The following is a 288358-nucleotide window of genomic DNA, read 5'->3' as shown; positions in this document are numbered from 1 at the left end:
ATTTTACTAAATGAAACTATGTCTATGTAACCCTTTGAAATCAATGAAAAAATAGCTAAGTAAACTCAAAGTGTTCTGTGTGTATTTGGGTGGTTATTGATAAGATAAAAAGATAGAAGGAAAAATTCAAGCAAGAATAAAAAACAAATTCTGAAGCTTCATGACCTGATTTAACAAAATCATTATTTTTTTTCTGTCTCACTATTAAGCCATTTGACCTACAAAATTCCTTCACAAAACCTGGTCTTTTTCTAGAACTTTCTGTTGCCCGGTCTATCACCATCATCACCATCTCATTGCTCAAGACAGAAATTTGGAAGTTGAACTTGACACCAGTCTTCTTCAGCAGCCGTAGTCCATCAAGCACTAGCTCCTGACCATCTCTCCCCAAAGAGCTTCTGAATTCTTATACTTCTTTCCATCTCCTCTGGCATTGTCTCAGTTCAACAGAAGCACACTTACAGGTTCTCCCCAAATTTCCCAAATCTCTAGTCCCTACCAAATCTTTGCATAAGGATGCAAACCTTATCACACCACTACTGGGCTTCCTTCTTATAACTTCTTAGTGCTGTCCAAGAAGGAGACCAAAAATCCTAAACATGGGCCACAAGGTCCTGTGTAATTGGACCCTTGGCCTCCCTCTTCAGCTTCTCCCCCTCCCCCTCTGACCTTGTATTCCAGCCACAATGGACTTTATCATTTTCACGTTTCTTCTCACTTGAGATCTCACTGGTTGTGATCCCTAAGCATGGAACGTTCTTACACTTTTTCTTGGTTAATAGTTATTTAGCAGTCTGAGCTCAGCTTGGTAATAGAGCCCTTTGTTAGAGAAGTCTTCCCCAGTCCCTAGCCTAGGTCAGGTCCTCTGCACTTTTACATTTACCATAGCATGACATTAAAAAACAATTGCAGGTAGAGAAATCACTTCATGACATTTCACATTTTTTTCCAACACCACAACCACTAAAGAAATCAGAAACTAGCTTTATTTGTGTTGAAGATAAAATAGATGGATTGATGGGAAAAGGAGAGCCTGCGAGGCCACATTGCTAGAAGCTCTTCAGGCTGATGGACAGAAAGAAATTTGGGAAAACCCATTTTTGTCAATGATGAGCTGCTGAGATCCATATTAAGAGTGTAAAGCACAGAAAAATGTGTTGAATATCTTTGGTTGTGCAATAAGAATGAACTCCCCTTGGGTATTTTCTGGAGAGGCTGTAATAAAGACTGAGTTGCTTTTTTTAAAAAAATGTTCTGCTGGAATAACCAGTAGAGGGGCTGGTTTATATGGGTTTTACACACACTGAATGTTAATTGAATGGCGTTCTCCCCGCCTCACTCTAACTTGTGTACAAACTTACTTGGTGAGCGCCCTGTCTGCTTTGCTGGTCATTTTAGATCAGGCTTTTGCACGATTAGTAGTAGATGATGATTGATAATGTGTGATTTAGAACAGTTTGTTTAACCTCTCCAGGCCTCAGTTAATGTCACACTTGTTGCTTCTCAACTTTTTCAGTAGAAATGGCACCAATTGCCGGGAGAACAGACATTTACCCCCTTGAAGTCTGGGGCAGTCTGAAGCAGCCCAGTGTAGTTCTGATTATTTCTGTGCAGTTTCTTCCACGTTTTATGTTTCATCTTACAACTTGCTTAAATTTTACATTTTGTGACAATATACACCAGCACTTGTTTAAAACAAAGGTAATTTTACTTTAAATCTTCTAATAAAAATGTGTGGCATTGTACAGATTACTCCCAGGGCTTCACAAACCTCAAACCTTTTGAGAAACGCAAGTATTCATTAAGTGAGCTATGAAGCTCCCTTTTTGCTCAACGTTTTATGATTCTTTGACTCTAACAGGTCAAACAACTATTATTTACTGAGTTTCTTTTCCTGGGAGAATACAAGAAACCATCTGATAAACTCTGGTTTGAAGGGGATTGAGCTTTGATCACAAGCCATACACGCAGAAAAAGTAATATGATGGGGTGCAATGGAACGAGCAAAGCAGCTTGTCAGTGCAGAGTTCAGAAGGAGAGATAAGCCCTGGCTGGTGTAGCTCAGTGGGTTGAGCGAGGGCCTGTGAACCACACGATTGCAGTTCGATTCCCAGTCAGGACACATGCCTGGGTTGTAGGCCAGTTCCTGGCAGGGGACCCACCAGAGGCAACCATACATTGATATTTCTCTCCTTCTCTCCTTCCCTTCCCCTCTAAAGATAAATAAATAAAATCTTAAAAAACATTTTTAAAAAAAGAAGAAATAAGCTCCGACCCTCCAGCTCCCACCAGTGTGGTCTGATTCCCACTCAGGGCACAGGCCTCGTTTGCGGGTTTGGCCCCCAGCTGCCAATCGCTGTTTCTCTTCCTCACTTTCTCCCTCCCTTCCCCTCTCTCTAAAAACAAATAAATCAAATCTTTAAAATTAAAAAAAAAAATTAGCCCTCCAAGCCTCAATCTCCTTATGTGTAACATGGGGTCACAACGCTCACAACTTTCATCCCAGATGGCAGTTAGAAAGCTCATTAAGATAAAATATGCCCACTTACAAATGAGAAATCGTGTTCCAGTGATCAAAGACATGTCACTCACAGGGTGCAACCTTGACATATGGGGGGCAAACCAGTAGACTGACTAGCTTGGGGAATGGCCTTCGTGGAGTTATGGGAAGAGAAACATACCACAACGCTACAGGAAACTAAAAGAACATAATCTTTATTGAGGCGAAAGCTCAATTATAGGAGAGATCTCCGAAAAAAAGCAAAATACTGCAGGCCTTGATTTCTGAGGTGGGGACTTTAGAATCACTCCTGTGGACTTTATTTTTTAAAGATATGCCCCTTGGTATAATTTGCTTCACATTTTGAGACAGCTGGAAACGTTTTGGCACAGACCAAAGAGCTATTTTACATGTTTCATCTCCTTTAAAGATTATTAAACGGAGAGTTGAAGAAACCAGATAATTGCTTGCAGAGATCAAATGTCAAGATTGTAATATTGCTAAAAGAATAAAGAAGGAGAATATGGTTGTATTTTTTATTCAAAAATGAACTGGCATCATGCCAGGGGTATGAGAAAAGAATAGAAAAAATTCAAAAAGGAGTTTTAATTTAACTTCTGGTGAGAGGCTAAAAGTAAGCGCCCCCCACCTGCATGAGTTGGAATAAATGCCAGCATTATTGAATAAATAGCACATGGTTCAAATAATAATCTGCAAAATTAATCAGCAAATATGATGAGATCTTTAAAGGCTGAGCTTTGTAGAAGGCTGAGCTTTTTGGGCATAATGTAAGGGAAATAGCACCTGGTGGTAATAACTTTCTGTATCTGAATATTTAATTGGGATGGTTGAAAGTCAAGTTAAAAGAAAAGATATTGTAAGTATAAAGCATTAGAATTTGGTTCAATGGAAGCATGTAAATACAATACAAATCCCTATTTTAAGAAATTTCTATGAAGTACACCTTCCTTTACAAAACATGAAAAGTTACTATGGAAACCATATATGAGTACCAATAGAGAAGACTGCATTTGCCCTGGTTGGTGTGGCCCAGTCGGTTGGAGAATCACGTCATGTACCGAAAGGTTGGGGGTTTGGTTCCTGGTCAGGACACATACCTAGGCTGTGGGTTCAATCCCTGGTCAGGACACAAATGTCGTAGGCTGCAGATAGAAGTTTCCTTCTCACATCGATGTTTCTCTTTCTCTTTCCCCTCTCTCTGTCTCTAAAAATCAATAAACATATTTTAAAATTGTCCTTTTTAAAAAAGAAGGCTGCATTTGAACAGTAGAATGTGCTACATTTGTGTATAAAAGACAGCAAAGAAAGAATATGCCTATTTGTGCTGTATGGGCAAAATAGCTCTGAAACAACACAAAGCCAACTACGAACCTTGGTTTGCCTGCAAGGCACGGGAGTCTAGGGGAGACATCTCTCTGTCCGCTCTTTTTGATTTTTCTTTAATTTGGTTCATATTAGTCGTGTCATCCAATAAGCAACCAGACAAACACATCAAATGATTGCAAATGAAATGGTTAGTTTTGACACAGTTACTAGAGATTTGATATTTGCTTTATTAATAAGACAGTCTACTTACATTAGATAGTCAGATGGGTGAGACAGTGACCGTTCTCCAGCCCGTTTGCCTCTCACTTTCGCCTGCATCACAACCACCTGGAGGCTTGTGGGAAGTATGTCTCGGCCTTGCCGCTCAGAGTTTCTGATTCCCAAGATCCATGCTGAGGCCTGATCCACCTTTCCAACAAGTTCCTAGGTGATACTGCTGGTTTAGGGACCACATTTTGAGAACCACTGTCCTAGCAATTCGATCAGGAATGAGGCCCCAGGGCTATAAAACTTCTCTTCATACCCCAAAGCAGAAATAGGAATGTGCGATGAGTTAGAAATCGGGCTATGGAAAATGTAAGCAAAACTTTACAGGTCTAAATGTAACAGGGCCTGTTGATGATGTCTGGGCAAACAGCCTCATGAAGGTTTTCGCTGTGACCCTTTAATCAACACCATGCCCAGCACTCGGCTCCTTACTGTGAGTGACATTGGGACATCAGAGATGCTGCTCTGCTGTCGGGAAGCTTTGGGTCACAAGTCCCTTTTGGATAATTCATTTAAATGTTGGTCCTGAAACTAAGGTACTTAGAAAGTATAACTCAAGGAGTTTTGTGAGACAGTTTAGTATCCCTTGTATTTATTTCTGGCTGATTTTTACCCTGAGTCAGATCTGCCACGTTCATTGAGCAATTTGCGATTTGTGCATGGTGAAGAGAATGCCCATGAAACATAGATGTGGGTTTAAAGATGAGCTTTCCTGCTGAGTTTATGTGATTTTATCTTCTCTCTGCTGCTTCTCCATCCAAAACTGGGTATAATTATAAATACTCCAAGTTTGGGGCTCCATGATAGTAATTATTGTATCTAATATTTATAGAATATTTACTACATACCAGACATTTATTGAACGCTTACTAAGTGCTTTGTATGCATTCATTCATTTACTTTTAGTCAATAGAAGGGCTTTTTCTGAACTAAAGAAATCCCTAGGAAAAAGACAAATATCTCAATTGAAGAAAATGGGCAAAAGACTTGAACGGGCACTTCCTAAAAGAGGATATGCAAACAATCACCGTAGTATAAGTATATGAAAAGGTGCTCAGCTTCTTAGGCATCAGGAAAACGGCCATCAGGACCACAATGAGATACCCTCTGTGCCCATCAGAATGGCTAGAAGTAAAAAAGGAAGCAAAATTGAAACATCTGATGGTGTCAGCTGTTGATGATGGGAAAGAAGCACACCTCCCCTGGATTGCGCACAGAGATTGAAATCGGCACTCCACTTTGAGAAACCCAGTGGCAAGATTTACTAAAAAGAAGCATGCGTACCTACGAGCCAAGTACTCACACAAGAGAAATTCATGTTTTTGAGCACCAAAAGGCATACTCAGCAATGTCCTAAGAATGTTTATGGCAGCTGTATTCATAATAAACCCAAACTGAGACAGCCCGAACGCTCGTCAACAGTAGAATAGTTAAGTTGTTGTATATTCATACAACGGAATAGAAAAGGATGAACTACCATTACATGCAATGAAATGGGTGAATGTCTCTAACAAAAGGTTTAGTAAAAAAAGTCAGGTACAGGAGTACATACACCACCGTTTCTCACTACATGCGCCTGATATGTATATGTATACTTTTGCCCTACCCTGTACATATGTGTATATATACATACATATTCATATGTACAGGGTAGGGCAAAAGTAGGTTCACAGTTGTTCATGTGGGAAATACAAAGTTAATAAGTTGTGATACAAGAATAAACGCTGTGTTTCACATACTCCCAACGGTAAACCTGCTTGGCCCCAGCCTGTATATTCAAGAAAAGGCCAAACTACAGTGACAGAAGTTAGAAGAGAGATTGTACTTGAATGTGAGAGGGTCAAGAGAGGTCACTGATTGGAGGAGGTGTGGAAAGACTTTGGGGTTCTAGAATGTTCTACATCTCGATTTAGGTCGTGGTTATATGGCGGAATACGTATGAAAATTCAAGTTGTACAGTTAAGAGTTATGCTTTTCTAAACGCCATGCTGTACACCTGAAACATACAAAATAACATTGAATGTAAAGTGTGATTGAAAAATATAAAAAATTTTTTAAATGAAAAAAAATGCTTTTTACTGTAGATATGCTACACTTCAAAAAAGAAAACAAAGCCAGTATTTCTGATTAATATTATGAAATATGTATTTCTATGCTAAATAATTTCCAGCTCTGGGAAAATTAAAAGTATTAGATATGAATCTAGTCCAGAGCACTCACAGCCGAGTTTGCTGATCATGGAAGTGACAGGGTAACATCACACTTTGCCCAGGGCACTGTGCACAGTGCACCAGTGGGACGTTGTGGGCAGGACACTGAATAACCAACACAGAGTGAATCTGCTTTCTATTGAGTCATGTGTGAGTCAGAATGAGGAGGAAGGGGGTGGAGCCATTCTCCCACACGACGCCCCTGCTGACCACAGATTCTTGGCTTTGACTCTTATTAAGGGTTTTCTGTCAGATTTTATGGTTTCCCGCATTCTAAAATACAAGTATAAATAAATGACACATGCTTAAGGCCTGCAGATGCCTTCAGATATTTCCTGGATGTCCCTGGGGACCACCCTCAGCCCCCTTCATTCATAATGTAGCACAGATTGGGCGCTTGGACTTGAATTAGCCAGCAACAGGTGGGTATTTACTTTGGACTTTCATTTGCCTTTTCTTGCAGTGGCTCTAGGTGAGGTTTGCTTAAGGTACAGCCCACAGGATTTCTATTAACAAACTTTCAGAAATTGTTTGAAAGGTCATCTCTGTCAAAGCCAAATCTTTTGGCTATCTCACAACGTTAAGAACACGCTGGTGTATTTATTAAGAACATGCTACATCCCGTGAAACTACTCTGGAGCATACATGCAACTGGTACAGGTAGAATTCCTTTAACTCCCACCCATAGGTACAAGGGTGTAACTTGTCAGGCAGGCAGAAGAGAGATGCTGGAATTTCTGCATGGCAGCATGGTTTAGAGTTACTGCAAGGCCAGCGCCTTAGAAATAGCAAAGAATATCTGTGAGCTCTTCCCCTACCTGGCCTTGTACAGATCAAGGGGAGAGAAGGAGGATCCTGAGAAAAAACTGAGTACTGTGTTATCCCAGCCTCCAGCAACAGGTACAGAGGCATGCTTGCATGATAGAACATCCCGAGACTCTGAATATTCTCTCAGCACTCACCACCCCCAGCCACGTGGAAAACATAACCTTTTCTAATTGCTCTGAGTCAGAGGGTGCCTGAATCCTCACCCATGTGACTGAGTTTGGGCTTTAGTGCACAGACAATGATTGAAAGAGGTGCTTTCTTTGTCTCTGTAGACAGTTGCAAAAAACACTTTCAGGCTTTTATCATTGGGATCTGAGGTCAGATCCATGAGGCACAAATGCCAAGTAGCTAAAAGACACGGAAAAGTGAATTTGTTAAAATGACTCTTACAGAGAAGAATTAGATTTGTACTAAGAACAGCCTGCCATTTATCCAGACTTCAAATAAAACATCCATGTTTAATGGTGATTTACTTTTCTTTGTAAAGTGGAATTTACAGAATTAAAATTGCTAGTTCCTTTTTCCTTACTGGGTTTCTTCACCCTTGCCCTCTACTTCTTAGAGATACGTTACACAGGTGTATAAATTCTAGAGCCAAAATACTCGGGTTCAAATGCCAACTTTTTGCCTACTGGCTATGTGATTTAGGCATAATTACCTAACCTCTCTGTGCCTATGTTTCTTCATTCATCAGAAGGGGGTGAATATTATGAAACCTAGCTCATAGGGCTGTTGGGATTGATGAGTAAGCAGAGACAAGCACCAAGAATAGCATCTGGCATTTGGGAGAGACTGCAGTGGTGTCTCTCTGCCTGCTGACAGATTGAATCTCTTGTACCTTTCACTCCCCTGTCTGTCTCTCCTGATGCTATTTCTCTCTGCCCTGACTCTAGCCTTCTCTCTCCATCAGCATGCTGAACTCACTGTTCGTTTCTCGGTATACATTCTTCCTCAACAGTTTTGAATCGTAAGATTTTCTGGGTGGTAGAGGAGGACCTTTATTCTTAACTTAATAAAACCTTGCTGGGGTGTGGTAAGCCTGTCACTGGCTAAGTGATTCATTTATCACCCACTACTGCCACGCCCTGGTCACAAGACAATAAAAAAACAGAGATTGAAAGAACACTCATCTACTTTGCTATGTTTTGGAAATAATGTGTAATATGAAAACCACAACTCCAAATCTTTAAAATACGAGTTTTGGGAGAGACCACAGAGAACGCTTAGGTTAACTACCTAGGTGACACTTGTGTGCTTTTGTGATACGCCATACCGACAGTGCAGCCTCAGTGAGGTCAGTCCAGTGGTTATAATCTTGTCAACTCAGGCGGCAGCTTAGTTTATCTTTTAGGACACCCTGATTCTTGGGTGGTTCTTCCTAACTTTAATCAAAATTAACGTACTTGCAGTTTCCATCCATCGTGGATTTAATTGACTTATTAGTTTTTTCTTGAGGTTTGTGGACTAAATATAAGATCTCTCTCTTTTCACAAAACCCCTCCCGTTCGTGCTGACTAGTAGCATGTGTCTCCTGGAGTTGTGCTGCTCTCCCAGCTGAGCTGAGTATTACTCATCATTGCCATGCAGATCGTCTCTTCTGAATATGCTTGTGGTTTATAAATATCCTTTGAATTTTGGTCCAAGAGTGAGCCTGATATTTCATGTAAACTTGGAGAAGTCCAAAGTAGTTACTGCCTATATCTGTTATTCTAGATTTTAGATGTTTTACTTCGACTTAATGAATTCCAAGATCATATGAGTTCATTTTTGGTAGCTACATTATCCGTGTAAATGATATTGTATTGATTCTGGCCAAGTGACTGTCTCAATACAGATGTAATTAGTGGCTCATTCTTTGAGTGGCCCACAGCATTTTGCATGGAGTGCCACTGCATGACAAAGTGCAGAGGTATCCTAATTATCTCATTATGTTCTTGCATTTGACTATGAACTCTGCAGAGGTGAATTTTTCCTTATGTTATTTGAGTGACTAGCAACTTATGTCACCCAAAACATGTTTGTCAAGTAAATGTTGAATTAATTTCTATGTAGTACTTTTTAAAGGTACCTCCTCAACAAAGATCACTGTATCATAATGTCACATGAAATTTTTTCTTTTTTTAATTTTTCAATTATGTTTTATATTCAAGATGATTCTTTTTTAACTTTATTTTTATTTTTTTTATTTTTACATTGTTTTGTCTTTTATTTAATCTTTACTGCATTTTTTCCCATTACGTTTAGTCCGCTTATGCCCCCCCGCCCCTCAGCAATCACCATACTGTTGTCCATGCCCACGTCCACAAAGGAAAAGACACGCACATGGGCCTTTTCCTTTTTGCTGGATCCCTGTACTCCTCAGGTGTCATGCTGCTCTCCACCTGAGAATCTGTCCCCATTTTCCTTGTTATTTCAATGTGTTCATTAGATTCCACATATAAGTGAAATCGTAAGGTATTTGTCTTTTTCTGACTGGCTTATTTCACTTAGCATAATGTTCTCCAGGTCCATCCATACTGTTGCAAAGCGTAAAAGTTTCTTCATTTTTTATGGTCGAGTAGAATTCCCCTATGTAAATGTCTTGTTCTATCCACACTCACTTACTGATGGGCACTGGGCTGCTTCCATATCTTGGCGATTGTAAGTAATGCTGCAACGAACAGAGGGGCACTTATGCTCTTTAAAATTAGTGTTTTGGGTTCCTTTGGATATGTTCCCAGAAGTGGGATTGCTGGGTCCAAAGGCAGATTTACTTTGAATTTTCTGAGGTATCGTCAAGCTGCTTTCCACAGTGGCTGCGCCAGTCTGCACTCCCACCAACAGTACAAAAGGGTCCCCCTCTCTTCAGTATGATTCTATATTAATTTCAGATGCACAGCATAGTGCCTAGAAAACCATGTGCTTCACATCGTGGTCCCCTCAGTGTTTCAAGTACCCACTTGGCCCCATACACAGTTATCGCGACATTATTGACTACACGCCCTGTGCTGTGATCTACATCTCTGGGACTAGTCTGCAACCACCAGTATGTGCTCTCTAATCACATGAAACGTCTGATCAAAGAGGCCCACCAAGACTAATAAGGCCTGCTTACACCAAACCACCCAGCTGAAGAGTTGTGTAACTTGAGTCTTATGAACTTCAGATAAAAGGGATTATTAAACCCAGTAGCTTAGTCCAGCGTGTGCCCTATACACGCCTCCAACCACACAGCCACTGGGAATATTAGGTAACAGCGTGCATGGGTCGCTGTGCGGATTCAACACCTACCATGGCGTAGTAACCAGCTTTGGAAGACGGAGGCCACGTACAGAGCCACCGAGCAGACACCTGACGCTGGGAACTGTCAGTGGATTCTGCTGCCCGGGCAGGTACACGTCTTCCCATGCTCTAAACCACAGGCCTTTATTTAGAGAACCAGAGCTCCTTTCACAAGACTGCAATGAATCTGACCTTAAGCTAAACACGAGGGGCCTAGACGATTATGGTTCTATTTACGCTGTGTGTGTTTTTCTAGGAACCTCATAGCCTTTCTTAATTCGTTTTGGTTAATAAGTATTGATTGGTAACAGCTGCTGTATTGAACACAGAGGAACGGCCGCCTCGAGATCTTAATTTCTCCTTTCAAACTCGACATTCTATTTCCAGCTTAGCTTTGATGGCAGTACTTCCGAGTCATGATAAACAGAAAATGTTGAGACAAGTTCTGCCCATGAGGCCTGTGTGCCCTGGGAGACTCGGACATTGGGCAGTAAGTAGGTGTCCGTGTCTTTGATGTGGTTTGCAGCATGCAGCCACAACCCCCCTCCTTTCTGTCCAGAAATTCCCATCAGCTAAGTTAGAACCAGAATAAACAGAGCTTCTTGCTTCATCACTGAAGGGCATCCCCATGACCCAAGAAGGCAGACATTCCGGTCCTTCCTTATCAGCACTGTAGGCAGCATTGGTGAGTCAGCACTTGATAAGGCATAGGAAAGAATCTACCTGAGGGGCTTGTCCCTAATGGTTAGTTCCCAGTGGACTGACCTTCTCCCCAGGCCCACACAAGGAGCCTTGGAGGGTTAAGAAGACCCCGAGGAGCCTGAAGCAGAGAATGCCAAGAGGTGGCGAGGCATGAAGCCCATGGGCCGATGTCTAGGGAGCTCACTGGGCTGGCCCTTTGGAAAGAACGACTACAGACAAGAGAGAAAAAAGCTCAGGATTCCCTTAGGACTCGATCTGTGAAAAAAGTTGCATCTTTGGCATCTTTGCCACTATAACTTTGCAAAGTTAGCAAAGCCACGCTGGGAATTCACAGTACAGTCCCACCTGTGACGCAGCCGGGGCAGACCCACGAAGCTGCCTGGGGACACAGAGGCAGAGGGAGGTCCTCCCTCAGCACCTGCCTTGCGCAGGCAGAGAGAAGAATCCGCAAACAGTGGCCACACTCCTTACCAAGACCCCAGAACCCAGGTCATAGGCACTCTGTGAAGGGCCTCCAGTCTGACACCCCCTTTCCTGACAAACTGAGACAAGCCAGTGCTAGGAAGAGCAACGAGAGTGTCTTCACATCCACACCAGTGCTGGGCTTCCCTCGGTCAACCACGAAGCCCCCTCCTAACACGGAAGAAGGCTTCTTACGTTTTCTTCCTTGCATTTTGGGAAGAAAATTTTGGGAAATTTGAACAAAATAATTTCTGGGTAAAACATAAAAACATCCACTTTAAAATATACAAATGTTTATATTTTAAAGCTCTCTTCAGCCCAGAAAGTATTCTTTATTGAAGACTTGTCACACCTTGGAATGGGAGACTCTGTTTCGTCAGGCTCTGTTTATGGCTGTAAGAAAAAGAGAGTGATTGAAAACGGCCAACGAGACTGCCCCCCACTTTTAAAAAAACTGGTTTTTTGTTCTGGGCCTACTTCCAGCATGGAAACGTTTTTTAGTCTCCAAACAGACTCTTGCAGGAAGTTCTGGATGATGGCAAAGATGGTCTAAAGAGAGTTAGTCACCCTAATTTCAGCTCTAATGAATACTTTCCTCTGAAAATCTGGGGTGATCCGTGAGCGCCAGAAGCCAGCCTTCCATTGAATTATAAAGCAAGGAGGACAGCGGGCGTTCACGGCCCCTCCCCTCGGCAGGTCGTCAGTGTGATCCAGGCTCGAAAACCGAAGGAATGAGCACAGAGAGCTCATACCTGTCTCACCACCTTCAAGGGATTGCTGAGGAATCTGGGGAGCACACCTGAGAGTCACCTGCCGTAATCATCATCCCGTTGCTTTTTCCCCCTTGCTCTGTTTCAGAAAACTGAGGGAGAAGGTAGATCTGAACTTCCCACGTGGATTTCTGTCTCATTAAGGCTCATCCTGGAAAAGCGTCCTTGAACTAAAACTATGTCAAACTGCTAGCTTCTCTGAGTGGGGAGAGTGTTGAGGAATAACACCCAGGATCTTTAAACTTTCGGGTGGACCAGATTTATTTATGGAACTCGCAGAAACTTAAGTGGCCAAGGCCTCCGAAGTGGTATTGAAAACAGCCTTGAGGGGAAAGCACGTTGTCCTTCCAAACCCCTAGTCCCTCCGGGCTACACACATCTTACTAGACTGACTCACACACAAACAATAGGCAGATGCTCCTTGAACTTAGGTTTCCTAAATTCCCTGTTTAGAAAAAGTTCTTAACCTTGTCCACCAAATTCCTTACATATTCTGAAAGTTTTCCGAATTATTCTTTCTTTGGCCATAAGGGTATCTGAGTCAGATAGAGAAAGAGACTAAGAAGAAGAAAAACAACCCCACAGAGATCAAACAGTATGGTGATAGCCAGAGGGAAAGGGGGTGGGGGGAGGCAGAGAGGGCTAAGCCGGGACAAATGAGGAGGGAAAGAGACTTGTCTGAGTGATAGGCATGCTGTGTGTACAAGATATTTTATTGCATTGCACACTTGAGAACTATATGATTTTATTAGCCAATGGTACCCCAATAAATTCAATTAAAAATCCTACTTTAATTTGACATTATTTTGCATAATCTTCGCATATATAAAAATCTGTCAGCCCTGTCCAGGGAGCTCAGTTGGTTTGAGTCCTGACTTGATACACCAAGCTTGTAGGTTCAATCCACGGTCAGGGCACATACAAGAATCAACCACTAAATGCATGGGTGAGGGGAACAACAAACCAATGTCTCTCTCTCCCTCTCTCAAATCAATCCATTTCAAAAAGTCTATTAGCCCCGGGTGGTGCGGCTCACTTGGTTGGGCATCGTACTACAGAGCAAAAACTCACGGGATCCGTTCCCAGGCAGGGGACACGCCTGGGGTGTGGGTTCGGTCCCTTGTTCGGCCACATGCAAGAGGCAACCAATTCATGTTTCTCTCTCACGTCCATGTTTCTCTCCCTCTCTTTCTCCCTCCCCTAGCATGCCTCTGAAATTGAATAAATAACATCTTTTTAAAACAGCCGATCGGCTTCTGACTTTTAGAAACATTTTTTAAGTATGTGATTTTCTGCCTCATCAACATGAGTAAGACACGAAGCTGTCGTACTCTGAAGCCATGAGTATTAAAACAGGACAAGAGTTGCTGGTGTTATGGTGATTTTCCGCCAGTGGGTGACTTGGCGTTGTTTCAAGTTTAACTCTCTCATAACTGGGGAAATGTGGGCTATGTCAAATCTTTTTTTAAGAAAAAATGAGTGGTTAAACATTTGGTATTATTATCTTTTAAGGACCTTCTTTGAGGAGAATGTGATTCCTAAGCGTCTCCATTAGTTAGTTGGTTAACAAAAAAAGGCAGAGAAGCCTTTATAACTAACTAGCTGACTCTTGTGAGGTTTCATTTTACATTGCAAGAGCTCTGCGTGGTAATGGCCTCAGCTGGAAAGAGACACTGTAGGTGTAATAAAGGAGGGGAGAAAAAGAGATGAAACAGCCAGCATATGTCGGCCACCTCTAAGAACTCCAAAACGACCTGGTATTCCAAAGAATTATGATGTGTGTGATCGTTCCGAGGGTATAATCTCTCCCCCTGGGAGAGAAGCCATCGCAGAATCCAGAGAATCAGCTACCATCCAACAAAGGGGTATCTGTTTAGCCCCCTGAAGAAAAACACCAAATGACCCCTAAATCAAAACTGTATAAGGTTGTCATCTTCTGATGAACTTGAAAAAAAAATCCAGGACTTCCAAGATATACTCTCGGCCCCGTTCCAATTGCGATGCGACCTTGGGGAAACCTCTTTTGAAGTCGTCTGTGTCTGTAAAACTTGGATAATAATACTATCTGTCCCAGACGGTTGAAATTGCAGGAATTAATTAGTTCAAGCTGGAAAGGTCTTTGATAATGTTAAGTGCTGAATATTGTTATTGTTATAAGCGCAGGTGGGGGCAATGGCACATGGCACGTCTATAATTGGAAAGGCCTAGAAACTGCAAATGGTGCCAGCGTCCCAGGAGTTAGGAAGACAATACCCTGTGTCATTTTGTCCCCAGGAAGAAGGCAGCCTGTTATGACTGAATGCCTAATCCCATCTTTTGTCCTCTTTAAAGGTTACAGCTTGGCTCAGACTTGCCTACCGTGGAGCACAGTTTTGCGAGGTGTGTGTGCTTTTGAAGGCAGAATGCCAAGTGAAATGCCAACATCCTTGGGTGTATTAAGATGCTCATGAATTCATCCGAGTCAAGGGAGGAAGTAAGTGGTTCCCCAGAAATACCTAAAAAATGCAGTCAATTTCTTGATCTCTAAAACAAAGGCAGAGGTCTAAACCATTTTTAGAAAAGAAAACCTTTTTTTCCTTTCCCCTAACAAATTCCAAAAAGTCACAAAGCATTATGCGGAATCTAAATAGGTAAAATAGATGAAAACCAAGCTGTCTTGTTAGGAGTAAAGGGACCATCTTCCGGTTCCCCTCAGTGCCCCTGAGGCGTGTCGTCAGAAGGGGAGGCTGTCCTGAGTCCCAGTCACCTGCCCTGTCACGCAGTCTGCACCTGCCCCGTGTCCACGGGACCTTCTCCAGGGATCCTCCCTCTGAGGGGTGAGGGCTCAGCTCCCAAGGGAGAGAACACAGTGCCAGACACGGGCCACACAGCCAGCTCGAGGCAGGTGTGCCCACTGTGACCCTCCAAGAAAGGATCATTTTGGGGGGACACCACTTCACTGCACCCCATGCAGGGCAGGACAGCCTTTTCCTAGACACTGCCACACACTCAGGAACCTCACCAGGTCCCTTCTCGGGGGGTAGGATGGCAGGCCCCTCCCCTCTGCCCTGCCCCCAGAACACCCCCGCCCGGCCCGTAGTGTGCTCCTTCTCTAATGTGACCTTCCAGAAGAATTTACTTTGAGACCGGAGTCTTCATGATATTTTGGCTCCGGGTAAGGCCATGGACTTCACTCTTTTACATCCAAACTTCTCAAGCTATGCTCTCCGCTAGGCCATTGAAATGGACTTCAGGACGTGAATAGCATTCTCACTAATCCCAGCAGTCTCTCTTGAGAACGCTTTCTCTTCCGACTTTTTATAGTGTTTACATTTCTGTGTCAGCCCTTTGGAATTGAAAACCCATGATGCGGAGACTGGTGTAACCCTATACTTGTGAGTTCCCCCTCCCTGCTTCTCTGTAAAGTCAGTTTTTTGGTTAAGCTTTAAAAGCTTTTCTTGTTTTCATGTCCTAATTGTATGGGTTCTTCAGGCTACTTACTTGAGCAAATAGTACGTGTGTTTAAAGTTGTCCCTGGTGCCCCATGGTTCATACCAAAGTCTGATCTGTGGGGCACTGTTCCCACACGACCGCACTAAGAAACGAATGTTCACAAACAGTGGGGAATAATTCTCCCACCTGCGCGTTTGAGAGACCATAAAACTTAAATATTCTCTTTCACAATCTTGCTTGCAGATGGAGGGACTGGATGACGCAATTTGGGCCAAAAAGGCAGAGATGGAAGTCCTTGGACCCTTCGCCCCTCTTCCTGCTTTTACCACGGACCTGAAGTAGGACCTGCAGTCAACAGCTTGGGGTTTTGAAGGAAGGGACAAGTGAATTGCAGAGATACCAGCTTCCACCCCTCGGAGTCCAGAGCCCAGGCCAGAGACCCCCTGCCTCCGGAGTCTTGTTACAGAAGGTCCATCACATCCCATTCGTTTGCACTCCCAACAACAGGTGATTTAGATCCAGCAACTCAATATACTTCTAACTAGATAGAAAATTGTGCCACATTATATGTCCCTCCTGGAACTTGAGAATGCACATCAGAATATTAAAGCACCTGAGAAATCCCCGAGTGAAATCTGGTTAGCTTTGGTTTAATACATCATTTCCTAAATGCCTTTGATCAAGGCGCCCTTTCCCTCCTGTGTTAGAGGGTACTCTCTCCTAAGGACCACAGTTCCCTACACCTCTGCTTTCCAAAGCGGGGTCCCCAGAGCAGCCACTTCTGCAGCATCTGGAAACTAGTTTAAAAAACCAGAATCCTAAATTTAAAAACCCCAGAATCCTAGGCCCCACCCCACAGTCAGAATCTACCCTTTAATAAGATCCTCAGAGGATTTGTATGACATTAAAGGTTGAGAAGCACTGCTTTAGGAAACACTGGCTAGAAAAATAAAGTACAACTAACCTTCACATTTTTATGTGACCCATTATTTTGAGACATCTATTGTTATTGTCCCTTAATGCCTACTTCACTAACAATCACAGCTGGTTCTTATTGACTGCTTATTTTGTGCAAGGTAGTATTCTAAATACTTTACTTGTACAATCCTTACCCAACCCTAGGAGGCAGGTACTATTGTAATCATCTTATAGAAGAGATATCTGAGGCTCAGAGAAGTCAAGTAGCCTGCCCAAGGTCACACAGCTATTAAGTGGCAGAATCCGTGGTTTAAGGACATAAGGATCACTGAGTGCTTATTGCCTCTCCAATCTTTTATTTTGCTTTTCTGCTCTTTCCCGCTTTGTCTACTTTACACAAAGTGTTCCCTCTGCCTGCAGTGACCTCCCACGTACTCCTAATTAAAATATGTCAGCTGAAGAGCTGAGTCCCTCCAGGGAGCTTTCCTCTCACCAAGCCAGACCCCCTGCTACACATTCCCCTGGCACATATTTTCTTTCATAATTATCAGCTTTTGAAACTATTTATCTATGATTATATGTGTGATTAGTGAATGTCTTCATTTTAAAAAACTGAGCTTTATGTGATCTTGAACGGGGTCCTCTGTGCCAGATACTTACCAGCACTCAAATATCTGGGGCAATGTCTTACCTTTAGTCCTGCTTTCACTCTCATGTTCAAGGTCCTCTCTCTACCTCCCCTGTCCACGTGCTACAGGACAGGGGTGCCACATGGACCTATAGCATGGTGGCAACACATTTTGTTCAGTGCCAGAAGACTTGGATTGAGTCCTTCTTCCCTTAGTTATTAGCTCTATAACTTTGAACCTCACACAATCTCAGATCCATGCACTCTCAGCTCTGTGAGTTGGGAATAATTTTACTTCACGGGATTGGTGTAAATGAGGCTTCTGAAAGAAGAGTATGACAACATACATATCCTGAAAATATGAGATAGTGTTTTATAGTGATTACTATCCTGGATTGTGTTTATAAGAGTTCCAGCTCTGTAGTCAGAGACCTGAGTTCAAATCCCCACTCACAGTATTTATTGTCTGTGCAGTTGGTTTGGCAACCCATCATTTGCTGGATTTTTATGTGCACATACAACTGCATTCATACTTAATTTATTATGTATTTATACTTGTGTCCTCTCCCAGGTTAGGGTAGATTCTATGCTTTTTATTTTTGTTCAGCATCACTCTTATCAGATCCCTTTGCACATAGCAATGCAATAAATACTAACATGAGCCACATTTATTTGGTGAACATCCCATAACTTCTGTACAGTAGGAGACAAAGGCAAGTAAGAATGAAAAGTAGTACACATAACAATTACCTTCATCATTCATGTGCATGTTCAGAATTGCTATTTTTCAAATCTCTTTAAACCCAGATGATTTGCAGAGATACAAGCCCAAGGGGAACAATTAAACAATATTGGGAATAAAGTCGTTTGGCCTAATCTTCATAACCACGGATTTCAAAGAGTACCACCAGCCGTGCCAGGTGTGCCAGACCACCCCATTGTCAGTTTGAGCACCGTAGGAGCCCTGGTAGTACAGGCCGTTCAGGTTTGCAGAGTGACACCTAGTGGGAGAAAAAAGAAACGCAGACCAATCAGACCAGAAGATTCTGACAGCCTTGTATTTTGCTAGTGAATGATCAAAAACATCTTAACTATGAATTCGGCCACTTTCAATACGAGGAAATATTTATCAGTTCTCTGAAGCCATGATATTCCCACAGCAGATGTTTTGTTTTGTTTTGTTTTAACTGGTGGGTTTTAGTGCTATAATAAGCCTGAGGATACAATTCTGGCTACTTGTGGTGAGTGTATTGATAAACATTTTTGTTATTAACAGCCTTTAAACTGACAAAGGGAAACAAGCAAACGGTAGCATAGCCTTGTAATCCCCTGCCTTAGCAAGAACAGAGTGGTTTAACACCTCGAGGTGTGGCCTCGTGCCCTACTGCCTGTTCTCCCAGCAATAATTTGCACTTACATGTTCACCCATCTGCTGCCAAGACCTAGCATTCACAAGTCAAACTTTCTCCCCACCCCTTATTAAATTGCTAGCATAACAATTATTTTAACCTTGAGGATAAGAAAACAAAAAGCCTAAACCCACCAGTTAAAGTTTTCCAACCATCAACCAGTAGTCATTTGTCCAAATTGCTGTGTTCACTTTTTACTCTAACATGCTACCCCACTCTAGATAAGTTGGTTAGGTTGTCATCAATTTAAAAAAGTCCCCCTCCCTTCTTTTGTATTGGTAAATTTTGTCCCTGAAATGGATTAACTAAGAATATGTGATAATGTTCTGTGTCCTGTTATGAAATAAATTGCTACATACTTTTTTACTGATATGAACAATAAAAAGATGTCAGGCATTAGGATATCAGGAGGACATTCAAAAAGGAGAGTTCTGAAAATCTATGAAAAGCACCTATATTATTGAACCAAACAACTTTACAATTTACCCATAAATGTCAAGTGGTTGGCTTGAATCATTTACCCCACTTAGTGATTCACTCTTGCTGACCACACTGATAGCCCCCTGATCTAAACAGACGTACCTAATCGAAAACACGTCTACTAAATCTGAAGTGGCAAGAGCATACCGTGTTTTGAAAGTAATGTCAAATAGGAAATGCTCTAAATTGAACCTCCGTAATATACATTTTGGTACAGCTTTGTCTTCCTACAGGCATCTACTACATACCCTTTTTAAATCTGGTCTGGTTTGAATCCTGTTAGGAATGGACTGTATGGCCACCACAGGAAATCTTAGCTATTCTGAAACCAAATTTCCAGCATCTTTCCGTTTCTAGAATACCCTGGACTTGAAACAAGAGTGGGAGATGGCCGGGCCTCCCTAAGTAAAGATATTAACACTCAGCAATTGACTTGCTATGTGGAGCAAGAATGCCTTGCAGGTGGGTATTTATAAAGTGTCAACATTTCAGGCAAATTGGAAAAACTATAATAAGACCTGGCTGGTGTGGCTTAGTGGATTGGGTGCTAAGGTCACAGGTTCGATTCCCGGTCAGGGCACATGCCTGGGTTGCAGGCCAAGGTCCCCAGTTGGGGGCATGTGAGAGGCAGCAGATCAATGCACCTCTTGCACGTCGATGTTTCTCTCCCTCTCTCCCTTCCTCCCCCTCTTTCTACAAATAAATAAATAAATAAATAAAATAACATGATTGGTACTTAAAAAAAAGAAAAACTATAATGAGGAGGACAATGATAATAAAGTTAAAGCGCGGTACTAGCAAGCCTGGTAGAAGGAACACCAAGCCTCTGAAACTACTGGCTTTTTCTCCAGCTTTTCTGATTTTCCACCTGCACAGTCTCATCATCTCCTCTCACTCCAAGGTCAATGTGTGCTCCTTGGATGATTTGAGCCACTGAACTGCCTTCGTCCTCCCTGAACCCCTACCTTTAAAGTCAAGTAAATCATTTATTCTCCCAGGATCACATGTGGGCCAGGAGCGTTCAGGCACAATACAAGCTGAACAACCGGGCAGTGGGTACATGGTTTGGGTCCTGTGTTAGCATTAACCGATGTGATTGTCATCCCTGCACATGGAATGCTGTCCAAAGTCAGACATGAAGGGATGCGTGCCACTCTGTGAATGGTAAGTTTCCATAGTGCTCATAATTTTTACATAATGCTAACTCAGAAGGGCAGGGGAAGAAGAAAGAGGAGAAAGGGAAGTTGGCCAAAGATGGTTGCTAAGAGAACAAGAAAACCACTAGGGAAAATATCGTCATTCCCTCTGATTTGCTAAGTAGGAAAGATAACTTTGTCTCTCAGGCCCTCTGGCTGGTGTTGTGCTTCGGTTCCCTAACAAATGACCAAAAATTCAATGTACTCACACTGTTAGAAAAGCAACATCCAGAGAAAATTCTGTTCTTACCACGGCATGGAGATACTTAGACTAGCTGTATCTCCATAGAATCTACAGTTCGAAAATCAGCATGTCGCCGTAACCGATGTTCTGAATGAGGACTCATAACTTTCCGGGAAATCAGTGTACGTCTGGCACACCTCCACTTTGTCATATAGAGGATTCTTACACACGTTAAAAGTGCGTATGTAACAAAAACATTCAGATGTGGAATTCAGTTATGGAACTTCAATGGATAGTCCTCAATTACTTGGAAGATTGGACATTTCAGAAATCATTACTAAGAGTTCTGTAACGGCAAGTTTAAATGTCCAGATCGTTCGAGATGGCTTGTGCCTTCTAAAGGGGAAAGAAGATGCTCGAAGGTCAGGCACTGCCTTGCAGGCTGAGCATATCTGCTTTGCACATCAGGCCCGTCAGGTTACTTTAAAAGAAGATTGTGTGAAGTTTCCATGCCTGCCTTAAATCTGTGATCACAACCAAGGAGGCTGTGTGCAACCCACTTCGGGTGGAGAAGACTTAAAGGAATCGCGGGTCTCTGGCCTCAGGAAGAGAAAATATTGAGGAATACAGTCAATACCGTCTTGGCCAGTACCTGAAGATTCTGTTGGAAAGGAATTACAATTACTCTGTAGCTACCGAGGAAAAAACTGGTGAAGTATAAGAAGGCAGAGGTCAGCTTAATAAAAGGAGAAACTTAATGCCATCAACAATGGGATGAGCTTGCTGATTAAGTAACATTAAAAGTATTCAATCAGAGGGGTGGAATTAGGTTTTGAGAATATTGTAGAGAAAATTTCTGCACTGGAAGGAGCTTGCGTCCAGTGATTTCATGCAAATCACAGTAATTGAAAAGCAGTATATATTACACAGAAAAATTTATAACAACAACTTGACCATTTCATATGATGGGAGAAGGTGAAGAGCTACTTGGTTACCGGAAGGCCGAAAATACTTTTCCCTGTATGTAAATGCTCACTATTTCCTCGTGCCGATCCGTGGCCTGCTGTTTATGATAACAATCTCATCATTCAGTTTGCAAAACTGAATTTGGTTTATTTCTAAGATGTATCTTTCAAGTTTTACTCATGTACACAATGAACAAATCCTCAAAACGACTTCGTCACTGAAGAATCCTACTAAGGAGGATTAGTTACGAACACCAGTACGGAGACCAGCACGACCTCAGACAGGTATTGACCTTAACCCCCACCAGTGAGATCCCATCAATGTCATTAGGGTTCTGTTCATAAAACGTCAAACCTGTTAAACCACCAGCCAGAGCGTTCTTCTTGGGCGCAGTTCCCTTCATAGTTGTCATTGTCTCTGTCCCACGTGCTGAATTTCATTCTTTGATGACTCCCCCACCACTGCACCTCAGGATCAAACTTCACTGTGAGCGCGTCCCCAGCTGTTCCAGAATATTCTCCAATATTCAACTCATAGGAATCCTGGAGGAACAGAGCCAACGTCCACCGTCAGTCGTCACTTTAAAAAGTAGGTTTATTTAATAAATTAAAGGAGTCTGTATTTTTATTTCCCCTGACTTCAGGGTTTAGCTTGTATGTTTTACACATTATTTTGTGGCTTTACTTATTTGAAATTTTTAGTACCTTTTGGTCTCCAACTTTGAAAATTTTGTACTGGGCATAACGGCTATTTTTTTCGAAGTCTGCAAGGTCGATTTTTAAAGTATAGTCTCCTAGAAAAACAGCAACAACAAGAAATTGTAGGGTTTTTTAAAGCATGTGAGATAACATTGACTTACTGAGCCTTAAAAACAACAATGGCTTTGTTTTACTTAGACCAACTCCTGAGTCAGTTTTTCAAAGAATGTACAGTGGCTCCATTGTATTTACATGGAGATTTTATTGTGCCTTTTACTTGAAAAAACGTAGGGACACAATATTAAAGATAAAACACTGCTACTGTATTAGAGGTAAAAGCTAGTGCAATTTACTTTGCAAAGAACAACAGAAAAACCTGTTTAGTTAATAGATTAAGAAATCTAACAATGAAAGAAAAGACCCTTCAAAAAGTTTAAACGTTTTTCCTCTTTCTCTTAATTCTGGTGAGAATGTTTTGACCTTAAATATAACTAATGACTGAATCCTTAGTATCATCAAGTAATCATCTTTTCCTCATTGTCCCATCATTTGCAAATAACAAGGACTATTAACTTTTTCAGAAACACAGCTACTGTCGGGAATATAGAAAGGTATAAATCAGACCAACTGTTAAACAGTTTGTGCTCTAGCCTCCTCCTTTAATAAACAAAACGTCACAATGACCTGTAAGACCAGGTTTGAATTTGGACTATCGGACGTCTCCGGGTTCCCAGGTAGAGCGTGGAGGCCCCGCAGAGAGTCCCCACGGCCCCTGCTCACCGGCCTGGTCTATGGTCTGCCACCCCTCTCATCCCATCACTGTCTCCATCGCACAGAGCAAGGGCTTGTCCACACTTGTGGGCTTTCCAGACTGCACATCCGAGCTCTGTTTACACCCACAACAAAAGCTATTTCTTCACAGTCCCTCAGGCGCAGGGGTACATTCACCAAGAACACGACCTTCCCACAGGGGGATGGGCGCAGAGGCATGAACAGGTCCTGGAGACAAGCAAGGCTGTGTGAAATGCTGGATTCCCCACCACAGGAGCAAGTCCTGTTGGCCTTGGCCCTCTGGTCCCACAGATTCCTTCTCCCATGGATTTCTCTACAGTGAGTCCCAAGGACAAGCCCCTCCAACCTGAACAAAAGGCCGTGAAGGGTACGTGCGCCCGAGACTGTGCAGTGGGCAGTAGGGCAGGCTGTTAACTCCCCCACAAAAACACGTTGTATTATAAGAGAGATACAAAGTTGGTCTCAATGTTTTAGGTAGCCAGCTAAATATATCTCTTTGGTTATGAAGTAAATCACAATGCAATTACAGACCATTTCTAAAGTCCCTTTATTGCAAATACTTCCCGATGAAACTTGTGTAATGGGGCTAAAGCTATTTTTAGAGGCAACTGCTTAGCCTTAAGTGTGCTTGTAGATAACAAATGCAGGGATGAGGGCATTTCCCCACCTTGGATGATGCGATGTGTGGTGGTGAGGCCTAAAACCGATAAATACACTCTTGCTGCCATGAGAAGTAGCTACACTGAGCACTAAGCAAAAGAGATGAAAGGGAAGCTGATGTGTTGGCAAAGTGCATCTGGGCAACTAAGCACTCAGTAATCATTCAAGAAATTGCCCTGGCTGGTGTGGCTCAGTGGATTGAGTGCGGGCTGGGAACCAAGGGGTCACCAGTTTGGTTTCTGGTCAGGGGACGTGCCTGCGTTGAGGCCACATCCCCAGTGGGCGGTACACAAGGGGCAACCACACATTGATGTTTCTCTCCCTCTCTCCTTCTCTTCCCTTCTCTCTAAAAAATAAATAAATAAAATCTTTTAAAAATAATAAGCATAAGTTCTGTGCATTTATGAGGCACCAAGAGTTACTTTTGGGGGTTTTCACAGTTCCAATAAGAAACCAGCTACATATTAATGTGTGAAAGAAACAGAAATTTGTATGATAAATGTTATGTACCTACTCAAAAAAACACTTAAAAGTGGGATAATAAGTATGTTAAAATTTAGAGAGCATTAGACACAAGAAAGGACAAACAAAAAAGTGTTAGTTTCTAGGACTATCCATCCTCTCTAAGCTATTCTTCCAGTGTCTCAAAAAACCCTATGATTACCTTCCTACTGACTATTATGACCGTAAGAGCACCAGTTGCTTTCCTTAACTTGGATGGAACCAAGCAAGGCCCTTGCGCTTACAGCGAATGCATTGCTCGTGTGGTTCAGCACCACTTTCTTCAGCAACACAATGGCCTTTCCTGAAACATTTAGAATCAACCTGAGTGAGGCTGCCTACAACCTCACACTGCAAATGAGGTGAGCAAGACGATGGACTGCAGTAAAGGGCATGGAAAGAGAAACATGGAAAATCTGTTATCAAAATAATGGTGTTTTAGACAGATATTAAACTCCAGTTAAAGATAACCATGCAAAAGAATGTAGGGGAAAACTTACAGTTGCCCGCAATTTACCTTGAACGGTGTCAAAAATAAAAGGAATTTGTGGGCAGGTAGATGGATAGATATGGGAGAAACAAGTAGAGTAAAATTTTAATGGAGAGTACAGGTAGGAGGTTAAAACTTCATTCAGTTTTGCTGTATCTTTGAGATTTTCAAAATCCAATTTGGGTGAGAGATGAAAACAAGGACATTAATGTGGTATTTGATGGCGAAAACAGCCCTCCTTCCCCCATTTCTTCGCCTTCCCCTTGGCCGTGGGACTTGGTAAGCCCACACAGGAAGTCCCTTTCCTTTCCCCTTACTTCTGATCTGGTTCTGTGACTAGCTTTCACCAGTAAAGGGTCGTGAAAACGACTACGTGCCAGTTCTGAGTCAAGAAACTTAGGTAATTTTGCCCCCTTCCCTGGAACTTGCTCAAGCCCTTGAGCTGGAGGAGGAGCGACCTGGAGGAGGAGCGACCACGTGGGGCGGAGCTGAGTTGCTCGCTCCACCCGAAGGCGTAGTAAGAGGAGGCTTCTCGCCGCCTGGAAACCTGATCACAGACCCAGGAGCGACCCAGCCAAGAGCTGTGGAGCACAGCCCAGATCGGCAAAACCAGCCAGACAACTTGTAAAACTGCGAGGAAAAACAAATGGCTGTGATTTTAAGCCAGTAAATTTTGAAGCGAGTTGATACCCAGGACTATGGTGGCAATGGGTAACTGTACCTCAGGCATATTTTGAGGCACTTAAGACATTTAAGAAAGAATGGTCACGACATTATATTTCTTGCCCAGAAATAGAGAACATGAGAGACCCCCCCCCAGCCCCAATCCAGGTCTAGTTTTCTTTTTCTCTATTCTCAGTTTTAAGCAGCCACATTTCACAAAGGGAATTACTGCCCCAAGGAGACCATTGCCATCTGCAAATGATACCAGTTACTGAATTAGTTCTGTTGCCTGTAATTTAGTGAAACACATTTTAGTGTGTTTTTTTTATTGCATTTCCCATGAATTGGATACTAGGCAAATCTTACCTTGTGTGGTTAATAAGTGAAGATTTTTATTACCCAGCCAATATTCACCATCCTTTTGGACAAAATTTCCAAAGCCGTTTTCGTAGTCATCCCAGCCTCTAAAAAATTCAATGTGAAAGCTGACTTTGGCACAGCCCCACTAGACCTCGCAGTACCCGAGGTGCCCACGCCGCCTCTGTGCTGTGCCCGCACCCAGTTTTTCTGGATTTGTTAATGCTCTTTCAGTCATTCTGATTTAGAGACAGGGAGAGTCTGTCTAATTAGCAGAATTTAAGACAGGACGTAAGGGTTTACATTTTCTACTCCAAAGGCATCCGTACGTTATTATACGCGTACCTGTTAAAGGTCTCACTGCCGTCAGACCGCCTCTGAATCACAGTCCACCCCCCTCCGTCGGACATGTCACAATACACAGGGGACTCTGCCGGGCTCCGGACAGGCTTGACTTTGTAAAATCCGCTGCTCGTGTAGCCGTCATTGAAAATCTCTGAGCAATCTGTTTGTAAAACAAGGGAATGTAACGTGGGGCGTGTCTTTTTTTTTTTTTTTAATGAAGAGAGCCTCTGAATGAGATTACTCGATACTAGTGCAGACAGATAAACTCGTGAGGGACCTAATTGCTGTTTACAATTGCATCTGGAACGTCTTCCCGTGGGTGTCGGCAAAGGCATTTCCCATCTAACTCAGGGGTATGATCATGGGGGTGGGTAACGGGACTGAAATAGGGATCTGGTTTCTCATCTTTAACTTTGGTAGAAAACAATTTTTAAGAATTAGATGTGTTCAGTTCATTACAGTGTATGTAAGTGGGACTTACAGATTTATCAGATTTATCAGACAGAGCAGTGGAACTTTCCTCTCCTATGAAGCTACAATGACAGTAGAACTACAACACCAAACAAATACTAAGGGTTATCTTGACTCGGAGCACTACAAGTCATTCAGAACATCTGGAAATGCACTCAACACAGTAATCTTCTTGTTAGATTCTCGCAGTCTCCCAGTCTCACCAGATTTTTTTTTTTTTTAACCAAACCACTGAAATTTCTAATAGCCCACGTATTGTTAGACGCTTTTGCTAAAAACTGAAGGTTTCTGCCATCCTTCTTCTCCCAGCATTCCTCTTTGACATGGCATTTCTTTGGAAGCAAACGCAGCTCCCGGTTTGTCATCAAAGAGTAGTATCTGCTTCTCAAACCACTAGGGCGAGATAAGTTAACCGTCGGGTCTCGCACGGGCAGACCTGTGCAGACACAAGAATATGGCAGGGTATGGGCTGTGCAGTGTTTAGGTGCCCATGGCTGTTCTTTAAGGTGGCTGAAATGTCCGCCGTTACACAGATAGTTTCAAGGATACTCATTCACAGGCTGTTCAGGAAAAATACTCTCAGTGCTATAATATGACATCATGAACTTTCATATTTTACCCTTGGTGTTTTGTTGATTTCCTATCTTTAAAATTTTTTTTCTCTTCCTGTTTGGATAGTTTCACTCTTTTAGCATATTTTAAGGTATTTCTTCATTTTCACTGTTTTGATGCCAAATCGTCTACAACTATGTTTTGTTACTAAGGAAATACACTCCACTTTAAGCAGATTGAATAGGCAATAAGAATCAGAAGGAAAAAAAACAAAGAAAGTTAGTCACTCTCCAAAGCTCTCCCCAAGTGGAGAACGATAACATACTACTGCTTTGGTAAGATAATGAGAGCTTTGTAATGATTGAAGCTTTATCATACACTTATTTTTGAGATTTAGAAGCTCAAGTGGTCTCTATACTGCTGAATTGTTTTTTTTCAATTAAACAAAAATAAAGCAATAGAAAAATGATTACCTAAAATTAGTTCAATTAGTTCAAAAGCTTACATCTTGTGGTCAAATATATTGCAGGCTACTTTTCATTGAAGTAGGCAGATTATAATTTTCCTTGCTAAGAAAAGGAGCTTTTTGCTTACTCTTATCCTTTTACTAAGATGCTGAGCAGTGAAGGCTCTTAAGGTTCAGACTATTTTCTAGACAAATATGGAAATAATTAGCTATAACGTTTGCTTCTGGAAGGAAAACTTTGTGAATATGGAGTTTTCAGCCAACATTTCCTATTTGTTTTTATTTTATGCCAAATATGAGTTTGTGTTTTTTTAAATTTTTTTCTTCTTCTCAGTGGAAAATATCAAACACAACTTAACATCTAGAGGACAGCTTTCAAGAGGGAAAAATAAAACAAAACAAAGCAGAAAACTCACCCAACTTGTAACTCAAATAAATACTTCGCAAAGAAGTTAAGGAGCCTGCCTTGGGGACATGGGACTTCTAGTGCCATTGCAGGAAGTTGTAACAATGTAGGGTTTTTAATATTAGCTAGATATTTAAAGCTATAATTTTCAAAATGTTTTGACCCACTCAACTCCCTGGAAAATAGTCAGGAGAAGGGCAGGGGTAAAGAGCTCCATGTTCATGAGAGTTTTTAGAAAAAGGATTTTTGGATCCCTACATAATACTAGAGTGAGGCCAAGCCTCCCTGCCCCATTGACAAACACGGCATTAAACTGGGTGAGGCGAATACTTTCTTTGATCGTGCAGGAAACAAACTATGTTTGGAGTCTGAATGTTTAAGCTTTTCATAAAGTGACGTGACAACCTGCCAAGTGGGCTTTTTCCTCTTGTCCCAGAATGGAGGCTGAGCTCAACGCTGAGAACCAAAGGCAGTTGAGCACTCAGCATTCTAAACTCAAAGAAAGGCTGGCAAGAGGTCAGTCGCCCCCTCCACTCTCCATGGGGCATGTTGGGAACACCAGACCTGGCCCTCCCACGGTCTCTCTCAACCCCCACCCCCCAGGGTGACGTAAGAAGGAAACGTAAGAGAAGAACCTCTTAGGGTTCCCCGGAGAGTGAGTATTCTTATAGGGTGGGGTGAGTGGGCTCTCACTTCTGAAAACTGGGGGCACAGGAAATACGGTAGTCTCTCCTAATCCCAGGTTTTGATTTACATTATTTTGTAATAGTTACCTGTGGTTCAGTGTGGTCTGAAAATATTAAATGGAAAATTCAACAAATAAGCAACTCCTGAGTTTTAAATTGTGTGCCGTTCTCAGCGATGTGGTGGAATCTCGTGAGTCCCTCTCCGCCCAGCCTGGGGTGGTAACTCATCCCTTTGACCAGGTCCCCACACTGCACACGCTCCCCACCAGTTAGACACACCGACTGTCTCGGCATCAGTGTTGCAGTGCTCCTGTTCATCCTTATCTTAGTGATAATGACTCCAGAGCCTAAATGGTGGTGTTGGTCATCTGCGTATGCCAAAGAGGAGCCATAAACTACTTCCTGAAGTGAAGAGGTAAGCACGCATAGGGGAAAACATAGTATACCTAGGGACTGGCACCATCGGTTGATTCAGGCATCCCCTGGGTGTCTCAAACATATTTCCTGAGGATGAGGGGGTGCGGGGGGAACTACTCTAACAGCATAGCTGACATCCAGAGAGCTAAAGGCTAACTGCTTTTGTAATCATGTACATGTGTACCTTACCTCATTTAGTCTTTACAGCAGAGAAACAGGAGTTCACATCATTCCCATTATGCAGATGGGGAATACGAGGCGCACAGAGGAAAGGGAACTTTCCAAAGGCCACAGCTGGCAAGATGGGCAGCGGGACTTCGGAACCAGGCCTCAGAGTCTGGGCCTAAACCACTACCCTGAGGGTGAGGGGCCGTCTCATAGGGACTGGGGCTCCCATACTAAGGGACATGGTGAAGCCAGGGGTCCTGTTAGCTGAACAGATGTGATGCCACAGGCTGTGGTGAATGTCACCAGTTAATGTGAATTTGGTACTATAATCTTTTAATTTAGGCACATGATTTAATAGCACCCAAAAGCTTTAAAAGGATGCATTTAGTCACACGTTATATAAAAATCATGTAGTTTGTGCATTGTCTGCATAAATTGCTAGGTTATATGTAATTGGTTTCTAACATGAGATGAATTAGAATTCAGAAAATAATCAATTTAATAACAATATAGTACCTTGTTAATAAGAAAAAATTTGTTTCTATAGATCATATACATGAATATTTTTTAAATTCAAGGACACCAAAGCATAAATTTTGGTGTGAGAAAGTTCTTATATATTTTATATAATATTATATATAACTATATATGTATTATAATACATTATATATTTTATTAGAATTTTTGTTATTATGTATTTTATTTATGAAGTCTTTGCCTTTGGCACGCTCTCTAGTGCTATCCCTATGTGCTGAAAAATAGAGTATAATTGAACTGTATTTATATTTTATAACTTATTTCTTCTTCTCCTTCATTCTTGCACCATATATTTAAAAAATTAAACATGGATCCACTGAATTCAGAATGTTTTAGCTGTTGTATCTAGGAATACTCATCTGGAATGTCTGTTTGCTATTGTTCTACCCATTATAATGTTATAAGAAATGTATACAACATAAGGGTTTGTCTGGATTCCACCCATGTCACTCTTCTACACAATTCCTATTAATGCAGCCAGTCCTGCTCGGACCTTGGCATTTTAATTTCTTAGTAACTGATTTCTTGCCATACTCCTTGGTGACCTCTTGTTCCCTAAAGTCCACTTCCAACACTCAAAACACAGGGACTGGCTTTTTAGCTCTTAAACATGATTGATAGCATCGTCCCAGTAACAAACATCCAATTGCCTGCCTCCTGCCTTATCTGACACTTGAATCTCGAACTTTGTTTGGAACTAGGAATAATGTCTTCCACATCCATCAATTCCTTGCCCTTGGGGTCAGTGTTGAACCTAGCTCTGGATTCACACATCTGCATGCTCGTCCCTAGAATAACCAACCGGTTGCCTTTCTCTCAAGTTGTCATCCAAATAACTAACTTGTTATGCTCTGGGAATCTATTTGAAGTGTTTGTACTCTCTTTCACCTGAACTGTTCCACCAATTAAACTTTAAAAATTGAGCATTTCCTATATGCCAGTCACAATGTTAGGTGCTGAAAATATAAGCAACTGCATAGTTTAGCAGGGGGGATCATCTTGTTACTCCTATCTCAATGTGCAACCTCGCTTTCATGGACAAATATGAGGATCTACTGTGTTCCGGGTTCTCTGATGGGCAGTAAGGAGGAAAGAATGCATTAAACGTCATCCCAGACCTTACGATGTACCCAGATACTTGGCCAAGTTCAACTCACAAACAGAGAATGCTGTAACTCACCATGGCAGAAGTTGGACAGGACATAGGAACAAAGCATTTTGATGGCATAATTATTATTTCTGACAACTGTTGGTCTACTTTAAAAGATGGAGGAAACCGGTGGCTGGTGTTCTGTAGGTAATAATATGTTCAGTGCTATGTACATGTGTGACAGTTGAAGATTATTTAGTTTCTCAGGGGAAATAGTGGCCTCATCAAAAAGTGGCCCCAATAGTGGCCCCAATAGTGGCCCCACCAAGCCATGAAATATACACATAAAGTAACTTTTTTATTTTCCTAAATAATTCTCATTGTTTCTCCTTCTCTAGCCTTTCATTCTATGACCTTATTTATCACCCTGAGGCAGATCAGAGTTGCAGAAGGAAAAACTGTGTAAATGGGACAAGGAACAATATGCAAATAAAAACAAAGCTCAATTGTAAAATTTCACAACTATCATCTGCCATTTGCACACTGATGTTCAAACAATCTATTGTAATGATCTCTTATCAAACTAATAGGGATTCTCAGTACTGAGCATTGATATTAAATGTCCCCTGCAGAGATAGCAAAGGGAAAAGCGTAAAATACATTTGAAGATAGTTGAGTTGGGTATAACGCTTCATGCCGCTTGTTACTGGAATAGAAAAGGGTCTTTAGCAAAAGCCGAAGTAATCAAATGGTTAACACCATCATTGCATATGGGTGTATAATATTAGTTACTGAAACACTAAAGAAAAATAGATTCTGACCTGCATATTGTCTCTTGCCTCCAAGGTCAATGACGCTGTTGTCCTCTCCTTTATCCAACAACTGGATTTCCTTCTCATGCAAAAGCTGTGCGATCTTGACCTGTTGCTGCTTGACGCGGGTCTCAAGCAGGTGCACCTGGGCTCTGAGACGCACCTGCTCCTGGAGACAGTTCTCGAGAGCCTGCAAAGCAATGCACACCTTGTTCTCATGGAAAATAAGGGATCCTAGTGAGGTGGATAAATTAGCGATTCAATCTTCCTCCCAACTCCCATTTCAGAATATCATTCCAACCAGGAAGTAGTTTGAAAGTTCTAATGCCATTTGTTATTTGGAGGATAAGAAAGCATGGCTGATGCTAATGTGCTTGAACTGCAAAATGTTATAATACAACGTGATTGAAGTGATTACGCTAAGATTTCAGAGTGCTGTCTCATTTGACCCACATAACAATTTCATAAGGTAGGATTGGGCTCAGTCCTGATGAGACGGCTTGCTCAGAAGTTCCCAGTGGGTAAGAGAAGTCAGTGTTTATATTCAGCTCAGGGTGCCTGTTCTCAGTCTCCATATGACACTAAGTGCTTCCTCACCAGTAAGACAAACGAGGCTTTTGAATGAGCTTTCAGTATTCATATGTTTTAAAACTATAATTGAATGCTTATAATCTTAGACATCGGGTCACCTTTATAAAGAAGGCTTGGTTTGGACTCTCACAGTCTTTAATATCGCACCCATTTACCTGTGGCTGAAAATTTTACTGGATTCACTCTAACTTTTTGCTTATTTATTGTTTTGTCCTCAATGAGCTTAAGAAGGGAGGGGAGGAGACTGAGTCTTAAAGTTAACTCATTTACCTTCTCTAAAAAGGCAAATAACCCAAGCATATTGCACATAAGGGAGTTGATCAGCTTTTTTCTAAAGTTGCACCTGACTGAGCAAACCCTCCAAAGGTAAAGTGAATGCAGTGGGTGAATTGGGAAGGAGGATCACAGAGCCAGGTCTTCCGGGGAGAGGCACAGAGGCCTGGAAGCTGCAGTAAATGTCCTGAGTATTCAGTGCTGGGAGAGCTCCTAGGGGAGCTGGAAAAAAGGACGAAAGAGGAACCTTTGCCATTTTACCTTTACATCTCTATTTGCAGCGACCTTGCGTGGTACACGTAAATGTTCACTTCCGAGAAATTACCAGTGTTCTTGTGTAAGTGCTTCACACTGCTTTTATGTACACGTTTCCTAAACTAGGCCCTTGGTGATAATCAGAAGTATTTCCCAATTTATAGTTGTTTAACTTCCTGTCCCTGCCTTTATGTACTACCCCTGTGTTTATTATTCCATAAACACGAGGACCTACTGTGTCCTGTGCCCTCTGCTAGACAGTCGGAATAGCACAATCACATATCCTATTTGGGACAAAAGAAGGAGGCACACTGCTTTACCGTGAAGGATTATAACATCAACACAGAAATTTGGCCTCCCCGCGGAAAGTCACGCAACAAGAGAGTGGAGCCGCCGGGGCCGAAGCCGCCTCCCATCTCCTTCCTGGTCCAAGTCACTGACTCTCTCTCAGCTGTTTCTCTAGGACTCTCTCTTATTTGCTCTGGGTTCATCCCCTGAGTCATACCTGTCTAAAAAATGAACAGCAAAGACATTTTACAGTGTTTGGAATCTTGTATTGCTTCCTAATAGTGGGAAATTGATATTGTTAAATACAGTGGGCTATACAAGTTAAAAATAGCTGAAGGAATTACAGGGCAGGTACGTTCAATCTGTATTGAATGTACATGGACGTACTGTATTCAGACGGGACATGCAGTGTTCATAAGCTTATTTAAAAGTCAGCAGTTCTCTTTCTCTCAGAACTTTGAGTAAATGAGCATTTTTACCTTTTCACACATGAATTCATTGTAATTGCCTTCAAATAATCTGTTTAATTTTATGCTAATAGTGTTCAATTAACGGAAAGCTCAAGGTCCATTTTAACGAACGGTTTTTAAGTTCTACTGTTATGTAACTACCCAAATAGCCCCAGTAAATTTTAAAAAGATTTTACTTATTTGTTGTGAACCCTGACTTTTACTTTAAAAAATTTTAAAGCCCTTGGTAAGTGCCTACTATGTGACAGGTAGTGCCACAAACCGGCATTCTGTGTGCTTCCCCCACACCGCATCTTAGATAAGTTCTTTCAGTGTGACAAGTTACTATAGATTTTCAGCAGAATATGAGAAAATTCAGGTCAAAGCAGGCATTACAAATGCAACAAAAGCTTTTGCAATGAACTTACCCAGCTTTCCCTGCCCATCACCAGAGTAATGGTCACAAGGATGAAACCGAACATCTTCGCCATTTTCCCCATGGAAAAACTGCAGGAACAAAAAGAATTTCATGAACTCATTGCCTGTGAAGTTTTTTACGATGCTAGAGTTAGGGTCAGGCTCAAGGGCATCCAGGAGGTGGGACAAAGTTCTAGGAGGTGGAATGAAGTTCCAGGCCACCTGAGAGTCGCCACGGAAATTCTCCCGGACTTTCCCTGGCCTCCCTACAGTGAGCCACCGATGTCCTCACTGTTACCTTCAATGGAATGGAACCTGTTCAATGGCAAAAGTAAAGGAGGGACTTGGATCTTCGGCTGTTCTGAATTGCTGCGTGTCCGATGGCGCTGAAAAGACACAGGCTCTACAAACACCCACGGTCCAGATTTGGGCTGAGCCGCCTCCTAGTTGTGTGGCCTCAGGCAATTCACAGAAAGGCTCCCTCTCTCTCTAAAATAGAAATCCTAATTCCTACCTTGTAGCAACGGGGCAGTTTGGATGCAATGCTTTTAGATTCCACGGCATAGGATACGTGCTAAGTGAATTGTAACTCACTTTGTATATGGAAAACAGCTTTTACTTTTAAAAAAGTCACAACAAGTAATAAGGTGACATACATTGTTTTTCTTAATGCTTTAATGTTTAGGCAAACTACCAAGATAATACAAAAATTTTAACTCCTATTTGAAGTTGTGGAGGAAAACTCACTTTACCACTTCTAAAGATCTTTTAAAATCAATCTTAAAGTCATTACTCTTGATGAAAAAATTGGTTCACCCTCAAAATAACTTCTGTGTGGTGCCGGTAGAGAGTTTTCGTAAATCTTAGAAGCTAAGGAGCCTAGAAGGATGGAAACATCTGCATAATGTTCCAAAAAAATTTAAACCTACGATTTCAGCTAAAAAAAGAAACCGAATCACCTGAATTGTTTGTCAGCCTATTTTTATTCTTACAGAAACTATGACAACTTGGTCATTCTAATGTGTCTCTTTTTCAATTTTTGTGTAATTAGAGAAATGGTTCCTACACCATTTCTCCGTGTTTCTTCAGGAGCTTTTAAAAATTTTCCAAGCCCAGGGATTGAATCAAGAATCCAACGGTGGCGATCAGGCCTTGGGGTTTTTCAGACTCCTCTCTGATTGCTGTGTTCTGCGCAGATTGGGAAGCAATCACTTAAGGTCTTAATAGACAATTGTTTTAAATCTACGTTCATAAAGAAGGTAGTTCTTAGTGATCCTGGGGCCAACAAAACACTATGGAATGGGAGAGGCATTACTCACATTCAGTCACATATAGCGTGCCTGGCCATTTTTTGAGAAGTATTGTAAAATATAATGTGAATTTTTAGAATATGTGAAATTTTGGGCCCTGAATCAAGGCCAGCAGTTTGCTGAAGCTGCTGGTTTCAAGCAGGAGCCTGAAGCAATGTCTTTCTATGGTCTGTTGGCCATTTCAGAGCTTAGGAAATGTAATGGTCAATTCATTAGAAAGAAACGTCTGGAAGAAGAAAAAAAGAATATGTGGAATTTGTGCATTGCAGAGAGTAAAGAAGAGTCTGCTAGGTATAACTGCATAATTTTACTTCACATATTATTATGTCTGGCTGACATTTTTATACCTACTTACCCAGAACTGTGCTATGCATTTATGAACATCTTATTTAGTCCTCAAATAACTGTACAAGGCAAGTACTATTATCCTTATCATACAAATGAATTATAGATCAGAGAGGTTAAGTTACTTCTGTGAGGTCACACAGCTGGTGTATGGAAGATAAAGCAATTGAGCTTTCCACCTTGAGGACTAATGCCCACAACTTGTGGTCCACTTGGCCTACCTCTCTCTCTCTCTCTCTCTCTCTATATATATATATATGTATACACATATATACATATACATATATATACACACATACATATATACAGGATGGGGCAAAAGTAGATTTAGATTTGTGAGTATTCAAAACACAGTTTATTCGTGTATTGTTTTTTATTAGTTGTTGTCTCATTTTCCGTGCAAACAACTGCAAACCTACCTTTGCCCCGCCCTGCATTCCCAGCCCTCTGTGGGGAAACAGGCTACAGAGAGGCATAGAGACCCTCCTAGGTGGCCTTGCCCACTGAACACCCCTCTCACTCCTGAACATGGCTGTGACACATTTGCTCTTGGGTCACAAGTGTCTCCAGAGGAACCTTAGGTTTCCTTGGCGGGCGAGGAGGCGGCTGCCCTGAAGCCAAAGCTTTCCTGGGGAAGGGCAGCATCGGCAAGCGTGCACTGAGCATCTGCTCAGCACTTTGCTAGGTGCTGCGAGAGAAAGACACAGAGCTCCCTCTCTCAGCAAGGCGGTGTTTTGAGAAGTAAGTAGAAATAAATATTAAAACGGAAATTAAAGAGAATGCAGATGACGTCTACATGACAACATGTGCAATTAAATATAAAAACTAAACACTCCCAGACCACCCCTCAAGACAAAATTAATGACTTCCTGCACTGTGATCACGCACCATCTTTTCCAGCCAGCATAGCATTTACTCACTCAGTAAACAGTGTGTACATGCCTGCTGTGTCCCCAGCGCAGGGCCAGGCGATGGGATTCTCATTCAGTCAGTTTTTCACATGTCCTCTCCACCTGCTCCCCTTATCCATGCTGTTTTGCTTAGAGTAAGATTTTTTAAATTTATATTTTATTTATTGTTTTGAGAGAGAGAGAGAAATATTGATTTGTTGTTCTACTTATGTATGCATTCATTGGTTCCTTCTTGCATGTGCCCTGACCAGAGATCGAACCCACAGCCTCAGAGGGTGCGGGTGATGCTCCAACCAACTGAGTTACCCAGCCAGGCCAAGGGTAAGATTGTTGAAGGCAAGGACCACACCTTGCTAATTGTTGTGGCTGACTCAGACAGAAGTTCAGTTGTTGCCTCTACAGAAAATATTCCCCAGGAGGGAGAATCTTTCTCGGAGGCAAAAATGTGATTTCCTTGCCGTAAGAGTGCAGTCTGTTCACAGTGATGTACTTCTCTGTGCTTATTTTGGTCAAAGGAGAAACAATGGGCTAAGTGTGTTTTGGAAAGTAAGTGTTCATCCAACTTTTAGTTGGATGGAACACATGAATATATTTTTCCTTTCTCACAAAACCCTACTCCATGGGCCCTTTAAGATTCCTGAGCCTCTTTCCTTAGTGCCTCGTTGTTCCTTTCTTCATACATTAGGTTGAACTGTAAGAAGGGGCATATGTTTGGCCCTTGGTCTGAGCACTGGCCTGCCAACCGAAGGGTCCCCGGTTCATTTCCCAGCCAGGGAATGGGTTGCAGGCCACATCCCCAGTTGAAAGCGTGTGAGAGACAACTACGCATTGATGTCTCTTTCCCTCTTTCTCCCTCCCTTTCCCTCTCTCTAAAAAAGAAATAAATAAAATCCTTAAAAAAAAGCTATTTTTAAAAAAGAAATGGCATATGTTTGAACATTTTAACTTACAAAGTTAATAAAAATTTCGTACGATTCAAATTAATACCTATTGGTTAGATGGAAAGAAAACACTTGAAATCATTGTAGCCTTTTTGCCCAAAGACACAGGCTAAAAATAAAACATTCTCATTACTTAATGAGAGAAAACAATTTGGTAACAGCCTGTTTTTACATGAATGCTGCTTCCGTGTTAATACATTCATGAACATCAGTTAAAACATCTTTAAAAATTGCTCACACGTAGTCAACATGCTAAATTTCATAGTTTCTCCATAAGCTAGTCCTCCGGATGTCTATTGAAAAATTGCAGCCTTTAGAAGAATTATGTTCTTGTATCTATGTCTGAGCCAGGCTTATGCACAAGTGACAGAGTGTGTTGATGGCACTCTGGGAAGTGCTGGGAAAGCATACAACACATGTACCTATTGCTCCACCTTAGATTTGGTGTGAAATAAAGTGCCAAAGAAACGCTTTGGTAGGTCTCTGTATCTTGGTGTCCTCAAGTTCCCATCTCATTGCCATTAAAATAATCAAATCTGATCTTTCCCAGAGAAAGGAGGCGGCCTCTAGTCTTCAGATCCTTAAACAACGAGGCATATCAAAATGTCATATGTATTTTAATAGTCATTCTGTTAATTCAGACATCATGAGAACAATTCCTGAGGATATCTTAAATCCTCTAAAAATCCACAGTGCCCTCATTTCTAATTCTAGATATTTCCTACAATATCGAAGAAATGTTTAGGTATTAAGAAACTTGCTTAGGAAATCTGGTTTTCATCATTCGTCAGAGTAAACCGTTATTATTCTGCAAATCTGGCTTGTGGCAACGTTATATCAGATTATTTAGTTCTTCACTATGCAACTAGTTGTATTTCCTTTATGAGGTTTTTGCTTTGGGCTGTTTCAAAACCTTTAATTACTGTAAAATAGTTTTCAATTGGCTATCCTTTGATGTACTGTATTATTTGATATAAATTACTCTAAGTCTATAAAGTCTAATTTCTTTCCCACCCCCAATTTTTTTAGGTTAGTTGATTATAGTGGATCAAATTTAAAAGCAAAGATATTAAGTTTGGAACTTAAAAGTTTTATAGTTGATATGCAACTTTTACAAACACAATTATAAAAGGACATCAGTAGCATGTAAAATTTTAAAAATGGTATATATTTAAGTGAGCTATTATGAAAGAATACAAGATAAAAGAAAGAAAAAAGAAAGAAGAAGTTATTGAAGGAAGCATGTATAATAAGTCAGCGTTCACAAATGGACTGCAACTGTAAAGCAAGACACTTAGTTAAAAATTTACCTATGAATGCCGTCTTAGAGATTTTTATATACTATTTTCTTCCAACTGTTTTCTTTGTTCAAAAATGGGAAAAATAATAGTATCTTTGTTTTTTATCTTAAGAATGCACACTCAGTGAACACCTTAAAAAGCTAAATGAGTTTGATCCCCTAAAATGGAAATAAAAATACTTCTGAAGTTTTTATATCTGAAGTGGAAATTATAATATGGTCCATTATTTTCCACGTTGTATAAATGAAACTTCAGACCTAATTATTTACATCAAATTCCCAGCCAATTNACCTATGAATGCAGTCTTAGAGATTTTTATATACTGTTTTCTTCCAACTGTTTTCTTTGTTCAAAAATGGGAAAAATAACAGTATCTTTGTTTTTTATCTTAAGAATGCACACTCAGTGAACACCTTAAAAAGCTAAATGAGTTTGATCCCCTAAAATGGAAATAAAAATACTTCTGAAGTTTTTATATCTGAAGTGGAAATTATAATATGGTCCATTATTTTCCACGTTGTATAAATGAAACTTCAGACCTAATTATTTACATCAAATTCCCAGACAATTCATTCAGAATGTATTGGGAAGGAGAAGGAGACAGTATTCAAAACCTCCTTTCCAAGCTGCAGAAGCAGACGTTTCTCACATCATCCTGACCTCTCTCAACAGCTGACAGCTGCTTATTGAGCCGCTGAATATCATCCCTATGAAATAGATGAACATTATTACAATATGTCAAGAGGGAAGAGATGTTAAATACCTTGCCTAAAGTCAGAAACACGGCTCAGGCTGGGTCCAGACACTCGGCCCTCCGGGATCCTTTGACTGTGCTCCAAATTTATCCTTGTTTCCCTATCATTTGATTTGAAATAGGGGCAATATTGATTCTGGCATTAGTCCAGAAACAAATAAGTGAAGAAATCAGTTTAACGGGAAGGGAAACTAAAAGAGGAGAGTCAAGGACAAACCCAATACTCTGATATTTATTTTCTCCTATTTGCATAAATTTTAAAGAAAGGTCCATAAACATATCTTTCCAAAAATACATCTCTGATGTTTAACCTCTTATTATTGTGCTCATTCAGAGAATTTTTGTACTTGGATTAACTTCAGTAGTTTACATAAAACCAAAGTTCAGCTGAAGCTTTGCTTCAAAGTACTACTGATAATAAAATTTGACCTATAAAGAATTAAAATACAATACAACTACAATATACAGAGAGGCTAAATTTTTCTTAGTTATTACAATGGGACAAGTTAATAATTGCCCAGATGAAATAAATTGTCAGTTTATTTGATCCTTAAGAAAATCGAAGGGGTTCCCCGAGGTGCAAAACTGTGAAATTTCTCTGTAAGCATCAATTACCCTCTGAAAGAGGTGTTCCTTTTTAAAAAACATTTTACGGGATTTTCCAGTGTGTAAGAGGCGACTTGTTAGCTCCAGTAATCATGTTGCACCATAGTTCGAACTGCAAACCCAGGTTAAACATTTCTTTTCTCATTCCGATGTTACTCAAGCTGCTGTTTGCTGCTTGTTCAGTGATCCCTGTTTCTCAACTCAGATTCTGGTGACACAGTGAACTTGTGTTTTCCTTCTGCTCTTTGTTGTTTTCTGGACTCAAGTACTGCGGGTGTTTGGCCTTCCCATTAAACACTTCCCTGTCATTCACCCAGAAAACCCCCAGTTTATTAAGAAAAGGTAATCCTGATGGTTTACTGGAAAGAACAACTTAGGTTGAAGTGATTCACACACACACAGGAGAAGTGGGTATTGTATATCCATAATTGCAGTGAATTCAAGAGGCTGACATTAAATTTCAAAAGCACAGGTTTGGCCGATTCGATAATTACCTCTGTGACACAATGAAATATTTTGAAATACAAGCTATATTGATACCTCCTTGTGTCCCTTTTGTCTTCTCCCCAGTAAAGTGTTTTATGGGCGCTGAGCTCACTTCCACAGAAGGAGGACGACAATCACAATGACAGTGATGAGCCCTTGGGGCGCACTTCTGACACGCCAGGCGCCCTACATGCACTAAAACAATTCAGCCACAACAGCTCTATATGCATGTATTACTGATACCTCCGTTTCACAGATGGGGACACTGAGGCACAGGCAGGTGTTTGAGGAAACTGCCCAAGATCACACAGCTGGCAAGAGGTGGCCAGGATCCAAAGGCAGTTTGCTCAGAATCTGTGCTCCTCACCATTAAAAAGAGACTGTTCTGTCTATCAAGGACTTGGCCAGGAGCGTTGGCTTTGGAGAAACCTGGAGAAAACTAACTGAAGGGCAGAGGAGAGGCCAGTGTTCTGCAGAGGCATGCCAGAAGCTGTACTTACTGGAAAGAATTTTCTTCTTTTAGTCCGTGGCTGCTCTGTCAAAACACAGTGGAAGACCGCCAGCAAGAAAGGTCAAATCTGTGACCTCGTGTGACTGTAGCAAAGCCGTGAAATAAGAGTGAGACCTGCTATCACTGGCTGAATGAAGTGTGAGAAAAGAATGATACAAGAGGAGTAGGTCGGACTCAGGGTTTGAGGAGACGGACCAGAAACCTAAGGGTTGGGATCCGTACTTTACACTAAAGTTTCCTAAAGGGCCTGAACTGAACCGAACAGGGAGCTCAGGAGGGCTTACATCCTACCTTAGCTTGTCTAGAAATTACATTTTATGGACTTCACCTAAGAGTGCTTGGTTTCTGGAGAAGCAACTTACAGTTAATAGTTTCTCAGGGGATTATAAAACAGAAGATTTAGAAAAAGAATTGCTTGGTAAGGTAAGCCATTTCGTCACTGGCCAGAAGACTTCCTCGTGGTGGGCAAAACCGTCCTGAAGGTAAAATTGTGTGAAAGGAGTGTTGGTGAACAAAGAACATGAATAAAGGACATTGGATAGTCTCGGGGGCCTTTGTTCTTCAAAGTAAAGTCATTAAATACACTTTTCTCTGGCCCCCAAATAATTCTGTTGGACAACACGTTCAGTTGCACCAAGCTCAGGTCACTCGGGCTCCCACACGGGGTTAGATGAGCACAGATGAGTTCTCCTCTTCTTCGGTGGGAAGACCTTATCCACAGGACCCTCTCGATTGACACATGAGTTAAGCACAATGGTCTGTGAACGCAGAGGGTGTCTCTGGACTCTGTATTGTGTCTCCTAGACTGAACACCTGCTCGCTACCTGATGTCTCTCTCGGCCAGTCCTGGTGGGAAGATTCATTTCTAGTCTCTCCATCCCCAGCCCACTCAAGCCCACCACGGCAAGCACGTCTGTTCTCAACGCCCTCAGGAACTAGACTCTGAGGACTGGCCTCGCACCCCATAGAGCGTTCTGCCAGCACACATTTCTGATGGCTGTGTTTTCTGACAGCGACTGGTGGTTATGAGACTTCCAAAATCCTGTGCTCTGAATACAAGGATGACACTTTAAACTTAAAATGTAGTATGCCTTTTATTAAAATTTTTAGAATGAAGCACAGGGTGGGGCAATGGTTGGTTTACAGTTGTTCGTATGGAAAAATAATACAATAATTAATAATGGTACAAAAACAAACTCTGTTTCAGGTTCTCACAACTGTAAACTTATTTTTGCCCTGCCCTGCATTGTATCAAGGAAAGAGATCATTAAGAATAATCTTTCTTCCAGGCAAGTAACAGAGTCTCTCAGGTGGGGTAATAAAGTTTTTCCTAAAGTGCTGATCTGGATCTCAACTCAGGCAAAGTCCTGAGAGCAAGTGTCCTTGCTCTTGTCCTACCCCTAACTCCTCTCTTGCTTCATAATAAGGACATTTCTCTCTCTCTAGTCAGTAAAGCAATAGGCTAGGCTAGTGATACAGCTCCACCCACTATATGCAGAACCATTTATGGGATTATATAGATACATTTTGCTTTTTATTGCAAAATTTTATCAGCTTCCATTTCAGATTATAATCTGGGCTTTACTCTTGCATCAGAAAAGCTCATTAAAGTGTCACCCACTGAGATAAAGAAAAGTTTTCTCTCAAAAACAAATAGGGTTCTGCCCCTAGAGAAACAGAAAATTGTTAGCAAAATCTTTTTGTTCAATGTGGGGGGTTGGCCACACACTTTATCTGTTCTTTCCCCAGATCCCTTTAAAATGACAGAGACCCCAAAATGTACGGCTTCTGGTCCCACAAAACCCTGCATACTCCCTTGTATATTAGTTAAGATAAAATAAAATGCTTATTTTAGGCTCTTCTTTTTGAGGTTTCTTACCTGAGAAACGAGTGAGGAAGACAAGACGAAGTCAGTGTAGCTAAGATGACTTAAAATGAAGTCTGTCTAGTCAAGCCAACAAAACTGGTTCAGAGCAAATGGGCTGACACAGCACAAATAGATTTTATTGTACTTGAACCTGAGAACTTAAATGTCTGAACTTTTCAGCTGTGCATCAGTGCCAGGAGATACAGAGAAAACATACAGATGACCCTCTGAAGAACTTAGGAAAGACACTTCATGCATCCAGACCACTGGACATCTGGATGGTGACCCTCTCAGACCAATCCAGAGGCTACGAATGCAGGACCGATTCTTCTCCAGAAGGTACTTTTTACTGTAAGAACTCTCAACTTTCCCTTCTCTTCAGAACAACCTGACTATTGCCTGATAGTAGTTATGATTTACAAATCCTGAACCCCATGAAGAAACCTTTGTCATTTGTTTCTAGACAACACCTTCTGACTTTTTGTGCTTAGTTAGCACGCCTACCTGAATTTGTTTCTCCTGGAATTTAACTAAGTCTAAATTGGTTTCTTATCAGAGCAAAGTGCAAAAGACGTTTTCTTATTCAATTATTTCCCCTACAAAGAATAAAAAGAGATCTGGCCAAGAATTGTTCATTTTTCTTTCTGTGCCTATGCAAGGACTTCAGAATTGTGTATGGTTTATGCTTCCAAATAATATTTTTTATTAAAAAAGAATCTCCCCATAAGATCCCATCATTAAAAACAAAACAGCTGAGACCAAGTAAACGTTTCTTTCTAATAGAAAACAGATTCCTACACTTAACACATGAAGAAGAAATTGGGCTACATTGTGTAAAAATATGTGGAGGAAAAGGCAGATGAGCACATACTAAGTAAAACCACATTTTAAAACACGCCTTTAGACATAAGGAAGATGGGCGGTAACACAGATGACTGCTTTCACTGTAGTCCTTGGTATGACTTCTCTGCTCTCTTTAACAAGTTTGTTATAAATCGTCCTTCTTCGGAAAGCTAAATCCAATCTCTGTGTGTAATTTCTCTCCAGTTTTTAGACCATAAAAATGTATTAAAGCATCTTAAAACATCTTAAAGCATTATCCAACTAATTGGAAAACACATGATGATTCATACTTCCGTGACCACATCTAAAAATAGAACCCCCGGAGTTGTTTTGCTCTCAGACAAAAGATAGAACATATAAGTAAGGCCCCTACTGATTCACTTGTCCAGTTGAGAACCTTGGCATTGTCAGACATCACTTCTCTCCCCCATCCATTGCTTCCTTCAGGAATGGGTCCTACTGATTGCCCCTCCCGAATGCCAACCTCGCTTCATCAGCTCCGTTGTCACAGCCTCAGTGTGGTCACCTTTATTTATGTCTTCACCTTGGCATAATCTATTGGTACCTTCTAGAGGACCAGTGTACTTCCAGTTTCTTACCCATGCAAACCATCTCCTGGGCAGTAAGAGTGAAAAAAAAAGTTATCTTTACCAAATCAAACGCAACCAATCCTTTCTCTACCTAAGAAGACTTGGTGACCCTCTGTAATCCTACAAGATAAAATTCAACTTCTCTCATGCGGCGATCTAGCCAAGTGTCTAGAGGTAGTTACGTAGCCCCAACAGTTAAAGCCTTCAGGACCCAGCCATCCCGGCATGGTGTGAACGCTTTGGAATCTGTGCTAAAATGTGAGGCTGGGAATGGAGGCTGAAAACTTGCAAGCCCAAGTCAATATTGGCACAGAACCTTGTAAGCTTAATAAATGTAAACATTTATAGATCATGTACTGCAGGCCAGGAACCATCAGAACACTTTCTGTGTTTTCGTTCATTTAATCCTTATAGCAGCCCTTGGAGATACACATTATTTTTATCCCTAGTTTGCTAATGAGGTAACTGAGACTTAAAGAGGGCAAGCAGCTTGCTCAAGGTCACCTAGGCCAGGATCTGGCTCAAAGTGGTGTGGCTCTAGGAACACATTCTCATCCGCTTGCTGTAGTACTTCACTGGCAGTCCACGGAGGCAGGGGGGTCAGTCCACGGAGGCAGGGAGGGTCACCAAACTGTAGAACAGGGTTACGGCCTATGCAGGGATCTGTGCTGATCAGAGGCAAAGAGGGGCAGTCTGAGCCCGTGGTGGCTGAGGGCAGCTTAAACCTGGAGCATAACATTGTAAGGAGAATCCTTGTCTTCACACTTCCCAGCACCCCACAACTCCCCGCCCCAACACACACACATATACACACACACACTCCACAAGAAGCTTCTCAGAGACCAGCTGTGACATCACTGCTGTTTGCAGAGGATAATGATGGCCCCAGGTCACGTGAAAATGTTTTTTAAAATGACAAGTTGAGGGAATGTAACAAAGAGCAAAAAAAAAAAAAAAAGCACCTATCTAGAAAATTAGACAAAAGTCTCCACTGTTCTCTCCACTGTAAGTGTGTACTAAAGACTGGCCCCTATGACTTAGCCATGCCCCACTCTGTCTTAAATAACCAGGGAAGACATGTCAGGAAAATAGAAATGTTTCTGGTAATATTGACTAATTAGGATAGAAACAGTCTTATGTGATTACTTTTAGCAATCGAAGAAGACATACGTTTCTCAGATCTCCGTGCAGANAGCTGTGACATCACTGCTGTTTGCAGAGGATAATGATGGCCCCAGGTCACGTGAAAATGTTTTTTAAAATGACAAGTTGAGGGAATGTAACAAAGAGCAAAAAAAAAAAGCACCTATCTAGAAAATTAGACAAAAGTCTCCACTGTTCTCTCCACTGTAAGTGTGTACTAAAGACTGGCCCCTATGAGTTAGCCATGCCCCACTCTGTCTTAAATAACGAGGGAAGACATGTCAGGAAAATAGAAATGTTTCTGGTAATATTGACTAATTAGGATAGAAACAGTCTTATGTGATTACTTTTAGCAATCGAAGAAGACATACGTTTCTCAGATCTCCGTGCAGAGGAAACGGGTCACACTAATTAGCGGAGTGAAGAGAGAAGATCGTTTATTTAAATAGTGGGCCCGGCTGGGAGGCTGGAAGAGGACCGTAGGAACAAAGCTATTCTGTTTGTAAAGAATCAGTGATGAATTTGGGGTTTCTGTGAGTCAGCCAAGAGGAAGCATGCGAAACACTGGAGTGAATGAGATAAGAATGAGGAGAAGAACGTGAAGAAAGAATCCACCAGACGACAGTGAGAGATCAGGAAGCAGTCAGTGGGAAGTTCCGGGATATGGCCAAACATCTTTAAGAAACACTGGTGTCAAATACTTAGTTTTAAGATGTTTGTCGCAGTGTAATTTCCTTTTTCTTTTCTATCTTCCACTGTTAATGTCAAAGCTACCACACAGAGGTGCCTTGTGTCCATGGTATTTTGACAAAGTAGAGGGGAAGAGGCTGTGTTTGGTCTTGGGAATGGTGTGGGATAAGGAGAAATAAAAAATTCAGCAGAAGCAGAAAATAATAGCTCCGAGGATCCTCGAAGATGTTGGCAAGCGAGGTTAGGAGTCCTGCTGTATTTGTGATGGAGAGCTGGTTAGCCGAGTGCTTCAAGGGCTTGGGAACACTCGGGGAGTTGACGTTTGGTTTATGTGAGTAAAGTGCGTATGTTTTTTATGCCCCAAAGTTGCATGTGAAAGCTAAATGTAACTGTTGTTTTTCTAGTTGGATTTTGAGACTATATTCTATGGGCTTGGAGAAACCCGATCTCCCTGGATTCAGTATCATAAACAATTCAGGGTGTCTCTCCATTTCTGGGACTGCATGTGACTTCCCGGGCTGTGCTGGGCGAGGTTTACATAGCACCACTGTACCCTTCTATTCCTGCGGCAGCTCTAGGCTCTGTAAGTTCCCTGCAGTCGTCCCCCACGTAGATGACGCCTTTCTTCTCAGGGATGCAGGGAAAGGCATCAGGGTCTATTGCTTTCCCATCAACTCTTCCTCTCTCCACCCAGGCAAATTGTGAGGAGTGGGAACTGCTCTAATCTTATTCTTTTATGCCTTGACTTTAAAAACTATTTGTTTCTGTTATTTCTGGCTGTGACAATCCTTCACGGAGGCAATGTATGTCTCAAGTAGTCTGAATGGGGGAAAACAAAATGTATATGAACACAGTAAAAACTAATGCCTTCAAATATTGCCTGGTTATATTTGTTCTATATTCTCCCTTTCTTATTAGTTTAATATATTCTTTGTAAAACAGCCATCCTGTAAATTAACCATACTGAATTTCTTCCATTACTAATTTCTTCTTGGATTTGTGTATCATTACCTAAAAATTTAAAATGGTCAGTATATGAGGGGTCAGCCAACAATGGCCCATGGGTTAAATTGAGCCCACGGCCTATTTCAGTGTCTTTAAATGGTGGAAGATGATTAATATTTTGTGACATGTAAAAAGTATATAAAACTTAAATGTGACCCAACGTAACATGTTACTGAAACACAGCCATGCTCATTCATTACACGCTGTCCGCCTGCTTCCACTCTACAACTGTATACCTGAGTAGGTGGGACAGAGGCTGTGTGGTACACACAATACCTAAAAGATTTAATGACTGATGTTTCACAGAAAAGTTTGTCAACCCCTGCTCTGCACCATTCTGATGCACCCATTGTCAAGGTTTCGCTTTTCTCTTTACGTAAGTTGGACTGTCCATCCTGCCATCCAATATCCCAGTTTTTAACCTTGGAAAATATTTAGTGCCCTTCAGGTAGAGAAAAGACATTCTGACTTCTCTTTTCAGAGAGCCTGAGTCTTTCTGTGACACGCCTTTTGCCGGTTCTCCCTGACCTGAGAATCTTTCTTCCAGGAGAACTGCAGTGCAGGAAACCTCTTTGTGGTAAAAGCACAAACAACACAACACACAGGGCTGCAGCTTCCCTCCATAACACAGTGGAGTTGATTTGGACCAATGTAACACAGATCACGCTGGACACTCCTTTGAGCACCCAGGTTAATTTGCATGCAGATACCACATCGGGGTGTCACCTGCACATCTCTTTATTTGTGTGAGAAAAGACTCTTTTCTGGCTCGGAGTTCATCTTTTATAAAGTCATTCCAGGTTATCCCTTATAACTGTGGCAATAGTTGAATTATATCTCATATATAATTATATGATATATATATATCTCAAATATAACTTGAGATATATATACCTCAAATATAATTCTATTTGCAATAACAGGGTTTTCACAATAAATTTTACCTTTCTAATATTTTTATATGAATGAGAAAACAAACTCTGTATCAGCCCACATTTCTGTACCTAGTTACCTGATATCTCTGCTTAATTAACAATCTACATCCAGTTATATTTGATACTTTTCTGCTGCAGGGGTGGTGGAAGGCTTAGAAATAGATGCCTATTATCTTCTTCGTCCTTTTTATTGTTACCCACATCCCTTTGTTTAAACCTGCCAACTTGGTATGTCCTGGGAAGCAAGCATTCCACACAGGATTATGCTATTACACCTCTGATCAGGTTTACAATGAACAGAGAAGGTGGGGTAAAAACACATAGGCCCCCAAGAATATATACAGGAAAAATACAGGAAGACGTATACAGTAGTTACAACTCTATAGATGTAAAACCATGTAAAAATTGATGAAATGTCAATGTGAATGGAATTGTCAGAATCATAGGGTTACATCTATTGGTGAGTGATTTTTTTAAAGGAAAGGGTAACTTGGTTATGAAGAAAAGGGCAGGTCAGACTGGTATGAACACTAATATTCTATCTTCAGAGCAGCACCTGGGTTTTTTGAATCCAGTCATAGGCGAATGAGGCAGTAATGAGAGATGTCATGGTAATTAGATATGAAGGTAAGAAGAGCCTTAGAACATTACTTATGCATCTGGAATTGATATAACTAATTGATACAATTATATATAGTAATTAATGGATTTAATTATTTATAAGTTCAGGTTTTTGAGCAAAAGAGGTACATATGAAAAATCATAATTAACATGTTTTTTTTCAAGGCAAAGACTAGATCAACGTTTCTTAATCAGGAGTGGTCCTGCCCTCACCCCTCATCTTACCCAACACTGACAAGGTCAGCAGACGTTTGGGTTGTCAAACTAGGTAGAGGGATTGCGCTACCAGCATCTGGTGGGAAGAGGCCAGGGATGCTGCGAAGCACACTGCATCGCACAGTCCCCCAAAGAAAGAGCCATCCTGCCCCAGATGTAGTCGTGCCAACACTGAGGAACTCTGGGCTAGCTTAAAGCAGAGAAGTAAAGTGCTTAAATTTAAGCAGAAGGTCTAAGAACTAGGTCAGAGGCCTCTAAATAGTCCCTTGTCTGACACGACCAATCTCTCCCTTCACCGTCACCCACGAGGATAATACAAAGAGCACAGACAAAATCAGTTAGATTCAATTGCAGGGGTATTCCAAAAGTGATTTTACATCATGTTCTTGTACTCTTAATAGACTGTGTTTCCACCATGAGTGTGTATGAATCTCAGAAACATCATGTTGAATTACAAAGCAAGTCAAACAAGAACATATTCAGTATGATACCAGTTATGGTATATAGAGCTTGAAAACAAGCAAAACTAAACAATATGTTATTTAGTGATATATATATATATATATATATAGTTATATGAGCAAAACTGAGGAATAATAACATCGGTATCATTCAGGATAGCATTTATGTCTGCAAAGAAGGAAAATAGATTTGAAGAAAAGCACAGGGGCCCTTAAATACATTGGTTATGATCTAATTTTTTAGTTTAGGTAGTGGATTCTTGAATGAAGTGATTGTACTTTATAATTTACATAAATGTCATATATTGCCTTGGGTGTATCGAAGACCACATAAGAACAATCTATGATAAAATTCAGTTATCACAGCAGTATGGGTGGTAGCCATTGAAGGTTCTCCCTTTAAGTTCTGTTGCCACCTGCAGGTTACTAGTGGGTATTGCAAAGAACTGGCCTCCAAACCCATATTACTAAACATCAAAATAAGCAAACTCTTCAAGGCATTTGGAATATAAACACATACAAAAGGCTGGTTTTCTGCTTCAGCCATGCCTAAAATCCATTTGGGGACAAAGAACAGAGAGACATTAAGAAGATAAACAATGTAGCACAAAATGTTATATTGTAAGGGCTCCTCTCTTAGTGTCAAAGAAACAAATGATACTTCACTGGGTGACAGATTTCCTTCAGCATCAGAGTCCAATGCCTTGACTTCGTTCCTCCTGCCACCACTGTCTGTTCTCCTTGTCCCTCCTTCTCTGTTCTCCCTCTAAACATTGCCACTAGTCTTAAAGTTAACTACTTCGTTACATGAGGGGCCTCTCGTGCTCTCCATCTGCATTTCCACCAGACCCGGGTGCCCAATTTCATCCTACATAGAAATCCTGGGACAATCATCACCTTTGAGGCAATACATCAATACTTTCTCTGAATTCCTAAAGCACTTACTCTCTGCTTCACTTATTTGCCATTTTCATATACTGATACTACTAAACTGATTCATTTACCTAAGGTTTGTTTTCTAAGTTGGGTGAGTTTTTGGAAGTCTGGGATAATTTTATAGTCTGGGGCTTTGTTTTCCTTTGTTCCCTACTAAAATCTGTAATGCCCATATTTGAGTTTGCGGATCCCTTTTTAATGTAAAAATGTCTCAGACTCCTCCCTCCACCAAACAAACATAATACTATTTATATTTTTCAGAGTCCATAAATTCAAGAAACATAATAACCATACTGATTTCAGTAATGCTTTTGAATTGATCTGAATTGTTTTAATGACAACAGCTTCTACATGCATATATATATATAGTCCCATATATATATGACCAAAGTTTTGCCACCCCCAAATATGCCTTTTAGAATATTGATTTTAGGCTGGTTGTTAAGAAAACAAGATTCAGAAAGAAACTTTGACCTTCTTCCCCAACTACCTGAAGGAATTCAGATAGAAAAACAAGTTTAGCCCTGACCATGTAGCTCAGCTGGTTAGAGCATAGTCCCAATACACCAAGGCTGAGGGTTCCATCCCAGGTAAGGGCACATACAAAAAGCAACCAAATGCATGAATGAGTGGAACAACAAATTGAAGTTTCTCTCCTTTACTCTCTCTCTCTCTCTCTCTAAAAAATCAATCAAAGACAAAAAATTTTTAAAGAAAAAGAAAAGCTTGGTTAAAGCATCAGAATATAAAATAAATGTGGTAACCCATCCCCCCTCCCCCAGCTCCCCGCTAAGAAATCTAGCAAAGCCTGGCTGTGGAACTTCCTCCTGGGTACCCTTGTTTCTGGGTAGCCCAGAAAGCATTTATTATATGTTTGCTCTTCCTATCCACCTCTAAATTGCCTTTCCCTTTGAAACCCAGACTACTACCTCCCTCTTCTTTGTCCAGAATCGCATATTAAGATTCAACTGCCCAATGCTTGGGTCTCAAATTCTTATGGTGCCCCCCTACATGTGTATCCAAATAAATTTTGGACATTTTCTTTTGTTAATCTGTTGATTTGATTATTAGCCCAGTGAAGGACTTAAAAGGTAAGAGGAAAAATTATTTTTGCACCTCCCCATATAAAAGAAAATGGTAATGATCTTGATAATGACAGCTAATATTTTGAAATCTTATCATATGCTAGTACTTTTTCCCATGCATTTTCTCAGTTAACCCAAAAATCTCTCCAAGGAGTCAGTACAATTCAGGTTAAACCTGGGCTCTTGGAGTAAAGAGCCACTTGGAGTAAAGAGCCTTGGTGATTTATTTAACTTCTCATTTGTAAAATGAAACCAATGCACACTCAGCCTCTTCAGGATAGTTGTGAGAGTAAGAAAATCACAACAGGTGAAATGCTTAATCCGGCCTTATACAGAATAAATACTACTTTAAAAAATCCCTCCAAGCTAGGCATTATTATTATTTTCCACCCCCCGCCTCGTTTTACAGGCTGGGCAATAGAGACTCTGAAAGGATCAGTAACCTGCCCAAGATTTTAGAACTACCGGGTGGTGGAATGAGAAGGGCCCAAGCTATGCTGAAGAGCACACACACTGGTTAGTCGCTGTGAGTTCCCGCAGCACTTGGTTTTCTTACAAATCAGAATTTATTTACATTACAGCCTGTTCCTCCATCATTCACTAAAATATATGCTCTTCGAGGGCAATGTTTTTGTTACCTAAGTAACCAGCAATGTGAGACACACGGAAAGTACTAAAAAATGTATGACAAAAAAAGTGTCAAAGACCATCGCACCAAGCCTGAACCTGGATACAGTTGCAAATTGCCGCAGGCTGGAGCGTCGTTCACCTAAATTATGCATTGAGACGAGTTCTATTAATTGGTTTTGGGAACAATTTGTTGTTGGAACCCTGTTGCCCATTCTTCTCAGGGAAAAAATCCACTATTACAAACCGCCTAAGTGGAATGCCCTTGCATTCAAATAAAACTGACTAGTTTTTTCAGGTAGGCACACTGAAAGCCATAATTGTCCCTCTGTCGCATTTTTTGGTTTGTTTTACGAACCTGTCAATTTACTAACCTAAAAAAAAAAAGCTCCTGCTGAAAGAAAAGTGTACATTAAAATAACTCAGTGTAGTTGTAGAGAAAATACTCAATATTGAATTGTGATGTAAATCACCAGGCTCTTCTAAAATAAAAGTAGGACATTAATCGAAGGTGACATTGATTATTTACATTTATAATTCTCCCACTAATGACATGGCTCCCGGTCAAGGAACTCCCGTGGATGTAAAACTGGGAGTAGATTGTAAGGGCCCTTTTGTCTCCATCCCTTCGTGACCGAGATGTGGGTGGACAGGGACTACAAGTGCGATCCCGGACTTCGGTCTTTTCTTCTCCATCCGGCACCATCCGGAGCTGACACCCCCACGGAAAACAGGAACGCGCCTCCGCTCTTCCTCCAGCTGCCAAGACTGGCCCGTCCACTTCCGCCCAGGCCTCGAGCCCCTCTTTCCGCGAGCCGCGAGGCGCACAGCCTGCTGGGATTTGTTTCTCCTCCCTCTCGGCGGACCGTCGGACGCTCCAAACCCGGTCTACTGGCATCCTGGGACGTGTAGTCCCTGGTTATTGTTTGGTGTAAGCGGTGGCCGAGAAGCCAGAGGTGAAACCGCAGACTCCGGCCGGTCACGTGACTGCAGTCTGGCGCGCGGGTCGCACTGCGGCTCGCGCCCGGGCGGGTTCTCGCCTGCGCGCGGCCGTTGCCGCGGAGACGACGCATGTCTCCCGGGGCGCGCAGCCCCTTCTGCAGTCCCCCCTCCCCTTTTCTCCCACCACAATGAGATCCTAAGATGGCGGTGGCTGCGGCGGTTGGCGCCGACTGGCTGAGTTAGGAAAGGCGGCCATTGGGCCCGCGGCAGCCCGGGAACTTGTGGACTGTCCCTGCTGCGGTCTCCAGGGGAGGAACGCGGTCGGTGGCGGGTTGTGGGGTCTGACTGTTGCTCCGCTCTTGGCAGGAGCGGCTGCTTCGTTTACAGGTAATGCGTGCGCGTCCCCAGCCCTTGGCAACCGAGGGTAGCGCGGCGCCAGGGGCGGGAGATCCAGCGCTTTGGGACTTTTGATCCCGTTGGGCCTGGCTTCGGGCCCAGGCCTCTCTGTGGGCTCCTGGGTTTTCTCCCTGCCTGCTTCAGGCGGTCCGCCCCTCGCCCGGACCGACCGACGCCATGTCGGGGTGAGCATCCAGGGACGCGTTAGCTACGGTGGAGCCCCCTTCTTGCCTCCCCGCCCCCTTTTTTTCCCGGCCCAGGGCTGGAGGCCGCCCTGCGTCCCGGGTGCCAAGGAATGTCTCTCGAGTAGAAGGAGAGGAGCGGGTCTGTGGTTTGGTTCCCAGAGTCAGGGGGTTTAGTTCTCCGAAGCAAGGGCTCTCAGTGGCCCTAGTCTCCGTCATTGCGTTCCCTCCCACCCCATGCTCAAATTTTACTGTGGGGTTTCAGTGTCCAAAATTCGGGGTGGAACAGGGCGGGGAAGAAACGACGCTGCTTTCCGGGTGGGCTGTGAACAGCGTGATTTCTGTTGTCTCGGGTGTTTGTAGAGCAGAAGGGTCGCGGGGGGCGTTCCTGACTTTGGCTAAGAGGTGCTTTTGGACTCTTACGAGGGGGATGTTAACTTACTACCTTCCCCTGCCATTGCTTCGCATCTTCATCCTTTTCTGCAGGTTCAGTTAGGATGGGGGAAACAAACGCCAAACGCGATTCGGGAAACGTTGCTTGTTGCTTTGCAAAAACTGGTGTTTGGGGATTAGGTGGTAGCTAGGCCCGGGTAGGGAGGCGGGTCCTCCAAACTTTTCCTCCTGCGGCCCACTGCTCAGGAGCGCGCCTGGTCTGAAAAACGCATTTTTATTTATTTATGTTTTTGGACGGGTTTGAGGTCTGTGTTGCCTGGCTTACGGGTGGTGGATCGTGTTTTGGCGTTGGAAGGAGCCGGGCTTTCAGGGCGCCCCCACCACCCCTGCCCCATAGCTGCTTTCCAGACCCCGCCTTCTGGTATTCTCGGGTTACTGGAGTGGGTGTTGTGGAGCTCGGGCGCACCTGCTTCTTTCTTTCCCTAGCACCTTCCCGGCGAGGGCCACTGGAAGCCTTGAAAGTACTGAGTTTCTGAACTGAGGGCCACCTTGTGTTTTTACGTCGATAAGGGTATTTTTAATGAAAGAGCTAGCTTTTATATAAAGAAACCTTTTTTCCCCCTCATCGGGTAGACAGAGTTCTGGAACAGTTTGAATTATTGGAAGTGAATGACTTCATCAGTCTGAAGAGTGAACTTGGCATGGATATTTACGTGATAATTGGGTTTACCGTGTTTGCATTATATTCCAAAGCAGATATTAAGGTAGCACATTGTCGTTTGATAGGATTGTACACGTTTGGAGGATTTAAATGTATATGTACACCGCATTGTCTTCTGAAAGGTTTAAAGTAAATTGAGTTTAAGATACTGATTAATTGCATTTTTTTCTGTTGATTTACTAAATATATTTTAAGTATAAATATAGTATTTGTTATTCTCTGCTTCATATTGTAAAGAATTTAATAAAGTCTTTTTTTTTTTCTCAAAAGCAGACAACCACTTTGAAGTGTGAAGCAGAAAAAGAGCTGTTTCTGTGCTGCAAAAACTAGTTTCCAAGCAGGTAATTTGACATTATTATGTATGTTACTGTCCTTCGTATTATAGTTGCAGAAGACTTTATGGAGGAGACTGCTAACAAAACACCAGTGAATGCCCTGGGTGGTGTGGCTCAGTTGGTTGGAGCATCGTCCCCCATACAGGGAAAAGTCACAGGTTTGATTCCCAGTCAGGACGTACCGAGGTTGTGGGCTGAGTGCCTGGTTGGGTGTGTGCTGGAGGCAACAGATCCGTGTTTCTCTCACACTGATGTCTGTCTTTCTCTCCCCCCTCCCTCCCCCCACCTCTCTCTCTCTCTCATCAATAAATACATCTTGGGTGAGGACTAAAAAAATAAGTAAATAAAAACACCAGGGCATAGTTGAGGGTCCTCTCTACCTGCTAAACAAACAGTCTGGGTTTGCTGGCCTGTTTGCTGACTTTCTGGCGTGCCACTTCTGTCTGCCTTCATCCGTCTGTTACAGAGGAGCCCTGTCTCTTCAAACTGTTAAAATGTGGAATAGTTTGTGTAACACCTTGGAAATGCCTTTCTTTTCATAGAATTTCTTCAGATTGTTTGAGTTCGAATTTGTTGTAGAATAGATGTTTGGATAGCCAAATCCATTTATTCTTAAGTAATCTTTTTCAGATTTTCTATTAATTATCTGCTTTTGTTTTTTATTTTCAAGCTCTTATTGACTGAAGTTTTAAATTTTTTTCTTTTAGCTGTCTAAAAGTACTTTAAACGTTAGTTTCTGTGCATAGCACATGGTCCAGTACTGGTTATGGAGAGAGACTGAGCAGCGGGAGGAAGTCCGTGTAATCTCGTTGAGGGGCAGTTAAGTTTGCTCGGGGCAATTTAGAAATTAAATGACTAACAGATGAGGATTAGGAGAAATTTTTTTAAAGAATGTTTTAGAAATAATTGCTCTTTTAGGAAAATCTCAGTCCGTATTTAATTCAGTTAAAATTTTAAAGCAGCTCATTTTCTAAATTTGTTGAATATGTTCCTGCTTTCTAGGAAAGCAGCCACGTCTTCAGTTTCTTCATGAAATAAGATGACCCTCATGAGAAAGTACAGATTGACAGTTGATTGAGATCTTAATTATAATTTTCAGTAATATTTTCTTGTTTAAGTAGAAGACTGTAACACAGTAGGATAAGAAGAACGGAACTCAGGAAAGGTCCAATGTGAGTGTTTGCACTAGAGTTCCTACCACTGAAGTATGTGGATAGTAGGAGTTTGGTAGAATAAAAAGGATTATAAAGTCAGGTATAAAGTAAAATGATTTCCCTTTTAACACAGGAAAGATGGATAAGATGAAACAAAACGTGGCTGTTGGGCTAACTCACATGAGGAGAACTTGGTTTTCTTGGTAGGAGTTGAAGAGTCAGGGCAGTAGCATGGCCTGGTTTGCCTGGAGAGGTGTATGTAATGACAAAAAAGTGCTGTAGGTTTTGGATATAAATTATAGAGGAGAGGTCTCAGCAAGCAGAACTTTGGGTATTGGAAAATTAATTGACTTCAGAATTCTTGGTGGTTTTTGTAGAAAGCTTTTGTAGAAACATGTTAAATTTTGTTGGTATGAAAATGTTCAACGTAGAGTAACTGTAAAGGTAGACCTAATGCATATTTGGTACATAGTTCTAATTAAATATATGTTAATTCAAATTTGGTGTTGCAATCTATTCCCCCCCCCCCAATATTTTGAGTTAAAAACTTATTGATTTGAGAGAGGAGCAGGGAGAGAGAGAAAGAAACATTGATTTGTTGTTCCACTTACTTATGCATTCATTGGTTGCTTTTTGTAGGTGCTCTGACCTGGGATTGGACCCACAACTTTGGTGTATCGGGGTGATGCTCTTACCAACTGAGCTACCTAGCCAGGGTTTGAGGGTTTTTTTTTTTTTTTTTTTTTCAATTTGAAAAGGGTAATTATAGAGCTATTTTAAGTTCTGGAAAATTATTGAAATTTTTAGAGTTAGTATACTGAAAATTTTTCTGGTACTTGATCATCTTAAGTACAGGGAAGAAATTGAGAAGTTCCTCAAATGAAACTTTGGATAAACAGTACATAATACCAAATATGTAGGCATTTTCTTCCCAGTTTCCATTAGAAGTGCTTAGTTGTACACTGTGTTAAGATTTAAAGTAGTGCATGGCATATTCCCTTTTTACCATCAGGAGAAGAATTACCCCAAATAATGCAACTTTTAGAAAACTTGTACTGGTATATATAATGCCAACTCTCGTTATTTGTGACCCTAAGTAGATTTTTTTTTTAGCTGTGTTTACACATTATTTTATTTGGGTATTTCTAAAAACTTGATTTAAAGCAATCAGTTGAGAAGTAAGGTATTTCTAGAGATGATTATGAGTAATTTAGTGCCATTTGAAAAATACCTGAATTTTAAAGATTTTTAGGAAAATAATCTTTTTTCTTTACTTGATTACTAAGTTTCTTTAAATTTCTTCTTTGTCTTATTTCAAAAGTAAATCTTAGTCATAGGTGTTTTTGTGGTCACTAACGCTGTCCGAGGTGGCCACCCTTTGGGTGTCTCTGGGCCACACTGGAAGAAGAGGAGCTGTTTTGGGTCACACATTAAATACATCGTGACACGTAATACCAAAAAAACTCAATGTTTAAAGTAAATTTACGATTTTGTGTTGGGCCGTATTCACAGCCACCCAGGGCTACATGCTTGGGCACCCCTTTTCTGCAGTGAGAATTCTGTAGCAGGGTTTTCTTCGGAAAGATCAGTCACTGGCAGTAGCTCATAAATTGTCACAGTATTTTTGCGTTTCATATCTTTGCAAGAGAGTGAAATAAGGCTGTCAAAATAGCGAAATGAAACTTCTAAGTAATATTTTCAACATTGTTTAGTAGGTCACAGGATCCCTAGAAGTGCTTGTTAAAAGTAGAACAATTTTTACTTTTCCCCATCGAGCTCCCCATCCCATCAATTTATCACTGTCACCAGTTGTTTTCCGTGGCTTCCGTTCCCCATCTCGTCGTCGTCTCTCTGGTACACCTGCCTGGCAAAATCTCAGCCTTGGACCGGGCCAGGGCGAGCTGTTGACCCCAAGGCTGATAAGCACTGTGCGGGAGGGGTTCACACTGCAGATGCGGCGTCAGTGGATGCCCTCTGCTCTCTCTTGGGTCCTTGCTGCCAACTGCCCTGTTTCCTGCTCCTCTTCAGTCTCCCAGACGCTGCCATCTCACCTTCTGTCTCACCGTGGATGGGCAGGCTTCCTCCTTCCTGCCACTTACGAACCCTTTCACCTTCCTGCCACAGAATCTGCTAACCAGACTTACAGGTCCACTTTCTTCTTTATTTTTGTTTCAGTAAAAAGGTGTTTCTCTGCCTGTCAGAAACTAATCATTTTTCTTGTGCCCTGGATTCCAGCCATTTTCACTTTCTCAGAGACCACACACTATTTTCTCACTGTTTTCTGTTCTGCATCTTCAGTATCTCCTCTGTCCTAAGTTTTTCCTAGCAAATTTTAAACATATCAAGATAATTCACTTTCAACAAAACTTTGATAAAAGACCATCTCCACCTACTTTCCTCCACAGACCAATTCCTTCGAAAAATCGCCTGATGACTTGCTTTACATCCTCCCCTTCCCATTCGATGACAGTTGTGGAATTGACCCTCACCACCCTTCTGAAATTGCTCCTGAAGAAGGTCATGGTCAGTGACCTGTTGCTGAGTTCCAGTGGACACTTCTCAGGACTTTTCTTCCATGACAAAGTAGTGCCTGGAATTCTTACATATGCCCTATGTTTCTACACGCTTTTCTCCATTTCCAGTACATGCTCCCGGTCTCCTTCCAGTCTTTCTGAACCTTCTCAGTCTCCTTGCCTTCTGTCTGCATCTTAAATGTCAGTGTCCTTCAAGGTTCAGTCTTTTTTCTCTTACTCTTCCTCTCTCCCTGAACCTTCTTTAGCACCTAAGTCTAAGGAGTGGATGACTTGTAGCCTCTCTCCAGCCTAGATTTCACTTCCGAGAGACCAGTGTTTGTTTGCTACACACGTTTAATTGGGTATACTGTAGGTATCTCAGACTCAACATTTCTAAAACGGAACTCATCATTTTTTTTCAACAACTGAAACCTGTTTCTTTTCAAATTATTTTGAATGTATCATCATATACCCAGTTTAAGCTGCAAGTTGCTCTAGGAGTCATCCTTTTATTCTTTCCTCACTGCCTCATCTCCCTCATCGTACAATATTAGTCATCAGTTCCTACTGATCTGCCATAGAAACCTTGCTTGTATTGGTCCTCTTTTCTACATACCTAGTGTTTAGATTATTGGAAATCTTTCTATATGAGTAATAGTTTATAATAATAATTACTGTATAAGTAATAGTTTATATTGGTATGTCTACAGAATGAAATTTAGAAGACAGAAATCCTGTATTTTTGAAGGTGACTTTGAGGTAGTTAGGGAGGTTGGCATGAAGAGAGAAATAACTTGGCTTTATTTTCTACCTGTTAGAGAGGAGATATTTACTCTCGTAGAGAGATGAGCTGGATATTAACATATTGAGAATTGATCCACGTGCAGTTATTTCTTTCATTCCTATAGGCCTGCACCTTTTAAATGCATTTGGTATTATTATGTTGTTAAATATTCTACCTCATTGTATGCCAATCACAATATAACAGTAGACAAAGTTGTTTATTTAATAAACTAAACAAACTTTATTTAGGAAGTGGTATTCTTAGAAAGGTTTAAAAATATTTGATCCATTTTTCCTGAACTAATTTAATACATTCAAATTGTTTTGGAATCTTATTTTAATATTATTCAGTCATCAGCCTAAAAAGAGATCCTTAAAATAGCTTTTCATTTTTGAAATTTGTCATAGTATATGAAACATTATCTTTTCAAATATTGTCTTTTTTTAAAGATTTTTATTTATTTTTAGAGAGATGGGAAAGGAGGGAGGAAGAGGGAGAGAACCATCCGTGTGAGAAACACGGGCCTGCCTCTCGCGTATGTTCGGCCTGGGAGCCGAGCCTGCGCCCGGGCAGGTGCCCGACCTGGGAAAGAACCAGCTTTGGGGGTGACGCCCAACCTACTGAGACACCGGTCAGCTTCAAATACAGTCTTAACAATTTTAAAGTAAACTTAGTTTGTTACTTTACTGATAGGAAAGTGTAAGGTACTCTATTTTGCCGGGAAATTTCTTAAGAGTTTACTTAAATAACCTTAAAAATTTTCTAATTTACATTTTAGGATAGTTTGCTTTTAGTACTTTTAAATGTGGCATTCCTCTACTGCATATGTATTTTTAGAGCTCCTATTTAATGTTATAAATTATATCCATACATCTAAAAAAATAGAAGTGGCAAAGTAGTTTAAATGAGTCATTTCAGCTCACTGAACATGTTTCTGTATAGGAATCGGTTATTGCAGAAAATTTGTAAGACAGGGAAAAAGGAAAAATTAGTCATGTTCCTATCCCTTTAACCAACAATTGCTTGCATGCAAGTGTTGTATTATATTTTCTTAAAATCTGTGTGCAGTTTTGCATATTACTTTTTCCCTCTTTTATACCTTACGATGATAGGAACAGGCAGTATTGTTCAGGCTTCATAACTACATGTTTTGAAGGGTATTCTGGCCTGCTAGTATTGGGCCTATTATTTGATACTTCGTTTGTTTTTAATTTATCATAATTATAGTCAAAGCATAGTTTTATTAGTTCTTGGTACAGTATTGCCAAAATGCTTCCCAGAAAGCGGGCACTAGTTTGTACATTCTTACAGGGTAACAGAGTTCTGGTTTCTCTTTGCCTTCGCGGGGATATGGGAATACATGTAATTGAGCAAATGTAATAGTCCCTGATTTTAATTTTCAGTTGGACTATATTAATTTTATCACTTTATGTTTGCTGATGTTTTTGTAAATTGATCATACTTAATTTTAGGGAGTTTCTTCTAGTTTTTTTATTCTTACAGTAAAGATTTTAACTGTATATTTCATATTTATTTCAGAGTTTTTTTTCTCAATTTGTCACTATTTTCAGCTGCTTAGGATTCCTTTTTATGTGAATAAAATCAATTGAACTTTTTTCATTTTATTTCTACGTCCCAAATTAGTAAGATCTCTCCCTTTAAAGTTCATTTTGTTTTGTCTGTTTGATTTATTTAATCTTATTAATCTATTTACTTTCTTGCTGTTAGAGTGTGAGGCAGCCTTGTTCAGTTGGAGAGAATGAGACTCTGATACTCCAAGCCCCCCGCTGTTTACTGTGAATTAATTCCTCTCTGTGTCTGCACTGGGGTTGGGTATGTACCATCCTTCGAGGAATTAACAGAATAGTCACTTAAGTCATTTTTCTGTGTTCCTTTTTGAGATGAAGAATCTAAGTTAAAGAAAGACTCTTGAAAAGCTATAAATAAATCTTTTTCAAAATTGTTACCAAATTGTCTCATCAACTGAATAATGCTGCATCACAGAATTCTTAGGAGGATTAAATGATAAAAATGCACATAAAATATTCAGCATGGTGCTTGGCTTATATATAGTAAATACCGAAACACAGATTTGGCTATAATTAATTTTTTTCATTACTTTCTTCTAATTTTCTATACTTGAGGGTTTTCTTTTTAGGACTGGTACTAATTTAACCATATAGGCACTCAGCGTAGTTGAATTACCTTGAGACTAGTTTTTTACTCTCCTACCTCTGTTGCTGTTCTTGCTTTTATTTTTTATGCAGTAAAATTTTTTGTGACATGTTTATTGTTACTTGTTTTGTTAAATTCCAAGGAGAATTACAGTGGGATTTTTCTTGCAGTTTTATTAAGCCTAAACATTTAGGAAAAATGGTGTTTTTTAATATTGTCTTCCCACCAGGGAAGATAGTGCGTTTTTCTACTTACTAAAATCTTCTCTTTTATTGTTTTTTAGAGTGTAATGGTACTTCCCTACATGGAGCAAATTTTATTCCTGGATATTTATTCTTTCTGTCACTAGTGTTAGTGGCATCATTTTTCTCTATATTTTAAGGAGATATTTCTATATTTCTTAGAAATATATATATCTGCATATTTCTCTTATATTTCCTGAGAGGTTATTGGTGAACATTTTAAGTTTTGAAGGTTTTATAATGCATATTCTTTAAAAATAACTTCTCTTTATAATACTAATATTTGTTACTTATTTTTTTGTTTTATAGAACTTGCAAAGCAATGCTGGATAACTATGTGTCATTCTTGTTTTGGTCTTTATTTTAACCCTCAAGTTGGTTGTGTGGGTGACAGTAGTCAGTGACCTCTCATGCTCCATTTGGAAGTGCGACCACTGCAGGGTTACTAGGAATGGCCTTCATGTCCTATTTAAAAATTGTCCGCTCTTGGTTTAAAATGTACTTTTTTTTCAACTCTGTAGAATTTATTAAAGTAATATACAAGGTCTGTCCAGAAAAAGTCCAGCCATTATTAACGTAACAGAAACTGTTAATGCAACATGGGTGTAACCTGGCAGCCAAGGAGAGTGGACTGGAATGCGCATGCGTGAACAATGGCAGCCTCACTGTACTAGTCAGTGGGGGCAGTAGATGCCATTGAGTGAGCATGTGTATTGTGTGTCCCTCACATTCAAAATGACTGAGCAAGTAGAGCAACCAGTCTGCATCAGATTTCATCTTAAGCTTGAGCATTCCTCTGGAGAAGCTATTCGGATGATTCAGAAGGCTGCAACTCTGGGCAGCTGGTGATTGGCAGCTTGGTCATGACAGGGTGGCAGCTTGTGCACGACATCAAATCACCCTGGTGACTCAGCTCTCCCCACAGCCCAGGGTTGGCGCCCTTTGACTTCTGGCTTTCCCCCAAACTAAAATCACCTTTGAAGGGAAGAGATTCAGACCACCAGTGAGATTCAAGAAAGTATGACCTGGCAGCTGATGGCGCCTGGGAGGACTGTGTGAGGTCCCAAGGTGCCTGCTTTGAAGGGGACTGAGGTGTCACTGTCTTATGTTCAGTGGTTCTTGTATCGTGTGTCTCTTCTTCAGTGTCTCTTTTTCATATTACATGGCTGTATACCTTCTAGACAGACCTTGTTCATTAGAGAAAAAAACACTAAAATACATACAACAATGAAGCTGTCTGTATATTTGTACTTCTAGGATTTTTAAAAATTTGAAGTATTGGATTTTATCACATCCCTTTTTATTTTGAGATGATAGAATTTAACTTCCTCTCTAATTTATTAATACATTATTCTGGTAGATATCCTAACGTTAATACGTCTATGAGATAAATCCTACTTTGTTGTGGATGATAATCCTTTTTAACATTGTATTCTGATGATGAATGGGATAAGTTAGGATCGGAGAGTGAAAGCACCTGGGATTTATATTCATCCTTGACATTTTTAGTTGAATGACCTTGAAAAAATTATCTAACTCCTCTGAATGTTAGTATTATTGTTTGTAAAATGAGAACCCTATTATAATCCTGGCCCTTGAATTATAAAGTTGTCCTACCATCTCCTCTTCACTGAGCCCCCCCTAACTCATGCAGTTCCGTACCCTGTGGAAATCCGAAGTCCTCCACAGGATATGTAGAAATCTTACTTTCTCATGATAATCTCTGCTCTTAAACCTTTGCTTTTACCATTGCTGCTCCTGTTTCTCATTTCTTTGATCCAGTTATAAAATTCACCGCCTTTGTTTATTTTTCACAAAATCCCCAGCATACAATAGGGCAGTAGGCACTATTTTGAAAGTGTTTTTAGCCACTGTATTCTTGGCTTTTACTGGTCATTCACCCATCTAGTCCTTCCTTCTGCCTGCTTTCTCCTCATCTTGCTTACCATTCTCTTCTTTGTGACTAACAAAGCCCTTCTCCATCCATGCTCCATGCGGAGCAGTTCCGCCTTCTGAATCTTTGACACAAAACAAATGCCCAGGTCTTTGGGAGGTATGAGTTTTTTTTCTAAGAGCACTTTTGGTTCTAGCTATTAATAACTTTTTCCTGTTCATGACCTTTTAGAACTTTGTTGAATAAGTGAAATGAACTAACCTTCAAGCTTGCATGTCAGCGCACATAGTGCTATTCAGAGGTTTTCCTTCCTCTCCCCGTCACTCCAGCAGTTGAACTCGTTGATCATGATGGGCCGGCAACGCTAGGTCATTGTGTGTGTGTGGTTTGGGGGGGCTCTTTTTCTTTGATAAAGTCAACTTTTCTGAGATTCTCTTATGTTGCTAAGCGTCATGGAGTGACTTGAAAATTATAGTGTATTTTTTACATGTCTAAAAGGTTAGTTTTTACTTGTTTTACAGAAAATTAATTGTTAAAGTCAGTATGGCCACAGGAGGCGGTCCTTTTGAGGAAGGCATGAATGATCAGGATTCCCCCAACTGGAGCAATGAGAGTGCTGATGACCGACTCAACAACATGGTATGATGCTTTTATTGATGGTGTGGCATTGGCTGCCAGTAATTAAAATGCACCTCTTCCGTGACTTAGCCAAGTCTGGTTCACCGAAACTTTGTAAACACTTTTTTTTTTTTTTGCTGGGCGAGATATTAAATGATGCTGGGCTGTTTGTTATGTTAGTGAAGACATTTTTGTTTGCAGGTAAGAGGATGTCAACTTGAGTTAGCTTAAGCCAAAGAGGAAGTTTTTTTTATAAGGATATAAAGCTGTTTTATGGAAAACAATTTAAAGAGATAAGGTTAGGTTTTAGGAAGGGCCAGAAAAAGGAGCTACAAAGTTGTCAAGAGTTACTTTTTCACTTCCCTTACTCTCCTTCTGTGTAGCACAGCTGTTTCATCACAGACCAGCTTCTCTCCCCTCGGTCCACATGGTGCACTGCAGCTGCCCTTTCTTTCTGAAGTTCTCAGTTATAGCTGCAATTAAATACTGACCGGTAGTCTCTTGTTACAATGTGAAATGTTAAAGTATTGATTGCTCCAGTTTGGAGAAGAGGTGCATCTTGTTCCCAGGCGTCTGTGGCCAGATGGGGTGGGGTGGGTAGGACAGGAGGCCGCAGGAACACAGCACTCGGACTTCCGTGAAGGGGCTTTTCTTATAAATGAGGAGAATATACCAACGGTTTTACTAGCGTAAAACTAAAAGATTCTTCTAATCTGGATACTGTGAGAATTTGTAGACTTTGTTGAATGAGTTAGGGTATATGGGTGGAACTTAGTAAATAAAAATGTTTTCTAGTTAAAAAATTCAGCATTTTTGTCATCAGATCTTATGTAACACATTGTTGCCTATAAGAATGATAAGTTACATTTATTGTTCATCACATACTAGGTAGCATGCTGGATGTTTTATGTATGTTATTTTTAGTGGTGTTTTAAAGGTGACACTGTTTCAGAGATTAGGAAACTAAGGCTGTGTGGGAGTTAAGTAAATTGCTTAGGGTCATACAGTGGAGCATTTCTTCTGAAAACAGTCATTACTTTAGAACCCAGGCTGATTTCAGATCTATTTTCTTATACATACTGACTTTAAAGGAGGCCAGTAAAGGTATCTATAATTCATTCCACCCTTCAGTTTATAAATAGTAAAGAACCATTTTTAAAAATGCTTTTGAAAGTATTTAGACTTACTCTAGAGTGAGGGATTTTTACTCAAAACTTAAGGAGTTTAGGGATTTGTATCTGGTAATGATCTGTAAAAAGGGAAGTAACCTATTTTCTGAAGGACAGCCTATGAAATTTAGACTAGCCATAATGGGGGGAAGGTGGATTAGTAATAGTAAATAATTGTCTCTAAGACTATATTTATGTGAAAAATGTTTTGTCATTTTTAATATGGACCAAATTTTTTTCAAATTATTCTCCTGGTTTGATAGAGACCATATTAACTTTTCTTGCCTTTACTTTTTTAAAGGATTGGGGTGGACAACAGAAGAAGGCAAATAGGTCATCAGAAAAGAATAAGAAAAAGTTTGGTGTAGAAAGTGACAAGCGGGTAACCAATGACATTTCTCCGGAGTCATCACCAGGAGTTGGAAGGCGGAGAACAAAGACTCCACATACGTTTCCACATAGTAGATACGTGACGCAGATGTCTGCTCCAGAGCAGGCAGAATTAGAGAAACTTAAACAGCGGATAAACTTCGGTGATTTAGATCAGGTTAGTGCATTATTTTAAAAATCAGTACATGACTGTGGAAAAATGTTAAAAATAGATTAAATAATTTGTCTTAAAAGTAAAAAGTCAAGCTGTTTGGTTTTTTTTTCCCCCCAGTATTTGTGCACATGGAAAGAATTTTTATCAGTAGTGGTGGGAGTGTGTTCTTTGAAGGCCAGCAAAGCCTATTTCTAAACTTGCTAAGGACAAGTCTTTTTGGACTTTGTTACTGTACTGCATGACTAACTTGAATGATTTCATTATGAAACTAGATTTTGCCTGTTACTGAACACTGAATCAGATCATTATTAAGGAAGAGTTTAGAGTACAGTGGAACGTTGGTTTTAGAACTTAATGTGCTCCAGAAAAACTGTTCGAGCAGTGATTTATTTGAAAACTGAATCTCCTTTGTTTCCTGAGAGACATGTGACTGTCATACAGGTATCAGCGTGGAAGGGGTGTCAGGTGGAGAATCAAGACCCAGAGTGGTGTTGGACAACTGAGACCTTTCTTCTGCGAATACCGTGATGGAATTGTTTGAGAACCAGCATGTTCAAGAACTGAGTTTTGACTATTTTTGGTTCAGTGTCGAATGTGCTGGATAAACTTGTTTAGAATAAAACTATTGTTTATATTTATATAATCACTGAAATAAAGTTTTAGAAGAGGAAGTAGAAATTATAATGGACTAAAGATACTGAGCTTTGTTCTTTTTAAAAGTTGTGGTAAAATACACATAATATAAAATGAACCATCTTCACCTGTTTTAGTTTAGTTCATTGACATTGCGTGCATTCACCTTGTTGTGCTACGATTGCCACCGTCCCGGTACAGAACCCTTTCATCCTGGAAAACTGAAACTCTGCTCCCATTAAACAACAACTTGCTCATTCCCCCTCCCCACATCCCCTGACAACCCGCATTCTACTTTCTGTTTCTGAATTTGACTTCTGGTGCTTTGTCTTGTGCTAGTTAACAGCTTGTGCTGTGGGTGTTGAGTTCAGTGTTAATGAACTTCATGGATGTGTGTTTGTCTGTTGGTGACCGGCTTATTTTACTCAGCATAGTGTTCTCAAGGTTCAGATGTGTTGCAGTGTGTGTCAGGATTTCCGTTTTTTTTAAGCTGAATAATATTCCATTTTGTATAAATGATAATGAACTCAATATTTTACTGTTACATCGGTACTTCACAGAGATAAACAGGTTTCCAAATATGCATAAAGGTACATCAAGTCTGGTGTGGTGATGGTCATCTATCCTTTGGTCATCTGTTTACTAATTATTGAACACAGATGCCAAGCACTGAGCCCAGTACTTTTTCATATGGGGCTCCATAGAGATTCATCTTCATGCTGGTGTTCATATTGATTAACATTGATTCACTGGTCCAAAGCCTATATGAAATTCTGTGAACAGGTAAGACTAGCACTGTGAGTAATAAACATGGTCCATATTCCTAGTGTTTTATGTAGACTAATCTTGCTGGTAGTCTTCAATTGAATAGTCTGACAGAATTAAGAATAGGTCGTACCAATCACATTTTGATAGTAGAATTTTGTCTATCTGTAGCTGCTTCATGTGTTATCAACAAGCTGAATCAGTATCTGATGGTGAAGCTCAAAATGTTGAAATTTCTTTAAAATTGTTGGACGACTGACATTTGTGGATTTGGTTTCCTTTTCATACGTAGAGAAGCATTGGAAGTGACTCTCAAGGCAGAGCAACAGCCGCTAACAACAAGCGGCAGCTTGGTGAGAACCGCAAGCCCTTCAACTGCCTGCCTCTGCAGATTAACACGAACAAGAGCAGAGAGGCCGCCACGAGTCCTCCGAAGAGAGAGGGGCCTGGGTCGGCCCAGTGCAAAGAGTTGTTTGCTTCGGCTTTAAGTAACGACCTTTTGCAAAACTGTCAAGTCTCTGAAGAAGATGGGAGAGGAGAGCCTGCCATGGAGAGCAGCCAGATGGTAAAAATTTGTTTCTTTTGCTCTTCACCTTCACAAACCTCAAAGTATAAAAATTAACATTAAAAAGTTGTATTAGATTATGCATATAGGAATTTTTGTTAGGTAGAATTAAAGTACTCCTTTATATTTTACATTAATCTATCAGACTTATTCAAAAATAAATTTTTATTTATTTTTTAATCTAAAATGATTATAGAAATGACTTATTCAGGTAAATCACTGCTGTTTTTCTGCCAAATACTGTATTGCAAATTTTAGTACAGGGGTTTGGGAGCAATGTGATTAATAGATTGTTGTAAGAATTTTTTAAATGGTGACATAATTCTTTTGAAACGTACTTTCAAAGGTATTTATAATACTTAAAATTTATATATAAATAAACGAGCAAAATTTATATAAATAATAGTTCGGTGTGCAGTTATATAAATAAAAATTTTCAGGTAATGTAAACACTAATTTTGAAATTTTAAAACGTAGTAATTGGAGTTGTTAGTATTGCTGATAGTTTTGATTAAATTCTACATTTGATTCAGATGTTTTGCATGTATGAATATACACAGTAATGGGAAGTATTTTGTTACTATAGCTGAAATTTAAAATTCATAAAAACTGTTGCTGTTGAATGAATTATGCTCAATTTTACATACTGTTGACTTTCATGCCCTTTTAAAAAACAATTTCCCCAGCAGGTTGTAAGCAGGCTTGTTCAGATTCGTGACTACATTACTAAAGCTAGTTCCATGCGGGAGGATCTTGTAGAGAAAAATGAAAGATCCGCTAATGTCGAGCGCCTTACTCATCTCATAGATCACCTTAAAGAACAGGAAAAGTCATACATGAGAGTTCTCCAGAAGATCCTTGTAAGTTCTGGACCATCTTAAGTAATGTGTATTGAGTTATTTTTGTGCTTTTAGTGTTTCCTTTTAGTCGACCTGCATTATTTCCCACCTGCCTCCTTTCTCTTTCCTGCCCTTCTTAATTTGAAGAGAAACTTTGAATTTTTTTTCTGCATTATTTTCACCAGGAAATACTCAGAGACTTGACTGTAACAGTTGCAAAAGGACAGGTTCTACTGTGGAGGCACCTGTAGGTGTTCTGTTCATAGTGGTGCTGGGAATGATTTCTTCCTCACGTTGCATTCCCCCCGAAGTGGAAGGGTTGGGGGCCCATGGAGAAAGGAATTCAGTTGTGGAGGAGTGGAACATGATATACTCGGTTATTTATAATTTATCTGTAATGCTCACCAAAGAAAATGTTTTCATAGCATAAGATCATATTTTGAAAGCTGATTAATAACACAGCAGCCTAAATGTTAACATACGCTTCAGCAGTTGTATGACTTCAAAATTGCCTAGGATAAGATCACTATAATGAGCAATAGACTAGTGTATAGAAAGGTGTAAAAGTCTTAAGGTTATTGTCATTTGGGGAGGGTGGATTGATTCTTTTTTTTTAATGGACCAGTAAATTTTTTCTGTTTGTTTATGAGTGGCTTTTATGTTAAACCAGAGTTTACGTTAAGAAATTAATATGCTACACTATTTAATAAAGAAGGCATCTTTTCATCTGGGAATTTGGCCATGCATTGAGGGCAAACTAGGGGGATTGAGCTTCACAAGAACAGTTTTCAGACACTGACATTGCTACAAGTCCAGAAGGGAAAGGTGACAAACTCCTTAGAAAGACAGGGGATTGAGGCCCAGTAGGGAAAATAGCCGAAAATGTCACTTTCCCTCAAAGGTGTGTGTACTTCACAGTATGAACTTGGGGAGTCTGTAAGTGAGCGGCTCTCTTGTTCATAGTTCCTCTTCTTTGTTTGCTTTTCTGTTACTACTGTTACTCTTAAATATATGTTAATATGATTAATTATACTGAGATTTGCTCTGTTAAAATGCTGTCCTTCGGTGTTTTTATTTCTTGTTTATACTTCTCTGTGTATTATATTTGACATTTGGTTTGAATTTGTAATCACAAAGGACTTAAAACTTGATCCATTTCCATTTTTTTGCTATCGAGAACTCAAAACATAACAAATACTTTTGCTATTGAGAATTCAAGACAGCACAAATAAAACAAAATATTTGCCTTGACCACTAGTTGCCTTTTTAAATTAAATATTTTTAAAATTTATTGATTTGAGAGAGAGAAACGTTGATTTGTTGTTCCACTGACTTACGTACTCATTGCTTGCTTCGTGGATGTGCCCTGGTGGGAGAATGACCCCGCAACCTGGGTGCGTGGAGGTGACACTCTGAACACCTGAGCCGCTTGGCTGGGGCCTGTTGCCTTTTGTTGTACAGCTTTGTTCCTGCTGGAAACCGACCTTTTATTTTTTATCATTTAAAGAAAAATACTTAATCATTTGACTTTGTTTGCTAATGTTTTTGCAGTTTTTTTAATCTGGTGTTTCCTCTAAATGTTTTTTCTTTTCTTTATTTTTTTAATTTATTGATTTTATTTATTTTTTAAATATATTTTATTGATTATACTATTACAGTTGTTCTATTCCCCCCTTATTCCCCTCCCCCCCGTACACCCCTCCCCCACCATTCCCCCCCTTTAGTTTATGACCACGTGTCTCAAGTTCTTTAGATTCTATATTTCCTCCACTAGTCTTGCCCTCCCCCCTATCTATTTTCTACCTATTGTCTATGCTATTTTCTGTACCTTCTCCCCCTTCTCTTCCTCCCACTCCCCTGTTGCTAACCCTCCATGTGATCTTCATTTCTGTGGTTCTGCTCCTGATCTAGCTGTCCTCTTGGTTTGCTTTTGTTTTAGGTGTGGTTGTTAATAACTGTGAGTTTGCTGTCCTTTCACTGTTCATATTTTTATCTTCTTTTTCTTAGACAAGTCTCTTTAACATTTCATATAATAAGGGCTTGGTGATGATGAACTCCTTGAATTTGATCTTATCTGAGAAGTACTTTATCTGTCCTTCCATTCTAAATGAAAGCTTTGCTGGATAGAGCAGTCTTGGTTGCTTTGGATTTCATGACTTGGAATACTTCTCTCCAGCCCCTTCTTGCCTGAAAGGTCTCTTTTGAGAAATCCGCTGACAGTCTGATGGGAAGTCCTTTGTAGGTGACTGTCCCCTTATCTCTTGCTGCTTCTAGGATTCTCTCCTTCATTTTCATCTTGGCTAATGTAATTATGATGTGCCTTGGTGTGTTCCTTTAATTTTTTATGATTTACATAAAGGCATGCAGGAAAGGTTTAAAGACAAGTAGCTATTTGTGTTCCAGTTAAACAGTTTGAGTAAATGGCATTTCTAAAAGTTCTCATATTCATTTGGTGAGAATAAAGGATTATTTTAATAACTGAGTATAGATAAGGTGAATTTTATGTTTTATTACTAGCTTATAACCTAGGATTGGCCTTTCTTTTCTGTTAGGTGCATATTTTATATTTTTGTAAAAAATGGCAAAATTTAACCTCTAGGTTTTTATTCTCCTCCTGGCTCCCAGAAATGTTTGAGGATATAGTTTGAAATCAGCTCTGGTGATGTTACAATAAGGTTTAAGCAGAAGGTGCCCCAATTTAACAGAAAAGTAAATAAAGTGGCTGGTTTATTTTTAAAACTGCTGGCTTTGGAGAAGAGAAAATGAATGTGAAGCACAATATATATTCTTTGGAACTTGTGCTCTTTACGTCTTCTGAATAGTGACAAGTGGAACTTAAGAGTTGACGATTACTGAAGCATAGTATTTGCTAGCTTTTTCCTGAGACCTTACATTTATTTATTTACTTAATGGTATTTTGTATCATTACCATTGATCCCCCCACGCCCCCATCTACCTCCATCCACTCCCCACTCAGTTGCCACAACGTGGTCGAGTGCATGAGTTCTTTCTGTTTTTTTTCTTTTTTCATTTTTGCTCTATCCCTCCATCCCCCCGACCCTCCCAGAGCTGTCAGTCTGCTTACATTTACTCTTAAAAACCACTCTTCTGTTTTTTAGTTTCTTTTATTAACATCCTTGTAAATGACTATTTTTCTCTCTTGAACTTGCTTCTTGGAATTTATTCTCTTTAATTGTTTGATTCGTAGGGCCATTGTAGGATTGTTCCATCAGTACTTGGCTCATAAAATCATTTTTGCTTGTTAGAAAAATTCCGAATTGCCACCGACCGACTGTTCGTCCTCTGCTATGCAGAATGTCATTCTCTCTACCCCGCCTTCACTCTCCCCTGTAACATCCTGTCAGATGGTATACTCTGTGAGAAGAGTTGTGTGGAAAGTGGAGATCTTCACTGAGATGCAGAGCTTAAAGCAGTTTCGTGAGTTGTAGCTTAATAAGTAATGATTAATGTTCTCAAGCTGCCTATAAGGGCACAGTCTGTTTTATGGAACACTGTATGGATAGGAAGACATTTTGCATTATTTTTAAACAGAAGCCCCTCACAAATACTGAAGTCCTCATTGTTTTCCCATACTCATCTTTCCCTCTGCACTTAATTCCAACTCTTAGAGCATTTATAAGCTTTTTAAAATACCATTTACCCATTTTGCTATTATTTTCATTATTTCCAGTTATTGAATGTCTAAGTTTGCTTCCCAAATCAGACTACTTCTTCCGAGATTGTAACTTAGACTTCTGACTTTAGAACTATTGAAGTGCGTAATTTGGGGGCAGATAGTATGGTGTGAAAAACACTGCATTAGAACCTAGGCATCTGACTCCCCTGTGATAATTATTAGTTCAGTCATAGCTTTATCTTCTGTGGGCTTATAATTCCTCATCTTGCACATAAAAAAATTGGAGTGCATATTATATGAAGTACTTTTCAGCTGTAAAGATATACTTGAGCCCAGGCCAGTGTGGCTTATTGATTGAAGAGTCATCTCATAAACCCGAAGGTTGCAGGTTTGATTCCTGGTCAGGAGATAAGCCTAGGTTGCTGGGTTGGTCCCTGGTCATGGTACATAGGAGAGGCTGCTTACTGATAGTTGTTTCTCTCTCACGTCAGTGTTTCTCATGTCTCTCTCCATCTCTTTTTCCATCCCTTGCCCTTTCTCTGAAAATCCGTAAGCATGTCCTTGGGTGAGTAATGTGTGTGTGTGCGCGTGTGTGTGTCTGTGTTTGGATCCATGAAGAATTATTGCAGGAACCTCAAGTGAATAGAGAAGACTTAAGGTTTTCTGAAATTGCACTGTTGTCTGTATGTAAGTCAGGATTTAGTGCCCAAGTTATTTTTTTAAATCTGTAAACTGAAAATGTGTTTGTTGAAAGTGACTCAAAAAGTTTAACATGTATTTGAGGGCAGATGCAGGCCTGGCTTCCTTTCTGATCCCTGTTCCATGTGTGCACCATTCTCAGTACGTTCTTATCCTTAAGTATTTCTGCCTCTGTTTTCTCACCTTGCTTTTCTCCATATTTGATAGTAGTCCCCACCTACTGCCCTTAGTTCAGTGTTTGTAACTATTATTCTGAAGTGTTATTTTTATGGATGCAAAAGTTGTTATGCGGTAAGAAAACCTCACTGATTTTGAAAATTGTTGGGAATTCATTTTTAGATTAGTGAAAAGTCTGAAGGTAATTGTTTATTTTAATTGTTTACTTTAATAAATTGTTCTGAATTCTTTATAATTATAGTATCAAATTTTTGCAGTGTGACTAACAGGGATTAAAGTTCTTATAAAAAGTTTGCTTTTTAAAGGGTAAGAAATCCGTAATGTTAAATTGTTTAGTAAATTCTTTAACATTAGATAGCTTTCAGGTTACCTTGAGGTCTGAACTACTTTTGAGAAATGAGAGAATTATAAAGTAGGTGGAGCTTGTATACATTCTTAAAGGTGGTCCTCTTTTTCCCGGATGACGTTATGCCATATAATTGTGCGGTGGTTCTTCTAATTACCATCCATACTTTGTTGGAGTATTTGATATCAGTCTGGTGATGTTTCTCTTAGTCCATTCAGATCTGTACTATTTGGGCCTGGTTTTACATTTTACCACTGACTTTGATGAAATTATTTTGGATCAAGTCTGAGGAAGTTAACTATTGATAGTTATCCCTCTCTCTTCATATTATTTTTTTCAAGATGTAAATAATGTTGAAATAAGCCAGAACTAAAAAGATGAATTTTGACAGGAAAAAATGAAATATACATTTCTGAGTTAATAAGAATATTTTATGTAAATGTTAGGTAAAAACACTAAAATTTTAAAGTATAAGATTTATAAATGGCAAATTAATGATGGAAAATATTATGCTATATATTTCCAGTATAATTTATTTAAGTTTGTCTTTTTGCTTAATTGACTTTTATTTTTTCTTGTTGGGTTACATTTAGATAGTTCTAAGTTTTTCAGATTTAGTTTATGAAATTTAAAACTTGGTTTTTAAAATAATCTGATTCTGTAGTTTTAGGCAAAATGCTAGGGTTTGGAGTGGGGTGTGGACAGTATTCTAAATGAACTTATTTTAAAAGAAAAATGTTAATTTTGGCAACAAAATATAAAATTTTTTGCTTTACAGTTTGCTTATATACTGTGATACAGGTACATTAGAGTCTTTCACATCAGATTACCAATTTTTAAAATTGTTCTTAAAATTTTAAATGTATTTAAATTGTTGTTATTTTTTAAACATCACTTAGGAGTGGTATTTTTCAAAGATACTTTTTCAAGGATGCTTTGGGCCTTAAGCTGGTATGATTTGTTCTTCCTTTTCTGTAAGGCCTGGATCTCTCATGTACTCGTGTATGTGTATGTTTGTAGCTCCTTCTGCCCTCAGCTTTACCATCTTCTCTTCTGTATGCCTTTTTCTTTGCTTTCCTTTCGTTAATTCCACTTTATGCTAAGCCATTGCTTATGGTCTTTACCATGAAATTACCTAACTGTTCATATGGCAGGCTCTTTCTGTGTTTCTATTTTAGTCTTTTTTCCTCAAGTCTACTAAAGCTGTGTCTAGGGTGGTGATATGTTTAATACTAAGGTATTATCTATGTATGTACTTTGCTGAGGGTAGTTGGAATTGAAACATGAATTTTAATAGATATAAGTATTGTTGGCCTTATTTTCCAGGCCAGAGATCCTCAGCAGGAGCCTATGGAAGAGATGGAAAATTTGAAGAAACAGCATGATTTATTAAAAAGGATGTTAGAGCAGCAGGAGCAGCTGCGTGCGCTGCAGGGAAGACAAGCTGCCCTTCTTGCTCTGCAGCATAAAGCAGAGCAGGCTATTGCTGTGATGGACGACTCTGGTATGCCACGGTCTAGAATGCTGTTTTTGTAAGCAGGGCTTAATGGTATTGCAAGGTGGATGCCAGCCATTATATAGTCAGATCTTGATTGTTGACTAGTTTAGAAACCTACATACAAGGCTTACCCTGTCCTGTGCTTTTCTCTGGTTATGCAGAAAAGATTGCAGGGACAACTCCTGGCCATCATACTGTACCGTGCAGACAGCCAGATCGCTCTCCTTTTCATCAGAGAGTACCCTTAAGAGGTAAAGGGGACAGGCTGTAGCTCTGTTTTTATGCCTCAGACTGATAGTGCTGTTCATGCTTTTATTTCCACCTTTTATAGTTTGTTTAAGTAGGATTGCTGTGCTTTGCTCGACTCCCAAGGAGGGGTTAAAACCTGAAGTAAGATAGTGATTAGCTTTGTAGAGCTTCCTTAGCTTCCGAGGTTAAGTAGTTCTCTTCTTTCAGTTAGGTATCCAGTTGTGCACAGTAGTTCCTTTGGACTGTATTTATGTCCTGTGTAGTCTTCCTGAGGCTTGCAAGTGTTCCTTTTTCTCCCTTCCCTCAGAGCCCTATAAAATTTAGGTGGAAATTTAATTGATTTCTTTAGTATTGAGTTTAATTTGTTTCATCGTCTTCAAACCAGGTGTTTAATCTTTTATTATGTTGAAAACAAATTGTTACTTGTTAGAACTCGATAAACCTAAAATGTATTTGCTAGTAATTTATCTCCTGTGGGCTCTCCATCGGAGGCCCTCACTGAAGTTACCTCGTAGGTGCACACTCTGTCTCGCTGTCCACACCCGCCCCCGGCTCAGCCCTTTGATCACCATTGAGCAAAATTTAATTTTTCATTTTCGTGAGGAAGTTTATGACTTGCAGATAACTTACTCTTTTGTAATAATTACATAGTCACTCATTCACTGTTCTTAATAATTACAGGATTTTCATCTCTACTTTTTCCTTGTAAAATTCAAAGTGTCATTAGGTTTCACATTTAGGAAAAAAATATTTTTGCAGTGACCAGTACTTGTTTGGTTAATGACTAACTTTTTAAGTATTAAGTTTTAAGTTTGGAGTGTCAGATTTCAGAGACTTTCCTGTGATAATTATGTTATTTCAAATACTTAAGTTTACGTCATTTCATTTGACTTTCACAGAATTGTGGGTTAGTCACCAGAGCTTTTTGTTACTCTCATTTTATAGAAAAGGGACTCCTAACACGGTGTTCGCGGTCGCCTGGGCTTATGTGGCGTTTTAGTGGCCTCAGATCTCTTGAGTTTAGGTCACTGGTCTTCCGTTTGTGAACTAAGTGGATCATCTCTCTCTCTCTTTTTTTTTAATAGAAAAATGTGTATTGTGAGGCAGGGACCAGGAGTAGAATAAATAAAAGCTTTAGTTTATAAACTATTTCAAAAAGAACTTTAGATGAGTCATTTTAAGACAGATTTTCTCTTGTATTTATGAGGTTTTTGCAGAGGAGTACTGATGAAAAACCAGGATTGTGGTATTTAATCTGCTGGTGTGCTAGTGGCAACCTGTTGACTATGGGAAAGAGTGCTCCTCTTCATCATTGACCTGGAAAGTTGTGTGTTACCTGACCTACCATTTCTTTCTTTTTAAAAGAGTTTGGACTAGATGCGTGGGATTCTTTCAAGGCCTGAAACTATAATTTCTCAGTAGGAAAAGCTACTGTTTTCCTTTAAAGAAGAAGCAAGTTATAGCCAATGTCTCTTCTAGAACTGGAGAGGATAAGCAGGGGCGGCGGGGGTGGTGGTGCTGGGTAGTAGACCTGTAACTGTATTCAAATGTCGGAGTACTGCCTTAGGAAGAGAAACACTACGGACTTTTAGTAAGACTCATCATCACAGTCATTGCTTCAGGAAATTGTCTGTGCTGTTGCAGGGCTTAGCCAAGTGGGGCCAGCTGGGTTTGGCCCACTGTCTGCAGTAAAGCTTTGTGGAACGCAGTCATGCCGCTCTCTTTGTGTATTGTCTGTGGCTGCTTTTACCCTGTGATGGCAGGGTTGGGTAGTTGAAACGAAAACTGTATTTCTGTAAAGCCTGACATATTTATTACTAACTGAATCTTTAGGAATTTTGCTAGCCTCTGAACTAAAGCACTGATATGCTGGGGGAGATAGAGACTGAGACCTCAATCTCTGGTACTCTGAATCTGTCTGAATCTAAAGAACAGAATCAGCTCTTCTGTTTCGGACTCCTACTTTCCTTGCCCCTCCTAAACCCAGACTGATAGACCTGCCCTCATCCCCATTCCACTCAGTGCCGTTCTGGGTTGGGTTGTAGCGGTACCCCCTCTGCATGTTGGGACAGATCAAGTGGGCCACCTTGGAGTTTCAGAGTTTTGTCATTTTCCCCTTATTTTCATATTAGATGGAAACAGTAAAATTGGTTGATAGATAAATTTGAGGGTTAGTTTCAAATTATGTTAGATGAGGTGTTTTTTAATTTCTTTTTTCCCCAAAATTTATTTTTAGCTTCTGAGAAATTAAGGTGCTGTATTTATTTATCTGCTTTAATGAATAGTTGTTAATTTTCTTTCCATTTGTAATAGAAACTACAGGTAGCCTGTCTGGAGTCAGTATCACATCTGAACTAAATGAAGAATTGAATGATTTAATTCAGCGTTTTCATAATCAGCTTCGTGATTCTCAGGTAACACTATTTTAGTATGGTTGAGTTTACAGTCACGTTAATTAAAACAGGGGTGGTAAAACTTCAGAATGTAAGTGTGACCTGATACGATTGTTAAAAAAAATAAGATTTCTGGTCGGTGGGATTCTTTCCACCTCCAAAATTGATTCATACATTCGGGTGGGCTTCCCCCAGTGTGTTCCAGCGCTAGTGGTACTTTGAGAAACACTAAATTAGAGAAAATCTTCTTTGAAAGAAACGATTAGTGAAATTCTCACTTTGTGCTGCTGGATACCACATTCTGTCCCTTTCAAAGGTTCATGGTCAGAATGTGAAAACTTACTGTGTTTGAGTATGTGTCCTTGTTGTAGTATTTCACCAATGATTTTAAGAAAATTCTTATGTTTATTTTTGCAGTTAATAAGTTTATAATTCATTGACCTTTTAAAGTAATTATATAAATGCAAGACTGTCAATTTGTGGGTCTTAAGTAAGAAAGGGTGAATTAATAGCTCTCCACTAGAAATGAGTATGATTGAAGATGCAGTATCTCTTGTCTGCTGACCAACCGAAAATAAAAGAATATGGCCCAATCACCTGGCGGCGGTTGGGGGGGGGGGGGGGGCGGTTAGGAATATCTAGTACATATTTTCTATAATCTCCCACCTTAAGAAATTCCCACATGTTCACAAGAAGGTATATACAGGAATGTTCATGCGGTATTGTGTTGTTAGTAGCAAAAATCAGAAGCAACCTAAATGTCCATGACCAGGGAAATGGCCCAGTAAGATGTATGTGGTGTGAAATGCTGTAACCAGCTACAGTAGCTAAACCTGAGCTGAGGAGCAAAGAGGGACGTTTAAGGAGGATATCACGTAGCTTGTGTTTTAAAATGTGTATGGAACGTATATTTTTCATGGATGCATACATAGGCATTACAAAATAAAAGCATGTATAAGAATAGTAGTGATCTAATTTTAGATTGTGGTTATCTCTAGAGAGCGTAATGGGATTGGGGATTGGAATGTATAGAGCTTTATATTTCTCTTAAAAATTGATACAAATATGGCAGAATGTTAAAATTTGACTGAGCTCAATGGTCTATTCATTGTGTGATTTTCTAAGACTTAGTAGATTTTTGAAATGTTTCATAATTGTTTTTTAAATAGAAGAACATAGGAGAAAGGTGGTAGGAAAAGCTGATGGGGTGAGAAGTTTACGGTGGTGGTTCTAAAAAGGTGGCAGGAGAGAATGATTGTTTTGAAGGCTCGTTTTGTATGAAAGGTGGCCTTGCTTGGTTAACTTAGATCGCTGAATTTGGATCCAGATGACACGTAGCATTCAGTGAATCCAGGACCACTGTGTAGTTAGTGTGTCTGTGAAGCTCCTCCGTGTGTCTCTCCTGGTGGCGCAGCAGGAAGCAGGATGCAGGGTAGGGACAGTCAAGGCACGTGCTCCCCAGCAGTACAGTCAAGGCACGTGTTCATCTGTTGTGAAGAATACGTATGCGGTTTTAAAGTGAGAACGCACCCTTTAATGACCTTAGTCTTTATTCTTCTGTTTTTTATAAGCCTCCAGCTGTTCCAGATAACAGGAGACAGGCAGAAAGCCTCTCCTTGACCAGAGAGGTTTCCCAGAGCAGGAATCCATCCGTTACAGAACGTGTACCTGATGAGAAGGTCCAACTTTTTAGCAAAATGCGAGTGTTACAGGAAAAGAAGCAAAAAATGGACAGACTGCTTGGAGAGCTTCACACGCTTCGAGATCAGCATCTGAACAATTCATGTAAGTCAGTCTGGCTTAGTGGTGTTGGTAGAGCACATACAAGTACCGTTGTGGCACATACTGATGGAGGTTACTCAGTAAATGTTTGGTGACTGACTGAACACTTAGTTCCTGAAGAAAACGACACTGTTTGTTGGGAGATAAAACTTACATGGGAAAAGCTTTTTAGTAACAAGGCAGAGTTTCATAAAAGCCAAACAAAACAGATGGAAGATATGTTCTGTAATTCAGAAAAGGGGAAGGATGAAGTTGGGTCTTGAAAATTGATAGGATTGAAATAAGGGAAAAAGTATAAGAGAAGGCAATTAGACATAATACTGCATTTTCTAACATATTAAAAATTTTCCTTAAAGAAAAACTTAACCAAATTAATACTTGTATTTAAAAACTATGAAAGCATTTATAACAAAAGTGAGATAGGAAAAACTCCTATGTAGTACATATGGTTTAGTGCAGCAATTCCGTAACTTACATTCTTTTAAAGAGCGTGTAAATCATCACCTCGTGTGGGAGCAGGAAAGTCCGTATTCCTCTGAGTTACGCTGTGGAAGACTCCTTTCTGCTCAGCAGATGTTTTCCTTGCCTCTGTCTGAGGATCTCTCTAGTTCTCACTTCCATCCTCACACCTGATTCCTGCTGTTTACCCAGTTAGTAGTAGGAGCTGTGGCATTGGCAATGGAGTCTGCTAGGTCAGCCTCAACTGGTCATTATTCTTCAACATTTTTACTGCTTTCTTATTAAAGAAAAAACAAGGGTTGGAAACATTTCTGGAGTCCCTGTTTTTTGTTCTTCACCCATCATCTTTTTTGCCACCTCCAAAAGAACCTTAACTATTTCTGCACTGAAACATACTCCTTTCTTTCCTCTGACCTCTGCTAGCCTCCTTCTCTAGAGTGTAATCCCAACACATCCTTCCTAAATGGCTTAACACAACTAAGAAAACCTTAAAATGTGAAGCTTGTATTTAAGGCCTTATGATCAGTTTTATTTGTGTAAACAAAGTAGTACTCGGTCTGCTGATGATGCCAGTTACCATTTTCTTCCCACCGGAAAACACTGAAAAGCATCAGCAGAAGGAACAGTTCAATAATGAGGTGCCCTGGCTGGTGTAGCTCAGTGGATTGAGCACAGGACTGCGAACCAGAGAATCTCGGTTCGATTCCCAGTCAGGGCACATGCCTGGGTTGCAGGCCAGTTCCCAGCAGGGGATGCATGAGAGGCAACCATACATTGATATTTCTCTCTCTCCTTCCCTTCCCCTCTAAAAATAAATAAATAAAATCTTAAAAATAACAAGGTGAAGACACTACTAGAAACTAGCTGTAGCAATTGATAATTTAGACAGCAAGTAATGATGGTGTTGTTCTGAGAAAGACATAAATCTCAATAGTTTTAGAGTAATAGAAGATAGAGAAGTGCAAACATTCTTAATCTTTATTATAGTCTTTTTAAGGAATAAGATATTCTCTGATGTGTGTGAACAGAAAAGTAATTAGAATGTAGTTCAAGGACTACTGAGGAATTAACCATCATTAATTAGAAAGTTTTATTGCCAAGTAGCATTTCATGGTATGGATGGATATACCATGGTCACTTTAACAATTTTTCTTTATCTCTTGGAACAAGAAAAGTTTCGTCTTGGAGACCAGATACAGTTTCCTCTGAATTGTGGATTTGGCGCGCTCCTAGGGACATGCTGTGCTAGGACTGCCCTGTCCAGATCTGTAGGTGGTGTACTGCCCACCAGGCACCGTGCCTTGTTTAACTTAACCTAGAACCGAGTTTATCAAGGGCTTTCACAAGGAACACTCCAGCTATTTTTAAAGATACAATATCATAGTTCTTGTCAACTCTCATCTTTATTCTTCTGTTTTAACTGTCTTTGGTTGAGAGACATGTATGTAAGTGTCTGGATGTTATACCCTTAAGTTTCCAAAATTTATGCAGAATTTAAGATGTCAATGATTTTTACTTTCTATTTTTCTACATCCAAGCAAACTGTGTTGTTTGAAACCATAATTCTTTTAAATAACCTTTTTTCTTTTGTAGTTGTGCCTCCTCCAGCCCCTGCGCAAAGGAGCATGGATCAAAGGAGTGCAGCGTCAGCCCCCTCTGCTCCCGTGTACTCGGCCCCGGTCACCAATGGGGAGCCAAACAGCCTCACACCAGCGGCTCCTTACGCTGCAGCTCCTCTGCTCTCTCAGACTGAGAATGAGAGTGAAGGCCGTCTAAATCCAACTGAGAAACTCCAGTAAAGCCCTTTTACAAATGTTGTTGAATAGACTAGTGTTGAAGAGTAGGATACATTCTGGGTTTATTTAACACGCTGAACACCCTTAACTGACGTGATAGTGGAAGTGTGTCTGTGTGTTGCGGGTGCAGTCTTTGGGCTGTCCAGGAGTGATGTGATGCTGCGGTACGGGTCATTTCTGTGAGCTGGTGTATTCCCGTTTCCAAATAAAGGATTAGAAATAGCGGGACTGGAGTTCAAAGATTTCTATAATCAAATGGTTTTAGAACTCAAGCTTTAGAGTCAGATAGCTCAGAAACTGTAAATTTTATCTCAAGGCTGTATGACCGTGGACAAGTAACTTATGCTCATTTAGCTTCTGTTTCTTCATCTGCAAAATAGGGATAACGATACACCTGTTCACAGAGATGTTTTCAGGATTAAAAAGCATTAGCGTACCTTCTGGCACTTAGTAAAACTTAAACTTGGTCATTTTTGGTAAACACATTATAAATTTATAGACCCTTGTATGTTATAGACAAATCAGGAACCATCTACAAATGCTCGACAATGCCTGCATACCTGATTTGCCTGAGAGTTAGTATTCAGATTATTTTGTACTTCTCATTTTTGATATGCATTAAGAAACCTAGGAATATTTTTGACATTGTGCTTTAAGCTGGTGACATTTATGCCTGCTTAAAGTGAATGCTTTCTTTTATGCTTTTGTCCCTAATACAACGTGAAAAAAAAAATAAAGCGATGAGATTTTGAGTAAGCAGTACTTGAAATTAAATTCTTTGCGGTCATATCCCCCGTGTTACTGACTAGGCTGTGCTGGCTGCAATTATATGGAAATAATGCATGCTTCACTTTGCTGTTTACAGGAAGTTAAATGAAGTTCGAAAGAGATTGAATGAACTAAGAGAATTAGTTCATTATTATGAACAGACATCAGATATGATGACAGATGCTGTAAATGAAAACACAAAAGATGAAGAAACTGAAGAGTCAGAATATGACTCTGAGCATGAAACTTCTGAACCTGTTACTAACATTCTGTAAGAACTTCTTGTTTATTTTTCTAACATTTATCTTAACTTAATACTTTTAATATAGAACCAGAGAAACTTCAATTGAATGCTATATGTCTTCTGTTTAAAGTTTTCTTCTGTTAGTCTACTATTTTGGTCAGTGTAATCTTATTATTGCTCTGCCTTTAAAAAAGAAAAAATAAACCCTGGCTGGTGTAGCTCAGTGGATTGAGTGCGAGCCTGCAAACCAAAGGATCACGATTCAATTCCCAGTCAGGGCACATGCCTGGGTTGCGGGCCTGGTCCCCAGTGTAAGAGGCAACCAATCGATGTATCTCTTGCACATGGATATTTCTCTCCTCTTTCTCCTTCCCTTCCCCTCTCTCAAAATCAATTTAAAAAAATAAGGAAGTGTTGAATGTAGTATTGAATAGTTCAGTCAATTTGCTGTTTGTTAGATCCAAATGCAAGTAAATCATAAGTATCTAACTGAATATTTTCCTACCTCTTTACTTTTAGGTATAATTTTGATTGATGTTTTCTTAAATTACTAAATAGCAGAAGTTAATGAAAAGCAAGCCAGTTATTCACAGCGTGAATTTAAATGGGGAAATAGCCACAGATGTTTATAGTTTGGAATTATTTTATCAGCAGTTCTAAACCTTTGATTATTATTGTTTTTATTTTTTATCTTAAGTAATTTTAAGCCCTTTTCTTTCTTTTAGGAATCCACAAGTAGCTGCCACCAGGAATGAAGTAAATAGTATTTCTAATGCACAGTGTGTTTCTAATAACAGAGATGGCAGATCAGTTAATTCTCATTGTGAGATCAACAACAGGTCTGCTGCCAACACAAGAGCTTTAAACATGCCTCCTCCGTTAGGTATGACTGGCTGTGTTCCCAGAGGTTACTGCCGTGTTGTTCTCGGGGAGCGGCTGTTCTTTCATTAGTAGTCTTCACCAAGTTACGGGTTTCAGTGATGTCTGTTTTCAGCAGATTGCCGATACAATAGAGAAGGAGAGCAGGGGATTCGTGTTGCACAAGGTGAAGACGATGATGAGGAGGAGGAGGAAGCAGAAGATGAAGGAGCCAGTGCAGCTTCATTATCTAGTCACAGGAGCAGTGTGGTTGACGAGGCTCCAGAAGATGCGGAATTTGAACAGAAGATCAGTAGACTTATGGTTGCGAAACAGAAACTTAGACAGTTACAAGATCTTGTTGCTATGGTACAGGTAAGTACTGCTTGGTTTCTTAAAGAACTATTTGTTAAATAGGCCGGTCCTAAAAGGTAAAGTTTATGTATTTTGATAATTAGATTGGTAAATTATACTAGTATGTGTTATATGCCAAGTTTATGAGCTCAGCACTCCACGTGCCATGTATCAGAGATGAGCAGACTTCTTTGTGCGGGGCAAGTTGGTGGGTATTTTTGGCTTTGGGGACCAGACACGCGCTGTCACAAGTACTGCTCCAAGCAGGCACAGATGTTACGTGAACAGATGGGCACAGCTGTGTTCCAGTGCAACTCGATTACAGAAACGGTCGTTTTTTGCTGGAGACCCCAGTCTTTATTTTTTCAATTTATTTTTCAATTACAGTTAACATACAATGTTATATTCATTTCAGATATAAGCATAGTGATTAGACATTTACCTGTTTTACAAAGTGATCACCTCAGTAAGTCTAGCACACCTCTAACACTATACATAATTGTGAAAATACTATTGACCGTACTCCCTGTGCTGTACTTTATTTCCCCGTGACTGTTTCCGTAACTGCCAGTCTGCACCACTTAGCCCCTCCCTTTTTCCATGGCTTCAGTCCCTGCTCCCATCTGGTGACTCTCTGTTTGTTCTCTGTATCTGTATTGTTTCTGTTTTGTTTGCTTATTTTGTTTTTTAGATTCCACATACAAGTATATTTTACAGCTTACTTTCTTCCCCCCATTCCACAGTGTCTTGGAGAACTTTTCATATCAATATATATAGTTCTACATGATTATACCCAAGTAATTATGAAGTATTAAATAACTACAAAACACAGATAATATTGCATATATACATATGTGTTTGTGTGTATATATTAAATACAAGGCTTGCATAGTTTTCTGTAGTATCAACAGACCTTAATTTAGTTAATCTGACATCCTGTTAATGTATGCAATGGTTGTTTTCAGCTTTTCATTACTTGGAATGTTTCCATGAACATTTTTGCTCAACCCTCTGTGCATTTGTGTTTTTCAAGAGCAGTTATGGAAAAGTAGAATTTCTGTGTTAGGGTTCATGCGCATTTTAATTTAAATGGGCACTGCTTTCCTGCTCTCTGGAATGACTGTGTTCAATGGTACCGAAGCAGTGATGTATGAGTGCATTTTCCCATGTCCTTGATTACATTAGAGCTTGTTTAACTGCTGCTGGAATTGGGTTTTGGCTTTTTCCAAGTTGTTCCTAATGTATATACATACATACATATATATACATATACATATACGTATATGTATATATGTGTGTGTGTGTATATATATATGAAGGGCTTTTGTGTAAACACATGTATACAAACACATGTAGGTGTGTGTATACACAAATATTTTTGCCTATATATTCAAAGTGTATCTGTAGGATATGTAAGCTGCTAACATTGGCTACCTATGAGGAATGGATTCAGTTGGGGGAAAGGAGGCTTTTCTAAATGTCTTTGTTACTTTCTGACTTTTGATTACCTGGTGGTATTATCATTTGAAAAAATTAAAACAGCTGCTGAAGCAAATACAGTAATAGCTTGTACTGTCTTGAACATTGTAGTGGTTAATTACTTTCGCCTTGATTTTTAAGGTTCTTTAAGATGTACAACCCAAAGTGGAAATAATAGATTAGAAATGATAAGTAACTTGGTGGCTTATAGATGAATCAGCATAATTTCAGGATTATATTGAATGGAGACCTTTTGCTTTAGGGAGTTTCTAAAACCTAAAATATGTGTATGAGAAATGAAGAAACTGCAACCCAGAGGGACCAAGGAGTCTCCTTCTGAAAGAGAGTTATTGAGCACTAGCTGGGTGGTTCCATTGGTTGGAGTATTGTCCTGATACGCCAAGGTGGCAGGTTCAATCCCCAGTCAGGGCACACACAAGAATCAACCAATGGCTGCATCAATAAGTGGAATAACAACTCGATCTCGATCTCGATCTCTATCTCTCTGTCTGTCTGTCTGTCTGTCTCTCTCTCTCTCTCTCACTCACAATCCTCCCTCTCCCTAAAATCAATCAATAAAAAAAATTTTAAAGCCTTAAAAAGAGCTATTGAAAAAATGTTGGGTGAGTTTTACTTATTTTACTAAGTGTAATTTTTATGTTCTTACACTTTTTAATAGTCTCTTTCCCAAGAGACTTGGGAGAAGATATATAAACAGTTATATAGTTATGATCATATAAAGCTTTTGTTTTATTGATGAGATTAGCTTGGACAACTTACATGGCCCTTATGAAACTTGATGTGTCTTAGAATACAATTATGTTTTGGTCAATTACTTTGCTTTAGAGTTGGAGCTCTGTCATTTCCGTTGTTCAGACGTCTTCATACTACCATCTGAAACATCATGCAGTGTTTGGGTATCTTTTCTCGTAGTTTAATTTTTCCACTTTTTAATACATGAAAATGCCTCAAGATTTAGCTTCTTTATTTTTCCGAGTCCCAACCCCGTTACTCTCTAATCTTCCTCTCCATTCTAGTAATGAATTAGGTCTTTCACTAGTGAAGACCAGAAAAACACTGCCTGCAAACTTAAAATTGATTAGTTGGTTTTGTAACTGAGTTATCACTAACTCTTCAAGGTTTTATTAGAATGATTTCCAATGGTTAAAGTTTTAGTTGAGGACTTCAGAGAAGCATGAGTAAATATAAAATACGTAGAATTAAATATTTTTAAGAAAATAAAGTAGTTCATCCTAAACCTCCTATTTTAATAAGTACATTGATTTCAATAAAGGGTGTGAATCTACTGTTAGGAAGGTAAGGACTTCAGTTGTATTTCCAGTAGTTACTGCAGATTTGAATGGTACAATCTTACTAGTTTTCATATTGTGAGCCGTTGGCATTTGGCAAACTAAACAGTGCGGAAATGGAAAATTTAAGTGAGCAAGTGACAGTAGACATTGATTATTTGAAACTGTTCATCTTAAAGTTAAATCTGAAGAAATGTCTAATAGCAAAAGCTCCCAGCTTCAGTAGTTTATTTTTTATCTTCATGTTTTTTTCTTTGATAGCTCATACCCAGTCAAGGTAAGAAAAGGTAGCTTAATATTTGTCATTACTGGATAGTAGGCAGCTTAAATTCTAAATGTACTATTTCTACTTTCAGTACTTCATTTATTGCCATTGGTGGAGGATAAACTTCAGTGTTCTCTAAAAATTACTACCTTCTCTGCTTGTCTAATTTTTGTTATGTAACGTTGACAGAATAGTGTTATTTATTAAGTATGAATTGGATATATCAAGATTATTTTAATACAGTGATGTGATTTTAGGATGATGATGCAGTAGATGAAGGAGCTGTTTCTGCCAGCACTTCACATTTGGGTGATTTCTACCCGGCAGAAGATGACGCCAAACAGAATGCTAATAACACCAGGGGAAATGCCAACAAAACACAGAAAGACACTGGAGTAAATGAAAAGGCGAGGTATGTTCAGTTCATAGCCTTCGTGTCATAAAAGTTCAGTGCCTTTGTGGAGAAAGTCCTTGGCTAGGTGTACTGTGTTATGTCATGCTTAATGCTATCATCAGAAGTACTGGAATCCACAAATTTAATGTCAATTTAATTATAGAGAGAAATTTTATGAGGCTAAACTACAGCAACAACAGAGAGAACTCAAACAATTGCAGGAAGAAAGAAAGAAACTGATTAAGATTCAAGAGAAAATTCAAGCATTGCAAAAGGCATGTCCTGACCTACAGGTAAGTGGGAAATTTCTACCACTTCTCTGAAAAAAGATGTCTAAAACTCTATGTCGATCACAAGTATGCTTTCTAGTACTGATATGACTTTTATGTCTATTAATTTGATGATCAGTGAAATGGATGAACTAATGAAATAGGCAAGGGATATATACATTTACACAGAAAGATACCACATAGTAATTGACTGATTCTTTCCATTCTTTCCCTTGATGGGTTAGCTGGCTGTAGATTCAGAACATGAGTATAACTATTAAAATATTCTGGTTTCAGCTTTGTAGTTCAGGAACTAATATTTCTATCTTTCACTGGCTTAAAATTATATTAAAAAAACTTTTAAGCCATCATGATTTATTGAAGGAAATTAATTAAATTATTTTATTTGCAGTTTGAATGCTAACTTTACTTACTTTTGTGTATTTGTAGTACCCTGTGTGTTGGTCTTTGAGACTGATAGAGAATGAAGGATCTTGACCAGCCAGATACTCAGGGGCAGTGTTGGTTACTATGGGAAGGGAGTGCCAGGTTGTTTTTGAGACCTTTTTTTCCTAAAATTTATTGGTTAGGTTTACTCTTCAGTCACCTTTCATTTTCAAAGAAAGGGAAACACATCAAATAATATTTCTAATAGAGATGTTATTTTCTAGACTCTTAACCTTTTCTACTTTGTCTAATCCTTTTTCCCTTGTCCCCAATCTGAACAATGTCCAGAGGAATAAATGCCTGAGTTGGGTTGCGTATATGAAATATTACAGAGTAACATTTTATTCCTCTGGTCTTTCTTGTTCTGAAGGTTGCTTACTACTCATCAATTCTAGCCTGTGTTTTCATCTTTATTTTATTATGTCTGATTTTCTTTGAATCATGATAGCAGTTGAGGTCTGGTAATAAATAAAATGCATTACAAGAACCCTAGAAGGGAAGTAAAATAACTGCTTTTATGAAATTAACTTAAGTGCTTTAATTCCTCATAATTTTTACTAATCCTTTTTTTTAAGCTGTCAGCTACTAGTGCGGGTAATTGTCCCACAAAAAAATATATGCCAGCTGTCACTTCAACCCCAACTGTTAATGAAAATGAAACCAATACAAGCAAATCTGTTTTTGAGCCTGAAGTTTCTTCAGTAGTAGATAATGAGGTATTGTATATTGCACCCTGTTGTTCTTGAGTCTTAATAAGCCACAGCTTGTTTTAAAATTTATTTTTTGATTACAGTTGACATACAGTATTATCTTAGTTTCAAGTGTACAAGATAATCTATTAGACATTTCTATACCTTAAGAAGCAATCACCCCGATAAGTCTCGTACCATCTGACACACAGTTGTTACGGCTTTTTTCACTCTTCCCTATGCTGTGTAAGTCACATCTGAAGAAGGAAAACTGAATATCTGTGAAACATGTTTTTAAATGTAGCCTGTTTCGTGTCTCTCAGTTGGGGAAAGAAAATTTTTCAAAATGTAATTAAGTTGGGATCTCTTCAGAGTAGTCTTGCTCTTCACTAGCGAGTATTTGGCTGAATTGTATGTAAAGGACGGGTGCAGCGGCTGGTGGTCATCTCAGTGCAAAAGGCCTGTCCTTCGGTATTTTACTTACATGTGATGTGTAGGACGCATCGTAACTTACTTTCAGTAGTGGATGTGTGGGGTGTCACTGGTTTAATTAGGAATTAATAATGGCCTTATACTTTCTTCTTAATACTATTTTAACCTTAATGGATATTTCAGTATGAAAAGGATAGTAGAATGAGATTAGAAATATTTGTTGGTATTGACAAATAGTATTAGCTGGTTGTTCTTTAAGGGGAAGACAAATCTAGATATTTATACTAGACTCTAATTTTTTAATTAATAGCTTTGGTCAGAAATGCGAAGACATGAAATTTTAAGGGAAGAGCTGCGACAGAGAAGAAAGCAGCTTGAAGCTCTGATGGCCGAACACCAGAGGAGGCAAGGTCTGGCTGAAACTGCGTCTCCGGTGGCTGCTTCCTTGAGAAGTGATGCATCTGAGAACCTGTGTACTCCTCAACAAAGTAGAACAGAAAAGTAAGAGAGTCGTGTAAACAGTGTTTTTAACCTCCCCTCCCTAGGGCATGTAGAATAGGCAGGCTTGTTCCCCATCTTCATCACAGCACAAATCTGGGACAGTGAGGGCAGTATTTAAGCATCACCTTTGTGACTAAGTGTCACTAAATTGATCTGCTTTCTGTTCAGACTTCTTGTAGCATCGTCTTTCTGTCTTTTTATTTAATTACTAAGACACTTGGTCAAATGGTGATACAGATTTTTGATTGTATGACCCTTATTTTCTTAAATTTTAAGCTTACGTAAGGGAAATTTTTGAGACTTTGTAGTCTTTGTATTCTATCAGGCCAGAAATAAGCACTTTTTTTAACTTAAATTGAGCATTTGCTGTTTGTAAGTTTCTAGTTTCTAGAATTTAAGTTTGATGTTTTCACATCCAGAATATTTCTAAAAGACTTTTTTTTCTGTCATCAGTTAAATTGCTTATGTATATGATAGTATTCATAGCTGAAATTTTGAAATCCAAATTTGTCGTGGCTTTACATTTTGATATTTTTAGATAGCATTTCTGGTACATTGCACCAAGCCTCACTCTTCTTAGAAAAACCTGTTTTGTTCTTGGAGTCCCCATATATATTTAGTGATCAGACTGTATCTGCAGTATTTTATTCTGTTCTGACTACCACACATTTATACTTTGAGTTCATTAGATAGTTTTGATAAACATCTAGTTTATCACAAGACAGAAGTAACTAAGTTAAAATTAGGTAAAATTAGAATTCATTTTCTGAGTGACACCAGTCGTATTTTAAGTATTCTTTGGTCATATTTACCTAGTGACTACTATGTTGAATAGCACAAAGATAGATTACTATTGCAGAAAGTGCTGTTGGCCAGCTCTGATCTAGAAAATTGTTATTCGAAGAAAGGAAAGTTGAGGGGGGTTTAATTTAGGAAAAACATTTCAGGGGCATATGATTATTATTTTAATTTATTTGAAGAATTGTTTTGTGGAAGGCAGAGTAAATATACTTCATAAAGCAGCAGTGGGGAGAGTACTACCCATCTTGTGTTCCTAAGATTAAATGAAATTTTGCCCTGTCTGGGTAGCTCAGTTGGTTATTGCGTCATCTGGATCCACCAGGGTTGCAGATTTGGTCCCTGGTCGGGGCAACATAGAAGAGTCAACCAGTGAGCGAGGGCATAAATAAAATGAAACAACAAATTGATGTTTTTCTCTTTCTCTCTCAAAATAAATAAATAAAGTAGATTTTCTTAAGATTAGATGCAATTTTATGTGCACGTATACCCATACAGGTACACATTTATATGTGGTACACATCTGGCATGTAGTCGGAGGTGTAGAGAACTCAGTTCATCTCCAGGATGATCTCTTGGTTTCCGTCTCCATCTCTAGAACAATGGCAACTTGGGGTGGCTCTACCCAGTGTGCACTGGATGAAGAAGGAGATGAAGATGGTTACCTTTCGGAAGGAGTTGTTCGGACAGATGAAGAGGAAGAGGAAGAGCAGGATTCCAGTTCCAATGATAACTTTTCAGTGTATCCTCCTAACAGCATGAATCATAACTCTTACAATGCAAAGGAAACTAAAAATAGGTCAGTTTCACTGTTTTAATGTTTCTGCTTGATTTGAAGAGATGCAGGTTTTTTTTACCTCAGAAACGGGGTCTTCACTATTTTGTAAGACAGACCCACCAGACTGCCATCACTTCAGATGCCAGTAGTGAGCCCCGAGTCTCCAGGGAACCCACAGTTCTGTCTGACATGGCTGCTAATCTGGGGGTTCCCATAAGCCTTCTTCAGCTTTCATAATTTGCTAAAATAACTCAGAGAGCTCAGGAAAATGCTTATATTTACTGGTTTATTATAAAAGCTGCAACTCAGGAATATGCAGATGGAGGAGAGGCACAGGGCGAGGTTTGGGGTTGTGGAGCTTGCGGGCCCTGTCTGGGGGCACCGCCCCTCTCTCCAGTGTTTGCCATCCCGGAAGCTTCCTGACCACCGCCTGTGTCATGGTTTTACGGAGGTTTTGTTGCTTGCACAATGCTGATCAAACCATTGGCCATAGGCAGTTCAGTTTAATCTCAGGCCCCTTCTCTATCATCCTTGGAGTTTAGGGAATGGAGCTGAAAGTTCCAACTCCTCTAATCACCAGGCTGGGTTTTCTGGTGAAAAAGACCAGCCCCCTTCATACAGCTGTCTGTGGCCTGGGAAGAGTCGTTAGCATAAACTCAGGTATGGTTGAAGGGGCCTCTTTTTGAACAACAGCAGGTTACTCCGGAGATACCAAGAGTTGTAGGGGCTCTGCTGGCAAGCGGGGGCGAAGACCAAATACACAAACACATACATGTTTTAAATTTATTGGGATGACATTGATTAATAAAATTATGTGGCTTTCAGGTATACAGCCCTGTAAATACATTGTATATTGTATTGTGTGTTTACCACACCAAATCAAATCTCTTTCCATCGCCATTTACCCCCCCCCCCTTTATCCTCTTGTACCTCCCCCAACCCTCTTTTCTTCTGGTAATCACACTGTTGTCTGTGTCTATGAGGTTTGTTTTTCCTTAATCCCTTTACCTTTCCCTATAATAATTTTTTACTATACCACAAGAGTGTTGCTGAGATATATCTCAGCTAAACTGGATCAAGATTCATAAGCTTTGATCTTTGCTCTTGTTTTGAATAATTTAGTAAAAATTTTTAAATTGTAGATAGTGAAAAAGGTCTGTCAAAAGATACTAATCACATTGTTATTTGTAAGTGGAAAATGTTTCAAGAATAAAAGATGGCGAAGTAGTACCACTTGGTGGTGGTGTGTGGGTTACCTTAAAGCATGAAGAATGGAAACATGCTTGTGATAATAATATTTTCATGTCGCAGTATACAGAATTATATGGACACTTTTTTATAAAACGTAAATAAAAAAACTGGAAAAGAATAAGAAATGATAATTGTATAAGGCTAAAAACCTAGAATCTTTACCCCTTTTATTTTCCCTGCTTTTTCAGTCCTTTGAACTTAAAAAGAGAATACTGGCCTGTGGTTTTTGCTAGATTTTAAAAACCAAATAATTACATATGATGACTTAATATTTTAAATTCTTTGTTAGGTGGAAGAACAATCGCCCCTTTTCAGCAGATGGAAATTATCGTCCATTAGCCAAGACAAGACAACAGAATATCAGCATGCAGCGTCAGGAAAACCTCCGCTGGGTGTCGGAACTCTCGTACGTAGAAGAGAAAGAACAGTGGCAAGAACAAATTAATCAGCTGAAGAAACAACTTGATTTCAGTGTCAGTATTTGCCAGACTTTGATGCAAGATCAGCAGGTAAAATTTTCTACCTGCTGAAAGTAACTTTTTTTTTACCTTGTTTTAAAAGCAATGCACATTTTTCTCAAGTCCTCAGTAAATATTACAGAACGTGTTCTTTCTGTAGGCTCTGTCTTGTCTGCTGCAAACTCTCCTCACGGGCCCTTACAGTGTCCTGCCCAGCAATGTCGCGTCCCCTCAAGTGCACCTCATCATGCACCAGCTGAACCAGTGCTACACTCAGCTCACGTGGCAGCAGAATAACGTGCAGAGGTACTCGGTTTCTTCCGTGCAGCTCTGGGGCGGGAGGACGTGAGCCAAATTACATACGCCGATATTCTCTGTCACCTGAGATTTTGTAAGCTGTGATTGCCCAATGTTCCCCTTTAATATTTTGGACTTTTGTTTTTAAAAATTTATGCTGTTCAACTTTACATTACTAGTTGAATTACATGGTGTGTAACTATACCTCAATAAAGCTGTAAACAAGAAAAAAAATGTGTTCTTTATAGTTATACCTACTATCTAATAGAAGTGCCAGGTGCAGTTCTCGTTCCAAAGGCTAAGTTACTGAATTAAGCCTTCAGGACAAGCAAATGTTTGTTGATACAACTACCAGAGCAGCTAGTCTCTTCTGCGTGCTGTTGAATCACTTCTTAGATACGTTTTTTCTGAATGTAATGTAACTGATTTTCAAAGCACTGACTTCTTAAATTTTTACAGGTTGAAACAAATGCTAAATGAACTTATGCGCCAACAAAATCAGCATCCAGAAAAATCTGGAAGCAAGGAAAGAGGCAACAGTGCGTCACACCCTCCTTCGCCCAGTTTGTTTTGTCCATTCAGCTTTCCAACACAGCCTGTAAATCTGTTTAACCTACCTGGGTTTACTAATTTTTCATCATTTGCACCAGGTAAGTGACTGGAAGCATAAAGGGAAAATAAATAAGTACAGTGTGTTTGAGAGTATCATCTGTCTATTACATGGATAGGTATCAGTCTCTTTTAGAATGGTAGGGAATGTTTGCAAAGAAAGTTACAAACTTTCTACTTTGATTCTTTAGTACACAGTTGTGAGTGATTGATAAGTCTTACATGTGTGAATTAGTTAACAACTATTTATTAAGGAGAAAGGAAATTAATGTATCTAATGGCTACTGTACACCAGGCACTCTGTGAAGTGTTAAGAGAGTAAAGCTGAATAACAGTGTTCTTCTAGAGGAGCTTCATGTCTTGGCAGGGAGATGTGAGTACTTAGTATAGGGCTACATTTCATTTTATTTACCTTAGGCTTTTATTCAGACTTTTTTCTGCATGCATTATGAGCCAGACACATAAATCACTGGGATTCAAAGAGGAGTTAGACTAACTCTTCAAGGAACTTAGAGTCTAGTGGAGACACTAAGAATGTTAATCAGTGCCTAGTGCAGTGCTGTGAGTGCAAGTGAGGTGAATGGGCTATTCTACCTTGGGGCAAATGTCATTGGCAAATGTGTTTTCCCAGCAAGAATGTGTTGAGCTAAAAAATGGACAGAATTTATTTCCAGGGAATAGGGAAAGGGCTTTCCCTTATTCTAATCAATGGAACCACTTGGAGCTATAAAGCAGTGAAACAGTTTATCACTTGGAGAATTTAGAGGTCATTTAAGTACGGCTAGTGTTCAGGCCTGGTGGGGGGGGCTAGGTAAGCAGCACAGATGTTTTGTGCCATGCAAAGCAGCTTAATTAGGCTTTTTGTTGCAGATGAGACGGGCCATTGAAGAGTTTGAGTAGGGTGATAGCATGAAATACATACTTTAGAAGGACTACACTGGTAATGGTGTTGAGGGGAGAAGGAGAGAAGGAACCAAGGGTATAGCTAGTGACTAGGAAATAGAAGGCTGTAATAATACCAGGGAAAGGCATTCAGGAAGTAGAACAAGTTAAATAGTTATGTGACCAGTTAGATGAGGTGGGTCATGAAGAGAGAGGAATTGAAGATGTTTGCCAGAGTCTATATATATATATATAGGAGGAGAAAAGGTTTGGTGGCAGGGCTTTGTGGGTATAAATATAAATAAAAATACCACAGTATGTTTTCTCAACAGGATTATACAAACAATTCTTAATTTTAATTAACAACTTTTTTTTGATGGATATGAATGGCACATTTAATTACAGATGTCTTTGATTTCACAGTAAGGCTAAAGGTGCTTTGTTGTTGTCTTACCCATTGCCTTTACTTACTAGGTATGAATTTCAGCCCTTTATTTCCTTCTAATTTTGGAGATTTTTCTCAGAATATTTCTACATCCACTGAACAGCAGCAACCATTAGCCCAAAATTCTCCTGGGAAAACAGACTATATGGCTTTTCCAAAACCTTTTGAAAGTAGTTCTTCTGTTGGAGCGGAGAAACAAAGGTAACTCAGCCGCTAACAGAATTCATTATGTGCTTAATAGTTCACATTAATCTCTTGTGATTACACGTAATTATATACTGTGAAAACACAGGGAGGGTATTCGTGACTGTTTGGCTTGACGTCTCACCAGATGTCTCTCAGGTGTGTCCCTGCTGCTCAGCCTGGCACCAGAGCAGTTCAGCCTTTTGCTCAGTGACCTGTGAGACTCCTTTTGGAAGGGCGAGACCTGACCCATGCAGTGTCTGAGTTCACCATGTAGGACTAACAGCAACTGCAGAGGACAGCCGTTGTAAGGTGGTGGTGCCGTGACGTGTTCTGTAACGACCAATTTGTGCTGCTTAATCTCTTTGCCTTTTTCACCCATTCCCTTAATGGTCCATCATACAACCATTAAAATCTTATCTGAGTTTATTTCTGTTCTGTTTATTTTGTTTTTTAGATTTAGTCGTTGCCATTTTATTCAAATCTTTTTTCGTTCTTTTTCTTCTTAAAGAAGGCCCTTTAACATTTCATATAACACTGATTTGGTGGTGTTAAACTTCTTTAACGTTTTCTTGTCTAGGAAGTTTTTATCTGTGCTTTGATTCTAAATAATAACTTTGCTGGGTAGAGCAACCTTGGCTGTTGGTGCTTGCTTTTCATCATTTTGAATACATCTTGCTTATCCTGCTGCCTGCAGAGTTTCTGTTGAGAAGTCAGCCGACAATCTTATGGGAGCTCCCTTGTAGGTAACTAACTGCTTTTCTCTTGCTGCATTTAAAGAGTCTCTCTTTCTCTTTAACCTTTTGCATTTTAATTATTATGTGTCTTAGTGTGGGCCTCTTTGGATTCATCTTGTTTGGGACACTCTGCGCTTCCTGGTCTTGTGTTCATTTGCTTCACCAAGTTAAGCAAATTTTTTGTCATTATTTTTTCAAATAGGTTTTCAGTTTCTCGCTCTCTCTCTTCTCTTTCTGGCACACCCATGATGCAAATATTGGTACACTTGGAGTTGCCCCAGAGGCTTCTTAGACTGTCATTCATTCACTCGTTCATTCATTTTGCTGTTCTGATTGGGTGCTTTTTGCTTCCTTATATTCCAAATTGCTGATTGGGTTCTCAGCTTCATCTACTGAACTGTCGATTCCCTGTAAATTATTCTCCATTTCGGTTAGTGTATCCTTCATTTCTGACTGCTAATTTTTCATGGTTTTTGTGTCCTTTTTTTATGCTGTTGAAGTTCTAAGTTCATTGCATATCCTTATAACACAGTGTTTTGAACTCTGCATCTAGCAGAGTGTTCAAATGGAAACAGTATTGCTTGTTTCCATTTTGTTTAGTTCTTTTTCTGGAGTTTTTATTGTTCTTTCATTTAGGACATGTTTGTCTCCTCATTTTGGCAGCCTTCCTGTGTTTGCATTTTAACACACACTTTTCTGTGTGTTAGCTAGAGCCGCTGCATCTCCAAATTTGGTGAAGTGACCTAAGGTAGTAGGTGTTCCGTTACCCAATGTCACAGCCTCCTGATCACCCAAGCTGGGCACTTGAGGTGTGCCCCCTGTGTGGGCTGAGTATGCCTTCCTATTGTAGTTGAGCCTTGACTGCTGTCGGCACCTCTGTGGGAGAGATTGACTCCCAGACCAGTCAGCTGCAAGGCCTGGCTGTGACCACCAACTCCAAACACCATGGAAGTTCAGCTGTGCAGGGGCCCAGCCCACAGCGCAGGACTTAACTTCAGTGGGGCTCTTGTACTGCTGGGCCCATCCCTTGAATTGGGTGGTGATGCTTTGATGTGGTCTCAAGTCGTCCACTGGGTGCTCTGGTTCTGGGGCCTCCTAGAAGGTGCAGGCTGAGGTCCCCTGCCACCTGTGTTCTTCCCTAGGGCCACCTGACATGAGCCACAAAGCAGTCTGCAGATGGCTGCTACTTGTGCTGGGCTTAGAGGTGCCTGGGCAAGGCCGAGCGGCAAACTGAGGCCCGCTGCTACTAGTGCTGGGCCTGGGGCCACACAGCGAGAGGTACTAGGCATGCTGAGGCCAGGTGCTGCTTGTTTGGGAGATTTTAGAAAAGTCTAAAGCATGAACCAAGATGGGCCATTTGGGTCAAAAACATCCTTTTGGAATGATGAAATATTAGAGGTCAGCTGAGCTTAGTATTTGTTCTGAGAGAATGTCTTTATTTTGTCTTTCCCGGCCCTTGACAAATATATAAATCACATTAGTCTTCCCTTTAGTTATGGAATTGAGCAGGTCTCGGCTCTTGAAGTAGCATGTGACACTGTTAAGTTATGGCTTCCTTGATTAATCAAAAACTTATAAATTCAACTTTGTATTTGCTTCTAGGAGTCCTGTGACTGACCCCCCTCCCCAACTTTGTTTTTCTTAGCTGTACTAGTCATTTTTTCCTATTAGTAAATCTCCTGTTGTTTTATGAAAATACTCTGTTGTCAGAGCCTAACAGTATTTAGTGTACAGTTGCCATTTAGAAATGAGGGTTGAATGAATCTCCATTATAAGCAGTAAACATTGTTTCAAAGCTTTAGTGACGAGCCTACCTGTTGGAAGGACCCTACCTCGTTACTGTCCGTATTTTATATATGATTGATAGTGGAAAAGGATGGCTGTGGATATCTAATGTTGTTTTAGATGTTTGACCTACTTCAGATTAGACCTGCTCTCCTCCCCCACATCAGCTAATATGGGCTCCCTGAATTGAATGGCTGGAGAATATAAGCAGTCAGATGGAACATTGCAGTTTTGGGCCGGGGCCAGAAAACCTTTCCTGTGCAGGCTAAATAGTAGACGTTGCAGGCCATACAGTACTTTTCTTGCCCATTTATCTCTGTCATTTTTGCACAAAAGCAGCCATAAACAGTATGTAAAGAAATGAGTGGCTGTGATTCAGTTACACTTTATGGGCACTGAAGTTGGGATTTCATATAGTTGTGTTGCAAACTTTTCTCCTTTGATTTTATTTTTTTCAACCGTGCAAGAATATAAACATCATTTTAGCTCACAGGCCATACAAAAACAGGCAGCAGGCTCAATCTGGCCTGCAAACTGTAGGTTTGCTCACCTTAGTAAAGTTAAACTCTGTCAATCGGTGTCTCCCAAATTATGTTCTTAGGTCTGGAACACTGGTGTCCACGTCGGGTTCTGTGATCAAAGGTTTGGGACATCGCATTCTGTTTCTGTCTAGGATTCCATGTAAAGTACATGGGCATATTGAAAGTTCTGAGGAATCCTGCAGACTTACTTAACTTTGTTTTGACTGTATTATTAGTTAGATGACCAGTGAATGCCTGTTAAAATATTAAAGGATGCTAGTGTTTAGCAGATAAAATTTGAAAATGACACTAGACCAATAGAACTAAATCATACTTAAAGTGTGGAGAAGTAAATAACTGCTTGCATGGCCGTTGTTTACACTGAATTCTGGTTCTGGTTGAACCGCTTCAGATGACACCAATGCATGTCTATTTCAGACCCTCTGCTGTAGATCTTTCTGAGTTGTTCCTCCAAGTTTTTTGTTTTCTCCTTATGTGCCATCTTTCCTTGATTTTTCTTTCCCCGTCTTTTGTGTTAGGAATGCTGGGTCTTTGGTTTGTCACTTTAGCTAGTGAAAGTGGTGTAGTGATAAGGGCTGAATGTTCAAGTTTTAGGATAATTTAGAACACCAGCTTATTGAATATTTGCACATTTAATGCATATTTTTGTGAAAATGTTTTATAGCCTGTTGATGATTGTATTTACTGAAATCTAGTAAACTATTTTAAGTACTATACCTGGGGTTTGCAGTAAACTTAGAAATCTGTCATTGTAATCTCTAAAAACTTACTGTCTTCGGTGTAAGGAGTCAAAAGCAGCCCCAAGGGGAGGTGGAAGACAGTAGAAGAACGCCATGGTTGTATGGCCAAGAAGGTGAAGTGGAAAAGCCGTTCGTCCAGACGGGATTTGCAGTGTCTGGAGAGAAAACCGCGAGTAGTAATCGCAAGAGTCAGTCAGATGCCGGCAGAAGGCGCCAGTTTGACGAAGAGTCACTAGAAAGCTTTAGCAGCATGCCCGACCCCGTAGACCCGACCACTGTGTCCAAGACATTCAAGGCGAGAAAAGCCTCGGCACAGGCCAGCCTGGCATCCAAAGACAGAACTCCCAAGTCAAAGAGTAAGAAGAGGCATTCTGCTCAGCTGAAAAGCAGGACTAAAAATGCTGGTAAGCGTTTAAATCTGTTGAGTACTGATCAGTGTAAATGTTGGCAACATTGCTCTGGCATGTTGACATGATTTTATTTCAGCGTGGTTGCATGGCTGGGCACTGTTCTAGAAGTGCTTGAACAGTCATTTTTAGTTAACTTAATTTTTTAATAAAATCTATCATACAGCTATTAATGTTGTATATATTTTAAAATATTGCACTTTGTGCTTCTTAAAACCTCTTACATTTCTTACTTAAATGGTTACTGTGAGCTCAAAAGATCTTTTTCCAGATCTTGTAGGTTAAGGATTGCCAACACCCTGGTTTTACTGTTCTCTTTTGCTGTCACGTCTTGTTCGACATTAACACTTGAGCCAGGACTTCTGGTCCTCGATGGGTTCAGTTAAAGAAATGTGGGCCTCTAACTACATTGCAGTTTTTGACTCTCACAGTTGAAACAGCATTTTAAAAAGTTTACTCTTGGCCTTCCTGAACCTTAGTTAATAAAGTATAAAACATTAGCCCATTTTTTGTTGTATCTTGTTTACCATTGAGTATCATACTGGTTCTCTTTATAGTGCTACTTAACTATATGCCACTAAAAATTTTTTTCTGTGACTTTAAATTTTTTCTATGATTATTTTAAAGAATTTAATGAAGGTCAACACTAGGTTAGAATTGGTTTTACTAGCTAAAATCTGGAATATTAGCAAAAGGACGCAAATAGGTATGCAAAGGGTACTTTAGGTACCCTTTAGGTATGCAAAGGGTACTTTTCAGCTGTGTCTTTGAGTAGTTCTGGTTTCAAAGGGAGTATTTGGTGCTTTAGGACACAGTATTCCAGGTTTGTAGTAAGAAAGGTTTTCCACATCACTGTGCTCTGTTAACTCTCTTGGAGGGTCACCTACGTGTGAGTGTGGTGAAGGTCCTGAGAAATGGCGTAACAGAAAGTTACGTATTTTAACCTTTAGAAAGTCTGTGTGTGTAAAGGTACATGCTATTTGTGAAGTAAGATTTAACAAATTCTGTGATAATCATCTTTTAAACTGCAGCTCACGTTCAGAGTTTATGAGTTGATGTGATTTCTTGTCTTGCTGAATGTTTCGGTTATCAAACCAATAATTTGATTACCAGAGCCATAATTTGGCTATAATCTACAAGGCCCATTTCCTCTTTTGATATTATTAGAGAGAGTAGGAGCATATATCCTATGTTTTCCTCATCCTTTTCTTGGAAAATTGGCTAGAATTGTTAATGTCCTGACTTCTGGGTTTTGCCCATCCCTGAGTCTTTTCATTTCTCCCCTCCCCCTTCCTGTGACTCACTAATGGAGATTGAGATGAAATCAGTGTTAAGCATTAAGCGTGGCAAGGCCTGACAGATGTGACCAGGAAAGAAACAGCCCTTTTTAGAGTCAAAGAGTTTATTATTTACCTAGAGACAGGAAGCGTACCTGAAGGTGCCAGCTTCCCATAGCCCTCACCACACACCACAAGGGTGACGCTGAAACCGGAGGGGCCAGATGACAAGTAGGACGACATACGTGAGTGGTGGGGCCTGTTGCTGGGAACCTGCTGCTATGCTGTAGCTAAGCCACATTGCAGAGTGGAGCTGTGCCCGTGGGGTGGAACAGAAAGGTCTCAGGTTGTCAGAACCAGAAGGAGATGAAAAGCTCTCATGACACTTTCCAGAGGAACGGGCCAGGTGAGTGAGAATTGCCACACCGCAGCTTCTCACACGTCTCCCATGTTCCCGTGTTCCATGTTCCCGTGTTCCACGTTCCAGGAGGGTTATCGCGTGGCCTTCTGCCAGAGCTGATTCAGCTGCAGTTCACAGCGCAGGGCCCCCAGGGTGCCAGGCCGAGCCGCGTCCCTACAGTGGGCACACGTGGAAGTCCTGTTTCCACCAGCTGTGTCAGCGCTCACACTGAGAACAACAGTGGGTGTAAGGGAAGGAGTGGTGCCGTGGGACTGGGGACAGCAGCCTTCCGACAGTGACCGCCACGTGCTGCTGCTGCTGCTGCTCTGGCGGGCTTCGCCTGGGTGGCTCTGGCGCCTTCTCCCTGGAGGGTGACTGTCAGAGTGCTCAAGGGAGAAGCGGTTCAGCACACTCGGTGCCTTACCTTTGGGAGTCTAGCCCTTGGTGTTTTTAGTTTGGGGATCAGAGAAAATTGTTGTTCATTGTTTTTTTATTTACTTATTTATTCATTCATTCATTCATTCCGCATGCTGCTTCTCACCGGTTCAGCTGTTTAGGAGAGCTAGCTTGCCTTTGAACTGCCGACTCGGGCTCCCCAAAGAGAAGTCCGTGTGTGCCACACGATAAATGTTTTAATGTGGATTAGGATTCATTCAGCACTTTCCACGTTACTCGGTGACAGTAGTCAGAAGCTTAACTTCATTTATGTAAATGTTCTTGTTAGAATAACATACTGTACTTTCGGGGCTTTGTTGGCTATTAATTAAGCAAACAATAGTACTACAGACTATATTATTTTGCATACTACTTTTGGATTCAGACTCTTTATTGCTGGACCCGTTTTATGTGAAGGTCAAAGATAACCAAGAGAACTCTTTTTCCTGTACGTTTTGAGTAGCATGTGGTGAGACTTTAGTCTAAGAGACCAGTGAAGCAACCAGGAACTTAAGTTTGAAATGATGAAGTTCTAACTGGAAAAAAGCAGAGAGGGGAGATCAGCTCTAGGTAGGAGTCACAGGGAGTCAGCGGACAGCATATTGGGAGCCTGTTGTTATCAGAGCAGCTGCTGTGGTCTGGAGGGTGTGAGCCTTTCTTTCAGAGAGAGTGGGGCAAAGCCCAGGGCCCTCTGGTTCTCGGAGAAAACTTGACTGAGGAAATCCATGCAACTCTTGTTCTTGGCACCTCCCTGCCTTCCGAGGGTAGCAGCAGTCTTGCCACTTGCGGGTACTGATGGACAAGGGTGTCATTGAACACGTACGTGGCATCTTTCCTACCCTGAACCTCTGAGAGCATTTGTCTTTGTCACTGAGGAGACCGAAGAGTAGAGAGGCTTTCTCTTACTGTCTCAGCGGGAGACTGACAGCTTCTTAGCCGGAACATTGCTTTCCCGTGGGAGTGAGAGTTGGAAGCATTGTCCGCTTGATGCATGAAAGCTGCCTGGCGTTGGGTCCAGCCCTGATGGCACCTAAGTGGTGACTAACCTCACGAACGTAGCAGCGCGCAGGAAAGGGAGCAGGCCACAACAGGTAATGTACTAAAAACAGAATTGTGGAGGAAATGTACACTTGGACAAAATAATAACACGGAGATTGAGTTTTAACAGATTTTTTAGAACTAGAAAAAATGATTTTCACGTACAATGTTTAGATTATTTGAAAAACAGGATGAATGTTATTAAGTCCCAAATTAGTGGCCCAGAGAATTGAGGGGAAGAATTATGTAATTACCTGAAACACAAAGTACTAAGAGAGAAAAATCAAGTTTTTGAAAATGGTTAGAGGCTTAAAGACAGAGCTTGGAGATCTGACACACAGTGAGTTCTAAAGGGGAGATAAAAACAGCAGGATAATTGAATAGTAAAGGGGATCTTTAGAGAAGAAGGACTTGGGACTGCAGATCCAAACAGCAGCTGTTGTCAGCCAGGAGCAAGTAGTGGGCGGTGTGTGCGTGCACACGCACACATGCATGTTCTGATCGAATTCTAGAATTCTTAAGAAGTTAGTGAAAATCTACTAAGCTTCCAAACTGAAAGAACACGTTGCAAATGATGAAAAAGAACCTGACAATCGGATAATCATATAACACAAGAAGCAGAAGAAAGTGGAATAATACCCATACATGGACAAAAAAGAGCTGCAACTTAAAAATCCTGTACTCAGACGAGACACCCTTCACCTGTCAAGATGGAAAGACTGCTGTGTTCTATCGGAGGAAAGCTATGGAAACTACACATGAATCAGCAGAGACCTGTATCTGGGGGAAGGTGAAAAGAAGACATCGCAGTTCAGTAACGTAACAGTAGGTCAATTTCAGTTAATATTACGGATTCAAAAGGAAAAGTAAAATATTAGCAAATTTAATCTGCCATTATGTCAAAAGACTATTAGACCATTGTCAATAGGGTTCATTAGAGAAATGTATGTGATCATGATTCATTATCAGGAAACCTGTGAACGTAATGTATTATGTCAACAAATTAAAGGATGTGGAAAACAATGTGGAGGTTCCTCCAAAAATTAAAAATGGAACTGCCTTACGATCCAGGAGTGCCACTTTTAGAAAGATAGCTAAGAAACCCAAAACACTAATCTGAAAGAATACGTGCTCCCCTTTATGGGAGCAGCAGCATTTACAGTAGCTAAGGTACGCAAGCAACCCAAGTGCCCATCAGCAGATGAGTGGGTAAAAAGTTGTACATATACACAAGGAAATACTACTCAGCCATTTAGAAAAACAGTGAAACTTTACTTTTTGCAACATCATGGGTGAATTAGAAAGTATTATGCTAAGCAAAATAAGTCAGAGAAAGATAAATGCTGTGTGATTTACTTACGTGGAATCTATAGAAAAAATAAAACAGATTTATTTCTTCTAGAATTTAGAAGAAAAATTTAGTAGAATAATATGTATAGGCTGTGTGTGGGTAAGACTTTTTAAACTAAGTCATTTTACATACAAGGTATAATAAGAAGGCAGACATTTGACTACTTAACACCCATTACCCTTCTCTCTTTCAGGGACATTTTATATGGATTGAATGTGATTTCTTTTTTGTATTTCCTAATACTGAAACGTTGTTAACTTGGGATTCTAGTTAGAGAATTTGGGTCATATAAATCTTGCCATACAGGTTGAGTTGGGATATACTCATTAAAATGAATATAAAGGACAATGAATGACAGAATTTATTATGTTACCCCATGCTTCCAAATATTGTTGGCAAAGATATCTCCAAGACACGTCATTTACTCTTTCATATTTTATTTATACCAGGCCTTCACAGCATGCTAAATTGAGTTACCAATGCTGTTTCACTATGGAAATCAATTTCCCTTCCAGTTTGAGTTAGTTAACAACTGATAATAGTTGTCACTTTTTTTACTCAAGGGTATGAAAGTGCCAGTATGTCTAGCACATGTGAACCTTGCAAAAGTAGGAACAGACATTCAGCCCAGACTGAAGAGCCTGTTCAAGCAAAAGTATTCAGCAGAGAGAATCATGAGCAGCTGGAAAAAGTAATAAAATGTAGTAGGTCTACAGAAATATCTTCAGGTATGTTCCTTTTTGGTTTGCTTTAATTTAAGGACTTCATCTTTGATTTGAAAAGCTATATTAAAACAAGCTTTAAAATGGGTCTGTCGCACTTCTCTGTCACCTGCAAGGTTCTATGTAGATACTACAGTACACTGAAACTGGAATTTTTTATAGTTGTGATGCCAGCTTTAGAGGCGTTTGATAAAGTTGTAAACAAAAACTTATAGTTAACATTGATTTGGAACGCCTAACTTGAAAATCTGAAAATCTTACTGAATAAGAATTCAGATGTATAGACATGTCATTTTCCTGCTTCAAACCTTTGGCTTTCATCATGCTTGCTGGCGAAAGTCCCAGTGACTTTGTGCCTTAACGTGACACATCTGGCCAGCAGACATTCTGCCTGTAACTTTCCTCTTTGAGTGGTCCTGAGTTGAAATTTTCCCCTCAGTGATCATGCTCTTTGTTACCTCAGCAGTTGTCTTTTCTGCAAGTGCTTTTTATTCTTTGTGAGTCCTTTTCTCTGCTGGACTCTTAATCTTAGTTCTGTAACTCTGAAACTGCATTTAAATGCAAGCCAGGGTGGGTTTCTTTTTTGTTATGGTTGTAGCCTATGTAAACCTTCTCTGTTGCCTATTTCACATTGTCTAGTATTTACCTGTTTAAATGTCTGCATCGCCTCTTGTGGTCCATTGGCAACAGATACTACCTTGCATCCTTGCACGTTAAATGTTAGAGTGCTGCCTGAAGCATGGCAGTCACTCAGTAAGGGACACTGAGTGAAGGGAGCCATGTACTTGGCACTGTTCTAGTTTAAATAAGTACTGGTACTTTCTTAATTTGCAAAGTCTAAGTTTGTCTCAGAAATATGGGGAGGGAGGTGGTAAATACCAGACTCTCAGTTTTCTGTTGTCAGTAAGACCCTCTGGGGTGAGAAGGCAGCTCCCATTGTATTGTGCTTCACTGTCTATAGATTAAAACAGATTACTCATTTCATCTGAACTTCATGACCTTGTGAGCTGGTTTTATTTCCGTTTGTAGATGAGGATGAGGATGGGTGCACGGTCACATAGGGCACCTGATTTTTCACAGCACTCATAAAGGGCCGGTAATATAAACTGGTACAGTTTTTCTTCAGAAAAGTCATGCCTTTAACCCAGTAATCCATACATATACTGTGCGCATCCGTACTCGGGAGACAAAAGTGAAAAAAATTGAAATTCAGTGTGTGTTTTCTAAGATTTTATTTATTTATCTTTAGAGGGGAAGAGAAGGAGAGAAATATCAATGTATGATTGCCTCTCATGAGTCCCCTGCTGGGAACTGGCCTGCAACCCAGGCATGTGCCCTGACAGGGAATCGAACTGCAATCGTGTGGTTCGCAGGCCCGCGCTCAATCCACTGAGCTACACCAGCCTGGGCGAGATTCAGTGTTTTTTTAACAGTGTAGTTTCAACTATGCTTAAACAAAAATCTGAATGCAAAAAAGACTGGAAGAAAATGCATCGAAATGTTAATACTGGTTTTATCATCTTTAAACTTACATATTTTCTAAAACTTTTATAGTGAATGTTTATTACTTTTGTAATCCCTAAAGAAACATCACCTTTTTTTCTTATTTTAAAGGCACTTCTTCAAGGTCATATTGCTTGGAAATGGTAGAGCGGAAGTTTCAATCCTCGTCTGTTAAATCTAGGATCTTTTTGGCAAAAATACTAGTTCTGTTGTCTTGACCCCCAAGTTTTATAATTTCCATGTGTGTTTGCTGTATCTAGTAGTGAGACCTTCAAAGAGTAAACATTTGAGTGGAGGTCAGGAACAGGCACTATTTTGAAAGGCTATCAGTTACATAAATAATTGATAGTTGGTCACAGCACATCAGTCCTTATTATTGTCACTTAGAAAAATAAAATGATTGAATTTTGGACACTTAAAAAATGTTTGAATAGTGTAAATATACCTTTGTGTGTATTTACGTATTTTCTAAAAAGACTTATTTTTAGTGTTAACCGTTACCCTATAATTCTTTATAGCATGTAATAGTTTTTGTGATATGATTATTCAAGTGTAACGTGTGTGACTGCCAGTATTAAATTGCCCAGCCCTCTTCTCCCTCTGGAGATGTGGCAGGCTCACTCTGATAAGTTTATTTTTGAGGGTGAGGGGTAGAGTTTTATTATGATCAGTCACATTAAAAGAAGTTTATAGCAAGTCTTTTCATTGATGAGACTATTTTTAAATAGAGTATAACATTTCAGTTCAGGCAAACAATTTTAAAGAAATTTGCTTATTTATTTTTTTCCTCACTTCTATTATAGACCCTATCATTACTATTCATGCGCATTTTCTGTTCATCCTTATGTCTGCCTTTCCTACAGCACATGCTAGGAGAACACTACAGCGGTCTAACAGAAATGCATGCAGTGAAGCGCCAGGTAACAATATGTCCAGCTTTGGTGTCCACTTTGTGTTAAGTTTTTTTCCATTGGTCCTAAAAACCCTTAATTTTCTTGCTCTAATTTTTTTAAGTTTTTTATTTTTTAAATTTAGCTAGTGCATATATGTTATTTGACTTGTAAAAGTCAAAGAAAATTCATATTCACAAAATTCCAAAGCCTTTCGCTTACACTTCTTTACTTGTTGAGATTGGCTGCTTTTTTTGTTTTCATTTTCCTTTGTGTATGTAATGTAACCAACACATTCATATGGGTAACAAAAGATTTTTATGATTTTGTGTTTCAATAAACTTACTTAGTATTTAATATTTTTAAATGCTTGAGAGCAGTAATAGTTTTTAGAAACATGAATACAATTATTTTTAGTCCTACCTTGGATTTACAAATGTTACATGTTATATACGACTTTGTTGTAGTTGCTTATTTTTGATTACCCATCAATATCTATAGAAAAATAAACCAATAAACAGAACAACTATGGCATGCATGCAAAGACCATGATAAATAAGATTATAGAAAAATTACAGATTTCAAAATGTTGATTTTTGTCTTAAGCTGTATTCTCATTAAGCAGAGTTGTGTATGAATTAGATTTGTAAATATTCCTTAGTTCCTCCTGTACTGCACATGAATGAAAATGAAAGCCTGTTAGGGATCTGTGGGGAATCTAAGGAATGAAAATAAGGACCTGAGACAGACCAAGCTGAATGTGTTAGTGGCTTCCTGAAGGAAAGAACTCCGAAAATTGAGAGGGCGAAAACAGCCTAGAATCAACCCTGACCAAGAGCAAGGATTTTTCTAGCCTAAGCTAATGCATTTTAGTCTGGGAGGAGAACAATGGCAAAAACTTTCCACCTCTTTATTGCATGTAGGAAGGATGCAGCATGTGTTTAACATAATTCAGTTACTTGGGAATAACTTTATCTTTAATGATATATAATAAAGTGGTCATTTTATCGCATACAGAGGTATGAAAAATGCGGAGTATGCTTATTCTTATATCTTTGAAATAATAAACATTTTCTAAGTTAAATAACTATGCCAAACTATAATATAGTGTTTAAATTGAAAGTTTGCATAATGTTATATCTTATCTGGATTTTTCCTATGAGTAGAGATGTCCTACAGAGATAGATTTGGTTCCTGCTTATAATATATAGTATTTTTATAGTACTGTATTACATTTAGACATTTTAAAATACTAAGAGAACTTTACTGTATTTCATTTTATATTCATAAATGTGTGAGGCAAGGTGGGGAAGTTGCATGTATATCATTCTTATTATACTTTACTTAGGGGAATTGAGACCGAAGATGTTAACTTAGGAAATTAGTGGAAAGTATTTTTTTAAACCTCATTTGTTTTTCATTTTCTTATTACTCTTTTGTAAAAAGTAAATTATCTTTGTAATCTTTGAAGATTTATTTGAAAACATAAGTTAACATTTCAAATTTTGTTAGAAATTACTGATATTTTGGAATTTTAATATTTAACTGCTTTTTGTTCTATGTTTATAGAATTTGTTAGCTAAAAGAGCCACTTGGAGACACTTTATTTCACAGAGAAATCAAAATGGGAATAGTTGCTAATTTGTCCTGGAAGGTGACTCCATTGTCAAGGCCGACAATTCTGTGTTCTCAGCAAATGCACATGGCAGAGTCGTTGCCATGTAGCAGAGGGACGCCTAGGCTCTGTGAATTTCCATTGCCCGTTTCAGATATGCTGCGTGCAACTAGTGAATGTCAGTGTGTCACGCTGTAGGGAAATGAACCTGTTATGTTTATGTTGTAGTTAAAACTTGTTAGAGTTTTTTTGTTGTATTTTTTAAATCCTCTCCTAAGTATATGTACATTGGTTTGAGAGAGAGAGCGAGCGAGCGTGGGAGAGAGAGAGAAACAGCGAAACAGCGAAACAGCCATTGGTTGCCTCTCGTATGTGCCCTGATCAGGAATTGAACCTGCAACATTTTAGTAAATGGGATGATGCTTTAGCTGCCTGAGCCACCTGGCCAGGGCACAAATTCAGTTTTTTAGCCCTACAGTGTCATAGTTGAGATTTGAGGATTTCGTACATGACTAGATAGAACTTAAAATAGTAACTCTCATTAGTAATGTTTATTCTCATCATACAAATTTCCTTCTTTGTAACAAGTTCATATTAGCTAAAAAAGAAAATTATTTGTATTGGGCTGATTTCATCCAAGTGCTAAAAGATTTCTACTAATTATTCCTACTAAATGTGCATTTTCAGAATTTTTTTATTGAGAAACACTTATGATCCAAGTAACACTAGGTAATGTTATTCATATATTTACACATGTCTTTATTATACAGTATATATAGGTATTTCCTAAGATTAATTTTATCTTAGGAATTTTAAGATTTTTTTTTTTACTATAAAAGCCCTGAAATAGAATTAAGTATGTTCTGATTTTTAAGTAACTTCAGGCTGAAAGTAATAATACAGGTTAATAGAAATTGTTGGGAATATATTTCATCAATATTAACTTTCTGATATTTTATATTTTCCAGAAACTGGGAGTGATTTTTCCATGTTTGAAGCTTTGCGGGATACTATTTATTCTGAAGTAGCTACATTAATTTCTCAGAATGAATCTCGTCCACATTTTCTTATTGAACTCTTCCATGAGCTTCAGCTACTTAATACAGACTACCTGAGACAGAGGGCCTTATATGCGTTGCAGGTATCTGGTAGTTAATATTCTTTTCTCTTCTCTATTTAGTGTCTCTGTTCTTCATGTTCTTCATGTCTCTGGTTGCTTTCTTAGACTAAATGTGTCCTTGTTCCTATGTCTTTTGATTTATTTTCTATATGCCTTTTTGCCTTGATAAAATTTTAGTATTTTATCTTCAACGTTGTTTCTTCCTCACAATTAACCTGTAAGGTGAAGAGTATTGAATTTTTTCTTTTATCTGGTTCTGCTTTTACATTTTTTATTGAAAGTTTATGTTTTACATAAATATCTTTTTTTCCTTATTTAGGACATAGTATCCACACATATTTCTGAGAACCAGGAGAAAGCAGGGGAAAATGTAAAGTCAGCGAATTCTGGTACTTGGATAGCATCAAACTCAGAACTTACTCCCAGTGAAAGCCTTGCTACTACTGATGATGTAAGCTGATTGTGATTAATGAAATCCATACCTAATTTCAGTATGCACTAAACAAAAGTTAAATATGGGTTGTTATAAACTGGGAGCATACCTAATATATTTGGTTTTCTACTTTTTTAAAAAGCTGAGTGTAATCATTTTATTTTGGGTGAGGTCTAAAACTTGATCAAGTGCATTGTGTATAAGTGATCAATTACAAGGTATAAAATGGTTTTATCGATGGTTCCATTGCCTGTCATAGGCGTTGACTCGTTGTAGGCATTTGGTAAAATTTGTTGTGTTCTTTAAGACATCCGGTAAACCAGACAGCAGTCAGATCACAGAACCCTTGAGTAAATACATAAAAGATAAAACGGGTCTTTGGGCTGGAAGAGAAGCCTAGATAAAAGAAAGTCATCCAGACAAAAAATGTAATTTAATGTATTAAAATTGACAAAATAAACTTTAGAAAGGAAATGAAAAAGTGGCGAGGAAAATGATATATTTTCAATAAATAGATCCTCCAAATAGCACCTGCGTAGCTTCCAGGACCCTCGGTACCAGGCGGGCGCCATTAAATGCCGAGTGGCACACGGCTGGGCCACCGAGGGGTGACATGCTTGGTGTTTGGAAGTCACCTGTTTGAAAGTGCAGGCCCTGATTCTGTTGTGAAAAGTTGTATGTGGGCTTAGGGCAGCAAATTCGCTCTTTTTTTTTAATGCCATTTCTAGCACCTGGATATCCATCGATGAGAGTATTGTAATTGATTAGCAAATATCTGATAAAGGTAGAGAGTTGAAAGCATATCACTGTGTTTCTGACCTTTGTTGACATGTTAACATTTTAACTTTTTCCTGCACAGTTAGTGTTTTCTCAAAGATTATCTTGTCTCTTCTTCACATATAGTAATTTTTTTTATGGCTGTTGAACTTTTTTTAAATTTTTGCTCTTTTGTTTATATTATGTTTAAACCAATACTTTTCCAAGTCATTTTTTTGCTTCTTAAAACCTGTCTCCACCAGGCTCCAACTCCTATACTAAAGATGCATGTAAACTGTGACTAAAAACTACACGGTTTTAATTACTTTATAATGTCAAGTATAAATTCATGTAAGGAATTGCTACTTGGGATTAGTCGTTATTATGACAAATTGAAAATTCTGTACTCCTTTATGTGGGAAATGAAGTTGGCCCATAGATATATAGATATATCTATATATCTATATATAATTGGAGATACTAGGTTAGAGTTTATTAGGCGTTGAAATAACTTGTGGAGAGCATGAATTCTAAAAATAATTTAAAGATTCTATTTATTTATATCTCTCTCTATTTGTTTATTTTAGAGGGGGGGGGAAGGGGAGGGAAAGAGAGAAACATGGATCGGTTGTCCCCAAAGTGGGGACCAGGCCCTCAACCCAGGCAGCCTGTGCCCTGACCTGCAGTTGGATTGGCAGCCTTTTAGTCTATGAGACGATGACCAGACTACTGAGCCATACCAGTGAGGGCAGTAATTTTATATTTTTAACTCTAGTGCCTCCCTTTATATCCAAGTTTTATAGGTAGCATTACTTCCAATTATTTTAAAAGGTTTGAGCACATTAGTCTGTACCATTAATAGCAAATTTTGAAAATTGAGCTACAATTTATAACAGTGTTGCCAAGGTTTTAAAGTTAAAGTTTAAAGGTACTTTACTGCTTAATAAGTAGGTACTTTGGTCAGCTTGGGCTGGTAAACCAAACACTCCACTGAGTGGTATAAATGACAAAAACTATTGCTCATGGTTCTGAAAGCTAGGAAGTTCAAGAGCTTGTGTCAGCAGATTTGCTTCCTGTCAAGGGCTCTCTCCTTGGCTTGCAGATAGCTACCTTCTGCCTGTGTCCTTACGTGGTAGTGAGAGGAAGCTCTGGTGTGGCTTCCTCTCTTTCTAAGTACACTGTTGCCATCACGGGGGCTCCATCCTCATGACCTCATCCAACCCTGATGACCTCCCAACTCCCCATCTCCTAATACTGTCATGTTTGGAGTTAGGGCCCTAACTTAGGAATTTAGGGGGGGCACTCACAGAGATTCAGGCCATAATTTTAGGGACTTGGCATAAATAACTATAGTTAGTATTACCTTTAAATAAATATGTCAGTTCTTTAATTCTTTTATCCAAAACTTAAATTTAGCATTAATCCCAACATCTTCTGTTTGTTAATGCCAGTTAATTAGCAGCAACAGCACAGCATCCTGTGTGTACCCATCCGTCTGGAGCAGTGCTGTCCGGTAGAACCTGCTGTAGTGGTGGGAAAGCTGCGTACTGGTATTGTCTGACAGCAGCCGTTGGCCACGAAGGCAGTGCCCAGTGGGATTGAGGAACTAAATTGAAATTTTACTTAATATGTTTACTACATGACTAGAAGTTACCATGTCAGACAGAGTCTCATTCTCCATGTTTCTAGGCCAAGGTTCTTTGAGCTTCATTTATGGAGCTTTTACACACACATTTCAGAGTGTGTATAGGAGTCTTCACACCCAGGAAAAAGAGAAGTAAAAGCAGGCACCCGAGAATTGTGAGTGGAGGATGAGGAACTGAGGGTTAGTCGGGGGAGAAACTCTGCATCTCCTACTCTGGGCGCCATAAAATGGCAGAAGCATGTCCACAGGCAAGTCTTACTTGGTGGAGCCACACAGTGGTTTCATTTCGTAAGGCATTGCTAATACCTGGCTTTTCTTTAGTCGGGGACAGAACTTTTCATTTAATAATTTAAGAGAAAATGTTAGAATATTCGTAGTTAGGAGAAAGAACGCCGTTGAGAAATGGGTTTCACACCCTGCCCCACTCCCTCCCTGTTCCCCAATCCTGCTATAGACAAAAGTTAATTTGAAAGTGCTTTGAGTCCTGAAAAAGCTAAAACTATAAAACTTATAAAAGAGAACAAGGGGATCTATCTTATTTGCACATAAGCAAAGGTATCAGTGTGTCTCAGGACAGAAAACACTAACTATAAAAGGAAAACTGATTAAATTCTGTTTCAGAAGTTAAAGTTAGAAGAAGATGGTCTCAGTGTATATGTATCCAACAAATGACTATATAAGTGACAAATCAGGCTGTTCTATAAAGAACTTCTGCGAGTCCATTGTAAGGCAACCTCCTCAGTCAAGAATGGGCAAGAGATCGGAACAGGTGCTTCACGAAGGAAGACACGTAAATGGCCAGTGTGCAACTTAACACCACACGAGATGCACTCCACACCCACTAGAAAGACTGAAATTAAAGGTGGACAATAAGAAGTGTTGGTGTGAACATGGAGCATTTTGGAACTCTCACACTGCTGGTGGGTTTGTGAAATTGTACAACTACTTTGGAAAGCAGTATGGCAGTTTCTTACAAAGGTAAACATAAACTTGGCATGTGACCCAGCAATTTCTCTTCTAGGTACTCATCCAAGAGAACACATTCAAAAAAATTCTTGTATACTAATGTTCATAGCATCGTTAGTCATGATAGCCTCAAACTGGAGCATCAGCAGATAAGTGGATAAACAAACTGGTATATCCATATGATGGGATATTACTCAACCATTCAAATGAGTTCATTAACTTATGAAACACACAGCAACACGGATTAATGTCAGAAACACTGAGTGACAGAAGCCTGACAGTGAAGAGTACATACTGAATGGTTCCTTTATACGAAGTCTAGAACGAACAAAACTAATCTGCGGTGACCAAAGTCCTATGAGAGGCCTGTCATACATATTGACTGCAAAGGGGTACAGAGGGGTGTTCTGGCCTGATGGAAATGGTCTTTATTTTTAGGGAAGGTGGCTACATGGGTGCATATATTTTTCAAAAACTATTGAAACTGTGCACTTAATGGGTGTATTGTTTGTGAATTCTGATTCAATAAAGTTGATGTAAAAATGTGAATAATGCTGTCATGTTTTTCTTCCGATATGAGACAACCGCACACCACAGTGTGCGGTGCTGGGCGTCGTCGGGTCTGGAGTAGGAGAAGGAAGGAATTTGCAGGACTAAGTTTTCCAAGTTAGAATTTAGTCTGTAGCTGGTTCTGTGTATTGTCATCTACAAAATGACAAGTGTCCTGCAGGTTGTCCTCAGACTCTGTTCACTGCTTTATGCCTTTTGTTTATGTCACAACTTTTAGTGTATAGTTTTATGAAAATAGTTTCTATGTTAAAATTTTAATTTAATCCAACTTTAAAAAAAGAAATATTAGTGATTTTTGTTTGTTTTAAAACTATGACTTAGGAAACTTTTGAGAAGAACTTTGAGAGAGAAGCACATAAAATAAGTGAGCAAAACGATGCTGATAATGCTAGTGTCCTGTCTGTATCTTCAAATTTTGAGCCTTTTGCAACAGATGATCTGGGTAAGCAGAATTTTTTATCATCTTAGAACATGACTTTACTACAGTCTTTGAATTACATTGATAAGGAAACAAAATTCTAGAAAGGCAACTTCTTGTAGAATAGAGACTTAAAAATCGGTCCATTGGTAAATTCAGGATTCTTCTGCTCTTAGCTCTTTGACCCTGGGCAAATCTTCTAAGATTTCTGACTCTGCATATACTGAGAAAATGGGGCTCTCACTTACTTGCTCTTACGAAAAAAATACAGAACTTTCTAGCAGGCATGATAGAAAATGTTAATCTTCTTTCCTTAAGAGAAAGGTCACCCTTTCAAGTTTTCCAGTCAATGGGGAAAATTCACAGGCAGCAGTACCTTCATTCAACATATTCTCAGTAACAATGGTAATGTCTTAATTTGAGAAGAACTGAAATTTTTGTAATTCTAAGGTATGGCACATTGCATTTCTTTTTTTTTTCCATGAACAGAAGTTTTAAAAGGTTGCATAACTCAAAATGAGAGAAAAGAAACCCTGAGTCCCGAATTTCAAAAAATTAGGGAAAAGGAAATGTGTGAGTACCTCTTGGTGCATTTTTCAGGTTGTAGCCTGTGGAAAGGTACCCAAGTATCCAGTCATTCAGACCTCAGGCCACTGGGTCATAGGGTAACATCCCATTCTAGTGTGTGTGTGTAGGATGAGAACGAGATGTAGATGATTCCAAAGGCATTTTTCCGCTGCAGAGGAAAGGGCTCAGCCTTGCCCTGTGTTTAGTTGTCTACCTTTGGCCAAAACAAGTGTCTTCCTTTTGCCTTAATCTGATTGTCAATGACTGGAAGGCCAGCTCCCTTTTGAGGAAGTGCCTTTCAGGTACTGAATTCCTAATAGAGGAACATCACAAACATCACTCTGATAAACCCATTCCCCCTGAGTGGTTCCCACTTCCTGTGTTGCCAGTAACTGAGGCCTGCCTGTTCCATTTCATTTACTGTTTCCTCTCACAGTCATTCAGCATTAGCTTTGAAGTAGAAGAATTGGGAAGTGTCATTCTTGAGTCTTCCTTACCTCAACTGGTTGTTGTAGGTTAGGTTTGCATCAGAATTTGCATGACATTTCGGAATTTATTTTTGTTCTGTTTAAGTGAAGCAACATGATACACTGAAATAAGGACTTCAGAGTCCTAAGAGACCTGCATTTAAACTCCTGCCTTAGCACTTGGCTCTGAAACCTAGTGCAGGTTGCTTAAGTTCTCTGAAAGTGAGGGTGCTGTTCTCCATTTGGAGAGGTTACCTTAAGGATTAAATAAATAAATGTGGTAATGTTTGCCAAGGACCCATCTAGTACAATATCTGCAACTTGTCAAAGCCAGTTTTTCTTCCCTATGTTCAGACATCTTTTAGTTAATGAATTTAGAGGAATACATGAAAAAGTTTGCTTCTGTATCTTTGAGACACGTTTCTGTTCCGTACGCAGGTAACACTGTGATTCACTTGGATCAGGCGTTAGCCAGAATGAGGGAGTACGAACGGATGAAAACCGAGGCCGAAAGTAACACAAACATGAGATGTGCCTGCAGGGTCATTGAGGATGACAGTGGTGCTGCTGCCGTGGCTGCAGTTAATGATTTAGAAGGTGTGTGGTTGACTTCATTAACAGTAAAAATCACAGTTCCATACGCAAAAATGTAACACTCCATCCGATGGGTAATGGTGGTTTCTCAATCACTTAATTATTAGGGGTGCTAAAACCATCACTGTTTCTTTGTATTATTTTAGCATAAAATCATAATGTTCTTTAGAATTTTGCGTAGATGCGTACATGTAATATCAGACAATTTTGCTAATATGTCTTTTTTTAAAAAATAGAAACTCCTATTATTGAAAACCATAGTTCACAGCAACCTGTGAGTGAAATCTCTGCCGTCCCATGTCCGAGAATTGATACTCAGCAGCTAGACCGGCAGATTAAAGCAATTATGAAAGAAGTCATTCCGTTTTTGAAGGTAAGCAGTAATTCTTAAAAATACACTGTTTTGTTTTTCAATTCACACCAACTACTCCATTGTAATAAATTCAGAAAATACATGTAAACAAAAGGAAAACTAAAAATAACCCATAATTTTGTCACTCAGAGATAGCCCCATCAACATTTTTTGAACCTTTTTGTAATATTTTGTACATATATATGTGTTCTCTTTTTTCATGTACCATAAACATCTTTCTAGATCATTTCTTCTGCATACTTTTAATGGTTACAGAATGTTCATTATTTACTCAAAAATACTTACAGAATGCCTACTTTAGGGCAGGTTTGGTGGGCAAGTCCAGGACTTTGCTGTCATGGAACTTGCATGCAAGGATGAGAGTATGGACCCCTGTCTAAAAATACAGTGAATATAAAGGATAAGTAAATGTGTATCAGGTAATGATGTGTCATGCAGAGAATTAGAATGTGCTATGATAGTGTCTGTTCTAGACTGGATGGACAGGGAAGGCTGCTGAGGAGGGAGCATTTAAGGTAAGGTGCGCATAAGGAGCCAACTTAAACCAAGGCAATTCCAGACGGAGTTAAAGGGCCCCAAAGAGGAACTAGTTTGGCCCGTTGAAGAAACTAGAGGAGGACCCATGTGGTTGTAGGAAATTTGTGAGAGCTGAAATTGGAGGGGGGGGCAGGGGCTAGTTATGTAGAGCATCACAGGCTATGAGTAGGACTTTGGACTTTGTCCAGAGTTTCAAGAGAAAACTCGAAGAGGTTTAAGCAAGCAAGAAACAAAATCTGGTTTGTGTGTGGTGATTGATTATAGGAGTCAGGAGCGCAATGAGATCAGATGAGAAATGATAGTAGCCTAGTTAAGGGTATGGTACTAGAGATGGGGAGAAATAGACAGTGGAAATGCATTTTGGAAATTAACAGGTCCTGTTAATGGTCAATAGAGTTACCTAAAGCAGACACTAAGTAAGAGAAAGGGACCTGGGTCTGGGCCCAGAACAAGGTGATTCAGAACTTGGTGGTTGTGCAGAACAGGAGAGCCCGAGATGGACTGCGTGGGTCGGCATAGAGAGCTGTGCTGACGGCTGCTCTGAGGGCCGGGTGTTCGTAGACCAGAATTTCCTGTCATTTTAACCAGTTATTTTTGTTAAATATTTATGTTTATCCTGGTTTCTTTTTCATCGTTCTAAACATCACTTAAATGACTTAGCAAAATTTTTATACATTTCTTTTTTATTTTCTTAGAAGTAATTGTTAGACATAAAATTCCTTGTTCTAAGGTAAAGCTTTTGAGACATTATGTTAAATTGTCTTTCAGAAAGATTTAACAATTTATATTTCTGCCAACAGTGACAGTGCGAGACTGGTAAACACTGTTATTAATTTTGTTGAATAACAATGAACAAGCCAGAGAAAAAGTGCCGAAAGTGGAAAGTACAGATAAGGCTTATACCTGAGATGGCACTCTCTTACATTCTAATTTAAATGGGAATTTTAAAAATTAGAAATGAAAAGTCTTTTCATTGCGATAGGCAGACTACAAAATAAGTTGTCATTGAGCTCATCTCTCACAATCTACTGCACTTTCCGATGTGTAAGACACTGGCGACAGAGAGCTGTTCCACGTACTTGCATTCTTTCCCAGAAGTGTTGCTTTCATTGCGATACCGTGAGAGAAGAGAGTTCTTTGAGAAGGCGGTTACAGGGACTGCTTTGCCTGCAGGCGTCACCGTATAGCCAGAAGGAGAGGTAGGGTCACCTGTCTATGCCCAAATTACTCCCAGTGAAAACTGAAGACCAGCCTTCTCCTGGGCAATTGCAGTAGCCCCTGGGGGGCTCCCTGTTTGCTTGCGAACGTGGTTCGCAAGGCCTTGGCCCTTCCCGACACTTAGGCCTAGAGTGCTCTTTCACACACCTGTGCGTGTGGCCCTGGAACCCTTCAAGTCTTTGGTCAAGTGTTCCCTTTGCGGTGAGCAGGTTTCCGCCTGTTCCTTGCCTGCTTTTCTGTGTCTCCATGGTGCTTGTCACCTTCTAACGTATTTAATGTTTTCTTATTTATTTTGTGCTATCTCTCCCTGTTAAAATGAAAGCTCTGTGAAGTCAGAGATATAAATCTGTTATGGTTGCTGGTTTATCAACAGTGCCAAGATTAGTAGCTGTGTATAATAGGCACTCATTAAATACAAATTAAGTCAATTAATATAATAAGTTAACGGACGGATCCTTCAGACCTCAACTGTCATTTTTCAGACTAATCAAGCTCTTTTTAGGCTCTGGGAAGTGTAGTTAGGGACCCAGCTCAGATACAGCAGAGCCTGTAAAACCTTTTGTAGCCTGGCCTCAGCCTCTTATCCATTCCTTCCTCTTATCCATCCACTCCTGTCCTGCCTGGCAGCATTCAAAAGGCACATTGCCCATGGCACCTCCTTTGCCTGGAAGGCTCTTCCAGCCTGTCATCCCGTCTTTCCTTCAGGACCAAGCAGGGTCCGGCCTTAGCAGGGTCCAGGGGTTCCTGACAGGTGGGGAAGGCGTCGGCGATGGGTAACAGACGACAACACGCCTCAAAGGACAGTGAAGCTCTGTTCCGTGTATTGCAAGTACAAGCAGGTTTTTGTATTTTCATTTTTGGTAGTGATGAACATTTGCAGGTGCATAGCATGACCAGTTAAGCAGAAAAAATCAATACAAAGGTAACCAGGAAAAGTATGAAGGTTCCCATAGATTCAGTTATATTGAACAAAAGTTGTTTTGACCAGGAGAACTATTAATCAGACAATTTGAAATAGCTCTATATACAGAATTTGAATGTCTTATTGTTTATTAAAGTTTCTCAGAATTTGTCATGGGGCAAAAGGATACACTAGATTGAGTAGAGGTTATAGGAAATTTATTATAAGGCCTTTGTGATGTCTAACTTAGCTGTCCTTTTCTGTAAAATGTTTCTCTGTGTACTGTAAACTCTGACTCCCTAATAACTGTTTTTACATGCTTAATAGCTAACTGGCTTCTCATTTTTTTTGGCTGTCTAATTGATATATATTCCTATTCAAGGTAAAGGAGGGGCTGTTACTCCAACAGCTTTTAGACATTCAGGGGCTATTTCATTAGAGGGGATTTTTCCATCCTTCCAGGCAGTTCCGTGGGGAATACTAATGTTTTCCCCTGAACTGTCCCTTCCTCTTGGGTGATTTTCACAGGAATAAGTAAGTACAGTACAAAGCCTATATTCAGTAGCAAGAGTAAAATAATTAAAATAAAACAGCCAATTGTTAACCCATTTTGGATGCCATGTTCTCTTCCGAATTCCTTGAACGAATTCCTTGAACTCTAGTTTTCCGTGCCCGGACCTCGTCAGACAACATGATTGGAAGAGAATGTGGCACCAGCCCAAATATTTTTGCACATTCTGACAGGCAGAATTCTTCTCTTCACTGCCCCCAGGATATTGGTGCATGCCTTTATTATAGCACTTAGGACAAAGTGTCATAGTTATGTGCGTGTGTCATCTCCCTACCAGAATGTCTTTCCAAATGTCTTAGTATTTTCACCCAAGCAGGACTTCAGAGTCTGGATAAAGGGAATTTGAGGGGATAAGACAGATACCTCAGTTTCACCAATTACTCTGTGAATCTGTCTCCTGTTATCTGTAAAATATGTATTTCTCCCCCCAAAAGGATATTTATATTCTGGTAAGTTCATATAAGAATATGCACATATTCTTCTTATAGATAGGTAGATAATTTATTTGAGAGATTAAAACCTTTCCCTGAAGCAAATTGACTTCTCTGGCATCCGTATCTCAAAGTATTCCTTTCTCTCTTTTACATTTTTGTTTTGTCGTGAGTAATTCAGTAAATGCTTTAAACATGTCTTTTTGGTTAAATTAGGCATATTTGTAGTAATAGTTAATTGACATATACAACTATTTTCTAGGGTTAAAATTCTAAATAATTTTGCTTTATGCTTAGAGAAAACAACCATCCTCACGCAGGAAATTTTATTGCATTTACCATTTTTTGTCTGATTTAAGTGATATCTTTTCATAAGGATTTCCTTACTGATTTTAGCATTTAAGTTTCTAAAATGAGTAGAACTAGTGATTTGATTTTAACTATTTTATCATGTCTTATCTCACTTCAGATCATGACTTTTTTGGCAGGATTATAGAACTTCTTTGTCAGTGTCAGTGTTGCACACAGTCACGTGAGCTAGACCTCCTCACTCTCTCCCTCTGTCACCTGCAAGTCAGAAGTTGCCCTGGCTGGCGTAGCTCAGTGGATTGGGCACGGGCCTGTGAACCAAAGGGTTGCAGGTTTGAGTCCCAGCAGGGGACGCAGGAGAGGCAACCATACATTGATATTTCTCTCCCTCTCTCCTTCCCTTCCCCTCTAAAGATAAATAAATAAATAAATATTTAAAAAAAATAATTTGATTCTCCCCACCTTAAGAGCGGTCACCCTTACTTCTCTCTGGTAGCATAACCTTGACTCATATCCTTGTCTGTTGCCTAGACTACCTGGCATAGGCCTGAAGTGCATGTGTGTTTACTGGGCAGACTCCTTAGCCTTGAAGAGGCTTCATCACAGGGTCTGGCTCACCTTCCCACCTTCACCTCTCACCACTGTGCAGCCAGGCCCCTCACTTCAGTTACTCAGCATTTCCCATTCCTGCCGTCACCTTTTCACACGTGACCCCTTGGTGCGGGTCCTCACTGTGGCAAATACAAAATAGCTCCTTACTGCCTGGCTGAAACATTTTTCTTCAGAGGTATTTGTTGTCATCTCTGACATGTCGCCACAGCTCCTTAGAGCACTGGGGTGTGCTGCTGTTATGGTGCTACTCATTCAGCAGTTCACGAGTGTCTTCTCCTGCGAGACAGCCACTGTGCTGGGGGGTGGGTACGGAAAAGGTGTCGTCTGCCGGACGTGCGTAGCTTGTAGTGACTCACATATCGGACTCCTTGACACATGAGTCTTTTTAAAATGACCTTAAGTCCTTAGATTTAAGGGATCTTAGATATCATCTAGTTTGGCAACCCCATAAGACATGTTCATGTAGAAAAAAAAACAGTTACCCAGCTAAAGGTTAGAGGACCTGCCCAGATCAATTTAGTGGCGGGAGAGGGATTAGAACTTTGAAGTTACTTGATACGGGTGTTTTATGGACTTGCCTCAGAAAGCTAACCATGATTTGGATTATTGGGTAGTTTGGACATGCTTCTAAATGAAGGTTCAGGAGAAGAGACTTGTCCAAGGTGGCTTGTTAAGAAAGATAAGACAGTGGTTCTCACCTAGGGGTCATTTTGACCTTGGAAACAATTTCTCATGTCTTGCTACATTTCTCGTTAATGGGGACGTGGGGTGCTGGAGGGCACTAAGGGCACCTGGCACGTAGAGATGAGTGTGCCGCCGGCTGTGTCACAGCGCACGGGATGCCCACAGCGCCACCGTGCGACTGCCTGAGGCTTTTTGTAGGAGGAGCTGGACCGAACTGCGAACAGGAAGACGGGCAGCGTGCGAACCATGGCCGGGGAGTTCTCCTTCGGGAACAGAAAGAAGGGGGTGAAGGATTTGAAACAGCCGTTTCTTCACGGACTGCCCTGCTGTAGCGAATCAAAATTCACAGACCTTCTAATGGGTGTAGGGTGGGGGCTTGACTATTCTTACGAACAAATAATTCCAGATGTATAGCGGAAAGCTGAGAAGCATTTATGCAAGAACAGTGAGATCTCACTGTGTGGATTGATACTTTGGGATGGGTGGGGGAGTCTGTATTCTAACCTCCTGGGACTTTTCCCAGGAGCACATGGATGAGGTCTGCTCTCCCCAACTTCTGACTTCAGTGAGACGCATGGTGCTGACTCTGACCCAGGAAAACGACGAGAGCAAAGAGTTTGTGAAGTTCTTTCATAAACAGCTTGGAAGTATACTACAGGTAAGAGTTACTGCTTGTATGACAAAAATATGTACTACCTGGTGAAGATTTCGTTTTTTGCCATTCCTGGCATTACACAGTTTATTCAAATAACTATCCATCTAATAGCTGTTTGAGTGATATAGTACTTTTTAGGTTATTCCTTTACCTGGTTAAAAATAATACAATTAGGACCTGTGTCTTCATTTAATTTGATCATCTCTAAGGCCTATCCCAACTCTAATAAAATCTTGTTTTGATTTTTCTGCTACTTAGTAAGAAATTTCAGGGTCACACTGGTTAGAAAGTTTTCTGTCATATTTTCTCAAATAATTTTTTACCAATCTGCAAAATTTTAGAAGCCAGAAACCTGCTGTTGGTTGTGGAGACTTCTTAGGCCGTGACAGTAACCTTAAGTTATGTTAAAGTGGTGATTCTCAAGGAGGCAGGGGTGCAGTGTCAGCCAAGGAGCCATGAGCGATGTCCGTATTCTGGTTGTCACGATGGGCAAGGAGGCATCTAACACCTAGTGAGCTGTTAGTAAGTGCCAAGCTTGAGAAAATCTGTGTTAAGTAAGGATACCTTACGCCGCATGTAAAAATCCTTACAGTTAAACTCACCTGTATATTTTCCCATTGAGGTAATTCAGTGATGTGTATTGTTATTCCAAATTAAAAAATATGTTTTTTAAATTTTCGTACAGATTTTTTCTATAAAATTTTTCCTTCCTATTCTTATGTTTAAATTGGTTTTGGAGACAGTATTATCGCTTTGCTAATTTTTTAAAACCCTAGGCTTGAGGCAAATTCCCATCACTGTAATTTCCCTTTTTAAAAGACGAAAGTTTAAATTCTATACAGTTTTTAAATTGTTCTGGCTCTATTTAATTTAATAGGACTAACATAATTTATAAGGATTATAAGACATAAGTGGTTTTTGCATTGTTTAAGGATTTTTATGATAATTTCTAGATAAATGTATGTTTATAACTTTAGCTAGCTTATTTCTTTGGGGAAGAAACTCCATTTTAGAATTGGGCTGAAAGAGAAATTGTGTGTAATTTAAATGCTTTTTGTTTATCAATGTCCATGCATTTTTTTCCTCAGTTTTGCCTACTATAATAATTGTGGGCAAATCCCAAAATAATTAATTTGGATATAAGATATTTTTCTATGTCTCAGAACATTGGACTGCTTCTCTTTCCTCCCATTCCTCCCTCCACCCCCGCAAGGGGACCTACATGAAGAATAAGAGGCGTGTACATTAAATTTTGCTCAGAGTATCGAAAGTTTTTCATGAATTAGAGCCTCAGTTACGTGTTTCCTTATGAAACCTGTTCAGTGAATTTTTTTCCCACAAGGCACCAGCATTTGTCTTTTCCATTATTGTGCTAGATATGGTAGTTTTTTGAGGGGATGGGGCACTGGATGTCATAGTTATTTGCCTATTTTCTAGATAGTGTACTCCATATTTTTAGAAGAAAGAAATAGAAAAGCAGTTTTGTCAAAAGAAGTGTCTCAAATGTAGCAGAGTTGTTCATTTGATGATGCTGTATTTCAGCTTGAGTAGAACTAAAAGTTTCTTAGTACTAAAAAGTAATAAAGTGTTTTTTTATTAGATGAGTATTATAATTCAGATGTATATTGCTGTGTCCACAATTGAGGTTTACTATAAATAATCTTAAAGTGATTTGGTTATTTTGAATAGGATTCATTGGCAAAGTTTGCTGGCAGGAAACTGAAAGACTGTGGAGAGGATCTTCTTGTAGAGATATCAGAAGTGTTGTTCAATGAGCTGGCGTTCTTTAAGCTCATGCAGGATTTGGATAATAATAGCGTGACAGTTAAACAGAGATGCAAGAGGAAAATAGAAGCAGCTGGAGTGATACAGTCTTATGCCAAAGAGGTAAATTACATTCATTTTAATTTTAGAAGTAATTACAATCAGCATATATGTAGTTCTTGGTTATTACGAATAACTAAAATCTTGACCTCAGAAAAGTAGTTTTAAAGTGATACCAGTTAATCACATTCTAAATCAGTACATATGCCGGCTCCATACAGACTCTCAGTGGTGGTAGATCAGTGACTACAGATGAGGAACGCAGACAGGAAATCATGCACTAAGTGTGCATTGTCAGATACCTAGTTCACATTTCTGTCACCTACGCAGGCTTGCAGAGAAGAGGCGACAGGAATCTACCTGCCTCAGCTGCTGCCTGTCCCAGTAGATTCCCTAGTTGTGTGTGTCACTCCAGCCAACTCTGTGTGTGTGTGTGTGTGTGTGTGTGTGTGTGTGTGAGAGAGAGAGAGAGAGAGAGAGAGATTGAGATTGAGAATGTGACAGTGAGTCATGACTTGGGTCTTGTACTCCTCTGGCTTTGTATACCCTGTTAAATTAGTCCAGGTCACGTGTGAAGTTGGATGGGTTTTTTCCTCTCAGCTTGAGCCGTACAAGGGGCCTTTCCCCCTAGACCTGCACCCTTTTCTTGACTTATAATCATGAAAGGGAAAACAGGTCAGGACCCCAAACAAAGGGGTAACCCTTCTTCCTTAAATCTAAAGCAGATAAAGGCAAGCCATCTGTTTCACACTTTTTATAATATTTTTATTTTAGACGTAAAGAAGTTTCAGATTGTTTCAGCCACTGATTAGAGCTTGAGAACAATAAAACAGTATAATACAGTAAGTAATTGGAAGGACTACTTTAGATGGGCGATCTCACAAGGCTCTTCAAGAGGATGAAGTATGAGCCAAGGTGTGAAAGACAAAGGGGTTTACAGTGATGGTGAAGGGGAAGAGCTTTCGGGGAGTAACAGACTGAGGTGTGAAGACTCCAAGGCGGGACTGAGCAGTTAGTCCGGAGAACAGAGAGAAGGCCAGGGAGGCAGGGACACATTAACTGAATTAAAGAGTTCAGGATGTGAATTCGCAGAGGCATGTAAAGCCAGGTTATGGGGACTTAGAGGCTGTGCTGGGGACTTTCTGTTCTAAGCATGATGGAAATCCGTGGGAAAGTTTGAAATAGAGGAGTGACATTCTCTCGTGTACACTTTGAAGTTTTTGTGAGCATACCATGTCGAACAGGAGTTGTAGGAGAGGAGAGAAACGAGCAGAGAGGCCACTTGTAAGGGTGTTGCAGTGGTCCAGGTAAGAAACGGCGTGTCTTGGCTCTCAATGTGCAGCAACAGGTGCACTGAAGTGGTTGAGTCACAAGGCATTCTGGTGGTTTAAATGTAGACAATAGAAGTAACGTAGAGGGTTTTTTGACTTCGAGTTTGGGTTGAGTGAAGGGCCATTTACTGAGACTAGGAAGACTGAAAGAGGCTAGTGTATGGAAGGGGGGGATCATGACTTCCTGGTTGGACTTCGTACATTTGAGTACTCTCAGGTATCCAAGGAGATGTCACGGGGGGGTGTTGTTTTGGTTTTGTTACTTTTAAAGATTTGAATGAAAGGGTTTTATTTACATTTGTAAGATGCATACAGCTCTTTGGATGCTGGTCAAAATGCAGCATTTATTAAAGTTTACTGAATACCTAAGTATAATAATGCTGAAGAGTTACCCTAAATTTTGTTTGATTGACTTGCTTGTAGGCCAGAAGGATTCTTGAAGGAGATCGTGGCTCACCTGCTGCAGAAATTGACGAGGAAGACAAAGTACGTGCTTATTTGTGCCCTCAAGTAATGCTTTCTAAACAAGATATTAAATGACTCGAACAGCTTTTGCCCTAATGTTTGAGAGCAAAGTGTATTATCAAGGGTCTTGTCTTCTGACGAACTTTTATTTTCTTTTAAAAACAAAACTAAACTGTCTAAAGTGATTGTTTTTTTAATAAACAGTTAATGTTTTTTAATAAACAGATAATGACTGTTACTAATTTTTATGATAGACTTGGTATATACCTTTTAAAAATGTACTGGCACCCTTGGTATTTGTGTCAAAGCAAAATATTCACTTAGTTTTAGTATTTAAAATTGTGAGATAATTTTACGAGAACTCAAAAAAATCTAAATTTGAAGTAGTGAGACATAAAAGTACTAACAAAGTTTCACTTTCTGAAACAAATTGAAAACAAATTACTCAAACTTGTTTGTGGCTAGGACAAGGATGAGACTGAGACAGTTAAGCAGACTCAAACACCTGAAGAGTATGATGGTGACGGTCCCCAAAACGAGAGATCTGACATTTCCGATCAAGAGGAAGATGAAGAAAGTGAAGAATGCCCAGTGTCTATTAGTAAGTTTCAAGCCTTCGTGCTAGGTCATACCGTGTTCTTCGTAGGTCTGTGATTGAAACAGCCCGGTGGGTGTAACGGATAGGGAGTCAGGCGTCCCACAGCTCTGAGTCTGAATGGCAGTGTGGTGGTCCTGACGGAGTGACTTCTTTCTGCACCCCAGTTTCTCCTAGTGCCCACTGTGTAGATGATCTCTGATGCTGTATGTGAAAGACTTGCACAATAGAGAAATGCAGTAAATTGTAGCTATTAAGTACTGAAAGTTTACTTAAAGATTGTGTTAATCAATGTAGGTTTGTCCAAAGCTGAAACCCAAGCATTGACTAATTATGGAAGTGGAGAAGATGAGAATGAAGATGAAGAAATAGAAGAATTTGAGGAGGGACCTGTAGATGTTCAGACTTCACTTCAGGCTAACACTGAAACTACAGAAGAAAACGAACATGATGACCAGGTATTCCGGTGTCGACGACACCCCTCCCACCTGTCCCGTTTATACTACTGAAAGCAGATCCTTCTTCAGTGTCGAAATACAGCTTCCCTGTTTGCTTCCCTGTTTGCATTTTCATGAATCCAAATTTTTTAAATATCCTAATTGAAATACGAAACACTGTTTTTGTATTCGATGTTTAAAGCACTGTATTTTCTGCCTTGGCTGGTGTGGCTCAGTAGATAGAGCACTGGCCTGCAAACCAAAGGGTTGCTGGTTGGATTCTCAGTCAGGGCATGTGCCTGGGTTGCGGGCCAGGTTTTCACCAAGGGGCGTGCTAGCGGCAACCACACACTGATGTTTCTCTCCCTCTCTTTTTCTCTCCCTTCCCCTCTGTCTAAAATAAATAAATAAAATTTAAAAGAAAGCACTCTATTTTCTTTTTTTTTTTTTTTGGTAACAAGTCCTAAAATTTATGAGATTGCTTTAGAAGGTCTAGATTTCTAATTTATATTTTTTTCTAGCCATCATGGAAATAGTATGTAACAAAGTAAAATTATTCCCTTTACTGCCTCTGCCTCATCCTGCCTCAGAGGCGACACTTGTATGTTTTTTCTGCTATTTACTTTTGTATTTCTGAATAATACGCATCCGTGTGTATTTATTCATTCGTGTTCTAGATGTTATTTGTCAACTTTCTATTAATATAGTATGTAAAGATTTTTAGGTCACTTAGAGCTCCTTGTGTAATTACGTCTTTTGGTTAAAGTGTAAATATTACTGACTACTGAACTATGCATTTTTTTCACCTGAGTTTAGTGATTGTCTCAGTGTTTTATTTGCTTGGTTGTCTTTGAACACATACCCACGTCTTTGCTGTGCCCCCAGTAGGTGGATAAGTCTCTCAGTGGAATTTTCTACAAAAACCAAGTTGTCATTTTTGTCCTTTCTGGAGCATTCCCCCTTTCTGCTCTATTCTAGGTTTGTCTCTTAGACCTGCTAAAAATAATACAAAATAGTGGAATTCATAATATTCCAGTTCTCTGTACTATTTTGAGGTTAAGAAGGAAACTTTTCTTAGCTCTCTAGAAATTGTAGCCATGGCCTCCTTCTTAAAACACTTCTAGAAGACATTTAAAATCCCTGTGCATGAGGATCTTCCAGGTTGGACAAGTGCCACCACCAGCTTGGGGACCCCCTTTGTCATTCATAGGAGATCGCTGTTTTGGAATGCGGTCTTCGTCTTTCTCTTTCTTGATTTATTATCTCGTTTTGGTGGACCACATCTTTTAGTAAGTCTCTAAGAATGAGTGAGTAAAAGATTAAAAATTTGAGATTTTTATATGTCTAAGAAAGTCTTAACTTTTCCATGTTGAAATTATTTTCTCTCAGAGTTTTGAAGGCACTGTTTCTGTCTTCTAGTTTTCAGTACTGTTGAGAAGGCCAGTGAACACCTTTCTTAGTTCTGATCCTTTGTGTCTGTTTTTTTCTTTCCCATCCCAGAACTTCTCCCCTCCTGGGGTTCTGCATTTTTATAACGATATGCGACATCGTTGCAGGCCTTGTTTACCTCAGCATCTGGGGACTCAGTGGGCCTTTCTGGTTGTCATGCCCTTAATTGTCACACTCTTCAGTTTGATTAATTTTCTTTTATTCTTAATTTCTCACCATTTTCTCTTTTCTTTCTGTCTGGAATGAGTATTATTGGGTATTACTAGCCTCCATGGGCTGATCTTCTCATTTTCTTTTCCTTTTATGATCGTTACTTTTTTACAGCGCCCTCTTCTACCATCTAGAACTGTTTTTCAAATGTCTGCTGTACCTTTGGTGCTTATTTTAGAGAGTGATACACTGAAAACCCACTTGGGTTTCTTTTGGGCTTCACTCTAGGGCAGTTGGGTAGACAATTTGCTTTTTGAAATGTCAGCACCTGTTTTTTTTCTGGGGTTATTAGTTTCTCCAAAGAGGGCTGCCCAATCTCCTCCTGTCTGGGAAGAGGTATGCCTCCTTGGCTGCTGGTGTTTCTGCAGCCAGATATGGAGATGGGGCTGAGGGTCTCACCATTCGTTTTACAGGCGTGCACTGAATCCCTCTGTTTTCCGTGGCACTCTTTGTCCTGTCCTCATTCCTGCTTTCTGTACCCCACCTTTCCCCCTAGTGGCCCCCAGGCCTGAGACTTAAGTAGTTTAATTTCTCTTGACATGTAATCTCCTGTTTCCTGTTCAAGTTGGAGGAGGGAACCTAGGTGTCCACGTGTTCCTTAAACAGGTTCGCAGGTTCACCAACATCCGCTTTGCATCACCAACTCCCACCCCACCTTTATTCCTTCCTACAGTCTGGCACTTCCAGTAGGAGGTGGATTGCAGTTGTTTTCTCCCACTGCTGAAGGCACTCAGCTTTGGTCCTCTTTTGCCCACCCTGGTCAGTCCCTCTTCCACACTCTTAGCATCTACATGCAAACAGATGGAAGTTTTATTTAAGGTAGAGTTTGATCTGAAAAAAGAATAAAAACATAGTGGACTCTATAATACATACACCAGTCCTGTGTGTTATTTTGAGATTCTTTAAGGTGAGGAAACCTTTTTTCCTAGCTGTCCTGAAATTGCAGTCTCAGGCACGTCCTCCTGGAAACACTTTCAGGGGATATTTTTAACTCATTTGTATAACGGTCTCAGGCGGGACAAAAACCACATACTAGTCACCTCCTCCTGTCTATTGACCGTATATATTAGGCCTTGCTGTTGAGACATTTCTTTTTCCTTCCAGGTTCTACAACAGGAGTTTGAAAAACCAGCAGAAAGCAGAAATGTCCCATCAGAACAAGAAGCCACTGCTAGTAAAGGTAAGAAATCTAAACAGATTATTCAATTTTAGTATTATCTAAAGTACCTTTTACGTGCTCAGAAATTGAAAAAAAATTAAATTCTTAGCTAATGTAAGTTTGAAGGTATTTTTGACCCTTTCTCCCCCTAAAAACGTTGTAGAAAATGCAGGGCTTTGTTTTCTACAAAGAGTCCTTACGGAAAAGTTTACATACTTAAACACAAAGAATTCTGTAAGGTGTAGACATCTTTAGATAGAAACATGGGTTGTTTTTAAAAATACATGTTTTTACTCCTCAAAATTCTGCTTCATTTTACAAATCTGATGAATTTTAAGGGTTAAAGTTTTAAAACATCCCCACATGAATCCAATTAATTAAATTTGGAAACTGTTGATAAGGGAAATTTATAGTTGCCTTTTTTGGGGAGGTGTTAAATAGCCTGTATACACTGATTTAATATTGCCCTTACTTGGTGTCATAAAATTTTAACAGCTGTTGCATTCCACTAATGTTAAGACTTTCCTTCGATGACAGATGACCAGGACAGCGCTCCTGTGAAACCACGTTCCCTCAACATCTTGGAAAACGAGCGGCCCCTAAATAGCACTGTCCAGAAGGACTCGCCTCTGACTGCCGATTCGTCTAGACAGCCCAGCACTTTGCCCTTACCGTTAACGGAGACTGAGACCCTGGTGCCCAGAGTCAAAGAAGTGAAATCTGCTCAGGAAACGCCTGAAAGCTCCCTGGCGGGAAGTTCTGACACTGACTCCCCGGTGCTAGTGAATGACTATGTATGTATCACCACCTTTCTGAATATTTCTGCGTGTCACTTCTGTGCAAATTGATTTTCAGGGTAACAGTTTCAGCCTGTACATACAACTCTGCTTTGTGTTTAGGTTTAGAAACTGTCAAATTATTTTTATCTCTCATTAAAACTTACTTTAAACTTGAAGAGAAGGGTAATAGGAAATTAAAGTGACTATCTCAAAACCTAAAAGCTATTCTTTTTATAATGTTGAGAACCAAAGTGATGAGTTTTGCCTCAACCAGTGCGGAGTGGAGGTGCCTGAGTGGGGGGGTGACAGGAGATTTAGAAAAACACGACATAGTTTGAAGAAAAGCAGGGGCCAGGTGGGACATTGCCCTCTGATAGAGACAGTGACCCTGAACAGGGTCTCTGTGTTTATTTTATAGGGGGTGGTTGGCTAGAGCTCAAGGGCATTTTGCAAACTTAGGGAGAAGCTGCGGGCACAGTTTGTTCCATTCCCAGGCTATCAAATGATACATATGTCTTCTGCAAAAGTTACAGTTGCATTCAGCTGAAGCTTGTGGTTATCTATTCCCTTCTCAACTCCCTCGGGTTCTGGCTGCCCCCTGGCTTGGATCTGCCTTGCAGATGCAAGCAGTCAAGTGCCGCCTTGCGAAGGACTCAGCCTTGGCTTTGACACCAGCCTTCACCATCCTCCGGAGTTTTTGGTGGCGGCCTGGAGAGAGTTCATTTCAAATTCAGACCTGAAGGATAATGATACTTGAATCATGATTACTCCCTTATACATGCTTTCTCAACTGTGGTATTTAGGATACCTCGTAAGTCTCTGATAAACCGGAAAGACTTTGGGATGGGAAATAAAATAATTTGACAGTAGTAAAGTATCACTATATACTGAATGACATAAAAAACGCTAGAAAATATGCTACCAAATCTGAGCCTTTGTATCAATTTAATTTTATAGCAAGCAGGTTATTTTTTGCGTCCTTGGATTTATATGTGTTTTATATACTTTGTCTTATCAGCAAAAATGAACAGTGTACTCTTAGGTCTACAGAATGTATTTCACATATTTTTTAATTAACATCAGTATTCTTCCTAAAGATATATTTACAACTATGATTTTATAATTTCTCAGAAAGGGGGCTTATAATGTTTCAAAACCATTAGTAAAAAGTAATTCTTAACTGTTTTATTTATTTCACTACCAGTAAAATTATGCACTTAAAATTCTTATTAAGTTACCCACTAGATTTATTTTTATTATCATTTGATGAGTATGTAAAGTTGCTGAATTGAAGACTGCAATGAAATTAACTTGAAGTTGGAGTGTAGAGGGTCTTGAATTTGAATTTCAGCCAGGACACGGCTGAATATTTTAGCAGAAGAAAGTGCAGTGTCTGTGGTCATGGTCTGTGAAGACGCATCGGGTGACTGTGTAAAGTATGTGTCGAGGAGGCTCCATTATCACGGAAATAGAAAATACGAGCTAAATGAGTGCGGGAGGCGGGTAAGAACTATTTCAAGAAAAACCTACAGTTTACATGTGGGTTGGTAGAGGTAGGGTGATGGTAACTGTTAAAAATCAGAAAGGAGAACTAAGAGAATGAAAGAATTGAAGTTTCAGAAAAATACAGTATGAGGTGGTCACAAAAATGAGTGCTAAATTCATACCTCTTCTCTGTTCGACCCTCCACAGAGTTGATATTGAAAGTCTAAGTATTTACTTAGATTCTGCTGGATATCTCCCTCATGTGTTCTGTAAACGTATCAAGAAACAAGAGCTGTTCTTCTAATTACTTTAGCCCTAAACATAGCTACTTTTTCTCCCTTTAACTTGTATAAACCAGCCCTTTGTTTTATAAAATGAGAACAGAAAGCGCAGTGTTTCCCCTACCAGCACGTGTGTGGCCCTTTCTGTGGCCTCTGGATTCTCAGGCACAGATTGACTGTATTAGGGCACTAAGTACGATAGTTACTGGTGTGTACGTAGAAGAGTCCACGCCTGTCTCTGGCATGGATGACTGGTTTAAATCTGGAGTTTCTTCATTAAACATAATTTGTTTATCCTGCAGGAAGCAGAATCTGGTAATATAAGTCAGAAATCTGATGAAGAAGACTTTGTGAAAGTTGAAGATTTACCACTTAAATTGACAATATACTCAGAGGTAATTTGACTCTCTTCCATTAAACTTACCTTTATATAATAAATATTGTTAAGATGAAAATGATTTTGTTTTTTTCCCCCATCATTTTAAAGGCAGATCTAAGGAAGAAAATGGTACAAGAAGAACAGAAAAACCATTTATGTGCTGAATTGTTACGTGAAATGCAGACTGAAGAATTAGCTGGGAATTCTCAGACACTGAAAGAACCTGGTACGAATGACCAGTTTTAACAATATCATATTGAAAAATTATTCATTCTTACACCATCATTTTTTTTGTTTGTTTTTAATGCCCTGCTAGTACCTGGAAGATTTCAGCCATATATTGGAAAGGAAAAAACATAATTCCGTAAAATTTTTCGTTCATCCTCCTAATTTATAAAATGGTATTATCAGATCATTTCTTCTATTTAAAAACCTTTGGTTTTAGCAAAGTAGTGAACACACATGGTGTAAGAACGGGAAGCGGAGACCCCGTTGCTCTTCACTGTTGGTGGTTGGCTGTTCTGGAGGAGACCGTCGGTCTCACAACCATGCTCCTCACAGTCTTCTTAATTTTTTTCTCTGTTTGTTGCCTTTGTTATTTTCAATACGTACTTCCCTGTACATTTGCTAGTTTCGTCAACTCTGGTCGTTACCCAACTACTCCTTCCCTCCTCCTTTGCCTTCTCTGTCCAGTTTTTTTGCCATTCTCATGCAGAGATTATGATAATTATGCACATTCTTACATAATTAAGGTTATGAAAAGAAACACACATTTTGCTTTTGTAATATAGTAGTTAAATCTTGACTGTTTTTCTGAAGGTGGTTCTATGTAAATACGATTCAGTACAGAGCCAAGTGATGGTCCCAGATTGCCTTTTTATGGGTCTGATGGCATAGCCCCGGGCCACTCAGAGGAGAGCATTTCTTGGTCAAGGTCAAAAGATTTCTTGTTATTGTCTGTCAATTCGCCTGCTGATTAAAGTCATGTAAGGTTTTTCCCCTGGAAATGAGGTGAAGAGAGGCAGGCAAATGTCAGCCCTTCAGTGAACTCGCCAGGCTGCAGCCCGGCTCCACCTGTTAGAGTCTCAGCCGCACCGACTGCTCTGGTCCAGGCTGCAGCCTCCCCCGGGCGCTGTGCCTCCCGTGGCCACAGCATCTGGGCGCGCTGGCATCTTCTCCCCACTCTCTCTCAGAACCACCCTTCCTTTACAGTGCTTTTTTCCCCTAGTGGGTTGTTTGCTTGCTTTGTTTTGTTTTGAGAGAGATGAGGGGGATGGGAAGTACCTGGTCAGTCCGCATCTGAAACGGAGACCCTCCCCTGTCACAGCTGTTACAGCTGTTGCTGTGTGTCACCGGGGAGTTGTGGCAAACTGAGATAGTATTTCCTCGTAATACCTTTGTACTAAAAGTGAGTGCGCTAATTGATGGAAGACAAAATACCTAAGTTCTAGTAACATCTTAGTTCAGCAAGTACTTTATAAGGCATTAATTATTATTCTGTTTTTCAGAAACAGTGGGAGCCCAGAGCACATGAACATCTTCAGAGGCTCCTCTAACGCCCTTTACAGAGTCAGTGCATATGTGGAAATGGTTCTAAATAAACATCTGTTTTGATCTGTATGAAAATGTAAATTAGTTTGACACTGCATTTTTGATAAGTGTGTGAATTTCTGCCCATGGCAGTTTAAAACATAGGAAACTAAATTGGGGACAGATTCAAGCTTTGATACACTGTGGGGTTGTTTTTTGTTTTTTTCTCCGCCCCCGCCCCCCACCACTGTGGTGTTTGGTAATGTTGAATTTAAAATGCAGTTTTAAATAAAGTTTGGACTTAACTTCGAAACTTTTTTTGAAATTATGTTAAATTCTATACAGCAAGTCACTGTTCTCTATAATGAGGCCGTTCAAAGAAGAGCAGTGGTCAGGAGGTAGAGATGTACCCTATTTTTTTCTGAGTATTTTCTTGTGCTGTTACAGTGGTCTCAGTTCCCCCCGCTTTGTTGTAGTCTGGCCATCGCGCCAGGCTTCCAGAGAACGCCACTGTCACTGCTGTCGGCCTGGCGTGCTCTCGGATACCTGCATGTGGTACTCCTGCCCCTGAGACTGGGGCAGGCCGGGCAGGCTTCCGGGATGTCAGTGAAGTTAAAGACTAGAAATACTGTTCAAGTGGGTAGTAAGTTCAGAACACGTCTTAGTACCGATGAGGTAGTTCCCAGAATTTCAATTCCTATCTATGTTGCCTCCATCTAGAAATAAGTAAGTTTTATAAAATTAGAGAGTATTTCTGCATAGACAAGTAACATTGTGATTAATTTTAAATGAAAAACTGAGCTCTTTCAAATAGGGACTAACAGAACTGAATGTGTGTACCGGAATGCTAAGGTTCTGTGTGCCTTTGGGTAAACTTACTGAGATGGTAGCTTACAGCCGAAGTACAGCAGGTGCTTGTGTGGGGGGTGAGGGAGCTGAAGCACTGAGTAACGAAAATCCGTGTGACTCCTTCATTACTAAGTCAGCCAGCTTTTAAAAGATGGTTACCTTTAGTTCCCAGTCTAGCCATCTACCCCGCAAGGCTTCACAGAACCAGTTAAGTTATTTGACTGAAGAGAGTTTGGTTGATATTCCTTCAAAATCCTTACCAGCCTGTTACCTTATTATAAAACCGCAGTGTCCAATCAGGAAGTATTAAATGAGCCTTTTCCTCTGAGGACATTTACTGTATTGCTGCTTAATTTATATTATATGAGATGTGTATCTCCAGCTTTAACAAAACATACTCAGAAAACTCTCATTCCAGAATCAGGAGTTCTTATCCAACTGGCCTGACGTCAGGGAAACTGAAACAGTGAGTTTTTGTATGTATACTTCATATGTATACTTCAATTCTGAATTTGTTTTCTAGATTGTTCGGGGAGAGGGGAAAACTTCATTTCAGCACTCACGCCAAGCCTCCCCTATCGTGACTCTCTCTGCATGCATATTAAAGGTCGATGCAGTGGGGGAGCTGTACTTAACACCTCGGTGGTGGCTGTGCCTGTGAACCTTACCAGACTTGCTCGTTGGACTTGAACCTGCTGTAATCTAGTCTGCTGTTTTCTATTTTAGTAGGTAATTTAGTTTTAAAGTCCTTAGAGCTTTGAGAACAAATAACTCATTTCATGCTTTTCCCAGAAACTATTGCTAAAGGGTTAGGCATTAAATTTTCCTGTTTGTCTTAATTTATAAGTTAAAAATTTGTTTAGAAATGGGAGGTAGGCAAGGTTGAAAGGAGAGCGAGCCCTACACAGGTGGAGACAACGCCTGAAATAGTGAGCTCACCAGACTGTGCCAGGTACTCTTTGTATTTTGTAACATTTCACTTTGGGTAATGCTTTTTCACTGCTAATAAATGCATATCCTGCGTATGACCCTGTATTGCATTTTCATTTAAATTACTATACTCATTTACGCTTTAGAATTTATTCCAGAATTGTGGCTTATTTGACTTTGAGCTGTACAAAAGAAATCAAGACATGAAAAATAATGGCATCAACTATCCAGAGAGATTTATTAAACTTGCGACCATTTTCCTTACAGCGCAGGCTTGCTCTACTGCTTCTTAGTTGTGTCCACCTTATATACTATGTGGAGAACAGTCTCGTATTTACTCCAAATTAGACTGGTGTGTTTCTGGCTTACTGCTAAACTTTCTTTAATATAAGCATTCTTCATTCATCAGTCAAAGAAATGATTGGCTCTGGATTTCATTTATTTCACCATGCAAATGTGGTTACCTAGGCACCTTGCCTGGAAGAGCCAGCGTTTCCTGTTGTTCTCGCTGCACAGCTCTGGTTGTTACTCCAGTGTTCCCTGTCTTTACACGGCTGGCTCTTTCCTCACATTGGGGTTTCCAGTAAGGCATAGAGGGCAATCCTTTACTTACTAATGACTTTGATTTGTATATAAAAAGTTTTAATCATCTTACCAGTTCATCTGTCCAGTCTCCGATATCCATAACTAAAGCTTTGGGCCATCAGTTGACAGAAAGCTGTTGCCTTGAGAACTGACCCCAACATAAAGTTTCAGTGCCACAGAGTTCGCTCCTGTGTAATGTTCCTTCATTAAGACTTTCTACATGTGGTTAGTTACCCCTGATATTTCGGGCTATCAGATCGCATGTGATTAATTTACAGTAAATGATAGTTGTAAATGTTTCATATTGCAAGAGCTCCTCACCTTTAATGAACTGCATCTCCCACAGTATAGTAGCCCATTGAAGGCCATCTGGTGATCAGATGACATCTCAAAAGGACTTTGAAAGTAGAACGTGCTGCAGCAGGTCACTGCAGCCGTATTCAGTGTTTGTGTGAAGCCCCTCTCGGTGCGACTGTGGACACAGACGTTGCTGCTTCACCTGCTGGACGTTCAGTATTTCCCTGGAAGGGAAGCATGGCTAGTCTGTCCAGCGGAAGAGTGTTCGTGTGGATGCTCTGATGATGAGTGCTGCACACGTGTGTACCTACGCATCGNAGCCCATTGAAGGCCATCTGGTGATCAGATGACATCTCAAAAGGACTTTGAAAGTAGAACGTGCTGCAGCAGGTCACTGCAGCCGTATTCAGTGTTTGTGTGAAGCCTCTCTCGGTGCGACTGTGGACACAGATGTTGCTGCTTCACCTGCTGGGCGTTCAGTATTTCCCTGGAAGGGAAGCATGGCTAGTCTGTCCAGCGGAAGAGTGTTCGTGTGGATGCTCTGATGATGAGTGCTGCACACGTGTGTACCTACGCATCGCGTGCGTATCCGTGCTGGAGAGGAGGAGGTCTGCCAGAGCCCACACTTGCTTCTGTATTTTTTACTCAACCAGCATTTTTTTCTAACATGTCCTGGCTCTATATACCTTCTGTAATTGTCCCCTTTTTACCGAAGGAGGCAAAGTCTCAAGAACCCTCCGTAGAGTGAATCTTAGGTGTAGCGTTTTCCCCGTTTCACTTTTACTGTCTAGTTATCGTCTTTTATTTTCTCTCCTTTTTCATTCTCTCTTTTTATCCCCACACACCCCCAAAATGTTCGACAGAGATAGAATAATGGGGTTAAATTGAGCTACAAAATTTGTATTTCACATGGCTTTTTTGATTATATCATTGTTTCACTGTGGACTGCGTAAGACTGCACCTTGTCTTTATATTCCACCCCGCCGGTTGTCAAGTTTAGGTTCTATTGGTGTTCAGCAGGTTCATTTCTAATAACCCTTTTTTGTGGTCTGCCATTGAATTCTGTTTTATTTGAGTGACATTTCTGGTAATAGCTAGAAAAGTAAGGCATATTTCAGAATGTGTTTTCTAATGTAGTGTCAGTGGTCATCTAATGTTATGTCAGACTTTCACCTAGAAAATTTCTGTCCCTTCTGCTGGATTGTCAAGACTCAAGAGCTCAGCCTATAAAATGCTGTGGGCTGCAGCTTTTTTCCATATAAATGTTAACATTCATTTTAGTACATCAGAGCCCTTTAGCTTACAGTTCTTCCACAGACACTGTTTGGGCAGTATTGTAATAATGCACAGAGAGTATCCCTGTGACAGTTGGAAACGGGATGCCCAGGACATACTGATGCTGGCTGGCCAGGTGCTCGGCTGGCTGGAACAGTGTTCCGTGCCCTAAAAAGGGGGTGGGCGGGACCCCGTTGGGGTGTGTGCAGGAGGCACCTGATAATGCTTTTCACACCCATGTTTCTCTCTTCCCCTCCTTCCTTCCCTTTCCTCCCTCCCTCCCTAAAATCAATAAAACCTGTCCTCAGGTGAGGACTAAAAAAAACACAGTGATGCTATTTAACCCCTTTGGTTCCTCACTTTCCTGCCTGCAAAAAGAACTGGCCTGGATCCAAGGATGCTTGTAGTATTTACATTTTATCAAATGGTGATTAGCTGTATCTTTCAAAGGAAGATTTACAAAAAGAATTAAAAACAGAAATCAGTGAGTAAGCAATTATACAAATAATTATCAGTGTTTATTGAAGTCACTAAACAAGGAAGTGCTGAGAATCGATAATTCACGACAAAATTGGATTAGGATTAAATTGTAAGGATGGGTGTGACCTCAATTTGGGTCAGTCATCTTGTGATTTGCAAGGCTCTGGCCCTTCCTGTGGTGGGTGGCACAGCCTAAAAAAAGTGGCCATGTTACTTTCCACTAGAGGCCCTTCTGGGCCTGTTCCTCAGGCCACACCACATGGCATGGGAGAAGGGTGCTATTCATAGAGGAGCATTTTTCTTCCTGTTACCTCTAGGCCCGTGATTTTCAACCTGTGTACCACAATTTTTAAAACGTGTGATATGTGACTTTAGTATGATTTACTGTCAGATTTAAAAATTACAACAGCCAACACAAGAGCCATCTGGTGTGAAGGCCCTGTCTTGAACCATAAATATATAGGTCATATAATACAGTTGCATCTTATTCATCACGGTGCATAGTAAGGTTGCATCTGACTGGTTAATTTGGGGTACACAGAAATAAAAGTGTAGGCACCTAAGCTTTAAAAGTCACTTTGGAGCAAAAAGGGTAGGTAATTACTGTTACTATATTTTAAATCAATCAAACATTATTTTTTGGTGTGCTGCAGAATTGTAGCAGTCAGTTGAGGTGTGCCGTAAGATGAAAAAGGTTGAAGAGCACTGCTCTGGGCTTTGTAAAACCTTCACGACAGCCCCATCCTTAGCCTTAAACGCTGTTTTAACGTAGTCTTCCAACTTGAAATCCTAGACTATCTCTATGGTGAGATTCAAGACATTTATATGACAGTATATTCATACTCTGTTCAGAGTTAAACACTGGGATTCCTTGAGGTTTAACCTGGGGCTCTCAGTCGGAGGGGAGGCTGCCTCTGGGCTCCTGCACTCGGGCCGCTAAGGATTAGTCATGAAAATGGTAGCTGTTTAGTCATACGCTGAATACCCACTTACATAACTTGTAATTTAACTTGGCCATGTTCAGCTTTGATTTTTCCACGATAATGCCCACTCTCAGACAAACATGCAGGCATACACAAAGTCAGCGTACAAGACTGCTGGCAATGCTTCCAGTGACTTTATTCGGTGTTCTGCATACAACCGATAGGGAAATGAAGTGGATACAGCCATGCCCAGCTGGCATGCATTTCACAGTTCATTGTGAGTTGGAAAAGTTAACAAGTTCTGTTAGTATTTTTCATTAATGTATTGATTTCTGAAAAACATTTTTAGTAACTGAAGCTTTTAAAAAATACATACTGATCAGAAGTGGGTGATCTGTAGGAAAGTTTCAGACAGTGGGTTCGCCTCCCATTCTCCACAAGCCTGGCCTGTTCACTGTGCACTCACAGAACCTGGAGCACGGATTTGAGCCAACTTCCTGGGGTTTCAGAGGCCCAGGTATTGCTCATTAAGAAATAATACAGTTGAATGTCTCACCTCCCTCCCATCAAAGTTGGTGAAATGATATTGCTGTCACAAACAGCAAAGACAATCGCATAGAAAAATTTACAAATGTTAGATAAAAGTGAAAAACAATGTGGACTATCTACTGTAACTATTATACAGATGTACAGAATTCAGTGCCCACAGAGACTGCTTTATTCCATGGATGTGGGTCCCATAATAGATTACCATCCCCATCCCCAAATGTCCAAATGAAAACAAATTCTAAGCGGTTGTTGTACCTCACTCAGGTGAGAACAGCTGACTGTTTCTGCACAAATAGCCTGCAAAGTGTAAACATACCAAGATGGACAAGCTCATGCCTTAGAGAGGCCCTGCCCTGAGTCTCAGCTGCTGGTCAAAGGGCAGGCAGCTGCACAGGCTGACCACGCGAGAGCTACCCCCTCATCACAGCACGTTCTGTAGGCCAGGCGTGTGCTCACCAGCCGATACAGGGGTCTGGGCAGTCGCGCAGGTAAGTTTCAAATTGACCTCTGGTGACGTCTATCAGGGTTGTGAACACCGTCAGCTGAAACAACAGTTTTACTTTTAGGGTGTTTTCAATTCCAAGATGTCCTCTAATTCATACTAACGTTTTTGTGGAACTGCTTTATGAAGTCACCTAATATTAAATAATATATACTACATTGTAAAAACATAAAATAAGTGTTGAATAAAGTAAAGATCCAAGGAACTAGTAAGTTAGTGATAAAAAACCATTGATCTCAGTAGACTGTTACTCCAGGTTGAACGTATAAATACGCCTGGGAGGGACCCCGAGTCCCTCACGAGCCTACTGCAGGGCAGCACACTGCTCCACCGCCAGTGCTTTCAGACGGACCGAACCTTCCATTTGGGGTCTGTAGTCAGGCAAAGCTTCACGCGTATGGGATGTGAACAGTTTAGCTTTGGCTGTCCTCATCCTTAAAGCACATACAGTGGGGACACTACGCAGGCACGCAGATGCCAAGGCACACAGAATCCGTAAATGACCACCTCGAGCTCCCACGAATGGGGCGTGGACAAAGCAAGAAGTGTGGCAGGGTCAGCGGGCGCAGTCAGGCTCTGACCTGAATGCTCCCAGCAGGAGGAGTGGGTTCTGTCAGAGGTAAAGGGCACGCTGACGCTGGGGAGGGTTCGGGGATGAGAGCCAAGGGACAAGTCCTGGGGTGTGTGTCCAGAATACACAAGGGGGCAATGTTCGAAAACTGGATGCCTAGGAAACTTGGTGCGATGTTTTTAGCTATACCGTGAGGAAAAGATAAAAAATGTAATAAAGAGAAACCCTAATCCACCAAGACACAAACCTCTGTTTTGGAGGGGGTTAAGTTTTAGGTGTTTGTAGTGTACAGCGTAAGATTCTCTGATTAGGAGAGGTGAAAACTAAAATGCTACACTTAATTCAGTGCCATGTAAGTAAAACTTGGAACAATACTCTGATCAAATTGGATACCCAAGCCCCAGTGGTCAGTTTCTTTGTCACACCCCAGCAGTTACTATTTTGGTCACACAAAAACATTTTTAAAAATCAGCCTTAAGCTGAACATGACCCATGATTCTAGCTCTGATTTCTCCCAGGATAATGGGGCAGGAGGTGGGGGCAGATAAAACACAGGACGAAATTCTTTCCCTAAAAGCAAATACATGTATATATTTTTAAGCCCTGGCCAGGGGCTCAGGTGGGTAGAGATCACCCCAATATGCCAAGGTTGCAGGTTGGATCCCCGGTCAGGGCACATACAAGAATCAGCCAATGAATGTGTAGGTGAGTGGAGCAGCAGATTGATGTTGATGTCTGTCTGTCTGTCTGCTTCCCTCCATCCATCTCTCCCTCCCTCCCTCTCCTCCTCTCTCTCCAATCAGTCAATCCATAAAAACTGTAAATACCTTGTTGAGGACAGGTTTTGTTGACAGGATATCATACATGGTTGGTAATGAGATACTCTAAAACACAAAAATAGTTTGTTTAGCACGAGACTTATCCACACAAATGGGTCAGAAACCAAGACGTTCTTCCATCCACCTCCCTCCAACTCCCTAAACGAATGTCCCTTGGGGTCACTGTCAGAAGCAGAACTAATGGTTCTAATGTATCACTTTTTCTTTCTGACTCTTCCTCCCCCTTTAATTCTTGCCTGTTTGTCATTCAACTTCACCGAGCGGTGTCCAGAATTAGAATAAAAAAGGTAAGTACAGCAAAATTTAGCTCTTTAAAACAGCCCTGGCTGGAGTAGCTCAGTGGATTGAGCGCAGGCCTGCGAACCACATGATCGCGGTTCGATTCCCAGTCAGGGCACATGCCTGGGTTGCAGGTCAGTCCCCAGCAGGGGACCCACGAGAGGCAACTATACATTGATATTTCCCTCTCCCCTTCCCCTCTAAAAATAAATGAATAAAAAAAAAACCCCTCAGTGTGACTTTCCCTCGACACTGGATAGGATGAAGTTTATCAATTCCATAGAAGCCAAAGAAAAATGCCAGAACCGACGGAATCTTGAACGTCACCATCTCTTGTGTTACTTACGTCTTGTGTTGTATGGTTGAGACACATCTTTGCAGCTCCTCTGCGATCATCAAGGAAGAAGGGGTTCTTCCAGCGGTCATAATTAGTTTCCACCACATACCACCTACCCTGCTCAGGGTCGAGTCTAAACAGAGAGAGAGAGACTCCCCTCAGGCCCACGCCTCGCACCTGCACCCACGTCAGTCCGGGCCACAGTTCCGGTTCTGCCGCAGCACCAACACTTACACGTGCACATCCAGAGATTTTTTCCTGTCCCGTGTGATCACACAGCCCTCCCCAGTCTTGTTGCCTCCCAGGATGAAGTAGGCGGGGGCCAGTATCTTCGTTTTGATCAGGATATTCATGGCTTCTTCATAACTACATAAAAACATTTTTTAAAAAGCAAAAATTTTTAGTTGACACGGCATCAAAGATTTTTAACGACGGACACTAAGTGAAAACAAATAGTTGAGGAACACGTTCTTTAAGAAAGGGTGGTCAGCAATGGCTCGGGGGGGGCAGCTCTAACTCAGATGTGGCCGGACACCGATCCGAAATGTCCCCTCCGGTCTGGGGCACAACAGCCTCAGGGCGTCTCCCACCCTTACTGTGTGTGCCTTTCACTCCACAACAGAACCAGGGGGAACAGTGCTCATTACCACAGAGGGGCCTTAGGGAGTACAGAGTAAACCTTAAAAATGGGGGCTATTGATAAATGAAGTGGATCTGCAAAAAAGTACTATTCTCATTCCTGGAAGGCACTGGGAGTAGACTTGTCCATTCTAAGTCATTTTGATGTAGTGCCGGCTGCAGGCCATTCTGCTATTGTAAAGTTTCTGCACAGAATATAATTTCCAGGTTAACAGGCATTGTGATTTAAATGAACATTTTATTGTACATTTTTTATTTTATGCATGGGTCATTTTCTTTTGTCGTAGTGGCATTCTCTCTTACATTTTTTAAACAATTCACTTCCTGTTAACACACACACCACACACGTAAATGAAGAATTCCATACGAGGGTCACCTCAGAAACTCTGAAATAATTCTTCGATGGAAGGTAACCTAGAAAATTGTTTATATTTCAATATGAGTAATTAAAAAAATACAACCCACTAAAAGGATCATCCACCATGATCAAGTGGGATGGACCCCAGGGATGCAGAGATGGTGCAACAACCACAAAGCCAAGTGATACACCACGTTAACAAAATGAAGGATAAAAACCGTGTGACAGTCTCAACAGAGGCGGAGAAAGCATTTGACAATTTCCAACATACACCGATGATTAAAAACCACACAATATGGGTACAGAGGGGACGTGCCTCAACACCACAAAGGCCACGTGTGACAAGCTCGCAGATAACGTTCAGTGGTGAAAAGCTGAATGCTTTTCTTCTAAGATTAGGAACAAGGCGGAGATGCCCACTGTTACCATTTTTATTCAGTATTCTTTTTACGGCACTAGACAGCGATCATGCATGAGAGACAAAAGGCATCCAAATCAGAAAGGAAGAAGTAAAGCTCGCTATTCACAGATGACATAATACTATATATAGAAAACTGGAAGACTTCACACACACACACAAACTGTTAGAACTAACAGATTCAGTAAAGTTGCAGGATAAGATAAAAAATCAGTAGCTATGCACTAATAATGAGCTCTGAGAAGGAAACTAAAAGGACTGCATCCAAAAGAACAAAATACCAAGGAATAAGCTTAATCCAAAAGGTGAAATACCAGCACACTGAAAAATAGAAGACATTGATTAAAGAAATGGAAGATATAAATAAATGGAAAGATATTCCATGTTCATGGATTGAGAACAATCCATGGATTGAGAACAATCCATGATCATGGATTAATATTGCAAATATTAATCCACCTCAATTAATATTGTTAAGATGTCCATACTACCTAAAGCAATCTACCAGTTCAATCTACAAAATCACTTTGCAATGTATACAGATAATAAAACCTTTGTATACCTTAATTAATGTTATACACCAATTATATCACTAAAAATAATTTTAAAGTCAAAGAAAATGAATATTAAATTTGATGATAAAGCAGCCAGATTACCTTGTGCTATTTTCCAGGACTGATCTAGTGATAAAGCCTATCCACATGGCATCCTTCTTCCCCAAAATCCACTCTATGACACCTGGAAGGGAGCAGACACACGCAGGGTCACAAGGCCGGCAATGGGAGAGACTGAACCACAGGCAGAGCCAGCTCTCCTCTTAAAACGCCTGTGAAATCTCCATTTCATTTAACAACTGTCTACTCACCCATGTAACCGCCATTTGTACTGAAACGCTCATTGAGTGTAAGACTGAACAGTCCCTGAGAAAAAGAAAGGAGTGAAGTCAGAAACCGAGACCACCCTGGGCAAGGTCCTCTCGCCAAACTCCCCGTGGTCGATGGAGACCTGGACTGGGGCGTATGGAATGCAGTGACTAACCAAAACCACGATGACGTCACGGGCTATTAACAGAACTGTTTCAGAAATTCCAAGCACTTTCACGCCTTGGGTGTGAGGTAAGTAGATGCGGTGTCATTGGCCTCCCTTTTCTAACGAAGAGTCTGCAGTGCAGAGAATTCATGCCTAGCGTGCCTGAGTGGCAGAGACCCAGGACCAGATTCCAGGCGGCCATTCCCCCGTCCCGACATGCAGCCACATACTTTGCCCCCAGAACGGGCTCAGGAACCTTCATTTCCTTTCTGCTCCTCTCTACCATGTGAGCCCACTCCTGCGAAGGCGACGACAAGTGCGAACGGGTGTACAGGGGCTTCCTAAGATCCACCCTTCGCAGAGAGGAAAAGCAGGGTGCAGAGCTACCTGCAATGCTACGCAACGGGACATTCCTTACCGGTTTGAATCCTGTTAACATGCCCACATAGCCAGCAAAGCTTGACGCCTTGAAGACAGTTTTGTTGTTTCTCTGGAAGTCCAAGTTCACTGTTAGAGGTTTCAGCGCCTCGGTTACGACCCAGGTGTTATTATTTATATTCCACCTATAAAAGATGAATTTTAGTGACATTTCAGAACAATGACGATAATGATGAATATAATGATGATGCCCATGCTTTATACTAGGTACTTTATCTAATCCCTAGTGATCAACCGTAGTAAGAACTTTTCGTCAGAGGGGAGGGGGCTGGGGGTAAAGGGATTAAACAGAAAAACGAACAAAAAACAACCACAACTCAGGTACGTAGACAACAGTATGGTGCTTACCAGAGGGAAAGGGGGTGGGGGACCTAGAAGAGGGTGACGGGGGATAAATGGTGATGGAAGGCTGGTGAACACACAATATAACCTACAGATAATGTATGATAGAACTGCACACCTGCAACCTATATAATTTTATTAACCAATGGCACCCCAATCAATTCAACATAAAAAAGAACTTTGCCATATAGGCGTTTTGCCCTCCATTGTCCATATGACCAAACTGAAGCTCGGAGAGGCTGAGCAGTTCTCCCAATACAACAGCCCACAAACTGTAAGCCCCTCATTCAAATTCAGTCCCTCATTGTAAAGCCCTGGTACATTTTTTCCAGAAAGATTGAGACATAAAACGGAAGGCTATTCTTCCTTTTTTAGAGATTTTTTTTTTAGATTTTACTTATTTATTTTTAGAGAGGGGAAGGGAGGGAGAAAGAGAGGGAGAGAAACATCAGTGTGTGGTTGCTTCTCATGCGCCCCTCCCACTGGGGACCTGGCCTACAACCCAGGCACGTGCCCTGACCAGGAATCAAACTGGTGTCCCTTTGCTTCGCGGGCAGGCACTCAATCCTCTGAGCCACACTAGCCAGAGCAATTCTTCCTTTTTAGCAATAAACTGCACGTGCATCTGGGCCTTCAAGCATGTTCCAGATCTCTGTTCACTAGGTACCACTCAGGTACAAAGTCACCAACAACTGAGTAAGCGTGTGCCCGTCTTGTCCCAAAACGAAGGAACCCACGCTCTTCCCTTGCAGTCGCACTTGGAGCACAACTTGGGACTTTTCATCAGTGTAACACAATCTACTCTTCTTAAGGACTGATACACACCATTCTCTTTACTTACCCAAGAAATATTCCAAAATCCATGTTTCGCCCGTGTATTAAATGACCTAATTGAAAGAAAGCAAAAGAGATGCGTAGAAGCAGTTATGATAGTACGATAGATCTTAAAGCTGGCCGCTTCATTCTGGTTCACTGATATGCACAACTGTTAAATCCAACAAGAAGAATTAGGCAGCATCTTGATACTGTAAGTATTAAGATCAAACTGTTCTCCTTGTCACATTGGCCAGACCCCCCCATAATCCCAGAGAACACAGGGTTCCAGGTAAGGTTAGAATATGGGGAAAGGATCAGTGGTCATTCTTTGGTCCACTAGGACACTGTCCTACTCGGACACAGTTACGTTACTGTCACCTAATGTGACTTGCCAAGATCCTTCAGGCATTGCTACCCATAGCTGGACACCTCAAGGATTAGGTACGGGCAGACTTTATAACAAAGTACAGGTCAAAAATAAGAGTGACTCAGACTAAGTCATCTTGTGCTTTGTACTCCGGGGCTCTGCCAGGAAAACCATGGGAAGGCGACGGTGGTCCATCCAAGGGTCTCTTGGCTGATGGATGATCTGTCCTGGGCTTCAGGGAAAGGCTGGGACCATTACAATTAAGAAGACTATTAAGCATCCTGTGAGTGCTTATATCAGATCCTGAAGATGAGTATGAGTAGACCACGAGGAAGGGCAAACATGTTAATAGTCCTGAAACACTTCTTCCAAGTTGTTTTGCATGCCTGAATTGAACTTCAATAGGCATCACAGTGGCCTTAAAATAAGGATAGTGTTCAGTTTACCTTTAAAAATGTATCGAAATCCGTAAAACTGTGTGCAACACACATGAAATTTACAAAGCAAACTGAGATGTTACAAGTCCTAATTCCATCGGCACGCTTACCTTTTTTGTCCTCTGCGATTATCGAAGTACAAATGGTGAAAAACTCATAGAAAATGTTGAATGAAATAATCTCTCCTATGAGAAAAGACAGACAATTTTTTCCGTTAATATAGAGAACCATGACATTATAGAAACTTCCTTTTCAAGTAAGGGCCGAGCTCTCCACCCCGTGTGCGTTTCTGCTCTGGCAGGCCGGTCCGAACATACCTGCGTGGCCGGCTGAGTGACAGGCTCACCAGCCTGTGCACTGCAGATGGATGACAAGACTAGTCCCCAAAGGGGCTCCCCAAAGGGGGACCCACTGGGTAAGCTGAACATCTGGGCATGGGGGAATTCTATTACACCATAACATCCACATTTTTTCACCCATATGCTTGCTTTTAGTTTTCTTCGGGAGACTCAACTACAAAAATTTAATGCATCTGGCTTTTGGTTGCATGCTGAGAAGTGTTTTGACTAGATTTTTAGAGTGTGACCAATATTCGAAGCCGAGAAAAGAAATACCGGAAGTATTAATAAGTACAGAGCTTACAAAGAAAGTTCATTGTAAAACATTTTAATTTTTGTATATTCTTCCAAAACTGCATAGTAATAATAATACCATTTAGCATTTAATAATTCAGTGATATACATTTTCACTGTTCCAAATCATGTTAATATATTAGGGTTAACATTTTTTCACCCCAATTTAATGTGGGTCTTTTTCCATTTGATTTCTGTTTTGATGAAATTCCACTCTTATTTTCTTTTATTATGAATCATTGGTTAATATTTTTAATCCGTTTTTCTCTTGAGATATTTATGTGGTATTCATTTGCTGCAGTTCTTTACATAATAAATAAATTAAAGACTTACTTCTCATACAGGCTACCAATGTATATTTTCTGTATGCTAATTATCTTTGTGGATCATTTTTGAGACCTCCCTTTAAATCATTTTTCAAAGAAGCAGAAACAAAAAAAAATCTAGCCATTTTTGTTGATAAATACTATTGATTTCCAGAAATTCTCAATCATCTCTCTTGTAAAACCAGGATATACAGGCTACTTAAAATAATTCTATTGTTCAGTAGTTTAAAAAGAAAATTTGGGGGGTGGCAGAAAAAGTCTGTTTCATTCAATACTATTGGTTGGAAATGAAAATTTAAAAGTGGTTTCCAAAAACATCAGTACCTAAGAACATGATGAATATGAAGACTATGAGAAACAATGTGATGAAGGATGTATGGATGAGTAATATGCAAGTCATCCTCAATAAAAATTTAAAGTGCAGCTCAGAAAAACCAATAACCTACCAATACTGAAATTTCATACACGACATTCACAGATTGGAAGACTGGGTGTTACAACCCCACCCAAAATATCAGCGGGCTATTTTGTCAAAGTTGATGGGCTGAGTCTACAATTCATATGGAAATGCAAAGGGTCTAGAATGGCGAAAAGAACTCTGAGGAAAAATAAAGTTGGAAAACTTACACTACATACTTTAAGACTTATTATAAAGCTTTAGTGCCTGCAGTGGCACGGTATTAGTGTAAGTAAAGACAAACAGATCAATGAAGCTTAACAGAAAGTCCACAACCTGAATCACATGTATACAATCCTCTGACTGCCATCAAGACCACCAGCGCAATTCACTGAGGGAAGGCTGGTCTTTCCAAGAAGCGCTGCTGAGTCCACTGGAGGGAGGGAGGGTCCATGTGGGAAAACCTTAAACTTGGCCCTTCCCTCCTGCCACACCCACAGTTAATCCAAGGTAGGTTAAGTAACAAGTAAATGAGAAACATCTACAAGTGAGAAGGATATTTTCACGACCTCGGCATATGCAAAGATTTCTTTTTTTTTTTTAAGATTTTATTCATTTATCTTAGAGGGGAAGGGAAGGAGAGAGAGAGAGAAACATCAATGTATGGTTGCCTCTCATGCGTCCCCTGCTGGGAACTGGGAACTGGGAACTGGCCTGCAACCCAGGCATGTGTCCCAACTGGGAAATGAACTGCGATCGTGTGGTTCGCAGGCCCGCACTCAGTCCACTGAGCTACACCAGCCAGGGCTGCAAAGATTTCTTAAATGGACACAAAAAGCACTACCCCTAAAAAAATGAGGAAATGAACTTTATTAAAATTAAGAATTTTTGTTCATCAAAAGACACCAATAAGAGAATAAAAAAGCAAGCTACAGACTTGGAGAAGGTATTTGGAATACATATTTCTTACAAAAAAACTTTTACTCAGACAAAAAAAACCTTTTACTCAGAAAATATAAAGAATTTCTTCAAAGAGATAAGATGAGCATAAGAGTTTAACTAGCACAAAGAAGGAAGAAAAGGGTCAATAAACTGTTCGCTCTCATCAGCCATCAGGCAAATGCAAAGGAGACAATAACGGGATACCATAGCACGCTAAATAAAATGGCTCAAATGAAAAAGACTATCAAGTAGAATAGAATCAAGTAGAGAAAATTAGAACTTGGATGCTTTGCTGACGGCCAGTGGATACAACCACTTTGGAAGACTGGTTGGCAGAATCTACCAGGCTAAACATGCAGCTACTCTGTCACCCAGTACATGGGGGAACCCCAGAAACCACTGGAATTATCTTCTGAATGGCGGACAGGGGATAATTATCTTCTAGTAGGACAGGCTTCCCTGGCTAGGTGAATGTTCTAGGAACCCATCTGTATCAGTGTGCCAGCTGGTGTCATTGTGAGAGGCTGTGTTCAGCTTCCAGGAACTTTTTTTGAAGACCCTTTTAACACATTTGCCCATTTCACAATGAGTGATTTACGAGTACACCTGGCCACAACGCGCTGAGTGATCAGCAACTTTTGACCAAAAATGGCATGACCCCCAAGCCCCACCCTCCCTATTCACTTGATCTGACTACAAGCAACTTTCTATTTGTTTCCCCGAGGTTTTAGCGCCTCTCTGCGAAAAACATCCTCAAAGGGAAACATTTTGCCGATGTGGAAGAGGTGAAACAAAAATGGCAGAAGCCCTAAAAGACATCAAAATCGACAAGTTCAAAAACTGGCTTGAGCAGCAGAAAAAACATCTTGATTGGTGTATTATATCAAATAGACAGTACTCTGAAGGTGACTGAAGTGTAAGCATACAAGAACACACAATTTTTACAAATAAATCCCATTGGGGGGTCTCCTTTGCATATCTGAGAGAAATGAGTGCATATGCTCATTAAGAGATGTATAAGAAAGTTCATACGTGTTCATTCTTAACATCCAAAATCTGGGACAACCCCAATCTCCTGTTCATACGACAGGAATAAGAAAGCAGATGATAGCGCGCACAGCTCGGTTCCATCTGGAAACGTTCAAGAGGAGAAACTAATGGAGGTAAAGCCAGAACAACAGCCACCTGGGGAGGCGCTACTGTCCACAAAGAGGTGTGAGGGAGCATTCTGGATGGCTGGAATTCTCTGCATGTTGATCTGAGTTGCAATTACATGCATGTAAGTATTTTTAAAATTCTATTGAGCTGCATCCTTAAGGTCTGTGCACTTCCCCGGATGTATACCATACTGCAATAAAAAAACTGAAGTGCTTTATTAAACTGTCTAAAAGCTGAGAAACGAACCTTACCCAAAGGTATGCCAGTCACATCGGCAATCCCCTTCATTTCCTCCTCATAGGGGCCAGGAAAGTTGCCGAGTAGACCAGGCTGAAAACCAAACAAATTAACAATCACTCAACCTCAAGTGCTGCTTCCAGATCTGGTTCTTTTACACCGAATGTGTCCTAGAGACTGCTCCCCAATAGGTGGTCTTATTTTTAAGACACTTCTTTTCTACATCATGTGTTTTTAAAAGATCTATGTCATACTTGCTCTAACTCTCACTTTTGTACTCTTAGGCTCGTCTCTTCTCCGGCATCACACAGAGACATGTGCATCTCGGATCGTTTCTATTTCGCCCCTCCGCAGAGACAGGGCACGGGAACGGTGGATGCCCTGCTACGACCCACAACAGCAGCATCACAGGGAGCCGCCTTACCTCTCTACTCAAACCCACCCTTTAGCCAATGGCATTTCACCCTCATGACTGGTTTCCTTCCCTCCTCACACAGCAAAAACCTGTATCTAGTCACTCACGAAAACTTCTGTTTGGGTTAATATATGATCGTGGGCTAAGCTGCTATATGCATTCTGTTAGCAAATAGTAAACACATGAGCAACTTCGATGGCATTCATCATATTTTTATCCTTAACTGCCACGGTTCACTAACAGTGAGGTCAAAATTTAGGCTCACATAGCCTCTTGCTAAGATAATACGTTTAAAATTTACAAGTCTCACCAGTTTGCTCAATTTGCTTACCAGTTTACTATTTGTATGGACTATGGCCTCAGGCAGCACACACGTGGACTATTTCCTCCAATTTAACACAAAAAGGACTCACTGAGCATGCGTTCACCACTTACTACACCCAGGCACGGTGCTGCACCTGCAGCGTGTCAGGCAGTCCTCACGACCACCACACACAGTGTGTCTCAGTAAGCTCTCCCTGAGGACAGAGCTGAGGTTTCGTGAGCTAAGAAACTTGTCCAAGGACACGCAGCTGGGATGCGGCTGACCCACCCTTAAAATCCAGTGTTTAAGGAACAAACGCCCCAATGCTCGATTACAAAGCCTGCACCCTCTGTATGCTGCCCCCTGCTGACACGCGGAGGAGGGGACAGGCAGGGGGCACGTGGGGGCCTCTTCTGCGGCTGCTCCTGGCAACATGTGCATTTTGGGGAGGTCAGGTGAGTAGGAGCATACACATGCGAGATGGCAAGTTGGGCAGGAGCAAGTGTTATAGGAAGGACATGCTGGGGCATCCGGCCTCTGGGACAGTGATCAGCAACCAGGGGTGGCTTTCCTGCCCACCCCCTTCCCTGGGAGCTTTGGTGAATCTAGAAGACATTTTCGGTTGTCACAACTAAAGGGCTACTACTAGCAACCGGTGGGTAGACACCAGGGATGCTGCCACAGATCCCTCAGTGCACAGACTGCCCCTCACAACAAAATACTATTCAATCCCAAATGTCCTTAGGTCAAAATAGCTGCCCTGGGGCCTTGGCGTGCCCCAACCACCCCAGCATCCCCTGCCCCCACCCATTCTTTGCACCCCGCAGGCCAGTGAGGGTCCAGAGCAAAGACTGGAATAGGGTGAAGTAAGGTGACGAGGCTCTCTCGGGGGGTCCCAGGGGCCAGAGTTTCCACAGGTTCCACCTAAATTTTAAAAAGGGGCTGAGAACTAGAGTCTTCTTGCAGGACTAGGAAGAAAATGAAATGGTGTGGCGAATGTGTACCCAAGAGAGACACGTGACCCATGGGAGTGTCAAAGGTCACAGCTCCGGAGGGACTCCAGAAAGCACAGGGCCAGCTGAGAAAAGTCTCTCGTGTCCTCGAATACTCAGTCGGGTACTTAAAAAAACCCCAAGTATTCCATAGCTGTAAACCCGTGTATACATAAGGGGAAGGAAATGCCACACTCCCAGATGAAGTATGTATATTTTTCCCATTGTTCTGTAAAATTGTCAATACTTTAAAAAAAAAAAACGAAAGAGCAGCGGACTGCCACAATTTGCCATCCACTTTATGTCCTGTTACTCTGAAGGGACTAAGCCCCAGAGCCCTCAGTCCCTCTGAAGTTTTGAAAGTCGTCTAGAATAAACATAATCATGCCCGAGCTCCTTACAGGAGGCTGTAAAATTATGCCTTTAAGTAAATACCAGAGGCTCTTCTGAACTGGGTGTGTTTAAAATTTATTATAGGCAATAGTATTTCTTACCAATTTTTGATCCACGATCTGCATAATTTTTCCACTTGGAACAAAAGCATTTGCTACGTCCTTCATTGAGTTCACAATAATCTTCAGCTGTAAAATTAGTTAATTAACTAATTAATAAGAAACATAAAGCAGTACTGACCTCTAAGATTAATACTGGTATAATGAAAACAGATATAGGCCTCTTGTTTTATGCATAGGTAGAGAAGTAAAATAGGGTGATATTGGAAAATATTTCCAGTTAAGGATAAACACAACCCATCTTTAACATGACCTGTGATCAACCATACAGCTGAAGGCAGATGAGACAGAGAGAAAGAAGCAAAGGCCAAGGCCGGTAAAAAGAGCAAGAAGCGACAGACAAGGAACGGCATCTTTTCCTCTGCTGGCGTTTCTTGCCAATGGCACCCAAGAATCCAAAGCTCATTCTTAAACTACTTGGTGTGTAATTTTGTGTGTCTGTGCAATCACAGTCAATGAAGTCAGAAACAGAAGAGTTGAGAGTCGCAGCTTACCGACGACGCCTTCTCAGTGAGCAAATCGTGCCATCTCTTGTAGGGCGGCAAGTCAAGATTTATGGTGTACCACGGGACTGGCCCCCGGTAGCTGTAACGAAAGGTGTCGCATCTTGAAATATTAAAAGCAGTTTTAATGGGCGTTAGGTAGTTATAGCTCTATGGACATGTTAAAGATATATTCCTTTTTAAACATTTAATCTTTATTGTATTTTTTTCAGTTACCACGTAGTCCCCCTGTATGAGATAGAGTTTTAGTAACAATATAGAAGTCAGTCTTCGAATGAAAACTTGCAAACGCTCATTTCCGAGAGCTTCCGTCCTACGTTGTATATGATCCTAAGGCATTTCAGAACTCTTGGAAGAGACGACACATACTGAAACGTTAACGTGACTGGTGATAGGCGAAAGAATCAGTTTTGGTTGCAGGGTTACATGTAACAGGGTTACATCACTGCTAGAAAATACCTCTTTTTTCCTCCTAAATCTCTGCAAAAGTTTAGTCTAAGCTTGGGAACTTCACTAACTGGTTTCCCAGTCAGCAGTTCCTCTCAGACAGTCCGGCACCAGTGCCAAATCACCGCTGGCCTTAGAAAGGTCACCCCTGAAGACCCCAAAGTGGCACCACGTATCAGCTGCCCACGAGCTCCACCACCTCACTCTCCCTGCTGTGCTTCTCCCGTCTCATTCTTCTGTCGGAAATCCAAGGCCCAGCACTGGGGGATCACACCCATGCCCCAGCTTCCCACTTACCAACATACACAGAGCAATTTCTGCTCAGTCTACAGCAACGTCCACACCGTTCCGTTATTAATGGACCGGGGCCCTATTTCTCTCTGGTGGATGAACTTTATACCTGTTCTGCTGCTATGAAAGTGCTATCTTCTGGCAATTGTTGCTACACTCAAATAGCCTCTGAGGGTGTGCCATTCAGTGATTTATCAGCTTGAAACTACGCCTAAGATAGAGAACAGACTGACAGCTGTCAGAGGCGAGGAGTACTGGGTAAAAAAGGTGACAGGATGAAACAAACAAACAAACAAACCCCAAACAACCCTCATAGACACAGACACAGTACAGCGATTACCAGCAGAAAGGGGGGTGGAGGGAGGTAGGAGAGGGCATGGGGGGTACATGGAAGGAGACTGGACTTGGGGTGGTGAACACAATACAGTATGTACATGATCTATTATAGCATTATACACCAGAAACTTACATGCTTCTATCAACCAATGTCACCCCAGTAAGTTTTTTTAAGAACTACACCAAAACCACCACCACTCGGCCGCAGAAAAGCGCGGGCTGTGGTCCAGCGTGTGCAGCGCCACCAGGCTGCCAGGTTCAAGTGGGAGCCACACTTGGGTCTGTAGCAGAGATGGGTTCGTTCCTCAAAGTCATGAGCCGTGGTCCCACTTACACTTCTATGGACACAAATAATTATTTGTTTCTCTAAAGACTGCTGCTGAGCCTGGAGCCTGGGTATAGGTATGTGGCTTCATGAGACTGCTGACCCACGGCCAGCAGTGTCCTGATGCAGGTGGGAAAGAAAAGCACACTTGCCTCTGGACACACATTTAAACCGAATTGCAGTGGATAAATTCTACGCGTTTCAAACACTTCCTTAGTGGCTGATATCTATGTTAAACACTATCCTTCTTAATTCCTAGGGGGAAAAAAGCTTTGTATAAAGCTTTTTTTATAAATTCCATTTATAAAAATAAATGGAAATAAATTCCATTTCTGGCTGATCATAACGTCACGTGCAAAATTTTGCCACACAATTCAATAGCTATTTTCATCCTATTACAGGCAGGTGCTTCCAACCTGCTCCCTGCGCTCCTCGCAGGCCCCTGGCGTGCACCAGTATCTCCGGGTCAAACAGCAACCAGAAATCAGCCGCTCCCTGCAGCCCCGCGCACCCGCGGCACTGTCAACAAGGCACCTGTTCTGCCTAAGAACTCTGGTCAGCTGGTCCTCCCCGGGTAACAGCCAATAAAATGCAAACCACGCCCCTGCAGCTGCCCTAAACTCCTCACTCGTTTCCAGCTCGGGGCCCCTGGTCAGGCTCCAGAACTGCGAAGGGGCGCCCAGAAACCTCTCTACAACCACAGCTCCGTTAACCGGAATTCTTGGTAAGAACTGTTCATCTGATTAGCAACATCATTTTAATAACTAAAGCTTAGCCATAAACCCCTATTTTACTTCTCTTTAAATATTTTTCTAAAATACCTCAGTACTGAACTGCATTTCCTAGAGATATCAAGAGCATCTGTTTTGGGCGGACAACGAGGATTTCAAGACCTATGCGGAGCATACTTAGCAGCATCAGTGTTTAGTCCACGGTAGGATATTTTTCTACTTGACCACAAACAACACACGTTAAATGATTTTTGGAGACAGCATCTGCTGTGCCCAGGTCATCAAAACCAATATCAAGCATTGACTGAACCCACCTGGCGCCCCAGATGGCTTGGCACCTAGTCCGAGTGGTACAACGCACGCCGACACACACAAACAACAGCCACACGAACAACAGCCAAGGCTGGGTCCAACGAACAGCAGAGGAGAAAAGCTAATGGCCCGCGGATGGATTCAGGGGCGCTCAAGCTGTCGGGCCTTGACCTCCAGCACTGAAGTGACTGCTCCGGCGGGGTAAACAGGTGCTTTCTCTCCTTCCTCACAGCTGCCCACACCTCTCTCCAGAATCTACTCTCTCGAATAGAATCTCTCCAGAATCTACGCACTGGAGTGAAAAGGATGTCCCAGAAGGGACGGGAGGATGTGTCATCCTTTGAGATTCCCCTCTGCCAGATCTCAAGGTCCGCAGATAGTTCACAGGAGAGAACGAAGGATCAGAGTGGAGCTGAGGTTTTCTGCGGTGGGAACTGCCTAGTGAGGTAGGAAGGAATCCCGCAGAAACACGGGGCACAAATAGTCCCATTGTGCTGCTGTATACAGATATGAAAATGGTGTTTATTTGTATATGTGTGTCATACACGTGTGCACACACATACACACACATGCACGCGACACCTTGGAACCACTTAAAAGCAGGGAAGGTTTATGGAGCAATCAGTTTGTAGACATGAGTAAGGAGTGCAGGAAACAGAGTAGAAGCGGAGCCTCGAATGTGGAACATACTCATTCAATGTTCCATGAACTGGGGCAGTGAGACCAGCCAAGTTCAGGGTGCAGTCAATAGGGCACGACTGCTGCTGTGCTGGTTAGTGGAGACAGAAAGTGGGGTTGGGTGCTGGCTTTGGGAAAACACAGAAACCAATTACATCTAACTTCCTTCTTGCCAAATACTGGCCTCTTTCTGCAGAAAGGTGAGTAAACCAAAAGAGTTTAGTTTGCCAGTTTCTCTGTATCTGGAACAAAGGCTATCTATCTAGGATGCGTAATTTAGGCAAGTGCAATATGAAATAGATCAGAGCACTATATAAACTGAAGAGGCATCTTGATATCTCTGGTTCAAGTTCTTCTCTGCCTTCCCTGCCCCCAGCAGGCTGCTTTGCTGCGGAAGGAAGAGCAGGCCAAACAAGATTCCCTGCCTTATCCCTTTCCTCCTTTCCCACACCCTGGTACCCTCTGGGCAGGTGAGCTGTTCTCACATCTTCCGTAGAGACACATAGCTACAAAGGACCAGAAAAGGCCATGCCTGTAACTAGACTAAAATTATCAGTGTTTAATACACAAAACCACAGTATTGGCCCCTCCCTATGTCTTCCAGTCCTGTTTGCCCCTTGCTAGATTCTGATTATCATGCTAGATTTATTTCTTAAATGTTTCCCATGTAAGATCCTATACTTTTTTGTCCCAATAAAATCTGGTTGTTAATACTCAGGAACCATAGAGCATCACAACTAGGCTCTGAGTTTCTCAGGATGAGTAAAACGCCTAGGGGTAGACAGAAGAATTTAGTGGAAAATGGGAATTTTTTTCTCCTATGATTTTGATAGGCTAGAAATGGATGTAGTAATCATGAAGTATTTTCACATTTGTCCGGGGTCTTAGTCAAATACATAATACACAAACCTGAGAAAAAAATTTTTTGCCTTTCTTAGAGGACATGACTTAAATTTTTGTTCACTCCCATTATTTTTCTGAGATCATTGCATAGGAAAATGTGAGTTTTGATCATCTGCTATTTACTCACGTTGGTCCAGAAGGAGGGTAAGTTGATTTTCTGCAGTCTTCTGTCCACTAAAAAAAAAGAAAATTTTAAGTTTCAGAAAATAACAAATTGAATAGGCAATTTGCAAACATGGTTAAAGCTTGTAAAGACAAAATCAAGAATGACTGCCCTTTTGGACCATTTCAATACCTCTTAAAAGTCTTTTCCTCCTATAAAAACTACTAAAAATCTCAAACTTAAGTGCATTTTCTGTCTCAACTGAACTTACACTAGTGCCATGTATGGTAATTTGGCTTTTATATTGCAAATATATCAAATAAAGAGGAAGCATAAGTAGATGGAAAATTTATATAAAATAGGTTGGTTTAACACTGCATTACCTGATAGGATGTAATGTTACTGGAATTTATGAGCCAACTCTACTGCGATGGAGTTCTGCATCCCAAACCAGACTTCCAGGGCACACTGTCCAGGGCCCTTCACAGTCTGGTCCTAACTTACCGCCCTGCCTCCCTCCCTGCTACTCCCCCCGTTATGCGGAGCCAGTGTAACCTCGTCCTACAGCCTCTCGCCTTCCAAGCCTGTGCACATGCTGTTCCCTCTGCCTGGAATGCATGTCCTCTACCCGGTGAACTTCTGGCTTTAATGTCTAAGATCCAGTTCAAACACTGCTGTGGTGCCTGTTGTAAAGACGTCTTCATCTACTTTCCATGTGAAAACACTCATCCCCTCCTCTGTACCCCCACAGCATTCGCGCACATCTCCATGACCATGTTTTGACATTGCGTTATAATTACAATTGTTTCTCTCTTCACTACCAAACCCTGTGCTCCTGGAGGGGAGGATGGCCCCGAACCCCGAGGCTGCTGCTGAGGAGGCCACGAAGGAACGAGACGTAGGGAAGAGCTCAAGCTTAGCAGTAAAACAGAATTAGCTCTTAACATAAAATGAACAAAAAAAAAAGTCCGCATGAATTTGCGATTTCTTTATTACTAGTTCACGAGAGCAAACCTGTTTGACTTTCCTCTGGGGACTCAATGTTATGGAAGTTAAATAACTTTTAACAAGAAGGATAAATTCACCATAAGCAGGAGGTAGAGGGGGGAAGGAAACTACCAGAACTGTAGGTTGAGCTCAGAAAAATATACCGGCAGCAAAACCTGTGTGAGAATGAAGTTCTTCCATCTCACGTTAACTTTTAACAGCATGGGAGGGATATAAAGCAGCTTGACACTCCCCATGATTGAAACGTTCCTTGTTGTGAAAAGAACTTCAGTACAGTGCAACTGAGGTTCTCGTACAAGTGCCCTTTTGCTTGTAACGTTAGGTAGATTTCAGTAGGAAACAGTATCGAGTATCAAATGATCGAAAGCTAATTCAATCATCAGGATTTAAATTCTATTTCTAAATGATCACAATATAAAAATAATAGGTATTAAATGTCAAGTTGATCATCCGGGATCACCTTAGCAAAAGCTGATTTTCAAAGCCATTCAATGTTTAATAATAGTGGCTGAAGGAGGTTCTTGTTTGGAAGCGTGACAGTCTCAGCCCTGAGTTTAAAACTCACAGTGACGTTTTCCTGCTGCCGACCCCACGAACTGCTGCGGGGTAGGAGGAGTCAGCATCTATTTCTTACACCAATTCACAGAAATGATGATGGTTAAGGCTACAGGAGCAAAGGAAGTTCATGGTTGGCATTACTCATTCAGTCACATGTAAGAGATTCAAGAATTTCCCATAAAGTGTTTGCCAATTGATAATATAATAACCACAATTTTTAAGTGCCATTTTCACAAATGTTGTACATTTGTCCAACTAAACCTTTTTCTGCTCCACACACATGAGGTCTGTCTAGGAGGTATCCAGCTATGTAATATGAAAAATAGAGACATTTGTTGAAGATACAAAATACAAGAAACACTGTACACAGGACAGTGACGCCATAGTCCCCTTCAAAGTGGGCACCTTGGGACCTCACACAGTTCTCCCAAACGCCATTAGCTGCTCCTTCATATTTTCCTGGATTTCATTGATGGTCTGAAATCTCTTCCCTTTCAAAGGTGATTTTAGTTTTGGGAAAAGCCAGAAGTTGCAGGGTACCAAATCTGGGCTGTAGTGGGGCTGAGTCACCAGGGTGATTTGATGTTTCGCCAAAAAATTCTGCAGGGGATGTGATGCACGGGCAGGTACATTGTTGTGATGAAGCTGCCAATCACCAGTTGCCCACAGCTGTGGCCTTCTGAGTCATCTGAATAGTTCCCATGGGGGAATGTTCAAGCTTAATGCCACATTTGATGCAGATTCATTGCTCTACTCCCATAGTCATTATGAATGTGATGGCCACATGCTCACTCACGCATGTGTCTACCACTCCCACTGACTAGTACAGTGAAGTCGTCATCGTTCACACATGCGCATTCCAGTCCACTCTCCTTGGCTGCCAGGTTACATCGATGTCATTTAAACTGTTCTCATTATGTTAACAAAGGTTGGACTTTTTCCAGACAGACCTCATATTTTTTCCACTGTCAATTATTACACATCATAGCAGATTCCACTTTAGGTCTGAACGGAATGCCTAGATTCTCAGCTTCTTTGAAAACGTCCTGCCTGTAGTTGTTTCAGATAGACTACTCGTAGAGTTTCACTCTTCAGTCTGAAACTTGGCATTGATGCCCTAGTAAGTACAATATCAATAACTGATCAGTATTAATAACTTCAAGAGCCAAGGAAAAACAGCTAGGAATCTTTGGCCTTGTTCTTAAATTCGTGTTGATGATGTCGCCAAAGTCCTGGACTGATTGTGTGAAACGAATTTTCTCAGGACACATTACTTACATTACTGCAATCGTGTGATTTCGCTCACCATTGGTAAATGGCTCTCCTTGCTTCGCTAACTGATGAGCTACCTGGAGATTTACTTTGGTTGCAGCTTCTTTGCACGCTTTAAAATTCATAAATAAATTCTGCTGTGATGAGATAGTCTGCTTTGAATTTTCTTATTTTTCTGGTACTTGATTTTTCTCTGACTTGGGACTATCATGAGGACTGGCTAATGCTGTAATGTTACACAGTGTCTTTTATCACAACTCGTGTGGCTGCGTAATGAACACGAGGCTTTGCCATCTAACTCAGTAACGAGATAATCCATGCTCCACTTTGCCTCAAGAGAACAATTTTTTCACTTCTTTTCTTGTGTTCAATGATAGTTTGCTATGGTCATTTTTTATTTTACTTTACTACTGTATTTAATTTATTTTTTAAGCCTCACCACCCAAGAATATGTTTATTGATTTTAGAGAAAGAGAAATTGGTGGGGGGGGGGGGGAGAGACAGAGAGAGAAACATCCATCAATTGCTTTGTGCATGTGCCCTGACTAGGGATCAAACCAGTGACCTTTTGGTGTATAGGACGATGCTTCAACCAACGGGCCCACCCGGCCAGGGCTGGCCATTGTTTTTAAAGGTTAGAATCATCAGCCACCCAGCTACAGGTGGCACTCAAAATGCTGTTGAGTTTCAGCTGCCAGCCGTCACTTGCAGTGCCTGAGCAGCAGTGAAAGGTCCTCAGGAGCACACCACACGTGGGCTTTGCCACGGCAGTAAGCCAACCCACGAGTGTGTCTGTGTTCCCAAGCAACGCTGTTTATGGAGACTGGCATGTGACGTTGAGGTCATTTTTACATGTCACCAAGTACTCATTTCTTTTTGATCACCCCAACTTTTTAAGACTGTAAGAACCATCCTTAGCCCACAGGCCTCCCCAGAACAGCTGGCAGGTGGGTCTGGCCTGGCGGGTCTGGCCTGCCGGCTGTCATCTGCCACCTGCTCTAGGGTGTCAACACCTGTAGACACTGCCCTGGGTCCTGCCAGACTACTTACTCGGTCTCCAGAGGAAACCCCTTTGAGGTGGTGTGCATGTGTGGGGAGAGAGACGGGCACTGTGTGTTCAACTTTTTGCCGGCCAATCATGCCACACACAGTTCTGTCTGCAGAGGCTGGGAGTTCCTTTCTGTTCCGTTTACTGGTCCCTCAGGCAACTCTCCCTTCATCCTCATTTTTTATGCTTACGCTCCAAAATAACAGACTGTGAGGACAAAAGAAAAACACTGGAACTACTGGGGGAAGCTGTAGTATTGGGAAAGCATGGTCCAAATAAAAAGAAAACAAAATAGGAAGTCAGGAGGTTTCAAGAAGAATGGACAGAATAAATAGTGAGAGAGTAAGTTGGAAGCTGAAATAAAACAAAACAAAACTCAGCATACAGTGATAATGGCATAGACTCAGCTTCTGCTGCTGAGAAAGAAAAGAGGAAGCAATTAGAAGCTCCCAGAAAAACAATTTGTATCAGAAAGGCATGATATAAATATGAAGCAAACTGAACTGTGGCATTCATATGAGCATTTGGTAGAGAATACATTTGAATATTCTTTCAGTGCCATTAGAATTTTGGCTTTGGCATTTCAGGAAAGGAAATGTAAGCATAGTATACTGAGAAATGATAATTATTCACAAATCTTCCAGGTACAATCATGTTATCGATGTTTACAAAGCAAGACTAGAGGTATGTACAGTGGAAGGAAAAAGGGGAGAAAAAAGTTAGAGGGAACTTTACCTTTTTTTAAATCCTTGTCTACTTGTACCACTTCAGATAACCCTCTGATTAGCTCCTGAATGGCTGAGGAAAGATGGACCATGCATCCAGACCAGTGGTCAGGTAGCAGATGACCCTCTCAGACCCATCCAGAGGCTAAGACTGCAGGACTGACTCTTCTGAAGAAGGTACGTATCACAAGAGCTCTAAGCTTCTCTGTCTTCTTTGGAATACTCTTGGTATGGCCTCGTGTTGAGGGTTTGCAAACCCTAAGACCCATGCTTAAATCTTCATCATTTATTTCTAGCTAAAGCCTCCAGGCTCCTTTCGAGTTCATCTAACACAAGTTATGGGGAACTTTAGGGTCATGTTCTGAAAGCAAGGCTCGGCTCCATTAGAGATCAGAAGGTCACGCAGCTGATGAGAGAAAAGAACAGGGGACCCAGCTTTCCTGCTGTCCCACAGCTGCCCACAGGTAACAATGGAACGGGCACCTCCATTTAATCCCAGATCAGCCACAATCTGTACTTACTTCAGGGTTTTAATGACCACTGGAATCCACTCAGGAAATAAGTAAAATGTGATGATGTTCATCTCTCCTGAATGGTTATATTTGTACGACCTGGGTTCCAAAGCCAATATTAAAATCAAACTACACGGCTTATCCCTAATGAGACCACTGTGAGGAAGTTAAATGTTCTCAAGTCTCAGGACAGAATGCAGCCTTCCCTGGGGGCGAGGGAGTGGCCCGGCCATCACACAGGTAGGAGTCTGAGGGCAGTAAGATGTACTATGATCATCCCAGCAGCAGTACACATGAAATTATAACACAGACATGAAATCTGCATACAAGTTGGCTGTAAGAGTAAAAGGTAAAAAAGGTATTTTAAACAGGTGAGCTTTGGGGGTAAGGTGGAGACAGCTACATCCTCCCCTGAAAGGGAGATTTCAAAATCTATGTATAGACTTAAATAGAGTTACAGTTAGCTCACCTGTTATTTCAAGTTTCTTACTGTCTCCAAATTTAACTACACATGGATTTAATAATAGACAACCTTATCAAGGTAAGTACAAATTTAAATAGATGAGAGGTAGAGATTATAGGTGATAGGTTAGGGATATTACATAGTCTGCTTGGTATATTAGAGGAAATACACACAAGCCACTTAAAATCTCAGTTTCTCTCACCATTTCTTATTTTTGCTCCCTAAGGCCAGAGGAAGGACTGAAAAATCTCTTTAAGACATTTTGTGAACACTTTCTGGGGTAGTGAATTCTCTGATTTTTCTGGTTATTTGATAGGAACTGGAACCTCTTTGAAATTCAGTAATCTTTATGTCCTCCCCACTCATTAAGAAAAACTAATTATAAAGCTACTGGAGATACTGTATTTAGGAAAACAATATATAAATTATAATTTTTCCCACTAGTGACTTAAGTGCTCCACATAAAAGAAATGATGTAACTTGTGCAACTCCTTAAAACACTGAAGTCCTGGACAACAAGTGGGAACCTCACTGACAAGGCTGCACAGAAAGGCGCAGAAAGCCCTCATGTTCTCATCTCCTTCACATACTCAGAAAAAGACAATAAAAGGTAATTTAAAGAAATTATACAGCTCACGCCAGTGTTCGCGCCATCAGAAAAGAGGCCGAACAATCCCAGGAAGGCAATTTTAATTCAATTCTTTAACTCGACCACTATTTTCTAAGATTTCTCTTAAAATGTTCTCTGCATACAACAGAGCAGACACACACCTACTGAATGCAAAAAGGCATGTCTCTTGCATATATAGTAAATTCAAATGAGCACACAAGGTTTTTCATTTGCATCTGACTTTTGATGGGACGGCACCCAATTACACTGCGGATACTTAGGTAAGAGCAATGTGAGCAAACCCTCCCTAAGGGCAGGCACCTTTCCTCTCGTGCACCGACCTGCTTCCCACACCTCAAGCAGAGGCTGGCACACAGCAGGCACTCGATATTTGCAGGGTAAGGGACAGATCCCACCAGTGTGTCCCTTCCTTTGCAGCACTACAGAGAAGCAGACGCACTTACGACAAAACTGGCCGGGCCGGGTGGGGTTTACGCGATTTCTGGGAACTTGGTGGAAATCATTGCTAAAACCTAATTCAGTGAGCTTGTGTCAACAAGTGCTGTTACTCACATGAGAAGCTGGTGCATGGAAATAAGTTTAACCCGGCAGTTAATTACTGAGCTGTCAGGTTTCTTTTCCATGTACTTTAGGAATCCGTTCAGATTTATTAACGAGAAGAGTCATCTCCCCGACTCTCCTCCGAGAGCTCCTCAGCCTGCTGCACCTGTTATGGCTCCCAGCCCTGCACTGGCCAAGGTGGCCGATGACCTCCGGTGGCCGATGACCTCCAGCTGCCAAGCACCGCAGACACCTCAATGGCCCTCAGCACACGTAAGCTGCCCCACACTTTCTGAGCTTCCACAGCGCTCGCCCTTCCATTCTGGCCTGCCGCTTTAACTCACTTAGTTCTTCCCTACCTGACGTCTGCACCTGCAGGTCCCTTGGCCTTTGCCTCTGCCTCGTCTCTCCTCTTTGTATATTCTCTCTCCGCTCGATGTTCACTGCTCCAGCGGATCCAAGTAAAATGCCTGTGACCCACCCCCCCCCAACCATACCTCCCTCCTGAGCTCCAGTCCAAAAGGTCCGCTGGGTAGCCCGTTGCCACCGGGAGTTCATTATAACCAGAATGAAAATGATCTTTCTTCCACCCCCACACGTTGGCCTGCCCTGTTCCCTGGTAGCGATGCCACCGTTCACCCAGCTGAGCACCTCAGGGAGGGGACTGTCCCTCCTGCCATCCAGCCCTTCCTTCTTCTGCTCGTTCTGCCCCCTGCCCCCGCCCCGTCTTCTTTCCAGCCATCCACTGCTTTCCTTCTCTGCCGCCATCACCCTCCCGTTCCATTTCCTCCCCCAGACAAGACCCCTCACATCCGCCCCTGCTCCCTCCAGTCCAAAGTGTTCTTGTTAAAGTGAAAATTTTACTGTGTCATATCTTTTTTTAAAAGATTTTATTTATTTATCTTCAGAGGGGAAGGGAAGGAGAGAAGGAGAGAAATATCAATGTATGGTTGCCTCTTGTGGGTCCCCTGCTGGGAACTGGCCTGCAACCCTGGTATGTGCCCTGACTGGGAATCGAACCTCGATCGTGTGGTTCACAGGCCCGTGCTACACCAGCCAGGGCTATTGTGTCATATCTTGTTTAAAACTACCCAATGGCTTCCCATGGGTTTTAGGACAGATTCCAAAATCATGAACAAGGTCTAAGAGCCCTCTCCTGATACTTCTGTGTCACCCTCAGTGGGGCGGTGGGGGGGGGGCGTCTCTTAATGGGTCTCCTAATGGAATCAACAGTAAAGAATGACTCAGGAAGACCTTAACATATGCTATAGTCTGAAAAGCCTCAAAAACAGGAAGAAACAAAACCCACAGACATGCCGAGTCAAGTGATGTTTTGTTTGTGACTTGAAGTGGGTCCTCATTATTCACATGCGTCAGAAGCAGTTTTGAAGTATCTTTTGTCACTATGTGGTTACCAGCAGTTTATCATGTAAAATGATTCCAAGTTAAATACTCTTATCAGAGAGTGAGGTCAGGAAACTTCTGTGAGCTTTCAGCTAGAGGCTCCCAGAATTTTCCAGATCAGTGAAGAAAAGGAACAGGGGAGCCCAGCACACGGGAGTCCAGATCTTTATGCTCCCAGGAGGAGACGGGAAACCAAACAAAGCAAACCCCACGCACATAACAGAAAGAATGTTTTAACAACCAAAATTGAAGGCCATAAAGTCAGAATAACAGCTAACATTCTGATTTAATCATTTTAACCTCACGCCCTCATTTTTTCTCATTTCATTGAAGACTTAGGAAAGCAGCTTCCCAAACTGACCCCAGTAGCAGGACTAGATTTTCACAACCACTGTGGCAGGTAAGAACTGTTAAATTTGTGAAGGCTGCTGAGTCTTCTTGTTTTAGAAAGAGCCTTTGAAATACTCTTTCTTGAAATAGTAACGCATAAAGGGGGAAAAAGCAGCCCCTGACACCTGAAACTTGTCTGAAGTTCACAACTAGACCTCAGTATTATCACAAGCTGGTCAGACACACAGGGCCAGGCTATGGCTGCTGTCGTACTGGATAACCAACCTCACGGCATCCCCACCTCAGCGAAGCTTCCCGGAAGACAAGATAAAAGCAGGCCACTCACGATTCTGTCTCAGCACAGACGAATACAAGAGTCCTATGCAACCCACAAAATACCAAACACCCCTTCTCTTGCTAAATGACTGTTTCTTCTTTACCCAATCCTGGAATTGCCTCACTTCCTAAAAGCATTCAATGTATAGCAACCCATGATTCCCCAGACCTATCTCCAAATCACACAACCAAATTGCAAATGATAAAACAGGTTTTTTCTACTTTGTACTGAAAGGCCCCACAGTTGCCCAAAGTGGGCTCTCCCTCACCACAAAGAGTAGTACTTTGTTCAACTACAGCTATGTTTCCTAGGAGGGGTTGGCTGAAGGTCACGGACAGTGTCAAAGTAACAAATCCCTTAAAAACTCACGTAATTCCAACCACTTCAAAGCAGATTAATTCCTTATTCACACTAAAGCATACTAATTTTAGTCCCCTTTATGCTCTTCCAATCCTTTTCTTTAGGTGCATTTGCCTGTGACTGAAATCACTGTACACAGTATTTTGTATTCTGCTTTTACTTGCTTAACATAATTTTTAATGGCTGAATAATATCCCACCATGACTTTATTCATAAAGCATTTCTCTTTAGAGAAATGAATAAGACACACACCTTGCTCCTACCATCAGTATCCCAGCTAAGCTATTCAAGATCACCCTCGTCTAGTCTCGGGTCAGATGCACCTAAGTCCCCTTTATCTGATCAGCTGACAGAGCAAAATGATGCTTTGAAAGAAGAGACTTATGAAGGAGCACCGGCCTGGGTGTCAAGAGGCTGGAGTTTAGCGTGCTTCAGCAGACAAAAGTGTGACCTCTGGCTAGACATTCTGTTACTTCACTTCCTCCTCTGTAAAATGAGAGTCAGGCTGGTGCCTCGCTGCCTCTTGCAGTCATGTCCGTTCCTGGGACTTCCTTTCGGGGAAAGAGCCACGGGACGGGCGTTGACATGACTGGGGTAAGGGTGCAACAGCCACATGGGGCCTGCCTGGGCTGTTCCCATGTCGCCGACTGGGGGATGCCTGGGCTCTCCCCAGCGCGCTCAGGATCCAGAGCTGCAACTTCTTCAGCAGCTCGTCACCGAGCAGAGAATGCCAAAGTCATTAAGCAGTCCTTCGCTTAACTGAGTTGTGTACACAAGTCGACTGGAACTTTTCCGCTCAGCAGTTCAGAATGCATAAGCCCGGAACTGGTAGAACAAGCGCAATCCCTGAAATTTTAGGGTGTGTAAATCACAACCACCATTGTGCTGAGATCAGGATTTCCCTAAAAGGTTCCAGCTCTGCCAAAGTAATTCCGCGTGGGGTTTACACCCCCGCCCCGCCCCCTGTGCGCAGAAAACTACGGACACCTGTAAAGATGCTGCCCCACTAGGTGTTGCTACCGCCCCGCCCTGCGTGCCACGCCCCCACTGCGCCCCCCCAACCCCGCGCCCTCTGCGTGAGCTCACCCACCGGGGGCGCGTGCTGCGCCATGGCGCAGGTGACGGCCGCGGTCAGAAAGATGAAGGTTAGGCTACTCCGGCCCAGCATCGTTCCAGCCGCCAAAGCCGCTCCGAGATGCCGGCGGAGGCCGCGAAAGGCACCTCCTGGGCTCGGAACAGGCCGCGCCCCCGCAGCCACGTGACCTACCGCCCCGGCTGCACCACTCGAGGTCGGGAGCTGGGTAGGGAGCAGAGGAGACGGGCGGGAAGGACGGGATGGGGCTTCTCGGTGTCGCGGACAGGGCGACAAGAGCTGGGAGGCTTTCTGCGTGGAGCAGGGACCCCGAGGGTATTTGCCAGCGCTCGTGTTAGCACCGTGCTCTTGTCGGACACCCCTCCGCGCGGGCAGTGGTTGGGTCGAGCCGGAGCTCCGCCCCGACGGCCGAGTCAACTCCGAGTTTTGCTCTTGGAAACCGCAAAACCGCACGGTCCTCGAAGGATAAGAGTGGGAACTATCTGGGGTCCCCGCCGCGGGTGACACGAAGGAGGGAGTCCCGTTCCTCTCTGGGCCCGTGCCACCTGTGCAGCGTCCCTGAATGGCCCAGGGTGAGGTCTGCACTCTGTGTTAATTGCCTACGACACAGACCCAAGTCACAAGTCTTAAAACGCTACCCGACCGGTCTCTGCCCTATGAGGAGGGCAAGCCCGAAGTGAGTGAGGTTATTCATCCTGACCCTGGGGTCACTGGGCAGGCCCAGGTGTCAAGGGGCGGGAGGGGGTTCCCCACGGAGACCTCAGACTGAGTTACTTATTTAGGCTTCCACAGCGGAGACACAAGTCACCGAATTTTGGCTTCAGTTACTGAGAACTGCGGACCTTCCTGATGTATTCCGCCATTCAGCGGCTGTGTGTTCTGAGCTGTGCTAAACCCGGGAGGGGGTAGCCTTCACCTGAGAAGCAGGCGGATTTGCATGTGTATTTGTTTGGTACCCGTGCCTTCTGTGGACGGTGATGAGTTAACTAATAAGCCCAACAGAAAGGCCTCTCTGGGCTCCAGTTTCTGATCCAGTCTTTGACATTTCAGCTGGCATTCTTTGTTTCTGTAAAACTCAGAATGCAATTACTAACATCTTCACATATTTATTTTTGTCTTGCGCGTGTGACTATGTGAAATTGCAGTTTTACCCATTTGTATTACTTCCTTAGAAAAACAGTCTTTTTGTTGGAAATTTGGAAATGAGTATTTGATGTTTCGAGGGTTTTTCCTCCCTAGATATTTGTTCTGGGGGAATGCTAGATGAGTGTGGGTTTTTTTTTTTTTTGTTTTGTTTTTTTGAGGAGGAAGTTTCTCCCTTATGTTGTTTTCGATCTGGATGAGAAATGAACAAAAGCATCATACATAAGAAAACTTATGTTGGATGTTAGAAGATGATAAGTATCAGAGAAAGAGTAAGGGAGATCAAGAGTGGAGAGGGTTGCAACATTAAATAAGATGGATGGCATTGGCGTTATTGATGAAACGATGTTTGAGCAGAGATTTGAAGGAGGTGAGGGAGGTAGCTTTGTGGTTGCCCGGGGAAGAGTATTCCTGGCAGACAAAGTAGCTGGTATGAAGTTTCAAATGTAAGAAAGAGCCCGGTGTGTTCTGCAGGAAGTCAGTGTGGGTGCAGCAGAAGGAAGAAGGAGGAAGAAGTAGGTAAGTATGAGAGATAAGTGGAGTAGGGCAGATTGTATCTGCCACTAGGAGTCATTGTAAAGCCTCTGGCTCTATTCTAGGCAAATGTGTAATGTGTAAATAGGTTGGATTACCTTGGACCTAGAGAACCCCCATCTTTTCGTGTATAAATGGCTATTTGGAGCAAAGGTCATTCATCTTAAATACTGCTGAGGGCACTTGGAACCTGTCACCAAACACATTTTTTGTCTGTATGAGAGGATATTAATTGGTGTTCAGGTGGTGTGGCAAAATCCGATTCTTTAGGCAGAAAACATATTCATTATCATGGTATTAGACACAACTTTCTTATAACTTCGCATTTAACTTTCAAAGACCTTTTCTATGCTATGGATTCCATTTTCAGGCAAATTAAGAATTGAATCTACTTCCCTAAAATTATACTATTTTATGCATGTTTTTTCCTTACACATACATCCTTTTTTTTTTTTACCTATTCCATTCTTCCATACCAGCCGGGTACAGAGAGCCAAGGCAAAGCATGTGGCCATAGGAAACCTTGCCGTGGTCGGAGGCATCCTGACATATTAATAGAAAAATGGTATTTAAATAGACCAATGAATGGCTGTCAGTGGAAAGGGTGGTTCAACTAGTACCTTCATAACAGGCATCGAGTGTAGGACTTGGATAACCTGTTGAGTATGCAGGAGTCAGCCTCAGTAATGAAATTGTTTATCAGAATAGCTGAAGTTCTTGGCAGGCTGTGGGACCTTCTCTAGTCTCCTGCCTGGCATTCCGAGGTTCCTGAGGTGGAACCTTGATTTCAAACTATTGCGATCCAACCACCCCACCCTGAATGAACTCTACCACACATACTACCACATTACCCAGAACAGGTATAACTTGATTGGTAAAACTGAATATTCAAAAATGTGTATAAGAAGTCCCCAAAATATGGAACTGATATTTACGTTCCAAAAAGAAACCTTTACCAGAGTCTTAACCTATGAGCTGTTTTGTTTCGAGAAAAAAGCTTTATTATATTTAAAATGTAATCTGAGTTTCAAAGCTTAGATTTCTGTCTTTTCAGGAGAATGGAAGAGATTAAAAAATGGAAAATAAGAGGTCGTGCAAAACTGTTACACAATCCTTTCCCTCCAGTAGCTTTGTCACACTAAGAAAGAGTACTTGCTTTTGGCTTTACTTTTCTACAGAAAAATATGTTAAATCATGACCTTCAGGTCAAGGTATTCCAGTGTATACCTACAAATTTAGTGTTCTCATTAAACTCATTGTCTTCCCCATAGAATGTCAAAATGCAATACTTAACTATCCTTCACTTCTAACTTATCTTTCTCTTTGTGAAATATTTTCGAATGCCCCCAACATGTTAGAGCTTCAAGAGCCTTTTATCCTTTTTCCACTTTTTTTGATAAGACATGTGGTTCTGACCTGACTTGTCAATTCACCTCATATCCGATGATCTCTATCTAAATCTCTTTATTGTTTTGACTCTATGTTCTTGCATACTTTGATTTTCACATAAACAATTACAGTTACCTCTTGTAATGCTCCAACCGGTTGCTTCTCCCAAGTTTGTGATATATTCATAAGTTCTCTCAATCAGTTCTGAGTACTTACTCTAGGTGCTGAGTAACCTAGGGCTGACCTGGCTATCAGTCTCATGGTAGAGACAAATGAAGACTGGGGGAAAATGTGAATCAAACAAGTGTCTGGACAACTTCCAATACATTTAGCCCATTATTGCATACTCTAACCTCTGGTTGAAGATAGTAGATGTTCTGCCAACCTCAGTCCCTCTCCATTACAAAGCAGCCATCTGATTAGGATGAGCCGTATCTTCTCAGTCTTATCTGCAGAGGTAGGCCCTGGTTGGCCTAACCTTTAGGCTACCCTCTCCCTTTTGGTCCAGTTTTTGACTTTAGCCTTAGTCAATTGGACTCTTGAATCCAATAGGCCGTGGTTTGAAGATCAGGGCTTTCGTCCTGTGGTTGAGGCTCTTCTAACAGGGAAGATAGAGCTGGTCCTTCTCGTTGCTGCTGGCATTCACTCTGTAAACCTGAAGGGAGCCACCGCACTGGACAGCGCAGAGGAAAGAAACTGGGTCATTAGGACATTGCTGTGCTGCTATATCAAACCAGTCATGAAGCCTGTCCAACAACCAGACTCTTCATTAATGTGAAGAGTAACTACTACTAACTACTAGTAACTACCACTAACTACTCTTCTTCATTATTTAACTGAGGTCAAGTTCGTTTGCTTGCAAGTTGGATTATTGTATCTGAAAGTATGCTAATAGATTTGCACACTAAATGGGTATTTCTACCTTTGCAAAAGCAAGGAGGATTTATTTTAAAGCTATAACACAAGCGTTAGGACCTTCCTTGCTCAGGCCTCTTCCAAGCCTTCTACCTAATTTTACACTTGCAATTCTTTTTAAGAGGATCATCCAAATTATATAGGCTTCAGGCCTATATAATTAAGTCACTTAATTAAGTAAGTGACTTACTTAATTAGTAAGTAGCTGAAAGAGTCATGTGTGGGGCCTGGTCTGTTTGGCTCTGTCATTCTGACCTGCCTGTCCACAGTGGTCAGCTCACTGCAGCAAGCAAGCCCTGGATGACAAGAGCGGTGGGGGGAAGCATTTGCAGCCGTTGGCCATGACTTCCAAAATTAGCACATCTCCAACACACTTTTAAAACCCTGTGTTAATAGGATGGCTACAAAGAAGGAAGAATCGCAGAAGGCCGGCGGGGGGAGGTGTGGAGAGAAGGTATCAAAGACCGGAGCCTTCTGGGAGGATTTTCATTTGCTGCCCACCAGCCCAGCCTCACCGGGCCCTCAGTTTATTCCCCTTCGTGTTAGAAACTAGCTGTGCTCCTGGGCACCAGTTTGCATCTGCCAAGTGACTGCGTGTCTAAATTCATTCCGGAGGAGAAGGAGTTGGGTTCCCACCTCGGCCTCTATTTCAGTTTGATCAGCAGCCATAATACAGCTGTGATCGATCCCTGTCTGATGCCTGTGTATACCTCTCAGTTGTTTCCCAACTCGGAATGGTAGGGACAAGAATTTCCACCCTGAAATGACAACGGAAGCCAGCGATAACCATTGCAGTAATAATACATGTTGGATAAATGCTATAGGACCAACTAAAAGGACCAAGCAGGTAACTGCTAGGAAAAATATGCATGCAATAAAAATACGATTTTCTGATCTCAGGGAGCTCACAACTGAAAAGAAAAACAGTGCTAATAATAAAAGCTTTGGAAGCTGACCACAATTCAGACGTATTTTATGTGTTCAGTCATATTGGGTTGCACCATATGAAATTGCCGTTTTTGTAGGTTAAAAGGTAGTTGAATAGCAACACTTTTGCTTGGCCAACCTAATGCCACCAACTTCCAAAACATCCACAGCAATCTGACTTGACTGGGAAGCCGCTGCCGTCACACCGTAGACACCCGCAGACCACACCTGTGGACCCCGGGCGGTTCCTGCTGCCCCTCGACCCTTGGAGATTTCCCCACACCCGTCCCACTGTCACTCTTCCTAGGGTGAGTCCTGTCCACGTTGCTGATGATCAAACTGTCCACAAAGACAGTCCTTCCAATCTTCTGGTTTCTCGGTTTCTCGGTTTCTCGACCTCTTCTCTTGCAATGCTCTTGGCCTCTGTTCTATCTCGAACACCCCATTCCACGACTGCGTCTCAGATACTGGAGCGCGTACTTCATTTCCCTTTGGAATGCCGCTCTGCTGATTCTTCTCTGCCTCATTGGCTGCCTCTTGAACGTCCTCTGTTGGTTTCTCCTCATCACTGGGGTGCCCCAGGACTCAGTCTTCAGATGTCTTTTTTCTTTATCTGTGCTCCCCCCTTATGTGATCTCATCCAATCTGAAGACTTTAATGCCTTTTTTTATATTGATAAGTCTCAATTTCTGTCACCAGCTTAGATCTGTTCCCTCAACTCAGGCTCTTATATCTAGCAATCTTCTCAACATCATCTACTTTGGATATCCAATAGGCATTTTACTAAACTCGTCATGTCTAAAAATGAACTCTTTCTGTGTCTCCATCCACACTGTCCCTTTCTCAATCTTCTCTGTCTTGGTAAATGGCAATTCCACTTTCTAGTTTGCTTAGGCCAAAGATCTTACAGCTACTTTTGACTTTTCTTTCTTACCACACCTTCAAAATATATTATATGCGGAATCCAACCAATTCGCACCACTTTTGCCTCTGACATGGCCCAGGTGTTCCTCTGGGTAATTGCAATAAACTTGTAATGGGTTTCCCTGCCTTTCTCCATCAGCTGTCTGTTGTCCACATAAGTCAGGTCATGCCACTCCTCAGAATCCTCCAGCGAATGAAAGCCAATGATCTTACAGTGGCCTACAAGGCCACTTAGGATCTGGCCGGCCTCCTGCTACCTCTGATATCGCACCCGACCCGCTTCCCCTTTTCTCATGATGAGGAACTTTGTATTGCTCCCACTCTCTAGAATGTTCTTTCCCACTATGTCTATGTGGAGTACACAAATGCTCAAATAGCCCCTCATTAAGGAGGCCTTCCTACAGCACCGTATGTAGTGTAAGACTCCCCAGGTTCTCCTCGTCCCCCTCTCCTCACTTGGCCTGACTCTGGATGTCATCACCATCATGCATTAGGCATATGCACTTTTTTTATTCGATTAGCGTCTGTCTTCTGACCAGAACGTAAGCTCTGGAGGGTGGGGATTTGGGTTTGTTTGCTGCCTATCCTCGGCCCCTAGAACAGTGTGTGGCATATACCAACAGCACTCACTAACAAATATTTGTTGAATAACTAAAGGAACCGCACTAACATCATATACCAGATGGTGTTTAAAATAATATAGGGTATCACCAAGGTACAAATGGATTGTTTTCCAAAAGTTTTTAAGTCAGATGTTTGGAAATCAACATGCATTTTCCACATGAGTATGAAGTAAGTGCTGTTATTACCCCATCGCATGGTTGAGAAATCTGAGGCCTGGGTTAAGTAACTATGCTTAGATTTCTGATTCCAAGGCATAGCCGCCTTACACTAAATATCCAGACCATGTCACAAAACCTCTGTAAGTCATATAGTTTTGAATTAAAACATCTTATAAAAAGGAAAGACTGCAATGAAAGACACCCATCTTATGCACAAACAGCTATATTTGGAGTCTGGATTGACCTCCTAGCTTTTTAGATTGCTCATTCGATCGTGCCTATTCCTCGATGGGCCTCTGTGCTTTCATCAACCTGTCTGCTTTCCTCCCACCATCAGTCTCCCCATTTTCTTGCTGTGCTCCTCTGCCCAGCTTAGATTCCATGGTCCATCATTTCAACCACTCGCTAGCCAAATATATTACACGTTCTTGCTGTTTGTCTTTTCGTTGTGCATTCTGTAAAATCCTAGCCTTGGATGAATACAGCCTGGGCTGCTGAGTTCTGCTTTGCAGATTAGGTATCATTAGAAATCAAAACAGAAATGTACACCACTCCACATACTACACAGCAAATCTGTGGCTCTCATGCACTTTATCTCTCCCCTAACAACTCTTCTCAGGACTTTGATCATCTGCTGTGTCTCCCATTACTTTCAGATGAACTTATCTTCTCCATGGAGAAAATAGGAGCTTTAGAGGGGGAATTATCTCATCTCTCTGCTGCCAAACCTACTTGTGGGTTTCTTCATACCCCTCTCCTGCCCCAAGGGGAGGTTGTCTCTCCTATTTAAGTCCAGTTTCTCCACGTGCCATCTGGGTTCCTGCCTCAACTTCCTTTTCAGGAATACCATGCCACAAATTATGCCTTCTCTTGCATTTCAGCCTCCTCTTCTCAACCGGCTCTTGACATTAGCATTTAAGCACACTCAAGTCTTTCTTACGTTAAGGGGAAAAATTCTCCCTTGGATCCTGTTGCCAACACCACTCACCAGTACTGAAAAGAGTACTACACTGGAAATCCCCCCAAACAAATCCATGAGCTGGAGTCAGGTCGTCAGGAGATGTCGGTGCATCTGTGGCGAACTAAGAAACAGATAAGTTAATGTCCGCATCTGCTCATTTAGCAAGTTCAAGATACATATGTCACATTAAGGTTACCAGTGGTCTTCTCCTGAGGGCTGTCTTTTATATGGATGTTATATCTTTCGGACTTTTTTTTGAACTTTAATACTCTTTTATAAAATTATGGCACTAGTTGGTAGTCTTTTTAAAAAGATTTTATTTATTTATTTTTAGAAAGACGGGAAGGGAGGGAGAGAGAGAGAGAAACATTGGTGTGCGAGAGGTACATTGACCAGCTGCCTCTCACATGCCTAGCCCACAGCCCAGGAATGTGTGTGCCCTGCCTGGGAATTGAACTGGCGACCTCTGAGTTGACAGACCATCGCTGAAGCCACTGAGTCACACCAGCCAGGACTAGTTGGTAGTTTTTAAGAAATATTTCTGCTTGGCAGAAAACTTGTTCATCCTGTCTAAATAATAAAAAGTCTTTTGCATTTCCTGTTGTTCCTTCAAATTAAAGACTCTGCAGGCAAGTTTATTGTATCATTCTCCTTACTTCTCACTTACCCACCAACACTTCCTAATCTGGATCTCAAACCAGTCACTCCCCTATTGAGGTACCCAGTGAGCGCTCTAATGTGAATTTCATTTCACTAGTCTTTCAGTGTGTTAAAAAAAATTGACCCCTTTTTTTCCTGAAAAAAGCTCCCCTTTTATGGCTTCTATCATACTGCATTCTACTGGTTTTCAGAATCCTTGCTTGCGTTCCTTTCCTCCGTGTTTTTTTCAGCTCCTCTGTACTAGGCTACGCTAGTATCGGAATCCCCAAATCGCTGTCGTATCTATGCGTCTTACTCTCTTCTGGTAAGAGATCTCATTCTTGTGGCTCCCATGTCCCGTTCTGAGTCTGATAGCTCCACGTGGTTGCTCTTCGGCACCTCGTGACATGTCGCACTGAGCTCATCAGTTTTTCTTCCTCCCCCTGAGCCTGCTCTTCCTCCACCTCAGAAAGTGGCTTCGCCACCCTAATGCTCAAGCAAGAAATCTAGGAATTGCTCGTGACACCCCTCTTTGCTTGTCTCTTACATTTCATCTTAATTATGCAGACAGTTAATTATGTTGGAAACAATTCTGAAATCTGCCATCCTCTCTCCACCCTCACTGCCAGCACTCAGATTCAGGTTCCCATAATACCTTCCTCTTGCCGCTGCAGTGTCTTCCTAAGTGGACTCATAGTTCTCTCTCGTGCCCTTATCCCCAATACTCTCTCAACTGCAGTCAGAAAGGTCTTTTAGAAGTGCAGTCTTAATACTACCACTTTCTTGCTTAATACCTTATGGTGATTTTCTGTTCCCCCTACAGCCAAGTCCAGACCCCGACATGGCTCTGTTTCTGCTCAGAAGATGGACCGCCTCTGACTTCCTCTTTGAGGGTTTTTTTTTTCTTGCTTATTACTGTCCCTCAGTTACTGCCTTTCAGCCAAGGCAGTTCTTCCAAAAACCGTGCTCGCTCTCCTCTCGCTGCTCCTGCTCACTGGGTTCCCGTGCACGGAATGTTCTCTCCCAGTCACGCCTTCGTGCATGTGTGTCCTACTCGTCTCCCACCATTCAGCTTAATTTTCCTCCTTAGGGCAGCCTTCCCGGACCTGCGTCTTTCCAAAGTGTAGTCAACCTGTAAATCAGTCCTCAGAGAGCCTGTACTTTTCCCTGTCAGTACTTTGCACAATGATAATTATTTGATTATTTATTATTTGTTTAGTCTGCCTCTCTTAATAATCTATCTTAGTAAGTAATCTAATAATCTAATCTAATCTAATCTTAATAAGTAATCTAATTCTATCTTTGTCAGATATCCCCTAGTAATCTGTCCCTGTCAAGACAGGGATCATGCCTATGTTGTTTATTACTATATCTGCAATATCCAGCTACATATTAATATCTAGGTTATATATTTAACTAGTTAATTCCTACTTTTGCTACCGCTCTAATATTTTGATATGTAGGGTTTTGTGAAAATTTGGATTATTTCGTAATTTTAATTTGATTTCTTCTTTGACCTATGAGTTTTAAAAAATAAATATTTTAAAATTTTCCAAATGTGTAGAATTTTAAATTTATCTTTTAAAAATAATCCTTGCGTGCTTGAATTTTCTGTCTTCCTTAGCTCTGTGTTAATTTCTGTAATATAAATTCCAAGAGGGAGTAGTTTTTGCATTTTTTCTGGTTTTCTCTGTATTGTATGTAGGTGTTTTTATACGGTCAGTATGTCAGAGAATGGTAAAGGAATTAGTATTCTTTCATAAACTCCAAAAGTGGCAACTCCCTGTGTATAAGAAGCACCGCTCACAAATATAAGTTAATTTTGTAAGTTATCTTTTGTTGATTTCTCAGTAATTCATTGAATTTTGCAGAATCTGTGATCTTCATTGCTCCTTTTTTATTTTTGAAGGCTAACTGTATGGCTAAGCATGGAATCAATTCTTGTGTATGTTCCCTATGCCCGAAAAAAATATGAATCCTCTTATGTGAAATGTACCTTACAAATCCTTTAGGTCAGAGGTCCCCACCTCCAGGCCACGGACTCTCCCGGTCCAGGCCTATTGGGAACTGGGCCGCACAGCGGGAGGGGAGCTTGAATGCAGAGCACTTGAATCATCCCCAGACCATCCCCCCACTCGGTCAAGGGTGAAAGGCATTCAGAGTTGGAGATGGGGGTTTCCAATCTAGGAGGAAGGTGCAGCGAAAGTGAAATACAGAACCTAGCTGCTCTGTAGTTGCTTTACAATAGAGTAGGAGCTTGGCTGAACAGAGGCGGCTAAAGGTGAGGTCACAGGAGTGCAGAAGCTGAGGCCAGTGAAACGGAGGATGGGAGGACCACAGTGACCCCCGTCTCAGGGGGATCGAGGACACCGAGGAAGGGCAGTGCAGAACGGTGGTGGTGATGGGTGGGGATGATGGGAGCTTTGAGGTTGAGTGGGTGGGTGATGAGGAGTTTCAGTCTGGGACCTGGGGCCATGGAACGTGATCCTCCAACTCTGGCCGCACTAGGAGGATCGCTGAATTCAGCTTGGAAAAAATCAAAAGGGCATTTTCATGGGAAAGTCAAGAGCAAATTTGTTTATTGGAAATTTTCGTTGACCCTTCTGCTATCTGCTTAAGTCCTTGCCCATTTTTCTGCACATGAAAGAGCACACAGAGGTGGAAAGAGGTTATGGCAGCAAAAGGAACATGAATAAAGAAAAGGTGGTTGGTAATCATGGGGCAGAGGTAAAGAAGCAGTGATGGGCGGTACTGAAGGCCTTCTCGAGAGGATTTCAGGACTAAAAATTAGTAACGAAGAAACATGCAAGAAGGCTCTGATTGTGTAGGCAACTGGGGAGATTATTTTCCTAAACAGCAGTGGGAAGGGATCCATTTAAACAGTTCCTGCTGCTGTCCTTTGACGATGGTCCAAACTTGGCTGTGTGGGCTGAAGAACTGCGGGACGTCCTCGTCCCCCGGCCACTGGCCATCTCCCACACCGCACTGCCGCTCTACGGGCAGCGTGGGACTGAGTGAGTGCTGGTGGTTGGCTAAGCTAGTATCTTAACTTCGAGTTCTCCTGAACCTAGGTGTATCCCCGAGCTTTTCCTGGTATTAGTAAAATAAACTCAAAAAGCAAAGGGAAATATGCCTTGGGGGAATATATTCAGGAGCAGGGTAAGAAAATACGGAATAACACTCAGTGATTACCTATACAAGGAAATAATAAAGAAAAGAAGAGAGAAGACACTGAAGCTTAAAGCATTGCCTATTTTTTTCCTTCCACGATTGCAGCTCTACATTCTCTATGTGTAGGGTTAGAAGTTATGACTTGACTCCTTACTCCAGTCTTACTTGAGTTTCCACCTTTCTAAAGAAATGAAGGGATGCGCTTTGTTGCCTTTGTTCTCTCCCTTATAATTCCACTTGCCTCTGAGGACCAGGATTGGGAAACTGCGCGATGGAAAAATCAACACTAAGGAGCAGCGCTCCACCCCAGGCTCCCTCCTGCAGCACTCGGCACGGGACTGCAGAGCCTCACTAGATTTGTACAACGCTGCAAGGACCACATCTGCAGGTTTGAGTTGACAAGTCCTCGCTGTACACTCTGGAAAGAGACCATATTCTCTAAGAGACACAAAGGCAGTGTTGAAACGCCAGGCTGAATGGAAGGAATGCATCTGGTTTCTCCAGCATAGAGCATAAGCCTCAGTAATACACGAGACAAGTGTCCCAGAGCCATACAATGAAACAGAAATACATTGAGTCTTGCCAGAGAGATTCCCGGGGAATAGCACACAAGCAAGACCTGCCATAACACCGTCAAGTTCCCTTAATAAAATAGACGCTTTAAAGAAATTGTAAACTAATGGGGAGAAAAGCGGAAATAAAGGTACAGAATTATCCTTTTAAATTTGTTTCTAATCTTTTCATTAAATGCATTTCAGTTTCTATGAGTCAAAAAAAAATTTAATGGACTTTACTTGCATTAAGCCCCCCAGGCTAATATTATTGATTAGGACAATAACATATAAGAATAATTTCATGAAAACAAAGTCATTTGTGATTTCCCATCCCACTTAAGAAAACTATCATGGCATAACGATTTGGCTAATACAATATGGTATTAAGTTAGTGTTGGGAGCCGCCTTGCCTGGTTTCAGGAGCTGCAAACCCCCCATAGATAAGGCCGAGTGAGCGACCTTCGGACTGGGAGCCACTGAGGGATAAAGCTTGTCTCCCTGGCAGGAGCGCTGCTTCTGCTTCATCCATCTCTGGCCCCCAATGCTTGGTCGGTTAGTCAATGACGGGTAAGACCCTTGAGAGGAAGGGCAACCTAAGCCAGACACGATCACTTGGGAGGCCCTCAAGGAAGGACTTGGGGGGCTGCAGCAAAGGGGGGGTGCTGGACCCTTGCCCCCCCGGCTTTGATGAAGCCTGAGTCCTCAGTCTGTCTGCGAGAAGTCTTATTTCTTGGCTATCTGCCTCCACTGCCTGACTTAAACCTGAAAACAATGACAGAGGGCAGTGCAGCCCTGTGCTGGAAAGGGCGGGCTCCCGGTGATCAGGCCTGAGAAAGGATATGTAAAATCCTGTGAAGCCTACCTTGCTCAGAATGCTCTTAGCTAAATGATAAAGGCCTGGGCAGAAAATGAGTTTGTTTTCCCAAAGTTTTATAGCCTTTTAGCTAATAGACCCTGACTTAGAAGAAGCCTTAATAGTTCTTTGTATGCTATCTACTGTTTACTGCCTGACAATGATTAATAAGTTGTACCTGAACTCTTGTGCAAAAAAAACCAATAAAAGCCTGTCTAGGCAAGGGTCAGCACGCTCTCCCCTTGAGAGGGCGACCCAGCTGTTCTGAGGCTCTGCCCCCTTGAGGGAGTAGCCGTGCCGTCCCTTTTCCTCCACAGGACTTGGTAGTCTGTGTGAGTTTGCCTTGTTTTCCATCCCTAATGCTGCGGGCACTGCAGGCCAGTGCACACGTCAAGTTAGCATGTTGTACATTCTTCTGTGTCATAAGAGTTTAGAAAATTGAGTAAATAAAATTTCTGCAGCAGCGAGTTGAAGCCATGGGCTGGTTGGTGTCCACACCGGGTGGACCCAGGAACTCCACATTTGGGTGTGTGCTGGGTTATCTGGTTTCATGAGGCCATTTTAGGAATTCGGGGCTATTTTAAGATGTATGAATGTATTCGGATATTTTAATGACTTCTTTGTTGTTATTGTGTGTGTGTGTGTGTGTGTGTGTGTGTGAGTTAGAGTTACGCCCTGGAAAGAGAACCAGGCAGGTCCTTCATCTCGCCTCTGAGCCAGTCATGCTGGTGTGAGCTTCTTGTCCTGCACCACCCCTCTCACACACAAACTTCCACTTGGGGCAAAATATTAAAAAATTATCTAAAGCCAATGGAGAGTGACCAAAAAGCACGCGGAAACTCGAGGGGAGTCACCTCTGGTAAGAAGGGAATTGTATTCTTAACCTGTTTCCAGTTGGGATGGGCCCCAGGCAGCACCCCTGGGAGTGATGGAAACTCACAGGGAACCCTCAAGTGGTGCTGGCGGGGGACTCAGAGGACAGCGTGCAGGGGAGGGGACGGCGTCCAGGGCGCCCGAGGAGTGCGGACGTGAGGCGAAGTCCTGAGTAGGAGAGCACAGGAGGGCAGCCACGCTGCCCGGACCTCTCACTGGTCTCCGGCCCCACCCCCGGGGCCAACCGCAGGCAACCCAGCCTGAACAGAAGGGGCTGCATGGAGATTTCAACTGTTGCCGCCAGAGGGGAGGCAGCACTTAGAGCTTGAGATCAACCAGGTTAACTATTATACGAACAAACAAAAAAGGTTTCAGGGGAATAAAACAGAATCCACGGTGTCTGTAATGCATGACCCACAATGTCCAGAATACAATCGAATCACACCAGACACGTGAAGAAACACCCTCCAAATAAAAGGCGAGCAGTGGAGAATGCCCCCAGGCGACCAAGACGTCAGAGTTGGTGGGCAGGCGTTTCCAAGGGAGCTGTGACAACTCGGCCCCTAAACAGGAACACACCCACCCAAACCCCCTTAGTGGGACAGGATGTTCCAACAGAGAAGGGGAAACTTAAACGACACGTGCATCGTGGGGATTCCAGACGTGAGAGTGTCTGAGGTGGGACAATCACCAGAGAGGGACAGCAGTTCGGAGGTGGTAAAATAGTAACAATGGCAGTGAACGTACAGGTAGAAAAACGGAAATTCGCTAATCTGAAAAACATGGGAAGTCAAAATTTGGGGGGAAGACCTTTTTTGTTTTGGTTAGTGCTTTTATTGTATATAAGCTTTAAAACATGAAATTGTAGCTGACATACAGTGTTAGTTTCAGGTGCACAACATGGCGATTCAGCGTGCTCATGCATCAGAAAACGGTCACCACTCGAAGTGACTCCCTGTGCTGTGCGTTGCACTCGTGACTCACTGACACCTGAGTGTCCTCTGCACCCCCTTCACCTATTTTGCTGGCCCCCCCACCACCTGGCAACCACCGTGTCTGAGTCTGCGTGTTTTGTTTCTTTAGATACCACAGATAAGTGCAGCCATGTGGCATCTGTCTTTCTCTGTATGACCTTCTTTTAGATGAGGTGGCTAGGCAGACTGGCAGGTCAGGGAAGTGCGTGGCCAGATTTCAATGGTGCTTTCAACAGTTTCTCCCCATGTCCTCGTGGGTGAGATGGAAAATCGGGGCCACGTGACAGGGCCTAGATGCACTCATTCCTGACCTCTGCCCCGTCCCCCAGTGGTGCCAGCACTCCAAAGGGGGGTTTGGGTGAAGTGCATTGATGGACACTGGAGGGAACTTCTGTCTGTCCCCTGCGACTTTTAAAATTCCCATGTTGTTCTCCTTCGCCAGCTTACGTATGAACTCCACGGGGGGCAGTGGTGCATATATTGAACCTGAATCGTCCTGGTTGGCAGGAGTTAGTTCTGTAATAGCTAACAGCTCTGCTGTCTGGGATGGGGCAGGAAATGAGAGACTTGAGGGTGAGTGTCATGATGAGGAATCCAGGGATGCGCTGGGCTCAGAAATTCGGGACAGAACGTAGATTCTCGGGATGTTGGTCAGTGGCAGATCGTCTCAGGTGCCAGGCTGGTGTTGGAGACAAGGCTTCAGTTTCCTGAGGGTAGTCTTTCTCAAGGTGTGGTTGAGGCCACTTGCTGCAGAATCACTTGGAGTGCTCACGAAAATGCTGATTTGGGAGCGCAGCCCTAGACTGGCTAGGTCTATGGGTGTAGAAAGTCTACAGGTACCCTAAGTGGTTCTTATATATAACTTTGAACTAGTATTTATGTTTAGGGGTTGGAGAGCTGGCAGACGTAAGGAACAGACTAAGTCCTGGGCAGGTCCCGCAGCCTTAGCACTTTGGGCTGTCCTGTGCGTTACAGGACGTTTAGCCGCATCCCTAGTCTCTTATCCCCCAGTTGCTAGTAGCACTTCCCCTCCTAGTCACAACACAAAACATCTTCAACCACTGTGAGATGTGCCCTGGGAGGCAAAATACGCCCTGGCTGAGAGCCACTGCTGCGGAGGATCAGAGCAGCAAGCAGGTTCCCAATCTACGGATCAGAAAAAGGTGCTTTTAGGGCCGGAGCCCCAAGTTCCGGCTCTGCCCACGGTAAGGGCTGCTTTATCGGTAAGGGCTGCTTTATCGTGTTGGAAGTGGCAGCGTTTAACCGCCCTGCTGAAGAGGGCTGTGCACCTCTGGGCTTGGTGACGGGTGAAATGTAAGGCTGAGCACCAGGCAGCTCAGGCCAGGTCTCGGTCCCAGCTGTGGACGGGAATCGGTGTGGGAATCGGTGTGGGATCATGAACACACACACACACATGCCTCAGACACCTGAGTCCTGCTGAAGCCAAATTGCCAATGAGTTCCAGACACCCAGTCCACAGCCTGGACTCTGACACACTCAGGGTTTAATGGATCCGGAACACTGGGTTCATTGAAACCCAGGGAGGGCCAGGCTGGGAATGAAGTGGGTGCACAGGGCAGACCTCGGCCAAGCTCAGTGCCTGAGCCTCCACAGGGTGAGGAACTGCGCCCCTCCCATCCCACCTCGAGCAAGAAAGCCTTGCACAGACTTCCACTGAGGCTCAAGGGCCCTAAGCAGGGGACTTCCTGGCTTTTGTCCTCTGTTCTGTGCCTACCTGCTCTCTAGGCAAGTTTCCCGCTCCCATTCCACTGCCTAATGCAGGGTTTCTTTCCCTCCGCCCCACCCCCTGGAGCTGGTATCCCTTTGGCTTGCGTGTGGTTGGGGCAGTCTGGAAGAGGCAGAATCAAAGCCTTGTCGACTGACTGGGTCAGCACTTTCTAACTTCCTTTTAAAGGTACCAATGAGCACTTACAGCATCAAGTCATGGAAAGCAGACCATGAAGCAGTAAGACAGATGCCACCAGCTGTACCACAATGTCAGTTCCACAGAGCAGCGCCTCGTGCTTATGATAGGAAATCCCAACAAGAAAAACACCCCGGGGCCCTTTGAGTACGCACTCCAAGTTTCCTCTCCACGCAGAACACTGCCGGGAACTCAACACGTGCATCGGTGGGGCAGCCGAGTTCAACTCCGTTAATCCCGGTCAGACTAGCTACCAGTTTAGAAGTAATTCCACAATGACCCAAAAACTCTGTAAAAGCACTTCCACTCGTTTTTTATTCAGAAAAAAACAAAAGAAGGCAGAGGCAAAAATCTCGGTCATTTGCAGTATCTATCAGCTTTCAATTTCGCTCTCCTGTTTGGAAAGACAAATAATGAAAATTAATCTATATAAAACATTCCATATATAGTAAACTACTAAACATAAACTCATGTTTAGAAATTATGTTATCAGTTAGTTATTATATTATCATACCACTTATAACATTTTAATTGAAATTTTACTTTTCTTAATTTTTTAAATTTATTTATTAGACAGAGGGGACAGGAGAAAGAGTGGGAGAGAAATATCAATGTGCAGTTGCCTCTCATGTGTCCTCCACTGGGGACCTGGCCTGCAACCCAGGCATGTGCCCTGACTGGGAATTGGACCAGTGACCCTTTGCTTCACAGGCCCGTGTTCAATTCACTGAGCTACACCAGCCAGGGCTAAAATTTTACTTTTCAATTTTATGTTTCATACCAAATAGATTCTATTCTAATGAAATTCTTTTCCTAATCTTTAACAAATGTGCCTAAGGGCTTTTTCAATCCACAATAACAATTTTTAAAAAATATTTTAAAAGATTTTATTTATTTTCACAGAGAAGAGAAGGGAAGGGAAGGAGAGAGGGAGAGAAACATCCATGTGTGGTTGCCTCTCACGCACCCCCTACAGGGGACCTGGCCTGCAATCCAGGCATGTGCCCTGACTGGGAATGGAACCAGTGACCCTTTGTATCACACAATACCAATTTCAATTACCTCTGATTTTAAGCCTGCCCTGAACTTCTGTATTTAATACTGTTATATTTTCCTAAGTGATAAAAGTAGTAGGACATAAACCTTATTCTATTTCTTCTGATCCACAGCCTGATTCATTTTTATATCCTATTTTTGATTTCTAAGAACTAGATATTAGATGCTAATTTGCAGAGCTGGAAAAAAATTCTTACATCATTTGCTGACTTCAGGCAATAACTTAACTAGTTAATAGGAAATACACTGTCTCTATCAAGTACTATCAAGAAATATCTTGACTAATTTTGCAATGTAGGACTTGAGTAAGTGGCAGAAAATTAGCAACTTCTCTTTTAATCTGGCCCTTCTTTGATTTTAGTCATTAAGCTCAAAGTTAAACATCACTCATTTTTTAATGTAGTAAATTCAGAGAATTACTTAACTAAACAAATAATAAATATTAATAATGTGCTATGATAAATACCCTGCATACTTCTGAACTCAATTTAATAAAAGTTCTTCAATTTCACTTATTTAATTTTCTATTTAGTAATTTTTATTATTTTAAAGATTTATTTATTTTTAGAGAGAGGGGAAGGGAAGGAGAAAGAGAAAAATATCTGTGTGTGGTTGCTTCTCTTGCACCCTCTACTGGGGACCTGGCCTGCAACCCAGGCATGTGCCCTGACTGGGAATGGCACCGGTAACCCTTTGGTTCTCAGACCTGCACTCAATCCACTGAGCTACACCAACCAGGGCTCTATTTAGTATTTTTAAAGTGCCCCATTTTGATCTAATTTTTAGGAGCTTGTGCCACTCTAATAGAACTAACTGAATTTTGAAATTAGTCAAATGACTTCATTCTAGCCTGTTTCTGACAATTATAAGATTTTGGTAAAGAAATTTCAGTGAAATCTGAATTTCTTACAAGAAAATATGTAAGTATTTGGAACCTGGCTCTATTTAGATAGTTTTTCATGGTGAACTTTTCCCGTCTATGATGTCCTTTTTTGGTAATATTACTGTTTACAAATTAGAAATAATGACAGGTATTTGAGAATGACAGTAATTCAGAAAGAACAGTGGTTTTATATTTGCCACTTCTATTGAATACGTAATCATACCTGGAAATAAGTAAAAATTTCACCTACCTGTCCAGAAGTGTTTCATGCAAAAATCCATCTTTCCGGGCCTTTTTAAGAATTTTACTATCTTCTTTACTTATTTTAAGTTTGTGGTCTTGGAAGCTCTGAAATTTCTTTCTGTTAAGAAAATATTTTTCTTGAAAAATATCTCAAACTTTGATTACACATGATTACTGATGAACTTACATTTTTAAAGTTTTTCATTTATTTAAGGAAACCTAATTGTATCTTTTTAGTAACACACAGCTTTTCCCCTGCACATGTCGTGGTGCCCACCACCAAGATGGCAGCTGCGTGCGCAGCTCTGTAGGGCCTCTCCTGCCCCGGGATGCTGGCTGGAGGCGGTGTCCTGCCTCTGGGGCGGGACCTAGGTCCTGGCTGGCATTCTGAATTGACAAGTTGCAGCCATTCGATGTATTAATGGGTGGGGAGGATGGATGAAGCCAAGTGACTTCAGCTTTGAAAGCTAGCAGGATAATTAGGAAAACTGAAGGACTCAGAGAAAGAAAGGCCTCTGCTCAGGGCTCCGTCCTAGAGTTTACATCGGGCTGCCTCCCTCCTGTCCTTCTGGTGTTTTCTTTTAGTACCTTGAGAAGTACTTTACTGTCAAGTCTGTAGGTCTGAAAGGAAAAGAATACGTACACGTAATTGATTTCACACTGCTTAACATTTCCTTTGTCTTCTTCTGGAATATCATCTTTTTTCTTAGTTTCTCGTTCAGCACAGGATCTAATCTGGATATTGGAGATGAGAACCCAGTAAGTTTTACATTTATCTTTCCCCCTTCCAACTTTACTTAGTACATAAAAAATTCTAGGTGATTTCTTATGCAAAAGAAGAAAACAGTAACTTAGCAGTTCGATTCAGAAAAGGACCTTGCGACCCTCTCTAGTGATGGGTTGATGCCCCACCTGCGCTGCCTGGCCAGGGCCACGTCTAACATTGTGAGGCGATCTGGTCACATTGTGCGGGACATGGGTTAATTTAAAGAAAACGCCAGGGTTACCTTTATCATTTCCTCTTCTCCTGCTGTTTTACTTTTTGCTTCTATATCGCCTGCTTCATTGCATCTGATAAAGCAGCTATTGGAGGCCAGTAAAGCCATTTTCCCCTAAACAGAATAACAAAAAATAATTATGAGAACATCTGAAAAAGAATTCTTAAGTCTTGAGACTAAATTTTCCTTCATGACTCTAAAGAATATGGAGAAAACCTGGGGGGGAAAACATATAAAAACTAAAATCACTTATAATCTAATTATTTAAAGATAACCAAAATAAGTATTTTCAATATATTCAATTAGTGGGACTAAATTTTAACTAGCTGAAGTAGAATTGTTTCTTCTGGTCTAAAAGATCTATTGAGGATATAATTAATTTAGTTGAGTTTGAAAAAAAAATAGCCTTAAAGACAATAAAAATTATAACATAGTACACAATACTTTACTCAAATAGTTGTGTTCTAAGTAAACTTTCCTCCATAATTAGAAAAATAAAAGACTGTATCATATAAAAGCTAGCCTTTGGCCACTTTGAATTTACTCCGCAGGACTTTAAGAACCAATGTCTGAGAGACTTCTGTGTGGAAAGAAATGTTCATATTCTTTTTAGTTGTTTAACGCTCAGTGTGCTGTCTGATTCTGATACACAGAACTTGGAAGATTAATTTTCTTGTGTACCTGAACCTAGATTATAAATTTGATTAATTACATTTCCTTACATATCTAAGTTTTCATCATAACTTGTATATTGTTGATTCTTCTGGAAACTGAATACCATACACATCAGACAAAATATTCACGAGTATAATAATGACAAAACTGTATTAATAGCCTTCTATCACATCAAGTTATCAAAGTGCTCGAGGCGCAAGGGCTGGGTTTCCTGTCACCTGGGAGACCCGGTGAGCTTGGAGACGGCTGGGTCGTGCGTCCCGGGGTTGAAACCGCACTGCCGCTCTCCGGCCACTTTCTGCAGTCCAGCTGCACCTGTCACATCAGGGACGTTTCCGTCTCTCTTTAACTTAAATTTAAATTTAAAAACTGAATGTCTTTCCCCCAGATAAAATGAACTTCCCTAAAGTCCTGTATTCTACTTTAACAGAGATATAATGTTCTATTATAGATGTCTTCATTTTCCCCTGCTATTATGAATGGTGCTGTTGGCATCTTTCTGGACATAAAATCGCTGACTTCTCCTGACACGAGAGTCCTTCCCTGGACAAGGAGCCTTTCGGAAACAGTCACGGCACTCACGTCCTGAAAGACTGGCTCCCACTGCTCTCTCGGTCCAATCGCATCCGAGCGCCCCACAATGAGTCCGTCTGAATTTATGCCGAGGTATTTCCCATAGCCAGATTTCAGGGCAATTCTTCATGGAATTGGAATGAAAAAGATCAGAGTTATAAACTGCGAGAAAGAAAAGCAAGCACGGAACATAGAAATAATGTGTATGTATATGAAAATTCAGACTGCCCATAGGTCAGACATTTAAAAGCCACACATCAGTGACCACTGGCTACCGTACTGTGTAGTTCTATATATGTAATTTCATATTCTGCTTTTTATTGCAAGCACTATCATATATAGCAAACATTTTCTAAATTCTTTCTTCTTCAAATATATAAAGAAGTTTGAGTTTACTGGCTATACTTTAGCTTTCATTCTTTAAAAGTCCTTCAAAGTACTTACTGGCCATTCAAAGAAAGTATAGAAATAATCATGTTAATACTGTTTTTTAAGGGAAAAAATATGATTTTTAAGTTTTTAGTTTACCAACCCCTGTGATGCCAGGAGATTGACTTTATATTCATGTATAGGTCAATGATAAAACAATACAAACCATTATCATCTTCACCTAGCCAGTGACCAGAATACTGAAATTTAATTTCCATATTTACTACACGAAGCATCATTCTGTACTTTTGCTTGTGAGAATTAAAAAGGACAGCTGATAAAATGATTGCAAAAATAGTGAGTAAAACGTCCTTCTGGTTTTTGCGGCTCTGTAACGCCCTCTGCTGGTCCTGGCAGCTCTCCTCCCTCCGGCCCCCGACTGGGCCCGGGGTTCACGCAGGTGAGTCTATGAGTCCCAGCAGCCAGACCAGTTATGTGTCTGTGCTCCTCACAGGGTCTCTCTAGTCTCTCTTATTTATTTGTGACCTTATTCATTTTCTTTTTTTCTGCACAGTATTATATATTGCTAGGCACCACAATTTTATCTGGGGCTTTACATCTCTTCTAAAGAGAAATACTGAAAATGTAATTTATTTTTTTAAAATATATTTTACTAAGTATGCTATTACAGTTGTCCCATTTTTCTCCCCTTTATTCCCCTCCTGAAAATGGAATTTAATAATATCAGAATATCAGCTGGATACATAAATAATGCTATATTTTGTTTAACATCACAAAATATACTTTCCAAATATATTGTTTTGCTTTATAATTCAAAATTACTCTGTGGGTTTAAGTTAGCTATATAGAGATTTTTAACAAATAAGACTAAATTAAAGAAAAAGGTGATTACTTATAGTTCAACCCAAGCTTACCTGGAATCAGACAATTTGACAGCGGTAAACTGCTCTGGAGGACTAGGGCCCTCGTCAACTACAGGAGAAGAAACATTTTGAAATCTGACATTAGTTATAAACACACATGTAAAGAGATTCTTCAGTTTTAAAAGTAGTTTTTCTTTTAAAATTTAAGAATATTACTCTCGTATAATTACAATGTAGTATTCATATTACCAGGGTCTACTTTATGTTCTAACTGTGGTGTTAGTTTTACATGTTTAATGAGGCAGCACGATGCTTATTTATAAAATATCACTGCCGGGATATTTTCTCTGTGTATTTGAAATGCAGTCAGTACAGGGACAAACCGCTGTATTTAAAAAGCTAAATGCTTTAATTAATTCAAGCGATGGCCATTCAGACCAGAAGACAGTGCCTGTCTCCTCTCAGTGCTTCCTGTGATGGCTAAGAGGGGCTGGGGGACTTTCAGTTGTTTCCATGCTCTGGGTCAGGTTGGCCAAAGGTCTGAAGGACGAAGGGATTCAACACTGACTCAGCCAGGTGTTCTTTTTCTTTCCACATACGATTTCAATGATTCGTATTGCTTTTCATTTCCATAGGTATATTTCTGCAACTATAAAGAATGTTTTTAAATTCTTATCCTAAAAAGAGGGAGTTGCCAATAATTGGTAAATACTGAGGAACGAAAAAGCGAAGAGTCCAAGGTAACGGACTTGTTCCTCTGGAGTGCATGGTGCTTGAGACGAGACACGGGCCGGGGGACAAACGCAGTAAGACGTACACCGAAGAGGCCTTCCCCGTGAGCACTTCCCACACAAACCTTCCTTGTGTGGGGCTCCCAGGGTAAAAAGTCCGTTGTCAAGTGCGTGTATGTAGGTTCCTTTATCCATCTCAATTGCTATGGTTCCTGAAATTTCACCAAAGTTTGTTACCGTCCACCAGATTCCTAAAAAATAAAATCAGTATTTAAAGTTTGTACTTCAGAGTTGACACAAGGTTCTTACTTGTTGCTGTGGTTATAAGGTACGTTCTAAAAATGTCGCAGTTCTCAGAAATAGTAGAGATCTGACATACCCTTGCTCACTCTCCTCCAATGGTCACACCAACTCTGCTATTGACGGCAGACGTCGAAATCAGGACGTTAACTGAATAACGTCTCAGACGACGAAGTCAATATACAGAAATCAACTGCATATCTATATGCTAATAGCAAACAGTTTAAAAATACAACTTCAAAGTCCCATTTACAGTAGTGTCATATTATGAAACACCTGAGGCTTTAAAAAAGACGTGGAAGACTGCTACACTAAGAACTGCAAATTACTGAGAGTCAGCGTGGTTCAGATGTCAAGTCTCTCCAGATGACCTAGAGTGAATGCAGCTCTCCAGAAAATCCAACAAGCTTTACTACAGAAAGTGGTAAATTGATTATAAAACTTATATGTAAATGCAAAGACCTAGAATAATCAAAATAATCTTGGAAAAGAAGTATAAAGCTGGAAGGCTCCTATCACCTGATTTCAAGACCTGGGTACGTGACAGTAACCAAGACAAATCTATCAGTAGAACGAAAGACACACGGATGGACCAGAGCCCAGCAACAGACCAGCACACACAAAGTCAACTGATTTTTGACCAAGATACCAAAGCAGTGGAACAGGGAAGGAAAGTCTATTCAACAGAGATGTTAAGATAGCCGATACAATTCGGGAGGAAAAAAAACCCAGGTTAATTTGAGATGGGCCATGAATCTACCCAACCTAGGAAGCCTGCGAAAGGAAATGCAGAACATCTTTGGGACCTGGGGATAGCAAGGGTTCCTTAGACTGGAGGAGTAAGGTCGTAGCCATAATAGAAAAACCTAATTGGGCTGTATAAAAATTATAAACTTACGCTTATCAAAAAAAAACACTATTACTAAAATGAAAAGTCAAACCACAAACTGAGAGAAAAGACTAATAAAAGAATTTCAATACTTTCTTGGTGGGAGTGTAAAATGGTAGAACCATGTCAGAAAATTTTTGGCAGGATTTTATGTAGTTAGGTACTCACCTATCCTTTGACAAAGCAAATCTACACACAGAGACATCTGCCCAAGATATTTACCCTAATTTTAGAGTTGTTGATTTGCTATTTCCAAAAATGGGGAGATTTTTCTGGAATATTTGCTTTATAACATTTCATATAAAAGTAAAGGAGCCAAAATATATTAACTTTCAAAATGCAACCTGCCACGTTTTAAGAGAAATAATTGCTTTAAAGTATAAGTGTGGAAAAGATAGAAAGATTAACTGGAAAACAGGCTTGTTAAGTATGTGTGGGCCAGTTTATTTCTGGCACTGTTAATAAGCTACTTGATGTTTAATTAAGATTTTCATTCATTTCACTGTATACAAAGTAATTATATTTCTTTCAGGAATATACAAATCACTGGTTTAAAATGCACACATTCTCAAAGAAAATAAACCAAGTCATCCAGTAACAGTTTTGTTCAAAGTGGTTTTGTTATAATGTTGATGAGAAGAAACAAAGGTGGATTCCCGACGTGGTCGAGGCCACTGTCTGAGTGGGGTCTGCCTGGGTTTCCACCCACACCCTAAAGACCTGCGTGTCTCCACTGTCCCGGTCTCCGTGCGGGGGGAGGGTATGTGCGAGTGCCCTGCAACAGGAGGGCATCCTGTCCAGGGCTGAGATCTGCTCTGCGTTCTGCACACCCAGTGCCCTGAACTGGAACAAGGGGGTTGGAAAGTAAGGATCCTACTTGTTCATCTTTCTTAAATGTATGGATGGCTCACATTTATCTCAGTGTTGTTTTGTGACCAGAAATACGCTCTCGGAACTTAACTCTCATTTATATCTATCAGGCTACGGTAGAACTCATTTCATTACACCAGACATCATTTTGCTTACATTTCAGTTTCCAAGAACCTACTGACAACTCTGTAAAGTTAGGACTTACTGTAACATGTAAAATATATTTGGCTAAATAATACTTAATCAAGCCTTGAAAACTGTGTATCAGAATCTGGGCTATTAAGTAGTTTAATGGTGTCTATTACATCAGAGAGCTGTCTCCTCCCTCCCACGCTTTGTTCTGATCACGAAGAACAGACATCAGTCACATCTACTGTGTCAGAAAACAAAGCAAATCTGTGCCCATAAATAATACTTAAGCACTTCAAGACAAATATGAATAAGTCATAAATTCCTTCTGCTTTCTTTTTATAACTTATCTCTAACTAGAAAAATATTTTTAAAGGGCTCTTAACCAGCGTTGACTTTTCTCAGAATAAAGTGTGGAAAACTCACCAACAATATCAAGTTGGGTTTCTTCATCATCCTCTCTTTTCCTCTTCTTCTCTTTGCTCTTTTTCTTCTTACTGCAGGAGATAATTTATACAAGATGAGTTTAGCTATGAGTTTGATTTACATTTTATATTTCACAGAACAGAATCTTAGAAGAATCTTTTAAGCTGTACACTGATTTATACATAATTAATTTGCACCGACATGCCTCTTCTAACACAGATGTTGCTTCTGACCCTGCATATATTGTGTCACAGTTAAGGGCGCAGACTCCGGAGCCAGCCTGCCTGATTGTACATCCTAATTCTATCACTTCTTAGCTCTGGGATTTTTGGCAAAAGAACTGACTCTTTGAGTCACTTTCCACCTATAAAGTAAGAATAGTAATTTCACCTAACTCTTAAGGTTATTGTAATAAGGATTAACAGTTAATATGTACTTTCATATGTTGTGGTGAGAATGTAAAATGGTGAAGCTGCTTTGGAAATTAGTTTGGGGTTCCTCAAAGAGTTAAACACAGAGTTATCATATGATCTAACAATTCTACTCCTAGTTATATACCCAACAGAAATGAAAACATGTGTCTGCATGATAACTGCATAAGAATACTTACAGTGATATTACTCACAATCGCCAGAAAGTAGAAAAACCCCAATGTCCATCAAATGGGGAATGGATGAGCAAAATGTGTTACTTGTTGTTACATTCAAAATTGAGTATTATTCAGTTGTAAAGACTGTGAGTACAGATCATTCTACAACATGGATGGACCTTGGGAATGCTTTGCTAAGTAAAAGCCAGATATAAAAGGTGGCATGCTGTACGATCACATTTATGTGAACTACTCAGAACAGGCCAATCCATGGAGACAGAAAGCAAATTAGTGGTTGCCAGGGACAGAGGAGAGAACAGGAGGAATGAAGGTTACGGGGAGAGAGGTTTCCTTCTGAGGTGACGAAAACGTTTAGCAACTATTGACAGAGGTGAACCTTGTGACTATACTAAAAAGACCCACTGAACTGTACTTTAAAAAGATTAAGTTTCATGGCATGTAAATAATATTGCATTAAGTAAAAAAAATAAAATAAAATAAACCAAAATAAAAAAATAACCCCCGGGGTAATTTTAAAAAGTTAATATGCAGTGTTTACAATGGTTCTTAGCACATAAAAAGTGCTTTAAGTGTGTTAATTATGATCAGTAGTTATGACAATTGTAAGACACATTTGTTTGCATTTTCATCATAAAGTACATTTGCAGAAGCTAACTCTCTCTTCCCTCCAGTAAATTCAGAGTAAAAGTTTCACTTATTCAAGGGCGGTAGCTTCAGCTTACTCCTTGTCACTTTCTTTCCATTTCTCCTTAAAGTACCCCAAACTCGGTTTATCAGAGACCAGAAGCAAATGCTAACATTTTTAAGGTCAGTCGGAGCAAATCAACCAGTTAAAAAAGAGGTGGAGGTATGAGTGGGCAGATACCTTTTCCTAAAATACCTTATCACCACTACAACCTCCTCCTGGCTTTCGAGGCTCTAAAGGGTAGCACATTTTATCTTACTTAATCCTCATAACAATCAGTCTTTGTTTTATTTGTTTGTTTTTCTTTTCATAACGATCAGAGTACAATTAATCCTTCTTAACAAGTAAAAGGAAGCTCAAAGATACTAACGAACTTGCCACAAATGACAAAATCAGGTCATTAATTAGTGGGGTCCAGACTCGAGCCCATAACCCTGTCAAAATCCACATCTGCATATTGCGCTGAAAACTCATAAGGATTTTAGGGTGGAGGGAGACAATGGTGAAACTAAGTAATAGCTAATAGAGGAAGTTACGACCCACGTCGGCAGACTACAGCGGAGGTAGCGGGGCGGAGGGGTGCCCAGACTTGAGGATGCAGGGTTATGGGCCCCACCCTCCCGTCTCCTCCCCTTTCGGGGCGAGTACCCCCGGCGGGTCTCCCCAGCGCCGCACCGGCCCGGGCGGGCCCAAGGCCGCGAGCCGAAGTGACAGCTGACAGCTGTGGGAGCCTCCGCGAGACGCACCTGGGAAGCGGGAGGGGGGTGGGGGTCACCAGGAGAGAGAAGAAGGTCTCCATGCAAAGGTCCGGCCTTACCTCTTGGCCTTGGTTCCCTTAAGCACGAGTTTGGTGGACTTCACAAAGGAGTATTCGCTCATGGTTCTGGTGACAATTTTGTAGAAAGGCAGGCGCTGGATCGGACGAGAGAGGCACAACACCGACGCGCTGAAAGCGCCCGCACGCGCCGGCAGCAGCGATTATTTTCCGCCGAAACCCTCGTCTGTTAAACCCGAACCGGAGTCCCAGATACAGTTCTACTTCCTGTTTACTGTCCCGGACGACGGCAGACACAGAGGGTCTAAATAGGTTCACTCTGAGAACGCCTGAGTGTTGAGGGAACGTGCCCTCTTGTGGTAGTAGCGGGTGTAACAGCCGTGGTTGGCCTCCAAGCCGCTGCTAGGAAAGCCTGCCAGTCTCCGAGGATAAAGTGTCTCAAGCAGCCTTCCCGGTGCAGCTGGGAACGCTCATTACCTGGTCTTGGACGACTTTACCACCCATTTCCATTCCATAAACGTTTATTATAGTGTTTTAACTAGGGTTACAAGAGTGATGTGCACAGGAAACAATTAGGGAATAAAATAGAAGATACGTATGTGTCAAAATTTGGGCCGCAGATTTCACAAATTCTGCTGGAATTTGGGTGGAGGTGGGGTGGGAGGTTGGCCTTGAAAACTAACACAATCAGAAAAGTCTGTCGGCGCAAGGCGGGTCTCGGGAGAGGCTTTCAGCAGCCCGGTCACTACATGGTTCTGCCTGCTCTGCTATAGTGCTCCCCGGGGATCTTTCTCAAGAAACAGCTGATCGTTATTCCCCCACCTCAAAGGCAGCCTGTTGTTTTCAGGAAGAAAAATCCCAGCGTCATTTAATAAACTACGGATGATCTATCTGGCCTCCTTTCCTGCCACTTATCCCAGCTGGTCCAGTCTCCGTGCATCGTTGGAAATGTCAGCTCCCTCTGTGTCGGGTTCTGCTGCCGAGAACGGAGCCCTTTCCCTCTTACCCACCTGCTTCATTCANAAGGCGGGTCTCCGGAGAGGCTTTCAGCAGCCCGGTCACTACATGGTTCTCCTGCCTGCTCTGCAATAGTGCTCCCCGGGGATCTTTCTCAAGAAACAGCTGATCGTTATTCCCCCACCTCAAAGGCAGCCTGTTGTTTTCAGGAAGAAAAATCCCAGCGTCATTTAATAAACTACAGATGATCTATCTGGCCTCCTTTCCTGCCACTTATCCCAGCTGGTCCAGTCTCCGTGCATCGTTGGAAATGTCAGCTCCCTCTGTGTCGGGTTCTGCTGCCGAGAACGGAGCCCTTTCCCTCTTACCCACCTGCTTCATTCATTCAACTTTTAAGATAAACTCAGGCATGATTTCCTCAAAAAGAAAACATCTTGAATGACATGACCTCATGGATTTCCCCAAATACCTGCATTTTGTATTCTATAGGTTAATTGTGTGTGTATGTGTGTGTGTGTGTGTGTGTGTGTTTAAGGGCAGGAACTATAGCTTCTTCATCCTTGTCTCGCCTGTGCCCACCTAATGCCTGCCTCAGAGCGGACCCTGCATAAACGTCTAGGGTATGAAGATTCTACCACCTGGAGTTAAGCTGCGGGACGACGAAGGGCGTGGACCCGTTAGAGTGTGTCTGGAGGAGAGAGAGGAGGTGGTGGTAGGGGAGCAGGAGGGAAAACTGGGTGGGGAAGGAGACAGCGCACCGCGGAGGCCTCGGGAAGTCAGTTCCTTATTCACTTATCAGCCTTTTCAGCAAAGACCCTGTGCTTGGTGATAAGTGGATACAAAAGATGCCTTGCCTCAGGGCCTGGGCTTAGGGGCCTTTGTCGAAATAATGTGCAATGAGAGTCGGTATAGCACACGGTTAAAAAGTGCGGCTACTGGAGGCAGACCGCGTGGGCGGGCAGGCCTTGCTCTGTCTCTAGAGGCTGGACGGCTTTGGGCAAGTTATCTATGTATCTATAGAGGTTATCTATAACCTCCACATATCTACGCTCTTCAGCTATACATCCTGGTGATACCTCCTGGGATAGGATTATGGTGCAGATAAAGAAAATTAATACAGAAAAACATTTTTTGCAGGCATAGGGGTGCCTATCTAGTTCTAGGGACCACGAGAAGCTTGCTCATCAAAGTGGCATCTGAGAAGGATCTTGAACAACGGGTGGGATTTTAACAGATGGAGACCAGAAGGACCGGCATGTCTGGGAATAGAGAAGTACAGGGCTTCTGCAAGGGGCGGTAAGTAGCCCTGCTGGTTGGAGCCCTGGGCAAGTAGAATGGTGGGGTCCAGGGCTGAGAAGGGAAGTCGGAGGCATTTTGTAGCTGGAACATTTGAATGAAATTGGTTAAGCCGTTGAGAGTAACTGCATAGCAGGCAGTGAGATGCACTGTGTGGTCTCCAAGGACTGCTCCGCAGCCGTGAGTACAGTGGGCTGTGTAAGCGCTACCAGGCCCCTCCCACTCGACCTCTTTACGTAACAGAAAACTTGGAGACCAAGGTCCCTTCAAGAATCTCAGGAGATGTCATCCAACTCATGATTTCTGGTGNTTCTGCAAGGGGCGGTAAGTAGCCCTGCTGGTTGGAGCCCTGGGCAAGTAGAATGGTGGGGTCCAGGGCTGAGAAGGGAAGTCGGGGGCATTTTGTAGCTGGAACATTTGAATGAAATTGGTAAGCCGTTGAGAGTAACTGCATAGCAGGCAGTGAGATGCACTGCGTGGTCTCCAAGGACTGCTCCGTAGCCCTGAGTACAGTGGGCTGTGTAAGCGCTACCAGGCCCCTCCCACTCGACCTCTTTACGTAACAGAAAACTTGGAGACCAAGGTCCCTTCAAGAATCTCAGGAGATGTCATCCAACTCATGATTTCTGGTGGCGCCGTGGAATCAGGACGGGTCCATCTCAAACCTGACTCAGAAAACAGAACCATCACAAATACCTTAGTAAATTAGTGTCCTTGCTTGCTGCGACATCAGCTTTTCCAACATTTTCGCAAAACTCCCTTTTCCCTTAAACCATAACAGTCTGCGTGTCATGAAGAACGATCCTCAGAGTCATGAACACGAGGGGCAGGATGAGAAGCTGCTCAAGCTGGTTTTTTAAAAGGGGTATTGGGCAAAAGCCTCCGTTTGCTCATCTTTTAAAACGGGGTTAGTAACAGTAACCACGAGGTTAGGATCTACTGGCCTTTGTCAGGCCGGGGGACTACGGTCCACAGAGGAAGCGCTCAGTAGGGGTTGGCTGTGATCGCCCCCAGCCTTTGCCAGTAGACAGTTCTCATCACACAGCGGGGAACACTGGCTCGCCCTGTGCAGTTTCCCAAGCTTTACTCATCATCCGCATCCCTGCGGGGGTTTGTGAAAAGTCCTGGTTCGCAGACCCCTCCCTTAGAGATTCTTATTCAGAAGACCACTGATGGGACCCAGGGATACGTATTTCTGACAAGTGTTCCAGGTGATTCTTAGCGTCAGGCACATTTGGGAAACATTGACTTAGCATTTATGTTTTCATCACTGGCAGCTGGAGAAGGGTTTTTCCCAACCTTCCATCTAAAGTTTGGTCAAGCTGAGGGGCGTGTCTTGGTTCAAGGTCAGTGTCAAGGGGAAATTGCCACCCGAACAAGGAGAAGAGATTGCACAGTGGAGGAAGGGGAAGTTCAAAGGGACAAGACTGTAAGACAGCACTGCTTCCCTGCTTCCCGGGACTCGGTTAGACAGACAGAAAAGGCTGACAGATGAAGGAAGGTCCGAGAAATATCCACAGTGGCGCTTTCCTGTCTGCTGTGGGCAGCCGGCCCAGGAGTAACGAGCGCGGCGAGGACGGAGGGAGGTACCTGCCTCTGGCGTTTGTCCTGTACCGGCAGCTTGTGCGCTGGGCCAGGGAGCCGGGGTTCCTCCGAGCCTGGGCTGGACAGGGACTTTGACCTGTTCTGATAGGACAAGTGAATCGGCAGCAGCCCCTAGAAGGTCATGAAGGCCCCAGAATGTGACGCCTTGGAGATCAGAAGCCAATGGCAGTGCGTGACCGGAAATTTCAGGAAAGGATGCCAGAACATGGCCAAGTAAAGACAGGACTGGGCCCCGGCGCACAGACATCAGCGCGGAGGGCTCAGAGACCCGCGCAGCAGAGGACCCGAGTCCCGGAAGATGCGCGTCCCCCTGGCCCCTCGCCGAGGGGTACCTGAATTTTGTCTTCACACAGATGCCCCCTGGAGGGTGAGCAGCGCAGAGGGCAGGCTTGGGCCGAGGAAGCAGCCTTGAGTTTGGACTTTGAATGGACTGAGTGCTCAAGAGAATCAGTTCATGGGGCAGAAGGCCCGGTGCATTTAACCAGCAACTTCAGGCATTTTTCTGCACTCTACTGAGGAAGAATAAAATGAGATCGGCTACAGGAATAAAAGACCCTTTAAAAACTTTTTGCACATTTATGCGGTTTATGTGGAATTTCAACATTTTTACGTGTCACCCAGGTAAAGTGCCTTGTAAGCACTCCATAAATATCACCATTTATTGTTTTATTTCTAGTTAGCTTTATGAGCCCTTATTTGTATTTCTAGTGAGCCTCCTCCCCAGTTTTCTGTGGCAACGGTGTAATATTCGCCGCTTAGGTCACTTACATGCCACTTGCACATTAAGACCGCAGATGTTCTCTTTCTTTCTTCCTTTCCTACATCCTTCCCTGTGCTTTTCTCCTGTGTGATTGGATCGCTTCTCCGACCCCAGGTCGTCAGGGATTGCCTTCCACTCTCAAGGCCCTTAATTCAGTCACACGCGTGAAGCCCGTTTGCTGCCTAACGCAACAAATTCGTAGGCTCCCGAGATTGGGACATCTTCATGGGGGAGGGGCATTATTCTGACTACCATAAAGGTGGAGTCTTGACCTTCTTCACATCGATATTTTGTGCACTTGACTTCAGAACCTGGAACACATTAGGCTCTAAATAAATGTTGAGTCAGTGAATAGATATTTCAATTGACAGATTGCTGCCACATTGCGGCTCCCACTTCTGGGTGGAACGTCTGTGCCCGAATTAAACAGCCAGAACTAAAAACGTAAAATCTGTACCTTCTCCAGTGCGATTTGCACAGAATGGTATTTTAATGCCAGAGTATATTCCTTGTATATGTTCTTCACTGCAAATAGCGGAAATAAATCATGGCCAACTTAAGCAGAATAGAATTTAAGGGGGGAGATGTTACGTTACCCTCTCTAGTTTGCAGTCAGGTCGATGTTGGTGATGTTGTTCCTCTCACCTGAGTGGCCCGGGACCCCTTTTCTGTTCCTTTCTATTAGCAAAGATCACATCCGGCCAGCCATTGCCAGAGGCCACTCTCATGAAACATGTTCTGATCGCCAGTCAAATCCCACCTCTCCTAGGAGTCTCCCTCACAACACATTCAGACTCGTCTTGTGGTTTCACCCATTCTGTCGCCTAGTTTCTTCCTTTACTAATGGGGTGCTGTAGTGGACCTACCAGTTTTGGGGGCTCCTGAGCTCAGTGCGGGGAGGGAGGGCCCCACCTTCCACTACAAAAGCTGAAAGGGCATGCATGCCTGCTCCCTTTTCCAGCTTCCTGGCTGCTGTAGCCGGGGCCAGACTGCTATCTGTTTGCTGGAATTTCAAACCTGATGGAGTGTTGCAGAGGAGGTGAGACCATCAGAGATGACTCTGAGCAGCTGTGGGGGAGACACGGGGCCCGGTCTGTGGCAGCTANCTAGTTTCTTCCTTTACTAATGGGGTGCTGTAGTGGACCTACCAGTTTTGGGGGCTCCTGAGCTCAGTGCGGGGAGGGAGGGCCCCATCTTCCACTACAAAAGCTGAGAGGGCATGCATGCCTGCTCCCTTTTCCAGCTTCCTGGCTGCTGTAGCTGGGGCCAGACTGCTATCTGTTTGCTGGAATTTCAAACCTGATGGAGTGTTGCAGAGGAGGTGAGACCATCAGAGATGACTCTGAGCAGCTGTGGGGGAGACACGGGGCCCGGTCTGTGGCAGCTAGGGTCCAGGCACAGCAGGACACAGCTGTCAAATGGCAACAACCCGCAGGTGGCATCCTGCGCAGCTCGTTTCTGTGGGGTGAATGTGGCCTGCCAAGTCTCCCCTGCTTCCTCCCTTGGTTCAGCAGCACTGCCGAGATTCTGTGAACAGTCCTGTACCTTTTTTCCTGCACACCGGATATTTGTGCCCCTCCCTCCCCCAATACATAAGTGGGAGCCTGATCCCCACTGGGACAGTGTTAGAGGCAGGGTCTTTGGAAGGTGAGCAGTGCCCTCACCAAGGAGGACCCTGGGGGCTCCCCCTCCCTTCCTGCCACCTGAAAACACAGTAAAATGCCACTCTGTCCAGGCATCCCCACTGGAGAAAAGTATGCATGTTATCTTTAATTCTGGCTCAGAATGATAAGGTTAATAATAGAGCTAATAAGCATCACTGACGAAGGAGATGAGTAACAAACTCTTGGTGAAACTTCTTCTTAAGGGTGAACCAAAATCCTCTTGTGGAAACTGTTTCCAACCAATTGTCTCCATAAATGTATTAAGTAACCCAGTGAATCCTGTTAATTTACCACGGTATTTGATAGACTAGTTTTGTATGTCCAGGGTCATTTTTTCCCCTTAAGATAAAGATCTGAAAAACAAAAGAAGCATCCCTAGACCCTCCTCTTCTAAGTCGTCTGTTTTCATTGCCATAAAATCTGTTTGTTGAAGTTCTCTTTAATTTCAGCACTGGGCATTGTACCATCAAAGTAAAATAATTATTCTTGTTCTTGTGTCTGGAATTACTGTGGATTTGAAAATGGACTGATTTACCTCAAACCAACTGGACACACTCCCAGGGGACCGGCTCCCCTGTTGGGGTCCCCAGGGGTAGATGTGATGCCTTTGCCATCTTTTCAGCAGTTCCAAGCAGTACTGCACCTGGCCTGGAGAGTGGGTACAGGCTGGATGTCAGCCCCCAGCTGCCCCTCAGCCAGGTTCCTCCGCTGAGGCCTACTCCTGGTGCTGGCGGTGGGCTCAGCCTCAAGCACGGAGAGGGGCTTCACCTGGGAACTCAGGTTATGGCTTGGACAAGCAGAAGGGGACAGCGATGGTGTGCACCCAGCAAGTACAAAAGGAGAAAACGAACTCGTCTCTCCTTTGTCTCACAAATCATTTCCAGCCATTTTCAGTAGAAACGCCTAACGTTTCGGGAGTGCGAAGAAGGCAGGCGGTCACGAGCACATCTTCTGAGGACCTGTCCTGGGACGTTCCGACCATACTCCTCCAGGATTCGCCGCTTGGACACCTGCATGGACTAACACTCGCCGCAGGTGCACTGCGTAGAGTAGCAAGGTGGAGGGCCTTGAGATGCGAGACGTTCTACCACCTTCTGTCATTATTTTCTCCCGTAGCAGGAGGTTCAAAGAATCCTACTTTTCTTTTTTCCCCAGCAGACACATTTCTAAGCAGAGACCAGTTTACTTGTGCGTCTCGTGCCACTCAGGGAGGCCTTGGTGAGAGGCGTCCATCGCGATGCCCTGTGTCCTGAGAACCCCCCCCCCCCCCCAGGGAGGCCTGGGGTTGGTTTAGCAGTGAGGCTTTGTGGGGGGCTGGGGAGTGACTGATCCAGCACTGTCTCCAAGCAATCAAATGGGTGGAAGCCACATCACACAGTAGGTGCTTCTGGTATCGGGACTCCTTTACACTCTTACCAGTTACTGAGGTCCCCAAAGAGCTTTTGTTCCTGTGGGTTATATCTCCTTATATTCACCCTATTGAAAATCAAAACTGAGAAATTAAAGACATTATTAGAAAGTAGACACATTACAAGTTCACATACATGTCTTATTAAAATAACTAGTTTTGAAACAACAAGGTTGAGCACTGCTTTATGCCTCTGCTGTGTTTTAGCAGCGGCCCTTCCCGAGCGGTGCTTGGTCCTCCTCTCTGCTTCCACGTTCTCTGTCTTCTGACCTTACAGGAAAGGGAGCTTCTGGGAACCGCCAGTGCACACTCGCGAGAGGATGGGCGTGGAAAAGGCAGTCACTCCTAAGGATTGTTGGGCAAAGACTTTTCATTCCACTGGGCCCCTGAGAGGGACTCGGGGGCCGCCCTGGAGCAGGTGTGCAGGGTCCACAGAGGGCGAGTGCAGGTGGCCGGGCAGTGCAGTCTGGGGCTTTGCAGGCTGGCGGGGGAGGGGTGGAGGAGAGCAGGGGTCAGGGCCCTGCTCTCATTTCCTCTCCTCTTCCTCTGTGCTCTTGTTTCAGGAACTTACTTTTCGGATGATAATATTACCATAAATCAGGCATTGTGGGAATGGGCATCACTGATACTGCCTGGTGAGAGATTCTTTCTGGTGAGTCTTCTGGGGTTTGGTCCACTCAAAGCCTTCTTTTTTCCCCACCCAAGTTTGGAGTTTAGAAAGAGTCCCTGTAGCTATATTTAGATGATGGGTCTCCATGAATACATTTAGGGATCATTTGTACATTTATACACTTTGGGATTATTTATAAATCTTGATAAGCAATTCCATGTTGTTATTTTAAAAAATAGGGTCCTACTTCTTTTGTAGACGGAACTACACAAACCCAGCAAAATAGTCTTTTTAATACGACTTGGTAACTAACCACTTGAGCAAAACTAATCCACTTTTCTTCCTTATATGTCCACAAGGTGCCGCTGTTTCCCTTCTAGTAGTTGACGGGCAGACAACCCCAAGAACACAAGGTATTCTAATAAACAATTACCATAATTCCTGTTACATAATTAAGTTTTCAGGGTGCTATTAGGTTTGTCCCATAGAAGGAGTATGTAGGGTTTTTCTTGTAGGAACATTTTTTAGCAATGAATTAGCTTGAAATTCGACACTGTTGCAGTCATATCCCATCTTCCCTTATAATTTTATTTATAATAATTACATTCTTAGTAATCTAACAGCTTTATAAAAACACCATTATTTTATATAACCAATGACTGTGAAGTCATCTGCCTTGAAGCTCAGAGAAATCATCAATCAGCAAACTGGGTTTAAAACAGGGCCATTTTAAGAAAGCTATCTACACTCTAATTTGCAAGCTGGGTTTTTTAAAAAATTAAAACATTTCTAAAATGGACTAACTATGACTGTTTAAAAAAAAAGTAATGGTTCTTTTTATGGCAAGGAAGTAAATTGAACCTCTGCACTGGGAAGTGCAGAGAACAAATCAGCATTCTTTATAAATAGACTTTACAAGCTACCTAATGTGCTTTGCAGATGATGGAAAGATGAATCCAGCCTCTGTGTGTGCTGTGTGCGCTGCACCTATGCTGTGTCACTTTCCAGAGGATGATGGGGTGTGGGGAGGTCGGGGACCTTGAAAAGGAGAATTCTAAAGGGCAAAATGAGAAAGCCAGCCTGGCCGTTTAGTGTCTATACGGAGGGAGTTGAAGGAAAACCCTGTGCTGGACGCCTGCACGTCATCTTCTGACCTTGACTGAGCCATTGGGGGCCCCAGCAGGCCTGGCACTCAGTGAAGGTCAAGGCCTCCTGGAAGTCAGGCTGAGTGGTGCTAGAAGAGGCAAAAGGGCCCACTGGCCAGAGGTGATTCGGTGCTCAGGGCTAAGCAGGGTGTTAACGTGCACCCTGAGGGCAAGGCCGCCACCAGGATTCGGGTTTTGGGGCTGAATCTGAGGCCTCAGGTGTCTGGGCAGGATCACGTAGTCCCAGAGGCCCGACAGAACCCCCAGAGGGGCGCTCGGCAGGTGTTGGCTGGCTCAGCGTGGAGATGTTTGTTTTCCTTTAGCAAATGCTCTTTGGTGGTCTCAGTGAGAAGCAGCCCTCGGGCTGGAGCTTGGGCTGCGTGGTAGACTCGGAGCTTATGCCCTGAGGGCGGAGGGAGAGAAACAGCCCCTCTGGCTGGTAGGTGACCGCACCTGAACTGGATTTGTAAAATAAGGAAATCGCTGTGTCCTAGTCTGCTTGCGCTGCTGTAACACATTATCGTAGACTGGGTGGCTTAAACAAGAAACCCTTGTTTCTCGTGGTTCTGGAGGCTGGGAGGTTCAAGGTCAAGGCAGATCTGGGGTCTGGTGAGGACCTGTTTCCTGAATTGACAACGGCTTTCTCGCGTCTTCGCATGGCTGAGCGAGCTCTAGTCTCTTTCTCTTATGAGAACACGGATCCCACTATAGATGCCTCACCCGCATGACCTCACCTAAACCTGTTTACGCTGCGAACTCCCATCTCCTGGTATTGCGGTTCTATTGTGGGCTGGGGCTTCCAAGTGGATTTTGGGAGGACAGAAAGGTGTGGTCCAGGGCTCCTTATCTAATGAGGGTCCTTTGGGTTAAAAAACAAACAAACAAACAAACAAGCCCTGATAAAAACACAAATCTAAAACTGGACTTGATTTTTGCCAAAATTGTCTGTTGGGCTTGTTAAAAACAAGACATACTTTACTATTCCCTCTAAAGATGTATTCATTGATACCCTATTATATTTATAGAATTTTAACAGAATTACACAATAAGACACCTAATAACTTAATCTATTATTGAAGCCTTTATAACATTCTAGGTAAAAGCATGTGCTTTGAAATCGTATAGTAGAATTTATGAACAAATGCCGATGCTAAGCGCTTTACATACATTATTTAATGTAGGAGACCGTAGTGTAGGCCCAGCTCCCACTGGGAGATGCACAGGACCCACGCCCACAGATAGGTTCTCCCATGGGCAATCAGGCCTGCAATGTGCCTAGGCTGCTTCAAAGTCTTGTTTTTTGCTAAAACTCCCTCACCCTGAGTTAAGATAGCAAGTGCTTAATGTAACTTCCTAAAATGCATACTAAAACTCCCCAGTATAGGATGTAACCGGTTCAACTACTTTTCCCTTTTCATCCGCAAATACCCCTCTTCTGTGATGTGATTAGCCTGCACCGGCTCCTTTGTTTTCTATGAAAGGTAACCATCTGAAGCAAACCTGTGCATAGTAAATGAGGACCATCCTGTGATGTGCCCAGAAACCCAATAAAGGCCGGTCACAGGACGGGCTATGGCTTTTGCTCCCCTTGAGAGAAAAGCCATGCTGTCCCGTTTTCGCCACAGGACTCAGTAGTCTGTGTGGATGCCTCTTCTTTCTGGGTTAACAGCTTTATTAATCTTTGAATAGGGCACCGGGATGCAGACACGAAATTCTTTGAAGTCTTTAACAGTTGTGATGAGACAAGGACCAGCCCTGTGGTGGTGTTGGTGGGCGGGTGTCATTTGAAGGGGGTCGGGGGGCACACCTGTTTGTCTCCGCAGACAGAGAGCCCCTAGCTTCTATCCATTCCTTCCCTTTCTTTCATATCCCAGGGCATGGACTGCTCTGGTTGGTCAAGTTTAAGGTTCTTTTATGAACCACAGCTAGAGGTAGAACTTTCCTAAGTCTAGGTAAAGATTTATGGGGCAGCTAGAGAGTCAAGGTAGCCTGGAGCCAGTCCTTTAGAGAGCAAGCCTAATCATTTCTTTTTTTGGAGTCCCCTGCTCGCCCCAGTGCCAGATAGGAGATGTCTGCCTTCTGACCCTGTGGCGGCCCAGACCGGCCACTCTCCACCAGCTCCCCGGGCGCAGAGGCCACTGTCTGCTGGCTCTCCTCTCTTCCTCTCCCACGGAGTGCGGGCCTCCGGGCCTTTCCTCTCGCTGCAGGGGCCAGGTCTCAGACCTGGGTTCGGGCCTGGGGAGAGGCAGGCGGAAGGGCTCCCTGGCCTGCTTGGCTGGTAGATCAAGTTTGTAACAGAAGCTGTCCAGCTCTAAGCTCCGTCTCTCTCTCTCTCTCTCTGTGTGTGTGTCTGGGGAAATCTCTGGGTAGTAACAATTATTTTTCTATGCTTTGTTTTCTATACGTATATCATGGAGGGATTGGCTCCCTGGCCAAACACCATCCTCATCGCTTTTGTTACCAGTTTTATTCCTTCGTGCAGTGGAAATCTAAAGGGAAGTTCCAGACACAGGTATGAGAAGAGGATTATGTCAGGAGGTAACCCCTTTAGCATCTTTCTAGGGATGCTGATTATTTCTTGCCTCGCTCCTCACCAAGATCCAGGCTTGCTCGAAAGTGGAGCTTCGGTCCGAGGCAAGCTTCCTCACTGTTCAGCAGTAAGTTAGCCGGTTACCCGTAGAACCGCTGGGCACCATTGCTCCTTCCGCCAGAAACCCCACTACTGGGAGATGTGGCCCGGGAAGGCTATTAATATCCACTGAGTACCTGCGTTGTGCCCAGCACGATATTAAGGTCTGGACCTATTAGAGTTCAAGTGCACCATTCTATAATGCATCCTCTTTGTTTTATCGGGTGTTCACCACCCACAGCTGAGTCTCCCTCCATCACCATTTACACCCCACTTTACCCAATTCTACACCCCCCCGCCCCCCCCCGCCCTTTCCCTCTGGCAATCACCATACTCTTGTGTCTATGAGGAGTTTTTTTCTTAATCCTTTCATCCTTTTCACCCAACCCCCCTCCCCTATGACACCTGCTGGTCTTTTCTGTGTACCTATGAGTCTGTTGTGTTTGTTTATTTTGTACACATTTGAAATGTCCTGTTAAAAAAGTCAAGGAAAAAAAGCACTGGCCATAGTAAATAATTTGGAATAATTTCACATTCAACCGTCACAACAATAATCTGATGTACGTACTGTTGGTCCCATTTTAAAGAGGGTAAAACCAAGGATCAGAGACACCGAGAATCACACAGCACCACGTTTACTCTGTCTCTTCACCAGGGAGTTCATTCTTTGGTTCTTCAGAGTCGTTGATCCTCAGGAATTACTCCTCAACTGTCGGTTTCACAGAGAGGAACGGCCACCGAAGCTCTGTGGCTAAAAGTGGCTATTTGCAGAACTTGGGGACAAGAATGGGGGGGGAGAGTTTTGTTGATAAACTTCATGTCATTTGGGGGCCCTGAAAGGCTGTCTCCAAATTCTCTGTCCTGTTGGCTTTTCCGTATTCAAATGACAGATGAGTCTCCATTTTGGTTAAATTGGGGAAAATTTCTCTGGAGAATTAGAAACAAAGAGCTGAGGCAGAGATGTGGAAAGCCTGCTCAGACCTCGTCCTCAAGTTCCAGCCGTTCAGCCTCCACAGGCCTCAACTCAGAGGCAGCAGAATGGAGCTCGGTCTTCAGCAAGCCCGTCTGTGTGTGATGTTTCACTGGATGGGTTTGCCATATTAGCTTANAATGTCCCGTTAAAAAAGTCAAGGAAAAAAAGCACTGGGCATAGTAAATAATTTGGAATAATTTCACATTCAACCGTCACAACAATAATCTGATGTACGTACTGTTGGTCCCATTTTAAAGAGGGTAAAACCGAGGATCAGAGACACCGAGAATCACACAGCACCACGATAACTCTGTCTCTTCACCAGGGAGTTCATTCTTTGGTTCTTCAAAGTCGTTGGTCCTCAGGAATTACTCCTCAACTGTCGGTTTCACAGAGAGGAGCGGCCACCGAACCTCTGTGGCTAAAAGTGGCTATTTGCAGAGCTTGGGGACAAGAATGGGGGGGGGGAGAGTTTTGTTGATAAACTTCATGTCATTTGGGGGCCCTGAAAGGCTGTCTCCAAATTCTCTGTCCTGTTGGCTTTTCCGTATTCAAATGACAGATGAGTCTCCGTTTTGGTTAAATTGGGGAAAATTTCTCTGGAGAATTAGAAACAAAGAGCTGAGGCAGAGATGTGGAAAGCCTGCTCAGACCTCGTCCTCAAGTTCCAGCCGTTCAGCCTCCACAGGCCTCGACTCAGAGGCAGCAGAATGGAGCTCGGTCTTCAGCAAGCCCGTCTGTGTGCGATGTTTCACTGGATGGGTTTGCCATATTAGCTTATACAGTCCCAGTGGAAACAGCACTGCTCAGATTGGACAGGGACAAAAGACAAGTCTGGGAACAGTGAGCCCAGCAGGGCAGGCCACCGTGAATCCTGCAGGGGGTGGGGGAGGGTGGTGTGAGGACTCCAGGGAACTGGCCACCGTTGGGTTGGCTGAAGAGCACGGAAACCCACTCAGTTCCCTCCAGGGCTGGCCACACCTGGTGGAGGTAAACAGAACTCAGAGAAGGACGGTCCCGCGGCCTCCGCATGGGTCCCCAGCTGCCTTCCCTCATCAATACCTTGGCTGGTAGCTATGCATTCGGGCAGTTTGCCTAGCTTTCTTGATCTGCGCCAGAAAGCTTGCTTTTGAAGTGGTTTGGAAAGCTCCGAAAGAGCTATGCCTTACGGTATTGGTACTGCTGTCAGGGAGAAGAGATTCTGCTTTTCATCAGCTGTTTCCTTCAGCAATCCGTGCCTCCCCAGCCCCTGCTGTCCACGGCCCTGGTTATGCCGACACGGCGACCTTGCGGCTGGAGCACCGGCTTAGGGATGATGCCACGCTCGAATGCAGGCAAGTTGGGGTCTGTGGCAACTCCTGTACCATGAGGCTGGGTATTCTTTACACTTTCCCCAGACACAGGAGTTGGCGGGGCTCGACACAGAATCGCTGGCAGGAAGTTTGTTTTCTTCACTGCTACCTCCCCAGCCATAAAACTAAAAGCTTTTTACCTGAATCATGTTTGCTGTCTCCCAGGACTGGGAGATCATTTCCTCCAGAGTTTGTTCCCAGCCAGGGTTTGGTCCTAGGGATCCAGAGCTCTCACAGGCCCTTTGAATTTGATGTTGCTTATATTCCCCCTCCCCTGACCAAGGCCTCTGTTTCTGGGTCATTTTTTTTTTCCCCTTCTCCCACCAAATCTCCGATTCCTGTGAAATCCTTTCATTTTGAACTTCATCATCTTCCACTTAAATTAGAACTCCCTTCACCTATTGTGCTAGGTTTCCTTTCATCACTTCAAGACAACTTTTGGAAATTTGAGTTTTCTCTCAGTCCTTGACCCAGAGTTATCTAACTCCTGTAACTAAACAGACAAGAGAATTTCTGCTTGTGTCTGGGGATTTGTGTAGCAAAACATGTTGGGGTGCTCACCTCCTGATCTGTACTTTGTAAATGAATAAATATCCTACTGAGAAATTTCTAGTTTTAAAGATTTAAACATAAGAACTGACGTGGCATTGAACTCAGCCTCATTTCTGGTGTGAAATCATGTCTGGGGCCCGGTGGTCCAAGGCTGACTGTGTGACCTCAGGGAGACCGCTTCATCTCTCTGCCCCTTCTCTCTTCATATGCACCCTGGTAGGTGCCTTTGTCTGCCCCGAGGAATGCGCAGGGTGACTGAATTAGCTCATGGATCGTATTACCTGTTGGTTATAAGCTCCCTCAATCCTGGGGCCATAGAGGAAGTGCCCCTCTTCTGGCAAAAGATCCCTCAGTGGGATGTCTACAGACCCTCTGGGTCCCTCCTTCTCCTGCCTTCTCAGGGGCTCTATTCATCACTTCTCCATTTCTCATCTGTGTCTTCAGCCTCTCTCCTTCTTGATGTTTTCTGTCAGCATTTAAATATATCGATCTTTCATTGAAGAAGTCTTATCTTTCCTCTTGGAGAGACACTGCCCTCGACTCTGCATGCCTTTCTAGCTACCAAGCCATCTGCCCTCTTCCATCATGGCCAAGTTTTCCTCAAGGACATCCCACGTTTACAGTCTCCTCTTCCTCATTTTTCTTTCACTCTTTATCCAGGCCAACGTGGCTTTCAATCTCACCAAGTTCATTGAACTACTTTCGCTAAGGTCATTGTAGAAGTTTTGCTAGGGCTGTCCTAACAAAGTACTATACACTCGGGGGCTCAAACAACAGAAATTTATTTTATTATAGTTCTAGAGAAGTCCGAGAAGTCCAAGAACAAGGTGTCCACAGGTTTGATTTCTTCCCAGGCCTCTGTCCTTGGTACAGCCGGCCACCTCCTCACTGTGTCCTCACATGGTTGTCCCTCCGTCTGTGTCCTAATCTCCTCCTTTTATAAGGACACCAGTCGTGTTGATTAGGGTGTATCTACAGGACCTCGTTTAACCTTAATTACCTCTTTAAAGACCTGGTCTCTGTTCACAGTCACGTTCTGAGGTCCCAAGGTGAGGGCTTCAACACGTAAATTTGGGGGCAACACAGGGGAGTCCAGGGCAATCACCAACATCCTTCCTGTGTCTACGTTCAGTGGTATTTCGGGAGCATTCAGTAGGGCAGACCTCATTCTCTAGCTTGAGTTTCTCTCTTTTGCGAGGCTTCTTTGGCTGATTTCTTCTTTAAAGATTTCAGTGAGATGGTGTCTCTCGTCCCTGAGGTTGCTCTGCTGGGCTGCAAGCTTTGGAGGGTGCAGGAACTAGGGTCGCCTTAGTTGTTTCTGCTCCCCCAGAGCCCAGCCCAGCACCTTCTATCGAGGGGGCACTGAACACACTGGCCTAACTCTCGGCTGCTTTTCAGCTTCATCTCTACACAGTACTTCTGTGTCTCACAGCTCTTTTCTCAGACCTGTGGGTGGGCCTGGGCTGGGCTGCCTGGGCCCGGACGCACTCCTCTTCCTTGGTGGGCTAGCATTCACTCGTGTCCGTGCTACTCTACGCGGTGGCAGAGGTCAGCAGCATGGGCAACCCTGCGAGCTGGTTAGGGCTCAGGCCCCGTTCCAGACCTAAGGAATCAGAGCCTGCACTTTAACCAAGTGCCCAGGGGATTCATGTGCACGTTCAAGTTTGAGAGGCTCCGTGCTGGGCCTCAAGCCCAAGCGTCAGTTCTGTAGAGAGACCTTCCCCAACTGGCCGACACACATCAGGCCACCGGATACATTCCCTCCCAGCCCCTGTGACAGCAGACGGGCAAGGAAGTGGAACACAGGGCCGGATGGCAGGGGAGGCGAAGCCTGGCCATCAAACTCGTGGACTTGAGAAGTCTACCCAAAGCTGACGATCTTTCAGAAGTTTTGGATTGCATAGAGGAGCCTGTGAACCTGGTGAATAGTTTGATTTGAGCAAATAGATAATAATTGCGAGCAGTTTTGTTTGCTTCAACACCTTTTTTTTTTTTTTTTTTTAGTTCATGCTGAAAACCACTTTACACGGTTGTCTTGCTTGGGTTTGCTACATTACGACACGGTGGGATAAATGCTCAGCAGCCAGCCACAGATGCTTCGGGTCTTCGGATATTTCATCGACCCCCGGCTGGAGAGCGCACGGTAGAAAGCACAGCTAGCGCTCCTGGGCTTCAGCGTCGTTTGATTCCAGGTTTGCTGCAAATCAATTGTTCGGTGCTTTGTTGCAAACGCTTTAGACGTTGCTTAGCTGGCTTGATTGGTTTGTGGCTGGCTCCCCGGGCCTTCTGCGGGTTCAGTCAGAAGCCCAGTAGTAACATTATTACCGAGCTGCAGCATTTTACAAAGAACAGGCAGTGAACTGTTCAACAAACAAACTGAGCCCTGGTTTATTTGCGGCTGAGAGATGAAAGAAAACACATTAATGAAAAATAAAAGCCTTTGTTAATTACCTCTGAAAGCATTTCTAAGTTGTCATACATGTATGCTTTGCTTTAAAATCCTTTGTGGCCCCTGTTGCCAAGTATTTTGGGACACCACGGTACCAAAGCACTCTATTAATTTAACTGGACAACTGGTTGGAATTATTCAACCAGCTAAAAGTGTTGGTAGAGCTATCATTTTAAAGTGTAATCTCACTTGTTTCCTGAGCATGAGAGCTGCTCCTTGTTTGTTTAGTGATAGAGCTGGTGAGTAAGTACTTCATTAGGGAGGAAACCTGCGTGCGGGTTCAGTGCTCTTTAGATGTGATGGAGGACGCATCCGACACCTGAGGCAGGATCTGTAAGTACAGCAAAAACGGAAGCGGAAACCAACCTCATGCCAAATCTACATAGCTTAAAACCTCACAGTTTTTCCTAGGAGGGAGGAAAGTAAGGAGAGAGGGACCGACACGTGCTGGCTGCCCCCTTTGGGCATTCTCATTGGGACTGCAGCTCATCAAGACAGGTTGTGTCTGTTCCATTTACCTAGATAAAATACCTGAGCCTCGGACCCATGCTCTTTCCCCCAGTCACACATTAGAATCACAGCAGCAGCGTTAGAAAGACTCACGTACACTCATTAGGATGGCTGCTTTAGTGAAAGACAACTGTTGGGAAGATGTGGGAAAATTGCAACCCTTATGCGTGGCTGGTGGGAGTGTGAGGTGGGGCAGCTGCTGTGGAAACCAGTGGGGCAGTTCCCAAAAAGCTGACCCTAGAATCACCGTAGGACCCAGGGATCCAATTCGCAGGCAGGCACAGATTCAGGAGAACCGAAAGCAGGGAATTCCGAAGGGTACACTTGTTAGTAGCCCTGTTATTCACAAAAGCCAAAAGGTGGAAATAACCCAAAAGCCCATTGACGGGTAAATGAAGGAACGAAAGGTAGTAGTAATACACACAATGGAATGTTATTCAGCCATAAAAAGAAATGAAATTCGGATCCTTGCAACAATGCGAATGAACCTTGAAAACATATGCTGAGTGAAGTAAGTAAGCGAGGCATAGAGAGACAAATATTACCTGATATTCCACTTACGTGAAACGCCTAGAATAGGTATATTCATAGAGGCAGAAAGTGGACTAAGGGTACCAGGCCCTGGGGGCGGGGAGTTACGTGGATGGAGCTTAGTGTGGATGGAGCTTCTGCCGTGGTGGTGGAAGAGTTCTGGAGATGAAGGTGGTGACGGTCGCACAGTGTGAATGCCTTCCATTCCGTGTCACTGAACTACGCACTCACAAATGGTTAGAATGGTAAATTGAATGCTATGCATACGCACCGCCATAAAATTAACCTCATTGCTGGGGTGCTGTACCAGACATGCAGACGTGATCGGTGTGGACAGGGGCAGGACATCCGGGCCCCTCTCTGCCTCCAGGCCATCCTTTCCCGAGGGGTCCCCAGTCCCTGTTGGCTTTCAGTGTAGGCTGATTGCTTCTAAAGAGCTTCACCCACCAAAGCCAGCTCTGTGCTCCGGGTCCTTACGTCACCCTGTACTTTCAGCCTCAGCTAGGCTTTAGGAGAAAGGCACGGTGACTGAATGTTTGCTGTAGGTGACCGAAACATCTTGGATTACTGGTGGCTAACACACATGACCGGCAAGAGAGTGGATTTCCGACTGGGTGATGGATTCCTAAAATCTCACTACCCAGTTGGGCATTTACGGGTCAACAATTTCTGTGCTTTGCTGATGCTAGGGATGGAAAAAGAGTTGGGAATAGAGCCAGAAGGTACTCAGGGCGATGCAGCAGCCCTCGGAGCTCCTCAGCCCCAGGGCCAGGTGCAGTGAAGGAGATGGGCAGCCCTGCGGCTCTTCCCCCAGCTGCCCCCTGCCACTGCCCCTGGGGCACTGGGTCCTGGGCCAGCCTTCCTTCTAACCATTATCTTCTTCCCTCCGCCCCTCCCCCCTCCCCCCAGTGAAGGAACGAGGTTTAAAGGAAAGTGCGGAGCTGCACTAAGTGACATTAATTCAGGAATTGTGATCTGTTTCTCACAGTTCTGGAGCTTGGAAGTTCAGGATTATGGTTCAGGCAGGTTTGGTGTCTGGTGAAGGCATGTTCTCCTCACGGACACCCATGTTCTCACTGCAGCCTCACCGGTCGGTGGGGGACAGAGCCGGGAAGGGGAGAGTGAGCCGTCTGGGCCGCTGGGGTAAGGGCACCGCTTCCTTCCCTGGGGCTCCCCCTCCAGGGACTAATCACTTCCCAAAGGTCCCGCCTCAAAGTATCATTACCTTAGGGACTACAAAAAATAAGTACAGTCTTTATTTTTAAAATTCAGTTTATTTTATTGAAAAACTTTTAATAATTGAATTTATTGGGGGGGGGACATTGGCTCACAAAATCATGCTGGGTTCAAGTGTACAACTCAACGGAACATCATCCGCACCCTGATGGTGTTACTTGCAAGCTTCGTGTCTACTTATTCACCCTGCACCATGCCCACCACCTCAAGCAAGTGTTCTCTGTCCCCATTTCCCTCCGCCTTTGCCCACCTGTGCCCAGTCCCGACCCTCCTTCCCGGTGGTGTCACCATGCTGTTGTCTGTGCCTAAGTGCTGTGTGTACATAGTTCATAGCTGGTCCTTCCACCTTCCCTCAATATCTGAGTTCTGGGGGGCAGGCGGATACAAAGGTTCAGACCCTAACCGTCCTATTGTACGGTTATGGGGAAAATCGAATCCTTGTAAGAACTGAGTTGAGAGTGTGTACTGCGTTTTGATATCTGTCCCGCTGTGGTCTCAGACTTGAACTCATGGATGAGGGGCAGTCTTCCTTCGGTCGACCTGCAGGTTGGAGAAAACACACGAGCATCAACTCAAAGGCCTCACTGGGCCCTGGCTGGTGTAGCTCAGTGGATTGAGCGCGGGCCTGTGCACCAAAGGATAGCGGTTCAATCCCCAGTCAGGGCACATGCCTGGGTTGCAGGCCAGTTCCCAGCAGGGGACGCATGAGAGGCAACCATACATTGATATTTCTAATCTTAAAAAAAAAGCCTCACTGGGACGCTCTGGGAGTTACTTGTGCTCATTCCAGAGCCAACTTGGTACTTGATAAGAAGTGGAATGTTTTCTGTTGTTATCTTGGGAGTACGGACAAGCACCTTCCTTAAGAGAGCAATAGTGAGTTGCGAGGACCCTGGATGCTGTAACGTCCTTTGCCTTTGGGGCAACGTGAACAATCTGAATCCACCCAGTTGCCTTGTCAAGCACAAGCAAACAGGGAAATGAAAACCATTTATCTGCAGCAGGAGGCTGGGAACTTCATCGCTACACTTTGACGGCATCTCACTGACCCTGCCAAGGCTTGGCCTCACCAGAGCAGGACATGAATTTTTCATTGCCCCCATAATCAGGGTTTGTAGGGTTTCACAGTGTTTTCTCTCTAATACAGCTAATATGTTCAACATTGTTGGCATGCTGCTTTTGATTGCCAAGGATAAAATAAAAAACTTGCTTTGAATGATAGTATAAAAACACTGAAGGAAGCAACCACGCTGTAGGAACTAAAGTTGAATTATGTGCTCTATACAAAATCACTTAAGGTGGGAGGGGGAAACCTTTCAAGTTGATTTTAGACAGCAGATTTAGACATCTTTATTGGATTTGCCTGGAAAAAGAGAATGAAAATTCCAACATCTGTTTGGGTAGACACGTGTGAGGCTCAGCCCTGCCCCACCTCGTGCCCCCCACTCCGTTTCCATCTCCTTTAGTTCCTTTTCTTCACTCCGACTCCATGTAGAGAGAAGAAACTCAAGTGAGTATCAATGAGTCATCCTGGGAATTTATCAACTTAACATAACACCACTGTTGTGTGTAAAATGTTTAGAAGGTTCTTCTATGGTGGCAATTTTCAAGCCTTTCCATCTCCCGGCACACACAAACTAATGACTAAAACTCTGCAGCACACCCCAAAATATATATTTTTGCCAATCTGACAAATAGGCATAATTTTGATTCATTCACACCGGATGGCTACTGTTGTGTTGTAATTTTTTTATTGGACAATCCAAGGGAAAAGAGGTTAGCGCACGTGACTAAAACATTAGGGGTTGCATGTTTTAAAACATCTTGGGGCACACCGGTTGAAAAGTCGCCGTTCTGTTGGACTGGTCTTCGGAGCAAGCGATATGCCCGATGATGAAGTCGGTCTTACTGGTTTAACCTGCCTTTTCATAGGGTCATGTACAGTGGAACTACTGTGGACTCCGGAGTCTCATAACTGTTCAGGATTCAGGTTCTCTATACAGGTGCGAGGTTTCATACAAACTGTCTGAGCTCTTTGAGCCCCAGTTTTCCGGGGACAATACCACAGGCCTTAGAAGGATATTGTGTGGATTAAATGCAGTCATGGGTATAAATCCAGGCAGTGCCTTTTTTCCTTCATTCTCTTGTCCCTGTCCCTGGTTTCCCATCAAGGCTTACCCTGAGGTCTGACTCCTGAGAGGTCAGACACACACTTGAGCTGGTTGCTTGCTAGGAAACAAGAGCCAGGCTTGGGTGTTCGGGAAGCAGGAAATGCTGTCCGTGAAGCTGGAGGCCACTGTGGAGGACAGTGACGCGGTTTGGGAGCGTGGGGACCGATGCTCTTGAAAGCTGCTTGGCCAGAGTCACTGGGGTCACTGGTTAAGGTGTTCATACTGCTGGGTTATTTGGACCCTGACGTCACAGCAGATAAGAGTGACAGACGGCAGTTATTGCCTTGCCGTGGGCCCAGTGACCTCTGCTTCTCGTTACAACCAGTTCCATCCCTTCGGTCCCAGTCAAAGTCTCGGGCCATTGAAGCTCCTCCTTGATGTTGGAGCACCACCGTCCGCCATCTGCAAGGCATCTTATTTGGATAAACGGGAAAGCCTTAGTGCGTCTGGGATGAGTAGGGACTTGGTCACCTTTCTTTTTTGTTGTCGGAGCTGAGGGCAAGGTCAGGACAGAGCCTGGTTATAGCAGTTTGACAATCATATCTCTCATTTCTGAATGCCAGTCTGATCGCCATTTCCTTCACTTATTCACGTGTTCATTCATTCAACACATTTGCCCGTGGAGCAGTTGGGCCTGGAGACAGAAGGGACCATCCTGTAGCGTCAAGGGGGAGAGAAGAGACAATGGACAGAAATACAGGCTTGATTTTTGTGTGACTTCTGTCAGTCTCTAAAATAAACTACGGTCTCACCTAGAATCTCAAGACCTACTACTCCTGGGCATATTTTTCAAAAATCTAACAAATCAGTTCCAAAAGAACTTCCAAAATGTTTTAAGAAATGATTAGCCATGCTGAAATGACCATGCAGCATTCCAAGGCTTCAGCGTGTTCCCCTAACACTTATTTATCAGTGTCTCCCAGGTGCTTGGTGCAGGGAGACCGTAGTGGGGGGTCTCGAAGTGGATTGGAAAGGGTCTGGCCGTAGGCACTCAGTTACCGTGTAGGTGCCTCGTACACTACGCCACAGGTCCTGGGGACGAGGGTGTGGCCAGCAGGTGTACCCGGAGGGGGGAACAGGAAAGGCGCCATGGAGAAAGGAGTTCGTCCCACAGTCTGGGTTCCTCAAAGAATGAGGAGGATTCCATGAGGCAGATGTGGCCTCTTGTTAGGAATTTCTATTTCATTTGCTCTTTGGAGATCGGTTCTTGGGAAACTCATTTTCTGTCTCAGGAAGGGGAGAAAGGAAAAATCAAAATTTAAAAAGGTATCTATGTTTATTGATTTTAGAGAGAGAGGAAGGTAGAGGGAAAGAATCATTGATTGGTTCCCTCCCATGAAAGGGGTTGGACCCACAACCCAGGTATGTGCCCTGAGCGGGAAGCCAGCCCCCAACCTCTGGGTGTACGGGATGACGCTCTGACCCGACCAAGGCAGAAGAAATTTTTTTGTGCAGGACTTTTTCCACGGAATTTCTTTGTGTTGCCAGGCTTACTGGATAAGGTGAAGCTTGTCAGAATTCTCCTAATGAATGTGTGACTTAACTAAATTACAACCCTTTGCTTCGGGCATTGGGCCTTCTCGTACCCCGATGTGTCCAGGGCGGACATCTGCCTTCAGTGATGTATTTATAAGCCAGATGATAACAAAGAACAATTCCCAGGCTTAACCCTAGAGCAGGGGTCAGAAATAGTTCAAACTTAGTGATTTTCACTAACAAATGCAGTCTGCCGAAAGTATTGTTTTTATTTTCCAAAACGATCTTTTCTGATATGCATGAATATGTTGAACCAGTTGCAAACATCTCTTAATGTGATAAGATAATGAAAGTGTTTTATAAATTGGTGAGTTCTAATCTTGTTATTAGTACAGATTATACTTTATTAAATATTGAATGATGATTTTGGAAAGTATAGGGGGTTTTAATTGTGAGATTATTCTAAAATACACAGAATTTGGGAATAACTGTCCCCTTTGGAGCACCATGATTGGTTTTTAAATTCCCTTGATTTATACTCTTAGTGAACCACGAGTTAGCAATTGCGTGTACTAGGGACTTTACAATGTAGTAAGGTTTTGTGTGAATTTTTAATCTGTCGAGGAGAGGTTAGCTAAACAAACAGAATCACATTAGTCTCGCAGCTCGCCTTTTCCAGAGGCAAATACTTTACTTGTGTTTTTAAATCCAAATTCATTCTGCCTACCTTTGAGTAATTAAAACAATAGGTCATCACAACTGTTATTAGAAAATTATACTTCTTTCTTTTCTTCTCCTCCTTATTCCCTCCCCTCCCCTCCCCTTCTTCCTCTTCTTTCCTCTCCTCCCCCTCCCCCTCCCCCCAGAAGAGAATGTGAAATGTTTTGCTTTTTGGGGCCTGCTTTTGATATCTCAACATCGTAAAACATTCTTGTCCTTTTGTAATGCTCAGCTTCAATTTTTTTAACTTGAATAATCAAACTGAAATAACTGAATTTCCCCTCCTTCTGTTCAAAATGGAACCCAGTTTGTCCTCCTCTTTCCAGCCTGGGAGTGTTTTTTTAATTTGCATGGGCCCAGTTATTTCCACTCCATGTTCAGGTCAGAAAGCTGTGAGTCCCTTACCCTCCCTCCCATAATCCTCCTCCTTTCTAGTTTCTGTTGATTCTGCCTTTTAAAAATCTTGTAAGTCTACTTTCCATTTCCATGGCTACTGTGTACCTTATCATTTATCGTAAGAGTCTCCTTAAGTCTGCCTCTCCCCAATGTATATTCTTTCTAAAATGTAATGTGAGATGACGACTCCACTGTTTTGCTAAGAGATCTTGAACAGGTCCCCAACACATACAGAATCACGTGCTAATTGTTTAATATTTTGGTGTGTCCCACCTTTTGGCACCTCTGGGCCACACTGGAAGAAGAAGAGTTGTCTTGGGCCACACGTCAAATACATTATGACACAAAAGCACATAGAAAAATCTCATGATATTTTAATTTATGGTTTTATGTTGGACCGTATTCGTAGCCATCCTGAGCCACACGCAGCCTGCGGCTTCAGATTGGACTCCCCTGCATCCTGGTCCTCCACATTCTGGCTCCTGATTGTTTGTTTCCTCAGCCTCCAAAAGCACCTCGTTCTCCAATTAATCAAGTAACTCGTACTCACCTGCCTCCTATTGCTCATCTCCATGCCTCTCCCTCGGTACCTTGGCTCCTTCCCCCCTTGTTCAGGTTCCCTGCGATTGACTGTTCATTGAAGTTTGTGCTTCCCACCTGTTGCGTTTTCTGGTATTTGTACATTCCTCTTTTTTTGTCTTTCTACCTGCCTTGATCTGCCATTGGTACTGCCTCTGGCTTATCTGCCTGATTCTGGTTGATGGTGTTACTTGCAAGCTTCGTGTCTACTTGTTCTCTTAATTATCTGTCAGCCACCCCAGACCAGGCTCCTTGCCCTGTATCTAAAAACTGCTGTTGGCTTGAGAGGGTCAGTGTATCTCTGCTCAAACTATTTGGTCCTTGACAAGGGTACAGTCCACAAAATGCATCTTCCTTTGAGTGTATTGCAACATTACCTTGTGATCCACAGATATTTTCTTTATTATTGTTGTTGTTTTTTCTAATGGGAGGGTCAAGGGAGGCAGTCTTGGCCGCCAATCTGAGTTTAGGCTTTAACCTTTGTTAGGATATTGGTGATCCCTGCAGAAATTCTGAACTCTCAATATTACCCAGTGACCTGACACAATAGGAACTTTGTTTTAGGGGGAATGGAGCGGAGTTTCAGCACTTGGCTACTGTGTCACCATTTCTATAGCTTTAAGATGTGGCCCACACATTCATATTGTAATGTGAGAATCCCAAGTCCCAGTCCTCCACCCTCTCCTTATGTACACTCATCCCCATGTGATCCCCATGTGAGGTATGAGGGTATTAAGTGTCATTTATATGTGAAGGCTCACAGATGTATGTCTCCCGTTCACCTGCTCCCTAAAGCCCAGACTCCTGTCTCTAACTGACTGCTAGTTATCGCCACCTGGAAGACCCCTACACAGCTCAAACACTGCGCGCCCAGGAGAGAATTCTTGGTCCCCAGCTCCCATCCCCAGGGCTCTGCGCACGGGCTCCTGCCCACAGTCTTCCCCGTCTCTGCACATGGCAGCTCTGGTGTACCAATGGCCAGCCCAGAAAACTCATCTGACTCCTATTTATTTCTTACACTCCAATCAGCAAACACTATTGCACTACATTCAGAGTCTTACCTCTTCTTTCCACATCCATTTTGTTTACTCCACTTTATGTTATCATTTTCCTGGATTATTGGAACACCTCTTAACTATTGTGCATTTATTCACCCCTGCCCCCTGCATTTTATACTTCTCTGAGAAGCCAGAGGAAGCCTTTTAAAACCTAAGATAGGTAACATCTTTCATCTCCTTAAAACCTGCCAGCGGTTTTTCCAGTTCAAGGTAAAAGCCACAACCTTGCTGCGACCGGCAAGGTTTTCAGTCATCTCGTGTCCTGTCGCTTCCCTGCTCTCCGGCCCAGTCATGCTCCCGTCTGCCCCTGCAGTCCTCCAAGATGCCAGGCAGCTGTGCTTCTGCCTCGGGGCCTTGGCACTGACGGTGCCCTTGGCCTGGAATGCCCTTCCCCTGGGGGTCACCGTGGCTCACTCCCTCTCTTTAGCCAAGCCTCTTCTTCGTGTTACCCAGTCACGAGAAGAGTCCTTTCTGACCATTTCACGTACAATGACAGCCCCATTGTCCTCTGTTCCTTATTTTATTTTATCCTTCTGCACAGCTCCCCTTCCTTGTTTTATATGCATGTTTGAAAATGTCTTTGCTGGTGGTGTCATCTTTCCTCGTGTAAACTTCATGAGAGCAAGGCCATCATTTTGCTCATTGCTGTATCTCCTGTATTTACAGTGATACTTGGCGTATAGTAGGCTTGCAGCTAAGCATTGCATGCATGAATAAGTATACTCGAGAGTACAGTTATTTTGAAGGCCATTTCAGTGGGCTAGTGCTGAATGCTCATTTGTGAAAACAGAAAACAGGTAACAGAGAGGCCAAATTCTTCCTGAGTGTTTTCTCTCAGTCTCTGAGCTAGCTTAGTATCCCCCAAATCTCTTTGTTTCTTGACTTTTAATAAGTCGGTTACTGTGTGTCTGTCCCATTTACTAGACAATTCTGTGCTGTGTTAGAGTGATCATCACTTTTTACGTGCACACCCATCCTTTCTGCAGAGACACAGGTTTCTTGAGGGTAGGGACTGGGTCCTCTATTCGCAGCAGGAGCAATGAGATTTTAACATACACATGAAGCTTGGTTTTATTCCAATTTATTTTAGTTATATCTTTAGTGCATACAAGTGGTTAAAGATTCGGGCCACATTGCACATTGTGTGGCTTTAGGTCAAAATTTAGGATAAAAGTGGAATTTAAAGAAGCAGCCTGGGAAACAGCGCCTGTACCGTTTGCTGCCCTGGTCTGGGCTTTCTCTGGTCTCTACAGTAAGTTCTGCACATGACTGAGGAGGCCTCCTGTTTGTTGGAAGTCGAATGAAATAACATCACCAGCCTTGGTATCAACATTTGAGTAGGTCCCAGCTGACAACTATTTGAGCAGGAGCGTTAACGAGTCCGTTTGGAGAGTGTGAGTGGGGTGTGAAATACTTCCATACATCTCCAACACAGGGTGGGTAACAGGTGAATGGGACAAGATTGAAGGGTGGGGAAATGCACCCTTGTTTATTTATGAAAAAAATGAAGACTATATAATGTTATAACATAGCATAAAATGCCCCCAAATTATATGTAGTGTAAGACTTTAGATTTAGCCCATGGGGCAGTTTGCTTGATGTCTGTGGACAGACTGTAACCAAATTCAAGTAAAGACATTATATTTTCCCTCAATCAATCAATCTCTCTCTCTCTCTCTCTCTCTCTATATATATATATATATAGATATATATACATGTATGTATCATTTTAAGTAATTTTTTAAAAAATATTTATACTCTATGGCTATCTGTAGACAGAATCTCTGTAAAGTCATTATTTAGGTAAACCACACAGCTCTGCCCTTTCAAATATTTCCATATAAATTCTTCCTTGAGTTTTAAAATGTTTATGATTTTCTCCTCGTGAATATGGCTTAGTCTTCCGTATTTTTCTTACCCACGGTCCTGAGGACCAAGCGCGACACCGCGACGCCGGGTCGCTGGGTCCTTTCGGAGGCGGCCGTAATCGCTCCTGAGTGGGGCGGGACGCCCGCGTTTGTGCCACCCACACCCAGGCCCCTTTTTGTCAGCTGTCATCACTAGCAGTAAATCCCGTTTTCATTTCTTATAACAGTCCTCTGTCTCTTCCACCACGACGTTACCTTTACAAGGGCCTTACTGCCGTCACAGAGAGGTGTTTTATTACGTTCCCAACAGAGAGATTAGTTTACGAGGCTGGATCATATTTATGTGCCTGCCGCCATTTCTAATCCGACTGTATCACTTGGTTTCATTTCTCAGTTCTGAATGTTAACAGCGCTGCACAGATGGATGTTGCAATTTGCCTGCAGAGGTTATTAGGATGTGATTGGTTTCTCCTCCCCAAAGTCATTAATAAAGAAGAGGGGAGCCAGTTCAAAGGTAATCCCCCTGTTACAGCACAAGAAACTCTCCCCTGCCCCCTAAATACACCGTTGCTTAACCTTTGCTTTTGTTTTCTCTCATCTGAATCCGTTTCACTATATTATGGCAAAAAGTAAGGTGGCCCAGTTCTGTGAGTTGAAGGAGATGAGCCCCTCGTCTCTGGTCATTGTTCAAGTTAGGATTTAGGACACTTAAAAAAATGAATTAGCATTAACTGCATCAAAAGAGCTTAATGAGATTCACCTGGTATGATTTGTGAGGTGATTATTTTTCAGAATTTATTGAAAAAGAGAAGCCCTTTGATTTGTTATGCTTTCAAGGAGTAGAAAACAGCAGCTGGAAAAATACTGAGAATGGCTGAAGTGTGTTGAGGCCTGATGGAGCTCCTTTGCAGCAGGTCGGTGGGGGAGAATTTTGTGTTCCACTTACACTGGGGTCAGTAGTCCGAAGCGGATAACACACAGAAAGAGCAAATGGGGCCTAGGACCCTTCATCTCACCACTGTGAATCCGCCGCAGGCAGCGGGACGGCAGCGATGGATGAGACAGATGCGCCCCAGACTCTGTAGCTCGGCTGTGTGGGGGGTTTAGCAGGCACGGGGAAAGACAGCTGTCAGTACAAGAGAATCAGGGCTCTTACCTAGGAAGTTCAAGGTGCTCTAGGAGCCTATTGGGGGAGCACCTGGCCTCTTTTAGAAATTATTGATGTTGGACTCATATGTTTGGCACTGCTAGCAATTCCAATGGAACTGGAGTGGAATAAAGGAGTTGGGCACATCAACTTAGAAAACGGATTTATTCTGGTTGGTTAGCATAGTCGTATAACTTAGTTGTATGAGTTAGCAAAAAAAAAAGTAAGACAAAGAAGAAAGAAACGTGGGAAGTTTTTAGCGTCACTAAAGAATTCTCACAAAAATGCTACAAGAACATGTATAAATGCAACGCAATGTGAAGTGGAGGAAAGAGTACTGTGGAATGTTATTCACTGTTTACTCTTTATCGCGTGACTATAGGTGGTTGGTGGACATTCATGTGGTTGGTGAATAGAAGTAGAGGATGCAGAGGGGAATAATCAGTTGAAATTGCAGAGAAGCAGTGAATACTATATCAGAGGGCAAACTTCCTCTGGCTTATTTCTAATGCCTGAGAGGGGGAAGCTGTCCCGGAATTGCATCCCACTACATCTCTGTCCAAGTCAAAGAATCCGGGGTGGGGCCATCCAGGTTTTTGCAGGTATGTGTGATATTGGATCCTCGTGGGCGAGAGCTGCTCAGTGGGAGGAAGCCCTGATGCCACCGAGCAGAAGGCATCCTCCCCCCAAGTCCTAGGATGAGTTGTTAAAGAACATGGGAGCACCCTTGCTCTGGACATTCTGGGGAGGGTTCTTCATTCACAGTTCGAGGTGAGAAGTACCTCTCGAATCCTCTAATGCAGGAAGGCTGCGCTCTCTTCCCATTTGTCCTCCGAGGGCACCCACACCAATGCTGTGCTTCCCAGAGCTCAGTTACTGCTCTGTGCCCAGGTCCAGAAATCAGGGAATTCTCCAGGGTTCGATGTGTTATTTGAGAACGAACCTGTAGACTCTGGGTTATCAGGAATGACATCTTAGTTACCTAGGGGCCTGCGAATGACTCAGAGGCTCTATCAGGACCCACAGATTGTAGGTTCCGAACAAGTTACTGAATATCCATGCTGCTTCCCCAATCAGCCTTGTTTTTTGAATGTTGGTATCTTTGATCAAAGTTGCAAAGGGATTTTCACCTTCTTGCTTTGCGCGTTGAAGAAGGACTTCTTGCTCTCTCAAATTAGTCACCTGAAATTTTGATTTAATGACCTGTTCAGGCCTACAGACTACAAAAAACATTATGTCAATACGAAACATTGCATGTCTAGAAAAAATTTCTAATAGAAATATTTGGACTATTGTTAGTATAAAGGGAAGGCTCACTTTTAGAGAGAGAAAATAAAATATATTATATAGGTAGCTAGATGTATTTAAAAAAGAAGAAAGGAAAAAAGGAAAATTGGAAGAAATTGTAATTCTTAGTTTTCATGGATCTTTATCTCTAGATTGTGGGGGATCCAGCTCCATGATAAAATTTTCTCCATTGTTATTCTCCCAATGGCCTTGTAATTAGGAAAAACACTCAAAACTGATTCCCCCTTGCTATTTCTGCTTAAGTGTATTTGGTCAAAATGAACTTAAGGCTTATATTCAAATCAAACTTATAAAATATTCTTTCTTTCAAATTTGCCTCTGTAGTTTCCAGCCCTCATCAGATGTCCAGGTTAATTCAGTCGTAGTGCGTACAAGGCTTATTCTTTACACGAGAAAGAAAACACTGTTTTCTACAAATGAGTAGAAACTGCTGAAAGATGAGGCCCTCGCATCTAGCTTTTATCCTGAGTTCCTGGGAGAGTCAAGGTGCTAAGAGACATTACCCATCCTCCCCCCAGATATTTTTTAAAGATCTCGAGGCCTCCCATGTGCTGGGAAGTGAGAGAGGATTTAAAGTCTTTCTGAGAAAGATTCCTCACATTTCTGTGGTTTTCTATTACAGTACATACTTACTTTCTCAACATCTGTAACAGTTTTTTTTTTCCTTTCTCTAAGGTAATGAACACGGGTAACTCCTTTTAAGAAACAGTTAAGTGGAAAATAAATACCAGATTGTTTACGCTTAGCTCCAAGCAGTTCAGATTATCCACCTTCTGATTACTTCTTGTTTTTCTAAGAAAAGTGCTGCTATACATTTACTAAGACTGAAGAAATTCAGCTTTGGGGAGGGAGTGGACATTTCAGCAGCTAAAACCTTTGTTGTTAGCTATTATTTATAACCAGGAGCCCTAACTTCCTGTCCCTGGCCAACCTATAGTAAAGGGTGTGTCAGTGTCTTCAGATGCTACGGAAGGAGGAATGAATCTCTTTGGCAGTAGGGCCTTATGAAATGTGGAAGGTGGGCTCCACCAGCAGAGAGATCTCTGTCCTTGTTTTTTGTTTGGTATTCTATCCTGACACCTAGAATACTCTTGGGTACCCAGTAGACCCTCAGGGGAATGAATGGAATGAATGAGTGAGAAGGTGTGTAGAACGTGAGTTTGTTGGAGCTTGATCTCCAAGGACCTCCTCGTGGGGAGAAAAGGCTCTCAGTGAGTTGCACCGATGTCTTTCAATTCCTTCATCCTGTGTCGAGCTGCCCTCACCTTCTTCCAGGCTCAGCACCCAAGGGAGCAGAGAGAACTCTGTGTCCTGGGTTGCCAAATTCCACAATTCTTCAAGAAGCCACAGCCGAGGATTGGGAAGGCCTGGATGTAGCAGTACCGACCCTGCTGAGAAACACGGATTGGCAGAGGCGCCATGTAGGGCGCCACCTTGGGTGCTGGCCAGCCAGGGCTGGAAGCCTTTCTCAGACTTGTCACCCGCGTGCCAACATAATTTGAGATTTGAATACCATAGACCTGGTTCACAAAGTATAAGACAGCAACCTACGCTTATATTTGAGGGTTCTTATTTCATCACAAAAGACTCCCAGGATGTGAAGAAAGGTTGGAATGTGTAAAGAAAAGCTAAGAAAGCAGATTTCTGATAAGACCAGCATGTGACTTGTATAACAGCTCTGAGTCACAGTCTGAAGGTTGGGACGCTGACAGCTCCTCCTTTTCTACTTGTGACGGCTAGGATTTTATTTCCCCCTGTAATGGGTCGTTTTCGAGCCAATCTTAAGATGAGAAAATACCTGGAAGAATTACGCATGATGTGGAATGGATCTCCCTGGTTATCGGTGGGGGCTCCGCTGCTCACAGTGCGTGGAGATGATGCGCAGTCTTTGGACATAATCGCTTTTGACAGACAGACCCTAATAATTCCTTTTGCACCATGCAGTTGTCTGTAAATCTGCCTAGTTGGTCATCCACAGTGATGACATTTAAGATATAGTTGGTACACTGTTTATCTTAAAGAGACATTTTAAAATTAATTCCTCAGACCTGTGCAGTATTTTATCTTTTCAGTTTAATAATACCCAAATGGGCTTTGGTTGCTTTCTGTGAAGCAAAAAGCACATGTGCATTGCTTCATAAATCAGTCATTTAGCTTTGAAAATAAAGTACGTTTCAAGTATGTAGCAAAGGCCCTCAAGACACAATCATTAAAGCAACATGAGGAGCGGGGTTTTCTTCAGTTTTGGGCTTTTAATAGACGTCACTGGTGTGCAGTGAGGACAGAACTATGCTGTGGCACTCTCTGGTTAAGAGCCAAGAGTTCTTCTCTTGGATTAGTTTCGATCCTTTTGTTTCGATTGGATGCTTAGCATGGAATAATATATGCGTTCGTATTGTTGAATAAAGTTGTTAGAAAATATAATCCCATGACCTACCCCTTTGAGTCCAGGTGAGCATCCTGCCACATGAACTCAAAACTTCAAATGATGACTTTTTTAGTAAATTTCCATGTACTTCCTTTTTTTAAAAAAGTTTTTATTTATCCATTTAGAGAGAGGGCAAGGAAAGAGGAGAGGGAGAGGAACATCGATGTGTGGCTGCCTCTTGAGTGCCCCCTACTGGGAACCTGGCCCACAACCCAGGCACGTGCCCTGACTGGGAATCAAACTGGTGACCCTTTGGTTTGCAGCCTGTGCTCAGTCCACTGAGCTACCATAACATGTGTGTTCTTGAAAAAGCACGCACACACATTCAAAGACGATAAAGGACAGCTAGCTAAGTAGTTAGAGAGACAGGCAAAACGTAAAATTTTACGAATTCAGGTCAAACCACACACAGCGTTTTTTTTAAAGAATCAAAATTCACATTACTTTAATAATGTCTATTCTCTACCCAAAATGAAAACTTGTTAAAAATGCAAGGCATTGGCCACTGAAATGGATACTCACTGACTGTGGCTTTTCATATTATAAATTTTGATGTGTGCCGTGTTGAGCTATTCCTGTTCTTCCCCCTCCCCCTTCGTTGCTGCCACCCCGTTACAGGTATTTATGTAGATCTTGTGCACTTTTAGGTAACAGGCTAGTGCTTTAAGGACAATATGGGAAAAGGGGATGCAAATTGTCCTTTTTTCCATCTTGGTGATGAGTTCTCTGTAGAAGCCCGTCAGCTGCTTTCTTCTCAGTTTTCCTGGAAAATGTTTACATTCAGTCACCAGCCAGTGAGCCACACCATTTCTTACCAGACACCTTGAACTCCTTATGTAAAGGCCAGACAAAATACGTGGAGAATAAACAAAAGAATTTACAGTTTAAAGATTTCTGGATTCCTTCATCTGTGAGTTTATAGCCCCAGAGAAACTGGACACAACAGGCTGAGAACTGGTTACCAACTAGTAGAGATTCCCTTTCTTTTCTTTTCACTTGTTTTTTAAAAAATTCTAAAAATGTATATGTTTTAACTTTTTTGTATTGTTACTTGATTTGCATGGGACTTGCCCAGGACCGCCCTCCCCACCCGAAAGGTGAGAATGCTGTTGTATCCCAGGGCACCGTCCTGATGTCCACCAGAGCCAGGTCCTTGCTAACAGGCGGAGCTGGGTTTGGAAGCTCTTGTTGCGCAAGCCAATGTCAAATGTGACTCTGAGGGCATCGCTTAACCTCACACCGCACCCTGGTCCCCTCCTGTAAGGAGGGCAGTGAAATCTCGCTCTGAGACGTGATTTACGTGAGAATCTGTGTTACAGTGGGCACTTGACAGACTCACTCCCTTTCTTACCTTTTATCATCTAATTTAGTGTTTTGTGGGGAGAGGGAAGGGGATTGCTTGTTTCAAATATGTCGCTTTCAAATAACTTAGAGCTAAATTAAAAATCCGATAGAAAATCTGAGTTTTATATTTGTGATTTTAGTCCTTATATTTTATATGATTTATAGTAAAATTTATTTTCATCATGTAATTTTGTTTCATATTTTTTTCTAGGTTTTCTATGTTTCTTTTTCCTCTTCTTTCTTTTTCTTTTTTGACTAAATTTTGAGTTTAAAAATTCCTCTTTCCCTCTATACTGCTTTGAAATGATAAATCCTTTTTCTATTCATTGCATGGTTGCTTTTAATTTTAAAATCCAAAATGAATCTCTGCTCTCCTCCTTAGCAATGCTCTATCCTAATTCTGATCAATCTCCTCCTGTCTTACATAGTATTTTATAAATTATTTGGATTCCATCTTTTTTCCTCATATACTTACATCATCATTTTATATATGCAATCTTTGTTTATATTTATCCTTTTCTTTATTTACCACCCCTTCCTCCATCCCAGACATTTTTCCTAGAATTTGGCCTCTCACTGCTGTGTCTCCTTTAGCAATTCCTTTAGTGAGGGTCTGATTGTATTCAACAGTGGTCTGCTTGCTCAAAATGCGTTTATTTTGTCCTGATCACTAAATGATGGTTTGGCTGAGAAAACCACTTGAGATGGGTAGTGTTTTCTTCCAGCAGTTTGAGGACAGTGTTTCATTGAGCTCTGGATGTGCTACTGCTCTTGAAAGACATGTTTTCTGTGGATCTGATATTCTGTTGCAGGTCAACTTTCTTTTCTGACTATTGTGAAGATCTTTCCTTTTTTTTTTTTTTTTTTGCTGTTCTACATTTTCCCTATGTGCCTAGATGTGGATTTCTTTATTATTATTATTTTTAAAAATCTATTCTGCTTGAGACTGTTTGGCTTCCTTTATCTCATCTATTTTCCCTTCTGGATCATAACTCAGACATTTGTTAAACCTTAGCACATTGCTCTTCATGTAACTTCGCCAATCATATTCTACATTTCACTATGTCTGTGAGCTTCATTCTGGATAAGCTCTTTAGAAGTCTTTATTTCGTTATTTCCATGTGTTTATCTAACCACGAAATTTCTAACTTTAGTGATTACATTTGTCATTTGAGAGGTTTTATTTGGGTCGTTTCCCAAATTATCTTGATTTTTAAAAATCGTACTTCATCCCATGACCCCGTTTTCTTTCTTGGATAATTAAAATACTTATAGTTCATATTTCTAACACCTAAAGTCCTTGGTAGTTTAATACTGTTGACTGTTTCTGCTAACTCTTGAATATAGTTTTTTTATATTTTAGATTGATCCCATGCTTAAACGCCTGGGCTTTGTGTGTGTGTGAATCCTGAAGCATTTATGTTAAGGGTTCACCCTTCTGCAGAGAATATGTATTTGGTTTTGTTGGGCATTCCAAGGTAGAACCAACTCAGGGCCATTTAAAATAGTTTCTTGTTGAGCTTCCTTGCATTTAGTGTATGGTATCATTTTAAACTCAAACTTTGGAGCATGCCAGTCCTGTGGGTAATTGTTATGGGAAACACCCATTTATTTTTCTCACCCTGAGTGCAGGCCAAGAATGACATTTCTGTCATGTCTTTTTGTCAGTGGATGGACATGTTGGTAAAATTAACTTTGTGGACTCTGGCTTTCATTGTTTCTTCATTTTAACCCCTTCTTTGGGTTGGCACCGGGCACTGCTAGACCCAGAGGTTGACACGAATGCCGGATTGCAGATGCCCGCAGTGATTTAAAAGTTAATGATGTTATTTCTTTTCCAGCTCAGTTATACAGTAAAATCATTTTAAGTATATTTTTTAGTATTTCTGTATGTTCCAAATGATGACACTTTTTCAGAACACTCATTCTACTGCATTATAGAAAACGAAACACACAACAGTCTCTTACTTAACTCCCCTCCACTGGAGCCTCTTTCCAATCCCTTCTCCACTCAAGAGGCAACATGATGTTAAAACACCAGCATACTCATAACACTCCCCTGGTAAAAATCCTTCAATAGCTTCCTGTTGTGGGTTGAATTGTATCCTTCCTGGTACCTGTGACTCTGGTGTTATGTGGGACAAGGGTCTTTGCGGATGCAATCGAGGTCAAAGGAGACCATCCTGGATGAGGGAGGGAGAGTAGGGAGAAGCCAGGGGATGGTTGGGGTGAGGTTGCCAGATGCCGAGGAACGCCAAGGATGGCTGACAGCCACTGTAGATTCTTCTCTTGAGCGCCCAGGCATGCACCAACCATGCCTCTCCTCTGGTTTCAGATTCTTGGTCTCCAGCCCAGAGAGACAACAAATTTCTGTTGTTTTAAGCCACCCAGTTTATGGGGCTTCGTTATGATCAACCTAGGAAATGACTACACGGGTGAACGGAGGGACTTGTGGAAACTAGTCCAGCAGACCAGAGAGAGTGGAAAATGAGGGTTTTCCGAGTCACCCGAGGCTGGAAACAAGCTGCCCGCCATTGCAGAGCAAACATTCTTCCTCTTACAGTCAGTGTAAAGCAGAAGATCCCTACTTAGCATGGCCAGTTACGCCTTCTTGATCTTTCCCACCCTGCTTTCCCAGCTTTGCGTGGCTTCTGCTGCTTTCACTGGCCTCGTTACGGCTCCTTGAGCAAGCCAAGCTCCTGTCTGACTCAGGGATTTTGTGTAAACGGATCTTTCTGCCTGGGAAACTCTTCCGCTCATGTTTTGCTTGGATAGCTACTATTCATCCTTCACGTCAGGTAAAATGTCACTCCTTGAGGACCTCTTCCATAATACTTTCCCCCATCAGCCACCTGAATTAGGTCCCTTAGTTATATCTCCTAATGCAATTTCCCCCCTTCCTAGCATCCACCATTAACTGCAACTATCATATATATGTTATTTGTGTCATTTTTTAAAATGCCCATCTTGTCCATTAGACTCCATCAGGCAGTAGCCATATCTGTTTTACTCTTCTTGATTTTTTTTCTAGCTATCAGCACAGTGATGGGTATGCTGTAAATATTATTGAATGAATAAAAGCACATTTTGAAATATATTTAAAATGCCATGTATTAGTGCAGTCAGTATTTTTCACTAGTTGCTTATATTAGGCACTACTTAGTTGTTTAAACTAAATTGATTCAATGTTCAAACTCAGTTCCCTGTTTATATCAAAATAGCAGAAACACTGGAGATATTATAAAACATGCCTTTCTTAAACAAATTATTATAAACTTGTCATTTTATGCCTAATTACAAGTAGTATATAACATCACCCAGGATTTTCTGGATGACAATTTTTTAAATTCTCTTGAGAATGTGGATGTGAGGTCCACATGGCAGAATTCTCCACCTGCCTGGGTTTGGCAGAGGGTCAGCTTACTGATCCTCAGAGCAGGCTGTGAATTCACCTTTTAAATGGTGTATAGTTCCCGTGTGTCTTCTTTGTACTTGTGTCCTGAGACAGTTACATTATGAAGGGCACAGTTCCGTACATCAAAATACAGCACAAATAGGGTGGTCCCAAGACCCGAGGGATTCTGAGAGGATGTCACTGAGGGAGCAACTCCTGTGTTCAGCCCCAGGGGCTCCGTTTGGGGACAAGCCACTCCAGCCAGGCTTAGGCGGGAAGTAAACTGGGCACAGTGTTGGAGAAGTGAAGCAAATACATGGGATCACCATATTTGAAAATTTCTCTTTGCTATAATAACCCCTTGATTGATTATTCCTTAATGAATATCATATACAGACTTAAATGTGGGGGTATGTAGGTTTAACTGTGTTATGTATTTTCCAAATTCTGGGAACGTTATTAAAGGGTGAACTTGCATCATGTAAAACTGACGGCTGCTTTTATTGTAGAAATGATGACAGTGGTTTGTGTTGTACCATGAAAATGTGCTGTTGAAAGACAAAAAAAAGCATCAATCTACCTTTAGCTGGTTTATGTCCACAGTTTACTAATAGATGTGGCCCCTGTGTGCATGGTAGCAGGAAGCACTCATTTGAAGAACCCTTCCCAGGCAGGCTGTGTTGTGTCTTTTGTTGTGTTGTGTCTTTTTCTCTAGAGATGTCCTTTCTGATGCAGGGGTCAGGTGAGATTCAGGGATGTGGAGTCCACGGTGGGGAGCCCAGAACTGACCTTCTCATGCCTGGCTCCCTCCTGTGCCCTCCGTCCCTCCAAATCATGTGTTCCTCACTGCAGGGCCGCGGGCCACTGTTCACTTTGCTCTCAGTTGTGGCCTGGAGCTCAAGGGACGCAAACGCTCCCACAGCCATTGCGATGCCACTGCCCAAAGGGGCAGGGGACGGATGTGTGACTGCAGGGCAGGTGTCCGAGTCCCGTCGCTGCCCCGCCATTCAAAGTTACATAAAAAAAAAAATCAAGGAAATTGCAGCACACTCAGGGAAATTTCAAAATCATCTCCTAATTATTGCTTTTTTTTTTTTTACATCCAAGAGAACAGTGCCCAAGAAGTTCAATGTATGTGTCCCTCCTATTATCAGTCAGAATAGTCTGTTAATAAAATTAGCTTGCTAAGAGGATTTTCCAGGATCATAAGACATTAAATTTATGAACTAGTTGTACTAAAAGTTTATTTCAAAATTAAATTTTCAATAATTTTCTCCCAGAGGTAGGTTTTTTAAAGTGTACTTTTAGAAGTTGTAAAAGGTTTATTAAAAACTTAAGTGTGGCCCTGGCTAGTGTAGTTCAGTGGATTGAGCATGGGCTGCAAACCAAGGGGTTGCTGATTCAATTCCCAGTCGGGGCACATGCCTGGGTTGCAGGCCAGGTCCCCAGTGGGGGCCACATAAGAGGCAACCGCACATGGATGTTTCTCTCCCTCTTTTTCTCCCTTCCTTCCCCTCTCTCTGAAAGTAAATAAATAAAAAAAATTAAAAAAACCCTTATGTATGCCACTTTTTATTTTCTTGGGCCTGAAAATAGATAGGACACTATGATTGTCAGCCAGCATAGGTGAGAGCCACGGCACAGAGCCGTCGTTCAAGTGATTTGAAATTACCTAATTTTAAGCTCATGGAATAGGGCGAGATTTGGAGGTTAAGGACGTATGAGGATATATTAACCTTTTCTCAGAGGCTATGTGGTTGATGAGAAGAGCTCTGGAAAGATTTCTGGCCCTAATGCAGTGCATTCAGACAAATACCGACTCCCAAGAAGGCATCTGAATGAATAGATTGGCTAGGAAATTACGGGTGAAAATGAACAGTGTGGAAATGATGAGTTTGGAAAATGAATGTGTTCTCACTGAGACGTGAAGTGGAGGAAAAAGGAAAAGGTAGTAGGATTTATGAAGATTTTGTGATCTGGTGCTAAACCAGGTTGACTAGTAATACTGATTCAACCTCGAAACAGAGACCGTTGTGTGGTGATAAAGGGACAGGGACCTGGGAGTGGATAGACGGTGCTATTTGTATGGATCGTAGAGTCATATTTCATCATAATTTAGATCTTCAGAATAAACAAAGGCACCTGACATCAATTGTATAGTAAATTGCGGTGCATTGATTACAAGTGATAAAATAAAAAGATGTCGAAAATGAACTCATGAGAATAATTAAAAAACTATAATTGCATGTGAAAGTAAAACTTGTTTATACAGCTCTGGATCTGGGTTCTATTTTCTTATGGCTTGACAGGCAATTTAAACCACAAAATTAGAGGGTAATTTTGGATATAGCTCTAAAAAAGAAATGAATTTAATGAGCTGCAACTTTATTTTTAATCTCAGAAGAAATCCAAACTTTTTAGACTTTATTACTCCAATATTCCTTTTATTTAGCTAAAGCTTTCGTTGGCAGGAGCCGATAGTGAGCGACCAATGTGGACTTAGAGTAAGAATTTAGCACTGCAGAACATCTTCGATGAATACTGAGAGATGTTATTTCTGACCTCAGCTCTACCATCACAAACTTGTACAAGTTGGAAAAACCTACACTGGAAATTTTTGTTTTGTATTAGTATATTTTATTTACACTTTTGGATATGTATTAGCTATTTTTCTTGCCAGCATCCCCTCTCCCAGACACAAACAAAAGATGGGTTTCCATCACTTTTTCTCAGGAATTACCTTGCCGAAGTTCCTAGATGTAAGGGGCAGGAACGTGGTTCTGCCCCAGACCTGATCGCCATGGTGATTTCGCCGACGTGTGACCTGCACGCTTGCACAGGACCCCATGTGTAGGAGGGCCCTGCACTTGATTTAAAGGCTTGCTCTGGAGGTCTTGAAAATCTTGATGATTTTTGAACAAGGAGCCCTACATTATCATTTTGTACCAGATCTCACAAATTATATCGCCCGCCTTGCTGATGGGAATATAATAGCTGACATTTGTTGCATTCTTACTATATTCCAGGCATTGTTTTAAATTTTGTACATACACACACACACACACACATGTATCAGCTCATTTCATACTATTTATAACAGCCCTCTGAGTGAGGTGTTCTTCTCACTTCGCAGAGCAGAACGTGAGCCCAAAGAGGTTAGATAGGCCAAAGCAGTGAGTAGGGAGCAGGGGCGCAGGCCCAAACTGCCTGCTTCTAGCTAGAGGGGGTGTCTGCCCTGCTAATCCACTCCCTCTGCCTGGATCGCTTTCTCTCCTCATCCTCACAGGAAGTTGTCCTCGCCCTTGGTGCTCTCAAATGGGCCACACCCATGCAACCCTGTGTAAGGTGCGCTCGCTGAGAATGTGCATAACAAATGCAAACATGTGAACTGTTGAGCATAATTCCTTAATCTCATCTCGATTAACTACCTGCTACCTTGCTCAGGTTTCTGAGAGATCGAAAGGAAGAATGAAAATGAGTGAGAGAAAGAGGTTTTAAAAAAAAGCTGAGAGCTTGGGCTGCAGACATGCAGAACCAGGGCAGCCGGCTTGGGGGGGGTGAGGAGGAGGAGCCGGGCAGGTTGGTGGGTAAGGGGGAAACATAAGGAGGTACAATCCATGTTGCCTATTTAGCAATTTGATTGTGGCTGATGTTGGAGACAGATGCATATGGTTTTGAATTGGTTTAGGGGGGCTGAGTGAGAACAACGTTTTTCTGATTTGCAGGTGGCAGGGTATGTGAGTGCGGGGGGGCGAGTGACTGGAGGCAGCTAATGGAGGCCAAATGTTGGGAAAGCCCTCGGGACACCTTTGTGCAGCGGGGGAGGGGCACTGGGTTTGCAAGCTAAGAGGTTCCAGGCTTCCCAGGGAGGCCGTCTTGCTGCCTGCAGATCACGCCATCTAGGATGTGGTTACCTAGTCAGCACTCGGTCATATGCGAACAACGAATGGATGCACCTAGCAACTGCCCATTGTTTAATCAGGGGTTTAATCGGGCTCCACACTGAGCCACTGTTTTTCTGGCCCACGGCTTGCTTGGATCTATCCGTTTGTCACACTTTCCCATCCCAGCCCTGTGACTGTAACTAGTGCACCTGGCAGGCAGGGACCCGGAGCACTTGGGCGTTGTTGGGGACTGCATTCCTGGTGCCCGGCACAGTGACCGGGACGTGCTAGGGGCTTGAGTATCCTCTGAACAAATGATTGAATGTTGTTCATGTGGACCAAACCCAAAAGTCAATGTGTTGATTCTCAGGTTCCACATTTAGGAATCTGTAGCCTCCTGGGCTAACTATGGGGACCCAGCTCACTGCGTTTTGATCCGCTGGTGCAGCATGCTCGTTACGGAGACTCAGACGAAGGCTCCTTGCTTTGAGTCATCTGCGGTGCTGAAGGCTGGGAAACGGTGTGGACCGATCTGCTTTGAAAGGAAGGCAGCTGGGAGGAGGCTCTGAAGCATCTATCTTCCAGATAATGTCCTCCTTGGAGGAGTATATATGTTTTACTTGAACACCATCAAATGCAGGACCCAGAGAACTGGCCGTCATGGGATTGCAGTCAGCTGTGTTAGATGTTTGTGCCATGCCTACGGTTTACAGTTTTAAGCTGGCTCATAAAGTTCTTCGCAGCACTCCTAAGCCCACATTTTCAACAAGTCTGTCGTAGATGGGTGCCTTCTTCCTGGAGATTTTACCATCTTTTACTTCTTCTTTCCAGGCCTGTATTTCTGAGGAGAGAGCTTAAGGACGATTGCTCATGTCACCTCTGCTGCTTTCATGGCCGATTTCAGGGGTAGTCTATCGCTAGGATGCCTAGTGATAGAATATTTGGTGAGCCACCTTAAACATTCTGTCATTTAGGGTGGCGCGCTACTCATCCCTGACGAAGAGTGTTCTCTTAAATTTCTGGTATTGATCCAAAAGGCATGATACACTAAATATACGGAAGTAACAAAAATATTCTGAAATGATAAGCATTTTGAATCCATTTGCATAAAAATCGAACTGCACGTAGTTTCATTTGTTTACACACCTGGACAATCTGGAAACTCAGACATGTCAACTCCATGCCCCATGGGAACAGGGCCTCTGATCTCTGGTTCAGAGTGCACACCTCCTGCCCAGCGCCGGGCCCGGCCAGTACTAGGAGCTCAGCATTTGTCTGCCGACGGCTCAGCATTCTGAAATCATTTTTGTATTGGAAAATTTTGATCTCAACTTTTGAAGATAACAAAAATTTAAAATTGACCATTAAAACACTGGTAGAACTATTAGTATCCACTTCCTACTGTATGTACTTGAAGGAGTGGTGTATTAGTCTCCCGGACAGGAGCTGGGCTGTCGGACACAATGAGGAAAAACAAGAGGACGGAAGTGAGAGGAAAAAAATCTCTATCACTTTCAGTTCTTCCTGTTTTCCTGTTGATCGTGGGCTATTGGGAGAACTAGCGAGGGGGCACTTTCAAGGGGAACATGTAGGATGACAGGGCACGGACGACTTAGTCCCGTTACTTATCTTCTTCGCCGCCTGAGCACCAGGGGAAAGCCTGTTGTCGGAAAGAGCATCCTAGGAATGTAACCTACACAGAGGATGCCTATTTGGTCCATGACGGGGGTTCTCTGGTAATTCGTTTGGCAGATGGGAATGCTTTTGAAAAAAACAGTATCCTCAGTCCTAGGAAATCAATTTTCTCTTTCTGTAAGAACTCTCAAGAGGCTGTGTACTTATCTGCCTGGTATTCAGTGGTATAATTCTTAATGTTTACCAAAGGTTTAAAAGTGATCGAGTACCAAATAGCACTGCGGTGTCTGGGTGTCTGGGAGCAAACACCGCAGCCTGTGTCCCCACTCGCCGAGCCACCATCTGCCATTCTGCAGGGAGCAGAGACTTTGGCAAGAAGTCCTTTGCTTCCTTAAGCATGCCTAGAGTGGCGGACATCCTTAAGAGAGCCCACAATTAGGGCGAGTTTGAAATTGTGTTAAAAGTTGTTTCTCTAACTCCTTGTTGCCCGTAAGCCACAGACTTTGAAATGAAACACATCTCGCAAATTGGGCTTTCCCATCGTTTCTTTCTGGGAAGCAGCTGTCCTATTTCCTCTAACAAGGCAATCAGCCTGCAAATGCAACGCAAGCTCTCGGGGTGTATGATTAGTGAGGCCGCCGCAGAAACTGCCTAGGAGCAATACCACGATCCTCCTTCCAATCACACAGCCCCGTTGCTGAGGTGGAGAGGGGGTTGGGCCAACTCTGCTGTTATATTCACATGGAAGAAATGGAACAGATAGATCGGATGTGAGGAATGTTGACTCTCAACATCAGAACAAGACTGCAGGGAACCATTTTAGAATCTGCAGGAATGTTGTATAGAAATACGTATTTCTGATACCCGGAGCAAATTCTAGAATGAAATTATAGAAAGAGATCTGTGCCTGGAAACCAGACGGACTCATTGCTTCTGTCCCTGGGAGGAGGGGAGGAATTCAGACCAGATTGCTTCTGAAAGGATAGGAAGCATAGGAAGGAGAAACGGCTCCAGGAGGAACTTGACTTTCCTTGGGCTCTGGGCTTTCTTCAGATTCAGAGGTCATGCAGAGCCAGAAGTTCTGCAGATAACATGTGGCAGCTGGCTCTTCTCACCTCTGCCGCAGCAAACTCCGTTCACAGACAACCCAGGGTAGGAGATCTCTGGTGGCTATTACTGCTAGGGAGCTCTATCTTCGGGCAGGGGGGATGGCTCAAATGAGTCGTACACTATCGGAATCATAACTTTCAGTTAGCAAGGGCTTGCTGTGTGTCAGGCAATGTCTAAGTGCTATAAAGAGAGGACATGCCTCTTGCGGTGCTAACCTCTGCCACGTGAGGTAGGGACCATCACTTTCATTTTATGTATGAAGAAGGGGAAGCTGAGGTTAAGTATCTGGTCCAGGATCAATCAGCTGGCAAGTGGCAGAGCCATGGTTCAAACTTAGGTCAGCCTCAGTCCAGAGCTTGTGCTTATGACCATGGCCTCTAAAATGAAAATAAAAAAGGGAAAGTACTACATAATATGTGTCCCGTGTAGTGGTTCCAAACCATTCCTCGATGGGGATAATTCTTCCTCCTGGCCCACCACGACCCATTGAGAAATGCGGGTATTACACTTTACAAGGTTACAAAGGGCTTTCATTCCGTGAAGGTGCGTTTCTCTCATTCACAGATTGGGACCTTGGCGGCTTTTCTCTCCCTCACAGCTGTCTTATTATTCCCTTTCATGAGGGATCCCGTTCCTAAAATACAGTGTAAATTGCAGGGGAGTAGAACGAGAATAAGGTTGCCAGATTAAGAAAAGGGCAACTAGTTAGATTTGAATTTCAGGTAAACAACAAATAATTTTGAAATTATAAGTGTGTGCCAAATATGGCATCAGATATATTTATACTAAAATGTTGCCTCTTGCTTTTGGAGATTCAAATTTACCTAGGCGTCCTGTATTTTTATTTGCTCTATTTGGCAGCCCTAAATTAAATCGGAGAGGCTGCGTGTAAGAGTGAGACTTGGGTGTGATGTTTCATGCCTGGGCCTCAGCAGCCAGGGGAAAACTCCGGTGGATTGAGCCAAAGAGACATCTTGGGGCAAATAATCCTGAATGCATGAGTCTACCACCCTGCATAGTTAGTCTTTTCATCAACTCAATGCTGATCTCAATGTTTTCAGTCACTGACATTTCGGGTAGCACGAAAATGGTTAGAACCTTCTGTTTTTACCCTTATCGGTGGTTCAGTCAAAGCTCTACTGAGTCCGGATCGACAACGCGAGCCTCGTTTTAATATTTTCATGTTTTACTTTTTATCCGAATGTACTGCAGGCCCTTCGAGGTCTTCTGGAAGAAAAGCCTTTTCGTCAGCAGGAACATAAACTTGTTCCAATGAGATCAGCATTCCCGCTTTTGAAAGCTGTCACGTGGAGAGCTAAGGCTGTCCTTTAATCTGCCGATCCCAAAGGTTGATTGGAAGTGGAAAACTCTGTAGTTAATATCTTAACAGCTTTGACTCTGATTCAGAAAGGCTTGAAACAGTAATGCTCTAGCAACGCCTGGTTTTCTGCACAAAGGCAGCTTTTTTGGTAACATCACGGCAGGAATTGAGGAGGCGGCGGTGTGTGTCTGGAGGGGCGGAGGGAATGAGGAGTGTGTTTCCTCTGTAGAGTGACTTCGACCAAAATGATACTTGGCCCTGGAAATTTACATGAAGAATATTTTAGAAATATTATCTGTTGAATAGTGCATATTTTAAGCAACAAATCAACCTGTAAAACTCAACTGCAGCAACATTTATTAAAAAATAGTTGCACACAGTATAGTAGCAAAACATTAGTGAGATTTTGGAAATGAAAGAAATAAAGCTTTATAGTCTGACAGTATTTATACATTTTTAAGGCCCCGATTGCCATTACTTTCTGAGTTGCTGTCTCTCTGATTGATGACGTGTCCCAGATTTGGTTACTTTCCCCCACATGTTAATTTCCGATGTTTCTCACTGGGTGAATATGGATTGATAATATGCAGGAAAGGAAAAACACACAGGAGAATTTTAATATATAATGGAAAGGGGTTCCCGTATCAGTGATCTGAGAGCCGAGTTCTTTTACCCAGCTCTCTCTGTTTCTCTTAACAACCCCAAGTATATTAAGACTTTGCTTCACTCAACGATTTCACGTTAATCATCTTTTGTTTTATAGCCCCTTATTTTCCTGCTGGAATCAATATCCCATCAACTTCTCTGACCATCTACTCTGTGATGTATGAGACAGGGCTAGTACAGGCCTGAGTTTATACCAGCGCAATTTGCTTTAATTGTTTCCAGCATTGTATCCAAAACATTTCTTCCAGTTTACTCTCAGAGTTTTACTACTTGTTGCAGAGTTGCTTCCCTGCTTCTAGAGAGAGGGAGGAACGAGTGAAATGTAAAATGCCTATGCAGAGGATGCAGAAGTTGGGCTTGAAAACACAAAAAAGAGAAGTTTGTGGAAAGGAGGTAGGTGGACGCAGGGAGTGTCGGCTGTTTTCACCCTGTGTGGCTTGGTGCAGCAACTCGAACCGGATGGATTCATTTCCCCCTTCTGCCAGCCAAAGAGGGCGCTTTCAGGGAGGACATATTTTAAAAGCAGCTCTGGATCCTGCTGGTGTATTCAGGTTGCCTTGATTTTGGCAAGATTAATAATCAATCTGGCACCGTGGTGATGATCTCAGACCCCTTTCCTCCTCCCTGCCTTACTTTGTTCTGCTGGACGGCAGCTGTCCTAGGCCATTTGTGTAAATGCAAGTGGCGCACTCCAGGGGCTCTGGGCCTTGGTAAAGATGAATTTAGAAATTAAAAGCACGTTATCCACCTCTAAAAACATTTTATCTAGATTGCGACACCAGAATTTTTAATACACTAAGTGATTGTTACTCCACTTAATCTCACCACTAAATGGAACCGTGGGTATCACTGCAAAGTGGGCAGCGGATTCTTCCTTGTTGCCTGATAAGACATTTGATCTCACTAAAGGGTTTTAATGGCAGTGATGACACCTTGTACTTTTCAGACATTATTATATTTTATGTTAAAATATACTATTTTCTTTTTATTTATTTTATTTTTAAATATTTTATTTATTTATTTTTAGAGAGAGGGGAAGGGACGGAGAAAGAGAGGGAGTGAAACATCAATATGTGGTTGCCTCCTGCATGCCCCCTACTGGGGACCTGGCCCACAACCTAGGCATGTGCCCCGATCGGGAATTGAACCAGTGACCCTTTGGTTTGCAGTCCCATGCTCAGTCTACAGAGTGAGACTATCCCACTCAAGAAGATGCTTTAAAAATAAGCGCGGTACGCAAAATCAGACTTCTTCCAGAGAGTGGGACATACGAGGATTAAGCAAGACAGAGTACATAGAGACATACATAATGTCCAGTTCTGTGGTTGGAAATCATTACAGGAATATGTTAATGATACTTTTACAGATGCCTTCTAACTTCAAGCATATATAGATATATATTTTCTTCTTTTCCTTTTCCTATAACTCTTTTACAGCTGTTCTCTATGTAAGAACATCTCTTTATAGTTTTTATCACCCCTCCACTCCAGAATTTTGAAACCATCTTTTACAGCTTGTCGAGTCTGCTGGTGACAAGCAGATGTTGGTTCAAGTAGCAGTGAAGACATCAGATTTTCTCTCTGTGTATCTGAGCCCTCTTGGTGGCCAACACGACTGTGGTGAGGGCTGGTTTTCCTCTAGTGGAAGAGACGGTTGCTCCGTCCAGGGGGTCCCTGCCCCACGAATGGCAGTTCCGACCTTGCTCTGAGCCATGTCCTCTCGGGTTCACGCCGAGGAGGGCTACCGTCTGAATCGATCTGGCTGCTGGGGGTTATGTCCCCCACGCAGTAAGAAACAAAGGAAGGTAGTTTGTGAGGCAGCCATTACACAAAGGCAGTGCCATGCATTCACAGGAAAACTCTTGTAAACATAAAAAAGTGACTCACTCCCAGTGGGAATAGGTTTAACGCAGATCAGAAACATCTTCTCCTTGTTTTCTCCCTCACCGTTGGTATGTTTATAAAAAGTTAAGCCCAGCCCTGAAGTATTACTAGTGAGCGATTTTTTTTTAAATGGGCAAAAAGTAGTTTCCATGTAATGAAATCGTACCATTTACTAACGATGCCTGCCTTTGAAGTATAACTTTGTAATTGAGGGCGGGATTTATGTGATGGCCATGATGTCGCGCCATCTAGTTTTTGATAAGGACCAGCTAATTGATAAGGACCAGCTAACTGATAAGGACCAGCGGATGAGAGACGCTAAGGGGAAAGTGAAGAATGGCACGCAGACAATTACGTCTAAAGGTGGTCAGTTCAGAGAGCAGTTTTCAGGAAAGAATTTTAAAGAAATACGTGTATTTAAGGGCGAGTAAGTAGACCGTAACTCCTTTTTACGGTTTGTGGATGCAGCATCTCAGGACCACCGGGAAAATGAGGCGACTTGGGAGAATTTGGACTGGACCTGATTCCACTGGGAACCCACGAGGGAACCCCAGGAACTGGTGTGGGCGGACCGCCGGGTCTCAGCTGTGCCCTGTGGTGGCCATCCCCTGAAAGGGTCCCCAGCATCCCTCCTTTCTCTGCACGTGCTTCCGGCTCTCACGTGGAGAGCCAGGACACAGACCTCCTCCATCCCTCCACCTGCCCCTGCCCTGCCCCTGTGACGGCTTTGACCCATTGGCTGTGGCAAAAACATCCGTCGGGGACTTCGAAGCCCAGGCCTCAGGAGCCTTCTGCTTTCTTCCTCTTACAATGATTGCTCTCCAGACCTTCACTCTTGGAAATATTGTGAAAAGCCCATGTTGCATGGCGACATCATGTGGAAAATAATCTAAATGCTCTGCTAGATGCCCCCAGCGAGCTCAGGGCCAGTAGCTGGCACCCATCCGCCTGTTTGGGTGAACCACTTTGGACGTTCCAGCCCTGACCCCCGGGCACTGGTGTCCCACAGAGCTGAAAACCACTCGGCTGAGCCCAACGACAGACAGAGCCCTGAAGGGCACTGCAGGATTGCTCCTGCCCCACGGGCGTCTTCTTCTAGTTCCCAAAGGGACCTTGCTGGCTGGGAGTGGCCCTGAGTGTTAGAATGAGTCAGGATGGATGCTATTTCACTAGGTAAGGATTCTGTCTCTCCGCCGTTCACCCGCCTGCAGGGAGCTGAATCTGCAGAGTGAAATGGGCTGGGATGGTGCCAGAGGGCTCTCGGGGGTCCTGCTCTAAGTGAGAAGATTGTGGCTCTGAGACAGGTGCTTCACCAGCCCTCCGAGGAGGATTTTGGTTGCGAAAGAGACAGGGGTGAATGCTGACTTACCTGAAAAAGTCTCCTGAGACTCTGTCACAGACTTTTAAGGGGACCTCGATCATTTAAGCAAGAATATAGTGCTTTCATGTTCTAATCCACATGGCAAAGAAATGCAGGCCTTGTCCGAGAGCTATTTATACATTTGTGCTTTGTGTTAGTTCCACATCTGTATTTTTTATCTTCTTCTGACATTATGTTTCAGCTTTATTTTTCTGATCAAATCAGGGTTCCTGGTTTTAGATGTAACTCTGTGATTTGTTTCTCAAATGCTGGATTCCCTCTTTAACTTTCTTGCCTTATTGGAGGTACGGGGCGGGGAATGGCAATGAAAAAATAAATAAAAATGAACTATTAAAATTTATTTAAAAGCACTGTGAAGTTTATTTACTTATTCATAGTCCAGTCTGATTTTTTAAGAAAGTGTAGGTCATAATAAAGCTACCAAAGTATATAATACATGTAAGGAAACGAGAGGAGTTTTAAAGACATTTTATTTGAAAATAGTTTTACGGAAATGTTATGAAAAATGAGAACAGTGCATGGGGCCCTTGTATTCCCTTTACCCAGATTAGCCATTGTTCATATTTTGTTCCATTAGCTTAATTGTTTGATCTCTTTCTTTTTTCCTTTTCTCTGCGTGTATATGTAATTTAATCATATTTTTTCTTCTACACTACTTGAGAATAAATTGAATTCATCATGGCCTTAAAAATCTTCCGTTTGTATTTCCACAGCATGAGGATATTCTCTTTTTTCTATTTTCTATACTGTTCATCCTTAAATAACACTGGGCTTGGGGGGGGCAACCTTTTCTGCAGTAGAAACTTTGCATATAACTTTTCTCTCCCCATATTCCCTTAAATATGGTGCAGTTATCAACTTTACTATATTAAATGTTGCTACAATAATTTTATCTCATCCACTGTTCAAATTTTAATATTTTCAACTGACCCCATAATGTCTTTCATAGTCCTTTCTCCACTTGTAGTACGTGACCTAATTTAGGGACAGGGGTTCGTGTCTCTTTCGTCTCCTTTAATCTGGGACATCCTCACAGCCTGTGTTTGCCTATTATCGCACTGACAGTTTGAAGAATAGCCTCTTTTCCAAAAAGATAATCTCTCTTGTCTGGGTTTGTCTGATGGCTGCTCACGGCTCCATCTAGGTGACGCATTTCAGTCCAGAAGTGGATTGTGTTCTCTGCAAGTTCACGGCGCCATCTGCCCTTTAGTTGGGGTTAATTTTGGTCACCTGGTCAAGCTATTTTCCAGTTTATTCCCTATACTGTTTTTCTCCCCTTTGCAATGCAGAAGCTGTCTGGAGAGACCACGCCGAGGTACTACTACTGATCACGGAAACTTTTCCTAAGATTTGCTATTTATTGATGAGCTCCTGTCTGGACTAAAATTTACTATGATGGCTGCAAAATGATGTTTTTCTAGGTTCACCACTCCCCTCCTGTTTACCAACCAGTGTTCAGCTTCCACTGGAAGCCAGAGCCCTCTTTCTTTCCCACTGATCTGTTTATCTATTATTATTCCTTTGGATGTACGTGTTTTCAATGGCCTGCCCTTCGTTACCGCCCTTACTAACTTTAATGTTGAAATTACCCCAGCCGTGGACCACAGGGGCCTCCTGTGTCCTTGGGCCGCCCCCATCATTTTAAAAAGCACTTTCTTTTTGGCACAACACGATGTCCCAAGTTCATCCTGTATCCACTCGACTCCAGCCCTGGAATCAGCCATTTCTTCGAGGAACCCTGGTATCCCAGGCAAAGATCTGGGCTGGCGATCTGCTAGGAGGGCAATTTTGGGTGGGGTTAAACTGGATTTAGAGTGCCTCTCACTCCAAATTTTATTTAAGATGAACAAGGTTTGAGAGAAAGAAAATGAGGATCTATATTTTCTTCCCTTGAGTGGGGATGCATATGACTTCTGACTCCATTACACACTTTTTGGCAGAAGGACGTCAGAGATGGTTTCGGAGCCCTGGCAGGTGGTCCTTCTCACTGGACAACCGCCCCCCCCCCGCCTGCCCGCTCACACGGCTGCTCCCACTAATGTTGCAAGCCCGCAGATTGGACTGCTGTGTTCGCTGCCCACGCTGTGTTCTGAGGCCCCACAGAGAGGCCCGTGTATGTAGTTTGAGTTTTCCTGGGTAGGTTGTCTGGAGTATTCAGTTATGTGTGAAATAGATTTGGTCCTATACCATTTGAATGAGGGAGAAGTGACTATAATTGGTTCTGGGAGGTATAATGTGTTTCTCTAGGAGTTAATAATTTTGCAAAGGTAGTTTTTTTTTCTGTGTCAGATAGACATGAATCATCAAATAGGCGCACAGTGCAGCATCTTTGTTTCTGACCATAGAATCCAGATGCGGGCTCTGGCTAGCGGTTCCAGCTTTCTGGTTAGTCTCACTGGATTACTAATAATTGCTAACATTTGGCTAGAGCCTCAACGTTGTCAGAGCACCCCCACGTGCCTTTATCGCATTGGATGGTGTTGCTGGTGGTAAATGACTTGTGTCTTCACTTGCTGACCCACACAGCCTGGCATGGGGTTCTGTCCCTTTCTGAGAATTTCTTCCTGACATTGATTCACTTACTCAAAGCTGTTTTAGAATAAGACAAGAATGAATGGACAGACCCGTGTCCTTTCCTGCAATAGAAGACCCAAGTTCACTGTTTGTGGTTGTAGAAGGTTAACTTCAGTAGGTATTGGGAGGTGTTCTTGCTCGAACTTCACCCTCTAACTGCTCCTTTTTGTGTGATATGCAAATGAAGGCCGCCCTGGCTGGTGTGGCTCAGTGGATGGAGCGCTGGCTTGTGAACCAAAATGTTGCCAGTTCAATTCCCAGTCGGGTCACAGGCCTGGGTTGCGGGCCAGGTCCCCAGCTGGGGACGTGTGAGAGGCAACCCTGTATCTCTCACACACGGGTGTTTCTCTCCCTCTCTTTCTCTCTCCCTTCCCCTCTCTCTAAAAAAAAAGTTAAAACATCAAATCTTAAAAAAATAAGTTTAAAAAGAAAAGAAAATGAAGGCAAATATTATTGTCCTGGTTAAAGATATAAACATCCACAAGCAAAGAAGAGGTTAAAGGACACATTTGAGGTCACTTTTCAAGAGAAGCAGTTAAGATTCTGGGTTCAGCTCACTTTCAGATTTGCCAATACAAATTTCTTTGAATCCATAGACATTCTGAAAGAGTTAAATCTTACATGCTGGCCTGTACTTCCATAGGTCAGAATCGGACGGAGCTGCAGCGATCAAATCTGGCTTTAGAAGTACATTAGCACATGGTTTCCGAACTCTCATTTCATTCCTGTGAAAACCAGTGGGCGCCGTCATAAAAATGCTGTCGAGATTTACTGCTTCTTCCCGAGACCCAGGACTGAGCCGCAGGGACACCCAGCACCCAAAACCTGCTCAGAGCCGCTGCCTCTGAAACTCTACCCTGTAATTTGGTAAGTGTTTTTAAAAATGCAACTAAATGGCTACCACATGCTGGAAAATTAGCAATCTGGGACTGCAACTTTGGTGTGTTGTTAAACTCACATATGGAAAAAATTAAATAGCATCCTCGGTGCCCTCCATGTGTTCAGCTGTATTAACTGAAACGCTTATAAAGTGTGACATTATTTAACTTTTATAAGGTCTGTCACGTCTAGTAAAACTTATGGCTGTTCTTTTGAAAGGCTTCATACAGGTGCCTTCTGAGCTCACATCAGTCTGGATGTCCTGTGATATTCCTATGATTTGTTACTGGATAGAGCACTAGGCAACCAATAGGAGGAATCCGAGCAGGGTGACTCACTACAGAAGAGAGCACAGGAACTGGCAAGGGGCAGGGCTGTGGTGGGCGGGTCCATCGTAAACCTCTTCTCCATAGAAAGGGTTTCATAGAACACGCAGGGGGAAGTATGTGCCATCCACTGTTTTGACCAAATTTGACTCTGTCGAACTAACAACTCCACGTACCTTATGTATCCTGAAATTTAAATGGCAGTGCCACGGGACTTGCCCATGCTGCATCTGTGAATGTGTCCAGGCTGCTGAATAAACGTCAGGGTTGTACTGATGCCATGGATACTGAGGATTCCTTAGGAAATTTGTCGCCTTAACTTGGTTTACTCTGGTGTAGGAACGTGTCTCCTGAGGTTAAGAGCTAGTTGATCCTTTGTTTTGAGACTGACTAGTATGTTAGGTGCACAGACCTCAGGCCTTTCTGAGGTGTTCCTGGGAGCCTGGGACATCATCTCTCTCTTCCGACAGGCGTGTTTGACAGCCCCTGGGGTCAGCATCTCATGGAAGGTTTGTTGAACACGAGAGCCCTGGGCTTCATTCTAGACCTAGTGCATTTGCATGCACACCAGACTCTCCGAGTGATTCCTACCCATTCTAAAGTTGCAGACTGACAGGCCAAAGCCTTTTGATTAGACAAGGTCAAGGCTGACGAGTGTATCAACTGTTTCGACTCTATACAGGTAACGTATGCAGTGCATGGTGATGCGTTGGCATCAGTGATCCCTGGGGTCTTCAGATGTACAAACGTGACCCTCATAGAACTGGCTCCCTGGTAGGAGGCAGATTGTTAAGGTTTGTTGACTAACCTACCGTAATGAAAGTCCACATGAGAATAAGTGCCTTCAACTTTGAATCTCAGCCTGGTGGGCAGTGAACAGGGGGAACCGTTTTTCCGAGAGTCGATACCCACGTGTTTCAAAATCTCCCCACGGTTGACTTGGTCTCCTTACACTTCCTACGGTTAGGTCCCAGTCCTAAAGTCATTTTGTTTTAAACTGTGGGCCCAAATAGTTTAACCCGCTCATATTTTTAACAGACCACACTCCCAGATGGGTTAAAAGACAGACACGGCTTTAAGCAGAGCATAGCAAGATGCACGGAAGCCCGTTCTTCCCCATGAAGAACACGACAGCGCCCATCTGATTGTTTCCCACTGCGAGACAGCGTCTGCTGGGCAGAGGCTCCAGGATGCTGTTAAATGATCTTGCACCACAGAAAATTCTGGGGCTCCAGTCGCACCTGAGACAAGCCGGGTGGGTCAACGGGTGGGTCTAACGAAAAACAAGCGAGGCATCTTCAAGGAGAATTTGGGGTTTCTCAGGCACGATTATCCCCCCCACCCCACATCCCGCTGCTCTTAGGGATAACCATATCTTTGGCTCTCTGGGTCTAGATATTCCCGAGGAGCAACAAACTGCTTGAGGCAGCTGCCCCGAGAACAAACGCTCAAAGAGCTGCTAAAAATGGAATGATCTCTAAGTGTCACCATTTTTCAAATAAGTGCATTTTCTTTCAGCTCCACATTTTGGACTGTACATTCGTGTCACTCGGGAGCTGGCATGATGGTGTATGATGGGAGCCCTCCTGCTGTCACTTGTCCTACATTTCTGTGGGGCTTCTTCCCAAAACAGTGGCAGGAGCCCATGAATCGTATACTTTCACCCCATAAATACCTCTTTTTGTTATTGTCCAAAATAGTTGTTCTTCTCGGGTCATCTATGAGGAGAGACAGCTAAGTTTTCATGTCTAACTGACTGCCTTGGAAGCCCTAACAGAGTCATCAGCACTGGGGGGGGGGGGGGCGGCGGGGGGCAACCCTTTTCTCCCAACAACGGTTTAGGCTGAGTGTTGTAGGACAACAACATGGTTTGCCATGCTTTGCCTCTGTTGACAAAAAAGCGAGCCGTTGCCCACCAGCAGCCAGGAGTCAACAGTTCTCAAAGAGATTAGTAAAATGCACGATCCTTTTGTTTATTGATATTTCTGGTTGAGAGCACAGATGGACAGCCCTTGGATTTTGGAGTCGGCTGCACTTTGCAATGAAAGTGCGGTTCCGGTTGCCAGGAATAGCAGAGGCAGCCATCCACTTTTAAGTGTTACAGTCTGTCCTTGATGGCTTTGAGTCAGTAAAGGGGAGATGCTGGGTGTTTGGCCCAGTTGGAACAGGCTGTGGCCTCCTTCCCTGCAGCAGGCATCTGCGTGAGGGGCCTGTGTTTTCATTTGCCGGGGCAGTTGTGTACGTGTTGAGTGGAGAGGAGCTGTTGTATTGAACGTTAGGGCTGCCTTGGCCTGGATAAGGACCCATGGGGGGTCTCCTGCCCTCTGGCTCCAGGACGAGCAAACGAGGGGTGGTCTTCTGCATCTGGAAGCCCTCGGTTCACAGCCCAGATCTGCATGGACCATTAACAGTGTGTAACACTTGGATGGAAGAACAGTCAGGAAACACAGACCGGCTCCTCCACCAGTTTGGAGAATAGTAATCAGGAGAATAATAAAGTATTTCAGAAGTTATCTTACCTGACAAGATTAGGGTTGATCCTTTGTTGACTAACCAGTACAGTCAAAGTCATTGGCAGGTAAAGTGTATGTGGTTGTATCTATCTACATGTAATATTCATGCATGTAAATGCATGCTATGCACACATATCTGAACTGAGGAAGCACACATATGTTTGCTTGCCAATCTGTTGATGTAGGTTCAAAGTCTTTAATTGTTGGTTGCCTGATTGGAATCCTGATTATTTTTCTTCCAGATAGCACTTTCATAAGGCTTTTTTCAGTTCTGTCAAATGGAGTAAGAACTTAAAGATACTGGCAGAGAAATCTGAAGGCAGCATCCAATGGAGTTTTTTTTATTTTGATAACTTTTAAAAAGGTGACTGACTCATTTCTATTGAGCTATTCCATGAAAGTCACAGAATAGTTTTTTTTAATAGAAACAGGTTTTTTTTTAAATAGAAGCAACTATTCTCTCTTTGTGCTCTTTATCAGTTTCAACAATAATTTCTTAGTTTAGGTGGTTAGAGTTGTACCTAGCATAAAGGGTTTGGTACAAACTCCACTGAGCCATGGTAACCGAGCCATGGTAACCTGGGACACAAAGGAGAGGGAGCAGGCACACCAGTGCGTCCTGTAGCCCCGAGGGGCTTTGCTCAGCGCATCTTGCAGAGGGAACAGAGAGCACTGGTTCATCGAGGGAGCTGAATCGAGACAAAGAGGTCCTGTTGCATGTATTTGGGAGAAGGAGGCTGGTGCCTCTTACCCATCTCTGCGACCCAAGCCACAGCTTAGAAAAGTGGTAGGCCAAGAAGAGGCAGAGTGAATCCCTGGGCTGTGATTTGGGGCTTTTCTGTGACTTCTGTGTCTTCAAGGGCCCCTGTTAGGAATGCATAGAAGTTGTTCTAATTATCACTTACTCGGAACCAAAGGCCCTGGATGTGTACAAGCTGCTGCAGCTTCCCTGACAGACAGACCCTTGGCCAGGTCTGTGAGCAGGAGAATGTGGACTGGGCCAGGCCACCATCCTGGACCTCGCCTGGCCCCGGTCTTACCGGGAGAGTGTCTTGCAGCTTGCCATGGCCTCTCTCTCTATGACAACTCTGGAGCCTTGACAGCCACATTAAAAAAGGGTGTTAGTTGAAAAAGAGCCAAAGCACATCTGGTTTGGGTAAAGTCTGGCCTTTGTGCCCAATTTGACAACCAAGCTGACTGAGCACCACAAGGTCATGACGCGTCTAGGGTCAGCTCGTTGGGCAATAGTTCAGGTGCTCTGTGATCTCCAAACTCCCGTAACTTTTCAGCCCTATATTCCAACTATTAAGGCACGTGGCCTGCTGTGGAACAGGCCCCCAAGCCGGCCAGGCGTGCATGGGGAGAAATCCTTCTGTGATGCAGCCGACACCGAGTCCTCCCAGGACTTTCCGACAATGCAGTGCTCCTGGAGACCCCTCCCACGGTGTAAGCACATTAACCCCAGCGTGGTGAGGATTTCCCTACGTGACAGAGTTCTGAGACTTTCTTATGAGGTCACTTCCTAGGAAGGCAGGGATTTAAAAGCTGCCACACAGGCAATGAAGCAAGCGACATGTGGCTTTGCTTTCCATCTGTCATTTTAAGCCATGAAGGATTTATACGGGCAGATTTTCTAGTGCAGCTGATGTGGCTTTTTTTGTTTGTTTATAGGCTTTGGTTTCACCTGGGAAACATCCTCTCTGGACACCGGAGTGCGCTTCACCCCAAATGGTTAGCTAGACTCCTAACTTTCCCTGCGTCCGGTCATCAGGATTTCAGAACCAATCGCCTACGCTGGGGGACTTTTCCCGTTTAAGGCTGCATTGGGAAGGCCAATTTTTTCCTCTTTTTTATGCGACCTTTATCCCATTAACTACTATCAGCTTGGATAGAAACCATGCCTTCTCTGTAAAGCTTTTTGGCTCTTTAAGAAAGTATTCAGATCACTTAGGTAAACCACACTGAGAGAATATGTGGGCTGTTGCTGTACATTCCCCCCAAAGCATTAGCCAAACCAGTGTCTTAGCTCCATCCAGGTCGGCTGCTGGCCCTTGGCCTGGCCCTCCGTGATGACACTCAGTACGGGCATCTTCAGAAATGCCTTGGAACTGTTAGGGACACTCTGTTGGTAATTTGTTAATTTTTTCAACAACATTTACTGAAGCTTTTTGAAGAGCAGATTCACCTCTGCATACCTCCCAACTTTGAACACCATCTTCGGAAACAAATTGGACTGAGTTTATTTAACGAAAGGCCGCCTACACCAAACGCTTGCCCTGTTTTTTCGTTATCCACGTGTGTTTGCTAAATCTGTGTAATTAGGTCTTTTGTTTCTGCGAAACACACTGCCAGGCGTGTGGGGCCAGGAATCAGCAGCCCCGGTTGGGTGGGCACAGAGCCCAGGGCTCTGTGCGGAGCGAGGGAGGCCAGGCTGCCGTGGGTGGGGCCGGAGTGGCCACCTGGACCCCAGACCTCAGGACGGCAGCTCAGCCAGGTCCTTGCTCACGTGCTTTTCCTAAGGTGATTCGGAGAAAAGTCGGGTGTCACAGATGGTCCCCGCTTCCCAGTCTAACTCAGGATTCCTCGCAGAGGCTGTGTGGAGCCCAGGTGCGACCGACATCGCCTCTGTCACCTTCCTCTGTCCTTGCGTCACTCCGAGGCTTTGAAAATCCACTTCACTTTCTCTTTCCGTCTTTTCTGTCGGGTTATTCTGGGAAAACATGCATAGGCTGAAACGATAAAAGTCAAATCTAAGTTTTCCGCACAAATAGTATAAGAGGGCATTATACCCATTTTAGTAAGAAGTACACATTTACTTCTTCCTTCCTCCCTCCCATGCCTCATTCTTTCCTTAAGAAACACGAGTATCTTGTATGTGCAAACATAGACAGCGGGAAATAAGACATTAAGTGTCTTATGTCATATTGCATAGTATAAATCTTTCAACCGTGTATGTAAATTGAACAGAGCAACTCAGTCATTAGCACTAACTGTATTTAATTAAGTACTGAATCAAATTAAATAATAAAAAGTGTTTTGAATTTCTATCAGTCATAGATTATTTTGATGACAATGAGTAAGGTGGTAAAAGAACATTTGCAAAATCAGCCCAACTTAATCTTGAAAATGTATTTGTTGAATTGGAAGATGATTATGGGATTCAGAAAGACTTGGAGAGTTTTAAGGGGAACATGCCACTTAGGAGTTTCCTGATGGCAGGGGGTTATTTGTTTATCGTAGAAAAAACAAGGAAGCAAAAGAAAAGCGTGCGTAATTCTGTTGCCCGGAGACAGCTTACCACCGTGGATATTTTGATACCTTTCTTCTGGCCTTTGTGTTTGTATGTATGTGCATATACACAAAGAAAAAAGACATATTAGATATATAAAACAAGGTTGAGATCACTGTTGTATTGATTTTAAACTTGCTTTAAAAATGTAATATATCACAGGCATTGCTCTTAGTTAATAAAGCGTTTTATAAAATATTATTTTTAAAGGACTGCAGAATGTTGCACTATATGAATAGTCACAAATTGGACATTAAGGTTATTTAACAATTTGAACCAGTATAAGTAACACCTGATTGAGTTTTACGTAACTTTTGTGAATATCTTTGATCATTTCCAGGATAAATTCCTAGAAGAAAAATTAATTTCTGCAGTTCCTGAGCCAAAAGGGATGATTATTGTTTAAGGCTCCTGATTCCCCTTTGCTATGTTTCAACTAACAATGATAAGAATAATTTCATCCTACATGTTTTTAAACTTTTGCATCAAATTTTAAAGTTATTGTTTTTGTGGGAATAAACAGAAACTGTATTCGTGTGGTGGAAATGTCAATAAATACATTCCAAGAGGACACATCTTGGAATATTTCCAGTGAAGTTCGCATAAGTGTTGTTCAGCTTATTAGTTGCAGTGCACGGTGACATGGCCTGATCAAACCAGCTTTGGTCACAGAGGTGGACTTAGAGAGCCTTGAAGGTTATGTAAGCCTATCTCCTACCAGAACGGGCCTCTCTCCCGTGATGCTTCTTAGACAGGGCTATTCCGTTCCTGCTCAAACACTTACAGGATCAAGATTTCTGTTAGTCCATGAGTCAGAATTTTATTTCAACCGGACTCTTCATGCCAGCACCCTAGGGTGCAGTTTAAGGAACTACAAGTTCACAGTTTCACCATGTAACCCGCAAACTTAGTCTTCATGTATGTAGCTCGGGCTTGTGGGTGCTCATCTGCCTTCGGGTCCTCACAGGCGATCCAAACAGACTTCCTAGCCAATGCGGTGTGACTGCTGATTTGCACTTAGCATTAATTGTCTGTGATGCATATCATCATTCTGTAGTTTAAAATTTACAATTAACCTGGGACAATCCTGAAAGAATCCCGCAGAATAATGGCACTGGAGATAGGCTGGTTCCTAACTGTGGTGTTACATGTGGCTGTGTTGAGCCCTGCGCCTCCACCTCCTAGAATGATGAATTTGCTGTGATGCCAAGTGTCTTCCTGGACCGTATGCACCTCTTGCAATAGAATCCTGCAGTGTGGCCACCAGGGACTGAATCACAAAAAGCTTCCTGGTGTCTTCTTCTTGGAAGAAAGAGTGTATCTGTGGGGTTAGCAAACATAACCACATCTTGTGTATTATTTAGTGTTACCATGATAATAGGAACATTTATACAGTATTTTTATTTACAAATTACTGTAGACATATTATTATCTTCTTTGAATTCCCAAGTGATCCGGTGTGGTAAGTTTTTTGTTGCTATTATTATTATTGGGTATAACTATGTTTTCTCCATTTTGTGGATGAAGATGTCCAATGTCTTGCCAACACTCACACAGCGAGTTCCCTTGAACTGAAATCAACACTGAAGTTCAAGAGCAGGACATCTGAGTCTACATCTTGTGCTCTATCCACCTCCTACTTCAATGTACCTAGATGGCCATTGTTTCTTCGTGCTCACTGATTTTGCATGATTTTATTCTGATGTAAACACCCAAGAGTCCTATATGGCTCTTAGGATTTCTTTAATTCAAGACTTGTGTTCAAACCACCCTGTGAACTTGAGTCATTTTTTTTAAGATAAGAAGTCTGCATCTGTGTACCATGTCCCCATGGGCCAAACCACTTTTTTTTTCAGGTTTGTAGACATTTTATCAGCACGAGAGAATAAAGGTCAAATGCATTCCTTGCTGGGTTCAATTGCCTGTCACATTTATCGGAGAGGACGTCTGAAAACTCGGGAGACCTGTGGCTGGCAAGTGTCATGTGTCAAGTGTGTGGCTTCATAACTGGGCACCTTCTCTGCTGCGGAAGAAAGAGGGGTCATTGGAGGGGCCAAGATGGTTCCTTCTGTGTCTAATTCATAGCTATTTATATACACCTGCTTCACACCCATAAACATTGGCGTCTAGAGGTGGGAAGAAAGTGGAAATACAGACCGCCTGAGCCAGGCCTGGCCTGCGGCTCCTTCAGTGAGGGAGCCGGACTGCAGCTGAAGGCCAGGTTGAAAGTCAGGATCAAGATTTCTGTTAGTCCATGAGTCAGAATTTTATTTCAACCGGACTCTTCATGCCAGCGCCCTAGGGTGCAGTAAACGAGAGTTCTAGTCAAAACAGCACAGTGAGATATCATCTAAAAAGGAAGAGGTTTGTAGGTTAGCTTTCAAAACAGACAGGTGTTTGGTTATTTTAAGAATAAAATTCTCCAACAGACAAGCTTTTTCCCATAGAACTTCAAGCAGACTCTTAGGCACTTAAAGGTCACAAAAACAGCAGGAAAACAGGGCTTCAAAATGTTTCAAGTTAGAAGCAGCGCAGGGCGCAGGTCACGCTGCCTCTCCGGGACACCAGTCTCACTCCCTTCTGGGCGGGTGAACTGAGGCAACTCAACTTCTCCATTCAAATAACCCGTAAATATCTGCGGGCCGACTGTGTCAAGAACGCTATTACCACTTGTCCCTTACCTCATCTTTCACTGTCACCACGGGAAAGAAGAGTTAGAAGGGAAAGAGAAATTGTGAATTGAAACAGTAATACAACCAACCAGTGATTGCATTCAGCTATTGGCACAGGGCCGGTTTTCTCCGGCCCTCTGCCTCCCAGAGAAAGGTTCAGCTCGGTTTTCATTGTGGAAATTGGAGTCCCTAATTCAAGGAATAAAAAGTAATTGGAGATTTATTTATTTATTCATTCATTGATTTAATTATTAGCTTGTAAGCAACAACATTGATTTCTCAGGGTTCTGGAGGCTGGAAGTTCAAGTCCGTAGTGCTGGCAGGTCCGCTTCCTGTCGTGTAGCTGGTGCCTTCCCATTGCGTCCTCACGTGGTGGGAGGTCAGAAGAAATTAGGGCCTATCCTTAGCCGAGCCCGTGTTACCGTTCGTTTCTGAAGGCAGAGAACCAGGAGCAGCTAGAGTCACGTGGGTCAGTGGAAATTGCCTATGAAGTGGGTGTTTTCATTTTTTTGAAGGGTGACAGTCCCTGCAGTAGAGGAAAGAGAGAAGAGACATGAAGGGTCTTCCTCCGTCATGAGGAAGGCTGTGGCAGGAGGTCACATTCAAGTTGGCAGAGGACCTTGTGGGCTATGGAGCGGTAAGGATAAAGGCACAGAGGACTGAAAGTGTGTGACATCTTTGGGGGGATAATAAATGGCTTGGGTATTTGGGAACTGGAAAAAATGCAAGAATACGAGTCCCCGAATATGTGTATGTATTAGGATAACATCAGGTAAAAGAAAAACTGGGGCAAGATGAGAAGGACTTGGAACGCCCTGTTAAGGTTTAAACCTCACACATGAGGTGGGATTTGTGTTTCAGAAAGATAAGTTTGGCCGTAATGTGGAGAAGAAACCGAAATTCCGTGACAGACCAGTTTAGGAGGATATTGTCCACCCTTTCTTCCAAACCAAGCAAGCGACCCAGGTATGGTCCCCACGAAGGCCCTCAGAGCCAGGCAAGGTGGGGGGCTCTGTGTCACTAGCTCTGAGGCAGAGACAGTGGTATGCTGGTAAACCAGCTCTCTGGAAAAATATAAAAATTCGTGATTTGCAGCCTTTGCTGAATTGCATGGCCACTCTCAAGCTGCCAACATCTCATCACTGGGCAGAGCTTGGTGCAGCCTGCTGTCCTCAGCCGGGGCCAGCTAGCCCCTGCACCCGAGGCAGAGGGGAAGGGCCTTCCTTGGAGGGGAAAGGAAGCTGGTGTGAGTGTCTTCATTTGTTCTGGCTGCTGTAGCAAAATGCTATAGACTGAAGGGCTTACACAATATCTATTTATTTCAGAGTTCTGGAGGCTGGGAAGTTCAAGATCAAGGTGCCAACCCAATGCCTGGCAAAGAACCCCTTTCTGGTCCATTAGGTGCTGTCTTCTCACCATGTCTTCACATTGCGGAAGGGGCAATAAAGGCACTAATCCCATCTGAGGGCTCCACCCTCATGACCTATCACCTCCCAAAGGCCCCACCTCCCAACCATCACCCTGGGGGTTACTTAGGATTTCAGTATATGAATTTGGGGGAGTCACAAACATTTAGTTCATTGCAATGAGATGATAGGAAATGGGTTGAAACCGTTCTTTTTATGAAGCAAGTCAAAGACCTTCTCTGCGCCAGGAGTAGCTGAGGCCATCAGGCACCTGATAGCACAGGGGGACCTGGTCCAGAGAGCAGAAGGACAGAGTCCGGGTCCGGGTGGCCTAGAGAGCAGATGGCATGAAGGACAAGCTGTGCCTTTGCGGAGCAGGGGTCTGGGTGGGTAGGGATGCCAGTAAGGAGGAGCGAGCAGTGTTGCCCTGGGGGTATTTACAGCTGCTGCTCTGATCCAGCACAGAGCTGCCCTGGCGGGTGGCTCCTGGGAGGGGTTCAGATCCACAGGCAGGCTAAGCTCTGGGGTCCACGGGCTGGTGTGCTGAGACGCTGATCCCCTTAGGGTCGGAGAGTGAACTTTTGAATACTTGCACTTTCTGCCACAGACTTCTGAGACAGGAAGGGCTGCCAGTTCCAATTTGGGGTAAGGGAAGAAAACCAGTTAGTAACAAAGGTTAAAACTGAGCCTCTCTTACCTTACAGACCCTGCTCCAAAAGCTTACACGGGTAACCTCTTTCATCGGCACTCATTGTACAGATGAGAAGATTAAAGCCCAAGGAGATGAAGGGGCTTGTTAAAGACACGTAGCTGGTGAGGGCGCAGCCGTGGAGTGCGGGGCGGGTGGAGGGGGGGGCTCTGACTCCGGAGCCCGTGTCTGCTCTGCCGGGGAAAGGAACCTGCTCGGTGACTCAATGTGGGTATCTCAGGATGCTACCCACTTGCCTAAACTAGCTCAGATGAAGCCTGGCATGTGACAGATGTACAAAAAATATTCTTTGAACAAATATAAGTGATAAACTTCTCTCACATCACTTACTTTTTCCTGAAATGAGTGTTTCATACTATGATATTTCTGTCCTGCTCTTTTGAGTATTTCAGAATGAAGATGATCTTTGACTAGTGCATTATATTTTCCCAAACAATTTGAGATACACCAGAAAGCTTTTCATTTCTGAAACATTGTGTGAAATCTTTTGATCCTGGACCATAAAGCTCTTCTGTATCAATAGATTTAATTACTTCAATTATTTATTTACGACAGTGCTTCTCTCTTGACGTATTGCACTATGAATCACTTACGAGGCAGGCCTGGCTGCCGCTCCTGTGCGGCCTGACCGTCTGCGGTTCAGGAGTCGGCCTGCATCGCTGGGAAGAGTCCGTGTGTCTTGCCTAAAATATGGTCTCTGGGATCTGTCTTTACCTTCCTCAGAGCTTATATCAAAAAAAGGCTGCTTTTTGGGAGAAGTCATAAGCGCATTGTTCCGTCTCTGTGATGAGAGGCAGATCTCCCCCTAAAAACGAAACTCTGCTTTTTCAAAGGCTGAACAGGTTGGCACGTGAAAAGGAATTCCAGCCGGTTAATTTAGGGCGCTGAGAAAAAGACCCAGCCTCAGAATGCTGTCTGGCAGCAGGCCCACAACATTTTCAGCTGATTGTGAACTGGAAGGCTTTTCATCACGTTAGGGACTTTGCTTTTTCAGTATTGTGTCCTGACTTGGGGAAACAGGTGAGGATGCACAGGGTGCCCTGGAGTGGCTGCCCTCGCGAGCCTGGGTCCGGGCTGCTTGTGCCAGAAGCAAAGATGTCCTCCTGCTGGCTGACAAATTCGAAGTAAAAAACTGAACAGGAATTTAAAAATACTTTTCCTCATGATTTTCAAATATACTTGCTTCAAATTGTCTTTTCTTTTGTTCCTAGAAAATATATTCTGAACATATGGAGAGACCTTTAGGTAAAAGAGAACTTTAGAAAGTTGTTAATGTCCTGTGTTACTTTTTTTCTACAATGGAATGACACCCTCAAATTGATATGAATCCTCTCTGGGACTGGGCAACTTTCCAGGGCCACCATCGACCCTGTGATCTTGGACACGACCACCCTGTTCTTGGACAAAGAGAAGGAAAACCTAAAGGGTTGTGTGCAGAGGTGTTCACAGCTCCCCCTGCAGGTGACACATAGCATTTCTACTTCCTTGTTTGTAAGATTTCGTGTGGCCCTGCGAAGCTGTTGTATTTATTTCTCCTTTATTTCTGAAATGGAATATTGGGTTGAGAGTTGTTTTTTCTTTTTCCACGTTCAGGATATCACCTCGTTGCATTCTGTGTTTTGTGTTTTCTGATGAGAAGTCTCCTGTAAACTTTCCTTACTGCAGAGAACTGCAAAGGGTCTTCTGATATTTTAGGCAACAGGCGGGAGACTCCAGAGTGAGACACAAAGGTCTTTATTAGTTACAGCCCGGAAGTCACGAGCACCAGCATATTTGCACATGTTTCCCTTGCCCCCCAAGTCCTACCAGGTTGATGCAAATGGTCCCAGATGGACTGCGTGCGTTACAGATGAGGAGCCCTGAGCTTCAGAGACCCACCTCTTTTGTAATGGGCAGTAGGCACCTCTGCCGTTCATTCTGGAGAGAGAGACACTGTGTCTTATAAAACTATTCGCGTTGGAAAGAATATCATTTCGACTTTATAAGGCAGTTTTATACACACACATCCTTGTCTAGGTGGTCTGGAATTATGCATTTGGCCTCACTTTGGGAGATGTTCAGAAATATGAGAGAACTACGTACACTGGATGCGATGAAATGAGGTCATGAGAGTGTGCTCTCATCCAGTGGGACTGGTGTCCTCATGCAAAGGGGTGACTTGTGTGCACACAGGCAGTGGTGGGCAAACAATCTGAAGACACAGGGAGAAGGCAGTCATCTGGAAGCCAGGGAGGAAGGCCTTAAACCAGAACCTTCTTTCCTACACTCAGAAGGAACCAGCCTTGCTGACACCTTGATCTTGGACTTCTAAGCCTCCAGAACTGTGAGACAATCAACCCCTGTTGTTTGAACAGTTTGTGGTCCTTTGTTATAGTGGCCGTAGAAAACTAACACGGGGCCCATGGGCATGGACTTCTTTCGGTTACTAGTCCTGTGGGACAGGTTACCCCCCAACTTTGAGGCGTAAAAACAATGACTGGTGTACGTTCATGGATTCCTGGGGTCAAGCCCACGCTATCCGGGTCTTCAGCTAGAAAGACTGAGGAGACAGGTGGGTGTGACCACCTGCAGACTCATTCACTCCCATGTCTGGTGCCTGGGCTGGGACCAGGCGAAGGCCAACTACTGACTGAGCACCTACAGGTGGCCTTTCCGTGGGGTTTGGCTTCCTCACAGCCCGGTGGCTTTAAGGCACCTTCTTACATGGTGGCTCAGGACCCCAGGCATGGATGCTCTAATGTACACACAGAAGTTACATCACCTTTTGTGGCTCTTCTTGGGAGTTGCTCAGAGTAACTTCTGTCATGCTTCCTGGGTCTTAGCCGTCATGAGCTTGTCCAGATTCGAGGCTGGGCAAGGGGACTATGTCAGCCGTGTTTTAAAACCTCCACGACTCCTCCAAATCAGTTCCTTGAGAGGACAGGCATGTTTAATCCCAAACGTGTTCCTGCTTAGTCAAGGGTTTTGGAAGCCTTGGTCTTCATGAGGTTCAAGGGTAAGGTAGGATTAAATAAGGTCCAGAAGCCACACGGGGAAAGTTAGATATATTTAGGTAAGAACCTGAGGATCGGCTTAGGGTTTTAGAGATGGTATGTGAATGGACCATTTTACCTCCTTTTTAAGAAGATCACAAACACGAGTCAGAGTGATCCGCTGAGAGCGTTCGTGTGGGGAGGGCTTTCAGATCAACGGGGTCCTCAATGCCTCACTCTCTCATCTGAGTGAGAGTTTGCCCGAGCCAGAAGCCCACTTGACAGAAACAGAAATACTGACACTCAGATGTTAAACACCTGGCTACAACTTGCAGTTTTATACAAAAGTCAGCACCAGACAGATGCTGAGTCCTCTCCCTGAGGAGAAGGAATCTGGGACGCACACAGGGGGACACGGGACTCCTGGGGGGGCTGTAAACCAACTCGACTCCCAGGGCAGGTGCTGTGCTGGGTGTTCTGGGCGGTAATGAGATGCGTTAGGGCGTGGACCCTTCTTTCACGGAAGTCGTAACTTAATCAGAACAACCCCCATAATAAGCTGAAATAACTAAAGCACAGAGAGGTTGAGCATCTTGGGGAATAAAGGCTAGAACTAGCTTGAGATCATTCTAGCACAGAGAGGTTGAGCATCTTGGGGAATAAAGGCTAGAACTAGCTTGAGATCATTCTGTTTATCCTAAGCAAGAGCCTTTTCTATTCTCATCATTGCCTCTTTAATGAGAAATCAAACGTAACTTTCTATTTTTGTCTGAAAAACAAGAATCTGATTATTGGCGTTCAATTCTGCAGCCAGGGAGCCGGTAGAAGGAGGAAGAGTTCTCACGGCAGGCGGTCTCTCCACAACTGGAGTGCAGCTAGACTGCCAGGGAGTTTAGGGCAGTGGGGGAGTTTCTGACCTTCAGGGAAAGGATCCCAGGTGTGATAGAGACACTGAACGCTTTCTGAGCGGCCCGGTGCTCACTCGCATGTCCCGGCTTCCGTGCTAGCTGGGTTGGAGCTCTGTCACTTGGACTGGCGAAGGCTGAAAGAATAAGCCTTCTGTGTGAGTCCTGGGCGGAAGCACAGGCTGAGTTCTTCATGTTCCCTCTTCCTGCCTTGGCAATGGGGCCATGTGTCCAGCCGTGAGAGTGCTCATCACTTGGGTTCTTGAGTAACTAGGTGGGGCTGAGCCCTCATCGACCTACTTTGGACTTGGGTAAGATACACCTCTTCACTGTGCTAAGCCCCTGAGGTTTTGGAGGCTAATTGCTATCACAGGAAAACATAGTTGATCATGGCTAAATATACCAAAGAATTCCGTGAAAGGTCTGAGAAGAAACCTAGGGTTGAGAATAAGTGGAGACCGATGACTATGCATATTCATCTCTAAATAAAATCTTTCAAATGATAATATGATTTGTTAGGAGAGATGTACAATTGTAAGCAGTTCACAGCTAACCAATATGGTATATATATAGACCAGTATTTCAAATGAAGAATTTGGTTTTTAGAGACAGACCTCAGGGAACTGTCTGGTTCTCAGGCTTCTGCACAGACTTTCTCTTCCCCAAAAGGCGGAGATCTTCAGGGCTCGGTTTGTACAACCCAAGGCACAATCACCATCTGGTGCTGGCCCCCTGGATGGCAAAACCTCAGAGAGGAGAGCCTAGCCAGTCCCAAGGATCGTGTCTTGTTAATTCGACCTAACCTTTAGGGAGAGAAAAGTCACAATTTCAGAAAAATGTTGTAAGATGATTCAGGCAGTCCTGCTTCTTAGGAACTTACGAGAACTTATTTCTGAGACAACTTCCATATCCCTACCACAAATAACAGTTCGGCGTCTCTAGAATAAGCGAAGGGAAAAGGGTAGCTTCCCTTCCAGCTGAAGGCTGGTCAGAAGTGCATTTCCCGGCCTTTCTATTTTACCGGTTTTGCAAATTTGCTAACCAGTGAAAGTTGATGTTTGAAAGGTCTTCCCGGGCACCCCACTCAAAGGGCTGAGTGCCTGTTTTATCAGAAGGGCCTCCTTTCTAGAGCGGTCGGCTGAGTGGACCTTGAGAACAGTGGTGCATAGTGAGCCTCTTTTTATAAAGAGGCACGCGTACAGTTTCCTTTTTCTAGGTATTAATAGAAGCTTGAACACAAGTCTTTGTCTACCGATTAATGCAGGTGAATATACAAATATGTAAGCTATTCAGTTTTAGGTTATGCAGAAAGTGTTGCCGGGCAGTCTGTGAACTTCTGCGGCAGGACTGACTTCTGGTTTTATGATTTAAGGAGAGCTATGCCTAATACATATGTTAACTCAGGTAGTTTAAATTGGTGTTCTGTATTGTTCTGTGTGCTAGAAAATTTCTTCGTATCCTGTGTTAGGTTGGTACTTGAAAATGCTGGGTTTGCACGGTGGTGTATCAGTAAGTCAATGCTCCTAAAAAAATCATACATTACATTACCATTTGCCCAAAAAGCACATGGGTACAAGCTGCTACCAAAAAATACTGTCAGTGTTTGAAAGGCAATTTCTCTCCCTTCCTAATCGTGTGGATGACAGCAAAGACGAGAGGGCGGGAATTTCTGTTTTCTCCTGTGAGTGCCTGGTGCTTCGGCAGGTGGAGGAACCAGCGTGAGCAAAGCCGCAGTCCTTCTCCAGGCAGGGATTCCGCTAAACTAGTCACCGGGGAAACTACAAGCCCTCCACAGAAGGAGGAACTCTGTGAAATCTGGGGACGAGGAGCGGTGCGCTGCTGGGAAACGGGGAAGGGAGGAGAAGCGACACGTGCTAAGTCGCCCGTTATTAAACCGGGGAGACAGATCAGACCTTCGCTGCGGCCTGATTGGATCAAACAAGGTGCTATTTGTATTCATTCCTGGACAGCAGTGACGCTCGTAGTGAAATACCTTTGCAATACATTCTGGGAGACGGCACGCCGAGGGTGCTGAATGTGGGCAGGGACTACATTGTGGTAATATGGCGTTACAGATCTTAGGCAGGCCTTCTTAATGCTATACTGAATTCAGGGAAGAATAAAATGAGGTAGAGGACAATTTATGACGTGACTGAATGAACAATACTTCAACATTCCAGAGACAGGGGACGGGGAGCCAAGGATGTGCCCAGAGGTGGGCCATTCCTGTGGTTGGACAGGAATGGCCCATCAATGTTGTGCCAAAGACAGTTCTTCTCTCTCCTTCAGACCTTGTGGTTTTATTTAGTTAGTTAGTTTTACATTAATGTGCTCAGCAGCAGCTTTGGGTAATATATTCACACTCCCAACACAAAACATAAATCTTACAGATTTAAAAAAAATGTATTGAAGACCATAGGCTTGTTTCTATCCCCATAAAACTCTCCATTGTGATGTTTGTTTCCAGGAGTCTGCTCAGCAGCGGATGCCTCTGTTTTGCATCCTGCCTTGTGGGATGAACTACCGACTGCGTGTTATAACTCAGCCTGTCCGGCCGTGGCTGCTTCAGGGAGCTTTGGTGTAGCTGGGTCAGAACACTACCGTTATGTCTGCTGTAGCCCAGTGGGCTCCTTGTCTTGGCTTTTTCTTGGGGTGAGTGCCCTGGGCCAAGGTTTGTTATATGGGAAGGGAACTGAATGAGGTGCTCTTTGAGCTTCTGTAATCACACGGGATCATAGAAGCTGCCTCTTCCTTATTTCCCTCTATATCCTAGCACCTAGAAAAAGCTTGCTTAATAGATGGTTGTATTTTTAGGAAAGTTTCATTTACTTTTAGAGAGAGGGGGAAGTGAGGGAGAGAGAGAGAGAGAGAAACGTTAAGAGGGCGTATACCTCTTGTACACCCCCAGTTGGGGGCCAGGACTACCAACCCAGGCACGTGCCCTGACTGGGAATTGAACTGGCAACCTTTTGGTTTGCAGATGGGTGCCCAATCCACTGAGCCACACCAGACAAGGTACTTACTAGATAGTTTTCGAAGTACAGCTGGGAAGGGATCTTGAGTGGCATCCTTTCCCTTCCTGCAGGTGGATTTAAACTCTTCCGGTAGGTGAAGAACTGGTCACATCTGTAGGCAATTGGGGAGGTAGCGATGAGCAAGCAGGTGTAGAGCATCACCATGGTTTAGGTTAACCTGACCCTCAGAGCAGCCCTGGAGGTGGCTGTCACTGTTGTGCTCCCCAGCGGCAATGGGGACCTTGAACTCAGGTCACGCAGGGCTGCAACTGCTCAGAGGCAGAGCCCGGGTCTGCACCAGCTTCATCCCCTTCTAGACTCAGTGCGCTTTGCCTTAAACAGCCCATTGAAAGAATACTCCTCGAGATAATTCTTAATGCCAAACACCTGCTAGGAAGAGCCATGCATTGAGATGGTGATGAAGTGAGGAAGGTGTGGGGCTGACACCTTCCGAATTGTGTAGGTGTGGATTCGGAAGCTTGGAAAGGTTGTGATTTGTCCCAGGTCATGGGCACATCACCTAGGTGTTTTCCCCTCGGCTTTCCATTCTCCCCCTACTGTAGAAAATCGTGCTGAGAGAGAGTCCATGGTGCAGGTGGGATCCAGGGTGAATGGCCTCTGTACCTGTGCCGTGAGACTGTCCTTTCAGCTGTTAGATGCACCTGACAATGTGCTCCCCCTGCGCCCCCACATTGCTGTTTTCAGGTTACCTGGGCTAATGCGCGGGTGGAGAAGGGCTCAAGAAGTGCCCTTTCAATCATCTTCCAAATGTACTGGGTTTGGGAAAGGCAGGCATCAGCAGCTTGTATTTATATGGATGTGATTACAACCAGATATTGGATAGGCTGGTTTGTCAACGTGTTGAACATAGAAGGTCTCACGGGGCTGCATCTCCAGCGTCTAGGACGCTGCCATTTTATAGGCATGATCACAGACACAAAAAGGTTCAGGATAATTCAACACCCTGGAGACACACGCATAAAGATTTCATTTAAATACAGTATTATCCAAAAGCAAAACCACAACCTATAAACAACCAACAAGCGCAGCGTCCTGGATGGACCTGTGAAATGGAGGCACCAGCTTTTCCCCTGTGCTTTTCCCCTTAGTGCTGGCGTCGCCTTCTCTTTTGACGTATGGTGGTGGTAATTATTTAATTCCAGAAACAAATGTTAGTAGGCATCTTTCACATTGACAAAATTTTCCTCTGAAATCTGTAAGAACTGCTTAAAAGGAACAATGAAGTATTTAAAAATTCCTCCATGCTTCTAATGATAATTTCCGTTAGATTTCGCTGAATGCAGACTGGATTGTTTAATATCACAAGGGTTGCATATACATGGCGCGGATTAAGCAAGGGGTGCTACAGATTGCTCATTTTTGGGTGGCCCTCCACAGTACTTCCCCCCAAATCCTTCCGAGACAACGCAGAGAGAGTACCTAGCCTGAATGTCCAGCAGAGGGCAGTAAAGCCCTAGCTTTCTTTCCTGACTGGTTTCCTTTCAAGTGACTGCGGCTGTGTTGATGAATGTTCTGAAGCTCTAGGGAGGTTGGTACATGATTGCAGAACATGGAACATCTCTGAGAAGTATAAAATGTATCGTGATGTCAATGAAATTCTTTGTCAAGACTTCTCCGCAGGCCTGGCCGACCCCTTGGCAGGACGGCGCACGGCCAGCAGGTGTGCCCTGCACTCACGGACTTGCACGCCACGCAGGCACGGCGCTTCCCGGGCCAGACATTTTCCTGCGGCTTCGTGGTGTTTACACAACAGCAGCGTTCTCTGAGACGGCAGTTGAATATGATCTTGCCTGGCTTGCCCGCAAATTAATCACGTATATAATTTTCCTGTTTTGCCTAATTGTTTTTGAGCTTCCACGTTCTCTCGAGCGACAGAGTGTTGAGGTTTTTGTAAGACAGGAGGTGGTGTTGGTTCTTTCTCCCCAGCCCTCCAATCCCTTCCTATTTCCAAATGTTTCTCGGGAGTCGTCTGGCAGTTTGGCTTCAGTGGAAAACGCGGGTTGTTTTCTTTTGTCTGAGAGAAATGAGTCCTTGAAGGGCAGAAAGGAAAACAGAGAATCTTGGGAGGGGAAGTCTTCTGTGGGTTCTCCCGGTGTTTTGGTGGCCCTCCTTGGGGGAAGTAACCCTATGCGTTGCTCAGCAAAGAGGTTGCTGCCTCATGTGGGGGCCACAGTAAGCTCCGTATATGGTCACTGGGGGAGGATTCTGTGGGCATAAGTCGTTCATCACTCCTAGGCATGAAGAGTGTTGAGCCACAGTAACAGGGTGCGGTAAACCGCATTTTCACTGGTGCTCCGTGTGGCCCTAACAGTGCGTGGTCCTTGCTGGTGCTGACCCACATTGCAGAGCATATGAAAGGCTTAAAGGAAGGAGAAAAAATACGACAAAGGGCAAAATATGTATTCTTAGGTTAGAATTTCCTAAAATGACCTCTTGTGCATTATGGCACCCACTCAGTGGTGCAGTGACCTGGGGAACCTGTGAAGGCCAAAGTTCGGGATCACGTCCCTTTGAGAGAGTTCCTGGCACAGAGGGTCTTCGGAGCAGGCCAGTGTGCTCACTTCAAGAAGGAAATACCAGCATTTTGAGCATTGTGTGTCCTCAGTGTACAGCTGTTTAATAAATTAATGAGGTGGGTTATTAATTGAAAAAATCAGGACCAAATCAATTGAAGATTCTTTTTTTAAAAAGATTTTATTTATAGACAGAGGAAGGGAGAGAGAAGGAGAGGGAGAGAAACATCAATGTGTGGTTGCCTCTCATGTGTCCCCCACTGGGAACTGGCCTGCAACCCAGGCATGTGCCCTGACTGGGAATGGATCCCACGACCCTTTGATTCTCAGGTCGGCACTCAATGTGCTGAGCCACACCAGCCAAAGCAGGTTCTTTTTAATTAGACATATATGATCTATATGTTCTTATTACAAACTGAAAACTTTTGTATGAAAAATCTTCAATCCATTTGCTAAATTTTTCTCTTACTCCTTTAGAAATGATTGAAACACAATCTTTACGATTCAGGCACATCACACTCCAAGCTTGGATGAAATGCAAACATCTTTAATAATTAGCCACCACTCTAAAGTGGACGACATAATTGGGGAGCGGAGGCCCACCCACGTGAAAGCACTGAGAATAGTACAATAGTACGATAGTACAATAGTACAATAGAGCTTCTCATTCACAGTTAGATTTCTTTCGCAATGATTAGGAGAATAACATAAATTAGGAGATGAGGTTTGGGGAAACTTCATGGGTGAGGGAGCATCTGAATCAGTTGTGGAAAAGCGGACACCAAGAGGCAGAGAAGGGAAAAGGCATTCCAGACGTGAGCTCCCCTCGGACCCTGAAACGGGTCTGCGGACAGCCTTGACAAGGCAGTTGTCACACCCTGCTAATGACTGATGTCCCCAGATGTCCCCCTCTCCTCTGAGAGGCCTGAGCTATGGATGGGTGGGGTCCCTGTCTGAAATATCTGGGAGTCCCCCACTTTGCCTGGCCCGTAGTTGAAAGTTAACCAATGTGGATTGAACAAAGGAGTGGAGAGAGGCCGAGAGGTGAAAACGAGGGTGGCGTGTGCGTGTGTAGGTGTGTATAGGTGTGTGTAGGTGTGTATAGGTGTGTATAGGTGTGTGTAGGTGAAGACAAGGTGGGCTCAGGAAGGAAACCCTACCGCTGGGAGCAGAGGCTGTGTGCTGAGAGTATTCAGCAGAAGCAAGCGTGAGGCAGCTGATGGGCGTTATTACCGAGGTAATGCAGGAGGAATTTCAATGAGAGAGGGTGGTGGCAGGGAACCACTCAGGCAGGGATGTGATGGAAAGGTCGTGTCACAGGGAATTAATCTGGCTGCGACGCACACAAACTATCAACACTGTAAAGCAGTAGAATCTGACAGTGCAGAGGCTTCTGAACCAGCCCTTCCCTCTCCTTCCCTGAAGTGATGGACGTGTATGAGTATTGTTGGTCAGCACAGTTTCACGGAGATGACTCACTTTCCTATAAAAGAGGTGAAAAAAGGTCTCTTAAACTGCACCATAAAACCAGAAAGGGGCTTTCAACAGTGCGGAACCTAGTTCTTTAACATGTTCCAAGGTCGTGCGGTCACGACTTTGCTCTTCCTATTTGCAGTGACAAACAAGGGGCTATAAATGACAGCCATCAACACGTAATAAAGGCAGCCAGGTGGAAAAGGGGGGAACTTCCATTTGAAGCCAGATATGGCTAGTCTGAGAGGGAGATGTCGAGAGCTTAGAGGAAAAGCCCATCCCACGTAAAAGCACTCTGGGAAACAGCATTTTTCCGGAGAGATGTTCTGCAAACAGGGAATGTCAGAAAACTGGCCTTTGACTTGTGACTCGTGCCCAGGAGGTTGCTCCAATGGGCGAAATGGCCATGACCACCACCAAGTCAGGGGCGGAAACAGGTCTGCTGCCCGGCTGCCGCCCCCCTCCCCCCAACCGCCACTGGGGACTTCTGCGGAAGAACATGTGCTTGGTTGGCAAGGGTTCCTCATTTATTCTTTCCCCTCATTTATAAATGTGGGAAAGAAATTGTCGCCTGGATTATTCTGGAGATCCGTTCGTTCTTTGTAGGCCATTCGAAGAGCCCATCCCTTCAGTGTTGGCTCCCTGCATCTTCCACTCGCCCCCCTGTGTGCAGGGGCGCATCTGACACCCGTCTTATTGTCTTATTTGTATTAATACTGCTCACACTTTCATGACTTCTTATATGCCCCTCTCCTCCCCCTGGAGTCTGGCTTTCTTGAGAGGGGAATTCACATTTTAGTACCCTTATTTTTGTCCCCAGAGGGCAATGCTCTGCAAGGGAATCAGAGTGCACACCACCAAAGATGGAGAGGGGCGCTGGCCAGAATGCGAGCTTCACACTCAGACCCACGGGTGAAGGTCGGACTATAGAGACAGGAGCCGAGAACGTAGGAAAATTACGTGACACTCCCGGGCCTTGCTTTTCTTCTCTGAGCAAGGAGGCTGGAAAGGAGGTGGCAGAGGGAATGTGTACCACTGCGGAGACCTCGGTCCCGCCCGGAAACCCTCTCCTTCCTTCAGAGCGTCTCTCTCTCGGTCACAGCAGCAGGCCTCCGTATTCGCTTGCCCCCGTGCTCGCAGGCAGGCGGCGTGTGGGCACCCGAAACTCACGTCTAAAGAGGAATTCGTGATCCTCCCCTTCTTCTGGGGAGGAAGTTCTGGGGACTTCTGGGGACAAATTCATGGTGAATTCATGATCCTCCCCTTCTCTCTGGGTCCCCATCTCAGTGAGGGGACCTCCTTCCACTCCCTGGGCCAATCTGTGGACTTGACGTTTGTTCCTGATTTCTTTCTCCTCCTTGCGGTCCACACCTAAGTAACCCCTAAGCTGCCCCTCCGTCCACTCCCTGCCGTGCCCACATCCACGGCCCTAGCCACACTGTCAACAGATCTTGCCTTGTCTCCATAAAATTCTGCAAGTGACCATCCCGTCTCCACAGCTGTGCCCGCCATGACCCCCTCCACTAATCAATTCCTATTTCTAACACACGAGTGTGAAGATTCCCAGACCGTGTCAGTGTGGGCTGTGCCCGTCTGTGTGAATTGTGTTTTCTGATCACGGGACTCACCACTGCATAGGACTGATGTGCGCGCTCAGCCGTGTTTGCCTCCCCAGCACCGTCCCAGGGGCGGTAGACGGTGGGCATGCGATGATCATTCACAGAAATGAGCAAAGCTGCTGTCAATACTGCCAGACGCAGTCACTTTCTTCCTTCCTTGCTCTTCTCATGTCCTCCTGTTCCTTTTCTTTTCGCTCCATCTTTTACATTTCCTCTCCAACGTGTACTTATTGATTGTCATTGCCGTTGTCATCATCACCGTCGTCATCATCATCGTCTCACCACTCTTACAGTCATCCACTGTGAGCACCTTTGTAACAGCGAGGGCTTGTTAGCAACAGGGAGACTCCTGTGGGAGCCCCGTGGAAAAGGCTGCAGGGCACTGGGGAAAGCTATGTAGAAGACTTTGGGGGAAGGGGGCCTCCTGGGCCCCCTGAGTTGGCTCATGTTTTTTTGGAAGCTTCTTTGGGAGGAGAGCCGCGTGGAATCTTCTCAGATTGATCTGCCTGGGGTATCAGCCTGGCTGTCCCCGGTGCACACAGACACGCTGACTCCATCTCTGGTGGCCTAGGGATGGGTCTCCGAGGGGTGCTCAGAAAGCCCTGGTTTTGAATGAGTTAAAGGAACTCCATTCTTCACTTCTTTTCTTTGATTTCCATTTTTTTTCTCTTTGAGGGTCTTCTTACTCTTTCTGCCTAGGCACCTACGCTCTCGTGTCTGGAAGGCGTTGCATCTACCTCCTGTGTTATGCAGAGATTAAATGAAAAGAATGTTCGACAACGAGCTGGAAGTCACACGCAACTAGTCATTCACAAAACATGGAATAGACATCGGGTTTCTGAATTCCAGGCTAGAGTCTTTGCTACCATGTTCATCCTCCCACTGAGGGGTCATCGGCTGAAAGGCATCAATGAATTTGGTAAGGGTCCGTGTGAGGTTGTGTGTGAGGTTGTGTGTGTGTGTGTGTGTGTGTGTGTGAGTGGGAGTGTGTGTGTGTGTTGGAGGTGAGCAAATGCCTTCTGCTGCCTTTTCCCTCCTTGCTGCTCTCTGCCACCATCTCCGCTCTCCTCACACTCCCCTTGTCCACTGCCCTCTGTCTTGCCCCTTCCATTGTTCTGTCCTCTGCCTGTGTTTCTCCCTCGGCATAAACTGCCCTTCGCTTCCGAATCTGTACCCCTTCATCTCTTGCTTTCTTATTTCTCCTTCCTCTGACTCAGCTCTGAAGTTTCAATGGGCCTCTGAAAAACACAGAAGGCTGGCTTTTTAAGGGATGTTAAAGATAGGTAATTTTGATGAATTTACACTATAACTAGTTTTATAAGGACGATTTGCTATCCAATGAGCCTTCGAAAAGTCTTTAAAGTATTCTTTCCTGCAATAGTAACATGACATTTTTTTTTTTTTAGTAATACTAACTCGAACACCTGAAGACCACGTTTTTGTTGGGAACTTTATTTCTTTGCTCACAGAAAGGTGCACATACTTATCCTCACAGTTATGGAAGCTGCATGAAATGAACCCTCTGAGAATGGCCAAGTAAGAGGAAATGCGATGGTGTGCACCCGTATCCTGTCTTGAAGGGCCTTGGAAAGGCTGGGAGGGCAAAGTGTGGGCACAGATTAAGTTCAGTGGATTGTCGTCAAGACGGGGTCTGGCACAGGCAGGATGTAGTCATGAATAATCTGGAAAGGCAAGCTTGCTGGATGGAGGGAAGCTTGAGGCATGGCCCAAGGGCCTGGTGACCCAGGAGCGGAGATCAAGGCCGGTGCAGCCCAGAGGGAGGCTCTGGTGCTGAGGTCAGAGGTCAGCTTCTCTCTCTGCCCTGTGTGCTGGGGCTCTCGCTGCCCTGGGGACACGGACAGTCACGCCGTCCTCCTCCCCTCATTCTCTGAGGTGAAGCCTCCTAAAGGGCCAGGCTTCTAAAGGCAGGACTTGCCCACCAGTGAAAGTGTCTGAGTCCTTCTTCACGGTGGCTCTGTGTCGTCTCTGGTGAAGGCCGTCCCTCAGGGGAAAATAATTCTTTGGGTCTCCTGTTCTGTCTCAGTAATCTGTTCACCCTGATCACCCAGGTCTGGGTTCGGCCTTTTGGAAATCCGTCTCACTCTGTGGTCCACTCCTCTCTGGGGGCCAGGCGAGGACAGTGACTGGAGGCTCTTTCTTCTGCCTCTTGCTAGGTGCCCTCTGGCGGGGAGGTTGAGGGCTGAGCGAAGTTTCAGAACATCTGAGTCCGATGACACCGTCTGTGGGTAAACCTCCTGGGTCTGGCTCGTGCTCCTCCAGGTCTAGACAGTCCGGGCTGCGAGGTTTTCTGCAGATTCCATTTGTACAGCTTAGAGCTCACAGTCAGGTCAAGGAGCCACTGTGTGACCTTGGGCATGTCATTTTACTTCTCTGTTTTTCAGTTTCCTTGACTTTAAACCGGGGATAGTGGGCATATATGTATACTGCTCCTGTACCTTCCTCTAAGTCAGAGGTTGCATTTCTCAGATATTTTTCTGCTTGGGTTCTAGGTGCAAGCTGACTTCACCAAGTAGATCTCTTGAGAGAGGTTTAGCAGGAACAAAGGAGAAGGAGGCAGTCCTGGCTGGCAGGCCCAGGGTGGGGAGGGAGGGGTTTTTGCCACATAGTGTGAGAGTCTGGCCACTAGCTTTTTTTTTTTAATCCTTACCTGAGGGCATTTCTTTTTCATTGCTTTTAGAGAGGAAGGAAGGGAGAGGGAAAAGGAAAAAGAGAGAGAGAAAGAGAGAGATAGTAACTGGTTCCCTCTCCTACGTGCCCTGATTTACTGGACACAGCTCCAAGCAACTGAGCCACACAGTCCAGAGCCCTGTCACTATCTCTGATGGCTGTCCAATGGCAGTTGGTCCCTCATTCCCCACCTTCCTGATTGGGCTGCCACATTGGATGGCCACCTCTGCAGGGTGCTGGCCTGCTCTGGGAATTCTTCCTGCGGACTCAGCCCAGCACTCACGCCTCCTTCCTGACCTGTTAGCACCCAGTTTCCTGGCTTCTGGTCTCTACAACCGCACCTTGATTTCACCACCTCACGCATGATCATTTTATGGCTAGAGAAGGCCAACGCGAGGGCAATCTTGTCTGATTTTCCAAGGCTGCAAGAGCACATCTCTTCACGGTACATCCTCATTGGAACTGATACCAAGTACTTTCCTAAGATTCCTCCTTTGTCAGCTTGGCTTTAGACGACTTTCTTCACCCTTGTAATTTCCTTGGCTTGGGGATTTCCCTGCCTTTCCTCAACGCATTTTTTCTCTAGGTGGCTCCAGGCAGGACACCTGGGTGCCTGGGTGGGACCTGGGTGCTACCTAAGAAGTCACCTGAACAATGGGCAGGCCGAGGTCCAGTTATTCTGCTGATACAGTAGGTAGCCTCCTGTCTCATATGTAGCGTTGCTGTGTGCGGTGGGTTGCATGACTTTGTAGTGTGGGTTAGAAAGGAATTATTTAGGTTGGGCCCACCGATTTTTGTTTTCCTATTTTCATCATGTGTCAGGTTAGGTCTTGATAGGTGCAGGTAGGGATTCTGTCAGGAGGATTAAATGAATTGATGTCCACAGTTCAAAACCTAAATGAGGATGAGCATACCAGATGAAATCTGAAAGTTACCCTGCTGTGGGGTTCCCATATAATACAACAAGGTGGGCACGAACAGCTGTGCTAATTCTTCCTGGGGGTGGGGGCATGGTTCGCACCCCCCACCCACCCCTTCTGAGCAGGGTTCTTTTTCTCCAGTGTATTTGGCCCAAGGTAGCCTGGAGTAGTTCAGGAACACAAGTTAAGTAAGTAACATATATTTTTGTTTCCTCACATCAAGGCTCAGGGAAAGGCTTGCATAAAGGCCTCCATTTCAGGCCTCCTGAAATGTTGAAACTAACCACTGGCCTAAGAGCAGAGCATCTCGGTAGGAAATTCAGGATATCTTCACAGGGGCACGGGTGCTGTGGGTCTCCCTGGGGTAGGGATCCTGAGCATCTACCAGTGAGGGGAAGGATTAGGTGCCCAAGTCTTAGTCGTACCACAGGATCGGGTGGAGTGTTGCCAGGACCCCGCTTAGCTGAGACATTTGGTCGGGGGAGGGGGCAGGCAGACTTTGAAACACTGTAGCTATAGGTGCATTTGATCAGCCAGAGGGTTTCAGTAGGATGAGGCCAGCGGGGAAAGGAGGAGCAGGGCTGGCGGGAAGGGCCCACCGCTGGAAGGCGGTTCCCTGGACAGCAGCCGCTGAGGCAGCTCCGTGCCAGTTTCTGCCGACCGTGCACCGCCTTGTTTACGTGAGCCAATTTGATTTTTTAAAACCAAATCTCCCCCCTTCCATCCCTCCCTTCTCATCCTTCCTGCCTCTCTTCCTGTCTTCCTCTAGTTTTTATTTATTTTTATTTTTTGTTACAGTTCGGTGTAGTTTGAAGAGGCAAACTCCCATACAGTCTGTTATGAAAAGTGATTTGCTGGCCCCCTCCTGCTATTACTTTCTTCCCAGAGGCAAGAGCTTTTAACGTTTACTGCCTCTTCCCCTTATTTCGATAGGTCACTATGCTTTTAAAAATAGCATGCTTTTATTGCTACGTCTCAAATTTTCAGCTCTAGGCATTATTCATGGGAGTTCGGGGTTTTTCTCTCTTTTCTCCTCCCTTCCCCACCCTCTCGCCAGCAGCCTTCCCCTTAGTTTACACTTTTGGTCTAATCAATATTCATTGTTTTGAGGAAGGGACCCAGTAACTGCCACTCACTGTGCAAAATTACGGTTGCTTTTCTTTTCCCCCCGTGACTTCTTGTCTTTTCTGGATTAATCACTTCTTTTTGTTGTTGTTTGTTTGTTTACCTCGCCATGTTCCATGACTAATTCAACCCAAACTCTCTGCTAGTTGTCCATTTTTTTTCTCCGAAAGTTCCCACGCATTAGGAGTCCGGAGACTTCCATCTCTTGGGCAGTCTATTCCGGAAGCTTCAGGCCTGATCCAGTTCCAGCTCTGTGTTCCCCCCGAGGCTCAGCTGTAATAAATATCCTGGGATTTCCCTGCACCATCACTGCGGGCACTTTCTTTGCTACTTTGCTTCTCTGTCTCTTTCCTCATTTGGGTGACGTGAGACCTTGGGAGCTTGTGGATAAAGGGGGCTTCGGGCTCCTTGCAGCTGGAAGTCTGGGGGCAAGCCAGAATGACAGACGTGCAGGACTGTTTCCTAGCGTCCCGTGAGGGCTGGCATCGAGGCTCCTTCTCCACAGCTGGGTCTGAGGGGCGAGGGGAGGAAGCTGGTACCGGGACCTGAAGACAGAAAAGCCCCTAGACGGGAGGGATGCACGTGGCCCACGCCGGCCTTGGAGGGATTTTCTCCTTTTCCTCTTCCTGCAGCTCCAACCCTGGTCGTCCTGGACGGCTCTTTATTTTGTATCATTGAGACGCTGAAGCAGTTCCGGACAGGGCACCGCCAACAGACCACTTTGATGTATTGACTGTTTTGAGCTGCGGGCACTCGAGAGGCCATACTCAGACCAATGTCACAAACTGGTGCACCCCGCGTCTTCCTCCAACGGCCTGTCGTCCTTCCTGAAAGGAATTTTCTCTCCCCTCGGAGGCCCACATCTTCCCTGCTTTTTCCCTGTGAAGGTGTATTTAAGCCTCAATTCTAAACTGCTGTAAGGAGTTACTAACTTTTCCATGGGCATCTTTTATGTATCTGTTAGATCCACCAACCACGAGAACAAATATCGGAGACTTTCAGGGATTCAAAGATGTTAATTTATTGGCCAAGTTTAACCTGCGCAGGGGTGATCCCTCCAGAGACACTGTGCCCACTGGGGGCTCGTCTGGGATTCGCGCCTAGCGCTTACAGCTAAGTCCTTATATACAGGTCATAAAGCAGGTGTGTTTTTTTTTTGTTTTTTTTTGTTTTTTGGCACAGAGGCAGATTATTGGCTTACAGGGTCTCTTCTAGGGTTTCAGGCTCCTTGGGGCTGAGGCCATTGTTCTTGTTCCCAACAGTATCCATAAAGAATACACGTTAGTAAACTCCCCCCCTTTTTTTGCCAACCCGTTTTTATTACAAAATCTCAGAAGAGTAAAGGGGAAAATGATTTCTCCTACCCTACTCTAGCATATTGCTGGCACCCCAAAAATTCACGTTGGACCTCAACTTCCGTGTTCTCGCTTGGGTGGTGATCTGGTCACTTAACCTGCTTTTAAACTGGCTTCCAAACATTTGTCCACCCGCACCCTGTGTCCAGAGGTATATGGCTCCCAGAACCTTCAGGGACCTTGTGGTTTCAATCAAATTAATTATTGGCTTTCCTTACCGCGGGCGAGGAGGCATCGTCCTTTGGTCCACCGATCAGTTGCCACCTGCCCTTCTGCTTTCCAGCTCTGGTCTCTTCTGCCCTCCCCAGCCTCGTTGCTGTGGGCCCCAGTCGGCTCCTTCATGGTGGTTTAGTGGCATTTCTTGAGAAAGTGGGAGTGGGTGTGTGGGACGCCGCGTCCCCTTCCTAAGGCAGCTAGCTCTCCAGTCCTGAAAAGAGGGGGCTGTGTCCTCTGGGCTCACAAAGGCGCTTTCTCTCTGGGAGGGTGTGGGGGTCCTCTGGCGCTGTGTTCACCTGTGGGCTCATAAAGAATCGGGCTTTCGCTCACAGTTGTGTTGTCCTGTGAGGTTCAGTGCACCTTCCAGGGACGAGACACAGGACTCAGCACGAGGCCCTGCCCTGAACCTTGTCATACGACCTGCTTCCTGGAGCCCCCAGAGCTCCTGTTCTGTAGGCTCCCTGGGGCTGGGACCCTTGGGACTTTCCCGATGACTGCCCCTCCAGACTGTGGGCTAGGCGTTTGTCAGGACTAACGATGAATCCATGTGTCCTACCTGAAAACCCTGTTGCTTTAAAGCAGTAACTCTCTTACGTCTGGAGCTCAAGGTGGGATAGAAGCAAAATATTCAGGCTGTATTTTTGATCGAGAGGTTTTCCTTCAGCACTCGTTTATGTAAAGCCCTCCCCCTGCTGCCCCCCTGCCCCACCCCAGGGACAACATTTTGGGACTTTGTTCTCATTTGGTACCTAAACTAGCTATTTTTATTAGGAGTGAAGCACAGTAAGGCTTAGGAATGCAGGCTTTTTTTGTGTTGCAAAGAAAAGATGCCACTCTGAAAATTGGTTGCTACAGAGTTTTGATATACTGATATCCCAATCTTACAAAAACCAGGCTGGATTTCACAGAATTTGAAGTCCATTGAAAGACAGACTAGACTGTTGGAATCATTTCATGAATTTGAAGTATTCAGAGGAAAAGTGTTTGCTCAGCTACGGGGATTGAGAAATTGAAGGCAGCTAGAGTGATGTGTCACGCTGGGTTGGGGGCTGCTCTCAGCCAGCTGGGAGTAGAAGCTGAACTTTGTGGTTGAAAGCCACCGTGGAAAGTAGAAACATCGATTGTGCGGTGCTGAGTGGTGGGGTGTTACCGGCTTATCCAGAAATAGAAGCATCTTTGCTTCAGTGGGCTGGGGAGAGAGCATCAATCCTCACTATTACAAAAGAGACCTGTTACCGCCTTCTCACACCCCTCCCTCCTCCGTCTTCTTTAATTTTGAAAGAGTAAATATTTAAATAGGTGATATGGAAAAGCTATCACCCGTTTTCCTCTGTAGGCCCTGGTTGTAAGTTAAAAAGAGTCAGGTAGCCGAATTCACATGCGGAAAAAAATTACAGAAATTGCATGTCATCTTTTTAAAGCAAGGGCATTGGAATTGATTTGCAATTGACCAAATTGAGCAAACGTTTCTCTGAAAAGCCATTTTCACAGAAAAAAAAATTACGAATTTTCTTAAGCCCTGTGATCAGCGTGTAATATGTATTTATGGTCCCCCCAGGCTGCACACGATAAAAACGGTTAAAGCCTTTAGTTCTTTAGTAGTTCACAGTTTTATTGCCAAAGTTACTTTGTAGATTTTACACTTAAAGCAAGGTCAGTGTATTGCACTGTATAAATTATTCTAAGTAATTGCTCAGGCATTTTATAGCTTAGTCACAGGATTTTTTCATTATTAAACGTAGCCTTTCCTTTAAAGTTAGGATGCGAAGGGTAACATAAATCACAGGGCAGTTTGCCATCGGGGGTTTCAGCTTTACCTGTGATAAGGGTTTAATGGCAATCTGGCCCAGATACCGTTCCCTCTCAATTACCTTTCCACATGGGCATTCGTTCACACTGTTTATTAAAAACTCCCCTTGTAGTTTTTAAATGGAGTGTTTCGGATTAATGGCCCCCACGGAGTTGAACTTCATTTCACTTCATTAAAGGGAGATTGTGCAAAAGGTTACCTCAATTAAATCCAGAACACGACCTTAAATCTGTACAGATTCTTTTTTTTTTTTTAAGAAAATATGATAAAATTGCCCTGCCAATCCTTTGAGATTAGCAAGGCCACATCCTTTCAGTCGCCAACGTGCAAGGCTTGTGAGCCTGTTTTGAATTTTCCTATGGTTATATATTTGGGTTTTACAAAATGAGAAACCAATCCATGTAAAGAGCCTGGAGGTGTAAGTGGATTGAGTTACCGGAGAACAGACCCACCACAGAAGACTGGAGAGTCTGAAACCTTTCGTTACACTGGAGTGGATATTGTAAGTTTGGTACTCTAGACAAAAATACTTTTGTTTGCCATGTAACAAAAGTATTTTTCTAAACAGCCTGGTCTGTGTCTTCCCACACAGAGAGTGATATAAAATTTTCTGGGAGGTTTTCTCTCTCGGCTACTCCAATCTATAAAGCATAGCTTGAGGCCATTCCTAACTGTTGTTTCCTCTGAGAACTTACGATAATTGGAAGCATTAATTCCTGTACTGTGAGAACGTGGCCTCATTACCTTGAGGCCATGTTTGAATTGATGCTCATTAACGCAGCAACTCAGCCGCTCAGTTTTATCTTTTTTGTGGGTTTCAGATGCCATAGTCAAATTAGCCTAGGTCCATTTTTCTCCTCTTTTTGGATAGACGAGATGTCAAAATTGTATGTTCTCATAACAAATATTCGTATCTTATTGGAAGTCCTCTTCCGCTGTAAATAATCTTGAAATCCTATGGAGTGTTATTCTTAAAAGAAGCTAAACTGAAAATGCGTTTAGGGAACGGACTCTGTAACTGTTTGTCTGTGACGGTCGGAAGTGTAGTGTTCCTTCCAACATCAGCGTTTGTGTTTTTGTTGTTACTCTGCTTTCAGCTGGTATCTTGCTCTGTGCCTAGGTTTTCACGTCCTTTACATGATTGAAAATGGCAGGTCCTGAGGGACGCAGAAACATCTAAGCATTTATTCAGATATCTCACATATACTTCTGATGGTATTCACCGTGCACAAGTCAGGACTAGGCAAAGAGGGAGAAGATGATGTCATCAGAGCACAGCAACACAAAAGTCCACCCATGGAATGCACTTACATATAAGCAATTTATTTGGGTGGAGGCATCGGAGGGTTGAGTTTAAATTCATTCGTTTATTTATTTACTTATTTTTAGAGTGAGGAGAAAGGAGGGAGAAAGAGAGAGAGAGAAACATCAATGTGAGAGAGAAACATCGAACAATCGCTTCTTGCACAACCCGACTGGGGGCCTGGCCTGAAACCCAGGCAAGTGCTCTGAGTGGGAAGTGAACTGCTGACCTTTCAGTCCACGGGATGACACCCGCTGAACCACACTCGTTAGGGTGAAGACTTGGGTTTAAATAGGAGAGTGAATGAAGGGGGGCTGAGCCATGATCACCAATGAACAATTCAGTTCACTAAACCAGCCTGTTATCTGTTTGGATCCTCAGGGAATGATCAGTATCTTTTGATTTACAGAAATTGGCACATTGAGAACACATGACCCCACAGAAAAAGCAGTCCTGCTCGGTGTCATGAAGGGACAAGGATTTCTGGGCAACCCAAAAGTAAGATGAGGAGGCTGGTTGGCCAGGGTTTGGATGCCAGAGGAACCCAGAGGAAGTAGGAGTGAGCTGAGGCAAAGGTTTTCTCTGTTTGGGAATTTGGGTGTGTGGTGGCCACGTGCGTCGCAGGTCGGCTGTCCTCAAAGTGCGGGCCGGAGAAATGTGCAAGTTCCCTAGCCTGTTTCGTTGGACCCAAGAAGTCAAAAAACTGTTTCATATTACAATCCAAACGCCACTTGCCTTTTTCAGTCTTACTCTCTTCCGAGTACACAGAGGAGCAGTACTATGTAACAGATTAAACAGACAGACAACAGGGCCCAGATGTCTTTTACTAAGTAGGATATTAAAGAAATGTGACAAATGTGAAAACGATGGATTCCTCTGGCTACAGTCTTTTGTCTTACAAAATAGAGGGTTTTCGTAAACGTGTTTTAAAGTTAGTACGTAACAGATGTATTATTGCTATAAACTAAATTAGTCCATATAGAATTATGATTTTTAATTTAAAATTTAAATTTTAAATTTAAATATCATAGGTATTTAAATATCAGAGGTAAATATCAATAAGTGTAAATCAAATAAAAAAGCTCTTTGAGGAACTTAGTGATTTTATAGTGCAAAAGGGTTCTGAGACCGAAATGATAGGGGGCCGCCTTTGTAGGTGACGAATGGAACCCTCCACGCTAGCATCTGTCCCGTGTTCAAGGACTTCCTGTGAGGAATCCTGGCACTTGGAACATCAAAGTCCTGGGAATATCTCTATGCATGTACTCCAGATGGAGAGAAAAATTTCACNATTTTAAATTTAAATATCATAGGTATTTAAATATCAGAGGTAAATATCAATAAGTGTAAATCAAATAAAAAAGTTCTTTGAGGAACTTAGTGATTTTATAGTGCAAAAGGGTTCTGAGACCGAAATGATAGGGAGCCGCCTCTGTAGGTGACGAATGGAACCCTCCACGCTAGCATCTGTCCCGTGTTCAAGGACTTCCTGTGAGGAATCCTGGCACTTGGAACATCAAAGTCCTGGGAATATCTCTATGCATGTACTCCAGATGGAGAGAAAAATTTCACGAGACAGCACGTATTAAGAAAGATGTTTGTGACTGGGAATATGGAAAGGAGTAACTAAGAAATGTGAGAACTAGAAGGAAAGACTGGAGGGTATCAAAAACAGGCTCACTCACCAGGCCGGTGTCATGCTCATCAAAATATTTAGCCACTGATAGTATTTTAGAATGAAGTATGAATTTGTATCAGGCTTTAACGTTGAAAAAGAAGAAGCTGAATTAGAATATCTCTAATGGGCACGGCTGAGCCATCGCCAGTTGTAAGCTGCTACTTGGAATTGGAAATAGCTGGGGTTTCCTGCATTGGGATGAGACAGGGAGGCGGCAGCTGTGCTGTGCGGGGCCGAAGGGTAGCCGTGAACGAATGGAGCAAAACCACTTCAAACAACGGGCGACCCGAATTTAGTGACGCAATTGAGAAAAATTTCTCTTTCCATTCATCTGCCCAACGCCAACATGACTAGCAGGTGATTAGCTTCCCTCTCAGGCAGAAATCAATGGAAAAATCCCACTGAAGGACTGACTCGGATTGCCTTGATTGGAATCGTAGCCCAATCCTTGACCAATGAGCAGAAGCCAGGGCTGGAGAAGCCAGGAAGTTACCCTGGTATCAACTTGCACCAGAGCTACAAGTTGGAGAGGGGGTACAAGTATTTCTCCAAGAGAAGGGATGCGTTCATCCCAGACAAACGGAGAAGTACTGGACAGAAAAAGAAACAAACAACCTTAGTCCTTCAACCTTGTCCAAATCCTGAATACCTTTACAACTCGATTCTTACAAGAACTTTCTCAGGGGTCCTTTGCCCTTTAGTTATTCCCACCATTGACAGATTAATAATCTCTCCAAACCCATTATTCTGTTACTTTTATTACCCACAACACGAACTCTAAGCTCCTTTTTCCAGTGTTTACAGGCTTCTCCAACTTGGCCCCACGCTGCCTATCTGGTTCCATAGCTCTGACTCCCCCCGTACAAGCCAAGCGCCTCCGATCTTTGAGTTTTGAATTTGGTGAGTGCATTCTCGTGTCCATTGACCTGACCATGACACGCCTTTTCCCTTGCCATAGTTCTCTCACTTAAATTTGAACTATTCTGAAGGGTCAGTCAAGCTCAGGTAAAGTAGAAAAAGTTGTCTTGTAAGGAATTAGTAGATCCTGAGATTTCGGATTCAAAGTGTTGGCTGCGTTTTCTGAATCTTCCCAGAATACTATCACTTTGGGGAATTGAGAGTTTGGCCCTCAGGCTGGTGGGCTCAGAAATCAGATTCTGTCAACAAATGACCCCCAGTAGTGGGTGCACAGAAGCCAAGCTCACAAGACTAATTTTAAAGTCATGATTTTTCCAAAGTGAACTATGAGTGTTGCAATGACAAGAACACTCATTTGGATGTCACCGTGTAGACAGACCTGTCTCACAAATCAAAACGTGTGTAGATGGTCACTTGGCAGAGGTGAGGCTGAGGAAGCAACTAAGTCGAGTATTTTTGTCTCTGCCGTGCAGATGGTCTTGCTAAGAGCGGTCTCGCAACCATCGTGCTGAAGTCCTTCCGGTAAGGCTCCCTGGCGCTGTTCCCGATGTTCCCAACTCTGACTTGCTTCAGCTGCTTTCGAATGACTGTCTACTGTTGCCAGATTCTATGGGTATGTCTTTTACTGTGGATAATCTGACTAGTGTTCCTTTTTGCCGACTGGCAATTCATTCTGTCTTCCGAAGCTGATGTCATCTTCCTGGTTTTTGATTCTTGGCATCTTGATTTTATCACTTAACTCATGGAAACTACATTTTATTTTTCAAATGTATTTTTATTAAAATATATCACTGAGATATAATTGGCGTATATTCTTGTGCAAGTTTAAGGTGAACGACATGTTGATTTGGTACATTATGTATTGAAATATAATTACCACTGTAGTGTTAGCTAACACCTCTATCACTTTCTATGGTTATCATTTGCTTTTATGGTGGGAACACTTGAGAGCTAGTCCTTTAGAAACCTGGAAGTTTATAATACAGTATTGTCGTCTATAATCGCTATGCTGTGCATTACATCTCCAGGACTTACTTATAACTGCTGGCTACAACTTTGTATCCTCAAACAACATTTCTCCATTTCCCCCCAAACCCAGCCCCTGGTAACCACCATTCTACCCTCTGTTTTTATGAGTTCAACTTTGTTTTATTTCACTTATGAGCGATATAATACTCTTGGAGAATGATCTCAATTTTCTCATTTCGAAGTGCCTGGAGAGACATTTTCATTATTTTACTGGCAACAGTTACTATTTGAGCTTCACAACGACCCTGTTAGGCAGGCAGGGCAGACGAGCATCTCACCTAATGGTTAATGAGAATGAAGCTTAGAGTGATACTGCGTTTGTCTGAATTCACCCAGATGAACTGGGTGAACAGCAGTGAAATTGAGATGTTCTCACTGTGGGCCCACCTGGTGGAAGACCGTTGCTTTTTGTCAACTAGAACAGCTAGCAAAGTGCTGGGACCATTGCAGGTGATTACGATGTATTTATTTAACCAGTGGATAAGAAGAGAAGCCCTCTGTCAAAACAAGTGAAACAAATTATTGGCACCACGAGGCAACATTAGCTGTGAAGGTCTAAGAGACAGACTCTGCTTCTCACTGATAACTCTGTCCAGCTACTAAACCAATTTCTGTTTTACGATTTGGAAAATGAGCAACATAATTCTTTTTGATGGGAAAGAGGGCGTGACTGGACCATGAAGATTCAAGGACAGGTTATGGGAATGGTCATGAGTCACAGTCACATGGGTGAGGTCAGGAGGATAAAAAGCAGGATGTTGAGGGTCACTTCCAAGGCCTTCAAGGGCATCGAGTCACCATGGAGGTTAGGACCCTGGACAGGTCCCTGATCGATAGCAATTGAAATTGTGAGAAAACTTTCTTTCAGATTATCATCAACTCCTCCTCCCCCTCCCCCTCCTCCTCCTCCTCCTTCTTCTTCTTCTTCTTTTTTTTTTTTTGACATTTCAGCTTTCCTGGGTGACCTCTCCTCCAGACAGGATTTTCTGGTGTGGGCATTAAGGATTTCAGAGTTTGGAACAAGATCCTACGAATGAGGTGCTCAGGCGTAAGCACCAGGAATTAGGGGATCATGTCTTGCGAACTGCAGTGGAAATTCTTTGGAAGCAATAATCATCAGAAGTGCATTTTGTGGCGTCAACCAAAAGTCTGGAGAAACATTGTCAAAAATATGTGAGAACCGAGTAAAAGCAGGCCCCCCGAGAACACAGCCGTTAGCCCTGGGGACCCCTGACGCCCGGCTGCTGCTGGGCTCCGAACGCGCAGTCACAATGGCTTTATGGAATCTCTGCCACCTTCCGAGCTTGTATCCCTTTCTCAAGGTCCTAGGCTTGCACGGCAGCTATGACGGGCCAAGCCACACGTGTCTTCCCCAGCTTCCTGGGAGCAGAGGTCGGATGCCTGGGCCCCCCTTCCCTTCTGTAGTGGGGAGGGTTCCTAATGGAAAGTGTGCGCCACTGTTTTTAAAGTTGTTTTATTTGGATCAGTATTTTCTCTGAACTTTAGGATTTCCACCTTTTAAAGAGCTGGATGGGCTTTGCGGCTGGTCTGGGTCCTGGCCCCTCTCTTCCTGCTCACCCGCCAGGCTATAAAAATTGTAATGCAAGGTTGTTGAGTTGGGCAGAGGCTGAGCGGTCACAGCTTGGTGGTAATGCTCTGCTTAGATTTGACTTAGATTTATCGTTCTCAGTATGACTTACTTTCTTGCCTGCTCATCAATGGCATTTTTAAAAGACTTAAAACTACTGTGTTTATTATTTTTCTAATTCCCAGTGTGTCTTATCTAGTATATCGAAAATCGTCCATGCAGAAATAGGAGTTATGGCTGATTCTTTGTAACTATCCCACTAAAAGGAAGAAAAGTGTGCACAGGGGAATCGTGAAGAGAATGACCCCTGGAGATGGGAGAAGGAGGAGGGAATCCATGTAAATAAATATGCTCAATGGTGAATCAATAGGACCCAAGGGTTATTAATTAATGCTCAGCAGACAGAGCCAACTATCAACATCGTGACATAGTTTATTTGGATTATTTATGAGGAGGCTTATGTTTCTTTAATTTAAGTGCTTCCTTCTACAATAATATCTCCAGCACACAGACTGGTGAAGTAACAGAGCCAGCCTATCAAAATCTGAACATAACAAGCGTATGAAGCCAACAGGAGGCGGAGTTCGGTGCTAATTCCGGACCCGGGTTTGGCAGGCTGGGTTCTCCGTGCGTGTTGGGTTCTGCAGTCCTGCAGGTGATCCGCGGGTGAGAGCCCTGCCGAGGTCACGACGCGGGTGCTGCAGTTAACTTCCCTTCGTGA

At 42.7% G+C, this 288358-nt stretch overlaps 4 protein-coding genes, 1 long non-coding RNA gene and 1 other non-coding gene across 21 annotated transcripts; 3 read left to right on the top strand and 3 right to left on the bottom strand.

The window, feature by feature from the left end:
* Nucleotides 1–17975: 17975 nt before the first annotated feature.
* On the bottom strand, nucleotides 17976–39602 carry FGL1 (fibrinogen like 1). 2 transcript variants are annotated; one of them, XM_037055249.1, is made up of 9 exons: nucleotides 39516–39598; nucleotides 37874–38031; nucleotides 33956–34034; nucleotides 31681–31861; nucleotides 26067–26226; nucleotides 25731–25828; nucleotides 22265–22353; nucleotides 21915–22102; nucleotides 17976–18326 (listed from the first exon to the last, which is right to left on the bottom strand). In XM_037055249.1, exons 3-9 carry the CDS (start codon nucleotides 34025–34027, stop codon nucleotides 18167–18169), a joined length of 948 nt encoding a protein of 315 aa, XP_036911144.1. In that variant the 5' UTR covers nucleotides 34028–34034; nucleotides 37874–38031; nucleotides 39516–39598; the 3' UTR covers nucleotides 17976–18166. The 2 variants fall into 2 exon arrangements, with proteins under 2 accessions (XP_036911144.1, XP_036911143.1); XM_037055248.1 differs by lacking the exon at nucleotides 37874–38031 and having other exon boundaries at nucleotides 39516–39602.
* On the top strand, nucleotides 35346–35482 carry LOC118993269 (small nucleolar RNA SNORA2/SNORA34 family). The gene has a single exon (XR_005067822.1). It is a non-coding gene; the product is annotated as a small nucleolar RNA SNORA2/SNORA34 family (small nucleolar RNA).
* A 13476-nt stretch (nucleotides 39603–53078) lies between the features above and the next one.
* PCM1 (pericentriolar material 1) lies at nucleotides 53079–136809 on the top strand. Of its 14 annotated transcripts, none has more exons than XM_037055236.1 (42): nucleotides 53079–53457; nucleotides 54528–54612; nucleotides 55033–55103; nucleotides 64381–64498; nucleotides 65948–66193; nucleotides 67881–68153; nucleotides 68840–69013; nucleotides 75178–75355; nucleotides 75511–75600; nucleotides 77912–78012; nucleotides 79563–79776; nucleotides 81826–82027; nucleotides 82894–83067; nucleotides 83766–83923; nucleotides 84035–84273; nucleotides 87564–87718; nucleotides 87864–87993; nucleotides 88992–89132; nucleotides 89848–90038; nucleotides 91435–91635; nucleotides 93155–93374; nucleotides 93484–93629; nucleotides 94080–94270; nucleotides 95586–95757; nucleotides 99589–99947; nucleotides 105015–105179; nucleotides 107540–107596; nucleotides 110150–110322; nucleotides 110621–110752; nucleotides 114993–115113; nucleotides 116562–116720; nucleotides 116954–117090; nucleotides 122877–123011; nucleotides 124698–124895; nucleotides 126587–126649; nucleotides 127094–127229; nucleotides 127521–127681; nucleotides 130424–130499; nucleotides 131016–131272; nucleotides 133326–133418; nucleotides 133511–133628; nucleotides 134911–136809. In XM_037055236.1, the coding sequence occupies exons 4-42, from the start codon at nucleotides 64403–64405 to the stop codon at nucleotides 134934–134936; spliced, it is 6258 nt and encodes a 2085-aa protein (XP_036911131.1). In that variant the 5' UTR covers nucleotides 53079–53457; nucleotides 54528–54612; nucleotides 55033–55103; nucleotides 64381–64402; the 3' UTR covers nucleotides 134937–136809. The 14 variants fall into 14 exon arrangements, with proteins under 14 accessions (XP_036911131.1, XP_036911127.1, XP_036911129.1 ...); XM_037055242.1 differs by having other exon boundaries at nucleotides 53080–53457; nucleotides 68843–69013; nucleotides 84038–84273; XM_037055237.1 differs by having other exon boundaries at nucleotides 53080–53457; nucleotides 84038–84273.
* Nucleotides 136810–140429: 3620 nt separating this feature from the next.
* Nucleotides 140430–169496, bottom strand: ASAH1 (N-acylsphingosine amidohydrolase 1). The gene is made up of 14 exons (XM_037055231.1): nucleotides 169015–169496; nucleotides 158761–158807; nucleotides 154602–154692; nucleotides 154090–154176; nucleotides 151899–151977; nucleotides 148303–148377; nucleotides 147414–147459; nucleotides 146211–146355; nucleotides 145629–145683; nucleotides 145420–145501; nucleotides 143583–143714; nucleotides 143358–143481; nucleotides 142721–142777; nucleotides 140430–141362 (listed from the first exon to the last, which is right to left on the bottom strand). Exons 1-14 carry the CDS (start codon nucleotides 169090–169092, stop codon nucleotides 141273–141275), a joined length of 1188 nt encoding a protein of 395 aa, XP_036911126.1. The 5' UTR covers nucleotides 169093–169496; the 3' UTR covers nucleotides 140430–141272.
* On the top strand, nucleotides 163157–165682 carry LOC118993102 (uncharacterized). 2 transcript variants are annotated; one of them, XR_005067774.1, is made up of 4 exons: nucleotides 163157–163306; nucleotides 163394–163524; nucleotides 163644–163811; nucleotides 165586–165682. It is a non-coding gene; the product is annotated as an uncharacterized LOC118993102 (long non-coding RNA). The 2 variants fall into 2 exon arrangements; XR_005067773.1 differs by lacking the exon at nucleotides 165586–165682 and having other exon boundaries at nucleotides 163644–163898.
* A 16371-nt stretch (nucleotides 169497–185867) lies between the features above and the next one.
* FRG1 (FSHD region gene 1) lies at nucleotides 185868–196933 on the bottom strand. The gene is made up of 9 exons (XM_037055230.1): nucleotides 196719–196933; nucleotides 194607–194677; nucleotides 192118–192243; nucleotides 191313–191370; nucleotides 190018–190132; nucleotides 188770–188874; nucleotides 188406–188497; nucleotides 187770–187880; nucleotides 185868–185974 (listed from the first exon to the last, which is right to left on the bottom strand). The coding sequence occupies exons 1-9, from the start codon at nucleotides 196778–196780 to the stop codon at nucleotides 185938–185940; spliced, it is 777 nt and encodes a 258-aa protein (XP_036911125.1). The 5' UTR covers nucleotides 196781–196933; the 3' UTR covers nucleotides 185868–185937.
* Between the last annotated feature and the right edge of the window lie 91425 nt (nucleotides 196934–288358).

Source organism: Sturnira hondurensis, unplaced genomic scaffold (assembly GCF_014824575.4).
Source record: "Sturnira hondurensis isolate 20B ecotype Veracruz unplaced genomic scaffold, ASM1482457v3 Scaffold0008640, whole genome shotgun sequence".
Taxonomy (NCBI): domain Eukaryota; kingdom Metazoa; phylum Chordata; class Mammalia; order Chiroptera; family Phyllostomidae; genus Sturnira; species Sturnira hondurensis.
This window is presented reverse-complemented; position numbering and strand designations above follow the sequence as displayed.

Bases quoted from the DNA above. Each gene is read 5' to 3' on its own strand.
- FGL1 (XM_037055248.1), bottom strand. From the start codon at position 34,027: ATGGGGAAAATGGCGAAGATGTTCGGTTTCATCCTTGTGACCATTACT. The intron at 25,829-26,066 runs GTACGCGTATAA...TGAATTTTTTAG, and splicing joins GGCAGTGAGACCTTTAACAG to AGGCTGGGATGACTACGAAA. The intron at 22,354-25,730 runs GTAAGATTTGCC...CTGTTTTTCTAG, and splicing joins TCACTTATTAACCACACAAG to GAGACTATACTTTAAAAATC.
- PCM1 (XM_037055232.1), top strand. From the start codon at position 64,403: ATGGCCACAGGAGGCGGTCCTTTTGAGGAAGGCATGAATGATCAGGAT. The intron at 79,777-81,825 runs GTAAGTCAGTCT...TTTCTTTTGTAG, and splicing joins TCAGCATCTGAACAATTCAT to TTGTGCCTCCTCCAGCCCCT. The intron at 84,274-87,563 runs GTAAGTACTGCT...ATGTGATTTTAG, and splicing joins ATCTTGTTGCTATGGTACAG to GATGATGATGCAGTAGATGA.
- ASAH1 (XM_037055231.1), bottom strand. From the start codon at position 169,092: ATGCTGGGCCGGAGTAGCCTAACCTTCATCTTTCTGACCGCGGCCGTC. The intron at 143,715-145,419 runs GTAATCTGGCTG...GTTTTTATGTAG, and splicing joins GTCCTGGAAAATAGCACAAG to TTATGAAGAAGCCATGAATA. The intron at 141,363-142,720 runs GTATTTACAGTT...CTGTTGTTTCAG, and splicing joins CAAAACCTGTCCTCAACAAG to CTGACGGTGTTCACAACCCT.
- FRG1 (XM_037055230.1), bottom strand. From the start codon at position 196,780: ATGAGCGAATACTCCTTTGTGAAGTCCACCAAACTCGTGCTTAAGGGA. The intron at 192,244-194,606 runs GTGAGTTTTCCA...TTTATTTTTTAG, and splicing joins AACCCAACTTGATATTGTTG to GAATCTGGTGGACGGTAACA. The intron at 187,881-188,405 runs GTACGTATTCTT...TTTTCTTAACAG, and splicing joins CAGTGTGAAATCAATTACGT to AAAGAAATTTCAGAGCTTCC.